Here is a 249999-nt window from a genome sequence, read left to right as displayed (position 1 = left end):
ACTCTTTGCATTCTACAATGTTGTGCACATATATTATAATATTAACTTTAACATTTTGCTAATATGATTTTTTGTTTTATATTTTATTAAATATTCCCTTGGGGCTTTCTGATGGCTCAGACAGTAAAGAATCTGCCTGCAGTACAAGAGACCCAGGTTCGATCCCTGCATTGGGAAGACCCCCTGGAGAAGGGAATGGAAACCCCCTTCAGTATTCTTGCCTGGAGAATTCTATGGACAGAGGAGCACAGCAGGCTCCAATCCATGAGGTCACAAAGAGTCAGACACAACTGAGTGACTAAGCACACACACACACACCACACACACATATATTCCCTTCACCTGCTCAACCCTCTGCACGTAACCAGTCTCCCCACCCTTGCTAGGCCGCTGCCTTACTCAGCCCTGAACCCTCTCTGAGTCCCCACCTTGCCTAGCCTCCTACCTCAGTGAGCCTCAAATAGTGAAGAAGAAAGGAAGGAAGTGGAAGGAGGGAGAGGGCATAGGTGACCCATTTTATTTTAAACTAATGACCACAATCTCCAGTCCATCAGGTTTCCCTGGTAAATTTCCTACCCTCAGAGATGTCTTTTATACTCTCCCCTCTCTCCTCAAACCTTCTCCTCCCTGGTGCCTCCCGTACAGGCCCCCTTTCTCTCAGCTGATGGACTGCAAGTAATTGTTTAAAAAAGAAAAAAGGTCAGAGAGCTAGCTGAGCTACCTAGTCTATGATAATGTGTTTAAAGCAACCCAAACTGACAGAGACGGTGACCTCTAAATTTCTGTTTCTAGACTAGATTTCTCCCCTGAGTTCTGGACTCATAACCAACTGCATTTGTTGCTTTTTCCAACTCAGTTCAGTTCAGTTCAGTTCAGTTCAGTCGCTCAGTCGTGTCCGACTCTCTGCGACCCCATGAATTGCAGCACGCCAGGCCTCTCTGTCCATCACCAACTCCCGGAGTCTACCCAAACCCATGTTCATCGAGTCGGTGATGCCATCCAACCATCTCATCCTCTGTCGTCCCTTTCTCCTCCCGCCCCCAATCTTACCCAGCATTAGGGTCTTTTCCAATGAGTCAACCCTTCGCATGAGGTGGCCAAAGTGTTGGAGCTTCAGCTTCAACATCAGACCTTCCAATGAACACCCAGGATTGATCTCTTTCTAGAACACCAAAAGAGCACACACTTCTCACCATTCTTCCCTCAGTCTTCCCCATCTCTGCAAATAATAACACCATCTTAATTGCTCAAGCCAAAAAATCACTAAAATCACACTTAACTCTTCTACAACAGAGCCATCAGTGATTCTTCATGGTTTTACCCCCAAATTATCTCTCCTATTGTCCAATTCTATCTTCACTGCCACCACCCTGACCCAAACTAACCCTGGTATTGTTTTAGGTTTATTTGAACTAAACAGGACTAACAGGTCTGAGAAGAGCTGAAAACTGGGAGAAGTCATCACAGGCTCTGAGTTAATGAGCATAAAACCTGCAACTGGTGTATCAAGAGATCAAATAGTGTCATGGCCATCTAGCACTGTGGACTTCAGAAATGCCCAGCAAATATTTCCTTCCAGAAAGACAAAATCTTACCTGAAAAGAAAACTGCTAGGTTGAAAAACCAAATTGGGCAGGGAAGTAGCACTGGGGGTAAGGGAAAGAAAATGTTCCAAGAGTAGGGAGCAGGGGAAGGTGCCAGATGAAGAAAGAACTCAGAAAATTCTGCAATAGCAAAATACAATATCTGAGGTGAGAATACCACCTTGCCAGGCAAGCCCCACTGGCCTGTAAGAAACAACAGAAAAACTTTTTGGAACCAAGCTCCACTCCGAATGGCAGAGAAATAACCATATCTTGAGCCCTTCAGTGTAACAAGAGGAATCCCTCAAGCCATGAAGCTGGAAAAGGTACCTAGGGCATTCCTTCTGCACAGAAATGTCCTCAAAGTAGTACAGGTCAATACATTTCATTAAACTTTGGAAAGCAGGAGGAGAATATGATCTAGCCATACAAAGTATTACAAGAGAAAAATGAACTAAAATACTTTGATAAGAAGACACCAAAAAAATGCAAACACAAAGCAGACTCTAATGTAACACTTCAAACAAGGCTGAAAGAGATTAAGAAAACAGTTAAAACTTTAAGAAAAGTTAGAATGGACTTCCCTGGTAGTCCAGTGACTAAGACTCCCTGCTCATGATGCAGGGAGGGGGCCTATCTGCAGGTCAGGGGACTATCTCCCACATGCCACAATTAAGACCCTGCATAGTCAAATTAGTTTTTTTAAAAAAAAAAAACCAAAAAGGGCATAAAACAGAAAAAGAACTCTGGAATAAAATGGCCAATTATGCAACTGAAAAAGACAGTAGTCAATTCCAAGAAAAATAAAATATAATGCAGAAAAGGTAATTCTAATTTTTAGTCAAAAATATTCATTGAGCATTCATTGAGCGTCAAATTAGAGCCAGACATGGTTACTAAATAATGACCTTGACAGATGTAGGGGGAAAAAAATAGTAAAAGAAAACAAAATCAAATCATGAAAAGGAATATAAGAGAGTATAAGCACCATAGGAAGAACAGGGTAGGAAGGAGAATAATGAAGATATTCCAAAAAAAGTAAATTTACACCTTGCAAGAAGGTGATAAAAGATGAGCAAAGAAGATCCAAATATGAAGCAGGGGATTTCCCTGGTGGTCCAGCAGTTAAGAATCTTCCTTCCAAAGCAGGAGATGTGGGCTCCATCCTTGGTTAGGCAACAAAGACCCACGTGCCTCAATTGACCCCTCACACATACACCCAGCAATGGATGCAGGGGCACTCAGCGACTTAGCTGGCTCCTCTGGGAGTATAATGTATGGCCCTCTGCAGACAAGAAACAGGCCAAAGGAAAGGACAAACCCTCAAAGGCAGAGTGGATGTGCAAATCAAATCAATATACCACAGATCGCCTGGAGAAGAGTCCCGAATAACAAGGCACTCCAAATGGTCCCCAGGTCCTGGCAAATATTGAACATCCTTGTATACCTCATGCCCGCAACTGCCACAAAGGGAACTGCAATACTCCGGCCATTTTACTTGGAAGAAACCGAAGAAAGCTGAGACTCTGAGAAGTGGATTTGTCCAGGGTTACTCGGGAGCCCAGTCGTCTCTCCTTCCAGGACTGAGGTTTGAAACACCCCACCCCCCTTCTAGGGAGATGGAATCCAGGAGAAGCCTACTGGGTGGGGGTGGGGGGGCACACGGCACATAAGGAACTGCGTTTACTGTAGATCTTGAAGGGAAGCAGGGAGTCCCAGCCTCAGGGCATATGAGAGAATATGCAGGTGAGGTGGGCACAGGCCTCACTTGAAAAGTGAGGTTATTGTCCTGGTCTGATAGGAAAGGGGGTAATGAGTGGTTTCTAGGCAGAAAAGGAGGGCATTGAAATGGGGGATCTCAAAGGTTCCCCTCCATTTGGGAGAATGGAGCTCAGCAGCAGGCTCTGCCACAAGGGGACCTCATCTCTCATCTGAAGCGGCCTGAACCCAGCACCCGTGAGCTCCTCCCCAGGCCTGCTTGTCTTGCCCTCCCAGGTCTCCCTACCACACTTCACTCCATTTCACTCCCCGTCCAAGGTTGCTGGCGATGTGGGAGCAGGAAGTGAGGCTGAATGGCGCCCCTCAGCTGGGCGCAGCCCTGCAGCCTTGTTTTCATTGCGTTGTTGTCTTCCTGCCGGATGCAGAGTGCTGCAAGGCCACCTCCTCCTCCATCACTAATTCATGTCAGCTACATCCCAGGCAGGCACACTGCCTTCTGATGAGTGATGAGGAGTCTGGTGTGCTATAGTTCGTGGGCTCGCAAACAGTCAGACACAACCAAGCAAATAAGACACACACCACACTGCTTTGTATAATGTAACATTAAGTGGAGTTTTGAGGTTAAGAAATGGAAGGAAGTCCATTTGTATGCTCATTAGACTGCATTGAGGAACATAGTGTATCCATATCCAGTCATTATGACCTTCCCTGAGTTCCAAAGGACAGATGCGAACAGTTGCTAATAAAGTGAGGAGCAGCCAAGAACCCACAAGAGGCAAGATTAAAGGGACCAGATAAACTCATCAAAAGTAGGAGACCACCCACCTGAGATGAGATTAAGGGAGTGCAAGCCCCGCCCATACACTAACCTTGTCAGACCCCACCAGTATAAAAACCCTCAAGGGGTTTGAGACTCATAGGTTCTCGAGGCAGAAGCCTGGTGCGGCTCCCTTTGTGTGACGAAGTAGTGGAGCTATTCTTCTCTACTTAACTCAAAACTCTTGTCTCTGGGATTTGATTCGACACGGATGTACGGAGGAGCTGAGCTTTCGGTAACAGAAGTCGGTCGCTGAGAGGAGTGTGCTAGACTAGCTCCAGGAAAAGACTGAACGCTTTCCTAGGCAATTCCAGTCTGAAGGTTTTTGGTTCACCAAGAAGAAAGTGAACATCATGGATCGGAATGATAGCCTCTCTCCGTTTGACCAGCATCTGGCCTCCGCTCAAGGTGCCATGAGTCCTGGAATCCCTGTCCTCAGTCCAGTGATGCGTTATGGCACAGGACTGACTCCGCAGCCGATTCAGAGCACCGATGATCTGTCTACTTTGGAGGAGGAGCAGCAGCAGGCAACGGTGGCAATAGGTCAGCTTTCGACGACGTCCCAGCTGGTAACCCAGGAGGCCTCAGACCAGACACCACAGCTCTTCAACTCACAGCCTCTTACGACCGCACCCTTGCTGGGTGCCACTCCCCTGTATCCGTCCCCCATGACCCCCATGACCCCTGCCATACCAGCCTCAGAGGTCGCTGAGTTGGTGCCACAGCTGCACAATATTGTATGCACAGTGAATCTTGGTTGTAAACTTGACCTAAAGAGCATTGCCCTTCTTGCTCGAAATGCTGAATATAATCCCAAGAGATTTGCTGCTGTAATCATGAGAATAAGAGAGCCCCGGACCACTGCACTGTTATTCAGTTCTGGGAAGATGGTGTGCACGGGAGGCAAGAGTGAAGAACAGTCCAGATTAGCAGCAAGAAAATATGCCAGAATCATACAGAAGTTGGGTTTTCCAGTTAAGTTCTTGGACTTCAAGATTCAGAACATGGTGGGGAGCTGTGATGTGAAGTTCCCCATAAGGTTAGAAGCGCTTGTGCTTAGCCACCAACAGTTCGCTAGTTATGAGCCAGAGTTATTTCCCGGTTTAGTCTACAGAATGATCAAACCGAGAATTGTTCTCCTTATTTTTGTTACTGGAAAAGTTGTGTTAACAGGTGCTAAAGTCAGAAGAGAAATTTATGAAGCCTTTAATAACATCTACTCTATTCTAAAGGGTTTCAGGAAGACATTGTAATGGCTGTCGTGTGCTCCTGCCTCCTCCACCCACTTGTTTTTTTTTAAACCAATTGGTTTTGATGTATTTGTTGTGTTGTGGATGGTCCCATGTAGTGAGAGGTTGGACTTGCGGTTGTAAATCACAGTTCCAATTGAAGCTCTCCTGCAAGTGTACCCCATAAGGGTGCCAAGAAGGGGTATTATTTCTGCAGGAAGAACACCAAAAGTGTTATTGTAAGTTGTTGAAACTGTGTGACTAATCGGGCAGTAATGTCTGTTTATTTATATTTAGATTTTAAACATTTCATGCTTTTTTTAAAAAGTTATTAAAAATTATTTTATTTGATTGATTGATTTTTGGCTGTGCTGGGTCTTTGTTGCTGTGCACAGGTTTTCTTGAGTTGTGGTGCGTGGGCTTCTTGCCATGGCTTCTCTTGTTTCAGAGCATTGGCTCTTAGGTCACTCAGGCTCTGTAGTTTGACAAGCTTAGTTGCCCTGAGACATATGTGGAATCTTCCTGAATCACAGATCAACTCCCGTGCCTTGGCAGATTCTTAATCACTGGACCACCAGAGAAGTCCACTCACTGCTTTTGACAAGTTGGTTTAAGGGACAAAACTTTGTGTTAAGGCACCTCAGCAATTGATTAGACTTTATTTTGTTTAATTTCTTCTCCATAATCCAGAGTTTTGTTTTGTTTCTTTTCTACCAGGAAAAGAAAAATCTGTTTTGAAAGATGTTGTTTTCTAATTAACTCTTAGGGATTATTTTTCTACCAGACACATTCGCCTTTTCAGTATTTCAGGACAAAAAAGGACGTTTGCATTCATACTAATGAACACAAATCGCTGCACAAATCTTTCTTCCTTCAGAGTACTCTGTACAATAAATGCTGTTCATAAAAGTGTTAAGAAACAAACCAAAAAAAAAAATCCCCAAAGCCCAAAATGGAGCCCCTTGGGCTAAGCCCCATTGTGATTATTTTAGGCCCCTCCCAGGAGTAGAATTTTAAACCAATCAATCTAGAATTACCCAGTCAACTCCTGTGAAATAATCTGCCTAAAGCCCCCTGCCTTTCTCTAAGGGAGGTGACCGTGCCTAAAATAATCCAATCTTAACTTACTCTTCCCATCTTCCTTCTGTCTATGAAAGCCTTCCATTTTGTTCAGCTCCTCAGAGTTCTTTTCTATTTGTTAGAAGGGATAACTGCCAGACTATCAAATAAAGCCAATTAGATCTTCCAGTTTACTCAGTTGAATTTTGTTTTTTTTAATGTAACAAAAGCAGCACTACAGAACAGTGAGGAAGATAGATTTTTCAATAAATGGTGTTGAAAAAATATAATATCTGCAAGGGAAAACTAATGACATAGAATGCCTGCCTCACAGCTTGGACAAAAATCAATTCCAATTGAATCATGTATCCATGAAGCTTTTTACAAGACAACCTGTGAGAATATATCTTTATGATCTATGGCAATGGTTTTCAGTCCGGGACAATATTGCTCCCCAGGAGACATTTAACAATGTCTGGAGACTTTTTTTGGTTGTTAAAACTGGGGGGGTAGGGACTTCCTGGTGGTCCAGGGAAGTTAGTTACATAGAACTGAGTGAACTGGTAAATAAGGTTATAATTTTTATGGTTTCTATCTAAAAAATTACTGGTTTAAATCTGTGTTTTCCAAGAGTAAGGAAAATCTCCCCCTTAAACTAATTATGACTTACAATAATTTGGTAAATTATACCTTTGTAAGAAGAATTGAGACATTTATCTTTTTCTATTTGGTTGATCCTGCGAGCAACATATGCTTGTCTCAAGGATTAAGCCATGCATAAGTTGTGCACAGCCTGGACAATGAAACTATGGATAGCTCACTAAATCAGTTATGACTCCTTTGGTTGCTTGACTATTGCAACTGGATTGCAACTAGTTATACTAATCATTGTTTTAATTTGTTCATTTTCAAACTGTTTGTGCTTTGTGCCTCCCTGCTGCATTTTGTCTTGTCAGTGATACTGGCTGCATTACTTATATCTTGTCTAATTTATAAGACTGTTGTCTCGTGTAATACCCAGTGTGTAACCAGGTCTCCAACAAAGCTTATATGACTAACAATATAACATAAAATAAATGTAACAGTTTGATTCTAGGTATGGGAAGAAGCAACAAGGGAAAATGTCTGCTGGATCATAATTAGGCACAAGATCCAGAGAATCTTTCATTATTGCTGGGGTCTAATCCAAAATTTAGCACCTGGAGTGGCATATCAAGAGCTTTCATCCAATCTGGGATGAGCCTCCCAGCACCGTGAGACAAAATTTCATCATGAAATGTCTCCCAAATATTGATCAAATTTCCAACCAAGAGGGGAGAATCTGAGAAATGGAATACTTCCTGCCTTGTCAATCATCAGCAATTTCAGCCCTCTAATGTGAGCAGATGAGCCCTGAGAAAATGAAGGAAGGAGAATACCTGCCACCAGTCAGTCATCAGATTGCAGCCACTCCCTATAGTGAACCATGAAGAAATTCAGGATATGAAAGTACAGGATTACAGGCCCCAGATAGCTGAGGTACATATCAAGGAAATAATTTTAATGAGCCCTGACTCTCGCATCTTCCCATACATAGAAAAGCACATAATTCCTTAACTTGAGATGCTGCCTCCTGCGTTATAAAGTGGGAGGAAAAGGGGACGACAGAGGATGAGATGGTTGGATGGCATCACTGATTCGATGGACATGAGTTTGGGTAAACTCCAGGAGTTGGTGATGGACAGGGAGGCCTGGCGCTACATTCCATGAGGTCACAAAGAGGACACGACTGAGCAACTGAACTGAACTGATCAAGGAAACCCGTAATCAAGGGAGGAACAGCCAAAAAAACACCTGAGGCAAGATTAAAGGAACCAGAGAAACACATCAAGATTAGGAAACCAACCACCTGAGATGAGATTAAGGGAGTACAAGCCCTGTTCACACCCTATTCTTGTCAGAGACCCCAGCTTTGACCTGTTGTTATAGAAACCTTCAAGTTCTCTGGCACATAATTTTTCAAAGCATAAGCCTGATGTATCTCCCTTTACTTGTCAAAGCAATAAAGCTATCTTTTTCTACTTTACCAAAACTCTGTCTCTGGGATTTGATTTGGTGTGTGTGCTCAATTGTTTAGTTGTATCCAACACTTTGAGACTCCATGCTCTGTAACCTGCTAGGCTCCTCTATCCATGGAATTTTCCAGGCAAGAGTGCTGGACTGGGTTGCCATTTCCTACTCCAGGGGATCTTGCCAACACATTTTGTGTCTCTTGCATCTCCTGCATTGGCAGGCAGGTTCTTTACCACTGAGCCACCAGGGAAACACCAGTGCACTCAGGCCAAGCTTAAAGATCCTGCATGTCACAATGAACACCCAATGAAGATCCATGTGCTACAATTCAGATAGACAAAAATTAATTAATTAATTAAAAAAAACTGGGGGTAGATGTTGCTACTGGCATCTAGCTGGTAAAGAACAGGGATGCTGCCCAACGTTATATAATCCACAGAACAACCTCTACATCAAAAAGTTACCTAAACTGAAATGTCAATAGTGCTGAGGTAGAGAAACACTGGTCTAAGGTTAGGAAATTACATCTTAAATATGACACAAAAAAGTCCTGTTTAATTATTAACTTTGACAACATTAAAATTAAGAACTTCTGTCCATCAAAAGATACTGCCAAGAGAATGAAGATGCAAGGCACAGAGTAAGAGATCTCATACACGCAGACCCAGTGAAGAACTCACCTGAGAACTCGAGAAAATCCAAGTGGTCAATAGATATCAGGAAAGGTACTCAGTATCACTGTGAACATAGAAATACTATTGATTCTAATCTTTGCAATTAAATACAGAATTTAAAGCCAGACAATTCCTAGTATTAGAAAGAATGTGAAGCACTCAAATGATTCTGGGAGGATTTAACCTCTTGATAGAACCTCTTGCAAAACAGTGTCTGATAAAAAACAGTGTCCCACAGTGTGGGACTGTGTCTGATAAAACTAAATGTGCTACACCATGTAGACTGTAATTGTAGACATTCCTCTACTGGGTATACAGTCTATAGGAATACAGGCTGAAGTATACCTGGAGATGTATGTAAAAATATACATGACAGTGTTGTTTAAAAATGGCCCTGGACTGGAAACCCAAACCCTCATGATGCCCAAGAATGGATAAATGAACTGTGGTTGTGTATGTATGTATATGTTTTTCACAGAATGGAATACCATACTGCCATGAAAATGAGTGCACTGTGGTGAAATTCAGAACAAAAGAACTGTATGTGATATGATTCCATTTACATAAAGTTATAACCGAGAAAAAGGTAAAACTATCATAGCTTGAGATTTATACTTGAGTGATAAACTACTAAGAGCAAGGATGAGATGACCATAAAAATCACACAGTTGGGGAGTTAAGATTAAGAAAGAAAGGAGCCAGGGCATGGTAGTGTTTTATTTACCAACCAAAACTGTAGTTTGATAAACTTTTCCTTTGTAATAAATCATCATGCTGTAGGTTTTTGTTGGTGCACATTTCTGCTTGTGTGCTATATTTTATGATTTGAGAATGGCTTGCTTTATTTTTAAAATATTTCAAACTAAACTCTTCAAACAGGATAGAATAATAAGGTTTAGATTTGAGACTGTGTCCCAAGGTGATGAGCTTAGGTGTTCCTAAAAGAAAGAAAAAGTGAAAGTCGTTCAGTCCTGTCTGACTCTTTGCGACCCCGGGGACTGTACAGTCCATGGAATTCTTCAGGCCAGAATACTGGAGTGTGTAGCCTTTCCCTTCTCCAGGGGATACTCCCAACTCAGGGATCAAACTCATGTCTCCCTCATTGCAGGCAGAGTCTTTACCAGCTGAGCCACAAGGGAAGCCCTAAGTGTTCCTAAATCACCATAAATGCTATGATTGGATTTCTTTCTCCTGATAGCCTGGAGCTGTGAGATGGTGAGATTCTAAAACCTAAAATCCCCAGACAAAGAGGCGTGGCTTCCTGCTTCCCAGCTTCCCTGCTTCCAGGGGACCTGGCAGAGAAGTTTGAGCTGCCAAGAAGTTGGGATTCTTCTCCTGGAGCTGAGTACAACCTACCCCTGGCTAGGGATCCCTTCCTGCCTCCCTCCCTCCCTTCCTTCCTTCTTTCCTTTCGAGGTACTAGGCAGGCAAAACTCTGCTCTCTGTGGGCCCACAGGTCTTCTACTTATATGACCCCAAAGACTTGTAGGCTCGAGAAATAAGGGTTCCATCTGTGGAAATTTCTCTCAGTAAACTAGTGCATGCATGGTGATGATTCCAGGTAAAAGGTGAGCCAAATGTGTTGCTTGCTTTTTTTTTTTTTTGCACTCCTGTTTGATGGCCATGGGCATGCTAGCTGTGAGAGGTGGTGGCTTGAGGGGCAAACTGGAGGATGCTGGGTGGGAAGCGCGGCTGAGGCAGGTAGGACTCCTTGGATCTGAGCTTCCTAGGGCACCTGGACTTGTGGGGCGAAGTGTGGAGAGAGGTCAAGGCCCTTCTTCACTCCCATATTCATTCAGCAAGTGTGTGATCAGGCATCTACCTTAGCCCAGGTGGCGTGGCGGTAAAGAATCTCCCTGCCAGTGCAGGAGAGATAAAAGACTTGGCTTCAATCACTGGGTCAGAAAGATCCCATGGAGGAGAAAATGGCAACCTGCTCCAGTATTCTTGCCTGGGAGAGTCCATGGATAGGGGAGCCTGGTGGGCAACAGTCTATGTGGTCACAAAATTCAAAGTTGGACACGACTGAGCATGCACGCACTTAGGTCAGCACAATTTGATATGAGACAGTAGTGAATAAGGAATCTCTGCTTGGTGAAATATTTCTGTTTCTTTTCAAATTTTTGTTGTTGTTGTTAGCTGCACTGGGTCTTCCGTTACTTTGCCCACGCTTTCTTTAGTTGCGGTGAGGAGGAGCTACTCTTCTTGAAGTTCATGGGCTTCTCGTTTTGGGGACTTCTCTCATTGCAGAGCACAGACTCTAGGGCGCCTGGGCTCAGTGGTTGTGGCTTTTGGGCTTAGCTGCTCCATGGTATGCGAAATTTTCCTGGACCAGGGATGGAACTCGTGTCCCCTGCATTGGCAAGCACATTCTTATCCACTGTGCCACCAGGGAAACCCTTTTTAATTTAAAAAAAAATTTTTTTTTTTTTTAAATTTTTTGGCCACTCTGCACTGTATGTGGGATCTTGGTTCCCGAACCAGGGGTCCAACCCGCACCCCCTGCAGTGGGAGCACTTAGGCTTAACTACTGGAAGGCCAGGGAATTCCCTTGGTGAGGGATTTCTATCGGAGGGTGGTTAAGATGAAAAATAGACCAAATTTTTCAGTTTAATTGTATGTCAGACACAGTATCCAGCATCACCCGGGGCTGCAGTCAAAAATGCATCTCAGACCCCACCCCAGACTCACTGGATCAGAATCAGCATTTTAACAACATCCAGAGGCGCTGTTTTAGGTACGTGCTCTGGAGAAAAATAAAACAGGGAATGGATCTAGGGTAGGGAGGGGGCAGTCAAAACTGGAAGAAGATGATATTCAAATTAAGGTTGAAAAAAAAAAACGGAGAGTCTTCCCCTGGGATCCATAGTCCAAGAGCTTGAGCTAGAGGGTGCCCACGCATCCTGTCTGGCAGGGAGAACAAAGGCTAGAAAGGAGGAACAAGGGGAGGGTTATCAGAGAAACCAGAAACTTCAGATGAGTGAGAAAACCAATAGTGGCTAGGCTTTGTAGGCACCCTTGGGGGTTTGGGCTTTCTGCTTAGGAAGGAAGCATACCCAAGAGATTTTGAGCAGAGGAGTGATGGTTTGACCAATTACATACATTCAAAGAATTATTTTGCAAGTATTCTGCAAGATAACACATTTGCACAAGACTTAGAAAATATAGGTTACATATAGTTCCACTATATTACAATTGTTTTTTTAAGTAGATAAGGTTTTTAGTTGGAGTTTCAATATCAAACTCTGAAAAATTAATATAATGAATATACAGAGAAGTAGAAGGATATAGCAGTCATATTTTCATAATTTAAAAAATAAAATATTTAGACAAACAAAGATAATTATTCTGGCTGCTGGTTTGGAAACAGACTCATCAAGCAGAAGCTAGAAGGCCAATTAAGAAGGGACAGTGAGGAGAAGGGGATGGTAAACCACTCTAGTATTCTTGCCTGGAAAATCCCATGGACAGAGGAGCCTGGTGGGCTACAGTCCATAGGGTCACAAAGAGTCAGGCATGACTTAGCAACTAACACTTTCACGCTCAGGATGGATTTTCTACCTCCAAATCACCCTTTGAGGAACTGCCTCATTTTGTACTGCTTTGTGTAAACATAAAGACTATTGTTTAAGACAACAACAACAAAACTGTGATACAGTAGAGATGTGGTCCCGCCCCTTATAGGAGCAGCTTCCATGCAAAGAAATGCTCGCTTCCTGGATGCTTTTTTTGGGGGGGAGGGGGGGTGCGGTCCAAGGGGCACCTCAGGCATGTGTGATCTTAGTTCCCTGACCAGGGATCGAACCCAGGCCCTCATCATTAGAAGCAGGGAAGCCTTAACCACTGAACCACCAGGGAAGTCCCCAATCCTGCAGAGCAAGCAGGACTTGTGATGGTGCTGCCTGGTGAGGTAGGGAGCAGAGAGTGTCTCCTAGGGTTCTGATCTGAACCATGGAAGGAAGGACAGGAGTGGAGGGAGATGGAGAGCCTGGAGGGAGATGGAGAGCCTGGAGGCAGTGCAAGCTCCCCAAGCTCCCTGCAATTCCCTGGGAGAAAAGTGAACTGGAATCTCCATCTCTGAGGGTGAGAGCAATGGGAGGGGGAAGGGAATGATGTGAGCTCTGAGCAGAAGGAACTGTCTTCGAGGGCTTGGTTTTAACCGGATGTGGTATTATTATTATTATTTATTTAACAAATTTGCTTCCTACTCTACAGTGTAGCCAAGTTTGTCTTAATATAGAACATCCCAACTAAAAACAAAGCCAGAGGACCAGAGATGAGGTGGAGAAGTAGGCTGGAAAGGGATAACCTAGCAGACCATGAAGAAAGGGAGAAGCTGATGAGGGTTAGGGGTAGAGATCAGAGGGAGCATGGATTCTATAAAGGCTGGGGTGGTGGGGTGCAGAAAGGGAAAGGCAGGCAGCAGTTGCAGCTGGTACTTGAGACTGAGGAGTAGGTAGAAGTCAGACGTAGGTGGCCTGGGGACTTGTGTGTGTGTGTGTGTGTGTGTGTGTGTGCACGTGCTCAGTCAGTCCTGAGTGACTCTTTGTGACCCCATGGACTGTAGCCCCACCAGGCCCCTCTGTCCGTGGAATTTTCCAGGCAAGAATTCTGGAGTGGGTTGCCACTTCCTTCTCCAGAGGATCTTCCGGACCCAGGGATCCAACCGTATGTCTTGAATCTCCTGCACTGGCAGGCAGGTTCTTTACCAGCTGAGCCATGGGACAAAGGACAATTTTAGAGCAGTAAGAAACAGAGGGACTTGGCTGGAGGAGACATCCAGTTTTCCTTTGGTCTGTGGGAATTGGTCCCAGGATGCCCCTGCCCCCATGCCCAGGTCCCTTGTATAATGTGACTCAGGCTATGAATACAGTCTGGCTCTGGTATTCTCAATTTCACATTTGTAGATACGGAGCACGGAGCGCCAGCGGTAATCAGATTGACTTTAAAAAGATTTCTCTGGCTGCTTTTTCCTGGAGAAGGATTCAGAGGTGGGTGAAAAGGGATAGAGGCTGATATGTGGCACTGGTGAAGAGACCAGGGTTAGACTGGGTAGATGGTAGCCAGGAAGAAGGATTCTAGGTAGCTTCCAGGAGTGTGTAGTAGGTAAAATAGGCCAGGCTTGGCAGATCTCACAGTGCACACATTTTCTGTGTATGACTATATCCAAGCCCTACGTAAGCAGGGCCTGCTTCCCCCAGCCCTGTCCCCTTCCACCCACCTCCCAGTGGACAGGTCTGGACCACACCCCTCTCTTACCAGGGCTTGTTAAGGCTGTTTATGTTGTATATTTAGGAGGTGTGGTGGTTTGGTCACTAAGTCGTCTGACTGTTTTGTGACTCCCATAGACTGCAGCCCACCAGGCTTCTTTGTCCTTCACTATTGACATAAGTCAACAGCATGAGTAAGTGGCAGCCTGACTCCAGATCCACACCTGCCCAGAGTTGTAACCTGCCTAAAAGCTCTCAGATCCCACCTGTGCCCTGGGGTGTGTGTTGGTGGCAGGGGCAGGGGAGGGGGGGTGAGTCCTTTCAGGGACTTTGCATTCCACCCTCCTTGTGGCTCAGGCAGTAAAGAATGCAGGCGACTTGGGTTTCTACAATTTCCTACAATGCAGGAGATCTGGGTTCAATCCCTGGGTTTGGAAGATATCCTGGAGAAGGGCATGGCAACCCACTCCAGTATTCTTGCCTGGAGAATTCCATAAACAGAGGAGCCTGGAGGGCTACAGTCCCTGGTGTTGCGGAGTTGGAAATGACTGAGAGACTAACACTTTCACTTTCATCCTTCCACAATGAGGAAATGTCTGGATGCCTCTCTGAAATCACCTCACCAGAATCCAGAATCAGTTTGAACCCCCTCACAACAAAAAAAAAGAACCCCTCTCCTGGCAAATTCAAACCCCTCTCAGGTTCTATTTAGGGGAGGAAGTTTTCTTCCTGACCAACAATGTTTCAGGAGCAGATCCTTCCCAAGGAGGCGGGCCTGAGCCTGGCAGCCCACCTCTGGGCCAGCACCCTACTGCTGCTGCTGCTGCCCAGTTGCTCAGTCATGTCCGACTCTGTGCGACCCTACGGACTGTAGACTGTCAGGCTCCTCTGTCCATGGGATTCTCCAGGCAAGAATACTGGAGTGGGTTGCCATGCCCTTCTCCAGGGGATCTTCCTGGCAAAGGGATTGAACCTGCAGTTCTTTACCACTAGCACCACTTGGCAGCACCCTACAGTGCCCCATGGACCCAGGTAGCTCAGTCAGTGTCTGCAAAATACTGCTGCTTTGTTGACCATAGCTAAAAATTAGGAACACTTAAATTTTCAGGGATCTAATTTTTTTTAGTGAATTATATATATAATTTTTTCTTAGCCATGCTGAGTCTTGCTGTGCACAGGCTTCTCTCTAGTTGCTGCTGGAGGGCTCTCTAGTTGTAGGGTGGGGGCTTAGTTGCTGCGTGGCATGTGGGATCGTAGTTCCACCACCAGGAATCAAACCTGCATTGGAAGGCATGTTCTTAACCACTGGACCACCAGGGAAATCCCTGTTTGTTTTTTTTAAAGAATCATGGTCCATGCCTATTCTGTCACACCAAGAAGCTCCCATAAAGATAAGGTACAAACTTTGTGCACTGAAGTAGAAAATGAGTCTGAATACGTTGTTTGGGAAGAAAAGCTGAGTTGCAAACCAGAATGCACAGTCTGACCTCCCACCTGTTTGATCAGAGTTTTAGTCCTCAGGAACACAGTAATATAGAGCTTTCCTGGTGGCTCAGACAGTAAAGAATCTGCCTGCAATGTGGGAGACCCTGGTTCAATCCCTGGGTTGAGAAGATCCCCTGGAGAAGAAAATAGCAACCCATTCCAGTATTCTTGCCTGGGAAATCTCATGGACAGAAGAGTCTGGCGAGCCTCAGTTCATGGGCACCCCAAAAGAGTAATATGTCCAGTAGTTACCTCTGGAGAGAGAAATCAGCTCAGGTTTTTTTTTTTAAAGAAATTTTATTTATTTTTATTTATGGCTGTGAGGAGTCTTCATTGCTGGCTCGGGCTTTATCTACTTGTGGTAAGTGGGGGCTACTCTTTGTTGCAGTGCATTGGCATCTCATTGCAGTGACTTCCCTTGTTGCAGAGCACAGGCTCTAGAGCTCCAGCTTAGTAGCTGTGGCACACAGGTTTAGTTGCCCTTAGTTGCCCTGAGGCATGTGGGGTCTTCCCAGGACAGGGACCAATTCTTTACCACTGAGCCACCTGGGAAGCCCGAAATCCACTATTTGATTTTACAGTGTATATTGCTGCTGTGACTTTTTTTTTTTTTTTACTTTTAGCACAGATAGGTGTTTATTTTAATTAACTAGCAAGACAAAACAGTAACATAAAATAGAGACAAAGTTCTCAGAACAGACCCCCAGTAACACATTAAATGCTGCTAGCCATCATTCCAGCTTCCTAATGAGAATATTAATAGCTGATGGGCACTGACCAGTGTCTCTGCACTCATCACTCTTCTAGTCCTCACAACACCTAGAAGGTTGGTACCAATATTGGAATGGTTAAGTGAGCAGGCTCTGGATCCTCTGCCTCGGTTCAATTTTTGGCTCTTCTACTTTCTGGCTGTGTGACCTTAAGTAAGTTATTTAAACTCGAACTCAATTTCTCATTTGTAAAAAAAAAAGAAGAAGAAGAATAGGTCTAGACTTTATCACAATAAGTAGAATCTTTCTCTGTTCTTTTACCCCAGCTATGAAATTAAAACACACGTGTGTGTGTGTGTGTGTGTGTGTGTATGTGTGTGTGTGTGAGAAATGTTTAAAGATCTCTTTTATTTCTTTCTTGGCACATAACACAAGGACCAGCCAGTTCTGTTTTTGTAGAATTAATGAATAATTTATTTGCCTGATGTTCTCTCTGCTTTCTTAAAATGACTTGACTTTCTTTTTTTTATTATACAAGTAGTATTATTTATGGTAAAAAAACACAAAGTACAAGTAAGAAAAACTGAAATCATCTATAATCCCTGAACCTAGTGATAACCACTGATAAATTTTAGACATTAATGATAATTTTGGGCTTCCCTGGTGGCTCAGTGGTAAAGAATCCACCTGTCAATGCAGGAGATACAGGTTCAATCCGTCGTCTGGGAAGGTCCCACGTGCCTCAGAGCAACTAAGCCTGTGTGCCACAGCTATTGAGCCTGTGCTCTAGAGCCCAGGAGCTGCAAATACTGAGCCCAAGTGCCTCCATTACTAAAGCTCGAGCACCCAAGAGCCCTCGCTCCACAACAAGAGAAGCTACTGCAGTGAGAAGCCCATGCAACACAACTAATAGTAGCCCCCGCTCACTGCAACTAGACAAAGCCCATACAGTAACAAAGAACCAGCACAGCCAAAAATAAACAAATAATTTTTTTAATGACATATTCCCAGATCCTCACATTTACACAGTGTTTTAGGACACATTTTCTTCTTAGTCCATTATATTTTATGATTCTCAGTCTATGTCAAAACCACATTTATTGATGTATAAGTGATTTCCAATGTTGTGACAGTCTCTGCTCTACAGCAAAGTGACTCAGTTTTACACATATATACATATCATTTTTTAATATTTGTTTCCATTATGGTTTATCCCAGGAGACTGGATATAGTTCCTCACGCTGTACAGTAGGATTTTGTTGTTTATTCATTCTAAATGTAATAGTTTGCATCTACCAACCCCAAACTCCCAGTCCATCCCTCTCCCTCCCCACCTCCCCTTGGCAACCACAAGTCTGATCTCTATGTCTGTAGGTCCATTTCTATTTTGTACCTAGATTCATTTGGGCCATATTTTAGATTCCACATATAAGTGATATCATACACAGTATTTGTCTTGCTCTTTCATGACTTACTTCACTTACTATGATAATTTATAGCTGCATCCATATTGCTGCAAATGGCATTATTTTGTTCTTTTTAATGAATGAGCAGTGTTTCGTTGTACATATGTAGACAGCTTCTTTTTCCACTCATCTGCTGATGGACATTTAAGTTGTTTCCATGTCTTGGCTGTTGCAAATAGTGCTGCTATGAACATAGGGATACCTGCATCTTTTTGAATGACAGTTTTGTCCAGTATATGACCAGGAGTGGGATTGCTGGATCATATGGTAATTCTGCTTTTAGTTTTCTGAGGACCCTCCATACTGCATTGCCTAGTGGCTGCATCAACTACACTCTCACCAACAGTGTCAAAGGATTTCCTTTTCTTCACACCCTCTCCAGCATTTGTTATCCATAAACTTTTGAATGATGGTCATTCTGACCAGTGTGATGTCTTCTTTGGAGAAATGTCCATTAAGGTCTTCTGCCCATTTTTTGATTGGGGTGTTTGTCTGGAAATCAAGAGCTACGTGGTATTGACAGCTATATATACTTTTAAAACCAATATTTTCAAAATACATATACAAAATACACAAATATTTTCAATATACATATATTTTCAAAACCAATAGCTACATGGTATTTATAGTACCATCTATTTATTATAGATTATAATAATATAATCTCCACTAGAAATTTGACAACCTGATCTTTTCAAAGAAAAAGCATACATTTACAGCAAAGCAATTAACAGAAAGTTTTTCTTCATCTTCCTTGGCAGAGATTCATCCATAGTCAGTATAATGGAAAATTCTAAGACTTGTGACTCTTTTCAACATGAACTTCATGATTACATCAGAAAGCAGAGAGCCAGAGGATTAAAGCCAGAGGTTTGCTTTAGAAAGGGGACAGAAGACTCTGCATACAGAGAAGGTGACCACACAGCACCCAGACCTCCAGTTCTGGAGCAGGGCTTCCCCTTCAGGCAGCCCCACAAGTCCTGTGGTTCCTATAAAAGGCCGAAAACAGTGGAAAGCCACTTGTCCCCACTGTCCAGTAGTCATCACTTGAGACAAAGACTGGAACCTGTAAGTCACTGTCAGAAAAAACGCAACCATTTCTTCAACAACTGGTGGTTTCCAAGGCCTCCTGTGCAAGGAATGACCACTGGTCCCCACACCACACAACACAAAGATGAGGCTAGCTGCATCTCAGAGTACCTCACCAGCATCCATCAAGATAGAGATCAGGACAGAGGCTGGAAGAGAAGATCCAGGGAAAAGGAAGGGGGAGGACACGGTGGCAAGGAGCAGGCAGAGTGGAAGAGGAAGAACCACGAGGATGGAGATTCCTACAGAGAGAACAGGAGGAAGGCCAAGGTGGAGCCAGGCAGCACAGAGAAGTCCAAACACAGAAAGAAGAGCACCCTCGTTTGGGACACCAGGAGCGAGAGAAGAAGGTCCAGTAGAGAGAAGAAGCGTCCTGGCAAACACAGCGCCCAAGAGTGGGACTTGTGGGATGAAGCTATCCTCGGTGGTTGTTACTGATGCTGAGGATTTGGGCCCCAGACATTAAATGATTTGGATCCATTGGAAAGGCTGGATTATATGGTGTTGAAGCAATTCATTGGCCATACTGTTAGGGGAGACACTAACTGCAACAGCCATCCCTGGTCAGGCAAGATAGTAGTCACTTACGTGAGCTATTTTATAACAGGAGGTCCCAGTAAGAAACCTGGAACTAACAAGCTACCACCAACCGGAAGAACTCGGGAAAGGTCAGAAAGACAGAGGAGACTCCAGTCCATATATTTTACCATCCTCCCTCCAGAGGATCCTTCTCTCTGGATTCCATCTTGGCTGAGTGAACCACATGCTACCAGGAAGGACCCTGAGGAAGTGATTGGCCAGAGACAATTCAGAAACTCATCCCATCACCACAGAAACCCAAGACTGTGAGCCATGTGGCAGAGCAGTCCTCCTGGGTTTCCTGACCTTCCTGCTCACCACCCAGGTGCCCCTTCCCAATAAAGTCTCTTGCTTTGTTAGCTCGGGCAATTCATTTCTGAGTGTTATACAAGAGCCCAACCTCAGGCCCTAGAAGGGGTCCCCTTCCTGCAACAACACTCCAAAGAATATAAAATTAGATCCCCACCTCTGACTCTGTTCAAATATATCAAACATAAAACCCAGTTGGTTTCAAGACATAGATGTAAGCCAGCAATATGATAGCATTCATGTTGTTGTGTCCCTTTCTCAAACCTGAAGACCCAGCCAGGCACCTGAGTCAGCAAGGTCTACATCCGGGAGTCTCCACGTGGCAGACCTGATTGGCTGAAAGTTGAATCAGTCTCTGTTTTCTTGTGAATTTATCTCATCAAACAATAATAATGAAGATGTTTTAGAGTACAAAAGAAGAAATGGGTTGGAATAAACTTTTGAAAAGACTGGTACACTATGTTAAGAATATAGATTTTAAGAAATCAATGCTAAAGGATTTACTCCTTATATCAACTTTTAGTTTCTAATCAAAATATTTATTCTTCAGTGATCAGGGTGTTAGAACTAACTAATCATAGTCTATCATTCAAAATAAAAAAGAATCCAAATACCATTTTCTTCCAGAGAAGAGAGTAAAAATGAATCCTCTCACCAGAGTTTCTTCTGACTCCATTTCCTTGAGTGTGAAAGATTATCATTTGGGTCACTGGTTTGTTGTTGTTGTTTTTAACAGATGAATCTTTTTTTTAAATTTTTATTTATTTGTGTCAACTACAAATTGGCAATTGCCGTGGGCACTTGCCATCTACCTCTATAAGGAGTAAATCATGTTTTGCTGCAGCTGCTGACCTTTAACACTCTCTGAAAGGAGTTCAGGGTGGAGAGCAGAAATGAGGCACTCTGTGCTGGTGTCGGGGTGGGGAAACTCGCAGGACAGGTCTTCAGATAGTTAGATATTTTCAGGAGCTGAATTTATAAGCCTAATTCTTGCATTTTCCCATATCTAGAAAAGTACTTAAATCCTTCATGGTGATGACTGTTTCTCTTGACTAACAAAAGCTTCATGAGACTAGTAGAAACAATCTGGAAAAATATGTGCTTGATTGCATGTATTCCCCCTTCAGCAAAAATCATACATATACTCACCTTTTCCTCCTACCTCTTTGGAGCAGTTTCTCAGAGCTATCTGAGGTGCTGTCTCCCGGGCTGCAATCCTCATTTTGCCCCAAATGAAACTTAACTTGCAACTCTGACGTTGTGCATTTTTTAAGTCGACATTTGGCTTCACCTGGTCTTAGTTGTACCACTTGGGATCTCTGATCTTTGTTGTGGCATGCGGGATCTTTAGTTGCATCCAAGAACTCTTAGTTGTGGCAGATGGGATCTAGTTCCAAATCAGGGATCAAATCCAGGTCCCCTGCATTGGGAGCGAGCAGTCTCAGCCACTGGACCACCAGGGAAGTCCCTACTTTTGAAACAAAAAAACATATTTTTAAAGGTAAGAAACAGATTGGGAAAAAAAATATGTGCAACAGTCTCTATTACTATCTCTTGTGCTGTTATCAAACAACTGCCTCTTAGCTCCAGGCATCTTTGCTCTTTGAGAACTGACCCTATAAACGAGTCTCCTTTGCCAGCTGTCTTGTTAGTCTTCTGCCAGTAGAAGGCGCTGGAGGGACACCATAAACTGGGAGCTGGAGGGACTTTTCTTCCTTTTCCCAGCTTTGCCAGTTTTTCGTGGTAGCAACTCCCTGACTTTGTGTGTGTGATCTAGTGGCAGCCCATGCCCTCTGATGTATTTCTTTGTTACTGAAAGACTGTGTAACCTGGGGCATTTATGTTCTTTCTGCTGAGGTCTGAACCTGGGTCCCAGGAGCCCCTCTTCCGTTTTTCAGTCCCTCCTACTTTCTTCCAGTACTCTTGCCTGGAAAATCCCATGGACGGAGGAGCCTGGTAGGCTGTAGTCCATGGGGTCGCTAAGAGTCAGACATGACTGAGCAACTTCACATTCACTTTTCCTGTTCATGCACTGGAGAAGGAAATGGCAACCCACTCCAGTATTCTTGCCTGGAGAATCCCAGGGATGGCGGAGCCTGGTGGGCTGCCGTCTATGGGGTCGCACAGAGTCGGACACGACTGCAGCGACTTAGCAGCAGCAATAGCAGCCTACCTTCTTCCTCCCTCAGGGATCAAGGGTGGCAAACTTCAGCCTGCAGGTTAAATCCAGCCCTCTCTTGTATTTGCACAGTCCTCCATCTAAGGACGATTTTCACATTTGAACCCCAAAGTAGCAGAATGTTATCCCAAAACAGTGGATCCTATTCTTCTCATTAAAGAACTTTATTAGCAAAGCTTGTACTCAGTTATTACAAAGATGGTGGAAATTTGTTTTCTGTGTTGTTTTATAAGCAGCTACATAATATCCTTGATTGTGCCTCTTACTCCACAAAGCCTAAACTATCTACCACCTGGCCCTTTACACAAGAAGCTTGCCTGTCCCTGCCTCAGTGTTTTTATACCTCTTTTGATTTTTCTGCTTAGTCACTCAGTTGTTTCCAACTCTTTGGGACCCCATGGACTGTAACCCACCAGGCTCCTCTCTCCATGGGGATTCTCCAGGCAAGAATACTTGAGTGGGTTGTCATACCCTCCTCCAGGGTATCTTCTCAACCCAGGGATCAAACCCAGGTCTCCTACACTGCAGGAGGAATCTTGTTAACCACCTCTTATTAGTTAAAAATTCTTTATATCTAATTTTCTCTATTCAAATTAGTGGTACAGTTTGTCTCATGATTTGGCCCTGAATGATATAACCCTAACAGACAAATATCTTCTACCATTTTATAAAAAAAAATATGTACAACCCAAAAGGAAAATAAGCATTTATCTATTCATTTAGTGAAAAAAATATTGAATTCTTGTCATTGTTCTAGGCCTTAAGATGAGGCAGAGGATGAAATACAAGTGAAATACAAAGAAGAAAAGTGAGAAGGAAGCCTCTGCTGATGTATAAAATAGAGCTCATTTCTGGGATGGGGTCATGATGAGCAGGCAGCCCACCTGGAAGTGGATCTGGATGAACTTTGAGAGTCTTGCAGGCTGTGGGAGCATCCATTTTTTTGTTGTTTGGTGAGTGAAAGTCGTTCAGTCCTGTCCGACTCTTTGTGACCCCATGGACTATACCCATGGAATTCTCCAGGCCAGAATACTGGAGTGGGTAGCCTTTCCCTTCTCCATGGGATATTGCCAGCCCAGGGATCGAACCCAGATCTCCCTCATTGCAGGCAGATTCTTTACCAGCTGAGCCACAAGGGAAACTCAAGAATACTGGAGTGGGTAGCCTATTCCTTCTCCAGCAGATCTTCCTGACCCAGGAATGGAACCGGGGTCTCCTGCATTATGGGTAGATTCTCTACCAACTGAGCTATCAGGGAAGAACATCAGGTATCCTTCGTTCCCAACTGCTTAAAACCAGTAGGCTTCCCACGTGGCACAGTGGTAAAGAATCCAAATGCAGGAGACTCAAGAGATATGGGCTATTAATCTCCCCTGCTGATTTCAGCTTTTTGTTTGCATGGTATATGTAGCAGTTACCTTCCATTTATGGCACTTGTTATTAGAATTTTTTAAAAAATAAATTTAAGAAATAGAGTCACAGATGTAGAAAACAATCTTATGGTTACCAGTGTGAAAAGTAGTGGGGGATAAACTGAGAGACTGGGATTGGCATATACACAGTACTATATATAAATAGATACTAATAAGAAACTAATGTACTGCATAGGGAACTCTTCCCAATACTTTGAATTGACCTATACGGAAAAAGAATCTAAAAAAAGAGTGTATATATGTATATGTATGGGCTTCCCAGTTGGCACTGGTAGTAAAGAAAAAGCATTTGGCAAAATCCAATACACTTTCATGGTAAGAACACTCAGAAAACTAGCAATAGATGGGAACTTCATCAACACATATATGGCAAAACCATAGCCAACATTATACTCAATGGTGAAAGTCTGAAAGCTTTCTCCTAAGATCAAAAATGAAACAAGGTTATCTGCTTTCACCCATTATTCAATATTATACTGTTACTTTTACCAGCACAATTAGATAAGAAAAATAAATAAAAGACACCCAAGTTGAAAAGGAAAACTATCTCTATTCTCATATGGCATGATCCTGTATGTAGAAAATCTCCAAGAATCCACACACAAAAAAACTATTCCAGCTAATAAACATTAAGCAAGCAAAGTTGTAGGGTACAAGATCAACACACAAAAATCAGTTGTGTTTCTATGCACCAACAGTGAGCAATCTAAAAAGGAAATTAAGAAAATAATTCAACTTACAATAGTATCTAAAAAAATAAAATACCAAAGAATAAATTTAACCAAAAAAGTGAAGGACTTGTACACTTATATAAAAAATAAAATGCTAAAGGAAAATAAAGAAAACCTTGATAAATGAAAAGACATTCTGTGTTCATGGAATGGAAAATGTGATATTGTTTAAATGGCAATTCTACCCAAAGCAATCTACAAATTCAAGGCGAATCCCATTAAAATTTCAACATCTTTTTTTTTTTTTTGGCAGAAATGGAAAGGCTGATTCTTAAATTCATGTGGAAATATAAGGGGTCCCAGATATTTAAAAAGAACAGTGCTGGGCAACTCACACGTTTCCATTTTAAAACTTACTACACAACTACATGTATCGGGTTTTGTTGTTCAAAGAAAGGCCTGAGAGCCAGAAGGCCAATGGTGTAGATTTCAGTTCTAGTCCAAAGGCCTGAGAACCAGGAGTGCAAGGGCAAGAAAAGATCAACGTCCAACACAGATGGACAAGCAGAAAGAGGGCAAATCCAACTTCCCTCCACCTTTTTGTTCTACTCAGCCTTTCAACACATTGGATGTTACTCACTCACACTAGGTTGGACCATCTGCTTTACTCAGCCCACTAATTCACATGCTACTCTCTTCCAGAAACAATTTCACAGACATACCCAGAAGTAACATTTAATCAGGTATCTGGGTATCTGTGGTCTAGTCAAGTTGACATAAAATTGGCCATTACACTACAGTAATCAAAACGATGTGTTACTGGCATAATAGTAGACATATACATCAATGCAACAAAACTGAGAGTCTAGAAATAATCCTATACCTTTGGTCAATTGATTTTCAACTAGCATACTAAGATTATTCAATGGGGGAAGAATAGTCTCCTCAACAAATAACACCATAACAACTAGATACCCAGTTGCAAAAAAATGAGGTTAGACCCTTACCTCACACTGTATATAAAAGTGAACTCAAAGTGGATCAATAACTGAATTATAAGAGCTAAAACTATAAAACTCTTAGAAGAAAATTTCAGGGTAAATCTTCATGACTTTGTATTCAGCAATTGATTCCAAATACAAGACCAAAAGAAAAATAGAAATTTTGGATTTCATCAAAATTTGAAACTTTTGTGCATTAAAAGACATTATTAACTAAGTGAAAAGACAACTAGCAGTATGGAAGGTAATAGTTACAAATCATATATCAGAGAAGAGTCTGGTATCCAACATATATAAAGAGCTCTTAAAATTCAATAACAAAAAGAAAGCCTAAAATTTTAAATGGGCAAAGGATTTGAATAGACATACAAATAAGAAATACAAATGGCCAAGTAGCATATGAAAAGATGTCTAAAATCATTAGTCATTAAGAAAATGCAAATCAAAACCACAATAAGATACTACCTCACACCCACTAGGATGGATTAATTAAAAAAAAAAGAATAGAAAATAACAGGTGTTTGTGAGGATGCAGGGAAACTGGGACCCTCATACACTGTTGGTAGAAATGTAAAATGGCATAGCTGCTATAAAAATAGCTGTAAAAACCCCTCGAAAATTTAGATACAGAATTACTACATAACATAGCAATTATAATCCTAGGTATAGTGGTGGTGGTTTAGTCGCTCAGTTGTGTCTGACTCTTACAATCCCATGGACTATAGCCCACCAGGCTCCTCTGTCCATGGGATTTCCCTAGCAAGAATACTGAAGTGGGTTGCCATTTTCTTCTCCAGGGTATCTTCCTGACCCAGGGATCAAACCTGGGCCACCAGGGAAGCTTTGTTGATGAGCTGCTAAGTCCCCATTTCAGTGTTATTTTAACAGGAATTACACGTGTGAGAAAGGTAGAGAGGGCATGATAATTTTCTCAGCTCTTCCAGTCTCTGAAGGTCAAGGTCTGGATGTGCCCCTGGCCCAGCCTGGCGTCCCAGCTCACCTTTCTCAGCATCAGACTTTGTGTCACTGTTAGTTAGCTTTCTTTCACCCTTTCAAGTGTGTGCTCTTGAGGGCAGGGCCTGGGTCTTGGTCACTCTGGGCCCCGCTGGCCCCGGAGTACCCAGAAGGTTCTCTGGGTTAAGTAACGACTCAAAAAGGAAGAAAGTGACCGGAGTTAGGGTCATGCTCCGTCAGCACTCTCGAGGGGCCCTCCTGAGCACCCTGACTTCTCTGAGCCTCAGCTGCTTCCTCTGGAGTCACATGGAGTCGTGACCCTGTTCTGACCTCCCAGGGCAGAAGGCGATCACACAGGCGCGAGCACTTGGCGCGGGACAGCGGCGTCGCCACGCTATTGGAAACTCAGTCAAGACCTTTGAAAGGCCGGGAGGGTGAGGGCGGAGACCTCACCATCCTCACACCAGACTCCCGCCCTCTCCCCCACCAGGGCCCTCCCTCCCTGCTCCCCGCTCCCTCCTCCACGCCCCACCCCGCCCCCAACTGCCCCGCCCGGACCTTCTCGGCCGAGCTCCGCCGGGACCAGGTGTCCCCAGCACGCCAAGATGCAGGCGCGGCTGTGGCTCCTTCTCGCCGCGCAGGTGGCAGGTAAGGCGGGGAGACCCTGGGGACGCGGGGCTGGATGCGAGGGTTCTGCGCTGGGCCCGGGACTGAGGCGTGAAGTTTGGGGAAAGCTGTTCCCGCAGGATGCCGTACCCAGACCCCGGATCTGCGAGGGCACCCGGGAGGCAGCCTCGGTCCCTGGGGATGGAAAACCTTCCAGGGAGCCCATTACCCCCAGGAGTCCCCGGAGCCTCTGCACTGAGGCCATCTCTGCCCCCAAAGCCTGAACCTAGGAAAACAGTGACCTGAAGAGAGGAGGGAGAGAGCCGAGAGGGAGCCGGGAGTGTTGAAGGAGATGGAAAAGAAGGAAGGAGAGATGAGGAGGTCCAGAGAGGAAGGACATATGCCAGGGCCCCAGTTCTGACTTTGGTGCCCATCTCTTGGCCCAGGGTTCCATAGACACCTTTTGATTACTTCCAGGAAAGTATTTCGGAGAAGGCAATGGCAACCCACTCCAGTGTTCTTGCCTGGAGGATCCCAGGGTTGGGGGAGCCTGGTGGGCTGCTGTCTATGGGGTCACACAGAGTCAGACACGACTGAAGCTACTTAGCAGCAGCAGCAGGGGAAGTATTTGTAGGACAGTTCGCCAAATACCAGGCTGTTGCCAGTTTTCAGACAAGTGTGGCAGGGTTCCCCCTCAGGGTGACTTGGTTCCTGAATATTCCCTGGGGGTGGGTATTGTGGGCAGTGTAGCTTCCAGAACAAGCAGCGATGGAGTTGGAATGTTGGAACAAGAACAGAGCAAGGAGTCTGTCCCTCTGGCCAGCCCAGTCAGTCTGTCTTGTAGAAGAAATCCCTCCCCACTGCCCACTAACTTGTGGTTGATTTGCTCTCTAATCCAAAAATTCCAAAACTGGTCCTCCTGCCAAGGTGACACGGCCTGCCAGCCTGGCTCTGACCTAGTGAACTCAACTGCATCTCTAGCAGAAGCTAGTCTAGGCCACTCAAAGTGACTAGAGTTACTGTGGATCATTTTAGAAAGAGCAGATCCCTCTAAGTGGGATCACTAGGTGACTGAGATGATGAAATGAATCAAATGAGACCATGCGTGTGGCAAGGCCTGGCCCTGGGACTGGCCAGGGACTCGACCACAGCCAGGGGTTCTGTCTCCAGGAGCTGAAAAGCATGTGGGCACGAGAGAAACCAGGGTGAGTCTGGGCCAGGAAGTCTTCGAGTCAGGACGCAGGCAAAGATCTACACAAAGACCCCAAAGCCCCTCTGACCTGTCTGTCTCTGAAGCGGTCCCATTGGGGCTTTCTTAGAAGGGCCTGGGGAGTCTGTGTATTCTTGGCCCCACTACGTGCACATGAGCCCATGACCAGGATCCTAGAGAGGATCACAGGTTTCTTCATTTCAGAGAGTGGCACAAAGCCTAGATTCTGGGGTCCCAGCTGCTGCTGCTGCTAAGTCACTTCAGTCGTGTCCGACTCTGTGCGACCCCATAGACGGCAGCCCACCAGGCTCCGCCGTTCCTGGGATTCTCCAGGCAAGAACACTGGAGTGGGTTGCCATTTCCTTCTCCAATGCATGAAAGTGAAAAGTGAAAGCAAAGTCGCTCAGTCGTGTCCGACTCTTCGCGACCCCATGGACTACAGCCTACCAGGCTCCTCCATCCATGGGAGTTTCCAGGCAAGAGTACTGGAGTGGGGTGCAGACCTGGGTTTAAATCTGCATCTACCACATAGAGGCCGTATGACCTTAAGCAGGTCCTTAACCTCCCTGAGCCTGTTTCCTCATGTGTAAAATAGGTGTTATTTCCTCCCGAAAAATTTGGTGAGGATTAAATGAGATAATGCATAAACCATGTTCAGCACAGTTTGATAAATATTGGCATTATCAATTCTTTTTTAAAATTTATTTACTTTTGGCTGCACCACACAGCATCCGGGATCTTAGTTCCCCAACTGGGATTCAAGTTGTGTCCCCTGCAGTGGAAGGGTGGAGTCTTAATCTCTGGATGCCAGGGAAGTTATTGTCTTCCCCAGGAGGTCAATGACCCCCAACAATGAAGAATCTCTACTCTGCTAAAAAGGCAGCATGGTTTTCAGGGAGAGGAGAGGAGGCTCAATAGCCACTTGGACCCCAGGTTTCTTTTCATTCTCAGTGGAAGTAAAAGCTCAGAGTGATCTGTGATGGGAGTCCACAAGTTTGCCTCTTCAGTGTTAGAGAAGGTCAAGGCCAAGGAGCCTGAGCCCCAAGTAGGATTATGAACGCGGGCTTGTTGTTCAGTTGCCTTGTCGTGTCCCACTCTTTGTGACCCCATGGACCGCAGCACACCAGGCCTCGCAGTCCCCCACCATCTCCTGGAGTTTGCACAAGTTCATGTCCATTGAATCGCTGATGCCATCCAACTACCTCATCCTCTGTCACCCTCTTCTCCTGTCCTCAGTCTCTCCCAGCATCAGGGTTTTTTCTAATGAATATGGGTTCAGAAAGGCTTGGGTACACACACACACACACACACACACGCATGCACACACAAACATCCTCTGCCCATCCAGGCCTACATCTTCTCTGGGCCTCCATGCTCCTGGATCTAGGTCCTGGTCTGCTGAGTCTTCTCTGCCCCACAGCTAAAATGAAAGCTTTACCAAGTCAGGTTCCATTTGGTGGACTTGGTCATGAAAGACCCCTTCTAATTCTCTCCTTAAGATTTCATTTGCCTCCAGTAACAACTGCTGAGAGGTATCACATAGACGATGATTTACCCAAGTACAGTGAGGTTCAGTTTGCAGTGCTTTTTTGGACATTCTGAGTCTTGGAGGTGGCTCAGTGGTAAAGAATCCGCCTGCCAATGCAGGAGACCCCGGTTCAATCCCTGGGTCGGGAAGATTCCCTGGAGAAGGAAGTGGCAAGCCAGTCCAGTATTCCTACCTGGAGAATCCCATGGACAGAGGAGCCTGGCGGACTATAGTGCATGGGGTCACAAAAGAAGTCAGACACTCAACAACACTAAACAGCAACAACAAGCCTGGGAGTTAGGCAAGACAGCAGCATCAAACCGCCCTCCTTTTCCAGGAAGGAGACAGGGTCCACAGCTTGCCAGAGGTGCCACAACTGGTGTGGGGCACAGGTGGGGTTCAAGGCCAGGTCTGTGAATTCTGCTCTGGGCCTCCTGATCAAGGCCCTACCTGCAGGGGCTTCCCATTTGAGACTGAAGTGAACTCCCAGCACCTCTTCTGGGGTGTCTGTCCCTCCACTTGGGAATGGGGATGCAGAGACCAGTCAGTTACTGGCTTGGGGAGTAATGGGCTGAGATTGTGTCTACGGGGGACAGTGAGTTCCCCTTGCTGGTTGTTGTCACTGTCTGGAAATGGCGGCTTGTCCTCTTGTAGGTTGGCCAGAGCAGCCATGTGTTCTGCCAGTAATTCTGAGCTCTTCTCTGAGCTTGACCTGGGTTTCCTTCGGCCACCTGGAACCTTTTGAAAGTCTTCATAGAGTGGCCACAGAACAAGGTGAAAGGCAACCAGCTTTGCCTTCAGACTGCATCCTTGACTTCGACTCCCGGGTCACTTATTAGCTGTAAGCAGGACTTTGAACAAGGCATTTCAGGCCTCTGTTCCTCATGTGGGGATAAAAATCCTAAAGTAAGTCTGAAGCTCAATGGAGGTAATTTATGCCAAGAGCCAGGCATAGAAGCATGCAGTCAGCAAGTGGCACTTTTTCCCCTGTCCCCTTTGTCAGGCTGGCATCATGAACACCTATCTGGTGGATGATCACCCTGGGGAGGTGGGGTGCTCTAAGTCCTGGAACCACTGGCTATATTTCACATAGCCCCTGGGCCCTGCAACTGGACAGGCTCTCTCATCACTTCTCCTCTCATGTTTGACTCTGGGACCCCACAACCGCGGCCAAGAAAAGGTGCTGATGGTCTCTGCTCCTTCTGCTTTTCGTAGCTCTGCACGGCAGCTTGGCCCTCCTGCAGACCCCTGATTACTTGATGGTTCAGACCAACCATACGGTGACGCTGTCCTGTGAAACCAAAACCTCACTTTCTAACACACGTATCTACTGGCTGCGGCAGCGCCAGGCCCTGAGCGCTAACAGTCGCTATGAGTTCCTGGCCTACTGGATGTCCGCCAATAAGACTACGTATGGCAAGGAGGTGGAACGGGAGAAGCTGACTGTGTTTGGAAATTCTCCCCGGAACATGCTCAAGCTCCAAAGAGTGAAGCCTGCCGACAGTGGTGTCTACTTCTGCATGATCGTTGGGGTACCCAACCTGATCTTTGGGAAGGGAACTCAGCTGAGTGTGGGTAAGAATCTGGCTCAGTGCTACAGATGAGCACTGAGTACCTACTGGGTGCTGAGTGCATGCCATGTCCTGGGACAGCTCTCATTCTCAGAGAGCCCTACTCGGAGGTAGGGGTTGACCTCCAGGAGCAACAGCACTACTGGTCTTTTTTTTTTTTTCCATGACTGAAAGCTTTATTTGAAACTTTTTATTTTGTATTGGAGCATAGCCGATTAACAAACAATGCTGTGATAGTTTCAGGTGAACAGCTAAGGTACTCAGCTATACATATGCATGTATCCATTCTCCCCCAAACTGCGCTCTCATCCGGGCTACCACATAGCATTGAGCAGAGTTGCAAGTGCTGTACAGAAGGTACTTGTTGGTCATCCACTTTAAATACAGCAGTGGGTACCTGTCCATCCTAAACTCCCCTTAGCTATCCCTTCCTCCAGCAACCATAAGCCTCGTTCTCTAAAACACTACTGTTAATAGTAACAATAACCCAGAGCCAAGCTGGTGCAAAGGTTGTATGGGTTGTTTTATTTCATGCTATCAGCCACACTGGGAGGCAGATGCTGTTTGATTCCCATTGGAGATGAGATGCTTTGGGGCATTGCTGCTGCTTCCAGTAACAGGGTGGCATTCTAGGCCCATCTGAGGCTGAGGCTTGATTGGTCTGAGTACCGACACCTGCTAGAAGTCCCCTCCCAGTGTGCCCACAGGGAAAGAATATCTTTGCTGCCTGGACATACTCAACAAGAGCATTCACATTGTGCATGGGGGCCTGTGGCTTGAACCCACGCCTAGAGTTGCAGGGAGTAAGGAGGCTAGACCCCAGACACAGCTGCAAATTTACCATGTGCCCATGGGCAGGTCACTCCCCTCCCCAGGCCTCAGTTTTCCCATCTGTATCATGGGACTGCTAAGGACCTCCCTGATTCCCTCTGGCCCTTAGAAGCTGTAATTCCTCAGAAGTTAAGTCAGCAAGTACAGTAGAAATATATTTCGAGCTACAGATGTAATTTAAAATTTTCTAGGGAGTTCTCTGATGTCCAGTGATTAGGACTCATCGCTTTCACTGCCTAGGACCCTGATTCAATCCTGGGTCAGGGAACTAGGATCCCACAAACCTTGGCAAAAAAAAAAAAAAAATCTAGAAAGTAGCCGCATTCAAAAAAAGTCAAAAGACACAAGTGAAATTAACTTAAATAATACATTTTGTTTAACCCAGTTTATGGACAATATTATTATTTCAGCATGAAATCAGTATGCAATTTATTACTGATATATTTTACATTTTCTTTTTGTACTAAGTGCTCGATGTGTATTTTACACGTACAGCGCATCTCAAGGCAGACTGGCAACATTAACATGTTCTGTAGCACACGTGGCAGGTGGCCGCCGTGTTGGACAGTGAGGATTAAACTATCAAAGGTGTAAAGGAATTCTCAAAGGCCAACGTATGGCTTCAACCCCCTCCCCAGATTAACTCATGGTCAAGGCCAACCCCCAGTGGGCCCCCCACTATCTTGCTTCCCTCTCACCTGAGATCTTCTCCGGCTGGAGCACTGAGAGTGACGGGGGCCCCCACAAAGTGGGCCACTCGGCATGGGAGGTGCAGACATAGCAACATAATTAAGACACAAGACAGAGCGATGCCCTCTTCACACGTCACCAGCCTCTGATCTTTTGTATTTTTTAACTTTCTATTTTGTATTGGGTATAGCCAATGAACAATGTTGTGATAGGTTCAGGTGAAGAACAAAGGGATTCAGCCATACATGGACATGTATCCATTCTCCCCCAAACTCCCCTCCCACCCAGGCTGCCACATAACATTGAGCAGAGTTGTCTGGGCTGCACACACAGTAGGTCCTTTTTGGTTATCCATTTTAAATACAGCAGTGTGTACGTGTCCATCCCAAACTCCCAAACTGTCCCTTCCCAATCTGGGTCTTAAATCAGGAGGTGGGGAAGATGGGGAGAACTCTCGAACCAGAAGCTGAGGCATCCCTGGAGGGACAGGTGTTAACTGATTCTTGTATTGAACATTAGGCTCTTCTGAGTTTGGGGTTTGGGTTTGGTTTATTGTTTTTGTCTCTATAAGCCTCACACTTTCCACTCAAGAGATTTCAGAGGCTAAGAAAGGTGGATGATGAAATAAGCAAAACTGGCTTTCAGAAGTTCCGCCCACCTCCTCCTCTATCTGCCCACTCCTGGCTTTGATCTTCCCAACCCCCTGACTCTGCCTGGCTCCCCGGGAATGGCAATCTCTCCCCAAAGCACATGCTCCCAACCGCATCATCTCCCTGGAGGTGGGGACTCCAGAGCAAGAGCTCACCCTCCGGCTGGAAAGTCAAGACAGTTTAAAGAGGACTCTTGGATGCTAGTGGTAAAGAACCCGTCGGCCAATACTGGAGACATAAGGGATGTGGATTTGATACCTGGGTCAGGAAGATCCCTTGGAGGAGGGCAGAGCAATCCATTCCAGTATTCTTGCCTGGACAATCCCCATGGACAGAAGAGCCTGGCGGGCTACAGTCCTTAGGGTTGCATAGAGTTGGACACGACTAAATCGACTTACCGTGCACTTAGATGGTAGAGAAAGTACTGGGGGGAAGACAGGCTTTTTTCAGACACCTCAAGACACCATGGGCTCAAAAGTCCTGCCCCTTTCAAAGAGGAGAGAAGTGGGGAGATTTGAACTGGGTGCGTGTGTGCTAAGTCGATTCATTCGTGTCCAACTCTTTGCGACCCTGTGGACTGTAGTCTGCCAGGCTCCTCTGTCCATGAGGAATCTTCAGGCAAGAATACTGGAGTGGGTTACCATGCCCTTCTCCTGGGGATCTTCCTGACCCAGGGATCGAACCCTCGTATCTTACGTCTCCTGTATTGGCAGGCGAGTTCTTTACCACTAGCGCCACCTGGGAAGGTGAGGGTGGGTAATCAAGAAGAATAAAGGGCTCCTGATTCTGGGCAAGAAGACATTAAAATCCAAAGGTGGGACTTCCCTGGTGGTCCAGTGGTTAGGACTCCGTGCTCCCAAGGCAGGGGGTACAGGTTCGATCCCTGGTCAGGGAACTGAGAGCCTACATGCCACGTGGTGTGGCCAAAAATTTAAAAACAAAAAAATAGAACAAGTTCCCCCACAAACCTCCCAACAGCCTCAGGCCACTGGGGTCTGTAGATCTGCCCCCTGCAGGCTCACTGCTGCCCCAGTGGGAGCCTGTAGGAAGGAGGGAGATGAACACTTCCAGAGCAGTGAGGACTAAAAGGGCTAAGGGAAGGCCGGGCTGAGACACCTCAGCTGAGGGCCGGGCTCCTCCCATGCTTTCAGAACATGAGACTGAAGCCATTCTCCCCCTTAACAACCGTTTCGTTCAACACCCTGATGACCCAAGGTGCTTAACTTTTAAAAATTTATTCATTTATTCGTTTGGCTGCATCAGGTCTTAGTTGCCGCACGTGGGATCTTCACTGCATCACGCAGGCTCTTTTGATGCGGTGCTCAGACTTCCTAGTTGTGGGGCAGGCTCCAGAGAGCCCGGCCTCAGTATTTGCAGCACAAGGGCTTAGCTGCTCATGGCATGTGGGATCTTAGTTTCCTGACCAGGGATCAAACCCACCGTTCCTGCATTGCAGGGTAGATTCGTTACCACTGGACCACCAGGGAAGTCTCCGTGCTTAACTTTTTATCAAAATACATTTGCCCCTTAGGCAATGTGTGGCCTGAGAACCTAATATAGGCATTCTTTGGCTCAGATGCTGGCTGTGCTGTTTATTGGCTCTTGAACTTGAGCAAGTTCAAATAAGCAACTTGAACTTATTTCAACCCTCTGAGCCAAGGCTTCCTGGGGATAAAATGGAGAAACTAGTGCCCATCCCCAAAGTTGTTGGTTCAGTAAGCTTAAGCTGACGTGCTTGGCACAACCACTAGCATGAGGTAGGAGCTTGGTAAGGGTTAATTCTGGTTAGCTGGGTCTTCTTGAAACCCCCCAGATCATGCAGAGCAGGGGGCACAATTTCTCAACCACCCATGTCTCAGGGTGGTGAGGGTCCAAAGGGTCAACATTTTATGTGGAAGATGCCAGACCCAAAGGATCAAACACTGGCTGCCCCTCCCAGTGCCCTTGACTCTAGAGTCCAAGTTCACGTGTCACACAATTCCCTCTCCTACCATTTTGCAGAAAATCAGTGAAATGTCTTTCCCCAACTGTCAGAGGCAGGGGGTTGGATTCTCGAGCCATGGGTATCTCCCTTTGCCCTGTGGGCTTGTCCCCCTGCCCTGTCCCACCACTTCAGCCATATGACAATGGATTAGAATGAAAGAGAGGCATTACCCACCAAGAGTCAGGAGAGGAACTTGCGGACCCCAGCTGCGCCCTTTCCTTTGTGGGGCCTCGCAGGGGTCAATCCCTTACATCACTAGTGTTCACCTTTGAAATTAAAGGTTGAGACTAGTCTAAAGGTCCCTCTGATAACATACGTTTACTTGGATGTTGTTTTTTTCGGTCAAGCGTCAAGGCATGTGGGATCTCAGTTCTCTGACCAGGGATCGAGCCTGTGCCCCCTGCTATGGAAGCACAGATTCTTAACCACTGAGGTTGAGAAAGAAAATCCCAACCTACACAACCTCCCAACCTGCTTGGTATTGTCCACACAGAAAAAGGCACCACTTCCTTTCTTCCAGCTTCTTCCACTTGCGTAGGGAGGAAGGCTTGGGGGTTCGTCGTGCCAAGGGCTGGGGGACTCCAGATGTAGCTCAAGATCTTCAGTGATGTGAAGCCATCCATAGTACTCACTTTGCTGGGCTCACTGTCCCCTTTCATTCTCACAACCACCATAGAAAGGAGATGGGGGTCATCTCACAAAGAAGCAATAGGACTTGCCCCTAGTCATTACTGTTGTTCAGTTGCTAAGTCGTGTCTGACTCTTTGCACCCCCACGGCTACAGCACACTAGGCTCCTCTGTCCTCCTCTATCTCCTGGAGTTTGCTCAAATTCATGTCCATTGAGATGGTGATGCTCTCTAATCATCACATTCTCTGCCTCCTTCTCCTTTGACCAAGCATCAGGGTCTTTTCCAGTGAGTCAGCTCTTCAAATCAGGTGGCCAAAGTGTTGGAGCTTCAGTTTCAGCATCAGTCCTTCCAGTGAATATTCAGGGTTGGTTTTCTTTAGGATTGACTGGTTTGATCTCCTTGCAGTCCACACAGTGGTTGATCAGGGGTGTTGGGGCTCTTTTCATATCTGGATGGCTCCAGAGCCCCTCTCTCCAGGACACCAAGCTGACCTCCATCTCTGAGCCCTCAGCTCCATCTGAGAGTTACTAGATCAAAAGTCCCATTGATCTGTGACCTTCAAGCCCGTGACAGCATAGGGAACACTGAGAAGGACTTTAATACCTGAGTATCAGACATGCAGTTGTAAGTTTTGTCTCTGAGTCTACCTGATGTTTACCTGGCTAAGACATGTGTCTTGCTTGCTTTTGCAGTTGATGTACTTCCTACCACTCCCCAGCCCACCAGGAAGACCAGCCCTAAAAAGAAAGTACTTTGCCAATTCCCAAACCCGGTGATTCGGAAAGGTGAGTTCTCTGATTCCCCTGGATTCTCAGAAGCCCAGCCAACGCTCTTCCTCCCTCTCTCCCTCCCTTCCTTCCACAAACTCTTTCCAAGTGTGGACTCTAGCCTGTTTCTCTAGCCCTGAGCTGGAGTCTAAAGGAGAGCTGAGTGCGACAGCAGTGCAGTTTTTCCAATCGCTCATATTCTAGTGGGGGACACACTCGTAAATCATCACAGGACAAAACTTAATGAAGGACTCGTGCTCAGTCGCTAAGTTGTGTCTGACTCTTTGCAACCCCATAAACTGTAGCCCGACAGGCTCCTCTGTCCATGGACTTTCCCAGGCAAGAATACTGGAGTGGGTTGCCATTTCCTTCTCCAGGGGACCTTCCCCAACCAGGAATCAAACTTGCATCTCCTGCGTTGGCAGGCGGATTTTTTTTACCGCTAAGCTACCAGGGCCCCTAATGAAGGATCTATCTGCCCAACACTTGCACACGAATGTTCCCAGCAGCATTATTCTTTGTTTCTGTTGTTGTTAAATTTTTATTTGTTTTTTGGCTGTGCTGGGTTTTCATTGCTGCACAGGCTTTTCTCTAGTTGTGGTGAGCAGAGGCTACTCTCTAGTTGTGGTGCACAGGCAAGAAGCAGCTTTCCCTGGAGTCACATTTTGGGGAGATGATCATACTTCACCGAGGACCTTTAGCTGTGTCTAGGTCTCTAGTTCAGGTCATAACTCAGGAGGCCTCCCCTGACCCCTCTCCGCCCAGAAGAAAGGGGGCTTTCTACCTTCCACATCCCTGCAGCTTATGCCCATCTCCATTACTTAAAACTTTATCCCGGCATAATCTGCAAGTCATAAAATTCACCCATTTTAAGTGCACGACTCAGTGATTTTTAATAATTTACCGAGTAATACAACCATCACCACGAACTAGTTTTTGAACATTTCCATCAAACTCTCATATCCCTTGTGCCTATTTATAGTTAATCTCTGTCCCCCCTCCCAGCCCCTGGCAACTGCTAATCTACATTCTGTCACTCTAGATTCATCTCTCCTGAACATTTCGTACAAATGGAATCATACGATATATGGTCTTTCATGCCTCGTTTCTTTCACTTTGCATCACATTTCTGAGTTTCATCCAGGTTAGGAAACCCATGGAGATGAGAGGGAGGCAGATAGAAGCTTCACATCTCAGAAGGGAAAAGGGTCCTTTCCCCAGGGCCTCTCACCGAACTTTCCTCTAAGCGTGGCACCATCCAGCCTTGGCGATGGTGGTTCCGTCCCCAAGAGCAGCCCATGCCATTTCCTTCCTCCCTTCCCCAGCCCACCCCTCCCCACCACCTCTCCTGCCCTAAACCTGTATCAATGGAACTGGCAGGGACTGTAGAACTCAGGCGACTTGAGTCTGTATCCAGGCCCTGCTTTTTACTATCCAGGTGGCCTTGGGCAGGTAATTGAACTTCTTTGAATCTTGTTTTTTCTGAACTGTAAAATGAGAGATAAAAATGATAGTAATTCCTTCATTCCTCACAAGATGGAAGTTTGCAGTTAGTACTGTATTTGACACATAACAGATCTTCAGTAAACGTTCTACCCCTTCTCTGACATCCAAAACTCTTTCTTTTTCAACCTTGGGCATCAGTCTGCAGTCTTGCCTTTTTCACCCATGGGTCCTGATTCTGCCTGCTTAGCTACTCACAAGGACCAGTCATAGGGAAAGGAGGAGTATTAGAGAAGGATTTGGGGTATCAGTTTATGTTTGATATAAACTCTGCTGTTTACATAATTTACAAAATGGGCAGAAGGACAAATAGGCAACCCATAGAAGAAAAATCATGCATGGTCAATACATGAAAATAGGCTGAAATTGGCAAGTAGGAAATTAAAATGAAATACTATTTTTCACCCACTGCTCTGTAAAACTTAAAGTCTCTGATAATGTCAGGGGTAGGCAGGGTACATGACTGGTGATTAGGAATGGAAATCAGTGAAGCCTTTTTGGAAGGCATTTTACAGTATCTGTTATTATTGAGAATGGATATAGTCTATGGTTAATTGTTCTTGTTTTCGGTATCTGCCTTGGGCAGGATCCTACACAGGGAGAAGCATACCTGGATGTTCTCTGCAGCTTTATTTGTAAAATGCAAAAAACAAACAAAATGTACATTAATGGCTAAATAATCCATGGTACAGCCATACTTCAGATGACATGCTGTTAGAAAAAAGAATATGCTGGTATTTTTAAGAAAAAAGGCTGGTTGCAGAACAATTTGTACTGTATACACCTCTGTATTTTTAAAACTATATGTGCTACAGTGAACATTGGGGTACATGTGTCTTTTGCAATTATGCTTTTCTCAGGGTATATGTCCAGCAGTGGGATTGCTGGATCATAGTGGTTTTATTTTTAGTTTTTTAAGGAATCTCCATACTGTTCTCCATAGTGGTTGTATCAATTTACATTCCTACCAACAGCGCAAGAGGGTTCCGTTTTCTCCACACACTCTCCAGCATTTATTGTAGACTCTTTGGTGATGGCCATTCTGACCAGTGTGAGGTAATGGGAAATTGCTGTATAGCAGAAGGAGCTCAACCTGGTGATCTGTCATAACCTAGAGGGGTGGGAGGGAGGATCCATAGAGAGGGTCCTATGTATACCTATGAATGACTCATGTTGATGTATGGCAGAAGCCTACACAACACTGTAAAGCAATTATCTCCAATTAAAAATAAATTAAAAAAAACTATATGTGATGTGTCTATGTAAATTATATATGTGTGTATGCAAATTAACAATGGTAGTTACTTCTGTGAAGGAGCTACAGTGAAAATATATTCAGCTATTTCTTCTAAAATTAAAATTTTTTTTAATAAATGATAAAAATCCCATTACCAGGCATGCAAATTGTCTATCTCATTTTGAACAAAAGTAGCTACTGGGTTTATTAACTGTTTAAATTTGGATGTGGGACCTGAAGATTGGGCTTCCCTGGTGGCTCAGATGGTAAAGCATCTGCCTGCAATGTGGGAGACCCAGGTTCGATCCCTGCGTCAGGAAGATCCCCTGGAGAAGGAAATGGCAACCTACTCCAGTATTCTTGCCTGGAAAATTTCATGGATGGAGAAGCCTGGTGGGCTACAGTCCATGGGGTCGGAAAGAGTCGGACACGACTGAGCGACTTCACTTTCACTTTCCTGAAGTTTTATATATGAAATGATTTCAATAGGTTTAAAGAGCCTAGAAAAGACTAGAAGGAAGCGTGCAAATAAGTGGTATTCTCTGAGTGGTGGGTGGGGCTTCCTGTGGATTTTTCCTTCTTTGTGTTTATCTGCACATCTCAAATGTTCATTCAATATGTGTGTATTTTCCAGGTCTGTCCTGTGCCCCGCTCATCATCGGCCTCCTGGTGGCTGGTGTCCTGATTCTTCTGGTGTCCTTAGGTGTGGCCATCCACCTGCGTTGTAAGTTGTGCCCTCTTGGGCCCCAACATGCATGTGTTTGCGCAGTCGCTCAGTCATGTTCTACTCTTGCAACCCCAAGGACGATAGCCCGCCAGATTCCTCTGTCTATGGGATTTCCCAGGCAAGAATACGGAAGGTGGTTGCCATTTCCTTCTCCAGGTAGATCCTTTATCACTGAGCCACCTGGCAAGCCTGGGTCTTCATGATGACTCCTTTTGCTGCTGGTTGTGTCCCCGAGGGTCCTTTCTTCTCTAGGGTAACAGGGCAGGTGACAGCCTGGTGGGAAGTTTGCTCCTCCAATCCCAAACCCATGATAATTCTGAGAACTGACTTTTGGCCTGAGGCCAAGTTCCAAGAGTCAGAGACCACCCCATCTCTAGAGTCAGGTAAACCTGGATTTGAATTCAACTCTTGATCTAGTGACTTGGGCAGATGCCCTGGCCCCCCTGAGGCTCAGCGGCCCTATCCAGGGTAACCATATCACCTACCTCCCCGGGTTGTTTTTGTAAAGCCCTGCTCCATACTCTGTAAGCAGGAATACCCAGGAGTGGTTGGGGTGGAAACAGTGCACAGAAATTACACTGGGGGCTGCATTTCACTCCCCAAAACTAGAAATCCTCCCGTTGAGGCTGTTGGGAAACTCAGAGATGGTTGCTGTTCTCGGCCACTTCTACAGGCCCCCAGGGTAGCTGGTGGCTCAGATGATAAAGAATCTACCTGAAATGCAGGAGATTCGGGTTTGATCCCTGGGTTGGGAAGATCCCCTGGAGAAGGGAATGGCAACCCATTCCAGTATTCTTGTCTGGAGAATTCCATGGACAAAGGACCTGATGGGCTATAGTCCATGGGGTCACAAAGAGTCAGACTTGATGGAGAAACTAACACTTTCACTTTCAGTGGAGTTGCAGGGGAGGCCAGCACAGCTGGCCAAGAGCCCAGAGCCCCAGACTCTACTCCTGACTCGTCTGCTCACCTGTGCCACTCTGGGCTTGAGCAAGTCACTCACCCTCTCTGGGCTTCTATAAAATGAGAGGGGTTGGCCCACTGGAACATGGACTAGGTCAGTGGCTCTTTTATAAGTCACAGACCCCTTTGAACATATGATCACAATTATGGACCCCCTCTACAGGGAAATGCATGGTGTGCACACTTTTGCATACAATTGCCAACCAAAAAAGGATCCATTTATTTCATTCTAAGAACCATTAGAGCTCAGGGGTCTGCAAGCATTTTGCTCAATGAACTTATCAGTGAAAAAAATCTTTTAATTATAAACGCTAACTGCAACTAACTGTATTTTTAATATATTATGTATGTATATATTTAATATATACTTATAAATATTTATTTAATAGATTATTAACATTTATGTTAGCTGGATTTATTTAATATGTTGCGTTAGCCAAAATGTTGGTTCAGGTTTCTCTGTACCATCTTACGGAAATCCCAAATGAACTTTTTGGCCAACTCAACACTGTGTATGTTATTACATGTTCTTCAGAAATAAAAAGGATGAGATAAACATGAAAATACACATGTTCATATTTCCTTCTTACATCCCAAGGGGAAATCTTGCACTCCTCCAGAGTCCACAAGCTCTGGTTTAAGACCACCTGTCTGCACAGCCTCTCCTTTGTGACCTGCCATGAAGGGCAAGATGGTGCATTCAAGGGCACACAAACAATCACTCACTAGCTACAGGATTTTAAGCAAGTTACTCAGTTACACACTTACTCTCTAGATCAGTTTCTCCATATGCAAAATGAGATAATAAGGGTAGTATTCAACTCATAGCATTAAAGGAGTTAAAACCCACGAAATGTTTGGAGCAGAGCCTGGAACCAAAGAAGTGGTTGTAGATGTCAGCTGTCCCTCTCATCACTCTGCTTGCTCTCTGGGGCTTGGTATCTGCAGTTCACAACCCATATCAACTAGCACTTTTGTTTTCTCCTTCCAGGCCTGCAGAGGAGAGCCCGGCTTCGTCTCTTAAAACAGTAAGTGGTTGGGGTCTTGGGAAAGTGCCCAGCCTGCCGCCCTGGGTGTGGCCCTAGCTTTCTCACCCCCAGTGGCTGCTCACAGGCCTCTGAGGAGCCCCAGCCAGACGCCACCTTTAAAAACTTACACACTGTATAAATAGATTCGGTGATGGAGTTCAGGCAAAGAGAGAACCTAAGCAAACAGAATACTGGCTAGTTGTTTAAGTTTATGTCAAGTATGGTAAGATTTAGTTCTTAGCTTTTCTGAGGATAACAGTGAACTCTTTTTTTTTTTATACAACTATTGCAGTATAGTTGATTTACATTGTTGCATTAGTTTCAGGTGTACAGCAAAGTGATGCAGTTATATATATTTAATTTTTCAGATTCTTTTCCTCTGTAGGTTATTGAATAAACAATCAACTCCTGCTTGGTTAGAACCAGTAGGATATCCCAAACTTTCTCCCACCTGTTATTTCATTAAACTTGGTCCTGCATGGCATAAGAGGGTTATTTTTACAGATCAAGACTTGCTCAAAGCATTTGGGGTGGTAGAGAGCAGAATGGAACTTGAAGACAAGTCAGTTGACCCCAAGGGCAGTGGAATTCCTTCCTGGCTAGTGCTGTGTGTTGGACTTGACCCCACCTGGGTCCTTGCTGCTGCTGCTGCTGCTGCTGCTGCTAAGTCGCTTCAGTCATGTCCGACTCTGTGTGACCCCATAGACGGCAGCGCACCAGGCTCCCCTGTCCCTGGGATTCTCCAGGCAGGAACACTGGAGTGGGTTGCCACCTGGGTCCCAGAAGTTAGCAAACCCACCGGCTGAGTCACACAGATGCAGGGGCAACAAGCTTGCTCTTTAGGCCCACTGAACTGTGTAAGCTCCAGCAGAAACCAAGGCTGCTTGCTGCATCCATACTGAAGGGCTTTTGGACCACTACTGGGCCATGGGCAGTGCCCTTGGACCACTTTTTATGCCTCAAAACAGAGATAGTTTCACATCTACCTATCTCATTAATTACATTCCCCTCTATGTAGAGGTGTTTGAAAAAAAAAAAAGAAAGTTCCTGCCCCTAGATTGAATATCAAGACCTCTGGCTCCATTCAAGCAGATCTTGGTTTGAATTCTATCTGCTACTCACCATCCTTGTGACTACAGGCAAGTCACTTCACCCCTCTGAGCCTCTGATCCCTCATCTGTAAAATGGGACAGCAGTGACAACCACATGGCTATTGTAAGGACTTACTCCAGAAACACCTTCCAAGTGCTCAGCTCCTGTGTTCTTGGAGTCCAAGCACCAGCTCATGCTACTTACAAAAGACAATTTTACAAGCCCAACAACCAAGACACAAAATGTTTTCTTGATGATTATAAATGACATACGATATTATAATAGTTTCAGGTGTGCAACATACAAAGTATTTTTTAAATGTTTATTTTTATTTATGTACTTATTTTTGGCTATGCTGGGTCTTCATTGCTACACAGGCTTTTTTCCAGTTTAGGTGAGCAGGGGCTACTCTCTAGTTGTGGTGCAAGGGCTTCTCATTGCAGTGGCTTCTCTTGTGGAGCACAGGCTCTAGGGTTCTCAGGCTTTAGTAGTTGCAGCTCCCGGACTCCAGAGTACAGGCTCAGTAGTTGTGGCGCACTGGGCTTAGTTGCCCTGAAGCAAGAAGGATCTTCCTGGATCAGGGATTGAACCTGTGTCTCCTGCATTGGCAGGCAAATTCTTAACCACTGAGCCACAAGGGAAGACCACAATGTACTTTTAAATATTCTGAAATTTATAAATTTTCAAATATACTCACTATACTATATGTTCTACATTATCATACGCATTGTATTTGTGTATATTTATACATGTTGTATTATACAGTTGCTTAAACATGCCTGCTACATTTCATATTTTTTTGATGATTTTTTTTTTTTTTTGGCTGTACTGGGTCTTTATTGCTGCCAGCAGACTTTCTCTGGTTATGGTGTGCAGGCTTCTCATTGTGGTGGCTCCTCTAGCTTCAGAGCACAAGCTCTGGGCACGTGGGCTTCAGTGGTTGGGGCTCCTGGGCTCCAGAGTGTCAGCTCAGTAGTTGTGTGCACAGGCTCAGTTGCCTCGCAGCTGGAATCTTCCAGGACCAGGGATCGAACCTGTGTCCCCTGTACTGGCAGGCAGATTCTTAACCACTGGACTACCAGGGAAGTCCTTCGATGATCATTTTGATGGTCTGCAAATTTTAATTTATGTGCTGGATTTAGAAACTCCCCCACATTTAGGAGACAGTAACTTAAGAGTTTTTGTCTCACCCTAGACCTCTGGTGTGTTTCGTTCATATCTTCCTTGTGGTGACCTTTTATGGAAAATGTCTCCCCGTCAGGGTACTGCCTGTGACTCTGTCTCCCTCCCACCACTTTGTTTTAATTTGTTCCCCTGGTGATTTGATGCCAGTTTAGGGGGAGTCTGTTGCCAGACCTCATGCTGTGACAAACCCAGGGGTTCTGAGGATCAGGTCAGGGGAGCAAGGGGCTGGGGGTGGCCCTAGGTGGGACCCGAGCCCCTTCACCCTCTTCATTCCAAACAGCTCTCCTCTCATCCATTGCGCATAGTTACACTTACCTGTAAAACATCTTTGAACAAAAGGGTCTGAGGCTAAAAGAAGTTTGAAAACCATCTCTGGGTTTACTCTCACAATCCAGTTGTGGATGAAATAGTCCCTGGGCCTCAAAGAGCAGCTGTTACAAATTCAAGTTGCAGTTTGGGGCAGACATTCCCCACCCCCTAACTGGCTTTAGAAAATCATCCGTCAGCAGGTCATTTTCCTCTGGTCCCTTAGTGCACATGAGTGAATCGCTTGTCTTAGAAGGCACCGCAAGAGGTAACACTATTCAAAGCTAGAGTTCTTAGGGCTGCATTTTTTTAAGCATTTTAATTTTCTGTGTGTGTCTTAAACAATAGTCTTTATGTTTACACAAAGCAGTACAGAATGAGGCAGTTCCTCAAAAGGTGACTTGGAGCTAGAAAATCCATCCTGAGCGTGAAAGTGTTAGCATTAGTTGGTAAGTCATGTCCAACTCTTTGCTGCCCTATGGACTGTAGCCTGCCAGGCTCCTCAGACCATGGGATTTCCCAGGCAAGAATACTGGAATGGGTTGCCATTTCCTTCTCTAGGCATTTTTAATTTTTCTTTAATGACAAAGGTGGACCTTAAAAACATTCTAACACAAAACTCTTGGCCCTAGGCTACTTACTGGGACTGGAGCCCTGCATCCTGAGGAGCTATTTATCTCTGTTGTGGGAAATTCAATAGCATTTGCCTTAAAATAAGTGGTTTCACAAGTTGCCTGTTGTTTTCAGGTTTTACAAGTGATCAGAGAATACGTTTTCTGGTGTCCCGCTACAAAAATACATTGGTCAGTGATGAGCGAGATCCAGAAAAATGAGAGAGAATGGACACACTCAGCCATGGAAATGTCACTGAAACCGCAGAAGCTGCCTGTTTTTAACTACTGCAAGTTCTCTCTATGGGCCTCATGCATGGGATCAACTTGTTACATGGTCACTGGCCATCCTAGAGGGAAGGCTTCAGAACCCCACGGCACTTCCTGCTACTTGCAAGGCACTCTGGGGGACTGAGTACAAAATGGCACCCAGTGCACCACTTCTGGCTCCTGTAAGTCAGCCTGGGTTGGGCTGGGAACTTTGTGTTGACCGTCCAGCCACCGCATTTCTTTGCCCGGGTAGGGCATTGACACTGAGACCCGGATCTCTCATGGGATGGTGATGGGATGGGTCCCCTTGGTCTTCCCGGGGCTAACCCTTTCCACAGGGTGGCCCCTGAGAGCAGACCCAGATTGGAAATGAGGCTTCCAAGGGGCTGATCTGGCTCTTAGGGCCACTTCAGTTTCTGAGTACCTCCTTTGGGGCTGGGAACTTGCGGTCTGGGAGACAAGAGGCCCCTTGATCTCCCTCTAGGAAGTTCTTTGGCTTTCACTTCTGCCCTCCCGTGGTTTATATATTTCTTCTCTTGCTCGCCGTTCCTTTTATGATCATGTCTTGGTTGTACCAATAAAGTCTTGAGTAAAAAATGCAGATGGCTCCTGTGATGTAAATGCACAAAAGCTCATCGATGCGGCAAAGATGTTGGTGCTCAGTTAAAAAGAAATGAGAAATGAGGTTAAAATGATTATGGCTTCATTCTGCATCAAGCTCCTCGTGTATGTGTGCTAAGTTGCTGCAGTTGTGTCCTACTCTGCAACCCTGTGGACTGTAGCCTGCCAGGCTCCTCTGTCCATGGGATTCTCTAGGCAAGAATACTGGAGTGAGTTGCCATTTCCTCCCCCAGGGGATCTTCCCAAGCTGGAACTGAACCCACATCTCTTATGTCTCCTGCATTGGCAAGAGGGTTCTTTACCATTAGCACCACCCTCATTTGCCCCCCAAACATGCCATAGTCCTCTTTGTAGCTGTAGAGAAAGCCTGGAGGGGATGGAAGCACCCAGGGCAGCTAGAGCCAAGAAGCAGGTGCCTCCAGGGCCAACCCCTGCTCCAGCCAAACCCCCAAACTGCTTTCACTAGCACCTATTCCTTTCTACTGAGCATGGAACCCTGGGGACGCCTGGCCATGAGGCAGGCGAACTTGAAACAAAGAAGAGGTGAGAGGGACTTCCCTGGTAGTTCAGTGGTTGGGACTACACCTTCCATTGTGGGAGACAGGGGTTCAGTCTCCCCAATTTGGGGAGCTGGGATCCTGCATGCCAGACAACCAAAGCATAGAACAGAAGCAGCATTGTAACAAACCAAATAAAGACTTTAAAAATGACCCACATCAAAAAAGAAAAAGAGAGAGAGAGGAAGGTGAGAGACCTCAGGGTCTCTGCTGCATGTCCATTAATATTTTACTGTCTCTCAGCTTCAGTAGTCAGAGAAGAAAGATACAAGGAGAAGACGCTGAGATGGAATGGAGGAGTCCTAAGAACCCCTGGATCTTATCTTAGTTTCCCAGCCTGCACTTGAGCAACTTAAGAGCTATCGGGCCAAAGAAGAATTCAACCTTTGGCCACGTTAACAGAAGCACATGACCCAGGTCAAAAGCGAAGAGAGTCCCACCTGCATTTCCTGGCCTGCCCTGGGCTGGGAAGTGTAATTTAAGAAGGGCAATGACAAACCAGGCTCCGTGCAGAGGCCTCTGGCAGCCACAGAATGTGACTGTGACACAGGCTGGTGTGAAACATCTTCTGGCATCTGAAAGGCTCCCTGTGGAGTCAGGGGGGTGGGGACGCAGGGCAGGTCTAGATGTGGTGGGTGGAAGTCAGAAGGGCTTGGATGAAGGAAATGTGGAAGAGAAGCAAATATTTTCTGCCCACCAGCTGTGAGGTCAGCAGAACAGGTTGTCTTCTGAGGCTGACGGGTCAGCGGAAAGGGCCGAGTTAATCTAGACCAGAGTCCTCCAGGGTTCACTTTGCTCCAAGATGCCCTATTTAGTAGTGTAGTGTTAGTCACTCAGTCGTTTCTGACTCTTTGCAACCCCACAGACTGTAGCCCACCAGGCTCCTCTGTCCATGGAATTCTCCAGGCAAGAATTATGGAGTGTGTTGCCATCTCCTCCTCCAGGGGATCCCAACCCAGGGATTGAACCTGGGTCTCCCACATTGCAGGTGGACTCTTTACCATCTGAGCCACCAGGGAAGCCGGAGTCCTCCAGGGTTCACTTAGCTCCGAGATGCCCTATTTAATAAAAGACTAAGGCCCAGATGTGCACTCTGCCCTCCGTGAAGGTCACACCCCGTCCGCAGAGGAAGTTAACAGCAGGCCTCAACGGCTTCATGCCTCTACGAGCTCTGCTATTTAACTGCATCTCCCAACCGCTGTCTTTGTGGTAGTGTTTAGTTGTTTGCACGTTCTCATGGAGTGAGGTTTGGGGGTCTGGGTGGGGGAGGGGGGCCCCTCTGTTTTCGGTGCCGTCTGGGCTCCATCTGCCTTGGGAGCCAGGTGTACAGACTTGGCTGCCATTGAGGGGGGCTGCGGTGAGGAGGTTTGCACTCAGCACCTGACTCTTGTTTTGAAGAAGTAACAGAGCATTTATTGCTTTCTGTAGGGCTGTTACAGCAAAATATCCAAAAATGCTTCTTGATTTAGCTATCTTTTAACTAGCAGTTTCACTTGTCGGCGTGTAGCTTAACGAAACACATCCCAAAGTGATGTGGCAAAGAAATATGCATCAGGTTGTTCTTTGGAGTGTTGCCTGTGAGCCAAAAATTGGAATCAATCCAAATGTCCCTTAAAAGGAGCCAGTTAGATCAAATGCTGTGCAAGGGACTCCATGTAGCTGTGAAGAAATGAACTGATGCCTATTTGCTGCCATCAAATGATGGCCACTACATCTGCATCTATTTTAACATCTGTATGGATTATTTTCTTTTTATTATTTATTTATTTTGGCCACCCTGTGAGGCATGTGGGATCTTAATTCCCCGATCAGGACTCGAACCTGAGTCCCCTGCAGTGGATGCACAGAATCTTGACCACTGGACTGCCTAGAAAGTCCCAGATTATTCTCATTTTAAATGTAATACGTGCTCACTGTTAAAATTCAAGCACAGATTTTAAAAAACAGGCAAATGTATGTAAGTTAGAAGTCAGGATATGGGTATCCTTAGTGCAAGGATGATCATGAGAAGGGAACAGAGGTTTGGGGTGCACATGTTTTGTTTTTCCATGTGGGAGCTGATCCCAGGGGGTATTCAGTTTGCAAAAGTCATAGAGCTGTATAGTCATGAGATGTCAACTTCATATTGTGGCTTAGTCACTAGGTCGTGTCTGACTCTTTTGTGATCCCAAGGACTACAGCCTACCAGGCTCCTCTGTCCATGGAATTTCCCAGGCAAGGATACTGGAGTGGGTTGCTATTTCCTTCCCCAGGGGATCTTCCTGACTCAGGGATTGAACCCGAGTCTCCTGAAATGGCAAGCGGATTCTTTGCCACTGAGCCACCTGGGAAGCCCTCAACTTTCATATATAGCTATGGAAATAGATGTACATTATACTTCTATAAAGAGATATTTTAAAAATCCAAGTACAGAACATTGCAGAAATGTGTAAAATTGGTATCTGAAAGTTTCTTATTCTTCCAGAATGTACTTTTTAAAAAATTTATTAAAAATTCCATGTACTTTTTATTTATTTATTAAAAATTCTGTCTTATCTTTTTTAAAAAGTTATTTCTTTTTACTTACTTGGTTGTGCTAGGTATTAGTTGCAGCATGTGGGAACTTATAGTTGCAGCATGTGAACTCGTAGTGGGGACATGTAGGATCTAGTTCTCTGACAAGGGATGGAAATCAGGCCCCCTGCATTGGACCACTGGACCACAGGGAAGTCCCCCTGCATGTACTTTCTAAACCAAAACTTGGAATCTTATAAAATATAATATATAATATAAAACATAGAACATAGAATCGTTTTGCTTGATTTTTTTCCTCTAATAATATATCAAGACCTCTGGACATATTTGTTCCTATATGCATAGAAAAAGGTCTGGAAAAATAGACTCCAAATTGTTAATGGCAATTACACTGGGGAATTTCCATTTCTGCATTGTACATTTCTATGGTCTGTGAATTTTTTTTTTCTTACAACAATCACCTATTACTTTTATAATTGGGGAGAAAGAAAAAGCTTCAAAAAAAGAAACAGCTTCTGTTAAAAGAGGCTCTAGTGATTGTAATATTAAAAAACTGGAATCAATTTAAATAGCCATCAATGAAGGATTTGTTCCTAAATCATGATTTTTAGAAGTCTGTACAGTGGAAATCAGTGATACATGCTGAGGTGGCTGGACAACAGGGTCTTACTCTACCAGCTCTATAACCTTGAGCAAGCTATTTGACCTCTGTGAACCTGTTCTTTCCTTTGAAATGGGGGCTCCAGAGATACCTCCTTCTTGATCTTGCTGTTGGCCTTGAATGACTGCAGATAGGAGGCTCTGGGGCGATGCTGGTTTCCTCCCCTCCCTTCCTCTCAGTGGGAAGCAAGGGTGTGCCCCCTCCCCCAGTGGAGGCCAAGTTCAAAGGAGGAAGGAGTCTCTCACATCCCCTTCCCCTACATCCTGACTCAGCCCCACCCCCACCCCCGCTGGCTGCTCTCTACCTGTATGAAGTGAGCAACTTATTTTCAGAACGTGATCCCCCGGCCCCCCAGTGTGGGCCGCAGAGCTGATCCGAATCTACCACCCCAGTCAAAGGGAAAGAGAGAAAGAGCCCTGTGTTCAGGGGCCTTTCCAGGTGTGGAGGACGAGATTTCCTCTGTTGCTTCTCGGGAAACCTCCTCAGATGCGTCACCAACACTCCTTGGTGGCTGTGAGTCACTGGTTCCTGGAGTCCTCCCGCTGCAAAGCTCCGTGCATCAACCCCAACAGAAGGAAACCATAGGCCCCAACACTGATGAGTTTGGTATTCCCAGAAATACACGTGACACATGTGATTCTTATCAAACTGAAAGCAGAAATGCTGAAAAGGGCACTTCTGACCCTTCGAGGTCTCATTGGCTCTCCAGAGTCCTGTTTTTTTCCATTAATTGACTGCCTTTTACATGCAGGTCCTCATCTTAGGACTTTCCTTGGTAAAGAATCCACCTGCAATGCAGGAGACCCAGGTTCAATTCCTGGGTTGAGAAGATCCCCTGGAGGAGGGCATGGCAATTCACTCCAGTATTCTTGCCTGGAGAATCCCATAGACAGAGGAGCCTGGCAGGCTACAGTCCAGGGAGTCACAAAGAGTTTTACACTACTTAGCAACTAAACCACCACCCCATCTTAGAGTTTAGCTTCAGTTTCTAAATTTGAATGGAAACTACCTACATCTCAATTCTTATATGATTATTTTTTATTGATTTTCATTGGAGTATAGTTGCTTTACAATGTCATGTTAGTTTCTGCTGTACAGCAAAGTGAATCAGCTATACATACACATGTATCCCCTCTTTTTTGGATTTCCTTCCCATTTAGGTCACTACAGAACACTGAGTAGAGTTCCTTGTGCTATACAGTAGATTCTGCTTAGTTATCTATTTTGTACACAGTATCAATAGTGTAGTGGTGGTGGTTTAGATGCTCAGTTGTGTCCGACTCATTTGCGACCCCATGAACTATAGACCACCAGACTCCTCTGTCCATAGGATTTCCCAGGCAAGAATACTGGAGTGGGTTGGCATTTCCTTCTCCAAGAGATCTTCCCAACCCAGGGATTGAACCCACATCTCCTGCTTGGCAGGTGTATTCTTTACTACTGAGCCCATCAATAGTGTATACATGTCAATTCCAATCTCCCAATTCATCTCACCTCTTTCCCGCATGGTAGCCTTACATTTGTTCTCTGCATCTGTGTCTCTATCTCTGCTTTGCAAATAGGTCCATCTGTAACATTTTTCTAGATTCCATACATATGTGTTAATAAATGATACTTGTTTTACTCTTTCTGACTTACTTCACTGTATATGACAGTCTCAAGGTTAATATATTATTGATTGCAGACCATCTCCCTTCCTGCCCCTCATTTATGTGAAGAAGTCACCCAGTCCTCTCTGTGCAGTTTGTGATGCTCTTCCTTAGGCTGCTTGCTGCTGCTTCAAATATATTATCTCCAGCACCTGTGTGTGCTGGCCTGCCCTGTGCTGGGATGAAGGGTAGCCAGGGTGACACCACCCAGCCCTCCAGACTCATGTCTGCTACAAAAGAGGTTCTAGGCTGAGCCAATCCTTCATTTCCTGGAGTGAGGGGACCAAGGACTGTGGGAGCCTTCTGGCCCTGTCCTGCCACCTGCACAGATGCTCAGCATTCCCAAGGTCTGGGACCAGAGTCTACATGAATAAATAAACAAACAAGAAGGCTCACCTAGGAAGCCTCAGGCGCCCACAGGCAGAGTGCTCTGATGTCAGTGGGCCAGAAGCACTGCCCTCTCTCTCTACATGCCCCCCCAACCCCGCCAGCACCTCTTTCCCTGGATCCCCCATCCAATGCCTCTGGGCATCCCAGGGTGGCAAGGACTCGACTTCTCCCCTTTCTTAATGTTTACTGCCAAGTACAATAGACAAACCCCCTGGAGATACAAACTCAACATATTAGATGCTAATTGAGTACCTAATGTACTCTTGGCACCAACCCTGGGCTTACATCATCTTTGGGGGCCAGGACAGAAAGAAGGCTAGCACTTGGGTGACGTCAGAGTGAGTGCCTTTGAGGCATCACTCACCCCACCCTTGAGCTGGCCCTAAACAGACAGTAAACAAGTTACTGGTAAACACCTAGTTGATGGGAACACAAGGCTATGGCATGAATCACATCCTCACAAAAGCTTCGTTCCGGGACTTCTCTGGTGGTCCAGTGGCTAAGATACCACATTCCCAATGCAGGGGGCTTGGGTTCTATTCCTGGTCAGGAAACTAGATCCCACATGCTGCAACTAAAGATTCTGTGTGCCCAAACAGATGGAGAAATATACCATGTTCATGGATCAGAAGAATCAATACAGTGAAAATGAGTATACTACCCAAAGCAATCTATAGATGTGATGCAATCCCTATCAAGCTACCAATGGTATTTTTCACAGAACTAGGACAAATACTTTCACAATTTGTATGGAAACACAAAAATCCTTGAATAGCCAAAGCAATCTTGAGAAAGAAGAATGGAACTGGAGGAATCAACCTGCCTGACTTCAGACTGTACTACAAAGCTACAGTCATCAAAACAGTATGGTACTGGCACAAAGACAGAAATATAGATCAATGGAACAAAATAGAAAGCCCAGAGATTAATCCACGCACTTGTGGACACCTTATCTTTGACAAAGGAGGCAAAAATATACAATGGAGAAAAGACAATCTCTTTAAAAAGTGGTGCTTGGAAAACTGGTCAACCACCTGTAAGAGAATGAAACTAGAACACTTTCTAGCACTATACACAAAAATAAACTCAAAATGGATTAAAGATCTAAATGTAAGACCAGAAACTATAAAACACTCAGAGGAAAACATAGGCAGAACACTCTCTGACATAAATCACAGCAAGATCCTTTATGACCCACCTCCCAGAGTAATAGAAATAAAAGCAAAAATAAATAATGGGACCTAATTAAACTTAAAAGTCTTTTGCACAATGAAGGAAACTATAAGCAAGGTGAAAAGACAGGCTCAGAATGGGAGAAAATAATAGCAAACAAAGCAACGGACAAACAATTAATCTCAAAAATATACAAGCAGCTCATACAGCTCAATACCAGAAAAATAAAAGACCCAATCAAAAAATGGGCCCAACAACTAAACAGACATTTCTCCAAAGAAGACATACAGATGGCTAACAAACACATGAAAAGATGCTCAACATCACTCATTGTCAGAGAAATGCAAATCAAAATGAGGTACCATCTCATGCTGGTCAGAATGGCTGCTATCAAAAGTCTACAAACAATAAAGCTGGAGAGGGTGTGGAGAAAAGGGAACCCTCTTACACTGTTGGTGGGAATGCAAACTAGTATAGCCACTATGGAGAACAGAGTCGAGATTACTTAAAAAACTGGAAATAGAACTGCCATACGACCCAGCAATCCCACTGCTGGGCATACATATCGAGGAAACCAGAATTGAAAGAGATATGTGTACCCCAATGTTCATCACAACACTGTTTACAATAGCTAGGACATGGAAGCAACCTAGATGTCTGTTGGCAGATGAATGGATAAGAAAGCTGTGGTACATATACACAATGGAATATTACTCAGCTATTAAAAAGAAAGCATTTGAGTCAGTTCTAATAAGGTGGATGAAACTGGAGCCTATTATACAGAGTGAAGTAAGTCAGAAAGAAAAACAGCAATACAGTATATTAACGCATATATATGGAATTTAGAAAGATGGTAATGATGACCCTATATGTGAGACAGAAAAAGAGACACAAATATAAAGAACAGACTTTTGGACTTTGTGGGAGAAGATGAGGGTGAGATGATTTGAGAAAATAGCCTTGAAACATGTATATTACCATATGTGAAATAGATCACCAGTCCAAGTTCGATGCATGAAATGGCACTCAAAGCTGGTGCACTGGGACAACCCAGAGGGATGGAATGCAGAGGGAGGTAGGAAGGGGGTTCGGAATGGGCAGGGCACATGTACACCCATGGCTGATTCATATCAATATATGGCAAAAACCACCACAATATTGTAAAGTAATTCGCCTCTAATTATAATAAACAAATTAATTTTAAGAAAAGATTCCGTGTGCTGCAACTAAAGACCTGGGTCAGCCAAATATGTAAATAGATAAACATAAAAAATAAATAAAATAAAATAAAAGAGTTGTGTTCCACTGACAGAAGGGTTTGCAGCTGCTCACAGTAGATTTGTGGAGGTCTCTGTGGTTGGGGGGGGCCAAAGTGCAAAGGGGAAGATTTGAAGTGTTGGCAGGTGGCAGAGGCCCCCCTTCCTTAGTGCACCCCCTCCCCCAGCAGCCCCTCAGCATCTTGTGGGCAGGAAGCTGGCGGCTTGGCTAGATCTGCTGCCAGGGGAGGGCCAGGCCGGGCAAAAGGGATGCTGTGATTCCTGTCTCTGGCCCCTCACCACACTCCAGGCCTCAGCTAAGCCCGGGGGGCCCAGGGAGATTGGGGGATAGGAAGAAAAATGACTCCCACAGGAGAAGCAGGCCTTTGTGGAAGACCTTCTCTGGACCCCACTCAAACTCAGAAGCTCAGAACCTCATCTCTGGTGGCCCACCCAGTCATGTGGAGGCTTGAAGAAAGCAAGAAGAAAAGTGCACTGGGGCGCAAACAAGAGCCAGTCTTTCCTCCATCGGCTGTTTGCATCTTCCTGTGCCAGGACTCTGTTAGCTCAGCCAGCACATAAGGAGCTAACCCATGGAAAAGGGAATGATGCCATTGGGGTTTTATCTATGTAATTTCCGATTGAGTGTGCTCCTGTGTGTATGTGGCAAGTGAAGTGGGTCAGTGTATTTGCCATGGAACATATTCCTGATTATTGACAGACAAGGCCTTTCAATAGACAGCTGTCCTCATACTTGAACCTGGTCAGACTCTGCTGATGTTAACACAAAATCTCCCCACTGCCTCCCTACCCTGCCTTTAGTATCCAACCAAACTAAATTAAGACCTTTGTGTGTATCTGTGTGTTTATGAGAGGAGGATTGATTCAAACTGTTCTCCATCTCCTGCCATCACCTCTACAGCAAAATTTCATCTTCATAGAATGAGTTGTGACTCGGTCATGGTTAAGAATACTACGTTTTCCAGAAAATGGAAATCCATCATTTACATACAAACAGTCACTGGGTGAAAATGTAAATGCAGGATACCACTGACTGCTGGAGAGGATGTGGATAACCTCAGAGGCGTTGCCCATAGTATCATGAAACACTGGAAACTTCAAGAAAATAGTTTAGTGGTATCTAGTAACATCTAGTAGTTACGTACAGACATGAGAGTTGGACCATAAAGAAGGCTGAGTGCCAAAGAATTGATGCTTTTGAATTGTGGTGCTAGAGAAGACTTGAGAGTCCCTTGGACTTCAAGGAAATCAAACCAGTCATTCCCAAAGGAAATCAACCCTGACTACTCATTGAAAGGACTGATGCTGAAGCTGAAGCTCCAATACTTTGGCCACCTGATGCAAACAGCCAACTCACTGGAAAAGACCCTGATGCTGGGAAAGACTGAGGGCAGGAGGAGAAGGGGGCAACAGACGATGAGATGGTTGGATGGTATCACCAACCCAATGGACATGAATTTGAGCAAATTCCGGGAGATAGTGAAGGACAGAGAAGCCTGGCATGCTGCAGTCCATGGAGCTGCAGAGTAGGACACAACTTAGTGACTGAACAAAAACAACAACAACCTAGTAACGTCTAATATAAATTACATACTCTAACTCAGCACTCATTTAAGTAAAAGCACATTACCTTAGAATAAATATATAAAAAAGATTATTGCAGTTTCCTTTATTTGGGCAAAATAAAAAGTGGAGACAAGCCCCTCAAGCTAATGAGTGGGGAATCACTAAATAAATCGTGATCTATCAACACCCTAAAATATCACATAGCCATCAAAAGAATGACTTACAAGAATGATCTGGCAAGACCACCAGGGATCCTCAGAAAACAAAAACAGAGTGTATTTAAAATATGATGCTGGGACTTCCCTGGTGGTCCAGTGGTTAGGACTCTGCTCTTCCCAATGCAGGGGGCATGGGTTCCATCCCTGGTCAGGGAACTAGCAACCCATATGCTGCAAGGCCAAAAAACCCCCAAAGATCCTATTTCTATAAAGCGAATAATCACCTGTAGAAAACCCTCTACAGACATATAGCTGAGCATATATGATTGCATGAGGAGCTATCAATAAATGCCACTATAGAAGGACACCTGCCTGACCATCAACATGAGGCACAAGTGCTAAAAAGCACTGAGGAACTAGTTTCATTTCAATAATGAAAGATTAAAACAAAAGTAACCCTCCTTTTATTAATTACCTTGACTGTTAAAATTCAATTTCACAATACATCAGAAAGCACCTAAAAAATCACTATTTTTATTGATTCAGGCACTGCTCAGTTTCCGAAAGGATTTGGGGCAGTTTACAAAGCTATATGCAGGGAGGGGGCCATAAGAAATGATGAACCAGCAACGGGACGGAGCTGTGGCAACATCACAGAGACCCAACTGGCCTTCCGCGTCTCTAAGCCGGCTTCTCTGTGCTGGTAAAACTTGATGTTTCTGTGTCCTTCCTCCTCAAATGATGTCACCTCTTACTTTCCAGCTTTAGTTTTCCAGTCACTCCAGGAAACTTATTTTCTCTTCTAAATTTATCTATAATTACAGTTCGCCTCCCACCATGGGCTGTGATGCTCTGGCTGTGGGTTCATGGTGTGTACACTCAGGTCGCTCAGAAGCACAGTGAGATGACAGAGGGCAATTTCCATTCATCTGTACTTTTTCCCACAGAAGTAGAATTTGTTACTGCAGTAGCTGAACAAGAGTTTCTGCATTCAAAAAGATGCATTTCGAGCATATTGGTCCAATGAAGTTGTTGACTTACTGAGACGTGGTTCTTTGATTCTTTTTAAAAAAATTTTTTTTATTTTTTCTAAAAGCTGGAGAATAAAACTTCCCTCATCTCCCCAAACTCTTGTTGTTGTTCAGTCACTAAGTGATGTCTGACTCTTTACGACCCCAAGGACTGCAGCACACCAAGCTTCCCTGTCCTTCATGATCTCCTTAAAACCCTTAAAGACTCTTTAAAAACTTAGAAACTCTTAGTTTTTAATTTCTCACCAGGGTCCTCGAATCTAGCTGACTTCTCAAAGTGTCAGAATCCCTGAGGCTGATCTTTAGTTTTTTTTTTTCTGTGACCACCCTCCACCCCCGGGGACTGGGGGAGCTTAAGCTTTCACAGAAGCTTTGTTACTGGTTGGTCATGTTCTGAATTCCTGCTTCCTCACCGTGGTGGCCTGTTTTTCCCATCCTTAGGTCCCAACAGAGGGAAAAATTTAGAAGAATGTGACTCAATCATTTTTTTAGAATCAGAAAGTTTTCTTTCTCAAAGGCGAGAGCCTCTCCCTCCTGAAGGAAGTGACAGCTACTAGACACATACTGGTCAATTTGCAATTACTAATCCCAATAATTAAAATACAGTGATTCAAAGAACAGACCCCAGTAAAATACATGGATTGCATGCTACGAGTGGCCTTCACATACACAGGGAGAGAATGCATTCTATAATAGTCTATAATACAGGCTGTTGAGACAATTGGTAACTACTAGGGGAAAAGGAAGTTTTAGCCTTTTACATCTTGCACCAAAAGAAATTTCAGGTGGTTTCAATAAGTGAATGTTTCAAAACTTAAAGATGAACTTGTTTCTAATATAGACTGAAGTTGTTTAAACAAGTAAGCGAAAAATAGGAATTCATTTTTAAAATGCATTTCACCTGATCATATCAGAAAATAATATTCTAGATAGATGAGAATGCTGATAAATGAGTCCAATAGTATTCCAAGGCTCAGAATGCAGACTGGTGCCACCTGTGAAGGGCAATTTATTAACATGTATCAGGAGACATAAGCTGTTTATATTTTTTGACCCAATAATTCCACTTCTGTGAATTATATCATGAAAAGGTGATTATGGCTACACATAGGGATTAGTAACAGCAAAGATATGCATCATGCTATTGTAAGCATATTGTAAACACGCTAAAAACCTAAATATCCACCAGTGGAATAAAAGAATACATCCATACACCGTAAAGAGAGCCCCTAGAACGATACTGTGCAAGAATGCTTAATAACTGGAAAGATATTCACAATATATTTGCTTGTTTTTTATTTTTTATTGAAGTATAGTTGATTTACAATGTTTCACATGTACAGCAAAGGGATACAGTTATACATATACACATATTATTTTTCAGATTTTTTGCCATTATAGGTCATTACAAGACACTGAATATAGTTCCCTGTGCTCTACAGTAGGTCCTGTTGTTTATCTATTTTATATATAGTAGTCTGTATCTGTTAATCTCAAATTTCACATCTAACCCTCTCTTCCTTTTTCCCCTTGGTAACCAAAAGTTTGTTTTCTATGTCTGTACCCAATGTATTTTCAAATTTAAAAAGAAGTTTATGGAACATCAAATGTTATAGGAACCCAATCTTGGAGGAGAGGGGAATTATCTGTGTATAAAAAAGACATATTAAAAAGAGAGTCAGAAAGACTATGTGCCAAAATGCTCAGTCGGATTGCTATAGGGGTTGGGGGAGGGGGCAGATTGCAGGTGGTTTTTACCTTCTTGTTTTTGTATGTGAATTGCTTCCATCTGTGTATTACATTTATAGCCAGACAAAACAGTAAGCAATTTTAATCTTTTTAAATATATATGAGGGGAATGTATAATGACAAAAATTACTGCTTAAAAAAGTTTTTTAAAAGCTATGAAGAATTATCAGAGCAACCAGAACATGGTCCTATTTTTAAGACAGAGAATCTTGAAAGTGCCGTAGCAGAGGTTGCCAGTTGTATCTCTGGGCATAGAATTGTATGAATATTTTAATTTTCCTCTTCCCTTTGCTTTGCTATATTCTAAATTTTCTCTTAAAAGATACATGACTTTGAAAATAGGAAAATAATGTTTTTTCAGGCTATACCTATTTAAAACATACTCATTTTAAACATACTTTTAAAACATTCAGAATTTCACACTTACATAGTGGCTGCAAACATCACAGACTCACCGTCTCCAGCGCCCTGAAGATTTCATGTCTCTGAGTCCAGGGCTGTCAGAAAGGCATCTTTCCCTTTAAAGTGAGCTCAGAAACAGCATCCCCCACAGCTGCAAAAATCTCCTTTGAGAGGAAAAAAAAATCATCAAAAGAAATTTAAAGTTTCCAACATATCAATAAGGTTATGGACTTCATGGATCTATTTTAAAAAGTTGTCTGTGGGTCTGACCACACTCGTGTACACATTTCCACTTGTTCTCAGAGAAGGGTTGCCTGCCAATCTCACTTAGAGTTTAAAGTTACCAGATGACCCACATCTTCACACATTGTTTACTGATGTTCAATTCGACCTCAACTGCCAGTCACTATCTCCACTTATTAAACACTTATGTGCTTGGTGGGGCTTCCCAGGTGGCACAGTGGTAAAGAATCTGACTGCCAGTGCAAAAGACAGAGGAGACGTGGGTTCGATCCCTGGGTTGGGAACATCCCCTGGAGGAAGAAATGGCAACCCACTTCAGTATTCTTGCCTGGGAAATCCCATGGACAGAGGACCCTGGTGGGCTACAATCCATGGGGTCATAAAGAGTGTGACACAACTGCGTGGAAACACACACACACACACATACATGTGCTTGGTACTGTACTGTTTTACCTGCACTGTCTCAACTAACCCCTTATACACAGACGCATTCTTGCTATTTTATAAGCAGGACGCTAAGCTCAAGCTCCATCCAGTCCCCAGGCTGGAAAGTAAATGGCAGAGAAAGGACTTTACCCAAATAACCACCACCCAGTGACACCTGGTGTGATGTCCTGTCCCCCACCCCAACCTATAGAGACTAGTACAAGAGTGGTTAAACTTGGGTCCTGCATAAACTTACCCAAACTTCTCACCATACAAAGTCCCAGGGTCCATGCATGATCCCTACCTAGAAGGTATGCTGTGGGCTCTTTTCCTACTTTACTTGTGGCTGAAGCAGCAGAAAACTGCAGCTAAAATTCAAAAATCTTGGCAACTGGTAAAGTCTGATCCTTCAGATCTAGATCTCTATGTTGTGAAAGGAACCGAAAGCCCATAGAATTCAGCTTCCAAAATAATATTGGGTTGGCCATAAGGTGTTACAGAAAAACCCAAACAAATCTTTTCAGCAACCCAATACTTGAACACCCTTTACAACAACCTTGCCAAGAGTTCATCCACCTCCCATTTAAATATCTTCTGTGACATGGATCTCACATTCTCTGGGCAACCCAACTCACATTTAACTAATTCTGCTGGGTAAACACACTGACTGAAACTGCCAATCCTGGCCAGGCACCATAGTAACCATTTTTGTGAGTTATTTTCTGACAGAAGATCCTGGTAAGGAACACAGAATTAACAAGCCACCATGAACAGGAAGAATTTGAGAAAGGTCAAAAGGAGATGCCATATGTCCTACTACCTCCCAGAATCCTTCTCACTAGAATCCATCTTGGCTGAGCGATATGCGCGCCCCCAGGAAGGACCCTGAGTCAGAATGATTGGCCAGAGACAACCAGGAAACCAATCCCATCACCATAAAACCCGAGACTGTGAGCCATGTGGCAGAGCAGTTCTCCTGGTTCCCTTACCCTGCTGCTCTCCACCTGGGGGTGCCCCTTCCCAATAAAGTCTCTTGCTTTGCCTGCACATGTGTCTCCTTGGACAATTCATTTCCAAGTGTTATATAAGAGCCTCCTTTTGGGCCCTGGAAGGAGTCCCCTTTATGCAACAATTCCACTGGTGGAATTCCTTTTTTCTCAAAGGAAGTCCCAGCATGCTTCAAGAACCCCTCAAAATTCACAGCTATATCCACATGTGACCATCTCCATGGCTGATTCCCAGTGTGTCAGCTGTCACTCCATCACTTTCTAGCCTACACAAGGAAGCCAACTGCAACCTAAGTGATACTGTAGTATATCAAAAATAATCTTGAACCTGCTCCCCATTTTAGGAAGTGGGTATTTTTAATTGTCACACTTTACACCCAGCAGTGACGCAGTAAGCTACCCATACAGAGAAGGCTGAGAAGGTGAGTCGGGGTTCTTTCCACGTGGTAGGGCTTAAGCGATGCACCCAGGTGTTCAGCCACCCTTCCTGGGTCATTTGCTTTCCTAGCACATCTGTTGGGGTTCCTCTGGCCCAGCACTTTCAATGGTATCACTGTGCATTGGTCTGTGGCCCTTGTTTCCCCTTCACTGACAAGCCCACACACGAAAGGTTCTCTGAATATTCCATTGTTTGCAAGAAAATCACCATTTTAGACTCACTGTTTGTTTTGTTGATTGGGAGGAGATATCTCCATCACCCTGCCACACCACCAGGGTGGTGTAGCTGGCTAAGCAGGGGGCAAGTGTGACTGCCTCTTCACTCCTGTGGCCCAGATGGACTCTTCCAACAGCTAGTGGCAGAGCCCTGAAGACAATACAGGCTACCAGCACCACCACTCCCCACAAGACCACATTTCCTCCCGGGGTTTCAAGGGCACATCAGTATAAGATAAATGAGACTTCCTAAAAAAACGACCTAAAAACGTGAGTGCCTCAGCCTGCTGGGTCTACCGAGTTATCAGAGTTTGGGCGAGCTGTCTTGGATGTTTTCTCCAAGAGCTCCAGCCAGCGACGTTCACCCATGCAGGTACGTGCTCCTGTTCATGACCGAGCGGTGTCCCCCCGCAGAGGACAGGGTCGTGCCTGTTCTCAGTGCGACTTTGTGGGTAGCTGACAGACACATGCTGAGTCACTCAGCCTGACACAGTAAGGGCAATAGAGGGTGACAGTGGATGGGCAGGAGGTGAGCTGACCCCAATGGAGGTGGTCCTTTCTGGAAAGCTCCCGTGCCTCAGTTATGGTCTGCTGAGTACTCAGGCTTAGAGGTAGCACCAAAAACGGTCATGGTACTTTTCTTCTCCTGTATATTTTCTGTTTGTTTCTCCCCAGAGGGGTCTGGCCCACGGGCATCAGCCAGTAAGTAGGAGGCTGAGTGGGCTGGAGCCCAGGCTCCCAGGTCAGGGTCTCCCCCAGAGCCTCAGGGTGTCATCCACTAGGACAGAGCGCCCACTACGTTCTGACTGCAGCGTGATCATGGCTGATCACAGCGACCGCAAGCCAGCCACAAGCCTCTGTCTTTGCGTGCCTGGGGTTTGCTGTGACAGTGAGGGACCCTGAGGCTGCACTTCAGATGAGGTCAGATTAAAATGTGCAAAGATCCTTGTACGCTGGACTTTTTCCCAAGGGGAGTTAAAACGAGTGACCCAAGGAGTGCTTTGGTGGGGATGGGGGATGCTCAAGGCAGGCCATTGCCGCCCACGAGCAAGGGGAGTCAGGTGGAGTTGCTGCCACCCAGGGTCCCACCTGCATACTCATCTCTTTTATGTGGGGACGTTATGTAGAGCAGCCCCTTCCCCTCCCGCAGCTGTTTGGTAAGAGGAACAAGTTCACTTACAAGCACAGACGCCGTGTCCCGGTTCTGTCCTCTGTGGCAGGCCCACAGCTGCCTTAGGCACCTTAGCAGGTCCAAACCGACAGCGCCCAAAGAAACCGCTCAGGCCTTTGAAACCCAGACTGGAGTTCAATCCTCAGGAAAGACTATTCTCAGTATTATTAGTTTTATTTAATATTAATAACATGGTTCACATGTTTCAGAAATATCAAAACAACACAAATAATTGATGCTAAGACGACATTTTAATACATTGTGGTCCATTTACTTGGTGGGCTATTATTCAACACTCAACAACTGTCATAAAGTTTTTTTTTAAGAGACTCAGAGTGTTCATGCAAATAACTAATGGGCTTCCCTGGTGGCTCAGATGATAAAGAATCTGCTTGCAATGCAGGAGACCAGGGTTCCATCCCTGGGTTGGGAAGATACGCTGGAGAAGGGAATGGCAACCCTCTCCAGTATTCTTTCCTGAACAATCCCATGGACCATGGAGCCTGGCGGGTTAGACCCCATGGGGCCACAAAGAGTCAGAAATAACTGAGTGATTAACATTTTCACTTTCTTTCACAATGGAAAAACAGAACACATCGTTGCATTTACAGTAAGTAAGGTCTAGATGAGACTGTAGGTAAGAAGTGAAAGAAAGCACACCCAAGCATACTCTGAAGAATCTAGAATCTTCTTTTCACCCTCTGTGGTGGACCCTGCTCTCCCTTCCTCTCCCCACAGGCCTCCCTCTGTCGACTCCACCCCACAGTGGAGTGATGAACCCCGACCCCGGGACCCTGGGAGGGAATGAGGGGGTGAGGGAACGAGGGAATGAGGGATGAGGGGATAGGATTTTGTTTTTCTCTTTTCATTCGATCCTTCATCCGATCACTTATTCAGTCTTCACTCACTTGCTGCGTGACCTTGGGCAAGGTGGCTTTTGGTCCCTAAGCCTATTTTCACTCCGACAAATTAGAACAACCGCCTCCCTGCCCTGCATCAGTTACTGTACCCACAACCACTCAGCAGTAAATGAAGGTGTGGAACAAAGTGGTGATTCCAGGCTCAAGGCCATGCCGGGTGAGAGACTTCACTCATCTGTGCCTCAGCCTTGGGGTCTGAGAAACGGGGCTCCCAGGTACCTGGAGCCAGAGGTTGTGCAGGTAGAGCGTGGGGCAGCGTGAACTCCCCACACAAAGTAGTGGCATTTGTTCCTAGTCTTGGCTGTGCACTTGGCCAAGCCCAGGGCACATCTCGACTGGGCGTCTTCCTCAAAACTCCCACCACACCTAGAATATACCACTGTTCCCCCAATACCCCAGGTCATTGCCCCCAGGACCCCTACACACACACACACACACACACACACACACTGCACAAAGATCGCTTCCTCCTCACACTCTGTGCTCCCCTCCCTCTGCCTGGACACCCCAGGGCTTCTCTTTTCTTCCCCTCATCCTAGGGGATCCCTCCCCCACTCATCCTATGACACTTAGGTTTTCCATAAAACCCCCCCACAATTCACTGTCTCAACATGGCTCAGCGCATAAACAATCTGCCTGCAATGCAGGAGACATAGGAAATGGAGCTGCACATTTGCTCCTTGGGTCAGGAAGATCCCCTGGAGGAAGGCATGGCAACCTACGCCAGTATTCTTGCCTGGGAAATCCCATGGACAGAGGAGCCTGGAGGGCTACAGTCCATGGGGTCAAAGAATCGACACGACTGAGCGACTAAATACAAACACTCAGTGTACTTCTCATACTCTGTCTTTCTTTCTCTGTGTTTTTCCTGTTCTCTCTGCCCCACTACACTGTCAGCCTCAAAGACCACATGTGTTTCTTAAGCCGTTGCTCAGTGCTCTGCCTAGCACTACAGTATTTACATAAATGAGCAAAGATGCAATATGTTTAAAATGAAAATAAATCAGAGACTTGGTCTGAGCTTTGAAAATGATTGGGGATTTTTAAAAAATGATTGTGGAACATGGTAAATATTACATGATTCACATATATGAGGTTCCTAGAGTAGTCAAATTCATGGAGACAGAAAGTAGAATGGGGAGGGGAGGGAGGTTAGTTGTTGTTTAGTCGCTAAGTCTTGTTCAACTCCTTTGTGACTCTATGGGCTGTAGCCCACCAGGCTCTTCTGTCCATGGGATTTCCCAGGCAAAAATATTGGAGTGGGTTGCCATTTTCTTCTCCAGGGGATCTTCCTGACCCAGGGATTGAACCCGAGTTTCCTGCATTAGTAGGTGGATTCTTTACCCTTGAGCCACTGGAGAAGCTCAGGGAGGTTAGTGTTCAACGGGAATATGAGAAAGTTCTGAAGATCAGTGCTGTCAGTGTTGCAATGTGAATGTACTTAACAACTCTGAACTGTACACTGAACAGTTAACGTGGTAGAGTTTGTTATATATATTTTGCCACAATTTTTAAAATTTATAATAGTTGTGGGAAAGACATAAATATACTAAACTGGAAAATTCTGAAACAACATATGAATAAATGACACAGACAGTATGGAGCAAAAGCAACACATGTACTACTTGATTAAGCCCCCCAAAGAAAGAAGCCCAGTTCTGAAGGCTGTTTCAGGGTGGAGTGTGGCTTTGTGCTGAGCATCTCTTCCCAAGAAGGGAAGTGAGTTATTTTTAAGTCTTCCATTTGTAAAAGTAATATAATCATGGTACTATACAAGGCAGAGACTTAGAAACTAGAAAAAAAGAGTGAGGAAGAAGCATCTTGATGTATTTTCGTCTAATGCTTTTAAAACATTTTTTAGTTGTAATCATGCCGAGAGTGAGCTTCCCAATGGTAAAGAATCTGCCTGCCAGTGCAGGAGATGCAAGAGACATGGGTTCAATGCCTGCGTCAGGAAGATCCCCTGGAGAAGGAAATGGCAACCCACTCTAGTATTCTTACCTGGAAAATCCAGTGGACAGAGGAGCTGGGGGAGCTCTTGTCCATGGGGTAGCAAAGAGTCAGGCAAGACTGAGCATGCACGAGTTTGTGTTCTACACTGAGTATATGTTTTTATTAAACATATACTTATATGTATATTTTATACATATTTATATTTTATACATATGTACATATTTTTATACATATGTATATATGTGTATATTTATACATATGTATATACATACATATTTTTATGTTTTATATGTCCTTATTTATATGTCTTTATACTATAAGCAGTTTCTTATTCTTATACAGTTTTATAATTATGATTTATAATTTTAATGCTTAAAATTGTATTAACAGATTATCATAATTTACTTAATGACCCTTTATTTTTGAACATTCCAGTTGTTTTCAACCTTTAACATCTCTGTTCATACCCTACTGTACCAAGTCTAAGATTATATACAACCTGGAGAATTTTTCCAGATTGGAATTACTGGGCATATGGGTATAAATATTTTTTATAGCTTTTAATACTTGGTATCAATTGCTTTTCAGACCATCAACAAGTTCCAATTCTACACTGCTTTCATCCACAATAGGTATCATTTCTCCCCCCTGCTGAGTTATGGGTGGGAAATATTTTTTCAGTATTGATATGATTTGGTATTAGAAGACTGCCACATTTTTCAAACCCTTTATATTTTTAGAGCAACTTTAGGTTCACAGCAAAATTGAAAAGGTACAGGGATTTCCTGCATACTTCCTGCCCCAGCACATGACTAGCCTCTCCTCTTATCAACATCCCCCACCAGAGAGGTGTATTTGTTACAATTAATGAGCCTACAGGGACACAACATTATCATCCAAAGTCCATAGTTTACATTAGGATTCACTCTTGGTGTTGTACATTCTATAGGTTTGGACAAACATGTAATGGCCTATATCCATCATTATAATGTCATGTAGAGTAGTTTCATTACGCTAAAAACCCTCTGTGCTCCAGTTTATCTCTCCCTTCCCTTAATCTCTGCCAACCGCTAGTCTTTCTACTGTCTCTATAGTTCTGCCTTTTCCAAAATGTTATATATTTGGAACCGTCTCATATTGGCTCTTTTACTTAGCAATATGCATTTGTTTCCTATGTCTTGATAGTTCATTTCTTTTTAGTGCTCTTTTTTCTTTGTAGTGCTCAATACTATTCTATTTTATGGATGTACCACAATTTACTTATGCATTCACCTAATGAAGGACATGGATGTGAGAGCTGGACTATAAAGAAAGCTGAATGATAAAGAATTGATGCTTTTGAACTGTGGTGTTGGAGAAGACTCTTGAGAGTCCCTTGGACTGCAAGGAGATCCAACCTGTTCATCCTAAAGGAAATCAGTTCTGAATATTCATTGGAAGGACTGATGTTGAAGCTGAAACTCCAATACTTTGGCCACCTGATGCGAAGAGCTGACTTATTGGAAAAGACCCTGATGCTGGGAAGGATTGGGGGCAGGAGGAGAAGGGGACGACAGAGGATGAGATGGTTGGATGGTATCACTGACTCAATGGACATGAGTTTGAGTAGGCTCTGGGAGTTGGTAATGGATAGGGAAGCCTGGTGTACTGCTGTCCATGGGATCACAGAGTCAGACACGACTAACCAACTGAGCTGACCTGACTGAACTGAAGGGTATCTTGTCCGTGTTAGTCACTCAGTCATGTCCAACTCTTTGCAACCCCATGGACTGTAGCCCACCAGACTCCTCTGTCCATGGAATTCTCCAGGCCAGAATACTGGAGTGGGTTGCCATTCCCTTCTCCAGGGGCTCTTCCTGACTCAGGTATTGAACCTGAGTCCCCTGAATTACAGGCAGATTCTTTATCGTCTGAGCCACCAGGGAAGCTGGAAGGGTATCTTGATTGCTTCCAATCAGGCAATTACGAATAAAGCTGCTATAAACATCTCTGTGTAGGTTTTTGTGTGGACATGAACTTTCATCTCCTTTGGGTAAACCCAAGGAATATGACTGCTGGATCATAGGATTAAAATATGTTTAGTTCTGAAAGAAACTGATAAACTGTTTTCCAAAGCGGTTGTACCATGTTGCATTCTCACTAGTTGCTCCACATCTTCACCACCATTTGATGTTGTCAGTATTAATATTTTGGATTTTGGTCTTTTTAATAAGTGTGTGGTGGTATCTCATTATTGTTTTAATTTGCATTTCCTTGATGATGTATAATGTGGAGCATCTTTTCTCAGGCTAAATTACCATCTTCATATATTCTTTGGTGAGGTATCTGTTAAGATTTTGGCCCTTATTCTAATCAGGTTATTTTCTTATCATTTGAGTTTTTAAAGTTCTTTGTATAATTTGGATCACAGTCCTTTATCAGATGCATCTTTTGCAAATACTTCTTCCGGTCTGTGGCTTGTCTTAGCACTCTCTTGATATTGTCTTAGCAGAGCTGAAGTTTTCCATTTCAATAAAGTCTATCTTATCAGTTACTTCTTTCAAGGATCATGACTTAGAATGCACATTTTAAAATTCTGTGTTTCCCAGGTGGAACAGCTTTCCTTATAGTACACAGACCTTCCTGCTGTTGTGTTTATAGACCTAAAGCATAGAGCTTATGCTAGAAACACTGCAAGAACTCATATATAATTATGACTGATGCGTGGTGATGTATGGCAGAGACCAGCACAATATTGTAAAGCAATTACCCTCCAGTGTATATATGTGTGTGTGTGTGTTAGTCACCCAGTTGTGCCCAACTCTTTGTAACTCCATGGACTGTAGCTCTCCAAACTCCTCTGTCCATGGAATTCTCCAGGCAAGAATACTAGGGTGGGTTGCCATTTCCTTCTCCAGGGGATCTTCCCCACCCAGGGATTGAACCCTAGTCTCCTGCATTGCAGTCAGATTCTCTACTGTCTGAGCCACCAGGGAAACCTGTACTTAAATTACCACTTGCAAATAATCCTGCCCCAAGGATCTGCTAATTTTGTTTCCAGGCACCAGATACCCACCCTAAGGTTTTTTCTTTTTTCCATTTGCTGCATTGCCTGCATACCAAGGAGGGTATCTGGTGCCTGGAAACAAAATCAGCAAACCCTTAGGGCAGGATTATTTACCAGCAGTAATCTAAGTATAGATCTAAGCACCTTGAGTTGCTCGAGGCGACAGCAAGAGAGCCTTCGCCAAAATTGTTGGGCAGAACCCCACCCCACCCCCACGCAAGCAGAGGGTAGAGGAACAACCCAAAACCTACGAGCAGTCAGTAGTTCTCCAACATAAGAAAGAAGCAGAGCTGGAAAAGGCGAAAGAATAATGAAGGCAAGATGGGGTTAGCAGTGGGAAGGGAAGGGTGCAGGAAGCAAGGGGCAGAGAACAAGTGCAACCCCACCCCTTAAGTGGACTCTGCCTTTGCGGAGGGCTGGGAACCGTGGGGGCTTTCCCCTACTGCATCGTGGTCTTGCTAAAAGTGAAACTGTGATTTTCCAAGGGTTCTGAAGTGGTTTGCCCTGGGAGGGAAGATGTTCCACTTAGGGGGTCCACACTGGCTTGAAAACAGTCCTCCAGCTTTCAGTTACCAAGCCCTTCGGCAGTGAGCCCCAACTCAGTCTGGGTCCCAGAGTGGGCCAGGGGTGAAGGAACCCCAGAGTGCTTCAGCTCAAGTGAGACCTGGCGGGCCTAGACCCCGGCTGCTTCATCACCACAAGATGAAGATGGGTAATAAAGCTCCCATCCGCTGGGTTCCCCCAGGTGCCAGCACTTTTAGTGAGCCCTTTAACATGTAAGAAGACTGAGGCTCAGAGAGGCTCCCCAGCATGGTTGAAATCACACAGCATTTAATGAATCAAAGTTGCTAGGATTCAACCCCCAGAGACCTGACTCCAATGCTTTATCTACTACACACACGTGCCCGAAATAGCCCAGCTGCTCTTTAAGACTTCGAGGAGAGGCAAAGCTGTAAGTTTGGTGGAAAAACTTGGGAGAAGCCTGTGTAACCTGATCAAAGTCTGAGTAATTGAATTATTTGAGAAGAAATTCTCAAATTAATGAATCCTCAACCTCTCAAATTTCAAATTAATGAAGTCCAGCTACACAGACTGGTTCAGGAAAAGAGGTGAGACTGGAAGGGAGGTGGTGGGAGCCCTGGGGGCAGACAGAACTGCTCAGTAGTTAGGACACAGGCTGGTATCTGGCAGACCTGGGCTGCCATGTGATGCTGGGCAAGTGACCCTGGCTATTTTTCTTTAGTTTTATTGAAATAAGATTGACTTCAATTATTGTATTCATTTAAAGTATACAATATAATGATTTGATATACCCATATAGTGAAATGATGAATAAGTCTAGTTAATGTTCCTCATCTCACATAGTTACAAGTTTTTCTATGATAAGAACTTTTAAGGTCTACTTTCATAACAACTTTCAAATACACAGTACAGTGTTGTTAACTATAGTCACCATGCTGTACACTACATGCCTGGAATTTATTTATCCTTCCATATGAACGTTCATACTTTTTGATCCCCTTCATCCATTTCCCCACTACTGACCTCTAGTAACTGCTAATCTTTTCTTTGTTCAGTGTTTTTAGATTCCACATATAAGTGAGATCATACAGTATTTAGCTTTCTCTGACTTACTGCATTTTGTTAATGCCCTCAAGGCCCATCCATGTTGTTGCAAATGGCAGGATTTCTTCATTTTCTATGCCTGAATACTATTCCATCGTTTATATGTACCACATTGTCTTTATCCATCCATTCATTTAAGGACACTTAAGTTGTTTCCATATCTTGACTACTTTAATAATGCTTAATGAACATGGGGATACCAATAACTTTTCAAGATAGTGGTTTCATTTTCTTTGGATAAATACTCCGAAGTGGAATTGCTAGATCTTATTGTAGTTCTATTTTTAATTCTTTAAGGAACCATCATACTATTTTCCATAGTAGCTGCACCAATTTACAGTCCCACCAACAGTGTACAAGGGTTCCTTTTTCTCTAAACATCCTCAGCACCACTTGCTATCTCCTGTCTTTTTGATAATAGCATTCTAACAGAAGCAAGGTGAAATCTCAGAGCGGTTTTGACTTGCATTTCCCTGATATAATAACACTGAGCACCTTTTCATGTACCTATTAGCTGTTTGTAAGTCTTCTTTCGAAAACTGTCTATTTAGTGTTCCTCTGCCTATTTTTTAATAGGATTGTTCAATTTTTTTGCTATTGAGTTGTATGAATTCTTTAAATATGTTGGATGTATGTGTGCTCATTCACTTCAGCTGTGTACAACTCTTTGCTTCCCTATGGACTGTAGCCCACCAGGCTCCTCTGTCCATGGGATCCTCCAGGCAAGAATACTGGAGTGTGTTGCCATGCCCTCCTCCAGGGGATCTTCCTGACCTAGGGATCAAACTCTCATCTACTGTATCTCCTGCATTGAAGCCAGATTCTTTACCCACTGAGCCACCTGGGAAGCCCATATATGTCGGATATTAACCTCTTATCAGATATATGATTTCCCTGGCTATTTTTGAATACCCTAAATCCCATCCCGACTCAAGGCCAGGAAACAGCTGCTTCGTTAACCCTGGAATTTCCAATACTTCAAGCAGTTCATAGGACACAAAAGGTACTTATTACATGTAATTATTCTATTAAATGTCTAAAGAGGATGGAGTTTTAAAAATTTTGTCTTAAATTGTATAGCATGTCAAATAAAAGTACTGAAAGTCATATAATAAATACACAGAGACCCCTGTCAGATTTAGAAAGCTTAACATTTTTCCAGTTTGTTTCAGTTTTTTTATTTTAAGAAGTAAATACTAGTACTGACTTCATCCCCATTCCCTCCTCCAAAACTGCCTAGAGATCATCAGAGCATAAAAATACAAGACCCAACCATATGTTGTCTACAAGAAACCTACTTTAAATGAAAAGACTCAGATGAGTTGTAAAGGGATGGAAAAGCTTTAGCATGCTAACACTAATCGAAAGAAAGCTGGAGTCAGACCTCAGAACAAAGAAAATTAACACGGTTGAAAAGGGTCATTACATATTATTAAAGGGGTCAATTCTCCAAGAAGACTTAACAATTCTTAACATGAATGCACCTAACAACAGAGTATCAAAATATTTGAGATAAAAACTGAGAGGGCACAAGGAACAGACAAATCCACAATTACAGTTGGATTTTTTTTTTAAATTGACCTCTCCACTTAGTATGTGGGATCTTAGATCTCAGACCAAGGATCAAACCCACATCCCCAGCCTTGGAAGCTTGGAGTCTTAACCACTTGACCACCAGGGAAGTCCCTATAGTTGGATATTTCAATGCCCTTCTCTAAGTAACTAGTAGAGCTAGCAGGCAGAAAACCATCATGAGTTAACTGACTTGCATAGTACTATCAAAGAACTTGATTTAATTGACATTTATAGAATACTCCATCAAACAACAGCAGAATACACATTCTTCCCAAGCTCACATGGAATACACACTAAAGCAGACCTGACTCTCGGCCATAACACATACCTTAACAAAATTAAAAGAATAGAAACCATACAAAGTATGTTCTTAGAAGACAGCAAAATTAAACTAGCATCAATAACAGAAAGATATCTGAATAATATATTCTATTTGGTGATTAAACAACATACATCTAAATATCACATGGGTCAAAGAATAAGTCTCAATAGAAATTAAAAATATTCTGCTTCTTTTTTTCCCCCTCCCTGGCTGCGCTGGGTCTTCATTGTTGTGTACCAGCTCTTCCTTGCAGTAAGCAAGGTTCTCTAGTGTTGGGGCTTGGGCTTAATTGCCCCATGACATGTGGGATCTTAGTTCCCTAACCTGGGATCGAACTCATGTTCTCTGATTGAAGGTGAATTCTTAACCACTGGACCACCAGGGAAGTCCCCAGAAATTTAAGAGTATTTTGAACTAAACGAAAATGAAAACATAATTTATCAAAATGTGTGGGATGCAGCAAAGGCAGTGCTTAGAGGCAAATTTATAATATTAAATGCATATATTAAAAAGAAAAGAAGATCTAAAATAAAAAGTCTAAGCTTTCACCTTAGGAAATAAGAGAAAGAAGAATAATTTAAGCTTAGAGCAAGCAGAAGAAAAGAAATAAAATTAGAGCAGAAATCAATGAAATTAAAAACAGAAATAATAGAGAAAATCAAGGAAACTAAAAGCTGGTTCTTAGAAAAGATCAATAAAATTGATAAATCTCTAACCAGGCTAACCAAGAAAAAAAGAAGAGCAGATACAAATTACTAATAGAGAAATGAAAGCAGGGTCATCCCTACTGAGCACACGGACATTTAAGGGATGCTGAAGGAATACTGTAAATTGATGGAACTACTTGTGTCTGACAAGCCGGGCCATTCCTCCTCTTTCTTAGTCCTGAAAAAAACAGGACTTCAGCTCCGCACACCTTACCCCACTTCCCCAACAACACTCCCTTTATCTGAGGGCCATTAGAACAGGAATCTGAAAATTCCAGGAAAATCATGTAATCTTATTGGACTTCACTTTTCCCTGTATTTCAGCTCAACCAATCCTAAAATTTCACTGTCCTGTGTGCATACTAAGTCGCTTCAGGAGTGCCAGACTCTTTGCCATCTACTGGACTGTAGCCCACCAGGCTCCTCTGTCCATGGGATTCTCCAGGCAAGAATACTGCAGTGGGTTACTGTGCCCTCCTCCAGGGGATCTTACCAACACCCAGGGATTGAACCCAGGTCTCCTGTGGCTTCTGCACTGCAGGTCGATTCTTTACTACTGAGCCACTGGGGAAGCCCCCTCACTGTTCTAAGTATGAGTTAAAGAAATCTTTCCCACAATTGTATAAGCTCTGGGCCCCACAGAACCCCTACCCGCTTTGTGTGCCACACTGAAAGACTTGCTCAGGTGCGGGGGTAGTAAGGAGAGAGGCAGTCAGGGTGGATTCATGGTATCAGGTTTGAAGGGATGAATTTTTATTTTTCAAAAAGGTGTTTTATGGCAAAATAAACATAATTCCTGGGCTTCTCAGGTAGTACTAGTGGCAAAGAACGCCCACCAGTGCAGGAGACTCAGGTTAGATCTCGGGGTTGGAAAGATCTCCTGGAGAGCAAATGGTAACCCACTACAGTATTCTTGCCTGGGAAATCCTATGGGCAGAGGAGCTTGGTGGGCTACAGTCCATGAAGCCTCAGAGTCGGACATGACTGAGCAACTGAACACTCACTACTACTAAACATAATTCTTGGAATGTCAGAGCTGGAAGAGACTAACCTCCACAAATGAAAAGTTAGAAAAAAAGAAGCATAAAAGGGCAAGAACAGAAAATCCACTCACAAAAAAAAGAAAACTGAACTGATTAGACCTACAGGGAAAAAAAGGTCAACCTCAATAAAAATCAAAGCAAAATGTTTAAAGCATCTGCGATTCTTACTGTCTTATTTGTTTGTGTTCTTTTTATAACTTTTGCTGACCATGTGGCGGCCAACAGTGTGCATTTGTCAAATCCTTAAGAGGCCAATTTGGCTTTCAAGGCCATTTCCTTCTGAAAATCCAGACCAAGAAAGTAACTCAAAGTGTATAAAAAGATACATATACCACTATGCGTATTTGTTTATCAGCTCAAGAGCCATGTGGTTTTTACACCCAGAATATTACTTTAAAATAAGGAAATAAAATGGTCAAAGGGTATAAACTTCTAGCTATAAGATGAATAAGTTCTGGGTAAATACTGTACAGCCTGGTGACTATACTTCATAATACTATCTTGCATGTTTGAACGTGGCTAAGAGAGTAAATCTTAAATGTTCTCAATGCACACACAGAAAGAAATGTAACTATATGAAGTGATAAATGTGTTAACTAACTTTATTGTGCTGATTTTGAAATATATATGTATATCAAACCATCATATTGTTTACATCTTAAACATACACAATGTTATATGTCAATCATATCTCAATAAAGCTTGAACAAAAAATTTTTAATTAATTAATATGTAAGGCAGAATCTATTAGAAATATAAATAGGAAATGGTAAATGCATAAACATATTTTGAAAATTTACAGTTCTTTCAGAAATTAACAAATCAAGTAGATTAAAATCAAGAACATAGCAAATATGCATAATATGTATTTACTAACCTTGATCTAATATAGTTTTGTATTCAGTCAGTCAAAACTATGCCTAAAGTTATTTTTAAAATTAACCATCAATCAAAAGCTCAATATATTCCAAAAGTGTAAATACAAGCCACATCTTCAGATCACCAGACAATAAAATGAAAAGGAAATGGGAAAAAAATCTACAAACTTAAAAAACTGTAACATTTTCAACGAACATTCAGGATAATTAAAAAAAAATTTAAATTACACACTATTTGGAAACCACTATATCATAATGAACCTAACCTAAATGCCCTAACAACTGGGGACCGATTGGGCAAAACGTGAGCAGAATATTATGCAGAGGTCAGGTGAGACTCATGAAGAACATGTTAGAAGAGAACTGTGTATGGTAAAAGAATTATAAACAGCATCCTTTTTACAATAGAAAATATGACAGTAATGGGAATTTTTTTTTAATGTATAAATATAGGATTCAAAGGAAAGACCCCAAAATAAATAAATAAATAAATACACCAAAATGTTAAGACAGATTGCTTCCCTCATGGCTCATATGGTAAAGAATCTACCTGCAATGAAGGAGACCAGGGTTTGATCCCTAGATTGGGAAGATCACCTGGAGAAGAGAATGGCAACCCACTCCAGTATTCTTGCCTGGAGAATTCCATGGACAGAGGAGTCCGGTTGGCTACAGTCCATGGGGCTGCAAAGAGTTCGATGGGACTGAGCAACTCAACAAACACACATAGTGCCATACTGGCACTATGAACAATTACTTTTTCTTTTGTATTTCTCCCCCTACCCCAAAAATGTTTTAACCTAGAAGAACAGGCAAACCTTTTTAGGGTTAAATATTGATGCATCCATCTGAGGCAGAGAGTAATTTAGGGATGTGCTAGAGTCACAAAGTCAGTCCAGGGGGGAGGGATGGGGAGGCACCCGCTACACCGACTCCGACTCCATTTCTGTATCTAATCAGCTCAGGGTTCATGTCAGCAACCAGAAACAGAGACTGACATCACCAGAAGAAACAGGCTGGGCCTAGGTACTTGCTGGTTCCTGACAGCAGGGCATGATTTGACCGAGGGGCTCTGGTTCCGAGCTCCCCCCAGATCAGCGCGGGGCTGGGCCTTCCATGTAAACTAAAGCCAAGAGCCCAACGAAATCGGTGAACCGGGCCAAGGAACCTCAGAGAAGCCCTGGCCCCTATAACCTCCCACTTCGCGCTCTGAGCCTTTCCCTTCTCCCGGACCAGCCCGAGCCCATAGCCGCCTAGACCTTTCCTTGCACGACGACCGCGGGCGCGAGCGACCAGGAACCGGCGCTCCACCTGTCCCCAGGACATCCCGAGCTCCCGCCCCATCGGCTTCCTGCCCGGTGCCTCCCTCCTTCCTTCCCCTCGGCTCGATCCCCACCCCCACTCAGGGATGCAGGTCCGGACGAGCAGTCGAGAGTACCCCATCCGCGTCCCCTCTGCTCTTTGGTCTGTGCCAGGGGACCAGCAGACAGCGGTCGGGTCAGTTCCGGGCTCCCAGAGCGGGGGATGACCTAGTATCTGCAGTCAGGTCCCTTTTCATTTTAGACAAGTGAGGGAAGGAGAGTTGGGAGAACTTGCAGCCTAGCACAGAGAAGAGAGTGGTTCTCAATTTGAGGACTCCTTTCCATCCTTAATGGAAAAGGGCATGGCAGCCCAGTCCCCTGTTCTTGCCTGGAGAAGCCCATGGACAGAGGAGCCTGGAGGGCTACACTCCAGAGGGTCACAATGAGTAGGTTACGACTGAAACGACTTAGCATGCATGCATTCATTCCACCCTTAAAGCATCAACATTTTATTTCTAAGGACAGTGCATCACACAGGGACTCACTGGTAGATATTGAGGGAATGGGGAGGTTAGGAGTCTACAGGAAGCATATCCTGCCCCCCCCCATCTGGAGCCAGAAATTCCATCTTTAACCAGTCTTTTGATCCCCAAATGCAAGTCTTACGCTCCATCCCACTCCACTCCACCCCCCAGGGGAGGAAGAAAAGAGGAATTCAAGGGGCCTGTAATAGAACTCCTGGGAGCCAGGATGGGAATCCTGAGAAAGGCGAGGTCCAAAGTCACTGCTGGGGGACAGCTGGGTGGGGGCATTGAAGATGGCTGGTCCCCAGCTGGCTGGGAGGAAACATGAACCAGCTTCATTTTTGCAGGTGGGCAAGCACGAACTAAATTCAAAGTTCTTCCCTCCTTTGTTGTTATTGTTCAGTTTCTCAATCGTGTCCGACTCTTTGTGACACCATGGACTGCAGCATGCCAGCCTTCCCTGTTCTTCATCATCTCCCAGAGTTTGTTCAAACTCATGTCCAATGAGTCGGTGGTGCCATCCAACCATCTCATCCTCTGTTGCCCCCTTCTCCTCCTGCCTTCAATCTTTCCCAGCATCAGGGTCTTTTCCAATGAGTCAGCTCTTCGCATCAAGTGGCCAAAGTACTGGAGTTTCAGCTTCAGCATCAGTCCTTCCAGTGATTATTCGGGGTGGATTTCTTTTAGAATTAACTGGTTTGATCTCCTTGCAGTCCAAAGGACTCGCAAGTGTCTTCTCCAACACCACAGTTCGAAAGCATCAGTTCTTTGGCACTCAGCCTTCTTTATGGTCCAACTCTCACATCTGTAAATGACGACTGGAAAAACCATAGCTTTGACTAAACGGACCTTCATAGGCAAAGTAATGTCTCTGCTTTTTAATACGCTGTCTATGTTTGTCATAGCTTTTCTTCCAAGGGGTAAGCTCCTTCCTTTCCCTTCCCCAACTCTCAACCAGGACCAAACTAGAGCAACGCCGCCCCCTGCAGGACAGAGCGGGGCATTAGACTTGATCCTGAGCCAGCAATGCTCCGGCTTGGTAGGCAGTGTCATGGATTACTCGGTCCCGGCTCAGTCACTGCCTCCTGAATTAAATTGCTTATCCTCCCTGAGCCTCCGATTTTTTCCTATATAACATAAAAATGTGTTGGATGGTCTCGTCTCTGAGCTCATTTCCAGGTCCATATTCTAGATCCCTCCTTTCTCTTGCCCCCACCTCGGCCCCACCCAGGGCCCCTCAGGCGCTTCTTCATCTTTCCGGACCGCATGGTCCTGCCCACCCACCACAGCACCCCAGTTTCTACCCCAGTGCTGCGCGCTGGGCTCTGTGCCCTATGCGTGCAGCCGCACAAGGTCAGGACTTGACCCCCGTTTGGGGCCACTGTTTTCCTGGAGTAAGAACATCAATGTTGCCTACCTCTGATCAGGGCTGTCTCCAGGGGGGGAAAAAAGGAGTTCTTAGGAGAAACAGTGGAGGGGGATCACCGATTGACCTTGTATCATAGGCGTGGCTCTTTTAGACCTCTGCCAAGTCTGACCCAGAGAATTTTATAGAACAGAATGATCAAGAAAAGAAGGGAGTGTGGACCGGCCCCGAGTCCTCTCCAGCATCATCTATGCCTCAACAGCCCTGCCGGGTGCTGGCTTCCCCAGACACACCGCGAGCTGCTTCGGCCTCGTGCCTTGGCAACACTGCCTGCCTGCAGCTTGGCTCCCCACCCCCCACTCCCATCACACCTACTTCTTCCCCTCCAAGAAGATTGAGTTCGGGCACAGCTGGCTCTAGTCGCCCTGATCGCCCTCCCCAGTCCCCACCCCACCTGGCTGGGGGCGCCAGGCGGCTGGGCTCCCAGCACGCCTGTCCGGGAGCTGCACCCACCACATCCTGGCACCCTCATCATGGTATCATCACATGTTCCCTTGTCTGTCCCCACACCCATGGCAAACCCCACCCACACCCCAGCTCCCTGTACCTTTCTCCACTGCACAACCACGGGGGAGGTTGGGGAGCCTCCTCTGCCTTCTCAGTAAGAACCTGACTGGAGCACAGGGGAGATCCGAGTTCATGCCTCGTCCATCGGATATAAGCAGGGACGTTCCTGAAGCGTGCTTTACCCCAGTGTCTGAGGTGTGGAGCCAGCAGCTCCTCTCTCTCCTTCCTGCTAAACTGAGAAGGTGCAAACCGCCCTGAGAAACCTTCTAACCCCCATGATTTGAAACCCAACAAAGGCAGTGGACCTGGGGGGCGGGGGAAGCTGGAAGACCAGTAGAGAATGGAGGGGAATGCCTTCAGCTTCCCTCACCTTTTCCTTCCTTTCCCAGTTCCGCCTTTTCTGCCTTTTTCCCCCCTCTTCCCAGGTCCACACCTCCCTCTTCTTCCCTGGGAAGGCTCTGATAAATGGGTCACCATGCTGCAGGAGCTGCTGGGGGCCTTTTAGAGGGCCCGCCCTCTGGTTCTGGTGGTTAGCTCTGGAAACAGTTGTTCTCCCCTCCTGCAATGTTTCCACTGCTTTGCCCTCCAGCTTCCACAGCTCACCCCACGGGTGACCCAAGAACACAACTCAGATCCCCCCGGAAAGTTGCCTGGGGCGCTGACCACCCGCAAAGTCATAGTTTGTGAAATGTGACCATGTAAAACTTACTGGTTGAGCTGAGGTTACTTCATGGATGCGCCAAATAAAAGAATTAACCCTCTTGTGTAAAAAGAAAAATTTCCACTGCCTTTTTAAAGTTTCTATTTTGGGTAAATTGTTTCCAGGCAACAAATCATCTCACCAAAAGGAGGAGGAAGAGGAGGTGAAAAAGGAGGAGGTGGGGGGAGGAAGTGGGGGAGAGGACAGAAAGAAAGAAGCCTTTTAATAGTTTATTTTGCCCCACGAAGTTTTTTCGCAGAGCCTGAACTGTGAATACAGCAGGACTCGGGATTCTGTGAACAGACAGAAGAGCTGAACTCTCATTTGATTGGTGAAATTAGTAGTAAACAAGTGATTGAAAAGAAAGCAGGTTCTTTAAGCACCAATGAAATTTGCATTTTAAGTGATGTGAGTTCTGGAAGGCAGGGACAGCACTTGGTGTGAGAGAGTTACTTAAACACTGTTGACACTCAAAGACAAAGAAAGCAAATGGGCCATTGGGAAAGAGGCTAAATGACCAACATCTGACAAAAGGCTCAATCTCAACCATGTTTAAGGAGATAGAGATTTAAACAACAATAAGATACCAACTCACACTTATCAGATTGGCTGAATTGAAAAGACTGGCAAAACCAAGAATTAGAAAGCATGTGGGCAAACAGAAATTCATCCATAGCTTGGTGTGAGTATAAGCGGGTACCATTACTTTGAAAAGAACTTTGTGAATAGCTATGGGGGTAAGATGGAGTAGGAAATGGCACCCTACTCCAGTATTCTTGCCTGGACAGAGGAGCCTCACAGGCTACAAGTCCATAGGACTGCAAAGAGTTGGACGCGACTGAGCAACTGAGCACACACATGGAAGTGAGAGAAGGAGATGCTTCAAGTTATCATTCCTCTCAAGGCTAGTGTCTTCCTTACGTCATTCCTTTCCAGGTTGATACACTAGAGAAAATCGTATATATGGACTCTAGGGAGTATATGTAGAACGATGTTCCCTGCAGTGTTGTTTACAATGGCAAAACCTATAAACAACCAAAAGGATTCATCAACAGAGGACTAGAGAAATAAACAGTGGCATTTCTCATCAAATCTTCTCTTCAGTTCAATTCAGTCTCTCAGTCGTGTCCGACTCTTTGCTATCCCATGGACTGCAGCATGCCAGGCTTCCCTGTCCATCACCAACTCCCAGAGCCTACTCAAACTCATGTCCATTGAGTCGGTGATGCCATCCAACAATCTCATCATCTGTCATCCCCTTCTCCTCCTGCCTTCAATCTTTCCCAGCATCAGGGTCTTTTCAAATGAGTCAGTTCTTCACATGAGGTGGCCAAAGTATTGGAGTTTCAGCTTCAGCATCCGTCCTTCCAATGAACACCCAGGACTGATTTCCTTTAGGATGGACTGGTTGGATCTCCTTGCAGTTCAAGGGACTCTCAAGAGTCTTCTCCAGCATCACAGTTCAAAAGCATCAATTCTTCAGTGCTCGGCTTTCTTTATAGTCCAACTCTCACATCCATACATGACCACTGGAAAAACCATAGCTTTGACTAGACAGACTTTTGTTGGTAAAGTAATGTCTCTGCTTTTTAATATGCTATCTAGGTTGGTTATAACTTTCCTTCCAAGGAGCAAGTATCTTTTAATTTCGTGGCTGCAATCACCATCTGCAGTGATTTTGGAGCCCCCCAAAATAAAGTCTGTCACTGTTTCCACTGTTTCCCCATCTATTTGCCATGAAGTGATGGGACCGGATGCCATGATCTTAGTTTTCTGAATGTTGAGCTTTAAGCCAACTTTTTCACTCTCCTCTTTCACTTTCATCAAGAGGCTCTTTAGTTCTTCGCTTTATGCCATAAGGGTGGTGTTATCTGCGTATCTGAGGTTATTGATATTTCTCCTGGCAATCTTGATTCCAGCTGGTGCTTCATCCAGTCCTGCGTATAAGTTAAATAAGCAGGGTGACAAAATACAGCCTTGAGGTAGTCCTTTCCCGATTTGGAACCAGTCTGTTGTTCCATGTCCAGTTCTAACTGTTGCTTCTTGACCTGCATACAGATTTCTCAGGAGTCAGGTCAGGTGGTCTGGTATTCCCATCTCTTTCAGAATTTTCCACAGTTTGTTGTGATCCACACAGTCAAAGGCTTTGGCATAGTCAATAAAGCAGAAATAGATGTTTTTTCTGGAACTCTCTTGCTTTTTCAATGATCCAGCGGATGTTGGCAATTTGATCTCTGGTTCCTCTGCCTTTTCTAAATCCAGCATGAACATCTGGAAGTTCACGGTTCACCTACTGTTGAAGCTTTGCTTGGAGAATTTTGAGCATTACTTTGCTAGCATGTGAGATGAGTGCAATTGTTCAGTAGTTTGAACATTCTTTGGTATTGCCTTTCTTTTGGATTGGAATGAAAACTGACCTTTTCCAGTCCTGTGGCCACTGCTGAGTTTTCCAAATTTGCTGGCATATTGAGTGCAGCACTTTCACAGCATCATCTTTCAGGATTTGAAATAGCTCAGCTGAAATTCCATCACCTCCACTAGCTTTGTTCATAATGATGCTTCTTAAGGCCCACTTGACTTCACATTCCAGGATGTCTGGCTCTAGGTGAGTGATCACACCATCGTGATTATCTGGGTCATGAAGATCTTTTTTGTACAGTTCTTCTGTATATTCTTGCCACCTCTTCTTAATATCTTCTGCTTCTGTTAAGTCCATACCATTTCTGTCCTTTATAGTACCCATCTTTGCATGAAATGTTCCCTTGGTATCTCTAATTTTCTTGAAGAGATCGCTAGTCTTTCCCATTCTATTGTTTTCCTCTATTTCTTTGCATTGATCACTGAGGAAGGCTTTCTTATCTCTCCTTGCTATTCTTTGGAACTCTGCATTCAAACGGGTATATCTTTCCTTTTCTCCTTTGCCTTTCACTTCTCTTCTTTCACAGCTATTTGTAAGGCCTCCTCAGACAACCATTTTGCCTTTTTTGAATTTCTTTTTCTTGGGGATGGTCTTGATCACTGCTTCCTGTATAAAGTCATGAACCTCCATCCATAGTTCTTCAGTCACTCTGTCTATCAGATCTAATCCTTTGAAACTATTTGTCACTTCCACTGTATAATTGTAAGGGATTTGATTTAGGTCACACCTGAATGGTCTAGTGCTTTTCCCTTTCTTCAATTTAAGTCTGAATTTGGCAATAAGGAGTTCATTATCTGAGCCACAGTCAGCTCCCGGTCTCGTTTTTGCTGACTGTATAGAGCTTCTCCATCTTTGGCTGCAACGAATATAATCCATCTGATTGGAGAATTGACCATCTGGGGATGTCCATGTGTAGAGTCTTTTTCTTCGGGGTGTCCATCACCAACTGGAGTGGCAGCTGTGCAGTGCTGGAGCGACTTTGAGGAGATACCCCATGTCCAAGGGCAGAGAAGCCCCAGAAAGATGGTAGGAGGGGTGAAATCATGTTTAGAATCAAACCCCATACCCACTTGAGATGCTCAGAGGGCTCAAACAAACCTTGTGTGCACCAGGACCCAGAGACCCCACAGAGACTGAGACAGAATGGTGTTTGAGTGTCTCCTGCAGAGATATGGGTCAGCAGTGGACTGCCACAGGGGCAGGGACTCTGGGTGCAGTAGACCTGGGTATGGCATAAGCCCTCTTAGAGGAGGTTGCCATTACCACCACCATAGAGCCACCAGAACTTACACAGGACTGGGGAAACAGACTCTTGGAGGGCACAAACAAAACCTTGAGTGCGCCAGGACCCAGGAGAAAGGAGCTGTGACCCCACAAGAGACTGACCCAGACTTGCCCATGAGTGTCCAGGAGTCTCCAGTGGAGGCGTGGGTCGGCAGTGGCCTGCTGCAGGGTTGGGGACACTGAGTGCAGCAGTGCATGCATGGTACCTTTTGAACGAGGTCGCCATTATCTTCATTACCTCCACCATAGTTTGGCCTCAGGTTAAATAACAGGGGGAACACAGCCCTGCCCATCAACAGAATTAAAGATTCTGTTAACCTTTAATTTAAGGTTTAAGATTCTAGTGGATTAAAGATTCACTGAGCATGGCCCCACCCATCAGAACAAGACCCAGTTTCCCCCTCAGTCAGTCTCTCCCATCAGGAAGCTTCCATAAGCCTCTTATCCTTCTCCATCAGAGGGCAAACAAAATGAAAACCACAATCACAGAAAGCTAACCAGTCTGATCACGTAGACCATAGTCTTGTCTAACTCAATGAAACTATGAGCCATGCTGTGTATGGCCAGCCAAGATGGACAGCTCATGGTGGAAAGTTCTGACGAAATGTGGCCCGCTGGAGAAGGGAATGGCAAACCACTTCAGTATTCTTGCCTTGAGAACTCTATGAACAGTATGAAAAGGCAAAAAGATATGACATTGAAAGATGAATGCCCCAGGTTGGTAGGGCCCAATATGCTACTGGAGATCAGTGGAGAAATAACTGCAGAAAGAATGAAGAGACAGAGCCAAAGCAAAAACAATACCCAGTTGTGGATGTGACTGGTGATGGAAGTAAAGTCCAATGCTGTAAAGAGCAATATTGCATAGAAACCTGTAACGTTAGGTCCATGAATCAAGGCAAATTGGAAGTGGTCAAACAGGAGATGGCAAGAGTGAACGTTGACATTTTAGGAATCAGCAAACTAAAATGAACTGGAATGGGTGAATTTAACTCAGATGACCATTATATTTACTACTGTGAGCAAGAATCCCTTAGAAGAAATGGAGTAGCCATCATAGTCAACGAAAAATTCCAAAATTCAGTACTTGGATGCAATCTCAAAAATGACAGAATGATCTCTGTTTGTTTCCAAGGCAAACCATTCAATATCACAGTAATCCAAGTCTATGCCCCGACCAGTAAAACTGAAGAAGCTGATGTTGAACAGTTCTATGAAGACCTATAAGACTTTCTAAAACTAACACCCAAAAAGATGTCCTTTTCATTATAGCAGACTGGAATGCAAAAGTAGGAAGTCAAGAAATACCTGGACTAACAGGAAAATTTGGCCTTGGAGTATAGAATGAAGCAGGGCAAAGTCTAACAGAGTTTTGCCAAGAGAAGGCACTGGTCATAGCAAACACCCTCTTCCAACAACACAAGAGAAGACTCTACACATGGACGTCACCAGATGGTCAGTACCGAAATCAGATTGATTACTTCTCTTGTATCCCCCCAAATATGAAAGACTATGTACTCCACTCATGAAAAAAAAATTTTTTGTAGTAAAATACACAGAACATAATAACTCCCCATTCCCCCTCCCCCCACAACCCGCAACAACCACCATCCTACTTTCTGTCTCTGATTTTGACTACTGCAGGTACTTTCTGGTCTCCTGCACTGCAGGCAGATTCTTTACCATCTGAGCCACCAGGGTAGCCCTAAGCAAAGCATACAGTATTTCTCTTTTTGCGATGGCCTTATTTCACTTAGCATAACATCCTCAAGGTTTATCCATGCTGTAGTATATGTCAAATTTCCTTCCAGTTTAAGGTTGCATGATATTCCATTGTATGTATATGCTACATTTTGCTTATCCATCCACCCATCAATGGACGCCTAGGTCACTTCCACATTTTAGCTATTGTGAATAATACTGCTGTGAATATGGTATACTTCTTCACTCAGTTTTAACTTGACATGAAACACTTTCCATCATAAATATTTGTGAAGTATATAATTTCCAACGTGTTGTAAATAAATATTGATTTTTTTTGGCCACACAGGCTTTGGAATCTTAGTTCCTCAACCAGGGATTGAACTCTCACCTTTGGCAGTGAAAGCCAGGAGTCCTACCCACTGAACTGCCAAGGAATTCCCCATAATTATTTTAAAATAAAACTTTACATCACCCTTTTTGTTCCTAATAGAACAAATTATAGATTAATTTTATTTCAGTAATCACCCATTTTGAAAATATAAGAACAAGTTCTTTAACTTTTGGAAATTTTCCATCGTTCTTTTTTCCCCTCAAACTTATGACTTCTATCCCACTTCTTCCATAGACATTTATTCTAATATGGTATGTTCTTATGCTTGAAGAACTTTTATTGATCATACTTCTCTGCTCCCACAAAAGCAAACAAATTGAAGTTTTAAACTTCTAGAACCATAAATTCCTAAGTACTAAAAATTTAGATTATGCCACCACTGCAACATAGTACACAATTACTCAAAAATAACAAATTACAAATAAAATTAATTATAAATTATAAAAGTTTAAATTATTAAAGAATAATTATTAAATGTAAAAAGTACCCTTTAGTGATAAAGTACTATTGTTGTAGGAAGGGGGAGGCCCCCCTACAGGGCCCCAAGAGTGGGCTCTCTTCTAACACTCGGAAAAGAATTGTCCAGGGAGACACGTGCTGACAACGCAAGAGATTTTATTGGGATGGGCACCCGGGTGGAGAGCAGTAGGGTAAGGGAACCCAGGAGAACAGCTCTGCCACGTGGCTCACAGTCTCGGGTTTTATGGTGATGGAATTAGTTTCTGGGTGGTCTTTGGCCAATCATTCTAATTCAGAGTCTTTCCTGGTGGCACACGCATCACTCAGCCAAGATGGATGCTAGCGAGAGGGATTCTAGGAAGTGGACAGACACGCGCTGTCTCCTCTGGACCTTTCCCGAACTCTTCCGGTTGGTGGTGGCTTATTAGTTCCGTATTCCTTAACAGGATCTCCTGTCATAAAACAACTCATGTGAATGGTTACTATGGTGCCTGGCCAGGGTGGGCGGTTTCAATCAGTGTGCTTCCCCTAACAACTCCCCCCTGAGAGACTTCATACTCAAGATACTTCTTGGGAGTTGGGGCGGAGGTCTCTTTCTTCTGTAACTTCTTCCTGCTGTGCATGGGTGTAGGCCTGCCTAGCAGAGCAGAATTCTCTCTCTACCTGATCTAAGTTGGGGTGTTCCACATCTGAAACCAGCTTCCACCCTTGTAGTAACATCAATTTGGCTTGGAACTGCTGGAGTCTGCTGGAAATAAACTTTGTAAGGAGTTGGAGTATACAGGGGCCAAATAAGAGGCCTAATAAGATCGTTATCACTGACCCATGAATGGTAAGAGCCAAGAAGGAAAAGAAGGAGAACCCCATACACCTGTTGAACTCAAATCCCGGATCTTTGTGGCCTGTTCCAAAAGCCCCTTGATATCTTCTTGGACCTGCCCAGACTGGTTATAATAAAAACAGCATTCTTCCTTTAGATAGAGACAAGTGCCCCCTTGTCCTGCAGTCAGTAGATCTAGGGCCCGACAATTTTGTAGGACCATTGCGGCTAGGGAGTCCAACTGAGATTGTAGGCATTGGAGGGTCCTTGCCGTTTTTTCTATGGATACAGCAGTGTCGGTAGAAAGCTGCTGATATTTATGTAAAGAAGTTCCCCCCGTGGCAGCTCCTGTCAAACCAGCGGTCAGTCCTAATGCCAGGAAAAGAGGGGTAAGTATTACCGCATGACGTATCCTCTGGTTGGTATATACTGGTAAAGGCAAGGAGGTATTACTCCAGGCCAGATCTGTGTGGGGCATGACATACCCTAGGGAGCAAGTTCCTGACCAAAAAGCTGGTAGGGATAAATAAGCTTTATCCCCACATATGAAATAGACACAATGACTGGGTTTAAGCTGGGCAGCAAAACGGGTTTGCCAAAGAGAAACAGGATTTCCATCTGCCTTACAACTGGAACATGGCATAATGGAACAGGGGCAGTCTTTTAGTAGCTGGGAGGAGACTGTCACTCCACTTGCTGCAAAACCAGCAGCAGTGAGGGCATTTAGGAAGGGATTTAAGTGTTGTGAGGCATCCTGGGTTTTGTCCTCAAAGTAAAGAGTATTTTGTTTAGGCTCCCACCATAGGGTTAGGTTTTCAGGGGTGGGTACCCCTACAAGGGAATAACAGGGGTCAGAGTTGCCTGCCCGATTTAGAAACCAGGATGAATGGGTGTGGTTCTTTGGTCGTCCAGAACAGAACATGGATTTTCGAGACTGGTGAATAGCATCCGAGGAGAGCCTCATGTTTGGGGATAGGTATAGTGTGTCGGTCCTGCCAGAACCTCTAGTTCCCAGACTTTGGGCTAAATCGTAATATCCTAGTGAAATTTCTAGGTCCCTGTTCTTCCCATCAGTTTCAACAGTGAAGGTCACCCCACATTGTGAGTTGTCTAGATTTCCCACTGACACCCCTGTTAGGGAGTCACTTTTTAGACAGATAGGGAAGGTCACTTGGGGAATTTTAGTCAAGAGAGAAAATAAGGGCTCAGGTGGGATTGCAGATGTTATCGAGGGGGTAAATATAGACAGTTGTTGCTGATACCAAGGCATGAAGGTTTTTTCTCCTTTTTCCCAAAAGGCCATACCGCGACCAGATGGGTTGCGCTGGGTAACAGCATGTAGATGGGCTGGAAGGGTGGGCCATTGATACTCTGGGATAGGTTGGACATACCCCAAACTTCTGCCATTAATGCAGATCCAGCAAGGGCTGGTTAGGTTGAGTCAAGAAGCAGTGTGGTTTGAAAGCATATATGCCTCGTTTAGGGAGAGATTAATAGCCATACAGGGAGACATGATTAGAAAGAGGAAGAACATCATATGATGCATTTTACTTATCTGAGGGAGATTTGATGGGGTTCCACCTGAACAAGAGTCTGAGATCTTCAACAGGTTCACAGGAATAGCTGTCCTCTTGTTTTGGAGTCTCAGTTCCCGTCTCCCCCTCCTGTAGGCCATAGGGTTTTATTCTAGAATTGTGGACCCAGGCAGATAGACCCTTCATTTTTACAGCAGTTGAAGTTACTAGGACAACCTGATATGGCCCTGTCCATTTCTCAGACAGCTGGCTTAGACTCCCTTTTTCTTGCCAGGTCTTTACTAATACTTGGTCCCCTGGCTCTACCTGGGTTTTTTTTTAAGTCTTCCTATGGAAAACTCAGCAGTGGCCACAGGACTGGAAGAGGTCAGTCTTCGTTCCAATCCCAAAGAAAGGCAATGCCAAAGAATGCTCAAACTACTGCACAATTGCACTCATCTCACATGCTAGTAAAGTAATGCTCAAAATTCTCCAAGCCAGGCTTCAGCAATACGTGAACCGTGAACTTCCAGATGTTCAAGCTGGTTTTAGAAAAGGCAGAGGAACCAGAGATCAAATTGCCAACATCCGCTGGATCATCGAAAAAGCAAGAGAGTTCCAGAAAAACATCTATTTCTGCTTTATTGACTATGCCAAAGCCTTTGACTGTGTGGATCACAATAAACTGTGGAAAATTCTGAAAGAGATGGGAATACCAGACCATCTAACCTGTCTCTTGAGAAACCTGTATGCAGGTCAGGAAGCAACAGTCAGAACTGGACATGGAACAACAGACTGGTTCCAAATAAGAAAAGGAGTACGTCAAGGCTGTATATTGTCACCCTGCTTATTTAACTTATATGCAGAGTACATCATGAGAAACGCTGGGCTGGAAGAAACACAAGCTGGAATCAAGATTGCCGGGAGAAATATCAATAACCTCAGATATGCGGATGACACCACCCTTATGGCAGAAAGTGAAGAAGAACTAAAGAGCCTCTTGATGAAGGTGAAGGAGGAGAGTGAAAAAGTTGGCTTAAAGCTCAACGTTCAGAAAACTAAGATCATGGCATCTGGTCCCATCACTCCATGGGAAATAGATGGGGAAACAGTGGAAACAGTGTCAGACTTTACTTTTTTGGGCTCCAGAATCACTGCAGATGGTGACTGCAGCCATGAAATTAAAAGACGCTTACTCCTTGGAAGGAAGGTTATGGCCAACCTAGATAGCATGTTTAAAAGCAGAGACATTACTTTGCCAACAAAAGTCCGTCTAGTCAAGACTATGGTTTTTCCAGTGGTCATGTATGGATGTGAGAGTTGGACGGTGAAGAAAGCTGAGCGCCGCAGAATTGATGCTTTTGAACTGTGGTGTTGGAGAAGACTCTTGAGAGTTTCTTGGACTGCAAGGAGATCCAATCAATCCATCCTAAAAGAGATCAATCCTGGGTGTTCATTGGAAGGTCTGATGTTGAAGCTGAAGCTCCAACACTTTGGCCACCTCATGCGAAGGGTTGACTCATTGGAAAAGACCCTAATGCTGGGTAGGATTGGGGGCGGGAGGAGAAGGGGACGACAGAGGATGAGATGGTTGGATGGCATCACCGACTCGATGAACATGGGTTTGGGTAGACTCCGGGAGTTGGTGATGGACAGAGAGGCCTGGCGTGCTGCAATTCATGGGGTCGCAGAGAGTCGGACACGACTGAGCGACTGAACTGAACTGAACTGATGGTCTAGGAAGGATCTGTTCTCCATATCGTTGGAGCGCTTGTTGAAACCTTCCCAGGTCAATTATATGTTTTAAGAGTGTATTGGCGTCCTCATCAAAAAACAAATCAGAAGTTAAGAATGGACGTCCATACATCATTTCATAAGGGCTTAATAATAGTGGCCGTTTGGGGGCTGTCCGTACCCTCATGAGGGCTATGGGTAGCATATGGATCCACTTATTATGTGTTTCTTGACATAGCTTGGCCAGAGCCCTTTTAAGAGTCTGGTTGGCTCTCTCTACCTCTCCCGAAGCTTGAGGCCTCCAGGATGAGTGGAGGCGGTATTTTATTCCTAAGCATGCAGCCAGGTTCTGGGATATCATGGCTGTAAATGAGGGCCCACTGTCGCTCTGAAGTGATCGAGGCAGCCCAAACCTAGGCACTATCTCCTTCAGCAGAGCTTTACAGACTTCTGTGGCTCTCTCTGTCTTAGTAGGGAATGCTTCAATCCATCCTGTGAACGTGTCAATAAAGACTAACAAATAAGAAAACCCTTGGGTCTTTGTTTTTTTTTTTTCTTTTTTTACCCTTGGGTCTTTGGCATGGCTGTAAAATCCACCTGCCAGTCTTCTCCTGGGTATGATCCCCGATGTTGGACAGGTTTAATTAGAGGAGGTGGGAAGGGTCTGGTTTTTGGATTATTTCTTAGACAGGTATCACAATTTTGTGTGACCTGTCTAACAACCTTAGCCAACTGGGGATGGTAGAGAATAGGCTTGAGCAAGATTTCCAGATTATCTCTTCCAAAATGGATACTTTTATGTAAGGAGTTAGTAATTTTCCAAACCTGAGAGTCAGGGAGTAATATTTGGGCCTGATCAGTCTGAAACCACCCATGTGACCCAATCTCCCAGCCCCGTTCAGCATATTGGGAACGTTCCTCTGGGGTATAATCTGGAGTCAGGGTTTCTTTGGGGAAGAGGGGGCAGAGAGCAGTGACAGGAGTAGCTTCCCTAGCAGCTCGTTTTGCCTCTTGATCAGCTTTCCTATTTCCCTGGGCCTCCTCTTCTTGCTCCTTTTGGTGACCCTTACAGTAGATGACAGCTAATTTTGCAGGAAGTTTGACTGCCTCCAGGAGCCTGAGAATGAGCTCTTTGTGTTTAATAGGAAAGCTTCGAGCACTGAGCATCCCTCTTTCTTTCCAAATTGCTGCATGGGCGTGCAGGATGAGGAACGCATACTTAAGAGTCCGTATACACATTAATCTTCTTTCCTTTGCCCAATTCCAAAGCTCTTGTCAGGGCAAAAAGTTCAGCTTTCTGGGCTGAGGTGTCTGGGGGAAGAGACCCACTTTCCTTAGTTTCTTCTAGGCTCACTACAGCATATCCCGCTTTCCTCTCTCCTTTTTCTACAAAACTACTGCCATCTGTGTACCATTTTTCTTTTGGGTCAGATAAAGGTGTCTCTGATAGATCTGGGTGAGAAGAGTATAACTCATCTATGATTTACATGCACTGGTGATCCAAAGGGGAAGTAGGGGGATCTGGCAGTAAGGTGGCTGGATTTAAAGTCTGACAGACCCTCAACTTTATTTCTGGAGTGTCAAGGAGGAGGGCTTGGTATTGGGTGATCCTTCCCCCTGTCATCCACCTATCCCCTTTAGTTTCTAAGACTGCTTGCACCTGGTGAGGCATATACACTGTGGTGGGCTGACCCAGGGTCAGCTTAGATGCCTCCTTAACCATAAGAGCAGTGGCCGCTACTGCCCGGAGGCAAGTGGGCCATCCTCTGGCCACCTCATCTAGTTGTTTTCAGAGATAAGCCACAGGTTGTAACACAGGCCCCATCATTTGCCCTAACATCCCAAGTGCAGTTCCTATCCTTTCAGAAACATACAGCCTGAAAGGCTTTTCCAGGTTTGGGAGGCCTAAAGCTGGGGCTGTAGTGATAGACTCTTTTAGGGCATTAAAGGCAACTTTGCAGGTCTCATCCCAGTTGAGTGGCTCTTCCTCTTTTCCTCTTAACCTTTCATACAGGGGTCGAGCCAGATTGCCATAATTAGTAATCCAGATCCTGCAAAACCCAGTCATTCCTAAAAATCCCCTAAGCTGTTTTTTGGTTTGGGGGCACGGGGTATTTAAGATGAGGGATTTCCTCTGGGGGTCGAGCATTCTTTTTCCTTCTGTAATTATAAATCCGAGGTATTTTACTTGGGTTAAGCTAATCTGAGCTTTCTTGGGGGATACTAGATAACCTTTTTCATAAAGGAAATTTAGAGTTTTAATAGTATCTATTTGAGAGCTGGTAAAATCTGGACTAGCTATGAGCAAGTCATCCACATACTGTATTAGATTACTGTTTGTTAAAGTTAATTCTCTTAGTTCTCTCCCCAAGGAAGTCCCGAAAATATGAGGGCTGTCCCTAAACCCTTGCAGTAGTCGAGTCCAGCAGAGTTGTATGGCCTCCCTTGTTTCCAGGTCCCGCCACTCAAAGACAAAGAGCTTTTGGGCTTCAGGATGGAGAGGAATGCAAAAGAAGGCATCTTTAAGATCCAAGACTGAGAAGTACTTGGCATTTCCTGGGACTTGGGATAGGGGGGTATAAGGATTTGGGACTATGGGGTGGATGGGAACCACAGCTTCATTAACAGCTCTTAGATCCTGGATGAATTGATAAGATCCATCAGGTTTTTTAACAGGCAAGATAGGAGTATTGCAGGGAGACTCACAGGTGATTAGAATTCCAGTATCTCAATATTTGTTAACTAATGGTCTAAGACCCTCAAGAGCCTCTGGTTTTAAGGGATATTGTCTTTCCCAGGGGTAAGGAGCATTTGGCCTCAGAAGAATCTTTACCGGTGGAACATTTATGGCTAGACCAGGGCTGGAGACATCCCACACCTGGGGATTGACCTCGTCTAAGAAAGGGACAGACTCTTCCTTTTTTACATCTGACTGTAAATATTCAGACACTGCTGCTGCTGCTGCTAAGTCGCTTCAGTCGTGTCCGACTCTGTGTGACCCCATAGACAGCAGCCAACCAGGCTCCGCCATCCCTGGGATTCTCCAGGCAAAAATACCGGAGTGGGTTGCCATTTCCTTCTCCAGTGCATGAAAGGGAAAAGTGAAAATGAAGTCTCTCAGTCGTGTCCGACTCTTAGCGACCCCATGGGCTGTAGCCTACCAGGCTGCTCCGTCCATGGGATTTTCCAGGCAAGAGTACTGGAGTGGGGTGCCATTGCCTTCTCCATTCAGACACTAGGCAAAGGAAATTATCAACTTCTAGCTTTCCCCAAGTCACTCTAGTCTGGAGGCGGCAAAGAAGGTCTCTCCCCAGTAGGGGAGCAGGGCAACCAGGGATGTATAAGAAGGGGTGGGTTCCTTGCCAATTGCCCACCTTACAATGGAGGGGCTTAGTAAAATTTCGGCTTTGGGGTTTTCCATCTACCCCCATCACCATTTTAGTCTGGGAGTCTATAGGTCCTAATCGGAAAGGAAGAACAGAGAAGGCAGCCCCCGTATCTAAAAGAAAGTTCACATTCTTGCCTTCTATTTGTAGAGTCACCCAGGGGTCGAGAGGAGTGATCTGAATCTCACCATATGCGGAGGTTTCTCGAGCTGCTGGGCACCATCAGTGCCGGTCTCCCAGGACTAACACAGAGGGAGCAGGTGTAGGGGTCTCCATACGCCTTCCCTTAGGGCAATATGGGCACTTCCTTCTCCAATGCCCATTCTCTTTGCAGTAGGCACACTGGGTACGTCTTAGCTGCGGTGGATTTTTAAGATCCTCTTTTCTTTCTTCCTCTCCCTGGGACTCTTGCATGCTGCTGTTGCTGCTGCTAAATCGCTTCAGTCGTGTCTGACTCTGTGCGACCCCATAGACGGCAGCCCACCAGGCTCCCCCGTCCCTGGGATTCTCCAGGCAAGAACACTGGAGTGGGTTGCCATTTCCTTCTCCAATGTATGAAAGTGAAAAGGGAAAGTGAAGTCGCTCAGTCGTTTCTGACTCTTAGCGACCCCATGGTCTGCAGCCTACCAGGCTCCTCTGTCCATGGGATTTTCCAGGCAAGAGTACTGCAGTGGGGTGCCATTGCCTTCTCCTGGGACTCTCGAATAGTGGCAGGATGACTCAAGGCCAGGATTTTGGCCTGTTGTTGGGCCAAGGCCTGGATCTGCCTCTCTATTCTCCTATCTTTTTGGGCTTCCCTTTGCTCCCTTTTTGCTTCCTCCTCCCGGTCCCTGTTTAAAAACACCCTATTTGCCTCCTCCACCAAATCAGAAATTGGGGTGTCTGGTCCTTTTCCTAGTTTTTGTAATTTTCTCCTTATGTCTGGGGCTGCCTGGGTTATAAAGGAATGGGCCAACAGGACTCTTCCTTTCATACTTTTTAGATCTGTCTCGGTAAGGTTTTTACAGGCTTCTGTGAGTCTGCCCAAAAAAAGAGCTGGATTTTCATTCTCTTCCTGCGTAACCTCTTTTATCTTATTATAATTAACAACCTTTCGGACACCCTGGGTCATTTCCTTGTAGTAGGCAAGCAGTGAGGTGTCTTAAGGATTCCTTTCCTGCCCTTGTATTAGGATTCCAGTCTGGCTCTGTAAAGGGGATTGCCTCTTCCGCAGGGGCCAGACTGATATCTACTCATTGTCTTTCATCAGCCACTTTTCTAGCCTGATCTAGAATTCGAGCTTTTTCTTCGTCATTACAACACTGGGTGAGGATGACCATTATATCTCTCCAGGTGAGGGAGACGTTAAGGCTAAGACATTCAAATTCATCCCTAAATTTTGGGGGGTTCTCAGAATATGAACCCAATTGTTCCTTGCATTGGGTAATGTTTTGCATAGAGAACGGAACATGGACGTGCATAGCTCCCCCCCTCCTCATCCGATACCTCTCTTAGGGGACAGATTTTGTCTGAGGATGACCTTTCCTTCTGTGGAGGACAAAGCTTACTTCCTGATCGTAACCCCATGGGGGAGGGGGCATATGGAGGAGGAGCCGAGGGGATTGTGAGTGACTTCCCTTCAGATCCCATGACTTCCGGGCCTAGCCTCGTGACTTCTGGGCCTAACCTCCTGACTTCCCGGTCCAGGCTCGTGACTTCTGGGCATGTCTGACCTGCCTTTCTTGTGACCTCTCTGCTGAAGCAGAGGAGGTCAAGACAAGGTCAAGGGGATCTTCTGTTTCAGACCTTGCTAAAAGGATTTTGAAAGAGCATTTATCAAAGTCCTCAAGCTTATATTTCCCCTTTTTTTCAGAGTCCTGGTAGAGGACCATAAAGGCCTGGACATAGGAACCTACTTGTATTTACCCTCGCGTTTGCAGTATAGACTGAGCTGTAAAATGGTGTTGTATCCAAGTGATCCCAACTGTGGCCATTTTTCCCCTCCTCCCAGGGAGTAAGTAGGCCAGTATTGAGTACAGTATTTGATAAGTTTTTTCTTTATTAATCCTTTCAGTTGGTATCCCTCCCAGTGGGTCAAAAGACAGCCCAGCAGGGTGTCTAAAGGGAAGCTAGGCTTATTTCCCATTTTAAGGACAGTATAGTTTATATCTCATTCCCAGGGGACCAGTACTGGGGTGAATGCCCCTATATCTGACTCTAGAGAGATTGTATGCTCTCTCCTGGTCCCAAATTGCCTGATTGTATATGTGCCAAAGGAAATGTTCAGTAGTAAGCACAATCAACGGGGCTATAGGACTGGTCCGGAAAGGTGAATTAACCCCTAAGGATGTGTCTAGGGTGTTAGTTTTCACCCAAGACCAGGTGCGACTATACTGAACCCCATCAATCACTTCCACGTGGAAGCACTCAGCCAAATGCTCAATTAAATGGCTGAATTTATAGAAACAGGGCACCCGATGGAGGGCTTCTAATGCCTGATTGTCTCCCCAAGAACAGAAAGCACAATTGATGGGGAGCAGAGAGCATAGCCTCTCAGAAAATCTCTTGCAATGACCTAGAACTTCAGGTCCAAGTATCAACATACAGAGTAAATGGAAATAGCTTGGGTCTTCAAAGAAAGGAAAAGAGGCCAGGTTGAGAGAGAAGGAGTGGGAAGAGACAAAAGATCTAAGGGTGGGGGAGAGAAACAGAAAAAAAGGGGTGGCCTTACAGACATCTCCTGCCACCTACAGATACCCAGGCGTTACGGGACTTTTCCCTGGGCCTCCAGAGAAGGGAGGACTGGAACTCGGCCCTACCAAATTCGAGTTCTCTGCCAAGAGGAGGTGATCAGTCTCCAATCCTCAGCTCCGGCTGAGGCCCTTCGACCAGATTCCTGCGTCCAGGACCGGGGGACTAGAAAAAAATAGGATAGGAGAGGTTGAAAGGAGGGGTAAGATAAAAGGGGTCAATAAAATCTCTTGTTCCTTACCAGATTGGGGCACCCTGGCCAGTTGTCCGCGTCAGGAGGAGACCAGGGACAAACGAGTCCCAGTTGTGGCCACTGGGTCAGATCCGTTGGCAGGCGAGCTGGTCCTGGAGTACCCCAAGTGGTCTGGACGTCAGCCCCAGTAAAAATGGGGTCCCTTCGTGGTCACCAGTTGTTGTAGGAAGGGGGAGGCCCCCCTATAGGGCCTCAAGAGTGGGCTCTTGTCTAACACTCGGAAAAGAATTGTCCGAGGAGACACGTTCTGACAACGCAAGAGATTTTATTGGGATGGGCACCCGGGTGGAGAGCAGTAGGGTAAGGGAACCCAGGAGAACAGCTCTGCCGCGTGGCTCACAGTCTCGGGTTTTATGGTGATGGAATTAGTTTCCGGGTGGTCTTTGGCCAATCATTCTAATTCAGAGTCTTTCCTGGTGGCACACGCATCACTCAGCCAAGATGGATGCTAGCGAGAGGGATTCTGGGAAGTGGACACACGGTGTCTCCTTTCGACCTTTCCCGAACTCTTCCGATTGGTGGTGGCTTATTAGTTCCATATTCCTTAACAGGATCTCCTGTCATAAAACAACTCATGTGAATGGTTACTATGATGCCTGGCCAGGGTGGGCGGTTTCAATCAGTGTGCTTCCCCTAACACTATAGTTATACAAAATGTTACCAATAGGTGAAGGATACATAGATCTGTCTATATTATTTGTTACAATTGCAATGTCAATCTATAATCATTTCAAAATAATAAGCTTTATTTAAAAGTAAATTGGAGAGGAAATTCGGCTCTTAATGAGATGAATAGGGTCCAGTTAGTTAATGAACCCATGGGATAATATGACCTATTGTTAGAATGAGACAAGATTCAGCATCAACTAGTTTTCTGTGTATTTTGTTTTTTCATACAGTGTAAGCACTGAGAATTTTGTTCCCACAAATAAATAGTTGGTTTTGTTACAAGAGGCTTCCCTGGTGGCTCAGATGGTAAAGAGTCCACCTACAATGCAGGAGACCCAGGTTTGATCCTTGGGTTGGGAAGATCCCCTGGAAAAGGGAATGGCAGCCCACTCCAGTATTCTTGCCTGGAGAATTCCATGGACAGAGGAGCCTGGCGGGCTACAGTCCATGGGGTTGCAGTCAGGCATGACTGAGTGACTAACACTAACACTTTGTTACAGCAGAGTCATTAAGTTTTTTCACTTTTTCCAAAAATTTTTGGCCAAAGAAAACCAACAATAACCCCATAATAGTGATATATCATCAAAATGTAGTTTTAATGATCTATTAGTTGCTTTGTTAGTTTGCAACTAACAAAGTACCACAAACTAAGTAGCTTAAACAACAGAAATGTGTTATCTCACAGTTCTGGAAGCTACAAACGCAGGATTGAGGGGTTGGCTATATTAGTTCCTTCTGAACATTGAAAGGAAGATCTGTTCCATGACTTTTTCATAGCTTCTAGTGGATTGCCGGCTGTCTTTGGGGTTCCTTAACTTGTAGAAGAGTCATCCCATCTATGTCTTCATTTCCACTTGATGGTCTCCCTGGCTGTGTGCCTGTATCCAAATTTCCCCCTTTTTAAGGACACCAGTTACATCGGATTAAGACCCTTCCTTCCTCACGACCTCATATTAACTTAATTGTGTATGTGCTCCGTCACTCAGTCATGTCCAACTCTTTGCAGCCCCATGGACTGTAGCCCGCCAGGCTCCTCTGCCCATGGAATTTTCCAGGTAAGAATACTGTAGCAGGTTGCCATTTCCTACTCCAGGGAATCTTCCCAATGCAGGGATCGAACCCAATCTTGTGTCTCCTGCAGTGGCAGGCAGAGTCCTTATCACTAGTGCCTCCTGGGAAGCCCATTAACTTGATTAATGCTTATTCGCTCAGTTGTGTCCGACTCTGCGAGCCCATGGACTGTAGCCCACTTAGGCTCCTCTGTCCATGGGATTCTCCAGGCAAGAAAACTGGAGTGGGTTGCCATGCCCTCCTCTAGGGGATCTTCCCAACCCAGGTCTCCCTCACTGTAGGTGGATTCTTTAGTGTCTGAGCCACCAGGGAAGCCCATTAACTTGATTACCTCTGTTAAAACCTTATCTCCAAAAAAGGTCAACTTCAGAGGTACTGGGGATTAGGACTTCACACATAACGTAAATTTTTTGTGGGTGGTGGGGAGGAGACAGGGAACATAAGTCAATCTATAACACTTGCCAACTCTAGCAGGTCCTCTTTCAATTGTTTTGGAATCAAAGACTCAGGAAGCACTGACTTACATGTGAATTGGTCATGATCTTTAGACTTGAAATTCACTTCTCAGTCTCTGGAGTCACTGAAATAGACTTTATTCTATAGCCTCTCAAGTAGCTATTGACAAAGCTACTGTCCCTCTCTCACCGAAAAGCAGTTGCCTACCCTGATGAACTTAGAAACGGTTGGGGAAATATAAATATTTTTAATTACCATACAAATTTACCAAAAAAATACTTTTATCTTATCAAAGGCTTTCCACCTTGTTTTCACCAAAACTTTGGATCTAAAGGTTTCTGTCATTTGATTCATGGAAAATAAAAAAAACTGCCAACTATCCTCATTGGCACAGGCTTCAACGTCAAACCAACTAGCAAATCAGGCTTACCTTCTGTTAAAAAAGAAGTCTGATTCCTTTTGCAATTCCAATGAACATGTTTTTTAAATTAATTAATTATGTATTTTTTGGTTGCACTGTGTCTTCACTGCTGCATGGGCTTTCTCTAGCTGCAGTGAGCAGAGGCTACACTTCATTACCGTGCTCGCGCTTCTCATTGCGATGGCTTCTCTTGTTGTGGAGCACAGGCTCTAGATGCACGGGTTTTAGTAGTTGTGGCTCTCAGGCTGTATCGCATGGGCTCAGTCATTGTGGTCCTGGGCTTAGTTGCTCTGTGGCATGTGGAATCCTCCCAGATCAGGAATCGAACCTGTGTCCCCTGCATTGGCAGGCAGATTCTTATCCACAGCACCGCCAGGGAAGTTCTCCAATGAACATGTTAATGTGCATCCCATAATACCTGTCTCTCTCTGAACTCCAGCTCTACAGTAGAGAGGTTGGTAGAGTGATGAGGCTCAGGAGATGGCCATAAAGGAGCTCAGCCTCCAGTATTTCTGCCCAGTGTCCTGTTTCCCAGCATCTCAGAGGCTCTTCTCAAAAGAAATGCATTCTTTGTCAATTCCTAAGCAAATGGACATTAAATGAAAAATATTTGAGCACAGGGGCGCATGTATCTTTTTTCTTTGATTGCACCACAGTAAGATACAGGAGGTTGGGAGGTCTGCTATTTTGTTTTAAAGCAGGAAAAAAGAGCAATCGTGAAATGTGGAGTGGAGAAAGAGAATCTGCGAAAACTAGACAAAGGCATTTGTTCTTGGGCAGATCCATCTCAGGAAAAAGGATAAATAGGCTTTGAGGATCTGGAAAACAACCCCCTTAAAATTATGTGTATACTCTGTGGGTGGGAATGAAAACTGGTGCAGCCACTACGGAAAACAGTAAGGAGGTTCCTCAAAAACTAAAAATAGAGTTATCATATGATCCATCCATCCTACTCCTGGGTATATATACAGACAAAACTATAATTTGAAAAGACACATGCACCCGTATGTTCATAGCAGAATTATTTACAGCCAAGACGTGGAAGATGATGTCCATAGACAGGCGAATGGATAAAGATGATGTATATACATATATATATATATATATATATATATATACACAGATATATATATGATGAGTACTGCTGCTGCTGCTAAGTTGCTTCAGTCGTGTCCGACTCTGTGTGACCCCATAGACGGCAGCCCACCAGGCTCCGCCGTCCCTGGGATTCTCCAGGCAAGAACACTGGAGTGGGTTGCCATTTCCTTCTCCAGTGCATGAAAGGGAAAAGTGAAAGTGAAGTCGCTCAGTCGTGTCCGACTCTTTGCGACCCCATGGACTGCAGCCTACCAGGCTCCTCCATCCATGGGATTTTCCAGGCAAGAGTACTGGAGTGGGGTGCCATTGCCTTCTCTCTATGATGAATACTATTCAGTGATAAAATGGAATGAAATAATGCCATTTGCAGCAACATGGATGGACCTAGAGATTTTCATACTAAGTGAAGTAAGTCAGAAACAGAAAGACAAATAGCATATGGTATCACTTATTTGTGTAATCTAAATTATGACACAAATGGACTTATCTATGAAATAGAAAAAAACTTGCAGACATAGAGAACAGACTTATGCTTGCCAAAGGGGAAAGGGGGTGAGGGAGGGATGGACTGGGAGTTTGGTGTTAGCAGAAGCAACTCATATATAGAATGGATGAACAACAAGGTCCTACTGTATAGCACAGGAAACTATATACAATATCCTGTGATAAACCATAATGGAAAATAATGTGAAAAAGAAAAGAATATATGTACATGTATAACTGAATCACTTTGCTATATAGCAAGAAAGTAACACAACATTGTAAATCCCTATATTTCAATAAAATTAATTTTTTAAAAATTATGTGTATTCTTAAGGAAAGTCTTTATGTTCCCCTAAAGGTATAAAGACCCTGGTTAGAGAACTACTGAGCTGCGGTATGCTCACCATCTAATACTACTATATAGTATTTAAAATAAATGAACAAGATTTATGTCTCAGCATAACCCAAACTCGAAGACATACAATATGATAACATTTTTGTATACTGAAACATTCTCAAAATTTTATACAGTTAATAAATGTATACATAAACAGTAAAGGTATTAAAACAGAGAGGGGTAAGTTGAAAGTAATAGGATAGAAAAAGATATCATTCAACAGAAAACAGACAGGGGGATACATATACTTATGGCTGGCTTACATTGTACAGCAGAAACCAACACAACACTGTAAAGCAATTATCCTCCAATTAAAAATTAAAGACAAAATAAAACAAACCAGAGAGAACAAACAGAAAACACAAGAGCGCAGGAATGGCCATGTGAATATCAAACTAGATTTCAAAACAAGGTATCACCAAAGATAATGAGGGACATTCTGTACTGATAAAAGGGTCAATCTGCCAAGAAAACAGAACAATCCTAAATGGGTATGTACCCAACAACAAAGCTTCAAAATGTTAGAGGCAAAAAATGGACAGAGTTAAAGGGAGAAACAGACAAATCCAGAAATATGACTGGAAATGTAACATCCAAATTTCTTAACTGATAGACCCCAAATGCTGCTTCTGGACAGGAGGCAAGGTATTTGAGGATGTGCAATTTTATCTGTAATGTGCATCTGAAGCAAATGTGACAAAATGCTAACACATTAATTTTGAGGGGTGCTTTCTGGGGAGCCTATGGGTGTTTTTACATTATTTGCTCTATTTTTCTGTGTTCAAATGCTTTCTTTAAAATTAAAGGGTGAATGGAAGAAACATTTAAGTGAATGAACAATAAAAGAAATACAGACATCAACATCACCTCATCCAATATTACTCCAGCTCCCTACCCTCTCCAGCCTGCCCTCCTGCCCCCACCTCCCTCTTTACTTGGGAGTCTTCCTCTGACAAACATGTGGGAGTCGATATCCTTAAGTGGGCCAGGTGTTGAACACAGGCTTACAATCTCTTCCTGCCACAGGCTGCATTCAAGTCGTCCCAAGCTTCCATGTCCTCCCAAAGCTCCTTTAGAGCCCAAATCCACAGCAGCCACCTCTCCATAAAGGAATGCCACCTCTCAAGCCCCATCCTGAAGTTCCTACATCACCTGAATTACTGCCAATGTTTTCTTCCCTCTCCTTAAAAATGCGCCCTCCCTAAAGGTTCAATATCCTCCTTTGCTTCTCCTTTCCACTCTACCTGCCTTTGCAATCAGACCCACTCTCACAACTTAGATGAACACAACCTTGCACAGGCTGGGTTCCCAGCCCTGGTCCCTCTCTCAAACTCAAATCCTGCCTCTCCAGTTGCATTCAGGATGCTTCCGTTTGAATGTTCTTGACACTAAAGATCTGTAGCAAGCTGGCCCCCAACTTTACAGCAAGCGTGTGTCTGCACCAAGAGAATGACACAGCAGCATTATAAGTTGTCAACAGACATGTGGGTTTTTCCCATCACAGATCACGTTCTTACTCTCTTCACCCCATCCAAGCTATGACTAAGGTTCTCCCAAGGGCATTTTAAATATTATCTCAACTTCTTCTGGCCTCCTGAGCTGCCTTCCTCTCTGTGCTTCTGAAGTCTTCTGGTTCAACTTGGTATATGTTCAGAGATGAACATATTTTTACTTACCCTGTTTGGCATTCTGGGAGCCCTTTTGATCTGAGCGCTTGTGTCTTTTAATAGTGGAAAATCTTCAGCCAAGATCTCTTCCAGTGTTCCTTCGCCACACTCTCTTTATTCTCTTCTTTCTGAAATTCTATTAAATATTTCACAGTGCTCATCCACATCTTCACAGCTTTTCAAACTGTTTCTGTATCTTCTTGCATTGCAATCTGTTAGTTCCTCCGTGCTATTTTACTAATGGAAACTCTGTTTCCATTTTACTAATTATTCCAGTGTAGGGTGTATCCTAGTTTATATCTAAACTATAGATAGATTTTATTTCCAGTATTCTCAGTATTTATCATATTCAGTTGTTTAATTTCTGCATTTTCTTTTTTTTAAATTAGTTTATTTATCTATTTTTTAACTTTACAATATTGTATTTGTTTTGTCATACATTGACATGAATCCACCATGGGTGTACATGTTTTCCCCTTCCAGAACCCCCCTCTCACCTCCCTCTCCATCCCATCCTTCCGGGTCATCCCAGTGCACCAGCCCCGAGCACCCTGTATCATGAATCGAACCTGGACTGGTGATTCGTTTCACATATGATAATTTACATGCTTCCATGCCATTCTCCCATATCCTCCTGCCCTCGCCCTCTCCCATAGAGTCCATAATACTGTTCTATTTATCTGTGTCTCTTTTGATGTCTCGCATACAGGGTTATCTTTACCGATTAACTAAATACCATATATATGTGTTAGTATACTGTATTGGTGTTTTTCTTTCTGGCTTACTTCACTCTGTATAATAGGCTCCAGTTTCATCCACCTCATTAGAACAGATTTGAATGTATTCTTTTTAATGGCTGAGTAATATTCCATTGTGTATATGTACCACAGCTTCCTTATCCATTTGTCTGCAGATGGGCATCTAGGCTGCTTCCATGTCCTGGCTATTATAAACAGTGCTGCAATGAACATTGGGGTACACATGTCTCTTTCAATTCTGGTTTCCTCAGTGTGTATGCCCAGCAGTGGGATTGCTGGGTCATATGGCAGTTCTATTTCCAGTTTTTTGAGGAATTGCCACACTGTTCCCCATAGTGGCTGTACTAGTTTGCATTCCCACCAACAGTGTAAGGGGGTTCCCTTTTCTCCACACCCTCTCCAGCATTTATTGCTTGTAGACTTTTGGATAGCAGCCATTCTGACGGGCATGAAATGGTACCTCATTGTGGTTTTGATTTGCATTTCTCTGATAATGAGTGCTGTTGAGCATCTTTTCATGTGTTTGTTAGCCATCTGTATGTCTTCTTTGGAGAAATGTCTGTTTAGTTCTTTGGCCCACTTTTTGATTGGGTCGTTTATTTTTCTGGAATTGAGCTGCAGGAGTTGCTTGTATATTTTTGAGATTAATTGTTTGTCCGTTGCTTTGTTTGTTATTATTTTCTCCCATTCTGAAGGCTGTCTTTTCACCTTGCTTATAGTTTCCTTTGTTGTGCAAAAGCTTTTAATTTTAATTAGGTCCCATTTGTTTATTTTTGCTTTTATTTCCAATATTCTGGGAGGTGGGTCATAGAGGATCCTGGTGTGGTTTATGTCAGAGAGTGTTTTGCCTATGTTTACTCTAGGAGTTTTATAGTTTCTGGTCTTACGTTTAGATCTTTAATCCATTTTGAGTTTATTTTTGTGTACGGTGTTAGAAAGTGTTCTAGTTTCATTCTTTTACAAGTGGTTGACCAGTTTTCCCAGAACCACTTGTTAAAGAGATTGTCTTTTCTCCATTGTATATTCTTGCCTCCTTTATCAAAGATAAGGTGTCCATAGGTGCATGGATTTATCTCTGGGCTTTCTGTTTTGTTCCATTGATCTATATTTCTGTCCTTGTGCTGGTACCATACTGTCTTGATGACTGTGGCTTTGTAGTAGAGCCTGAAGTCAGGCAGGTTGATTCCTCCAGTTCCATTCTTCTTTCTCAAGATTGCTTTGGCTATTCGAGGTTTTTTGTATTTCCATACAAATTGTGAAATTATTTGTTCTAGTTCTCTGAAAAACACTGTTGGTAGCTTGATAGGGATTGCATTGAATCTATAGATGGCTTTGGGTAGTATACTCATTTTCACTATATTGATTCTTCTGATCCATGAACACGGTATATTTCTCCATCTATTTGTGTCCTCTTTGATTTCTTTCACTAGTGTTTTATAGTTTTCTATATATAGGTCTTTTGTTTCTTTAGGTAGATATATTCCTAAGTATTTTATTCTTTTCGTTGCGATGGTGAATGGAATTGTTTCCTTAATTTCTCTTTCTGTTTTCTCGTTGTTAGTGTATAGGAATGCAAGGGATTTCTGTGTGTTAATTTTATATCCTGCAACTTTACTATATTCATTGATTAGCTCTAGTAATTTTCTGGTGGAGTCTTTATGGTTTTCTATGTAGAGGATTATGTCATCTGCAAACAGTGAGAGTTTTACTTCTTTAATTTCTGCATTTTCTATACCTTCTTTTTCTCTGTTTTAAATTTTTTTCAGATTGCTCTGTAATTTGTATCTCTTCTGAGGTGAACTCCTAACCCAATTTTAGTAAGTTATCTTTACATGTATTTTGAATTTTCAGTGTGTATATAATCTCATCTTGAATGAGGACTTTAAAAATCTCTCTTTTTAGAGAGGGAGAGAGAGAGGAAATGTGAGACTAAAGGATCAGTTAGGAGCCAGGCTGGGTTTCCATCTCATCTCCACCACTTACTAGTTGTGCAACTGTGGTTAAGTTATTCTCACATCTCTGAACTTTAGTTCCTTTCACTTCAGAGGGCCCATGAGATTTAAAATAAGTCCTGCCAAGTTCTAGACCACTGAGGGTGCTCAGTAAGTGTCAGTTTCTCCTTTTCTCAGCAGATGTAGGCAGCTAGAAATGATGACATTGGTAATAAAGTTTAGTGACACAATGAAAGTTTGAAAAACAAAAAGCAGAAACTCTTTATACTCCATCCTCCTATTTTGTTCAGGGCAACAGTCAGAACCAGGCCTTATTCTGGTGGCTCTGGGCTCTGTTCAGTGGTGACACTGGAGATCAGGTGACTGCAGTCTCTGGCCTGCCCTGCCATCACTGTAGGGACTCAGCCCCATATGAGCCATGACTATGGAAGAATGCACAGCTTTCTCCAGGCTTTCACTGAGAAGTCCTGACCCAACCCCCTGTTTCAAATAGAGAGCCTGGCTTCAGCCTCTCTCCATAGATGAAGCACTTTGGGACCCTGTTAGCTAAGAAGTCAAACCCTCAGTGCCTCTGCTTCAAGATGGACCCTCAAGACACGGGCTCAAGAACAGACCCCCTGGCTCCTGATTTCAGCCCTGGTTCCACCCCATATTCACCTTGCTTTTGAATGAGTCCATCTTCTCCCCTTCCTCCTTCTCCTCCTACCTTCAACCATACCATTACTACGTATTAAAGCATGGTATCAGCACCATCTTGATTAGGAGTCAAATGTCTCATTCTTCTTTTTTTAATATTTATTTATTTAATTTTTGCTTGTGCTGGCTCTTCGTTGCTGTGTGCAGGCTTTCTCTAGTTGTGGCATGTGGGGGTCTACTCTTGGTTGCAGTGCATGGGCTTCTCATTGTGATGGCTTCCCCTATTGCAGAGCATGGGTTCTAGGCACATGGCCTTTAGCATTTGCAGCACACAGACTTAGTTTTTCTGCAGCATGAGGAATCTTCCCAGACCAGGGATCAAACCTGTGTCCCCTGCATTGGCTGGCAGATTCTTGTCCACTGTGCCACCAGGGAAATGTGTTAAATGCCTCATTAAATATAACCTCTCTCCCTATTCTTACTTTATCTATAAGCCAGCCACTTCGTAAAGCCTTTCCTGAGCACTCTTATCTGAAATGAACTATCTCCACATCTTCTTGTCTGCTCTACTCTGCTTTTACCTGCATTTAGCTTTTACTGAACAAGGTTCTTGAAGACCAAGTGTGTAACACGTCCTGTTAGGCACCGTGATAACAACCATGAACAAGATGAGGTCTCTTCCTCAAGGGACCAAGGTTCTCGTCATCAAGCTGGATGAACAAATAAACCACTGCTGTGCAGAATAAGTGCTTCAGTCTAGGAACACCCAAGGTCCAGGTGACACCAAGAAGCCTATGGTCTATACTTCCTAGGAGCAGGGGGAGGGGGTAAGAGACTGAGCCCCAGGAGGAGGAGATGCTTGGGCTAGGACTTGAGGAAGAGGAGATTACTAAGCAGACAGCAGAGCTGAAAACAATCCAGGCTAAAAGAATAGCATGTTTAATGGCACTGAGGTGGAAAGGAGCAAGGTCTCTTTGAGAAACCAAGAGACACCAAGCTTAGGAGGTGTAAAGAAGGCAAACAGGAGAAGATGAAGATGGAGCTGCAGAGTCAAGTGTGCAGGGCCTCCAACAACATTCAGGATCACCCAGTGTTCCCCCTGGGACCATAGGAGCCCTTGTAGGATGGAGCACAGGATTAGCAGGACAAGATTTTCACTGAAAGGGACCAGGAGCACTGGAAGAGACCAGAGTAGAAATGGGGTGGTCATTTAGAAGACCACTGCAAAATGTCAAGATAAGAGATGACGATTGCCTAGTTGAACTTGAGGGGTTGAGGGTAGAGAAAAGTGGGAATGGCAGAAGTGAGGTAGAATTAACAGGTGTTTGTGATTGAGATAAAGCAAGGCCCTGATAATTCTAGAGTTCAAAGACCTTTCTAGGCCCAAGCAAGCTAACTCTTTTTCCAGGAGATGGTAATATCTCCTGGACCAGCAAAGGGAGACAACAGCTAGTTTCCAACACCATGATTCCAGGTTGGCCCTGAGTCAGCATCTTAGGAGCTGGGGCACAGGGCCCTGACTAATTTCCTACCACTACCCAACCCAGTTATACATTCTGAATAGGTCTTTAATTAATGTGTGTGAATATGTGTGTGCATGCTCAGTCGTGTCCAAATCTTTTGCGATCCCATAGACTATAGCTCACTAGTCTCCTCTAGCCATAGGATTTCCCAGGCAAGAATACTGGAGTGGGTTGCCATTTCCTTCTCTAGGGGATCTTCCTGACCCAGGGATTGAACCTGCGTCTCCTGCTTGGCAAGTGGTTCCTTTACCACTGAGTAGTTCTGTGGTTTAAGAACATATACCTTTGGACTTCCTGATGGTTCATTGGTTATCATTTTGCCTTTCAATGCAGGGAGTGTGGGTTCGATTTCTGGTCAGGGAGTTAAGATTCTACATACCCCATCGCCAAAAAAAACAAATCATAAAACAGAGGCAATATTGTAACAAATTCAATAAAGACTTTTACAATAGGCCACGTTAAAAAAAAATCTTAAAAAAAATAACATATACCTTGAGGAAAACAAAGACCTGCTTAAATTCAACCTAGAAACTGGTGACCTGTTTAAATCAGCATAAAAACTGGTGTTTTCTAAGGGACCATGGGAAGCCCTGGCAGGATGGAGCACAGACTAGGTTAGCAGGACAAGATCTTCACTGAAAGGGACCAGAAGCATTGGAAGAGTGCTAGCCTCTGTGTCATAGAAACTGGTGACTCTGTTACCCTGTCACTCCCTGAATGTGTTTAAAAATAAGGAGTTTATTTGAGAGTGAGGTGCTCCCATTTTTTCATCTACCCCATGTGAGTGCCAGTGTGGGATGTGGAGCTCACCTGGCAGTCCTCACCCAGCCCTCTGCACACCTGGCCCTACAGCAAACAAGCATCGCCAGAACGTGCACAGTTGCATCTGTTCTGTCTGCGACAGGGCGGATGTCATTGTGGTTATGCTGAAAATCTACCAGTTCTCTGAAAAATAACATTGGGGTCGCAGAGCCTCCTCGGTGGGTTTGACATGTTGCCTTGACATCCCCCCATCCTCTGTCATGCTCTGCACAAGGGAGCTGCCATCCCCCTGGTTGACACTTTTCTAAGTTGCAAGGCTAGAAGACCTCCACGCCAGTTACAGCTCACTTCCGGGAGAGTGGAATAGGACGATTTTCAAGCTTTGTACCCCTGAATCTGGGCATCATCATCCTCAGAAACCTGGTCCCCAAGATCCAGATATCTGCAGGTTGACTCTGGCTTCCCTCCAATGCTTCCTCCACCAGCAATGTGCACCTTTGTAGCCGGCCATCCTCTCTACCACCCTCCTGACAGCATCCTTTGGCCAAAAGGGCCATTTAACACTCCTGCAGTGGGAACAGAGATGAAGCAAAATAGGAAATTATCTAAAATGAGGATTGCCTTGTCAGTGGCCTATCTGGATTTGGCTGTTTCCTTGTCACCCTCACACATATGAGTTAAGGCACAGCTCTGTGTCTACACAGCCAGACACACACACACACACACATACTGGTATGCCAGGGGAACCACTGCTGTGTGCCACAGTCATATCCATTATTACAAAGGGTTTTCCTTCCTCAACCTCCCTAGTCCTCCATTTGAAAATGTTCCGTGTACATGAGTGATTGCTCAATGGTATAGATGCATTGGTTCTACTACAGCCTTACTAATAACTGGAAAAATTGAGAAACTGCTGGGACTTTCCTGGTGGTCCAGTGGCTAAGATTCCACACTCCCAATCCAGGGAGTCTGAGGTTCCATCCCCGGTCAGGGAATTAGATCCCACATGCTGCAACTAAGACCCAGCATAGCCAAATAAGTAAATAAGTGCTTTTTAAAAATTGAGAAACTGCTTAAATGTCTGTTAATAGGGAAACTAAATTATGGAACACTCATAAAATGCTGGAGAAGGAAATGGCAACCCACTCCAGTATGCCTGCCTGGGAAATCCCATGGACAGAGGAACCTGGTGGGCTACAGTCCTTGGGGTCAAAAAAAGAGTCAAACACGACTAAGCATATAAAATATGCCCCTTTACAAGTATGGGTGGATCTACAGGTGCTGACATGAAAAGTTTTCCTCTTCTACTGTTAGATAAAAAAATGCAGGTTGCAAAAAAATATGTGTATAGTACAACCATGTGTCTAAAATGATGTACAAGCATCTGTTTGTGCATAGACTATATATGAGGGGCAAACATAAGTGGTTTTCTTTAGAGAATGGACGATGGGAGGAGAGTTGAGACAGGGAAGGTTCCCCATAGTCTTTTTTTGAATTGTCTGAAGTTTTTCAATAATATATAACTTTTGTAATCTAAAAGACACTTAAAAAAAAAAACTCTAAATATAAAACGTTAAATGGTGTGTGTTAGAGTAAGTACCTCGGATGCCTTGAGTAGAGTGGTGAGGGAGAGGGTTGACATCAAAGTTAAAAAAAAAAAATCCCATCCAACACTCAAGCTCAGACTCCATGAAGGGAGTTTTGCAGTTTTGCAAACACAGCTCAGCCTGCGGTGATATGACATGTGACATCTGGGAGGGTATCTGGGACATAGGCCTCGCCACTGGGCAGAACTCATGGATGGGGCAGACACATGGAACAGATAACACCAAGTGGTTTGTCTCAAGAAACAGGGACAGCAGCATGAGGGGCACGCGCTGTGGCAGGGGTCCCCAACCCCTGGGATCTAATGCCTGATGATCTGAAGTGGAGCTGATGTAATAATAATAATAAAGTGCACAATAAATAAAATGTGCTTGAATCATCACCAAACCACCCCCTGCCCCCAGTCGGTGGAAAAGTTGTCTTCCACTAAACTGGTCCCTGATGTCAAAAAGTGGGGATCGCTGCACTATGGGATGCAAAGTGGGAAGACCCGGAAGAAATGAGAGAGGGGACCCACTATGGGGTGGAAGGTTTCAGGACAGCAGCAGACGAAAAAAGAAGGGGCCACATGTGTGTCAGGTTCAGACAGGAAGAACTGTCTCCACCCAGGCTGACACATGTGCCTGCCAAGCACCCAGAGCCAGAAGAATGAGATTCAGGTCCCAAGGCTTGGGAGCTGGCCAGGGTCTGAAACAGAAGCGCATTCCAGCACAGGGAGCCCACAGTTCAGATCATCACTGGCACTAGTGATAAAGAATCTGCCTGCCAACACAGGAGACACAAGAGACACAGGTTTGATCCCTGGCTTGGGAAGATCCTCTGGAGTAGGAAATGGCAACCCGCTCCAGTATTCTTGCCTGGAAAATGCCATGGACAGAGGAGCCTGGCAGGCCACAGTCCATGGGGTTGCAAAAGAGTCAGACACGACTGAGCGCACCATAGGATAACCCTATGGGCATGTAGTGGGGGGTGAATAGGAAAGACCAGGGCAGGGGCCTGGGCAGGAGGCTGGGCAGAACCAGCACCCAGAGGCTCCAAGCCAAGGCAGGGCTAAGCTTCCACGCAGAGCTTTCACGCAGACCTGCAGGTCACCAGGAGGCTTCAAGAGTGACACCATCACATTCCCTTTTGAAGAATACAGTTCACAGCAGTGTGGTTGGGGGACTAGCCAGAACAGGGGCTAGTGTGGAGGCTGCTGCAGTGGCCTTGAAGAAATGAGGCTGTGGTGGCCAGGTTTAACTGCTGAGGAAAGAGCATGAGGAGCAGAAAATCACAAGCCCCACGCACTGCTTGACTGGCTTATTGGTGGAAGTCTCCTTAATGGAAGGAAGAAGGTTTTTTTCCTCTGTGGGCACCCAGACTCTCCTGTCCGAGTTCCCCGGACGTGGGCTACTCACTAACTCCTCTTAGTCTCAGCCCTCAGGACCCACTTCCCCGGGACCTAAAGCCCCAAGTTGTCGGTGCCAGGGCCACTTTGAGTGAGGTCAAAGGAAGTGGACATTTCTCTCTCCTTCCTGCTGGCTCACCCTCCCTTCTAGAAATCTCTCATTTCTTGTTCTGCCTCTGTCACACCCACAAGAGAGCCCTTCCAAGGGCCACTTCCAACCATCCTTATCCTTGTTTTCCACCCGGCCAGATTGCCTCGACGGGTCCCCATTCACGGACCTCCACACCCTCACCCTTCTCTGGGCTGGAGGGTGACAACCGCGAAAAGGAGGGCGACTCTCTCCTCCGCGGGGCTTCAAGTGACATCACATCCTCCGAATGTGAAATCGGGCTCGGCGGCCGGTCGAAGGGCGAAACTTCCCCCGGCCCGGTCGGCGATCCACCGGCTCCTGCGAGCCTCCGAGTTTCCGCGGCGGGAGCGCGCCATGGCCTCACTCTTGACCGCCCTGATCCTGCCGCTGGGCCTGCTGCTGCTCGGTGAGTTGGCGACCCCTTGGGGAGGCAGGGGTGGGGCTGGCATGGGATGGGAGCGGGGGGCTTGGGGGTCCAGGCTCAGTCTCGCTGCCCGTGCCCCGCAGATGCCGCCACGGTCCTCGGGTCGCTCTCGTTTCGGATGTCACCGACGCAGAAGGAGACCAAACTGGGCGAGAAGGTGCAGCTGGAATGCGAGTTGAGTCCGCACAGCCTGGCGTCAGGGTGCTCCTGGCTCCGCCAGATACCCGGGGACGACCCCAGACCCACCTTCCTAATATACCTCTCCGGCCAACGGGCCAAGCTAGCCGAGGGACTGGACCCCAGACACATTTCCGGCGCCAAGGTCGACAGCTCCAAATTCCAGCTCACCCTGAGCAGTTTCCGCCAGGAGGACCAAGGCTACTATTTTTGCTCGGCCCTGAGCAACTCGATCCTGTACTTCAGTAACTTCGTGCCTGTCTTCTTGCCAGGTTCGGGCGCCCCGGGTGGGCTTTGGGGTTCACGTCTGAGTCCGTTTTTCACACGGACACAGCTACTTTCGAGTCTCCTGGGGTTCGAGCCTCTGGGGGCTACTGAGATACTGTTCCCAATTCACAGACGAGGAAACTGAGGCTAGGGTGCGACTGGGTAGTAATTCAAGGTGACTTTTTAGGTCTGGTTGATCTGGGCTCGAGTTCCGGGCTGGTATGATCCTGGGCAAGTTATTGCACTTAAATTATCTGAGCTTCCCTCTGCTGGTCAGTAGAAGGGGGGTGTCCCACCGTCCCACCCCCGACCCCTGCCTCCTCCAAGCCTTCGAGGTTTCTGGTGGGGCCCTGGAGAGAGGCCAGGCGGAGGGGCACGGGCCTCTGTGTTCATATCCAAGGCACCCAGCACACTCAGACGACCAGGTGGTCTTTCCGCATCTCCCTGCGCTGAGCGCCGAGCTCCGCTGAGCGTCTAGGGCTCCTCCAGTAGCTAATCCGGAGGGAGCGCCCCCTCGGCAAAGGCTGGCGGAGAGATGGGGAGGGTTCGGGGGCACAGCTCCAACGCGGCGCCTAACCACTCTCCGTTGCTCCCGCAGCAAAGCCTGCCACCACGCCGGCGATGAGGCCGTCCACGAGGGCGCCCACCATCGCGCCGCAGACTAGGTCTGTCTCTCCGCGCTCAGAGGTGTGCCGGCCCTCGGCGGGCAGCGCAGGTGAGGCGGGCGCGGCAAAGACCCTCGCCCGGGGCCCCACTGACCTTCCTAGCAGCCCAAGCGGTGGGGAAACGAGAGCTGGAACCCGGAAAGGGACGTGCCCGCGCCAGCGGGGTGGGATAGGGTGGGGGGATCCCCAGAGTGGGGTGGGGGATCCCGGGCCCTCTCCTAAATGTCCGCGTCTTCTGTGTCGTCAGTGGACACGAGCTGGCTGGACTTCACCTGCGATATCTACATCTGGGCTCCCCTGGTCGGGACCTGCGCCGTCCTTCTCCTGTCATTGGTCATCACAAGCATCTGCTACCGCCGTAAGCCCTGGGGAATCGCGCGGGAAGACTCAGCCCGATTTTTGCATCGCTTTGCTCTAGGCAGCCCTTGCGGGCAGTTCAGTTGGGTTCGGATTTCTGGAACTTTGAGCTGCACCGCAGGGCCAGGCACTGCCTTTGTCTTTCCTGGAGAGAGAACGCGGGGAAAACCCCTTCTCTTTCCCGGGAAGTTTTTAGGAAGGCAGAGCCTCATTCCCGGAGCGGCAGCGGCAGGGGTGGGGTGTTCCACCCGCAAAGCCCGCAGGTCTGGGCTTATTACAAACGCCTGGGATGGGGATGGGGGCAGGGCGGGGCCCCGCTGTGCCCGAGGACCAGTGCCCAGGAGGCCCGGGTCAAAAACACTACAGGTAGTGGTTTATCCTTGGCCCCCTCCTTGCGAGCCCCCACCCTAATTTGGATTCTACTGCAGGTGGCCGTCCTAACCCACGTTCACCCACATCTGCATTTGCAATGCTTTTTAAATTGATGTGAAGAGGGGTGGGAAAGAAGACCTCACCTCAATTCTCAACAGTTAAATGCTACTTACTGCATAGCACTATATTCAATATCTTGTAATTATCTATAAGGGAAAAGAATCTGAAATATTTACTTACATATGGGCTTCCCTTGTAGCTCAGTTGGTAAAGAATCTCCCTGCAGTGCAGGAGACCCTGGTTCGATCCCTGGGTTGGGAAGATCCCCTGGAGAAGGAAATGGCAACTCACTCCAGTATCCTTGCCTGGAAAATCTCATGGACAGAGGAGCCTGGTGGGTTGTAGTCCATGGGGTCGCAAAGAGTCGGGGACGACTGAGCGACTAACACTTCAGATACATGTATATATACATTTACATATATATGTATATGTGTTATTCCCTCAGTCACATCTGACTCTTTGGGACCCCATGGACTGTAGCCCACCAGGCTCCTCTGTCCATGGAATTTCCCAGGCAAGAATACTAGAGTGGATTGTCATTTCCTCTTCTAGCGGATCTTCCTGACCCAGGAATCAAAAACCTGGGTCTCCTGCATTGCAGGCAGATTCTTTACCATCTGAGCCACCAGGGAAGCCCCATATATTTACATATATATATATAACTGAATCACTTTACTATACATCTGAATCTAACACAATATTGTAAATCAACTATACTTCAATTTTTTACTTTTAATAATTACTAAAACCATAAAATGTAAATATATTATGCTTTATAGCTTGTGTTTTAGTAAGTTAATCTTCTTTTCAGTGTCAGTCATTATTATACACTGTCATTTTATAAGCTTACTTTATTATGACGTATTTTTTCCAAATATTTACTTATTTGGCTGCGCTGGGTTTTAGTTGCGGCACATGGGATCTTTTATTAATAGTTTCAGCATGTAGGATCTAGTTCCCTGATCAAGGATCAAACCCTGGCCCTCTGCATTGGCAGGGCAGAGTCCCATACACCGGACCACCAAACACCTATGATGTATTTTTTATAACATTGATGTAGTTATTGTTTGGTTTGAATAAAATAGTCATAGCCACACTAGAAAAAACTTATAATCCTAAATAAACAGGAAAAGTGAAGCAGAAATCATGTTTGTAACTATTGGTCATGGTGAGATAGTCATTTTACCCCTTCTTTTTCCTTATCCAGGGAACCGAAGACGTGTCTGCAAATGTCCCAGGTGAGTCTCTTATAATCTCTGGACCTGCTCACCCCAGGCAGCAGATGGTGGGGATCTTTTGCAGACAGAGGCCATGGCAGCGGAGTCCTGAGGTCCAGGGAGTCACCACAGTGTCTGAACAGAGGCAGGCAGAAGGCTGACACTGGGGAGGAGAGGGAGGCCAAGGTGGGCTAATGGGCAGAGCAGTGTGATTTCAGGGAATGTCTGTCTCATTTGGCCCAACCTGAAGAATTCCCCCACTTAATCCTATATCCAAGCGTGCTCAGTCATGTCTGACTCTTTGCAACCTCGTGGACACCCGCCAGACTCCTCTATGGGATTCTCCAGGCAAGAACACTGGAGTGGGTTGCCATTTCCTCCTCCAGTGTATCTTCCCGACCCAGAGCTCGAACACACTTCTCTTTTGTCTTCTGCTTTGGCAGGCGGATTCTTTACTACTTCGCCACCTGGGAAGCCCCCAAAGACCCGAGGTTCTTTTATCTGGATGATTCCGTCTGAGTCTTGTTTTCTTTCTTTCATAAATATTGATTTCTTTCTTTTAAAGATTTTATTTATTTGGCTGCACTGGGTCTTAATTGTGGCACACAGGATCTTTAGCAGCAGCATGTGAACTCTTAGCTCAGCATGTGCGATCTAGTTCCCTGACCAGGGATCAAACCTGGGCTCCCTGCAGTGGGAGCACAGAGTCTTAGCCACTGGACCACCAAGGAAGTCTGAGTGTTGTTGTTTTCTTAAGAAAACTTTTTTATTTTCCCATTGGTTTGGTCTAGCTTTTGGGGTGGAGAAGGCAATGGCACCCCACTCCAGTACTCCTGCCTAGAAAATCCCATGGACAGAGGAGCCTGATAGGCTGCAGTCCATGGGGTTGCCAAGAGTCCGACACGACTGAGCGACTTCACTTTCACTTTTCACTTTAATGCATTGGAGAAGGAAATGGCAACCCACTCCAGTGTTCTTGCCTGGAGAATCCCAGGGACGGGGGCTCCTTGTGGGCTGCCGTCTATAGGGTCGCACAGAGTTGGACACGACTGAAGCGACTTAGCAGCAGCAGCAGCAGCAGCAGCAGCTTTTTGGGGGGGCGGGGAGAGTCAGTTTTATCACGTGAACCAAATATCACTTGATTAAAAAAAAATGGCCCCAGTTGCTCATTTCCCTGTGGCAACTCAGGGCCTTAATTTACTGCCAAGGACTGGATTGGGAAGAAGGGGGAGTCAGGGATAGAGGCAAAGAACTATCTGGCAGTTCAAGTGACTCCCTCATCCAATTCCAGCCCATGATCATTCTGAAATGATCAGGAAAAGACAAAAGTGAAAAATGGTGTCTGAAAAAAAGGCCTCAGTCTCCTTTCTCCTTCCAGCTTAGTCTGAGGCAGCACTGCACTAACATCTAGCAAGTGCCCTCTCTAGCCCAGCACAGTGATGGGAGTCACACCCAGGGAATTCCTTATGCTCACAGCAACCCCCTAGGGGAACACCACAGTGCCATCTCACAGATCACTGGCTCAGAGATCAGGAAATCTAGCCAAGGTGGCAGAGTCATGCTTACACGTCAGCTATCAATAATGCTGCTGTTTAGTTGCTCAGTTGTGTCCAACTCTTTGCGACCTCATGGACTATAGCCCACCAGACTCCTCTGTCCATGGGATTTCCCAGGCAAGAATACTGGAGTGGGTTGCCTTTTCCTTCTCCGGAGGATCTTCCCGACCCAGGAATCGAACCCACGTCTGCTGCTTGGCAGGTGGATTCTTTACCACTGAGCCACCCATCAATAATATTGGGTTGGCCAAAAAGTTCATTTAGGTTTTTCCCAAAACCCAAATGAACTTTCTGGCCAACTCAATTATAACAACCTTAAAGTTTACCAGTGCTTTATATATATGAATATATATAAAGTTTTTAAGTTTCAAGTTTCATAACAACCTTTAAAGTAGTCAGTGTGGTTACCAGTTTATAGATGAGGAAACTGAGGCTTAGGACCTTTAGTGACTTGTCTGAGGCCATACTGCTAGCAAGCAGGAGAGCTGCAACTTCTGTTCAAAGCCCAGGCTCCTCTCTGTGGTTGGGGGCCAGGGCAGAGGGGGTTAACGATAACCAATTCTATTCACCAGTTCCTTTTAGTAGATGAAAATGTTTCAAGTTTTATACCTGAGGTTTGCATTTCACACTCCCTGATACTTCTCTGCAGAAACCCAAGTTCAGTGTCTTATATACATTGTTATTTTTTAACAATGGAAATATAATGAATTTTCAATGCATATACTAGAGGTGATATACCAAGTGGATACTCTTTAAGAGAATAGAAAGATTTTTTAGCAGTTTCAATATTGGGAAGTTTTTGGAGGAGAATCATCCCTTATCTTTATCTTTTCTGAAATTTTGAAATGAGTAACTGAGAATAAAACTCTGTCCCAAAATACAAAACCATGCAGATTAAAACTATGAGCAGTTCACACACCTGAGTTAATAAGCTCAGTGATGACCAAGGGCAACTCAGCTTCAACTCAGAGGTTTTGGAGGATGGTGTGTATAGACATGACACTCACAATGAATCAGCCCATTTAGAAGGTGCTAGCCCAGTAGTGAATTAACACATCAAATTTGGGTTATCAAAGGGACTTTTAGGTAAAGTAGCTCTACTTGACAGATGGTAGTTCATTCACATCCTCCCCTAATGCTGTGATCCTCTCAAGGGCTGAGAATCAACTCAGATGATGGCTTGGTTATCAGCCTGCTTCTCACACCTCCATGGGGACCTTGACAAAGTCTCTAAGAAGCTAGACTAACTGGCTTCAGATGCTGGCTCCAACCCCTCTTAGCTATGTGCATGACCTTGGGCATGTTCTCCAGCCTCTCATCTCAAGATGGCACAAGGAAAGTTCTTGGCAGGGTTGCTGAGGTCCTTCACCCAATGCCATGCTGGTGGCCTGGGGACAAGTCCTCAGACCCCCATGAAGGCTGGGAAGCTGGTGTGTAGGGGTGGGGTAGACATGGGTGGATGCTGCATCAAATTGCAGGGGCTCTTGCTGCACTGACAGTCACCCACCTCTCTTTCAGGCCCATGGTCAGACAAGGAGGCAAGCCCAGCCCCTCAGAGAAGTGAATCTAACATAGCTATGGGCCTCGTGCAACAGCCACTACAAGACTTCAGACTGAGAACTCTCCTGAGAGGGAGAGCAAGAAAGAGTCCTTCCCTTTCGATTTTTCCAGTGCTTCCTTCCTTCTCGTTATTATTATTTTTCATGGGGGAGGGGTGGAAAGAGTTACTTTTTCTTTATTATTTACTTTGATACAAAACAAGACTGTCGTGTCTACGGCATACCACAACGGTTTTCACGCTGTTGTGCTCCCATATTGCGGTAGAGGGCGGGCAGGCCAGAGCTACCGCAAGCTGTGTTCTCAGAATCTGGCTGTGAGAACTGGTGGGGGCCTCGGCACCCACTCAGCCCCAACTTCTCCTCCACCTATTTTACAAAGGAGAACGCTGAGGCCCAGAGATGGGGAACAGCTGGATCAGAGTCCTAGCAGGGACTCCATACCACTGAGGTCTTTCTTCCGGCGGCCTCTGTCTCAGCGTGGGGCGCTGGATCTCAAGCCTCAAGAGAACTAGTTATTTCTGAAGCACCTGTGATAGACTCATGACTGCACCCAGAGCCTCGATGAGGTAATGAAATAGGACAAGAAACTTGACAGAGTTCTGTGATACTGCTGAACAGGATCAGATTATTTTTTTATAATCAAGCGTGAAATGATACAAATAGGAATTCTTCCAATGAAGCGGAAGAAGTGAACCAAATCCTGGAAAATGAGCAACCTGACCTCTGAAGAAAACCTCTGGGAAATCCCAGCCTGGAGGCAAGATGGTTCTCCCAGCCCTTGTGTTGCAGAAGGACCCATGAAAGAGGAGAGGCCGCCCTCTGCAAGCATGATTTGAACGTCAGGAAAGTTGAATGGAGTTCAACTCTCTCTAAACATTGAGATTCTGTATTCAAATATGCTCCTGGGTCATCGGGGAGTTTTTACAGCTTGTAAAGGGAGAACTGTGACCAAGCAGCTGGCACAGGCCCTGGCCACCCCAGGCTAGCAGCTGAAGGGATGTGGCAGACAGACTCTGGTGAGGAGGCTAAGAGCCCAGCTGCAGCCCTACAAGGCATTTCCTTTCTTACTGTGTTCTGCAAAAAATGCATGCTCACTGGAAGAAAAAATGTAGCTAAGGTAGGAAGAATCATCCATAATTCTTTACCTCAGGGATAATCCATTGTTAATATTATGGGCTACATTCTTCCTGATTATTTTCTGTGCCTACATATAAAATATATAATTTTTTTAAATGGGATTGCACTATGCTTTTATAAGTGGCTTTAATAAACAAACATTTATGGCTTACTTCTTAATAGCAAAGTCGTATTTCATTTTTGGTTGTGCCATTATTTAACCATGACTTAATATTTCATCGTTTCCAATCTTCCACTACTGTAATAACAAACGCTACTAAAAAGCTGCAGAAATCTTGAGGACAAATACCTAAAATTCTTGGGTCGCTGCCCACTTTCACCTCAGACTCCCCATTTTCACATCAATCAAAATCAATTTGTCTCTTCTTGTATCATCTTCCTTCATTTTGCTTTTCCTTGGTAACAGATGCGTTGCTACTCTTCTTGTAATAAATCACAAAATCTTCATTTTGTCCTTCAGGTGAAACAGACATACGGAAAAGGGCACAAACTGTAAGCGTACAATTCCAAGTCGCTATTCAATGAATGCTCACATAGCCAGCACCACATCAGAAACAGAACTTTCCCTGCCCTCTAGAAATGGCCTTCCACAGGCTTAATTTTAAAAAGCAGTCTACTTTTAGAGAACAAAAATAGAGGAAAAAGTGTCGTGAGTGTGGGAAAGCAGAAGAGAAACAGGGAACAAGACAAAATCTGGCTCTGACCCCTGCTCCCAAACCCATCAAGCTAACCAGAATGGGGAAGGAGGGGGCACACCCCAGGGACAGAGGCCTAGCTTGGAGTGGGGTGCAGGCTCTGGGCTATCTCTGTGTTTCCTGAAAGAGGTGAGGAGGAGCATTCCTCAAAGGAAGTGACAGTAAAAGGGCAACATTCATTCTGGGCTACATTCTTCTACATCTTTTCTCCAACCTGCAGCTCAGGTGTGAGCAACTGGGAGCCATGAGGCTCCAGAAAGGGTTAAATACGCCCTGATTTTTTTTTCACATCCCCCACAAAAGGGTTGGGCTTCCCTGACGACTCAGACAGTAAAGAACCTGTGCCTGGTGGGCTACAGTGCTTGGGATTGCAAAAGGTCGGCAGACTGAGCGACTAACACACACATGAAAGGATTTCTTCACTCACCACAAATAAAATGGTAAAACAACAATTTGGAGGTTAAAAATATTAACACAGGAAAAAGCAATCATTGGAACTGGCCCTCGAGACCAGAAAGAAAATAGAGCAGCAGTGTACAGAGCAAGAGGCCTAAGGCACGCCAGGGGTGGGCTGTGAATCTAGGCTCAGGGCTCACTGGAGACCACAGACATCCAGCCTACTTGTTCTACACATGCAGAAGGAGGACTGACAGTTCAGAGCTGGAGGCCTCAGTCCCAACAGTCATATTTTTTACTTGCCAATCTCTAGCCTGAAACACTGGTTTTTACCAATTTTCCTACGTGAAAGATACCCACAACACATTTTTGGACCCTGAAAAACAAGAATTTAGAGAAATCACTTTTGTACTATGCAGTAAGCTTGGTTCAGCTGGCCAGAAGTCAGTTTCAACATTTAATAAGGATGCATTCTCTTATCAAGACCATAGCCTATTTGTGGAAGAAAAAGAGAAATTGGTTGTTTCTTTTTTCCAGCTTTTAAACTGCTTTAAGAGAGCCCACCCTACGGAAATCCCCTGTGACACTTCAGCAAGTGGGTCAAAGAGAACTTTCTCTCTCTCCCTTTTTTTTTTTAACCAGCAAGAAGCTGCTCCTCCCTTCTGCGCTGGGCCTGTGTGCAAATCCTTCCTGCACATGATTTTACAATAGCCAATTTTACGACAGCTGTGATTTTATGAGCTATTCCTAAAAGCAGACTTAAGTAGTTCTTCTCCACCAAAGGGAACTGCTGCTGGCTGCTGCGAAGTCTCTTCAGTTGTGTCCTACTCTGTGCGACCCCATAGACGGCAGCCCACCAGGCTCCCTTGTCCCTGGGATTCTCCAGGCAAGAACACTGGAGTGGGTTTCCATTTCCTTCTCCAATGCATGAAAGTGAAAAGTGAAAGTGAAGTCGCTCGGTCGTGTCTGACTCTTCGCGACCCCATGGACTGCAGCCTACCAGGATCCTCCGTCCATGGGATTTTCCAGGCAAAAGTACTGACTGGAGTGGGTTGCCATTCACGAGGCCTCAATTACCTGAGATTAGGTTAAATGCAGAGGCACTGAAAGCAGCTTCTTGGCTATGCTAGAAATTAACTGCATTCTCCAGCAAATGACAATGCCTCGATATCTCAGTTTCCTCACTTGTAAAATGGGAGTAACAATAGTCCCTATCTCAAAAGGTTGTTGGCAAGAATACATGTATTTTTTTCAGTGCCTAGAACAGCTTCTGGAATACAGTAACAAACATATCCTGAAAAAATGAACGTGTACTAAACTTGTCAAAATTACCGCTGTACCAGTTACACTCTGAATGCAGCCACTCGTGTCTGATTCTTCCAACTTCTCATATATATATCCATATAAGGGGTATGCAACAGTCATTCCTGAGGGGTCCATGTACTATGTATATGCAGGGATCTCTGTTTCAGGGTTGGGAGATATACACATCTCATACACATCTCACAAGAGCTCGGTCTCAGATGGACACGGCCTCTGCACTGCATGAGGAGAAGCTCCCTTCACCCTGGCATCCTGAGCGCCACACCCTCCCTGTGTGGCAAGAGTCTTACCATCCTTGAAACAGTGTAGTTTTCAAGACATTTCCCTCTACAGTTATAAACTGTAGTGAGCATATGTTTCATTTACTTCCAAAGAAGCAGAAACAGCTGGCACATGCTTTGTTTCATGTGATGACCTACACTCATTTTAGCAGTCACTTAATAAGGCAGATGTGAACTCATACAGCAGAAACAGTATGAAAAGCTTGTGCTCTACTGTTGGTCATCTCAGCACCTACTGAAGGCCCTGTCCCTGTGGGCCTAGTTCACCTCTGAGACACCAGCTACCAGTTCTCCTTTTCTGCTCTGAGCTGGCTATGATTTGCATATGTCATGTGTCTCATGTTTTATTGGCTTAATGGAATAAAACCTACCTACCGGCTATTCAGCATTCACCATGGGCCAGGTATCTCATTTAGGCCTCATCAAAACCATGAGGTGGGGCTTCCCAGGTGGTGTTAGTGGTAAAGAACCTGTCTGCCAATGCAGGAGATGTAAGAGATGCAGGTTCCATCCCTGGACTGGGAAGATCCCCTGGAGGAAGGAGGGCATGGCAATCCACTCCAGGATTCTGGCCTGGAGAATCCCATGGACAGAGGAGCCTGGTGGGTTACAGTCCATAGGGTCATGAAGAGTCGGACACGACTGAAGCAACTTAGCACGCATGCAAAACCATGAGGTAGAAACTATTATTCTGCTTTACAGATGGGTCAACTAAGGCATAGATAGGAAGTTTCCTTTTTTTTAAAGGCATAGACTTTATTTATTTATGGCTGTGCTGGGTCTTCACTGCTGTGCAGGCTTTTCTCTAATTGCAGTGAGTGGACTCTAGAGTGTGGGCTCAGTAGTACTGGCTCATGGGCTTAGTTGCCTCACGCCATGTGGAATCTTCCTGGACCAGGGATCGAACCTGTGTCCCTTGCACTGGGAGGCAGAATCTTAACCATTGGACCACCAGGGAAGTTGGATGGAAGTTTCTATCATTTGCCCAAGATCATACAACTGGAATTTGGTGGAATCAGGATTTGAACTCAGATCTAATCCCATATGCCAAACTCTTAAATGCCCTGCTATATTGATTATTTCATAGTCTGTCTTTAATTTTAAAATTAGGCAAATACAGGCATACTTGAGATGTTGTAGATCTGGTTCCAGACCATCGCAATAAAGTAAATATCACAATAAAGTGAATCACAAGAAATTTCTGATTTCCCAGTGCATATAAAAGTTATGTTTATACTATACCATAGTCTATTAAATGTACAATAGCCTTATGTCTAAACAAATGCACATACCTTAATTTTTAAAACTTTGTGGCTAAAAAATGTTAACCATCATCTGAACCTTCACCAAGTCACAGCAGTAACATCCAAGATTACTGATTACAGACCACATAACATAATAATGAAAAAGTTTAAAATATTGCTAGAATTACCAAAATGTGACAGAGACACAAGGTGAGCAAATGCTCTTGGAAAAATGACACCCGTAAATTTGCTAGATGCAGGGTTGCCACAAACCTTCCATTTGTTTTTTTAAAAAAGCGCTGTATCTGTGAAGCTGTAAATGATTCCGCTATATACGTATATATATCCCCTCCCTCTTGAGCCTCCCACCTCCACCCCCAACACAGAGCACCGAGTTGAGCTCCCTGTGTTATATAGCAGCTTCCCACTAGCTATTTTACACACGGTGATACACATATGTCATTTCTAATCTGTTCAGAAGGGAAAGCTCCCCAAACAGTCTTGAATGCTAACAAACAACATGCTTCTTTTTAAGGCACATCTTTGCTTCCGATGGGAAATGACACCAAAGTTCTTCATTTGAAAAGCAGCACTTGCTCAGTGGCTGAGTGTGGTCTCCAAATGGAGTGAAAGGGTGAATCCCGACAGGAGACCAGGAGACTGACAGAACACCATTAAGCCCACATAGTGTAGGAAGCCAATGAAGTAAGGAGAGTGTGGAGAAGTTAGAAACTCACCCAGAAAGTGAAGACAGTAGGAAGAAACGGGAATGATTTTTAGAACAATCAGAGCAAGGGGTCCCAGCACTTGCGAGACAAGAACATTTTAATGCTTCACTCTATTGAAAGAGACTTACGAGCATTGTGTGTGACAAAAACATCATCTTGCTGTATTTTCATTTCTCTCAGATCACCCTCATTGAAAGGAGAGACCAAGATTGTCTTATTCACCATTCTACCCACCAAGACCCACTGTGCTCAACAAAAACTCACACTTAACCTTCATTACCTACCAAACAGGCCCTCCCAGGGTCTAACCTCATCCTCTCCCCAACCACCTTTCATCCCACTGTGGCCAGAGTGGACCTTACAAACACATAAATAGCTAGTGGGAACCTGCTATGTAGCACGGGGAGCTCAGCTCGGTGCTCTCTGACAACCTAGAGGGGTGGGATGGGGGTGGGGGTGAGAAGGAGGCTCAAGAGGGAGAGGATATATGAACACCTACAGCTGATTCACATTTTTGTACAGCAGCAACTAACACAACATTGTAAAGCAATTTATACTTCAATTAAAATAAATAAGTTAAAAAACACAAATCAGGAAATTTCCAGGTGGTCCAGTGGTTAGGACTTCAAGCTCCCACTGCTGAGGTCACGGATTCAACCCCTGGTTGGGGAACTAAGATTTCGCACTCGCCCCCACCCTCCCCACCCTCCCCACCCTCCCCCTCCTTGCATCACTACATCTCTCCTTTCTCTTCCCTCCCATCATCCTGCAGTAGTTAGCTCACTGGTGGACATTAACCGCACTACAGGATCTTGGTTCTCTTTGACTTTTCTGCACCTACTGGCAGTCCATAAGCTCCTGGAGGCCCAGGACTCTGCTTCTTCCTAATGCCTGGCACTTACGAAAAAAAAAAATTCTATGTTGAATGACTGAAGCTGTCATACTATGTTACTTTCTGCATTTCACAGGCACACATCTGCCTAAGTTACTAATGGATTCTGTTGCACAAGCCGCTATTTAGCCTGAAGCACTTTGCACTTTTCTGAGCTGGAGGAAAACATAGCTAAGGAAACAAGAAATTTCCTGACACACAAGCGCCCTTGCTTAAGACAGTGCTTCTAATGTTTAGCTATTTTACATTTGCTAGTATGGAAGACTCACTGGAGCAGCACATCCCACTGCAAGGAAAAGGTTTTTGGAAAAAGAAAAAAATATTATCAGACATATTAACAGCGATTTCAACGAAGCTTTGTGAATGGATCATTCCATTATCATCCCTTAGTGCAAGGCTTCCTTTTTTATTTTGGCTGTGCCTCATGACTTGTGGGCCTTTGGCAGTGAAAGTGCGGATTCCTAACCACTGAACAGCCAAGGAATTCCCAATGCAAGGCTTTTTAAAATAGTGGATTCTGACCCATTAGAGTCATGAAATCAATTGTCTTGATAAGCATAAACCAAATAATAAGCACTAGGTAGTTTTTTGCAAAACTTTTGAGAATTATAAATTTCACATGTATACAGGGTTATACTAATTGCCAGAAAAAAAGTAGGAAAGAGTGTCCTCTGGGAAGTGACATTTCTGTTTGCTGGGATACTGTTTATCTTCAAGCTTCTCTGGGGGTAGGGAGGGAGGTGAGGGGCATCAAGCTGTTCGTTCATTAGAAGGTGCATTTTTCAGTCTTTATTTTGCCATGACAAAACCCCAGTATTTTACATCTTTGGTGCTCATTCTTCCCTGTTTTGGTGGAAAGGGGTGGAAAATACATTTTGCCATGCTGCAAATTTCCAGGAGTCTTGTACAGATGTGAGAGTCGAACCATAAAGGCGGCTGAGTGCCAAAGAATTGATGCTTTGGAACTGTGGTGCTGGAGAAGACTCTTGAAGAGTCTGTTGGACAGCAAGGAGATCAAATCAGTCAATCCTAAAGGAAATCAACCCTGAATATCCATTGGAAGGGTTGATGCTGAAGCTGGAGCTCCAATACCTTGGCCACCTGATGTGAAGAGTCAACTCACTGGAAAAGACCCTGATGTTGGGCAAGATTGAAGGCAGGAGGAGAAGGGGGTGGCAGAAGATGAGATGGTTAGATAGCATCACTGACTCACGGACATGAGTTTGAGCAAGCTCCAGGAGATAGTGAAGGACTGGGAAACCCGATGTGCTGCAGCGCATGGGGTTGCAAAGAGTCAACACAACTTAGTGACTGAACAACAACAAATACAACAGATAGTCTCTCAGTTACCTGGATGCCTAAAGAAATACACCGATTTTTAAGGTAACTATACTAAAATAGTTCAAAGCACACTAAATTTAACTTTTCTCGATGACTCATAACTAGTCATGAAGGCTAAATTTTGTTCAGTACATGTGATCCTTATCTGCCACATTTAAGAGGAAGGATATTTAATAACGTCTTCCCTGGTGGCTTGGATGGTAAAGAATCTGCCTGCAATGCAGGAGACCCAGATTCGATCCCTGGGTTGGGAAGATGCCCTGGAGAAGGGAATGGGTACCCACTCCAGTATTCTTGCCTGGAAAATCCCATGGACAAAGGAGCCTGGAGGGCCCCAATCTATGGGGTCACTAAGAGCCGGAAGACTGAGCGACTAACAATCAATACTTTATACCGGGCTTCTCAGGTGGCACTAGTGGTAAAGACCCCGCCTGCTAATGCAGGAGATGTAAGAGACGCAGGTTCGATCCCTGAGTTCGGAAGATCCCCTGGATGAGGGCATGCATGGCAACCCGCTCCAGTAATCTTGCCTAGAGAATCCCATGGACAGAGAAGCCTGGCGGGTTACAGTCCCTGGGGTCACAAAGAGTTGGACATGACTTAGCAACTGAACAATAACCAGACATATTGTCTCTGGCCACTAATGTGCTGTATGTGCATGCATGCTAAGTTGCTTCAGTCATCCCCAACTCTTTTTGACCCCATGAACTGCAGCACACCAGGCTTCTCTATCCATGACTATCTCCCTGAGTTTCCTTTTGTTATCCAAACATTATTCACTGGAGACGTTTCAATATTCACTTACATAACAAATTGTCAGCCAATTTGTTAGTTTCTGAAAAAACCCCCAGGTCAATAATGAGACAAAATAAGGGAGCATCCAGGGAACTCATTGTGAAGAAAATGTTTTCTCAGGAGCACACAGCTGCCAATTCAGTAGGTCTGGGCTGAGGCCTGAAATTCTGCATTTCTAAAAGCTCTCAGGTGATGCTGATGCTGAGTCTTGTTGTTTAGTTGCTAAATCATGTCTGACTCTTTGCCACCCCATGGACTGTAGCCCACAAGGCTCCTCTGTCTGTGGGATTTCCCAGGCAAGAAAACTGGGAGTGGTTGCCATTTCCTCCTCCAGGGGACCTTCCCGATTCAGGGATTGAACTCACGTCTCCTGCACTGGTTTTCTTCACCACTGAGCCACCAGGGAAGGCTGCACTTTGAATCTGGAGAAACCCCAAATGCTGCAGGGATAGGTGCCGATGCCAGGCTTCATCTATACCTCCTGGACCTCCTTAGTTCCAGATGCCACTGGGTGCGGGATTCATCAGAAAATCTCAGATGAGAATGAGTCTCTCTCTCTCAGAAAATACAGAAGCAGCACAAAGAGATTCTGGGTCTCTACCACCTCGGGGTGTCACGGAGGAGGACAATGCATCCTCTATTCCTCCTTGGCAAAGCTGGGTGCACCTACCCTCCTCCACCAGCAGCTGTTTCTGGGCCCATCTTCTCACTGTTTGCTTGGTCAGGGGGTCCCAGGCACCCACAGGATGAGCATGAGGGGCAGGAACCTACAATTATCAACCCAGTTCCCCTTCTTTAGAAGTTGGGGAGGTGCCCAGCCAACACCTCCTCTCGCACTGCTGGTGGCAACAGGAAAAGGATGAGATGGTGACAAAGATATTTTCTTAAACTCTTTGCATGCAGACCCTGCGCAAAGGCAGACAGCAATGCTCTCTCACCTCCATGCTCCCTCCCTCCCTTCTGCCTCTGGCACCTGTCACATTTATACAGACTGGTTCCACAAAACACTTTTCAAATGTGCATTTCTTTAATTTTGAAAAATATACACAGGAGAAGCCATGTGTTTTACATAGGAATACACACATTAACAAAGCATTTCTTATAGTTTCCCAAAACTCTATTATATCTGTCTGAAATTTATAAATTAAATATATCAGAACCTTTTAAGTTAAAATGAGATCCCTGAAACTACCATATACGATCGACTTTTTCCCAAGATCAAATGAACAGAGAATGTGAATATTGTTTGTGTTAAATAAGGTTTATTGTTAGCTTTATTGCCTATAGTCTATAAGATGCAACTTTATTGTGCCTTTGCAAACAGAATACATTTCTTAAAAAAAAAAAACTGATCAAAATTTTCCATACATATAGCTCTATATGATAGATTACAGTGCAACACTATTGTTACATAATTATAGAAATACTATAGAACCCAAGAGCACAGAGTAAGCAAAAGAAATGCAATCCTGAGCCATTTGAAAAAGATGATCTGATGAATCCTTTTAAGTGTAGGTTTAGAAAACATGGAGGAGGGGAAAAAAATACATGCACACTGCAGTCAGGAGCGAAATACATTAAATACCTGTTCAGCGAGACACAGGTGGGGGCAAATGGTGAATTTCAGACACATGCACACTCACTCATTCTCCCGTTTCTTCTCCTGCTACCCTCCCATCCCCGATACATTCACTCCCACCCCTTCCCAAAAGAAAAACATCAGGCACTAAGTCCTAGTGAACCCCACATCTGCCTTGCTGGAGAACATTAACTGACCGCTAAAATAAGAGTGTAGGCCATCACCCATAACATCATACAAAGCATGTGCTATAAGCCAATTCCAGCTGTTTCTGCCTCTTTGGAAGTAAATGAAGCATATGCTCACTACAGTTTAAAACTGTAGAGGGAAATGTCTTGAAAACTACACAGTTTTCTCTCCCTTCGTCTTGAAGTAAAATCAACAGCAGAAAAACTTGCCCTAAAACTAAATGCCTCATCTGCAATTTAAATACATTTGTCATTCTATTTTTGGTATCTATTCAATTCTCCTTCAATAAGCAGTTTGTGAAGTTTGTACCTGTTTATGGTAAACACCACTGTGCTGCAAAACACCTGCCATCACTGGATGGCCTTACAAAGCACCAAATCTTCTGCCTGTTCTTTGCTAATAACATTCCCTCAAGACCACAGCATTCTAGTGTTCCTAAAGATGATGCAAGTAGAGCTAAGTAATGAAAGGTATTTGGTTTGTGTCTTCACCTTACACAGCCTAGCAATGAAGTTAACCAAACATGCCTCCATGCCTTCCCTGAAATTAACCTGAGTCAGCTGACTAAGCAGACTGGCCAGCCTGTCAATCCACTTAATCAGAGATTGAGCTGGAAAACCGGAGGGTTGATGTCTACCAGCAGCTTGTCTTGTGCAGATAAACCAAGAGTTCTTGGTTTTTGCAAAATCTACTGTCCCAGAAGGTGAAATCACCGAGGTGGAAAATAACTCACAGCATACAATATACTGAACTTAAACTGCATAACCCGTGGGACTACTTGGAGAGAAAAAAACGATCTTCACTCCCCACATAATGAGACGTGGGTTTTAGTGTGTCTGTATACATCAGCTGCTACAGAAAAATCAGTAAGATTTGCTTCATCACTTTCTTAGGTTCAATCAAATGCTCATACACTCACAAGATATTCATACACCCTATGAATATGAGGTGGCTCTTCTCTTCAAAATTTTAAAAATCAAGAGGCACCAATACCCGTTCATTTATGTATTAGAAGTATCATAAAATCACCACTAAAATGACAGAAATGGCATCAGTGATGATTGCACAAAGGAGAAAAAAGATCAAAAGACAACCTTAGCCGCTGCACTTCAGCATGTACTTGAAAGCACAGTGGCTCTAAATCAGAATGCAAGGATCTGATACGGTTTTAATGGTTTAGCATAGTTCCATGGCCTCTGTCGGAGGCTGGGAAATGGAAAGTTTCCAAGAGATTTAAGAAGTCACTCAGATTCTGTTTTAAACACACACTGTTATCATTAATCTGACTGTAAAAACCTTGGCTCTCTCATGACCTTTTTCAGAGAAAGCAGAATGCAAGGACTGCACTGACAGTCTCGGTGATGCCCTGGTCCTGACACCATTGGGGAAGGCGTTTCTAGGGTTGAAAGGGCAGCATGCTGCATTTCCATATCTTTGGTTAAGCTCTGGTCTCTTCAAATCCACCTCTTGCCTTCACATTTAGTCACCAGTGAATTTTAAGTCCGTATGTTTAATTGCAGAAGGTCACGAGACATCATTTGCATGTTAAATTATCAGATCAATAGTTTCAAATTTTTGGCCCTAACCCTGCCCAGTGGGCACCACAAGGACCCTGCACGGGCAGATGCAAAATCAGATGCTTCCATTAAAGCATATTCTTTCTAAAGTTTCACGAGTTGCACAGAAAACTGTCAATGGGGCTGCCAACACTGCGAGAGGGACAAAGCAGAGCTTTTTCTGGCTTCTCTTCTTGAAAGGGGCCTAAGCCAGCTGCTGTGGGGTCTGGCTGTCAAAAACACATACCACCGGCCTCCAGAGCAATGTCAGTAATGTAGGAATCTTACACAAAGCCTCAATATTGTGTGGGTGTTTGAGGTGGAAAGGTGAGAGTAAGTTGTAACTAAAACTAAATCTGGCCTAGTGAGCAAAAGGTAAAAAAATAAAAATAAAAAATAAAAAAGACACTCTGGGTTTAACTGAAAGAAAAAAAGATAAATCACTTTTACATCCTTGGCCCGAGTGTTGCCTGGAGTTCTCTACCTTCTCCTGGAGCCCAAGGAGCTACTCTCTGCTCTCTTTCTTCACTGCTTTAGCAGACAGCGGGTTCCAACAGGAGGGCTGCGGAGCTGAGCTGGAAGTTGGCCAAAGCAGGAAGTTGGGCCAAGCGAGCACGGGTCCAGCCAATCAAATCCTGGCTCAGCCCCACAGCATGCAGTGACAACCCTCACCTTCAGCCTGACCACACACAGCAATCAAGCAGTATCCCCTTCATTTACAAACAAATCCCAGCTCTCCCTGGTAAACATTTCGGGATGAACCATCCAGGCTGGTATATATGACAGCAAATGCTGCCAGTTTCCAATAACTGAGCACCAAATCCGGCATCACCCTCCTCCCCGCCTGCGCAAACGACGTCAGTCTGCAGTTTAAAATGTGAAGCGTCACATTTCTCTTTGCTTCTGTGTCGTCTCCTTTCTTCCTTTTCTCGTGGAAGTTTTCCTATATTCAGTTCTGAGTCAGATGATATAGAGTTGCAAAGTATTTGGTGATTTCCATATGACATTCTCCTCAAAATGAAGTAACTTCATGGGTTTAAGTCAGAATTGCGTCCACAGACGTCTTTGCCTTGTAGTTCATCATACAGCGAAAGACTCTCACGCATGGCTATTTCCGGACAGTGCATTAAATGAAGATACCTCACAAGAGAAATGATCATTATCTGTATCCATCAGAATAATATACAGATTCACAGTCAATGAGATGATACGTTTTGCAGAAGAGAGGCATTGAACAGGATGCTATTCAAATACAAAAAAAACAGCAATAAACATTCTGCGCTACAGAAAATTTGCTAACTTCTAACTTTAAGGACTGAAAGTGATGAGTCTGATAACTGCATCTGAGGACTGGAACATGCTTCTCCCCTTCCAGATACACAATGTTTGATGCTGGTGCACATATATATATATATATGTACACACACATGCACAACACTGTGTCTGCAATGATATACAAATGCAATATACACAGCCAAGTCCTGAAGGCAGATTTCAGAGGAGAGGGCTACTAAGACCAAGAGAGCAAACATCAACTTAACCCTTCTAACATCAGAATTTTGTTTTATTGAACACACTCTTAAAACAAGCACCTCTTGGCAATAAAAGCAAAGAAACAATAGCACTGCTTCCACTCTGTTCTAGTGGAAGACTGGTCACACCGACCTGCTAATAAATTCATTATGGAATTTTGCAACAGGCAGCCTGCTGGGGCTACCAGCACAGCTCAGGTGCAGGTCTGCTGACTTCTCAGTGAGAGGTGGAGCAGAGGAAAATATCAGAAAGCAAATTTGCAATCTATCACAGCTTTCTTCCTTAAGTAAAACAAAAAAACAAAACCCTGCAGATGAGTTTCATAACCACAATTCAGTTTATCAAACTTTTTTTCTGAAGGATTTTCATTTAATTATGTATACATAACAGAAAATAAAATTTCTTCACAAACATTCTCAAGGCTTACAGTTAGCAGGAGAATGACAAAAGTAAAAGCAGGAGAACTATTAAACACATGACAGGAAGGTAAATTTCTGTTTCTGCTCTTAAAAAGTAAAAAAATCACCATATAATTAAGTACAAAAACCTGCATTGAATGACAACTGCTGGTGTATTTACTTGATCAGAAATGAAGACCAAGAATATAATAAAGCCCTATGATAATATCCAACTGGAGCACTCCCCACCATGTGTACACATTGAGATGTTGGCAAAGTTTCTGGAGCATTAGCTTATAGAAACATGGGAGTCCTTGGTTAGCTGCATTAAATGGAACGTTCTCTTCTGAAATGCACCCTCGATTCAGTTTCACTTACAAATTGCAAACTAAAGTTATTTCTTCAGAAAAATATCTGTTTGGCATCCCCTGGACTTTGTTCCATTGGACAATATGGACATTTTAATCTAAAGACAAGAAAGAAAACATTGAATCAAGAAACAGGATCACTACTGAGCATTCAATTTTTATCTAGTGACAGAGTATCTTGTAACAATTACACTCACACATACGCTCGCTTGTGCACATCTATAACTGTGCTTTCCCTTAATAGAACAGCCATGCTTTGAAGAGTTAAAAATAAACACCGTCCAACCCAGACCCTAAATTGCAAGGTTCTTCTTCAGTGGCAATCAGTGAAAAGTATTTTGAAAACAAAACAAAGACAACTGTTCTGAAAATTGTTTTTGGGGGTTCAGAAGCAAATTCAATTTTTTTTTCTCCAAGGTTTAGCTTGGACCTATCTGAGAATGACTTTCAGATGTACTGTTGTCACAATCCACACACGTGCAGCAAAACTGATGCCAGCTGCTACGCCTACACAGCACACAGCCAACCCAGAGTGGCCTACATGCCCATGGTGACACACGACACCCTGTGGTAGCATCAGAAACCAGCACGGTCTGAACCAAGTTGCCACGCTCAGCTGCTGAGAAGGGCACAAACAGCTTCAGGGCCTTTTCTTCAAAGAAAGACTTCACTGTAATGGGTCTAAAATGAACTCCAATGAGAAATTCTCTAGCTGACTATGCTAGAAATAACGGTTTTGAGACTGTTTTTAAAAATCTAATTAATAAATTCTTGAACAAATTTCTCAGTCTTTAGATTGAGAAAAGATCAGATACCACCCACTAAATAAGTAAATCTATATATTTCTAAATTCTAGCTATGTTTGTTTATCCTCATTATTCATCGTCCCAACAAGTTCCACATATATATATTACTAACATTTAAAAAGTCAAGACACTTACTTGCTACCATTAAACATTTTATTCAGGGCATCTCTTGATATAATATGACCACAGACCAATTTCATGGGTGGATTATTATCTGTTGTTTGCTGACGAAGAATAGGACAGGCAAATATCGAGTGATACCAGCACTTTTTACCAAGGTCCACTTCAATCTGTTTTTAAAAAGGTAAAGGACTCAAGTTATATTTCAGGAAACCATCCACATGCCAGTATGTACTCTGCAGCAAAGAACAGTCATCAAACCTGCTCATACGACGGTAACTTTTTACAGCACTCTTCTAAACTAACTCAAAGATGGACAATCTTAGGGACTCAAAGTATTACCTCATCATTCTAAATCAACCTTCAAAATTATTTATAATACTATATAGCAAACTAAATACTAATGCCTGAAAGCAAAGGTCAAAGGTAAGGCAATACTCTGGAAGTCAAACACTCTTAAAGACTCATCAAGATGTATGAAAGAGTAAACCCACCAAGGGACTTCCCTGGTGGTCCAGTGGTTAGAGTTCGTGGCTCCACTGCCAGGGCAGGGGTTCGATCCTTGGTCCATGAACTAAGATCCCCCCATGCTGCATGGCATGGCCAAATAAATAAACTCACCAGAAATGCTGACGGTTTTCACAACACACTGATACAATTCAGTGTGCTAATTCATTAAAGGCAGACTAAATATTGTTTACTGCTGTGTGGGCTTTAGATCTGGGTTTCCCATGTTTTGTATGCAACTGTCCAGAGAAACCACCTGAAACAAGGGCTTCAGACTAAATTTCAGCCTGAGAATTCACACCCCATCCATCTGTGCCCATAGCACTCTATCAGCTCTCTCTCTCTGCAGTGAACAAAACAAAAGCTATGAAATCACCTTAGCATAGTGATTAGCACGTGACAGAGGCTTCACAAACATCAGTTCTTTCTGTTTTCTTTTCTTCTCAATCTCAAATGGCTATCAACAGAAAAGTCTATATTGCCCAGACTCTTCCAAGAAAGTTGGCAGAGTGTAACAATGATCCCAAGATAAAATAACCAGATCATTCCCCTCCACCCCAACTGCTTTATTCTCCTGACACACAGGTGCTGGGTGAATTCAGATTTCGGTGTGCTCTGTTCTAGGGTGCAAGCGTCAGACATTGACAATACAGCTGGGAAACTGCCAGCTTCTCGCAGGCACCTGCCTCAGCAAAGCGAGGGAAGGCTCCAGTTCTTTTCACTTGTTTCAACGAGCAGCTGCCACATGGGGTTACTGCTTGCGTCCTGACCACACTCAGGACTGGGCGTGCATCTGCACCTTTAATCAGAACTGATCTCTGCGAAGCTGGGGCAACCAACAGTTACCAGCTGGAAGAACAAGGGAACTGCAGATAAACCTGCGCACAGAGGCAGCAGAAGAAAAGCAAAAAGCTAAGTACATATTTTTGTTCTTTGGGATCCGTGATTAAGTCAGGCAGGAATGAGAATTCCTGTCAAAGATCCAGTGCCCACTGTCAGAGGCCCAGTGTAAACACACACACACACACACACACACACAATGACCTATGTTATGCTTCCATGTCATAACAAAACCTGACTACCTACTGTGTGTCCCATATTATTCTAAGCATTCCTCTGTTATCTCTATGTAGCCTTTAACAGCCCCATAAAGAGAAGGATGGTCCCCATTTTAGAGATGGACAAACTACCACTCCGAGAAGAGAGAGCTGGCAAGTGACTGACTAGAGTAGATGCTGACCTTCCAGACACCCTGAAGGGTAGTGCAGGGTGGAGAACAGGAGTGAGGCACTCTGTGCTCCAGGAAAACTGGTGCAACAGGTCTTCAGAGAGTTAAATATTTTCAGAAACTGATTTTATTAACCTAATCCTTGTATCTCCTCATATCTATCTAAGGTGCTGTCTCCCAGGTTGCGGTCCTCATTCTCTCCCCAATAAAACTTAACTCACAACTCTCATACTTTTTTTTTTTGAAGTCAACAGCACTTAGAACACCACTCATGCCTCAGTATATCCACCTTTCCCCTTTCTGACCTTTTCCTTCACTAGCTGTTACTGCTGCTCTACGTCAAAATGGTAAGAAAACTCCAATGCCTCCAAAATGTACCTATGGCTCAGATAGTAAAGAATTTGCCTGCAATGCAGGAGACTAGGGTTCAAACCCCGGGTGGGGAAGATCCCCCAGAGAAGGGAATGGCAACCCTCTCCAGTATTCTTGCCTGGAGAATTCCACGGACAGAAGAGCACAGCAGGCTACAGTCCATGGAGTCACAAAGAGTCAGACACGACTGAGTGGCTAACACTACTACCTACCCTGCTTTTATTGTTTAATCATGTCTCCGTACAGATAAAAGAATCCCTATCAAGTGGCTACAATAAAATTTCCTGATTAAAAGGCAAGATAAGCATTTAAAACCCATCTCATCCACGTTCTTCTCTTGATGGGAGAGGTAATAACCAGTAGGAAATGGCACTCACAGGTAATTCATCTTTCTGGTTCCAAACGCCAGTGCACTGCCTCTGTTCGATCACAGCTTTGATGTTAATTAAAGCTGGCAGCGCCACACAACCTGCTGAGAAACTGGAGGGCAGAAGAGGAAACGTTAAAGCCAGGCCAGGCGGCAGAAAGCTTGGTCCCAGGCAACACCAATTCCTCCAGACTGCATGCTGTGTGCACAGGGTCCCACTGGATTCTAGGTATGATAAAGCCCTCTGTATTGCTAAAGTAGTGTGTGCGCACATACATGTGCGCACACGTACACACGAGTATGCACATGTCCACACGCGCGCACTCTTTTTTTTCTTTCAAGTGTAGGAGAAGGAGAGTAGATTTCTTTGCCAGGCAAAGGGGAAACAGCAGGCTAGTGCCTCAGGAACTGTGGCCCCCCGCCACGGCATTCTTAGCATTAATGACACTCTGAAACGTTTCCTTGCACAGCCCCTTCCAGACGTGGATCACCCTGGAGAGCCAGGGCAGAAGTACACACTTCTCAGATCTGCAAGTGCTAGCGGTCAACTTTCTGCTGAGTCCGGTCAATTCTCTGGTGAGTCCCTCTTCAAGACTGTCCTCACCTGAAGGAAGCGACCTGACCAGGGTCACTTCCTAAGACACTTCCACCTGATGATACAAAAGTTGTCCCAACTGGGATGACTCCACCAGCCACCGCAGCTCCGGACTGCCGCAGGGGTGGGCTGAGGCCTCTGGTGACACTGCGTCAGAGTCCAGCCTTCCTCTCTGCCTGATCCTGCTGCTCTCACTCCCTGCAGGGGGTGATCCCAGTAAACCTCCTGCACGTCTGCTCCCCCCCATTTCAAGTCTGTCCCAGGGAACCTGACCCTGCAGCCCCACAGCACGTTAAAGTGAACTGCACTGTCTCCTACGTAGGACTCTGACCCCTGTGAACACAGGCTGCACCTGATTCATCTCTGTGTCCCACACGATGCCTGGCACGGAGCAGGGATTCAAAACACTAGAGGAATCAAATGAATCGAAGAGCTGCAAGAGTCAGTTCTTGAAACAGGTTCTTAAACCTTTTGATTTCAGGACCCCTTTACAGGCTGAAACATTAAAGATCTCAAAGGGTGTTTGGTTTTGTGGGTTCCATAATTATTTTTTGTATTAGAAAGTAAAATTGAGAAATGTTTAAAATTTAAATGTTTAAAATGTTGAAAATAATAAATATATTACATGTGATAAATAACATTCTCACAAAAAACAACTATATTTTCCAAACCAAAAATAACCTTGTGAGAAGAGCAGCACTGTTCTGTTTTTACATATCTTTCTAACCTCCGGTTTAACAGAAGACAACTGGATTCTTACACTCTCCTCTGCATTCAGTCTGTTGCAATGTATTCTTTCAGTTGAAGTGGAAAAAAAATCTAATCTCACACAGATATGTAGCACTTTAACTGCGTTTTCATATAATTGTGGATATTCTTCTTTAATGCCTCACTAAAACGCCACAAAGTAGCAGTCTGTTAGAAAGGTTAGCTGCAAAGTGGAATCTGAATCCTTGCTGTTATGGCCAGTATTTTTTGTACTCTGCTCTCCTAAAACCCAATGGTCTTGAACTCTGAATGAATCCTTGACTCGTGCATGATTTTGTAAGATCATACTACTTTTCTAAGAGCTAGCACATTTTATTATATATCAAAAAATTAAAATCATTATCACCACCCATTCCATCAGAAATGTCTTAAGCACTGGGAAGCTGTCAAGTTCACAGTGGTGAGTTCAAGTTTCCCCAAATTTCTATTTTAGCTTAAAACCCTGAATTTCATCACTGTGGCAAAAGATACCACCAGCTGCTTTCCCTGACATGAGAGGCCCACATCATTCATCTGAATAGATGTCTGCCTAAAGCCTGAGTGTGAATAACTGTAGTCTTTCAGTGGCTTTTCAAGTAAAAACTGTGTTCTAGGAAAAAGCAACTAGTTCTTTAGCTCATAACTCAAACATCATGCAGACACTTTTTCTTGAGACATCATCATATTATCTCATGACCAAGCATGAGCTGAAGAGCTTTATTTGAACTTCCTATTCAGGCAGACAAATAAAGTGAATGATTTTTAATGTTTTGTCAAGAACATTCTTAAGTAAAACTAAAATATCTGCAAGTGTGCAGTGGTGAGGAATACATCAAGTCTTTGTGGGGTCTGGCACCACTGCCCTCATCTGTGCTAGGGTTGGAGGAGTTTATTTAACCCCCTTTCCTCTGAGAGCAGGAAAGGCTCTCAGAGACCCTAAAGGATCACAGACCACACTCTGCTAACTGCTCCTCTAAAACTGTCGCCAAGTGTGATGATCTCCTGAAATATCAACTATACTCTTCTTTAGAAAGACAAACATTCTCTGAGTTTTAAACATCGAGAATTAGACTGCAGATTAAGCAGAACTGATCGATGCGATGAATGTTTCAAAAACAGACAGGACACATATGTACAATGGACTATTACTCAGCTGTTAAGCACAAAATTGTGCTATCTGCAGAGACACGGATGGACCTAGAGACTGTCACACAGACTGAAGTAAGTCAGAAAAACAAATATTGTATATATAATATATATAAATAATGTATTATATATAATTTATATATTAAATTTATAATATATATTTATATATAATTTATAATATATAATTATATATAATATATACTATGTATATAATGTATATATGTGGAATCTTGAAAAATGGTAGAGATGAGCTTATCTGCAAAGTAGAAATAAGAGTCACAGGTGTAGAGACCAAACTTATGGATACCGAGGGGGGAAGGGGGAGATGGGATGGACTGGGAGATCGGGATCAACATATATATGCTACTATGTAAAAATAGTTAACAAACGAGAACCAACTGTAGAGCACAGGGAACTCTCAAAAATAAACAACAAAAAAAACTAGACAGGACCGTGTCCATACCTGACACTGAGCGGGGACTCCACGGAGAGCCCCAGGAGGGCACAGGCATCCCGGGTGAAGATGTCACAGATGTCAGCCCACTGGTTTGCGTCAAGCAGGTGAACATATGGTGAGTTCTCAATCCCTTGTCTCAGGTACACGAGGCTCCCCATCAAGACCTGAATGTCTAAACAGAAGCAACAGCGGTTTGGAGGTGTGAATGCTTACACTTGAAACAGAGTTTGCAAGTCATACACTGAAAAAGGCAAGAATTTCCCCAGTGGGCATGGCATAAAATAACTTATTAACAATGTCTTTTAAAATTCTGGTCCTTAAGCTTGCTATCTTTTAAAGAAACAGCACAGAGAAAACCAAGAAAAGGAAAGCACTAAATACTGAATGTATAATTATTTTATTCTTACACACAGCACAGTGTGATTACCATTATCCAGAGAAGTAACCGTTGTGTCGTAAATGGGGCCATTACTATCTTTGGCTGTAAAACTAAGCCATTCCCCCTACACTGATCCTTGGGGTTAAGTGCTGCCACCGTGGTACACCTTCAGACATCTGGCTGCGGTGACAACAGCAGCACAGGGGGTGGCGGGGGGAGTGGTGGAGCAAGCACATACTTTGTCTCCTCTTAGTTTAACACAGAGTTTCTTTCTGGCTTTTCAATTAAGAGACTTTATGTTTTTAAGTCTTGCTGCATGGCTTGTAGAATCTCAGTTTCCCGACTAGGGATTGAACCTGAGCCCCTGGCAGTGAGAGCACAGAGTCCTAACCACTGGACCTTCAGGGAGTTCCCTCAATCAAGAAGCTTTAATATTTTACTTCTGTTCTAGAGCCAGTCAAGAGCTTTTTTAATTAAGTGATTATCATCTACAATTGTTTCAGTTTCTTAGCAAATACATGTTACATCTAGTTAAGACAAATTCTAGTGGCAGCTTTAGCCCTGTTTCAACCATTAAAACCCTCAGACTCTAGACTCACCTTTTTGATGATTTAGGGCAAATGGCTGAAAATTTTTAGCATACTGCAATGCCTCTCGCTGATTTGTAGTTCCACCCATTAGCAAGCTAATAAAATAGAGTCTGTGTAGCTTAAATTCCAAGGAGCTGTTTTGGGCTATGAGCATTTCTCGGTTTGATACTGCCCATCTAAAGAAAAAGCAAAAAAAGATTTAACAGTAATAAAGAGCACAGGCATGTATATTAAAAGTGGTTTGAAACCTAACAACAAAAATAGGTTTAGTCTACCATCTTGTGGATGTTTGTGGTAACATCAACCCTTAGGACCAGAGACTTTGTAAAGAAAATAAACAAACTACACCAAACGATGCTCTTCAGCCAGTGAAAGAAAGAAAAACATTAAATTAGATGACAATTACTATTTAATAAGGTTGTACATCAAGACAAGATCGACTCTAACATATTTGGAACTGGACAAGGCCACACGTTGAAGCTGACGTCACTCATGAGATTCACTACTGGCTGTCTAGATCCACTACTCTTCCTGTTAAACTGTTATATTTATAAATGTATCAGAAGATTCTGAAGGACAATCATCTATGTTTAAATTTTCAATGGAAAGGAAATCCAAAAAAGAGGAGATATGTGTATACATATAGTTGATTCACTTTGCTGAACAGCAGAAACTAACACAACATTGCAAAGCAACTATACTCCAATAAAAATTTAAAATAAGCTTTCACTGCTGCACGATTTTGTGCTACTTGCTTTTAAATTAAAAATAGTAAACAAAAGTATTTACCCTCAAGGTGCTTTTGATCTAATCAGGCAGATAAAGCTATATAAATATCATGTAGTGTGTCACAGTGCCAAAAAGGTCTGTACCAGCAGTGCTAGTGAGAGAAAGAACAATATACAGTTTTGAATGATCCAAAGTACAATGATATTAGCCTCTGTAGTACAAAAAGTTAGAATAACTATCTTGAGCCAGGACTACCAGTTAAAGGTGAGCACTAAGGCAGAAAAGTCTATCAGCCAGCTGTTAAAATCAAATTTGCAAGCAAGTGGTAAGAAGCATTTATTCCTCTAAACATATTAACATGTAGAAGATGTCAGTATCACATTCTTCTCTAATCTGATCTTCAGTTAGACAAATATTCCCCATTTAACCCAATTCACTAAGGACCCTCAGAATCTAAACTGAGTTACTCTACTATTGAGTTGGCCAATATGTTTGTTCGGGTTTTTCCATTAAGATGTTAAGGAAAACTCAAAGGAACTTATGGGTCAACCCAATAAGAGAGCAAAATGTTTCAAGTTACTTGTAATGAATCAGCTGACTGGCATTAGACTTCACAGAAGGCACTTTCACTGGATCCTACATGTGTGCCTGTTGCTCAGTCATGTCCATTCTCTGCAACCTACTGGACTGTAGCCCTCCAGACTCCTCTGTCCATGGGATTTCCCAGGGAAGAATTCTCAAGTGAGTAGCCATTCCCTTCTCCAGAGCATCTTCCCCACCCAGGGAGGGAACCCACGTCTCTTGCACTGCAGGCAGATTCTTTATGTCTGAGCCAGCAGGGAAGCCCTCACTGGATCCTATCCTTCCCCAAAGGGCTGCAAATACATATCAGTTCAGTTCAGTCGCTCAGTTGTGTCCGACTCTTTGCGACCCCATGAATCGCAGCACACCAGGCCTCCCTGTCCATCACCAACTCCCGGAGTTTACCCAAACCCATGTCCATCGAGTCAGTGATGCCATCCAACCATCTCATCCTCTTCGTCCCCTTCTCCTCCTGTCCCCAATCCTTCCCAGCATTAGGGTCTTTTCCAATGAGCCAACTCTTCACATGAGGTGGCCAAAGTATTGGAGTTTCAGCTTCAACATCAGTCCTTCCAATGAACACCCAGGACTGATCTCCTTTAGGATGGACTGGTTGGATCTCCTTGCAGTCCAAGGGACTCTCATGAGTCTTCTCCAACACCACAGTTCAAAAGCATCAATTCTTCGGCACTCAGCTTTCTTCACCATCCAACTCTCACATCCATACATGACTACTGGAAAAACCACAGCCTTGACTAGATGGACTTTTGTTGGCAAAGTAATGCCTCTGCTTTTAAATATGCTATCTAGGTTGGTCATAACCTTCCTTCCAAGGAGTAAGCGTCTTTTAATTTCATGGCTGCAATCACCATCTGCAGTGATTTTGGAGCCCAAAAAAATAAAGTCTGACACTGTTTCCACTGTTTCTCCATCTATTTCCCAGGAAGTGATGGGACCAGATGCCATGATCTTAGTTTTCTGAGCTTTAAGCCAACTTTTTCACTCTCCTCTTTCACTTTCATCAAGAGGCTCTTTAGTTCTTCTTCACTTTCTGCCATAAGGGTAGTGTCATCTGCATATCTGAGGTTATTGATATTTCTCCCAGCAATCTTGATTCCAGCTTATGTTTCTTCCAGCCCAGCGTTTCTCATGATGTACTCTGCATGTAAGTTAAATAAGGAGGGTGACAATATACAGCCTTGACGTACTCCTTTTCCTATCTGGAACCAGTCTGTTGTTCCATGTCCAGTTCTAACTGTTGCATCCTGACCTGCATACAGGTTTCTCAAGGGACAGGTCTGATGGTCTGGTATCCCCATCTCTTTCAGAATTTTCCACAGTTTATTGTGATCCACACAGTCAAAGGCTTTGGCATAGTCAATAAAGCAGAAATAGATGTTTTTCTGGAACTCGCTTGCTTTTTCGATGATCCAGCGGATGTTGGCAATTTGATCTCTGGTTCCTCTGCCTTTTGCAAATCCATATATCAATATTCTAATCAATCTGATGCAGCCACATCTTGCAGTCTAATCATGAAGCTCCTCTGACCTCAAAATCAAGGTAATTTTTAAAAATATTAATCACTTGGATCTTGGAAATATTTACTTAAATTTAAGTAAGCCTTGGATCCTTAACTGGCACTAAGGTTAATGCAGTCCAGTAACACCAAGGCAGATTCTTAACCACTAGACCACCAGGGAAGTCCCCAGAATGGCGAGGTTTTTGGGGTTTTTGTTTTTACAGTCTTCAATCCAAAGTAGAAGTAAATGCTCCATCATTTAAACCACAAGCAACTTTCTGTTCCTAGTGCAAGTTACATTAAAAGGTGTTGAAGCAACTTCAACTTGGTTTTTACATTCATAGGACTTTTCTTTTTTAAAAAAAATATTTCTTTATTTGGCTGTATCGGATCTTAGTTGTGGCATGCAGATCTCTAGTTGCTGGATGTAGGATCAAGTGCCCTGACCAGGGATTGAACCCAGACCTTCTGCACTGGAAGCATGGACTCTTAGCCACTGCACCACCAGGGAAGTCCACATAGGACTTTTCAATATGCCTCATACCACAGCTTCATGTAAGTCTAGCTCTCGTCCCAGCTTCACCTTGCTGTCATCATTTTCAAATCATCCTCAATGCATTCAATTTCACCTCTAGTAATTCATCTTTGTTGACCAAGCCTGTCTTTCAATGATCCTGTTCTGTAATATGTCACGTGGGCTTATTACCAGGAGGCGAGGAGGCAACAGAGCCATACGCTTGCTGTCTGAGGGTGAACTGAGTGACAGATATACTGCGACCAAGCACCAAGAGACTCAAGAGCAGTGACGTGACTGGCCGTGACCACGCCGCACATTTATTTATGTTGTGATCCATGACTGAAACGCTGGCAGGGAAGTTTGTATTTTATGAACTTACGATATACCATGGTTATTGAAATCTGATCTGTGTTGCTGGGGAATTGGTGTTATCTCACTAAACTGTGGTGAAATTTGGGCATACTGGGAATCGTGCAGCGAGAACTGCCCATAGGTTCAGTAGAGAAAAGAAATAGGAGAGGAAAAAACGTAAGGATTTCAGAGGCAGGAGGTTACTTTATAAAGACAAAGATGGCCCAGAGTGATACAATGAAGAAAGAAGTTTGAGGAACTGGGTCTATCATCACTGAGGTCTCCGCCCCATCCATTCTTCTTTCTGAGAGGAGGGGAGGCTGGAAAACCCAGAGGGGAGGTTATGCAACATAGGGAAGGAGAAGAACACAGTGGCAGGCCAACAGGGTGAGCTGGAGGCATCTGTGATGTGGTGTGAAGAGTTAAAGGAGGAAATTAAGAGGGCTGCTGAGAACAGAATGTAGGTAGAGAGAAGTGCATGCCAAGAAAAACATGCAAACATATTCAGACAACCTGATGCAGCAACTTGCATCACCATCAACAGCGATGCATTTAGGTGAAGCAAAGCTGGTTTCAAGAGAACACTTGTTCCTTCCATGAAATGAGAAGCCACGGTCCCTTCTCCCAGTGTAGGGGGCAGCTGTATTTTTACAAAAGTACAGTGGAACAAACCGAGTAGCTGAGAACAGAACTGAAAAATTCAAGGCCTAGGCTCAATTACCACATTTTCTCTAAGTTTCCTAATCATCTCTTCACCCACTGAACTCTAGATGTTTTTTATTCGAACCTCTCTCAGCTCTTCACACAATCCACTTAGGCTCGGCACCCCACCTGCTTTGAAGGGGCACAAGATAGAACAGGTCGGTAGAGCCAAATGTCGTTGTGAGTCGCTAAGTCATGTCCGACTCTTTGCGACGCATGGACTATAGCCCGCCAGGCTCCTCTGTCCATGGGATTTCCCAGGCAAGACTACGGAGTGGGTTGCCATTTCCTTCTCCAAACATGCATGGATTTAAATGCTGGCTCTGTGGTGTGAATCATGGAGATCTGTTACTTAATGCACTCACATCCGTTTCCTTACTACAAAATGGGGGCAACTCACAAGTGTTATGAACATTACATGAGGGGGTAAGTTAAAGCAGTGAGCCCAGATACTGGCACAAATCAACAATAATAAGCTACTAATATGTGTTTACTGAATAGATAAGCATAATATTCTCTAAAATCATTAATAAGAAAGTGACAATCTAAAAGTTACTTGGGCACTTCCATATAATACTCAATGTTACTTTGATTTTTCTAGAAACAACTCTCTGGGAATCAGCATGTACCAGCTAACTCCCTTCAAAAATTTTTGAAGTTTTCTTCGCTAGAAGTTCACACTTAATATGTGGGTGTTTGATTCACTGAGCAGGAGTAAGGGGTAAAAGATAGTCACCACCTTAATTAACCTGAAAACCATCAAATCCAAAAACAATGAAGCACATGAAACCATAAAAGCACAAAACTACAATCGGCACCAAAAACTACTTGTCTACACAGCACCGGAAGACACATGACAGAAAGACAAAAAAAAAAACAATAAAAAACAGTTAATAAAGGAATCGGGTGCTGTTCTGCTTCATGGCACTTCTGGCAGAAGACTTCTGATCTTTCATTTTTTAAGACACTAACACCCACTACATTATAACCGGCTTCCCTGGTGGCTCAGATGGTAAAGAATCAGCCTGCAGCACAGGAGGCTGGGGTTTGATCCCTGGGTCAGGAAGACCCTCGGGAAAAGGGAATGGCTACCCACTCCAGTATTCTTTCCTGGAGAATTTTATGGACAGAGGAGCCGGCAGGCTACAGTTCATGGAGTTGCAGACAGTCGGACACGACTGAGCGACTAACATTAACACACAAACACACACACGCGCACACACTATAACCAGCAAGCTAAATGTAAGTTATTAGCGTTACTGTAGTTTCTAAAGAAAAAAATCTGCTCCCAAATCTCCCAGTGTTCACCACAAGAGCACCGCCAGCTGTGGAACCATTCCGGGTTTAGAGAAACACTGCAAACCAAACAAAGGACACCCAGTAAGGTCACCTATGTCACAGTTCTGTTCACTGTAGTGCTAAGAAAGAGACCTTCTGGGCCTCTTCCATAAAAAGATCCCAAAACACCACCACTTACTTAGGTGATGAAGTCAGAGGCAACCCACATCCACGCAGAAACAGGAAGTATTCATTATCTTCACTGTCAGGCCTCCAAAGGGACTTGGCCCATTGTTCATGCCATGTTTAGCATTTCCTTATTAATCCAAAAATAATTAAAACAAGATTCCACCTTCAAGCTAGCTGTTCTTTCCCAGAACTAACTGACAGCACTCGTCTGTTTACCTTTCTCCTCCCACCATCCTGCCGGCCTGGGTTGGTTTCTATTTCTGGTTGGTGTTGTCGTTCAGTTGCTAAGTCATGTCCGACTCTTTGTGACTCCATGGACTGCAGCATGCCAGGCTTCCTTGTCCTTCACTATCTCCCCGAGTTTGCTCAGACTCATGTCCACTGAATCAGTGATGCCATGCAACCATCTCATCCTCCTGCCCTCAATCTTTCCCAGCATCAGAGTGTTTTCCAATGAAAAATGCCTCTCGCCAGTTCCTCCGGCACATTCCACTATGATCTTTCACAGCATTTTTTTTCCTTTTGAACTTTTTATTTTGTACTGGGGTATAGCTGATTAACAATGCTGTGATAGTTTCAGGTGAACAGGGACTCAGCCATACAGACATGTATCCATTCTCTCCCAAATCTCCTCCCATCCAGGCTGCCACATAACATTAAGCAGAGTTCCATGTGCTGTACAATAGGTCCCTGTTGGTTATCCATTTTAAATATAGCAGTGCGTGTACCCGTCCATCCCAAACTCCCTAACTATCCCTCCCCTCCGGCAACCGTAAGTTCATTCTCTAAGTCTCACAATATTTCTTAAAAGGCTCACAAATATCTCCTTTTTCTATGTATCTTGGGGCTATCTTCCTGGGGGTAAAAGCAGAAGGTCAGGGAAATGAGTGGCAGGCATTTATTCCACAGGGGTAGACCTGGCTGAATGTTACTGGTGACCAAATCAAGGGCTTAAAAAATTCAGAGATTGGCAAAAACCAAAGTTCAGCCCCAAACAGTGAGGAACCCTACCATTTTGATTTAGGATAGCTAACATTTCATTTCTGAGGTTACTGGCAAATGGCAATTCCTCAGATATGAGTTGAATCCATCACTGGAACTACTAACATTTCACTCATCTCAGAGCTGGTGTGAATCTCTGTCCTTCTTACATGCTATTTAAGAAACCACACAAAGTGCAGTGATTCACATGTGAACCTCTATAAACCACCACATTCACACTGCAACTTTTACATGAGGGTCTTTGTCATGCAGAGTGTGGTGGACATGCCTAATAGATGTCATGTGTGGCCACCATGTTGGACAGTACAGTTCTACAGACTGGTGATTTTTTAATAAAGTACTTAAATATGACATTGCCTTATTTAATGCTAATTTCCCACCACAAAACCAAGTGTTTGATAAGTCTAAATAACACACCAGCATTTTATAAGAACATATTCCCGAGTCTCCCTTAGCTCCCCTTCCTGGCCTAGTTCAGCTCCTTATTCAACACTTCCTCTCAGGGATAATTTATTTCAATTTTCCCTTCTTTTAAAAAGAAGATTCTCAGTCTCTGTAGTCATGGTTTGCCCACTTGTTTCCAATAATCCTCAAGTCCTTGGTGACGATGGATCCAGATAAGAGATGGCCATGGTCTCTTCTTCCTCCTGAGAAGCATTGATTGTTCTTGCAACTTCATGCAAACTTTGGCCAGACAACAGAAAATGATGTCCTCACACCAGATTTTTTTTTCCCTTTTGGCCTTTATATTCCATTGACCTTTCTTCTCTCCTGTCTTCTTTCCACTGGGCACCTCTTTCCATTTTCAAATAGCTTCTTTTTAACAGAGTTGCTCTTTCTTCACTGGATTCAGTGCATGGACACATTGAGTTAAAACTGTGTCCCATTCCTCAACTTACCTCTTCGGCCCATTCAGAATTAAGAAGAGCCAGCACTCAGACGATCAAGAATCCACCTGCAATGCAGGAGACCCGGGTTCAATCTCTGGGTGGGAAGATCCCCTGGAGAAGGGAATGGCTACCTACTCTAGTATTCCTGCCTGAGAACTCCCAAGGACAGAGGAGTCTGGCAGGCTGCAGCCCATGAGGTTGGAAAGAGTCGAACGTGATTGAGCAACTAAGCATGCACACACCACTCAACAAAACCAAAAACGAAGAAAACAAAACCAAAAATGCTCAAACTGAGGGGAGAAAAATCCAACTTGTTCAAACCTTGACTCCTTTTCTCCAATGGTACAGGCAACACCTATCAGAGGCTTTATTCTGTGTTTTTATGTGGCTATTAAAAGTACCTGAGTCAGCAAGACTGCCATCTGCAGGAAGACAAAACTAGTAACAAAACAGACACCAGAACAGCTTAATCACTGTCACTCTCTTTTCTAGTAGTAGTCAAGGCTCCATGACCAGACATCCTTGCTGGCTTTTCTAAAACTTTTCTGAAACCTCCATTTTCTAAAACTTTTCTCTGCTTATAAATAGTGTTTTAGTCACTGATACCACAATTTCTCTAGTTCCAGCAAGTAATTTCTTCACTTCAAAAGCACTGTTCACACACACCGCCAAGAAACCACAACGGCAAGCTCACCTCACACCCCTCTGTGGTTTTTACTTCTAGCTTCACCTAATTGCTAGGCTTAGAGATGGAGTCCTCTCATATTTCAAAGCTTGCTTGTACTGTTCATGGCCTGTTCAATCTAAAACTCTGCAGTGGTCTAGACTACTGAAATACTCTTTCTTCTGTCAAAAAATTCTAGAACATCTTTCTGTATTATAATCATTCAATTAGTTTCTGTTTCCTTATGGCATACCCTGAAGCTTTGCAAACAGAACTTCAAACTCCTCTAAACAAGTGCTACAAGGCCCCTGGGCATGCTTTCGGTGTTCGAGGAAAAAGAATATGGGTTTCCAAGTACACAAGGTTGAAAGTCAAATTCTAGACCATGGCAAATCCACCAAGGCAATATTAATTTCTGAAACATCTTTAGGAAGGCAACCATCTGGCTTCCCCTCAAGACAGCACTTTCAAAATGTCAACAACTGGTACATGTCTACAAGGACAGTTTCTATTTTTCTAATTTTCTCCATCTCGTCATATTAAGTTACTGTTATTCTCCCATCGACACTAGTTATTTTTGACTTTGCTTCTATCTGCCACATGAAGGAAGAGGTCATGTTTGTTCAAAGTTCTTCTTCAAATTATTCCATCATTTATTGAATGCCTACAATGAACTAAGCACTCTGCAAGGTGCCAAGAGGAACTCAAAAAATAGGGTGATCTGAGTGAGGAGAAAAATCTGCACACAAACTCAGACATACAGGGGCAGGAACAGAACAGTACACAGGATCCTGACTGTATATATAATTAGTTGTTCTTCTGTCGCTTTTCTCTTCCGTATCATCCTTCTTTACCACCTTCTTTCCATTGTCTTTTACTGGTTGCAACTAATAGCTAACAACGCTCACCAGACTTCCTTCTCATCTAGTCCTTCCATCTAGTCAACTCCAGCCATATTACTCTTTCTGGCTGGCCTCTGCCTCAATTGCCGAGGCTGCCTGAAGGAACTGTTGCAGTCTTTCACCTTCTTCTTCCTCTCCTAGGTGGTTCCACAATGTTTCCGGGTACAAAGAAAAGATGTCACACGTGAAATATGAAAGATTCTCTCATGTTTCTGAACCAGAATCCTGGAAACTCATGTCCCACATTTTTAAATTTTTGATTAAGTTGAGTACGTGGGTGCTTGCCCACGTGGGTGCTATGTGCTTAGTGGCTCAGTTGTGTCTGACTCTTTGCAGTCCTATGGACTGTAACCCACCAGGCTCCTCTGTCTGTGGGATTTTCCAGGCAAGAATACCGGAGTGGGTTGCCATTTCCTCCTCCAGGGGATCTTCTTAACCCATGGATCGAACCTGCGTCTCATGCGTCTCCCGCATTGGCAGGCTGATTCTTTATCACTGAGCCACCTGGCAAGTCCAAACCTTGCCCATAAAAGATGTTGAGTAAACATCTGCTTTGCATCCACCAATAACTGGCAAGAATTGGAAAAGTTTGAGTTTCTGTAACGGATATTTGTATTAAACTAACACTTTCCAAACTTATGGGTCTCCTGCATTTGGAGGCGGATTCTTTACCATCTCAGCCACCAAGGAAACCCCTATAGTTCCACAGATCTCCAATTTTGTGAGTTTTATTTTAGTAGGTGTTATTGGGGGTGAAAGGAGAGAAGGATTCTTTGGTTAAATATGCACAGGAAAACACGGATTTCACAAGAGTTAAATGAGTTTCTTTATCGTAGAACTGCAGATGGCCCATCTAGTATGCTAAAGTGAATCTTTTAGAGGAGAGTACTAGAGACTATCACATGAAGCTTTCCTCAATTAACCTTCTGACTCCATATCCTTTTTTTCCCATGGAGCATCTGCCAGGCTCAATTCCTCCTCTGTAAACTGAGTACTTACTTCATAGGGTTATTATGAGGACTGAATAAGTTAATACATACAAAACGCTTAGAACAACGTGAGGCATATATTAACAATAAGCACTCCAAGAGAGATAACTGTAATTATCACTATATCCCACGTGCAGATATTTAACATGGCACTATTCCTAGAAAAATGTAACAAGAAAATTTTTATTGTACAGTTGGCCCTCAGCATCCATTGTTGCAGAACCTCAAATACAAAGGGCCAAAGGTAACAAGCCATTTTACATAAAGGACTTGAGCATCTGTGAGTTTTGGTATCCATAGAGGTTTCTGGAACCAATGTCCCATGGATACTAAGAGACGACTGCAGAGAAATTTCCACTGTTACTGCCAGGCAGATGGAATGAGTCCTTCCTTTGCCTGAGAGGCACTGCTTAAGGCTACAAATAACAAAAGACATTTACAGAAATAACTGATATATATAATATAGTTATCAGTAAGAAACTTGAGATCTTACAGAAAAAGTACACAGTTAAAAAGGGTGTTATGAATTTTCTTCAGCCTAAAAGGAAAAAACCTTAAGTAGTTTGAGAGCTAAGGCAGTCCAAATACTTAGTATAGTCTCTGATACATAGTAATAAGCACTCAATAAAAGTCTGATGAAAAACCTGAGAAATTAATGGATAAATGAATATTACCTCAATTAACAACTTACATATCATTTCTAAATCACTATAAAACAACCGAGAAACCCATCACATTTTTATATTTAGGCTTCCTCACTCTCCTTTAGAGTTTAGGTGGAATATGAAAGTAGAGACAAGAGTGACTGCCATATTTTAAGAGGGAGTTTGAGGCATTTGATTAAATTTCCTCTTATAAGGGTGTGTCACAATAAAATCTGCTAAAAAATCAATTATAAAAACAAACTAAAAGTGATATGCATAGTACACAGTGGTGCTGGGTGACATTTATATCTTTAAAGAATTAAAATAAATGAGCTACTTGATATTTATAATTTACATAGAAATTTGTAATTTATAAATTTACACAGGACTCTACCTCTGTCAGGGCTTCCCTGATAGCTCAGTTTGGTAAAGAATCCGCCTGCAATTCAGGAGACCTCAGTTCGATTCCTAGGTCAGGAAGATCTGCTGGAAAAGGGATCCACTACCCACTCCAGTATTCTTGGGCTTTCCTTGTGGCTCAGCTGGTAAAGAATCTGCCTGCAATGCGGGAGACCTGGGTTTGATCCCTGGGTTGGGAAGATCCCCTGGAGAAGGGAAAGGCTACCCACTCCAGTATTCTTGGGCTTTCCTTGCGGCTCAGCTGGTAAAGAATCTGCCTGCAATGCGGGAGACCTGGGTTTGATCCTTGGATTGGGAAGATCCCCTGGAGAAGGGAAAGGCTACCCACTCCAGTATTCTGGCCTAGAGAATTTCATAAACTGTATAGTCCATGGGGTCACAAAGAGTTGGACACAACTGAGCGACTTTTACTATCTCTGCCTGTTCATCTAGGCTGGTTTTACAACTTTCAGAATTTCCTAAGAACTGAGAAATGATGAGAAATAGGAAAAACTAAGCTATGAAGGTTTAAATGGGTTAGTAGAAGGAAAAAAGGTGTATTTTATAAAATTCATTAAGGATCTTCCCAACTATATTTCCCCCCTGATAACAATGCTCTCACGTATTTCCAGTTTTAAAATACGACTCTAAACCTGTGCTCTCACAACAACATCACTTCCTCTATTACCCAGATTCTTTCTTTTACTTTGTAACTTTCCTCCCTTTCCTTTCTTCCTTTTTAAAACAAATAACGTGATTATCATCACATTAAAAAATTCTAGGACGGGGTCAGCAAACCATGGCCACAGGCCAAACAGGACTTGCTGTCTATTTCATATGCCACATGGCCAAGGTGGGTTTTGTTGTGGTTTTTTTTAACGTTTTTAGAAGGTTATAAAATGAAATAAAGAAAAACATGCAACAGAGACCATACATGGCTTGGAAAGCCTAAAATATTTATCTGGCTCTTTATGAAAAACTTTCCTTGACCCAGTTCTAGGATAATACTTAACAGAGCTAACCCAGTAATTTCATAGAATGCACATCAATGACAAGTTCACAGTGAACTATTTTATGATGGTGATTAGAGGAAAACTCTGCAACGTTTGTTCTCTTCATGTACACCAAACCCCACACATTATGGAAGTTCAAATATCAAATTCAGATCCCCTGAACAACAGTCCTTCAGTTATAAAGCTAGTCTGGCTACAGGAAACCCTCTTCTCTCGTGGGAATTCAGACCAACTGATAAGTGAAATGAGTGTTAACCATTTTCTCAAATTGCATATCCCCCAAATTCACTCAACTGAAAGAAATAAAATAATTCTCCCTTGATTACTCTGAAGTCTACCCCACATGAGATTAAGAGAGAGAGATCTCAAAATCTTCAATGTGTTATTCTAATTCCATTTTCTTACAGAGTTCTCACAAGGTATTCAAAGGAAAACAAACTCGGTAACTCACTCCAAAGCAGGTCTCAGAACTCGGACTTTTAACGCTTCTAATATTCGATTTAACTCCACAAATGGTTCTTTCTGGCTTGGGTCTACAGAAAGACCCGATTCCTGAAAAAAATCAAAAGAACGTTTGTTAGCAAAAGTGAGAGTAAAGAAATATGGTAAAAGCACATTCTACATTATAAAATGTGAGGTAAATCATTAAAGATAGTTTCTTTTTAACATATACTTCTCTGACAGAGACTGAGGACTAAGCCCCAGTATCCCTCTTCCTCCTTTCCTATGATAGTAAACCCCATATTTTAGCTGGGCACGTAAGCATACAGAATAAAGCTGGGCTTTGCAAAATGTAAGTTTTGGCCAATGAAACACAAGCATATGTCTTTGCCCCTTCCTGGAATACAAAGAGGTCAAGCTGGGGTTCTGGTGACCCTGGACCTTAGAAACAGCAGAGCTAAAAGGAGCTGAGAGTCCTAAGAGTTTCATGGTGTGTGGCTACCATATATGTCATGGATGGCTTACTATCTCCTATTTTTGTGTAAGAGAAATAAACTTCATTTTTGTTTAAGCCATTGATATTTTGGGTCTCTGATACTTGTAAACAAACAATCTTAAATGACACAATTTATTTTAGGAAATTTATATGGACACAGAATCCTGTAATGTACAGAGAAAGACTTGAGTTACTACTTACCTAAATTGTTTAAATAGCAAAGTCTTAGATTAGAGGTCTGGTTTACAGACTAGCTTTAAATTATTTAAATCTTATGGTCCTTCACTCTTCTTCTAAATGGAAAATACAACAGCACAAAGTGTGAGCCACAGAACAGAGTCTGAAGACACATGAACTGGAACTGAAGCCAAGTTCCTCCACTAAGAACCCGCACGGCCTTGGGCAGGTTATTTCTCTAGACCTCAGATTCCTCATCTGTAGAATGAGGGAAATAATTTGTTCTTCACAGGGTTGCAGTAAGGAATAACGGCAGGGCTTGGCTGGCAGTAAATACTTCATACATACTGCTGATATTATGACTATGTGGTATTGGTAAACTGTTCTAAGTTCATGTCTAATAGGAATAAAAGACAAAAGCTGCTCACTTAAAGTAAACTTTAGCTTGAAATGCATTTGATAAAGTTCTTTAAGCTGGGCCAGATCAGAAGAGCAAATATAATCCTCTTTGTCCTCTTCTCTGCTATACTAACCCTCCTATCGAAGAGATGTTTTATGGCACTAGTGGTTAAAAAAAAACCCACCAACCAATGCAGGAGACGTAAGAGAAAAGGATTCGATCCCCTGGGTTGGGAAGATCCTCTGGAGAAAGAAATGGTAACCCACTTCAGTATTCTTGGGGAATCCCCATGGAGAAAGGAGCCTGGTGGGCTACATTCCACAGGGTAGGAAAGAGTCAGACATGACTAAAATGACTGAGCATACACAGTACTATATATAAGAGGTAACAAGCAAGAAATATCAATAACCTCAGATATGCAGATTACACCACCCTTATGGCAGAAAGTGAAGAAGAACTAAAGAGCCTTTTGATGAAAGTGAAAGAGGAGAGTGAAAAAGTTGGCCTAAAGCTCAACGTTCAGAAAACTAAGATCATGGCATCTGGTCCCATCACTTCATGGGAAATAAATGGGGAAACAGTGGAAACAGTGTCAGACTTTACTTTTTTGGGCTCCAAAATCACTGCTGATGGTGACTGTAGCCATGAAATTAAAAGACGCTTACTCCTTGGAAGGAAGGTTATGGCCAACCTAGATAGTATATTTAAAAGCAGAGACATTACTTTGCCAACAAAAGTCCATCTAGTCAAGGCTATGGTTTTTCCAGTGGTCATATATGGATGTGAGAGTTGGACGGTGAAGAAAGCTGAGCACCGCAGAATTGATGCTTTTGAACTGTGGTGTTGGAGAAGACTCTTGAGAGTCCCTTGGACTGCAAGGAGATCCAATCAATCCATCCTGAAGGAGATCAGTCCTGGGTGTTCATTGGAAGGACTGATGTTGAAGCTGAAACTCCAATACTTTGGCCACCTCATGCGAAGAGCTGACTCACTGGAAAAGACCCTAATGCTGGGTAGAATTGGGAGCAGGAGGAGAAGGGGACGACAGAGGATGAGATGGTTGGATGGCATCACCGACTCAATGGACATGGGTTTGCGTAGACTCCGGGAGTTGGTGATGGACAGAGAGGCCTGGCGTGCTGCAATTCATGGGGTCGCAAAGAGTCGGACACGACTGAGCGACTGAACTGAACAGAACAAGTAAGAACCTACTGTATACCACAAGGAACTCTATTTGGTGCTCTGTAATGACCTATATGGAAATGGAGTCTAGAAAAGAGTGGATATATATATGGCTGATTTACTTTGCTCTACAGCAGAAACTAACACTGTAAATCAACTGTACAATAATAAAAAAAACCCTGATTTAAAAAATTAAGTAAAATGCACTAGCTCCCTCCCAAAAAAACAAAAGAGGAGGTGTTTGGAAAAGTAGCATCACGTCTGACCCTTGACTGATGACCTGGGACCAACATTCTGGGACAAGAATAAGGAAATAATTTGAATAACAAGTTCTAGGACTATAATTTTTAAACAAGTTTAAAAAAAAAAGAGAGACTTCCTAGTAAACTGAGGTCAGCACCGGTGATTAAAATGTAACAATCTACCTACAGATAGAAGACTTAAAAACCACAAGGATCTCCATTATTTTCATTTCATCCTCACCTGGCAGAGCTCCTCAGCAACATCTAGCATTCCTTGTCTGAAGAAGTGCTCCACCATCACCTCATTGAGAAGCCTCTGGCTGTCTGCCTGCCAGCAGCCATCTATCCCCACACTGCTGATGTCGGAATCGAAATTCTGAAAGACAAGACAGCGAGTCATGAATTGACCAGGATGCATCACTTGATACGTTTTCACCCCGCCAACCTTAACAGAAACCACCACCTTCGTTTAACTCTGCGACACCTCCAATAAGTCCCCAATTCCAATTTGTCTGCAGCCTATGACAGGAAGCAGACTTTCCACTGGTTCTTTTCTGAAACCCCTACTCTCATTCATTATTGCTGCAAGGGTAAATGTTTTCATTTTTTGAGGGTATTTTGGAAAAATAAATAAACTTTATAATGATTCTGTAAATAAATTGATTTCTAGGCATTATATGACAGCAATATTGTCACAGGTGTGCAGTGATAATTGTAAAAGCATGTTCAATGCAGCATTGTCTAATAGGAAAAAAAAGAAGACCCATTATATTCAACATAGGATTATCAATAATCCTTGGCGCATCCCAACAATTGCAGTGCCAAGGTGGGGGTTGGGGAAAAGAGACTGGACAGATGGCTCAGAGAGCAGGCTCTGGAGCCAATCCACCAGAGTCTGGATCCTGGTTCCATCTAACTAGCTGTGTAATCTTGGCCAAATCACTCAAGGTATTTGAGCCTCAGCTTAAGTAGAGAAAATACTTTTATGGACTTAACTGTATCCTCTCACAATTCTGGTGTTCAAGTCCTAACTCCCAGCACCTTATAAAGTTAAATTGAGACCATTTTAGGGTGAGCCCTAATCCAATACTGAGACTGATGTCTCAGGTGGTGCTAGTGGTAAAGAAGCCACCTGCCAATGCAGGAGACTTAAAGACACAGGTTTGACCCCTGGGTGGGGAAGATGCCCTGGAGGAGGAAATGCCAAACCCACTCCAATATCTTTGCCTGGAGAATCCCATCGACAGGCGGGCTACAGTCAACAGGGTTGCAAACAGTCAATACGACTGAAGCGACTGAGCAAGCACGCACACAGGACACAGACAGGTGCGGAAGGAAGACCACCTGTTACAGACCAGATGTCTGTATCCCTCCCAAATTCCTACATCAAAGCCCTAGAAACCAGTGTGACTGTCTTTGGAGACAGAATCGGGAGAAGGTAACAAAGGTTAAATGAAGTCATAAGGGTGGGGCCCTCATCCAGTAGGGCCAGTGTTCTTATGAGACAAGGAACAAACACCACGGCTGTTTGTTCCCTCTCCACCATATGAGGACCCAGGGAGAAGGTGCTCATCTGCCAGCCAGGAAGAAGGCTGCCTGCCCTCAACAGGCAGTGAACTGCCCAACACCATGATCTTGGATTTCCCAGTCTCTACAACCAGAAGAAAATAAACTTTTGTTGTTTAAACCACCCAAGGCTATGGAATTTTGTCATGGCAGCCCAAGCAGATAAAGATACCATGTGATGACATGAAGAAAAGATGGCTATCTACAAATCAGGGGGAAAGGCCCCACAAGAAACCAACCCTGCTGCCACACCTTGATCAGGAACTTACAGTCTCCAAAACACTGGGGAAAAGAATGTCTGTGTAAGCCACCCAGTCTGTGGTACTTTGTCATAGCAGCTCTTGGAAATGAATATGCTCCCTCATTGGTGCAATGAAATGGTAGTTGCTACTCTGTTAGCATTACTATTCACAATTAAAAAGTAAGGTTCATTGCTCTGTATCTACTAACATGGAAAAATGTTCTTACCCTTAAGTGAAAAAAAAAAAAAAGCAACTTCTACAAAAATTATGACACCATTTCTGTTTAAAAAAAAGCTTACAAATGCTCACACAACAAATGTGAAAAGAATATATAAAGTACTAGCAGAGATTATCACTGGAGATAACCATTCTTACACAAAGAGCAAACATTCCTTTTATAGCAAGCTAAAAGATTTTGTCAAAATCTATTACAAAGAGAGAAGGTGTTGAAGGTTCTGGTTCTGGGTAAGATCAAGCAAGTACACCCCACCCTGTCTCTCTGAATGCAGTTCCAAAATGAGGACTGAAAGGAGTTGCTACTCGAGGCAATTCTGAACAGGAGTAAGCGGATTGGGGAGGAAGGCAAAGAACTGAACGTGAGCTTACTACTTTCCTCCCTCCAACAACTATCTCTCAGTCTGGAGGGAGTACAACCAAAACCCACAACAGGGCAGGCACCTCCAGGAGCAGCCCTCCAGGGCTGGCATGAGGAACAGGAGTGGGTTCTCCTATCACGTAGAAGGGGGCGGAAATAAATCACATGCTTTCTTCCCTCCCTTTTCTTGCACCGCTAGCTCAAGGCAGCCTGCAGTTAAGCTTCTGTTGTGAGTAAGGAGCATTTGTAAGCTTTTTTTCCCCAACAGAAATGGTGTCATAAAAAAAAACAGAAACGGTGTCATAATTTTCACAGCAGTACTTAGATTATGTTTGATTGAATAAGCAGGAAACAAGACTCGGCAGATCTTCAGAACTCTGCACGTGTTAAGTCAGTCATGTCTGACTCTTCGCAATCCCATGGACAATAGCCCACCAGGCTTCTCTGTCCATCGGGATTCTCCAGGCAAGAATACTGGAGTGGGTTGCCACGCCCTCCTCCAGCGGATCTTCCTGATCCAGGGATCGAACCCACTTCTCTTATGTCTTCTGCACTTGCAGGCAGATTCTTTACAACTAGCACCACCTGGGAAATCCACCACAGTAGGCAAGTTAAAACTCTGAGGGAAGGGATCTTTTCTCTCCAGAGGAGCGATGGTCCCAAGAAGGAGGAGCCAAAACTCTTGCATCTTTTCTCTCTGTCTCTCTACCTCGTAGCTCCAGATACAGGCAGAATTATGATAAAATACAGGGGATTAGGGTATATCACCTGATGCAAAGAACTGAACCATTGGAAAAGACCCTGATGCTGGGAAAGATTAAAGGCAGCAGAAGGGGATGACAGAGGATGAGATGGTTGGATGGCATCACCGACTCAATGGACGTGAGTTTGAATAATGAGTAAGATCCAGGAGTTGGTGATGGACAGGGAAGCCTGGTGTGCTTCAGTCCATGGGGTCACAAAGAGTTGGACACGACTGAGTGACCGAACTGAACTGATCAGGGTATATAAAGCCCAGTTCTCTGGCTGGATGACTAAATAGGAAGCTCCAGAGAACCCTAAAGTAGCAGGGAGATCAGAGAGAGGAAGAAACTCAGAAAAGTAACACTCCCATCCAGAGTTGTTTATGAACCCCTGGGCTCACCCTCAAGTGGCACAGGCATGGGTCTGACCCTCAGGGGCATAGCAGACTTTGAAAAGAGGAACTAGGGGTCAGACCTAGCTTCCAGGTCCTAGAATGGTTTGCACACTAAGAAGACATATATGGACAGATCTGTAATGGCTTTGGAAATAAGCTGACATTGAAACTACAACTCAGAGAAGACTGGTCAGAACTTGTAGTCTGACCCCAACCAGGTAGTGACCACTAAAACAAAACTTAAAAAAAACTCAGTGGATGGGGACTTCCCTGGTGGTCCAGTGGCTATGACTCCTTGCTCCCAATGCAAGGGGCCTGGGTTCAATCCCTGGTTAGGGAACTAAGGTCTCCCATGATGCAACTAAGACATAGCACAGCCAAATAAATTTTTAAAAAACCTCACAGGGTGTACTTAGCAGAATAGAGGTGAATAGCACAAAAGTCAGTGGAGGTCCATAGAAATGATCTAATCTGAACAACCAAATAAAAACTGAAAAAAAAAAAAAAAACAATGAATAGGACCTCAGGGACCTGTAGGACAATAACAAAAGATCTAACATTATGTCAATGGATTGTTACAGGGAAAAGAGTGTAGTGTAGGAAAAAAAAATTTTTTTTAACATTTCCCAGCTTCGTCAGGAGAAGGCAATGGCAACCCACTCCAGTACTCTTGCCTGCAAAATCCCATGGACGGAGGAGCCTGGTAGGCTGCAGTCCATGGGGTTTCGAAGAGTCGGACACGATTGAGTGACTTCACTTTCACTTTTCACCTTCATGCATTGGAGAAGCAAATGGCAACCCACTCCAGTGTTCTTGCCTGGAGAATCCCAGGGATGGCAGAGCCTGGTGGGCTGCCGTCTATGGAGTCGGACGCGACTCAGTGACTTAGCAGCAGCAGCAGCAGCAGCAAGCATGGTACAAGCAACACAGGGTTATTTTACAGCGCACATAAAAACAGGTGGTAAGTAACCCGCAATAGAACTGCAAAGCACATACTATTTGCAATCACCACAACACAGCACAGCTCTCCTCTCCAAAATTCAGCCCACTTTTCTTTAAAGATCTATCTATTCTTAGATGTCAAGTCAGTAGCCTAAAACTAAATAAACACATTTAACATTTGGAATTACTCAACACAAAAACAAAAAAGCAAAATTACTCTCAGAATCTTAAATTTTTATTCCTTTTCTTTTTATAGACCTCTTTCTTGGCCTGGTACTTAATCTAAAGAATGAAATAATACAGAGTACCTGGATGCTAAAGCATAGCGTCCATGCCCACACTGAATAGACTGTATCTTTCATGCATTGGAGAAGGAAATGGCAACCCACTCCAGTGTTCTTGCCTGGAGAATCCCAGGGAAGGCGGAGCCTGGTGGGCTGCCGTCTGTGGGGTCGCACAGAGTCGGACACGACTGAAGCGACTTAGCAGCAGCAGCAGCAGCACTGAAAAAAGTCAGAATTGCTTGGCTGTGGTTCTCTACTTTCCTCATCCAATCTGCTTACTAGATTCTGCCTGTTGAGAGCTAATTTTATAGCAGTTTATCAATACCTTTAAGCTAATTATTACATCTTTATGCTGTCTATGACAACCAGAACATTAGAAGTAAAGATGCTGCTACCTCGTTCCTCCTCTGGACTGGGTGGGATACAGGCCTACAAGGGTGACTGATGGTGAAACGGAACAGGACCCAAGGGCCTCTCCCCCCCACGTCCTCAGCCTGCCTTTTGCCTGTGGAAAAACTTTAGTCAAAGAATTAAGTTTAATCAGAGAAGCGAGAAAATGCAGAAACAAAGGAAAACAGTCAAAGGAGACCAAATCATAATAGTTTAGTCATTAAGCATAGTCAGGGACAGTATCCTGTGAGCTGTCCTTGTAGGTACTGAAACCACTACCAAGTAGAGAAGTTAACTACATGATGACCAGACCGAAGCCATGACACAGCTGCACAATTCCAAGAACTGGCCTCAAGGAAATGGGAACAAACCAATCCCGGAATGGAAGACTAACTGTTCTTCAAACAATGAAGATGACGCTGATTAGACCACTGGTGACCAAGATGACTGTCAGAGCTGATTGTGCTGTTTCTGCATGGAGCCCCTCCGTCTACAAAAGCTCTTGCCCCTGATTGGGGGTGGGGAGACAGCCTTTGGACAAGCATTCCCCACCTCCCGCTGCCAGCATCCAAAATAAAGCAAACTTTCCTTCTCACCAACCTGGCCTTCTGATTGGGGCACAGTCAGACCTGGGTTCAGTAACAATGTCACAGATTTCTCCCATATTTTATTCCCCCAGATAAAAGGCTAATCAAATGAATAAAGGAGTGGGTATCAGAGGATGGCAGAATTTATTACCAACTCAGGAATCTTTCTATAACTCTAAATGTCTGCATGCACTCTATAGGCAAGAATCATTGAGACTAAGATTTCTCACTGATCTATTAACCTCATTCAATCCAAACACAACCTTCAGATTCCTACTGATTCATTTACTGATTACTTCCCAATCGCATCAACCCCCAACAAATCAGGTGTCTATTATTCTGCGGGAAAGAAAGAAATAACTTTGGAAGAGACAATGGTCAAATCCAAAGAAAAGACCATATGAAAACAGTTTTTTTCAGCAGTATACATTTACATTTAGTCATAATTCTAATTGCTACCACCAGACAGTAACTGCTCAAACAAAACAATTCCTCCAAATCTTTCCTTCATATACTTAACAAAAGTAAATTTTGATCATCTAGAAAAATTTAAAAGTCTAACATTTAAACAAATGTAAACACTTTCTTTTACAATGATGCTCTTCATATAATTTTATTTCACTACTACACTGGTGGTAAGAAAAATCGAAAACCCTTACACTCAAGACATCTATATGACATTCAAGTTCTAGAACTTATTTGCTAGTCTTGGAAAACACAACTAAGCATGACTAAGCAAAGCATTAGATGAAAATTTCTGAGCTCCCTACTATCATTTAGATTTTACAGTTTAAACCACTAAAGTGGATGAGTAAATTTTTTTCATAGCTTATTTTCTGCTCACATGTAGTAAAAATTAAAGCTAAAATTGTAAAAAGAGGTCGAGGAAATGCAATATAGTATGAGAACTCCTTTTGTTATAACTGCATGTTCTTACTGTTGCATCAGAGCAAGGATCAGTTCCAGGCCCTGTTGCTAGGTGACCAAACTCATCTGCATGGCTGCCCAGGAAATCAGCAGCATCACAAACCAGCCAAGAAGTAGATAGTGAAGAGAAACACCTGTCTATTAGCACTCTGTTTTACTACGTTTTTCCTTTTATAAAGGAAAAGAAAAAACATGGAAGGATGTTCTCAAATGTGAAGGCACATTCTCAGAAGACAAAAAGCACATATTGAAGGGTGTGTCTGCCTAGAGAAGATATTACAACTTAAAATGAGAAATCCAGGACACACAAATTTGTATACCATCTCGTGTACTTCTAGTATCATTCACATTTTTAATGGATTAAAGGTTTTAAAATCTGGAGGCTAGGCAGAGGAGAAGTAAATAACTCAGACAATCTTTACAAGACTATGAAATCTAAACAAACTACCCTACCTGTTTGCTTAAACATGCTTACAAACTGATCAGATTTAAGGACTGGCTTTCACTGCTCACCATCCAAAATCAATCCCTTTCTGAAATACATTTTATAAAATTATAATTATCAAGTAGGTAGTGACAAAAGAAGTATGTGATAAAACTCAGTATTTGATTTAACGCCTAAGTGCCAATTCTTTTTTTTTGTTTTAATATTTATTTATCTGGCTACATCAGGTCTTAGTTGCAGCATGAGAACAGGCAAAACACTCTTGACATAAATCACAGAAAGATCTTTTTCAATCTACTGCCTAAAGTAATGAAAATGAAAACAAATGGGACCTAATTAAGCTCAAAAGCTTTTGCAGAGCAAAGGAAACCAAAAACAAAGGGACAACCCTCAGATTGGGAGAAAATATGAGATTTTTACTAAATGTCTTACTAGTAACTTTTTTAGGGGGTGTGGTTAGTCCGATGTTTTACTTTGTTTTTAGGGAATTCCTTCCTAGCTTCTAAGCACTATGATCTTTTTACAGCTTTGTTAGCCATTTCTTTTCAGTAATTCTGAAAATTCTACCCAATACATGTATCAAATTATCTGCCTATATTTCAGAACTCAGTTCTTTTTCGCCTTGCTCAGAGTAAGTTTTCTAGCCTTTTTCATTTCCCTCCTTGATGAACGGTAACATCTCTCTACTACATAAGGATTTATCCATTACATAATAATAGTACTTCAGAGTTAACTGACCTCACCCATTCTAACTACTGTTTAAGGCTAAACGCAAAAAAATTTTCTCCTGCCATTACCTTTTTCTCCTCTTACACCCCAGTAAGACCTATATAAAAGGCTCACTCAGAACTATTTTGCAATGTTCTCTATTTCACATTTTATAGCCTAACGCCATTTTTTTTTTTTTTAATACAGTCATCATTTTTGCCTCACCGATGCACATGCTCCATCTAGTGGCAGAAGATCAGTTTAGGAAGCGTGGTTTACAAAAAGGGTTTTTTTAAACCATTATTTGCCCCCTTAAAACATTACCAGCCCTGCAATGGCCTGATTTCCTAGTACAGCACAGTGTTTAAGAACAAACTCCTGAATGAAACCTTTTCCAAAACCTTGATCTACCATTTGTATACCTTGGGGTATATTACTTAATATTTCTAAATCTTAGTTTCCTCACATGTGAAAAGGGAATAACGTGCTTGTATCATGGGCTATTGGGGAAGGAAATGGCAACCCACTCCAGTATTCTTGCCTGGAGAATCCCATGGACAGAGGAGCCTTGCAGGCTACAGTCCACGCGGTCGCAAAGAGTCGGACACGACTGAGCGACTAACACACATCATGGGCTATGCGTGTGCATGAGTGCCAAGTCACTTCAGTCGTGTCCGACTCCTTGCAACCCTGTGGACTATAGCCCATCAGGCTCCTCTGTCCATGGGATTTCCCAGGCAAGAATACTGGAGTGGGTTGCCATGACTGCCTCCAGGGGATCTTCCCGATCCAGGGATCGAACTGGAGTTTCTTATGTCTTCTGCATTGGCAGGTGGATTCTTTTAACACTAGCGTCACCTGAGAAGCCCTCTAAATGTATGTAACGCTCTCAGCTCAGTATGTGGAACATGGTCAATACTCCGTGAGAGCTATATTTTCTGCCTTCTCCTTAGTCTAATTTCATCCTATTTAAGGAGGGCAGGCAAATCCTCAAATGTTTTTATCATTCCTCCCTTTTTCCCCTAATCTCTCCTTGGATCAAATCTTTAGGCCTTCCATCACTGCCTTTTCCCCAGCCTGACCTTGCCTGACAGGGGCAGCCGCTCCCATCAAGTCAGTCCCTGAGAGTCTTTAACATGAGTCAAGCATTTTCTCAGCTGTTCAGTTCCTTTCCTGGCCCCACAGAAGACCACACCTCACTGCTCTGTTGTGCTAAATCTTATCCACCCTCACAAGTCAAATGTAAAAATATCAACTCCAGGGACTTTTCCAGTGGTCCAGTTAAGACACTGCCTTCCAATGCAGGGAGGCGAAGGTTCAATCCCTGGTCTGGGATCCCTCTGCTAAGACAGGAACTAAGATCCCATATGCCTCGTGGGGTGGCCAAAAAAATAAACAATTTTTTAAAAATTATAAACAACTAAATGGAACTTCCTTGGTGGCACAGTGGATAGGAATCTGCCTGCCAATGTAAGGGACACAGGTTCAATCCCTGGTCTGGGAAAATTCCACATGCGTCAGAGCAACTAAGCCCATATGCCACAACTACTGAGCCTGCATGCTGCAACTACCGAAGCCCGTGTGCCTAGAGTCCGGGCTCTGAAACCAGAGAAACCACCACGATGAGAAGTCCTCACACCACAACGAAGAGTAGCCCCCACCTGCTGCAACCAGAGAAAGCCACTTGCAGCAACGAAGACCCAGCGCAGCCAAAAATAAATGACTGAATAAATAAAATATCAACTCCACAACCTTAATCAAGAACACAGTGATCATCTCTTTACTTTTTATTAGTAAGCAGAGTCTGTCCTAAGCAAACTTACTTTAAGTTGCCTCAGAATCTTTCCAGTTCTTTGACATGTACAAAAAGCACCCTTACACCAATAAACTACACCACAATTTTCTAAAGAACATGTATTATATTTTTCACTTTCAACCGTCCCACAGCAAATGTTAGATACTTCAATCTTAGCATTATTTCATCTACCCACACACCCACACACAGAAGTCTAAAGCAGTCATTATTTTTACTGACTTTTCTTACTTAGGAATTAAACTTAAAGTCAAAAGACTAAGTAAAACACTAAATAAATATCCTAAATAGGAAAGAATTCTAGATTTTCTTAAAAATAGAGAAGGAAATAAAAAACACATTTGTTTTTACTAAAAAAAAAAAAAAAATTTTTTTTTGGCTACAAAACCCAGTGGTTGATATTTATTTTAAATTGTGATTATACTACAGACATCTGAAAACTGTCAACACATTAAAGCAGAAATCTTCAATAATTTTTTATGTTGGCAATAATTAAAAGCCAGAGTGCCCTGCCTAACATCATTAACTTTTCTGCATATGTTTTCAGGGAAGTGAAGACTAAAAAAGTTTAAAGGAAGCATTGAAACATTAAAGGAAAAAATAAATTTTTTAAGCATGTCAAAAATTTGCTCAAGTTTCTCACTCAACAACCAGCCTGCTCATATACGAGTCACCAGCTTCCTTATTGTCCTTCTCTCGGCAGGGTGGGAACATGTGCCCATAACATGGAGCTCACAGGCTGCCCGACGACATTCCAGTTTATTACTCAAGGCTGTTTACTGTGATACTTAAAAGCTTAAGCCACAGTGGCTTCAGCTTCATCCTGTTTGTTCGCCAACCCACGAGTCCACCCAGCCTTTACGACAGGTGGCCCTGGAAGCTTGCACAAGTTTACGAGGTGCAAGCTAGAAGGGCAAGAAGACTTTACAAGCCAATGGAATCTTGGACAACATCAGTCAACACAGAATTCTTCAGGTGCGTGAGAAGCTCATGTACAAGGTCTAGGTAGTTCTAGTGGGATAACAGCTTCCTTTATAGCTAAGGCTAATAGATGCCGCCCCTTAACCCCCCCAAAAAGGGAAGAGAATACACTGAAAAATGTTATAGAACTCTGCTAAGACATCCAAGCTTTCGGCTGTGCCTCAGGACTATAATTCAACAAATGACCCCAGGATCAACTTAATGGTGTCATTTCATGAAAGATCAGAAGAATCTAGAATCCAGGTTACCTAGAACTTAAACTACTTTCACAGGAACATATAAAACTACCCCCTCAAAAAGTTACCTGTAAAAGCCCTTATAACTTCCAAGTACATGAAAAATATACTCAAAAGAGAAATGAATAAATTAAAATATTTAATCAGCAATATTCACCTCAAATACCTCCCCACTAAAAAGGTCAGAATGTAGGTTACTCACTATGTGGATCCCTTGTCCACTTTTAAAAAGATACTTCCATTTCCAGCGCCAAATACATTTAAAATGCTTTGTCTCAAAAATTAGCCAAAACACGACAATCCTTATGAATATGTATAAAGACTTGCCACATCAGGAAGAAGACATGTTTAGCAAGTCACCAGGAGCTGGGGGACAAGAATAAAAGAGGGCTCTGATGATAACTGGCTTCCCTGGTGGCTCAGACGGTAAAGAATCCACCTGCAATGCAGGAGACCTGGGTGCAATCTCTGGGTCAGGAAGATCCCCTGGAGAAGGGAATGGAAACCCACTCCAGTATTCTTGCCTGGAGAATTCCATGGACAGAGGAGCCTGGCAGACTACAGTCCATGGGGTTATAAAGAGTTGGACAAGACAGAGGGACTAACACTAATTAGGATCAGACAAGACATAAGCTAGGAAATGAGGACACACGGACCCCCCTACCAGTGGCACCACGCAAAGCCCTGTATCCCAGATCTTGGTAGCCAAGAGACCACACAAGAGGTATGACTGTGAGGCCACCCCCACCTATTCCAGAATCTGGGATCTTTTCTCTGACTGGCTGCTTCAGAGGCTTCAGCTACTCTCACTGTCCTGGCATCTTCTGGTCCTGCCTGTCCCGACACTGTTGTAACTGCGGGTAGCCCTCTGGTCACCCTAGAGGTCCAGGAACCTCTTGGGGTGTGAACCATCACTAGAATGCCTTGGTCACTGGCAGCCGCCAATATCTGAAGCTTCCTAAACACCACCATAGTTACTTTACCCTAAAGACACAGAGGGTTCCTCCCTCACAGTGATTTAAGATCATCTCTAAACCGCCCCCAACCCCACTCTTCCAGAAGGTCCTTGAGTCAGTACACAGCAATAATCACTTCAGGCATCAACTGAAGACATACGACGCAAGTCTCCAAAAAGTCTGAAGCCGAAGCCACTTCCAAAGCTCTGTTTACATCCTCAGAGTTAACAGACAGGCCCCACAACCTCGGAGCTATTTCGGAGAACACTCACTGCCTTCCAGCCTCTGCTGGCAACCGCCATCACAGATCCAAAAATGGGGCTGCTGCAGCCAACACCACTTCTCTGGCCTCTTTCGCTGAGTCGAAGCCCTCAGCACACTGAGAGTGGTGAGAGCTCTCCCAAAGGTCACTAACACTTCTGAAAGCCCAGCTACCCAAACCATCTGCAGAGCCCCAGCCATTCAGTCCTGTCATACCGTACCTACAAGTTAGCAATACTTCCTTAAAAGCATCCATGTTGTAGTTCTCACTCGGGCTGCCTTGAGTCTAGCCATCCAACACTACCACTTTGTCAGAGTATTTCTAACAGTTAGGCTTGCGCATGAATTAGAGCCATTCTCTGGATTCCACGAGTTTCCATATTACAGCTACTGTCTTCATGCATACAGATGGAGCAGCTCATAAGACACGTTTTGCTACAAAAAGCTTTCCTCAAAATTTCTTCCTACTCTCCCAGAAGTTTACAACATGTGAACAAAAATGTCCACAACCAGTCACACACTCCCCAATAGCTGAAACACTCCGAGGTATCACACAGTAACCTTAAGCGACTTCTTTTGGGCTCTACTAAGACTAAAAACTCCAAGGGCAAAACTGGCCCAGTGCTAAAAATGGTAACCGCTTATAAGCAAACCTCCAAGTCAAAGATTTAAGAGATGTCACAAGAAAATCACTTAACCGGCTCTGCTGGCTAGCAACCAACCCACTCACACAGCAAACAACACTGGAGCAAAGTGACCAGCAAGCTCATAGGAAGACAAGGAGAGTAGGATGATGCAGGGCAGACAGACTCAAGCTTTGTTACCCCAGTCATCCCATAATAGAGGCCGAGTCACACTCCGGGAATTACTCAGGAAGTAGGAAAAGTCACTATAAACAAACTCCCTCAGAGTAAGTTAAAAATTTGGAAACTGACTCATCTTGACACTAGGAGTGGTCATCATACAAGACAATGGGTTAAAAAAAAAAAGGCTATAAAAAGAGAAGGTTTTTGGTTTGCTTTTATTCTTGAATTTTTTTTTAAGTAACAGCAACACGGAACTTTAAGGGTACCATAGTAAAACCATATTACTAAAAGCAAGGATGAAAGAAATAGTATAAACAATGAGAAAGCTAATGTGATGAAAGCAGTCATGGGAAATGGTGGATGATGCTGGAACGCACCAAACACTCCCGACAACACCATACCTTATCAATGGCTTTTCCAACCCGAGAAACGCTGCTGTGGATGTCTTTGTGGTCAGAGGCCAACTTCTGAACAGTATCCTTTATTCTCTTACAGCACTGTGTCAAGACAAGTGAAAGTGTCCCTGATAATTCAGCATCTTGACCTATAAAAAAAGAAAGAAAGAAGACTGGCTATTCACAAAAGCAAACCCAAAGATGGCAAGTTATTACATTGGCCCTCTGGAAGATGAAAAGGTAGATGTGAAGAAAAATCAACTGTCCACTTTGAAACAGTAACATCCATAGATGATATTTTTCAAATGAACAGTAAGAAAGCTATTTTAATTTTTGTATCATTTGGAATACATTTTAAAATTTTACTATGACATAAATCACTTATGTAATTACTAAATTGGATAATACTAAATAATACTGCCAAGGCATTTTTAAGAAAATATGTCTAAGTGAATAAACTCACTTATTCAATCCACTTAAACTGTCCAAGTCATTCTCACAACATTTTATTACTAAATTTCCTAAGAAGAGAGAAGTCTAATTGCTTTATGTTCTACATAAAGAAGAAAAAACAAACTTTTTTTGATAACATGAAGAAACAGTGAACACAGCAGAAAAGAGTTTATATATCCCCACCTGTAAGCCTCAGTGAGCCATCCCTACCAGTCAGGGTGGGAGGAACTCTCTGGAACTTCGAGTTCCCAGATGCCGGCCAAGGGCCCACCCTGCAAGCAGGTCTTTCTAAGGATTAGCAGCCTCAGACTGGCTTGCGAGGTTGGTCTCTGGCGGGCATCTGGGAATTTGGATTTCAGGAGGGTTCCTACCACTCTAACTGGTTAAGAATGGCTTGCTGTGCCTAAACTGCTTTTCTTCTGGGAGTCTGGAATTTTGTTATCTGCTAGACAAAAGGTGCCTACATGACAATACCTGATAAACACCAGAAGACTATGTCTCCAAATGAGCTTCCCTCGGAGATAAACACTTCACGCTGTTGTTGTTTAGTCACTATATCCGACTCTTTGTGACCCCATGGGCTCCTCTGTCCACCGGATTTCCCAGGCAAGAATACTAGAGTGGGTTGCCATTTCCTTCTCCAGGGGATCTTCCTGACCCTGGGATAGAACTTGTGTCTTCTGTATTGGCAGGTGGATTCTTTACCACTGAGTCACCAGGGGAATACCGTAACACTTCATACTTGTTAGTGTTTGATGCTACAGGAATTAAGTATGCCCTGTGTGACTCCACTGGAAGAGGACTCTGCAGCTTTCTCTTGGTTTCCTCTAGGCAATGCCCTGTGTGCTTTTTCCCCTGGCTGTTTGTCTTGTACCTTGTTGCTGTAACAAATGTTAGCCATGAGTATGAGTGTGACTACCTGTTGAGTCCAGTGCCTCCTCCTGTATTACTGGAATCTACAATAGTCTTGGACTGCAAGGAGATCAAGCCAGTCAATCCTAAAGGAAATCAACCCTGAATATTCATTGGAAGGACTGATGCGGAAGCTGAAGCTATAATACTTCAGCCACCTGATGCAAAGAGCCAACTCACTGGAAAAGACCCTGATGCTGAGAAAGACTGAGGCCAGGAGAAGGGGGCAACAGAGGATGAGATGGTTGGATGGCATCACTGGACTCAATGGACATGAGTTTAAGCAAGCTCTCGGAGATGGTGAAGGACAGAGAAGTGGGGTGTGCAGGAGTCCATGGGGGTCACAGAGTCAGACACGACTTAGGCACTAAACAACAAAGTAGTCTTGGGGATACTTTTTCCTTGATAAATCAACAGAAAGTTACTACAGTTGATATCCTCTTTCCTTGTGCTACCTCCTCAGGAAAAGGCAGCAGGAGGAAGAGAAAGAGAAGTCTGAAAAGAGAACAAATTCAGTTATACTTGTCAGTCACCTCAAGTATAGACCTACACATCCACACCTGTAAGCAAGAGACCTAGCTCCTGAAATCTTACTGAGTGGTTCTTAAAAGTATAATTTACATCAGAGTGACCTGGAGGTCTAGTTAAGACAAAGTAGATGGATCCACATCCCCAGAGTTTCTGATTCAAGAGGTCTGGGATAGGGCCCAAGAATTTGAAATAGAATAGCCCAAAAGTAAAAGCAGTCTTAGGATCTTCATTCATCTAACAGCTATTTATTGAGCATTCAATTACATGACAGGTACAGCTGTGTCCAGGCAAAAATCCCAGCAAACCATAACTTCTGGTGAGCAAGATAATTACGAAGTCGGTCAATTACACAATATGACAAAAGAGGATACGTGCTCCTGGCAGGGGCGGAGGACCATAGTAGAACAAATGGAGAGTGTGTGTGGGTTGAGCCACTGTAATCTTAAACAGGTGGACGTGGTAAGCCTCACTGAGGAAGTGATATCTGGGCAAAAACTTGAAAGAAGGGGCGGAAGTGCAGTAGAATATGCCACCCCAAAATAGCCTTTTGGCATAAGGATGATCTTGAGCTGATTATTTCTGAGAATCAACAAACACAGGAGAAGCTCTGAAAACACAGTAGAAGTGACCCTTTTGTAAGGGAAATTTAAATGTATAAAATAAACCTCCATTTCTAAGGGTATCTCTGTATGAGGAAGAGAAGAATTGCTGCTGCTGCTGCTAAGTCGCTTCAGTCCTGCCCGACTCTGTGAGACCCCACAGTCGGCAGCCCACCAGGCTCCTCTGTCCCTGGGATTCTCCAGGTAAGAATACTGCAGTGGGTTGCCATTACCTTATCCTAAATCACAAGAAATTTTTATGAAAGCTCAGACTTAGATTTACATAAAAAACCTTACCCCTGTTTACCGTGCTTTTCCTGCTAACCTCCCCATCACTGGCCTACCCACACCTATCTTTCGTCTTTAGCTGAAGCTGGTCTGTAAGCCTGAGTTCTAAGCCACCTCTTTGAGTTACTCACTACTCCCTGGAATATTGAGTGCATCTCCCACATGCACATGAGGTATATGTGTTAACAAACTGCTTTTCTCTAGTTAGTCTGTTTTTTATGATCGGAGTCTGAGCCAAGAACTTGCAAGGGTAGACATAATATTACTTTTTCCTTCCCTACAGAGTAAAGCATTCCAGCATTTATGACAACCACTGAGAGAAGTAAAAAAATAAGTAAACAGAAGAATGTATCCATAAGGTACGCACTTCAATATGGAGTGGCCAAAACAGAAATTGCCTTTATTTCTAAACACAACTGCACAAAGTATGTATTAGGTGCTTCCAATTTCTAGTGATGCAGTTTAGGCTAAGGAAAGACCTGGTAATCCAGGAAAAAATTTTAAATCTCTCTAAAACATGTCCTATACATACTTTGGGCCAAAAGAACCTAATTGCTTCAGTAAGCTCTGTTCTGGCCATTTCTTCTCTTTCTGTATCTAACCCTTATCTAACCTCAATGGCTTTATCTTCTCTTTGAAATTCTCTGCCCACAGACTTACTCAGTCTTCTCAATTCCTAATAAATTCTGTTTTCTCCACCACTCCTCTGGCACAGAATCAAACACCATTTAACAATTTCAGATATATACATTATCATCAGTCTCAACTAGATGTAAGAACCAAAGGGAAGACAAGTTCTTAAACTGTATACTCCACAGTCATATACCCTACACATTTGCAGGTGCTATTAATGTAAGTATATAGATTGATGGTAAATAAAGTAATGGGGAGAAAACAGTTAAAAAGAAAGTCATACTCAACAAATGGTGCTGGAATAACTAGCTACTCATTTACAGTACTTTTGCCTGGAAAATCCCATGGACAGAGGAGGCTGGCAGGCTGCAGTCCATGGGGTCGCAAGGAGTCTGACATGACTGAGCGACTTCACTTTCACTTTTCACTTTCATGCATTGGAGAAGGCAATGGCAACCCACTCCAGTACTCTTGCCTGGAGAATCCCAGGGACGAGGAGCCTGGTAGGCTGCTGTCTATGGGGTCGCACAGAGTCGGACACGACTGAAGCGACTTAGCAGCAGCAGCAGCATTTGCAAAAAAATCATACCATAGACAGAAATTAACTCAAAATGGAATGAAGACAGAAATTAAAAGCTGAAACTATCAAACTCTTGGAAGAAAATGGGTTTATCCTTGACCTTGGATTGGGTGATGGTTTCTTAGATATGACACCAAAAGCAACCAGACAAAAAGATAATTAAATTGGACTTCATCAAAACAAGGGCTTCCTGTGGCTCAGCTGGTAAAGAATCTGCCTGCAGTGTGGGAGACCTGGGTTTGATCCCTGGGTTGGGAAGATCCCCTGGAGAAGGGAAAGGCTACCCACTCCGGTATTCCTGCCTGGAGAATTCCATGAACTATACAGTCCATAGGGTCGCAAAGAGTTGGACACAACTGAGCGATTTTAACTTCATCAAAACTTAAAACTTTTGTGCTTCAAACACTACCAAAAAAATGAAAAGAGAACCCACAGAATGGGAGAAAAATATCTGCAAATCATGCATCAGATAAGGGTCTAGTATCTAGTATAAAAAAAGAATTCTTACAACTCATCAATATCAGGATGAATAATCCAATTAAAAATAGGCAAAGAATTCGAATAGATTTTTTTTCCAAATAAGATATAGCAGGAATTCCTTGGTGGTCCAATGGTTAGGTCTTGGTGCTTTCACTGCCACGGCCAGGTTCAGTTCCTGATCATGGAACTATGATTCCACAAGTTGTGTGGCATGGCCAAAACAGAAGATATACAAATAACCAATAAGCACAGGAAAAGGTACTCAGCATCATTAATCAATAGGGAAATGCAAACCAAAACTACAGTCAGAAGCTACTTCACACCCACTGGGATAGCTATAATGAAAAAAGGTAGATGACAATAATAAGTGTTGGCAAGAATGTGGAGAATTTAGACCCACATATATTGCTGAGGGATGGTGCAAAAGCTGTAGAAAACATTCCTCAGAAAGTTAAACAAAGTTACCATGTGAGCCAAGAATTCCACATGTAGGTACACACCCAAGAGAAATGAAAACATACATCCATACACAAACTTGTACATGTTCACAGCAGCATTTAATAGCCACAAAATAGAAACAATTCAAATACCCAAATGATGAATGGATAAACAAATAAACAAAATGTGGCAAATCCATACAACAGAGTATTATTCAGCTATAAAAAGGAAGGAAGCACTAATATATGCTACAACATGGATGAACCTTGAAAATATTAAGTGAAATACACCACACAAAAGGCCACATATTGTTTGATTCTACTTATGTGAAATGTCCAACAGGCAAGGAGATTCATAGTTGCCAGAGTTGGAGAAGTGTGGAATGGAGAATGACAGGTTTCTTCCCAGAGTGAAGAAAATGTTCTCGAATTAGATAATGGTTACGGCTACACAACTCTGAATGTACTAAAAGCTAATGAATTTCACACTTTCAAAGGGTGATTTTGTAGTATGTGAACTTTAACTTAATTTTTTAAAAAGCTTCAAAAATGCAAACCATAACATCTGGACATGTTTATTTCTACAGTCAGTAGACAACAAACAAAAGGTTAAGGAACACAAGAGCAAAGCTCAAGCTGGAGAGAGGTCATTCGGGATTTGCCAGTTGAACTTCTATGCCCCAACCTCAAAATCCATTGATGTTTTCGAATTTCAGTTACTCAGTTTGCTACGTTTATAAATCATAGATGTGAGGAATATCAGGTCAATTAATTAACACTGAGTTTTCAGTATGCCCCAAGGAGAATAATTTCTACAGAGTATTTGGAAGCACAAGAAAAGTATAATGGCATAATCTGAAAGAGAACCCCAGGAAAGCCCTGTTCAGAGAGAAGGATTCCACTAATGCATTTTCAAATGGATTCGGTGGAAAGCAGCCAAAGGTAAAAACAGGTTTGGAAATCACTGTAATCACCAAACCGACTGACACCAAACTTCTAAGTCCTAAAGGGAGAGGCTAATGTTCTTTCCATTTACTTGTCTGAAAACAAAACCTGCTTCTAAGAGAAATAGAAACCTGCTTCTCTATGAAAGAAAACTAATTGGATTCAGTTCCTAGAAGTAAAGCTGGGCAGTTACTGTGACAGCCATCTTTACCATAACAACCAGAGCTGAGGGTGAACGCTGGGATCCATGTTGGCCACTAGGAGAGAGGTCACTTTTTACCCAGGATGAAGTCCTGTGCCAAGTGTGTCTGGCAATGTGATAAACCTCCCTGGACTCAGGACCCATACACAAGTGTGAAAAGAAATCACTCACCTTTTACTGTCACCACAATACTTTTTTTTCAAAGACTATTTTTCAAGATCAGTTTTATACTAACAACAAAATTCAGAGGGAGGCACTGAGATTTCCCAGTATACCCTGCCTTCACAAATGTACAGCCTGAAAGTTCTTTTCATTTACTCCATTATCTGGGTATAACCACACTTCAGCCATTCAACTACTGAAGGACATCTTGGTTGTCTTCAAGTTTTGGCAATTATGAATAAACCTGCCACAAACATCCAGGTACAGGTTTTTGTGTGGAGATAAAGTTTCAACTCCTTTGGGTAAATACAAAGGAACACTGATTGTTGCCTTTTATTGTAAGAATAATGTTTAGTTTTGTAAGAAAACACCAAACCATCTTCCAAAGTGGCTGTAACACAAAAGTATTATTTTTAAGGTCATTTTTATTATTTGACTTGATTCAATAAGCAAAACAATTAGTATGGCGATAATCGATCTTAAATCCAAGCAAAGAATCCACATACACAGTTGGTCTAAGTTAAAGATACTTTTCCTTTTAGTGCAATAGAATAGTACCTTTAATAAACAAAATTTAAGCATGATATTCTCAAAAATTAGAATAGGCATGGTCTCCTCCAAAATCAGACATCTGCCAAACTAAATTACACATGTGAGCTAACTCCTAACTTGATTTTACCTTGCTTCCCAGGTGGTACAGTGGTAAAGAATCCGCCTGCAATGCAGAAGACACAGGAGACATGGGTTTGATCCCTAGGTCAGGAAGATTACTTGGGAGAAGGAAATGACAACCCACTCCAGTATTCTTGCTTGGAGAATCCCATGTACAGAGGAATCTGGCAGGCTACAGTCCATGGGATCACAAAGAGTCGGACACGACTGGGTAACTAAGCATACAACACTAAACTGTTTTTATAGAACCTAGTTAAGACTTCAAGCTCTGCCCTTAGCTTCGCTGCCTATCCATTTTAGGATTTATGTCCATTAGTTACCTGGAAACAGTAAATTAGAAAAATATTTGCTTGCATAGCTTCTTGTACTTCTCTACCAGGGTTTCACACTACACTGTAAATATTTATTTGTCTATCACCCCCATGAAATTACTTGAAGGTAGAAAACATAAGTATTTAATTTCCTATGTTTAGCATGGAAACCAGCACATCAGGCATTCAATAACTATTTACTGGTGCTGCTGCTAAGTCACTTCAGTCGTGTGCAACCCCATGGATGGCAGCTCACCAGGCTCCGCCGTCCCTAGGATTCTCCACGCAAGAATACTGGAGTGGGTTGCCATTTCCTTCTCCAGTGCATGAAAGGGAAAAGTGAAAGTGAAGTTGCTCAGTCGTGTCCGACTCGTAGCGACCCCATGGACTGTAGCCTACCAGGCTCCTCCATCCATGGGATTTTCTAGGCAAGAGTACTGGAGTGGGGTGCCATTGCCTTCTCCACGATTTACTGAATGAATAGAAAAATAATAGATTGTGTACTACACCATCTCACTTTCAAGGATAAGACTGATTCTAAAGAAGTCATTGACAATGTGTAAAATAGGTAGCTAACTGGAAGCTGCTGTATAACACAGGGAGCTCAGCCTGGTACTCTGGCTCTGTCATGACCTAGAGGAGTAGGATGGAGGGTAGGGTTGGAAGACAGGTTCAAGAGGGATGGGATATATGTATACTTATGGCTGATTCGTGTTGATGTATGGCAGAAACCAACACAACACTGTAAAGCAATTATCTTCCAATTAAAAACTTAAAAAAAAAGAAGTCATTGACAAGGTGAACATGGATATGCTTGCAAAATATTAAAACAGAAAAACTTGAAACTATTAAAAAGTAAGGTTGGTATTAAAAATAATAATGAAGGGCTATTTCATACTGTATGTAGCAAACCATAGTTAGTGTCAGTCGCTCAGTTGTGTCTGACTCTTTGAGACCTCAAGGACTGTAGCCCAACAGGCTCCTCTGTCCATGGAACTCTCCAGGCAAGAATACTGAAGTAGGTAGCCATTATCTTCTCCAGGGGATCTTTCCAACCCAGCGATCAAACCCAGGTCTCCTGCATTGCATGCAGATTCTTTACTGTCTGAGCCACCAAGGAAGCCAGAGTAGCAAGCCAAACTGTGGCCTACTGAGGTTTTGGGCTTCTCATGAGCCACCTTGGCACTTAGGACACAGTAACCACTCAACAGAGATATACTCAGAGGAAGCAGGAAAAGGCACAAATAGAAAACACTCTTATTTTTTTTTCCCTAGAGGCAGTACACCCTGAAAACAAAATAAACTTTTTGGTATATTAACAGCTGGCAAATGTATATAGTAAAGGAAAGTATAGCATTTGTTCGTCCACCCCAAAGGTAGATTGACAGATGGGTATTCGGATCCACTGTACCAAAGCACAGCCGAGGGGGCTGCAAGTCCAAACACAAGAGAAAACGAATCACCTCAGTTTATCTTTAAGAGCTAAGTGACATGGCACAGACTAACAGTCCTCCTGGAGCAGAGAGCCAGACCAATGTGATGGGCACGGGGAAGAAAGAGGGGCTCTACAGTAGTCTATGAGGCAAGAACTGGCCAGAGAAGAGGAGAAGGAAGATGTAGGAACAAGTTTTTAAATGTCTGCTAGATATTTTTAGGGGCTTCCCAGGTGGCTCAGTGGAAGAACCTGCCTGCCAATGCAGGAGACTCGGGTTCGATCCCTGGGTCAGAAAGATCCCCTGGAGAAGAAAATGGTAACCACTCCAGTATTCCTGCCTGGAGAATCCCATGGACAGAAGAGCCTGGCGGACTACAGTCCATGGAGTTGCAAAGAGTCAGACACGACTTAGTGACTAAACAACAAGATATTCTGAGAGAGCCTGTTCACTCTCTTCAAATTCAAAATACAGAGAATTAATCGAGACATCTATTTATCTCTGAAATGAATGGGTGAACCAGATAGGGCTTCTTATAGCATTTGAATGTGGGTTCCTTGTCTAAAAATCAAACCCAAATTTCTACCTTCCCCTCTCCTGAACTTCCCATTTCCCTCCTGGTTCTGTAATTGTCTGTCATTCATGCTCAGAATCCTAAATGAACCTTTGATTTTTCCAGCTCTTCTCTCCTATTCTGCACGGAGTCCTGGTAATTTCTTCCCTCAGGAGACTCCATGCCTGGGTCTCTACATCTCTACCATTACCCCAGAATAGGCCCCTATTTCATCAGTCGCACATTGACAAGGAACCTTAACTAGTCTTCTTGCCTCTAGTCAAACTTCACTCCCAACTCCAATCACCCAAAATGCTAACCGGTCTCAGATCATGTCCCTGTCCTTTCCCTGTTCACCGCCTCCAACCCAAGTCTTTCCGTATCTTCTCAGTTTACCATGTTCCCTGACAGCCCTGACTTTACAAAATCTGCTGCTGCTGCTGCTAAGTCACTTCAGTCGTGTCCGACTCGGTGCGACCCCATAGACGGCAGCCCACCAGGCTCCGCCGTCCCTGGGATTCTCCAGGCAAGAACACTGGAGTGGGTTGCCATTTCCTTCTCCAATGCACGAAAGTGAAAAGTGAAAGGGAAGTCGCTCAGTCGTGTCCGACTCTTGGTGACCCCATGGACTGCAGCCTACCAGGCTCCTCCGTCCATGGGGTTTTCCAGGCAAGAGTACTGGAGTGGGGTGCCATTGCCTTCTCCGCTACAAAACCTGAGTCCAACTTAATTTTCATTTGTTTCCTACCTCCCCACTCTGGTCCTTCACTGTTCCCAGGATGCCTCTCGTACTCTCACTCCTCTGCATCTTTGTTCTTGCCCACCTCCTCTCCTGGCACCCCATCCTATCTTCCTACTCTCCTCACTCAGTCTCTGTTACTGAAACTGCCCACAGGTTAGAAGAGCCTGTCCCTGTCTCAAACCCCACCCTGTTGTTGGGATCCTTCAACCAGCCTCGCACTGGAAAAACATACTGGGCTCACCTCCCCAGCGACTCAGAATGTGCTTGGAGCATGAGGATGACTGCTTGTCCTCTGTAACTCCCACAAGATTTAGCCCCGTTTCACATATAACTGGGGATTAGTAACTACTGACCAAGTGCTCTACAGTGCAACTGCAACAGCTCACCTCTAAGCAGTTCGTTCTAAGGGCTCCTTCTCTTCCCATTTTTCTAAACTGATAGTATTTACACCAACCAGGAGCACTATTATCTAATAATATTAAGTGTGCTGTGTGCTTAGTCGCTCAGTCACGTCCGACTATTTGCGACCCCAGGCTCCTGTCCGTGGGGATTCTCCAGGCAAGAATACTGGAGTGGGTTGCCATACCCTCTTCCAGGGGATCTTCTCAATTCAGGGATCAAACCCAGGTCTCCCGCATTGCAGACAGATTCTTTACTGTCTGAGCCACCAGGGAAGGCCCTTTAATATTATGCTGTGTACTATTCCACGGCCAGGGTTTTTCCCCACTCAATTATAAAACTCTGGCCTCATTATCCAAATAAAGTTCCTTGAAGACTGTTGTATAATACTTTTTGAATATTCCTTACAGTGTTAAGCAGACCACTGGACACAATGGTAGTTAACATACACTAGTAATAAAGATATCTAAATCCAGTGTCTCAATTAAGACACTGCTTACAGGTACGGACCTTAAAAATAACAAGTAAACCTTGTTTTACAGATTTCAAAGCCACTTCATACTATCTACTGAGGAGGCAAGAGGTTAAGTGAGATTGTAGAAGCAGTGAGTGCTTCCCAGGTGGTGCTGGTGGTAAAGAATCCACTTGCCAACGCAGGAGACACAAGAGACGCGGGTTCCATATCTAGGTCGGCAAGATCCCCGGAGAAGGAAATGGCAACCCACTCCAATACTTTTGGCTAGAGAATCCCAAAGACAGAGCAGCCTGATGGCAAAGAGCTGGATGCAACTGCACACAAACGTGCGCATGCGCGTGCGCGCACACACGCGCACGCACGCGCACACACACACACACACACACACACACACACACACACACACACACACGGAGAGGCAGTGAAGCGATAGAACAAGGACTCAAATCCAGATCTCCTGAGCTCAGGGACAAAACTTTATGTTCTTCTCCACAAGCACAGACACATCTTGTCTCCTCAACCAGCCTCTACCTTCCTGGAGGACTGAGGCCATGCATACCATGCTTCTTTTTTAAAAAGTCTCTCTTTATCTCTTCCCAAATGTCTTCGCAGACCAATAATAAGATATTAAATCCATATGGATTGCACAGATACAGCAAACTCATCAAAGAGAACATACTGTGCCCCAGGCCTCTTAGGTGAAGAAAGACTTGGCAAGAGAAGCCGTATGGATTTCCCAAACAATGTTCCCAAAGAACCACTTTGAGCTCAGCCATACAATCACTAAAACTAAACAGAGTGGAAGCTTATTTCTAAAAGCCTCAAGTGCTGCCAGAGATTCTAGTCTCTTGTTCTCTGAGGCGTTAGACTAGCACATAATCTAAGAAGAAGGCCTGAACAAATGCCCTGTTGAGAGTTATCAGCTCCCCAGTATTCAACTTCGGGGAGTATCATGGAGTACCACAGGCCTCCAAGTACATAGCTTATGGCCAGGACTCCCCAGGTCTCCCCACAACTGCCTCTTGGGGTCATTTTCAAAGATTTTGCAGATGAAGAAGCAGGGCCCCAAATAAAAACAATATCCCAAGTGAACAGCAGTCTGCCTAAAACACCACTTTCACTATGCTAACTACTAAGTGACTGGAACATGAAAACAACAGAAATTTCTCTATTAACTCTAGGAAGATAGTATCATAGAAGTGTTGGCAAGTTTCCCCCTTACCGAGGTTATTATCCAGAATTAGAAACTACTCAGGAGATAAGATAAACTTAGGAAAATGATTTTATTATACCAAGCATTAAAGTAATTTCAAGTAAGTTCCCAAAGGTAACATGAATCAAGCTGTAGTCTCAGAGTCTACACATGAAGTCATACCAGCAACTCAGGGTTTGAATTATCTGAACATTACAGTTAGAAGTCAAGGCGCAAGCTGAGACGTAAAGGCTGGGCTAATCAAGAAACCATCTCAAAGAATACTGTTATTCACGTAACTTGCAGCTGGCTCAACTACAGCGGGCATCTATCACTTCTGTCTGGTGCAAGTCTTCCTTTCTAGAACCCTCTCCTTTATTTGAGTAACAGCGGGTCACATGGTCATGAATCTGACACTTGGGAAGCACACCCCAAGGTGGCCAATGGACTCCACCCAGCAGCCCCTGTTACTGACCTGAACTAGGACAATAAAAATAATAGTCCCTAGTAATTTTGTTGGAAATAACAGGAAACAGGCATGTCCCTGTCTCTGGGATTACAAGCAGTACAAGAATGACATGAGTCCACGGGCCATCTTTGCTTCCATGTGGAAAAAGCTCTGCTGAGGATGAAGCCAATTATGGAGGAAAGCACAGCTGAGAGAGAAGAGAACAAAACCAGTCCTCATGACACCCTCTGTGCCCTGGGAGCCGCTGGCCTAACCTCAGCCTTTTTAGTTACGAGCCAACAAATTCCATTTTAATTAAAACCATTCTGCCACCTGCAACCAAAAGGATCCTGAGTGATACAGCAGTCTGATTGAGTAAGGTGCCAAATGACAGTGTTACCTCCTAAATGAGCCTGAAAAGGAATGGCTGACCAAGTTAAATCTGCTTCTAAACCCAACTGGAAACACCAATGCTAGCTTATTATTATTATGATTCTCACCATCTATAAAACAGCCCAAGTAGGTGACTGGTCTATTCTCTTCTTTGAGTTTTTGAACAATGGCTATTGTTAATTCACACAAACTTTTTTGACCTACTTATCTTGCTACTTTCCAGATTAGATGCTAAATGGAGATACCAAATTTTATTCAAAACTTGAACGGCGTTATTCTTTCAAGAGTGTCTTATACTTAGCAGAAAGTTTAGTTAACAAATGGGGGACCAAGCTATACAGCCTACTCAAAGTACACCAAAAAATAAGGATGGCTAAGTAAGACAAACCACTAGCCCACCAAACCCTGATCCTTTTACAATTAGTTCAACACAGACACTCAACATTGGTAGACACTGAAGAGCAGAGAATCTGAATATATAAATAAGCATACTTTTCAATATACATATGTTAATACATACAATTCAAATTGAAAATGTAAAGTTAGTTATACCTAACATGTAACCCTGGACCTCTGGTTTTTATGTCTACTGACCCAATACTACATCACAAAAATTAGTTTAAAATGTGACCATCTAATTTGCTTTTTCTTTCATGTTTAATTGCTTACTTCTCATTTATCACTCTCAAATTAAAACAACAAAAAAAGAAGCAATTCTGCAATTTGTAATTAAATTCTCTTTGATTCACCAAAGAGATAAGGGTAAAAGATCATACTCTAAGTGTCAGACCACACAGAAACACACGGAGTTTTAGCTGATAATATATATTGACTGTACCCACAAATGAAACAATCTCTACCAATTTGCAAATTGTGATAATACTAAGCCTAAATCACAGTATGTAGAACTACACGTTCAATGCCTTAGAGAAAAAATAAACAGTGATAAATTATCATTTCCCTGAATCTTAACATTTTTTCTGGAAATAGCCAAATCTTTGGCTGCAAGATGGACAACTAGGTGGTCCGAGAATAAGAATGACTGAGAGGGAGATTTTTTTTTTACTGGATATTCTTTTTATCATTTGAATTTATACCATTTAAATGCATTATCTACTCAGAAGAAATACAATTTTAAATTTAGAAAATTCCTTGACAATCACTTTCAGAAACCATATTCGAACTCCCTTTAATAACAGCCCCAAAATAACAATTTCATTAAATACTGTACATCCTTTACACTTATAAACACTGTAATTTTTTTTCAAGTATACTATATACAGGTAATAAAAGTTACCTAGTTGTTCCAGCCTAATTTTCCATCACCATACATGAATTTAGAATATGAGCAATACATCATTTATGGTTCTTTTATGTTCTCCCTTCCACCACAGTAGTGCTAATGATTAACAAAATATAAATAAACTTGCCCTCCCCCAAAAGTTAACAATAAATAATCACAAGGCAAATCACCAAAATGTATCTAATACCATTTATCTGTTAATCAAGGGCTGTCCAAAGTGTGGTTCCCCTACCAATGATGTGAATGGTGACTTTAGCTGTATGTGAAGTATTTTAACATATTTAATATAAGGTTGATTATACCTAACATACCAAATCTACGACTTCACAATTATCGCCCAGAATGAGGATAAATCTACTGAAAAAATAAGAGCATGCATGTGTAAGTGAAATTTGAGATCAAGGGCAGAGTGAGAACAATCACCAACAGCATCAACTGTATGAAATCGTACAGCAAACTTCATGCTCACAGGGAAACTCTCACTGAAAGGATGCTACAACTAAATGACAACACTGCTCTCCTCTTCCCTCAGAGTTAGGGAAAAGCCATGTGGGGCAATTTAGAGCAGATGAGACAGATCTTAGGGGAGATCAGGCAAGCCCCCTTTGGGCAGAAGTTCATGTCACAATCTGGAACAAGGGTGGTGCGAGTGGACCACAGTTGTCAATGGGTTTCCTTTGATGGTTGATCAGTTTCTACTGCAAGCCATCCTAACCATCCTCACGTGGTACAGCTGTCTGCTCACAGCTTTAGAAAAGAGAAATTTAAACATAAGAAAATGTAATTCAACCTCAAAAACTGATCTGATCCCCTGGCCCCCACTAAAGAACACTACTGAATCAGACAGTCACTCACCAACGGTATGATGCAATGTTGGGGGATCTGTAGAGTCCCAAAGATTCTACTTTATTCATATCACATTCTTACAAGAATATCACCACAAATGAACCCAAAGAATGAGCTTATTATAATAAGCCTAATTATAGCGGGTGCCAACTGGAGCCCCTCCATCAGGTCATGAGAAACCACCAGATCACTTGCCCAGGCAGGCACATTCAGAGCTTTGAAAATTTCCTTTAAACTTGAAGTTGGAGTTCCAAAATCAGATTTCAGTCCATATAACTTTAAGAAGGGTATACTTAAGACTCAATGTAATACCCACATTGTCTGCAGAGAACTTTAGAAATCATCTGCTTTGAAAAATACCATCTCCCAGACACCAAGGCATGATATCTGTTGTCTTCATACAAAAGAACATCATAAGAAGATTTTATTTTGAATACTAGACCTAGTACTTGTGGTATTTATTTTTCTTTCATGTTCTATTGCTGCCTTTAGTCTCTTAGGGGCTTTCCTGGTGGCTCAGACAGTAAAGAATCTGCCTGCAATGGGGGAGACCAGGGTTCGATCCCTGGGTCGAGAAGATCCTCTGGAGAAGGGCATGGCAACGCACTCCAGTGTTCTTGCCTGGAGAATTCCTTAGTCTCTTAATCCTATTCTTAAAGAATTAAAGAAAATCAAAGAGATTATCAATATAAAACTGCAATTTGTTAGACAAGAAGGTAAAAAATAGGCAGGAACACCACAATTCACATCAGACTGTTTGAACAACACAGCAAACTCTGTGGCTAATACCCCTGACCATAAGTTCCTCGAAAAGTCCCAAGCAAAGAGGTCTAAAACACATTCCTGCTTCACCAAGTTCTCAAAATTACTTTATCCATCTGGGATGGGCCCCAAATCCCCTAAAACGAAGTTCAAATCACATTGGCCTTCAATTAATATGCTCTCTCTCTCTCACGGAAGAAAGGGATTTTTTAATAGTTTCTATCTTCTCTCTCTCTCAAACTCTTCAAGCCCTCAATATTCAACCTGTTCCCTAAAAATGAAAGCATTCCTTCCACCTCTCCAAGTCTACACCCTTCACCTACTCCTACCTTTTTCAGTCTTTGCATGTGAGGCATGTCCAACCCTTGGGACCCTATGGACTGTAGCCCACCAAGCTCCTTGGATTCTGCAGTCAAGAATACTGGAATGGGTTGCCATACCTTCCTCCAAGGGATCTTCCTGGCTCGGGGATCGAACTTGCGGCTCTTCTGTCTTGTGCACTGGCAGGCAGATACCACTAGCGCTACCTGGGAAGTCCCTTTTCAGTCTTTAACAATACTAAAAGATTGCCTCTCCAGATGAGGGGCAGAGGGGGCACACCTTCAGCCCCCCTACTTAAGCAGCCCCTCTCACCTCAATCTGTATTATTTTTCTTAACTCCTAGTCATCTAGTTTAACAATTCTATGAAACTGCTTGCAAAGAGGGTCACTGATTCCCAATAGCCAAACACTAGCTGACCAACCTCTCTAAGCCTGTCCTTTCTGTTTCTGCTGGCACCTCCAGGACCTCCGCTCTTCAAGGGAAGTTCAAGGCTGGTTAGACCCTACTGTCTTTCTCTGTGCAACCTAATGATCTCCTTCACTCTCCTTTGTAGAAGGACACTATCTTAAACCTTACTTTGCTCCCAAAATCCATCTATGCATCTTCAGCCAACAGGAAACATGATGCCCTTGACTATCCTCACTGGTCCTTCAGTTTCTCACTTGTCCCAAACCAAGTTCACCAGAGCCTTCCCAGGAGTCCCATCCTACCCCACATCTACTCCCCACTTGCAGCAGCAGCCGTCTAGGTCTGCTCGTTTTTCCATACTCATATTTCAAGTCTTAACCCCACTATGGTCACTGGGTTTGCTTCTTTCCTGGAGTTCACAAGTGACTGCCGTGTCCAGGATGAGATGCTGTTTTAAGACTCCCCCACCATGGATGGGGCTTCCCAGGTGGCTCAGTGGTAAAGAATCCACCTGCCAGTGCAGGAGACGCGAGTTCGATCTCTGGGTCATAAAGATTCCCTAGAGGAGGAAATGGCCACCAACTCCATTACTCTTGCCTGGAAAATTCCATGGACAAAGGAGACTGGTGGGCTACAGTCCATGGAGGCACAGAGTCAGACATGACTGAGCATGCACACAGGCACCATGGTTGAGCACTAACTCTCAACTGAAGCAGTCTGGGAAAGGAAAGTGTACAGGAAGGAAGGAAAGGTGGAGAAAAGTTCAGCCAATGCCACTGTCCTCAACCACATTTGCTCCTGTGTGCACACGTGACCCCAGCTACCAAACCTTCCTTATCAAAAATTTCTGTTCAACCTCTGAGTTGAGCAGGGCCCCCAAACTCCTCAACAAATCCATTCCATGAAGTCCATTACTTCTTCCTCAAAAAGAATCATCACTACAGATATTTTAACCTGAAGAATACCAGACTTTTCATATTATTTAAAGAACCCAAACCCAAAGAATCCCACCCAGCTCCACAAGTGAACTGCAGGTAAGTATCTTCCCCCAGGGCCTAGGGCTATAATAATGGAGAAGAAACACCTTTTATTGAAAACCTGCTTTCTGAAAGGAAAACAAGTAAAAACTTGACCAGATAACGCACGTAACTAATAACTTGCTCCACAATGTGTTTCTGGGGAGGTTGCCTCCCGCCTCATCGCAGGCTGCAACTGGGAGAGCTTAACAGTTTGATTAAGCTAGTTTCTTAGGAATCACATCAGTGCCGCTGCGGAGTTGAAAGAAAGGCTTCTTCTACAGAGAGCCAAATTATGGAGTTGAAGCAGCGGCTGTTTTGTTAACCCACAGCTAAGAATAACATGCGAGTTTCTAATTTTAAAAAAATGAAGAAAGACGAGAAAAGTCAGTCCCTGGCTAAACGTTTGGGGCGAGAAGGAGGAGGGGTGGGGCTCTCTACACTGACCCTCTCTTCGCCCGGATCCTCGGGCCCAAGGCAATTAACTAGGGGCGCCCACCCCGGGAAGGAGGCAGTTTGCAGGTGCGACCAGCCGGCCCCGCGCCCGGGTTTAACCTTGTATGGAACCCGTGGCTCCAGAATTGGTTTCCGGATGGGTTCCCGCTCACTTTTAATTAACAACGAGGTCGAGGCAGGTTCGAGACAAATCTAGGAGGAAAAGTCACAGGGGCCTGGGGATCTCGGCGCCCCGGGGAAGGCCGGATCTGGCCGCCCGGAGGCACCCTCCTGGCCCGCCTGGGCCCAAGGGGCTCGGGGTGGGTGGGCCCGGTCCCGCGCGACCACCCGGGCCGCCTTACCGTGGCTCTGCAGGATCTCGTGCTTGAGGCCGCCCGTGTAGTCGATGAGCTCCTCCAGGCCGCGCTCGCACAGTTGCCCATAGCCCGAGAACTTGTGCAGCACCTTCTCCAGCTCGCGCTCTACCGTCACGCACTGATCCATCCCGGAGGCGGCGGTGGCGGTGTTCGGCTCCCTGGCTCCCGAGTGTCCGCAGCCGTTCGGCCCGGGCCCGGCCGAGGCCGCGTCCTGCTCCTCGTCCCCCAGGCGGGCGGCGCGAGAGGCCGAAGCGGCGGAGGCGCTAGCCCCGGAGCCAGGGGAGCCTCGCGAAGCCCGCGCCCGCCTGCCCCATGGCGCCCCGGCCCCGGCGCGTAGCCGCTGCTCTTGCTCGCTGGTCCCACCCGGCCCCGCGCCCCGGCTTCCCCGCTCGCCGCGTTCGGCTGCCCACCGTGGCGCCGCCGCCGATTGTTTTTGTTTTCACGGGAACCGACCGATGACCTGGTTCTCCCGGGCGGCACCAAGCGCCGCCGACCCGAGGGGGGCAACCACCCCAGCTAGAGAAGGAGGCGGCGCGGGCCGTACCAAACACACCGTCGAGCGGGGGTCAGCCCGGCGAGCGCGGGAGGAGTAACGCAACCGCTCGCGCCGCCGCTCTAAAGGTGTGGGCCGTACCACGCGGGAGGCGTGCGAGGGAGCGGGAGAGGGTGGAGCCAGCCCCCAATTGGTCCAAAGAGCTAAATTGGGAACTTTAAAGACAGTCCCAGAGCTCCAGAAGCGCTACAACTACGCGCTCCGTAAACAAGTGGGTGGAAAGCGGCCCTAACGACTCCGCCCAGAAACGGGGAAAACGAACCAATGGGAGCCGGGAACACGTAAGGACCCAACGTCCTCCAATCCCTGGCCGAGGCGTGACCCTTCAGCCAATCCGGGACTAAGGGCCAAACCAATAGACTCGTTGTTGGAGGGGGTGACTTGGAGAGCATCCCGGGAAGCTAGGCGTTTCTGGGAAGCCATGAGGGAAAAATAAAGGCAGAAATAAAGAGGTCTGTTTCGTGTAGGACTTCGCCCTAGCCTTGTATTATTTCATCTCCCCATCGCTCAAGGGGGGGTCGTTTTGGAAGACGGATTCGCCGCCTCGGGGGGGTGGGGGGAATCCGGCCGGGCCGGACGGGGTGGGAGGTGCTACGGGCGAGGGTCTCTAACGAAAATGAAAGGCGGGGGTGGTTGTGGGGCAGGAGAGGGGGATGCCCGGTGGCCGGGCGCATCCCGCGGTGCTCCCTCGACTCTTGCGACACTAGGAGGTCGCACGCCTCACCCCCCACCACCTCCCCCCCAACCCCCGCAGGCCTCGGCCCTTTGGCCCCTGGGCCTGGAGCCTCTCCTAACTGGTTGCTTCACCCCGCGTGTAAGACGGGCCCCTTCGCAGACAGGAAACTCTAGTCGGAGATTGGGGGAATCTGGCCCCTGCCTCTTCGGCGCTTTATTCCATTGAATAGGTTGGAGTCACCCCTTTGCGTAAATCCTTCCCTGATTTGGCGATGGTGCCTCCAACCGTGGCCTATACCTACTCGCTCACTGAGCTGCAGCTGAGGAGGAGCCAAGCTGCTTCTTGCCTCGGGGCCTCTGTACTTGCATTTTCTTTGGCCTGGAAAACTCTTCTACCTTCTCATCCTAAAATTAGCTCCCTTGTCCTACTGAGGGTCCTCAGTAGACCGCACTCCCTCCTCCACTGCTGTGTCATTTATTATAATACCAGTTGTATCATCAGTTTCTTTGCGCACCACTTATTAAAATGTGAAATGATTTGATTGAATTATTTTTTTTACATAGGTGAGCATTTATTCATATTCAATGGCTTATTCTTTTTCATTTTTATTTAGTGTAGTATCATTTTAATAACTTAAAATATTATTCCGAAGATTAGGTGACATAATAATTTCTTTAATCTGAAAATTAAACTCTGAGAGTTCAGTTCAGGTCAGTTCAGTCCCTCAGTCGTGTCCGACTCTTTGCGACCCCATGAATCGCAGCACGCCAGGCCTCCCTGTCCATCACCAACTCCCGAAGTTTACCCAAACTCATGTCCATCGAGTCGGTGATGCCATCCAGCCATCTCATCCTCTGTCGTCCCCTTCTCCTCCTGCCCCCAATCCCTCCCAGCATCAGGGTCTTTTCCAATGAGTCAACTCTTCGCATGAGGTGGCCAAAGTATTGGAGTTTCAGCTTCAACATCAGCCCTTCCAATGAACACCCAGGACTGATTTCCTTCAGGATGGACTGACTGAATCTCCTTGCAGTCCAAGGGACTCTCAAGAGTCTTCTCCAACACCACAGTTCAAAAGCATCAATTCTTCGGCGCTCGGCTTTCTTCACCGTCCAACTCTCACATCCATACCTGACTACTGGAAAAACCATAGCCTTGACTAGATGGACTCTTGTTGGCAAAGTGATGTCTCTGCTTTTTAATATGCTGTCTAGGTTGGTCATAACTTTCCTTCCAAGGTTAAGCGTCTTTTAATTTCATGGCTGCAATCACCATCTGCAGTGATCTTGGAGCCCCAAAAAAATAAAGTCTGACACTGTTTCCCCTGTTTCCCCATCCATTTCCCAGGAAGTGATGGGACCAGATGCCATGATCGTAGTTTTCTGAATGTTGAGCTTTAAGCCAACTTTTTCACTCTCTTCTTTCACTTTCATCAAGAGGCTTTTTAGTTCCTCTTCACTTTCTGCCATAAGGGTGATGTCATCTGCATATCTGAGGTTATTGATATTTTTTCCCAGCAATCTTGATTCCAGCTTGTGCTTCATCCAGCCCAGCATTTTGCATGATGTACTCTGCATATAAGTTAAATAAGCAGGGTGACAATATACAGCCTTGATGTACTCCTTTCCTGACTTGGAATCAGTCTGTTGTTCCATGTCCAGTTCTAGCTGTTGTTTCTTGACCTGCATATAGGTTTCTCAAGAGGCAGGTCCGGTGGTCTGGTATGCCCATCTCTTTCAGAATTTTCCACAGTTTATGGTAATCCACACAGTCAAAGGCTTTGGCATAGTCAATAAAGCAGAAATAGATGTTTTTCTGGAACTCTCTTGCTTTTTTGATGATCCAGCAGATGTTGGCAATTTGATCTCTGGTTCCTCTGCCTTTTCTATATCCAGCTTGAACATCTGGAAGTTCACGGTTCACGTACTATTGAAGCCTGTCTTGGAGAATTTTGAGCATTACTTTACTAGCGTGTGAGATGAGTGCAATTGTTCAGTAGTTTGAGCATTCTTTGGCATTGCCTTTCTTTGGGATCAGAATGAAAACTGACCTTTTCCAGTCCTGTGGCCACTGCTGAGTTTTCCAAATTTGCTGGCATATTGAGTGCAGCACTTTCACAGCATCATCTTTCAGGATTTGAAATAGCTCAACTGGAATTCCATCACCTCCACTAGCTTTGTTCGTAGTGATGCTTTCTAAGGCCCACTTGACTTCACATTCCAGGATGTCTGGCTTTGGTGAGTGATCACACCATCGTGATTATCTGGGTCATGAAGATCTTTTTTGTTCTTCTGTGTATTCTTGCCACCTCTTCTTAATATCTTCTGCTTCTATTAGGTCCATACCATTTCTGTCCTTTATCGAGCCCATCTTTGCATGAAATGTTCCCTTGATGTCTCTAATTTTCTTGAAGAGATCTCTAGCCTTTCCCATTCTATTGTTTTCCTCTATGTCTTTGCATTGATCGCTGAGGAAGGCTTTTTTATCTCTCCTTGCTATTCTTTGGAACTCTGCATTCAAATGGGAATATCTTTCCTTTTCTTCTTTGCTTTTCACTTCTTTTCTTTTCACAGCTGTTTGTAAGGCCTCCTCAGACAGCCATTTTGCTTTTTTAAAATTTCTTTTCCATGGGGATGGTCTTGATCCCTGTCTCCTGTCCAGTGTCACGAACCTCCATCGATAGTTCATCAGGCACTCTGTCTATCAGATCTAGTCACTTAAATCTATTTGTCACTTCCACTGTATACTCATAAGGGATTTGATTTAGGTCATACCTGAATGGTCTAGTGGTTTTCCCCACTTTCTTCAATTTAAGTCTGAATTTGGCAATAAGGAGTTCATGATTTGAGCCACAGTCAGTTCCCGATCTTGTTTTTGCTGACTGTATAGAGCTTCTCCATCTTTGGCTGCAAAGAATTTAATCAGTCTGATTTCGATGTTGACCATCTGGTGATGTCCATGTGTGGAAACTGTTAACTCAGACAAGCAACTAATAAATACCGATTCCCAGAACTGTTCCAATTATAGAAGGGAAAAAATGCTGATAGCGTGCTTTTATTTTTAGTACGGATGTTGGGGAATAATTTATATCCCATTGGTTTTCAAGTAAAGAATGCATAACGAAATCAAAAATACCTTTTCCTAGTTTTATTTGTTTACTTTTCTGTCTGTAGTTCTTCAATAAATTTCCAATAAGGCAGCCCCCTTGCCTGTGTTTTCTGTGCAGGAAACAGTGCCTGGAGACATGGGATGCAATCTTTTTTTTTTTTAATTTAGGTAAAAACTCATTGAGCCTCAATTTCCTTTTTTTATAATTCGTAAGTAATTAGGATTAATAATACTTAACTCCATTGTTAGGAAAGTTAAGTGAGATAATTTATGAAAACACCCAGAAAGCAGCACATGATAACCACGTGATGAATGGTGGTGGTGTTTGTTACTATTGTTGTCAGTTCCCAGGAGTAAATCTGAGATGGCAGTTTAGTTAGGGAATCATGTTGATCTTGCACCCAATCCTTTATTTCTTGGTGATTCTCAAGGGCATCCCCAACTGTGGCTGTTACATACCTCCTTTCTCTTCCCTCTCTTGCCCATTTTCCTTTCTCTCTTTCTTGACAGGTGACCCTGATTCCTGCTTCACTGAGAATCCTCTCCTCAAAATATGTCTATTGATACCATCCATTTTGTGAACTGTTGTCAAGTACCAGAAGGAAGAAGAGTCCCTTCTCCCTTCCTAAGCTGTCGCCTGACCTGGTAATGTAGGGGGAACCTTCATTTAACTCTTCTCAATCTGTTTCCCTTTTCCTCAGTTCTTCCAAGGCCAAACTGCCCAAACAAATCCTCTACATGTGTTCCTCCTGTTTTTCCAAGGATCACCTTGATAAGCTCAGTCACCCTTTTCTCACTCTTGTTTCCCTTGATCTCACTGCAACACAGGAAAATTACGACTCACCATCAGCTTTAAAATCCTTCCTTGACCTCCAGGGCATTGCTATGGTATGGTTCAGTCACCCTTTCTCTCTTACTGGCTCTTCTTTCTCATTTAGTCACCTATATGGATGGGCGTTCGCCCAAGGTTCTATTCTCAACCTTGTTTTCTCTCTACCTGCTGTCCTATGAGAGCACATTAAAATTAAAATCGTCCTGATCTGTTCTCATAAACTAGCTTCACATTCCCCCCAACTAGCAAGACATCATCATCCAGAGAATTCGTTACCTCCAACGAATGTGTCAAAAACAGAATCCATATTTGCCTTGCAAAACTGACTCTCCTCCTCTTGACTCTTCATTTTTTTGTCAGCATTACCTTAACTTTCCCATGTTCCTATGCCACCTCATCATCTTCATCTTTAACTTACCTCTGTGTGTGTGTGTGCCCAATTGCCCAGTCATGTCCAACTCCTTGAGACCCCATGGACTGCAACCCACCAGGCTCCTCTGTCCATGGGGTTTCCCAGGCAAGAATACTGAAGTGGGTTGCCATTACCTCCCCCAGGGGTCTTCCTCACCAGGGATTGAATCCATGTCTCTTGCATCTCCGCATTGGCAGGCAGATACTTTACACTGCACCACCTGGGAAGCCCTTAACTTACCTCTAGGGTTCTTGAAAACGTTTCTTCCATCAGATTCCTTGACTCCATTGACCTGTTTCCATTGCCACCTATATCCTTCTCCAGATCCCTTCACTAAGTAACCTGCCTTCAGTCACCCCAGAAGTATTGGTGCTTTCCAGGTGTCCTCATCAGTTTCCCTAGGGATACAAATTGTCTCACTCCCTTTTCTATTCACCCTCCACATTTTCTCCGCATGTTCTGTATTGAGTCTAACTTCCTGATGTCTTAAATGAGGCTTTTCAGTTTCTACTTCCTTCATCTTCGTTGTGCTTAATCGCTCAGTCATGTCTGACTCTTTGTGACTCCATGGACTATAGCCCACGAGGCTCTTCTGTCCATGGAGATTCTTCAGGCAAGAATACTGGAGTGGGTTGCCATGCCCTCCCCCAGGGGATCCTCTCAACCCAGGGATCGAACGCAGGTCTCCTGCATTCCAGGCAGATTCTTTACTGTCTGAGTCACCAGGGAAGCTCAGGAAAACCTGAGTAGGTAGCCATTCCCTTCTCCAGGAGATCTTCCCAACCCAAGGATTGAACCCAGGTCTCCTGCATTGCAGGCAGATCCTTAACCATCTGAGCCTCACCTTCATTAATACTTTATTTTTTTTTTGACTGTGCTGGGTCTTTGTTGCTACAAGCAGACTTTATAGTTATGGTGCATGGGCTTCTCATTGAGGTGGCGTCTCTTGTTGTGGAATTCAGACTCTAGGGTGTGTGGACGTCAGTAGCTGTGGCTCATGAGCTTAGTAGCCTCATGGCAGGTGGGATGTTAGTTCATGGACCAGGGATCAAACCCATGTCCCTTGAATTGGCAGGCAGATTCTTAACCACCAGGGAAGTCCCTTCATAAGTACTTTTATCATCCTTCCAAGATTATAATTGCTTCTCTTACCTCTACAGTGCCATCAAATGAATCTTCAAAAAATTATAATAATAATCTTCATTCTCCTGAAAAAGTTGTTAAAAGAATTAAATCAGACAATCCATGTAAGGCACTCAAAATAATGCCGGGTATGTGGTAAGAGCTATTATTATCCACTAACGAGAAATAATCAAGACTTCCCATTACCTGCAGCTTCAAATCCTGATTCTCAGCTGTGTGGTCTGCCCAGCATAGCAGAACATCACAATCCCCCATCCAAACACTGGGCACTTTCACACTTTCAGGGTGAATTAAGCACAGCTTCGTCGTGCTTTTTCTTCTCCTAGAATGCTTTTCTTTATCCTCAGCTACTCAAATCCTTCCCTTTCTTCAAGTAATAAGACAAATCCTATTACTATTAATATCTTTCGCTATTGATACCTTCTAGCTCTTGGTCTGCCACTCCTCAATATGGTTATCATCAGCCATACGTAGCTATTTTTTTTTAGTATTTATTTATGTATTTGGCTGTACCAGGTCTTAGTTGTGGCATGCCAGATCTTTAGTCTTTGTTGTGGCATGCAGAATCTAGGTCCCTGACCAGGGGTCGAACCCCAGCCCCCTGAATTGGGAATACAAAGTCTTAGTCACTGGATCACCAGGGAAGTCCCCCTTATGTAGCTATTTAAATTAAATTTTTTAAATTCATTTTCTCAGTTGTACCAGTCACATTTCAGCTGCACAGTGACTACGGATGCTAGTGGCTACTGTGTTAATCAGCACAGAACATTTTCTTTACTGTAGAAAGTTCAGTTGAACTGTTCTGATCTAGACCATGACCCTAAGGGTTACCAGCAGCCCATAGGTGAAGGATGTTTCTCATTATTTAGAATTATTTTGTAGACTGTTTTTATTGTCCTCAAAATTTCTTTGGGGCTTCCCTGATGGCTCAGACAGTAAAGACTCCGTCTGCAATGCGGGAGACCTGGGTTCAATCCCTGGATTGGGAAGATCCCCTGGAGAAAGGAATGGCTACCCACTCCAGTATTCTTGCCTGGAGAATCCCACAGAGGAACCTGGCGGGCTACAGTCCAAGGAGTCACAAAGAGTCAGACATGACTGAGTGACTAAGCACACACATTTCTCTAACAAAAAGTTTTCAGAACTTCTTGTGACATCCTTTTGAAATGTTTAGTAGCTGTTATACATAACTATAGGTTAGCATTCACCCTTATTCAGTATATCTCATACATATTTTTTTTCATCTTGACTTACTCTTAGATGCTTGAAAGTAGACAGATACAAGATAGAAAAAGTAAAATTTTCATCTTTCAAATTTGAGAATCTGTAAAGAAAACTACTTTTAAAATATGCTTTTTATGCAGAATGCACTTTCAGATATGAGTAAGAAAGGCTATGTTTATAATTGTAAAAAAAAAAAGGCAAACCTTGTGAAAGAGATCTTGTTAATTTCCTGACTGTTCTAGCTGACAGCCAATACAAAAAAGTAAGGTTAAATTGACAAAATGTGTTATTATTAAATATCAAATTTTGAAAATAACACTGCTTTTCATCATTTATTTAAAAATCAATTTTCATCATTCTCAAGCCATAAAAAAAAAAAAACAAAAAACTCCACATGAGACATTCCTGGAAATTGCTGTTAAGACTAATTTAAGAAATGGGTGAAAGCATAACTACCAGCAAAAAACATTGATCGGAATGTTTTTCAGTTCTTTTATATCTCCTGTGTGGTTTGGGGGCATATTGCCACTTACATGCCTGTTTGCTGGCTAGCTGGATTATACCTGCCTGCCATTATGACCTACTGGTAGGCAGTGTTGACAATAATGCCTTTTCTTCTGTATCCACTACCACCTTCTTTCAGCACCACTAATGATTGTTAAAGGCAGCCTCTTTCAACAGCAAAGCCCTCTCCAATGTGGCCTTCACCCCTTCTGGAGGCCAGGGCACTTCTCATTGGCTGCCTTCTGGTTTTGTTGTTGTTTAGTATCAGAGTTGTGTCTGACTCTTTTGTGACCCCATGGACTGTAGCCTGCCAGGCTCCTCTGTCCATGGGATTTCCCAGGCAAGAATACTGGAGTGGGTTGCCATTTCCTTTTCCTGGGGATCTGCCCAACCCAGGAATCGAACCTGTGTCTCCTACATTGTCAGGTAGATTCTTTACCACCGAACCACGAGGGAAGCCCACCTTCTAGTTTAGACACTCCCTTAAAGATCTCTGTGAGGATGACATGCCGGCATTGCCTTCATATATTACACCCTGTAGGGGAGTCTTTATACCTTTCGGACCTGGTCCCACAGGTTTTATTGATATGATCATTTTCTTTCTGGAATCTGGGTGTCTTTCTATATTTTGTTTCCTGCTCACTCTTTTGTGTGGTTTACAGGTATAGCAGGAAGGGTGATAGCACTGTAATTTGGAAGTAATTCACTCAACCCCGCCCAGCCTCAGTTTCCTTATTTATAAAATAAGAAGCTTGAAATAGATGACCTTTAAGTCCCTTCCAGTTCTAAAGTTACAGAGATGCCAGTGTTTATTAGACAACATGTGAGGCACTACACAACCAAGCAGGAATAGATAGATACACCCTCCCCGCTTTTCTTCTGGGGTGGGGGTCACAGCCTGTGGCTTGTGGGGTCTTTGTTCCCAGACCAGGTATCAAACCTGTGTGCCCTACAGTGGCAGCTGGGGTCCTAACCTGGACCACCAGGGAATTCCCCCTCCCTGCTTTTGAAAATTTTGACGCTGAATCACTACTTCCTCATTGCAAAAGTGTAATGGATGTTTTTTCCCCTCTTTGGCTTTGTTTATTTATTCCAGTAATAACAATACCTACCATTTATTGAGTGCTTACAGTATGCCAGGCACATTGCTTTAAATATGTGATTATCAGAAGCAACTTTGGAAGTAAATATTACTTTATCTCTATTTTACAGAGGAATAAACTGAAGCGGAGAGGGATTTCTGCAAGATCAGACAGTTAATACACAGTGGAGCTGGAATTTGAATTTAAATCTGTCTGACTCCAAAACCCATTAGCACTCTACCTCCAAAAAGCAAAATTATGCTCCATAATTACTTGTTAAGCATGTGGTTCCTAATAACACAAAGGATCATTTACTCTAAGTAATTTGGTTAGGTAATAGGAGTCTAGGGCTAAAATTCACAGAAATTGTAACACTTCTACTTGCCAGCTTTTACATCTTTGGCAACAATCTTAACCCAACAGTTTTATTTTTTTAAATAACAATTTCTACTCCACCCACCTTGCAACATCGCTGAGTTATATATATTTATTTCTAAAGTAATTTAAATGTGTTTTATATGGTAAATGTATACATGTAATTAGTAAATGTAAAAGAATATATAGGTATAGATTCACAGAAAGTTCTCTATAAACCATGAAGCCCTATAAAAATCCAGGGTGCTGTTATTTCCTCTTACATATGTATTTGATTCATCTGTTTACGTATCTTGTGTGCATGCGTGCATGCTCAGCCATGTCCGACTCTTTGCCACCCCATGGACTGTAGCCCACCAGGGTCCTCTCTCCATGGAATTTTCCAGGCAAGAATACTGGAGTGGGTTGCCTTTTCCTACCGCATCTGTTCAGGGCATAGTCTAGGTTGTAAATTGCTGACGTACAGCAATTTTGACAACCTGGGGGAAACTCCAGACAGTAAACTAAGCAAGTGCTTAAAACATGGCCTTTTGAGACTTCCATTCCACAAACACGAAGTAATCCCATCCCTCCAGGTTGTTTCTTAAAAAAAAAACCCTGGACGTAGCACAGAAAACAAACATAGAAATATTTTGAAAGGTAGAAAGAAGTTAGGCAGTATAGGGATCTTAGGACTTGAAAAATGACCTGGTGGTAAATTCACAGGTTTTCTCCCATATCTCAGTTGTTGTCATTGTTGTTTAGTTGCTAAGTCGTGTCTGACTCTTTTGCAACCCCATGGACTGTAGCTGGTCAGGCTCCTCTGTCCATGGGATTTTTCCATGCAAGAATACTGGAGTGGGTTGCCATTCCCTTCTCCAGGGGATCTTCCCCACCCAGGAATCAAACCTGCATCTCCTGCGTTGGCAGGCGAGTTCTTTACCACTGAAACATCAGGGAAGCCCCCATATCTCAGATGGGGAACTGCAAAAGACTCCCACTCAGCACCACAAACAGGCACACAAAATAAAGGCTCCAAGAAAGCCTATTTTCCCTAATTAAAGCATGGGGAAAGGGATGGCCTAAGTTTGTTGGCAATATCCATCCTATTCCAGCCAAACACGAAAAACTGCATCCTTTCCCCCTAGCATGGTATCAACAGAGCTGAGCAGGGACATAATTTTCCACTCAACCCCGCTTAATCCATGGACATGGAGGCAGCGCTCCAATTCCTCTGTCGGATGGTTTTGCCAAGTCAGAGTAGGGAGCTGACCTTCCATCTCCTTCCTGGCAAAAGCAGGTGGTGCTCCAGTTCCCCCAGCAGGTGGTACCAACACATTGAGCAGGGAGCTGAGTTTATATCACTGGTTAATAGGCAACAAGACAGTGGGAGTTGTTTCCCCCCACCCTTCCACTAGGAGCAAGGGGAATGCTAAACTTCCACCCCAACTCTTTGCAACAAAGCAGTATGAGTTAGGGCTCCACTTTGGCCAAAGTGTGTTGCCAGGGCTTGGAAGCTAAACATACATACCCAGCAGCCCATGTGTTAAATCTCAACAGGGGATTGCCTGCTCTAAAGGAAAAAGAAGATTAAATGTGATCCAGAACTTTATTAATATACTATCCAGAATGTCCACGATGTGATTTTTTTTTAATTACTCATCCAACAACTAGGAAAATCACAATATGAATGAGAAAAGACAATCAATAGATGCCAATGAGATGAATCAAATGTTGGAATTATCGGATAATTACGTTAGTGCTGAGTCGCTTCAGTCATGTCCGACTCTTTGCGATCCTCTCCTGCCAGGTTCCTCTGTCCATGGGAGTCTCCTGTCAAGAATACTCGAGTGGCTTGCCATTTCCTTCTCCAAAGGATCTTCCCAGCCCAGGTATCAAACGTGCATTTCTTACGTCTCCTGCATTGGGAGGCAGGTTCTCTATCACTAGCGCCACCTGGGTAAGTCCATGATAATTACATCAAAGCTATCATAAAAATACTTGAGCAATCACTTACAAAGTTTCTTGAAACAAAGACAATTCAGCAAAGATGTAGAGATTATTAAAAGAATGAAACAAATTATAGAACTGAAAAATACGTAAGTAAAATTAAAAACTTACTGTTTGGGCTCAAAAATAGAGTGAAGATAACAGAGGATAGGATCAGTGAACTTGAGGAACAGACCAATAGAACTTATTGAATCTGAGCAACAGAGAGAAAATAATCTGGGAACAGAGTCTCAGGGACTGTGGGATATTATTTTTTAAGTAGCAATCATATCACTGTAGTCACAGAAGGAAAGGAGAATGAGAGTAAGACTGAAAATGTATTCAAAGAAATAATAGCTGAAAACTTCCCTAATTTGGCAAAAATAAAACCTATAATTTCAAGATGTTGAACAAATACCAAAGACTGTATGATAAACCCAAAGAATTCCACTTCAAGACATGATAATTAAACTTCTGAAAAATAAAGAAAATATCTTGAAAATAGCCAAAAAGAAATGACACCATTTTGTAGAGAGGAAAACCAATACAAATTACAGCAGATTTCTCATCTGAACCATGAAGGTCAGAAGGAAGTTGCACATTTTTCAAGTACTAAAAGGACAGGGTTGTCAGCCCAGAATTCTATGTCCATTGAAAATCACCCACAGACATACCAAAAGTAATATTTTCCAAACAAAAAAAAAAATGGGAACATAAGGAAGAAAGAATATAATAAGCAAAAATGTTGGTATGTGCGATAGACTTCCCTTCTCTTGAATTTTCTAAATTCCTAAATTGGCACTGAAAGCAAAATTATAACACTGTTTGATGTGATTCTAAATGTAGGTGGAGTAAATATTTAAGACAATCATATTAACAGGGAGGACAAAGACACAAAGGGAGGTAAGGTTTCTATGTTTAAGTTGAATTGATAAAATGACGAAAGTAAACTGTGATACGGAGAAGGAAATGGCAACTCAATCTAGTATTCTTGCCTGGAAAATCCCTTGGACAGAGGAGCCTAGTGGACTGCCATCCGTGGGGTCACAAAAAGAGTTGGACACATGTTAGCAACTAAACAGCAAACAAGAATTTAATAGGTATGTATAATGTAATACCTAGAGTGATGACTAAAAAATATATAGAAAGAGTAAAATTAAAAATACTATTGATAAGGGGAAAAGGAGGAGTTATTCTTTAAGGGGTACAGAGTTTCTGTTTGAAATGATGAAAAAGTTCTCAAATGGATAGAGATGATGGTTATACAACATGGTGATGTATTGAATTGCATACTTAAAATGATTAAATATGGTAAACTTTATGTTATGTGTATTTTGCCAAAATCTTAAACACATAATTAAAATAATTAATTTAAAAAACATAGCAGTGGTAATAATTTTGCAATATATAAGTGTATCAAATCAGTATGTTGTACCTCTTAAATTGAACAATGTTATATATGTCAGTTATATTTTAATAAAGCTGGGGGAAAACACTGTAGATAAGTCAAAATGGAATTCTTCAAAAGTGTTCAAGTAATCCACAGTATGACTGGCTGGAAAAAAGAAACTAGAGAAATAGAAAACAAAGCCACAGAAAGCAAAACATAAAATGGCAAACTTAAGCTCTGATATATCATTAGTTACATTAAATATACATGGTCTAAATACACCAATTAAAAGACAAGATTGGCAAAGTGGATTAAAAACCAGGACCTAACTTATATGATGTCTACAATAAGCTCATTTCAAATATAATCATATAGACAGGCTGAATACAAAAGTATTTTAAAAGACATATCATACAAATATTAATTGAAAGAAAGTAGGAGTAGCTATATTAATATCACATGACGATGACTTCAGAGCAAAGAAAACTACTGGAAGTAGAAATAGGCATTATATCATAATAACAAAGTCAATCCACCAAGGAGACACAGCAGTTCAAAATACCTATGCGCCCGCCCGACAACAGAGTTACAAATTCTGTGAAACGAAAACTGATACAACTAGAAGAAATAGACAAATTCACATTAATAGCTGGAGACTTCAGCAACCTTCTTTCAATAGTTAGTAAAACAACTAGATAGAAAGTAAGCAAAGATATGAAAGAGCTTAACACCAGGGAAAACTAGCAGAATCTGATCAACATTTATAGATACCCAACCCAATAATAGCAAAATATGCCTTCTTACGAAATGTCCATGAAATATTTATCAAGATAGATCATATCCTGGGCTATAAAATAACTCTCAATAAATTTAAAAGAATTGAAATCATACCTAGTATGCTATCCAAACACAGTGGAATTAAACTAAAAATGAACAACAGTAAGATAACAGGAAAATCTCCAAAGCCTCAGAAACTGAACAACACACTTCTAAATAATACAGGGTTAAAAAAAGGTCTCACCTCAAGAAACCAGGAAAAGAAGTGCAAGATAAACTGAAAGCAAGCAGGAAGAAGAAAATAATAAATACAAAAGCAGATATGAATAAAATTGAAAATAGGAAAACAATAGAGAAAATCATAAAGGAAAATTAACAAACCTCCAATAAGATTGACAAGGAATAAAAGAAGACACTAATTACAATATCAGGAATGAAACTGGATATCACTAAGGACTCTGCAAACATTGAAAAGATAATAAGAGGACTTCCGTCGTGGTCCAGAAGTTAAGACTCTGAGCTTCCACTGCAGGTGGCATGGGTTCAATCCCTGGTCAGGGAACTAAGATTCCAAATGCTATGCTGTGCGGCCCCCTCAAAAAAAAAAAATAAGGAAATGCTACATCTCTACTCTCTATACACATAAATTTAACAACTTAGATGAAACAAACCTCAAAAACACAGACTACCACAACTTGTGCAGTATGAAATAGATCATTTTGTTTTATGTTTCTCTCTCTCTCTTTTTTTTTTTTGCCTGCCTGGCATGTGGAATCTTGGTTCCCCAATCAGGGACTGAGCCCACGCTCAGCAGTGAAAGCCCAGAGTCCTAACAACTGAATAGCAAGGGAATTTCCTAAACAGATCATTTGAATAGCCCTATAGCTACCTAAACAAATGGATAAACCTACTGTGTTTGTATGATATATTTGTATGTATTTTTACTGTGTTTGTATGATGATAAACACACTGTATTTGTGTAATGTATGATTACTCAGTAAAGATATGAATTCTTCCCAAATTGATTACTATAGGTTTAGTGTGCTTCTGATCAAAATCTCAGCAAGGTATTTTATAACATAGACAAGCTTGCCACGAAATTTATATGTAAAAGTGCTGTACCTAGAATAGTTAAAATAATTTTGAAAACAAAGAATAAACTATGATAAGTCATTCTATTCTATGTTAAATCTAAATATATAGCTACAGTAACCAAGACTGTATGATACTGGCATAGGGATAGACTGATAGTTCAGTGAAATAGAAATAGAGAACAGAAATAGACTCACAAATATGCCCAAGTGATTTTTAGCAAAGGTTTAGAAAAAATTCAAAAGAGGAAGAATAGCCTCCTCCAGCAAATACAGCTGGAGTTACTGGGCATTCGTAGGTCAAATGGAGAAGGCAATGGCACCCCACTCCAGTACTCTTGCCTGGAAAATCCCATGGATGGAGAGCCTGATAGGCTGCAGTCCATGGGGTCGCTAAGAGTCGGACACGACTGAGCGACTTCACTTTCACTTTTCACTTTCATGCACTGAAGAAGGAAATGGCAACCCACTCCAGTGTTCTTGCCTGGAGAATCCCAGGGACGGGGGAGCCTGATGGGCTGCCGTCTATGGGGTCGCACAGAGTCGGACACGACTGAAGCGACTTAGCAGTAGCAGCAGCAGCAGCATAGGTCAAACACAAGTGAATCTCAATCCAAGTCAAATACTTTTTACAAAAATTGCCTCAAAATGGATCTTGGATTAAATGTTAAACAGGTCATCTAAAACTTGAAAGAAAAAAAAAAACTTGGCAAAAAATCTTTGGGACATAGGGATAAGGAAAGAATATTTATTTGACACCAAAAGTATAATCCATAAAATGAAAAAAGTATTCTCTGAATCTCATCAAAATTAAAAACTTTTGCTCTGTGAAAGATCTTGTGAAGAGAATAAAAAGACAAACTATAGACTGAGAATATAATTGCAAACCATGTATCTGACAAAGGACTTATTTCTGGAATACATAAAGAACTCTCAGAACTCACCGGTTTAAAAAAGAAAAAACAGTCCAATCAGAAAAAAGGCAAAGAGAGTCCAGTGGTTCAGTGGCTAGAACTCCTTGCTCCCAATGCAGGGAGGCTGGGTTCAATTCCTGGTCAGGGAACTGGATCCTGCATGCTGCAACTAAGATCTCTCACGCCCATGCCACAAAGAAGACCCAATGCAGCCAAATAAAGTAAATATTAAAGAGAAAAAAAGGACATGGATATACGTAGTACTGAAAAGGATTTACAGATGGCAAATAAACAAATAAAAAGCTGTTCAAAAATAATTAGCAATTATACATATACATGTATCTATTCTTTTTCAAATTATTTTCTTATGTAGGTTATCACAGAGTATTTAGCACTTTACTTTGCTGTACTCCTGAAACTCACACAACATTGTTAATCCTATATAAAATAAAATTTTTAAAAAAAAAAGAAAAAGGAAAAACTAGCAATTAGCAAAATACAATTTTAAACCACAATGAGGTATCACCTTATATCTATCAGGATGGCTAAAACAAGATGTAGCAATATGCCAGATGTGGGTGAGGATGAAGACAAACTGGATCACCCACACACTGAAGATGGGAAAAAAGGTACAGTCATTCTGGACCAGACTATGGCAGTTTCTTATAAACTGAACTTGCTTATCATGTAACTCAGCAGTTGTACCTTGGGGCATTTATTCCAGATCCACACAAAAAATAACCTGTATGCAAATGTTCATAAAAGCTTTACTTTTGTGATAGCCCTAAACAGGAAACAACCCAAATGCCATTCAACAAGTGATGGATTAAACAAACTGTGGTACATCCATATCATGAAATATTGCTCTGCAGTTAAGAGGACTGAACTGTTGATACGCATGACATCATGGATACATTTTAGTGAATTACGCTGAGGGAAAAAAAAGCCAGTCTCAAAAACTGTTTGTTGTTCAGTCAATAAGTCGTGTCCGACTCTTTGTGACCCTGTGGTCCCATCACTTCATGGGAAATAGATGGGGAAACAGTGGAAACAGTGTCAGACTTTATTTTTGGGGGCTCCAGAATCACTGCTGATGGTGACTGCAGCCATGAAATTAAAAGACGCTTACTCCTTGGAAGGAAGGTTATGGCCAACCTAGATAGCATATTTAAAAGCAGAGACATTACTTTTCCAGCGAAAGTCCGTCTAGTCAAGACTATGGTTTTTCCAGTGGTCATGTATGGATGTGAGAGTTGGACGGTAAAGAAAGCTGAGTGCCGAAGAATTGATGCCTTTGAACTGTGGTGTTGGAGAAGACTCTGGAGAGTCCCTTGGACTGCAAGGAGATCCAATCAATCCATCCTAAAAGAGATCAATCCTGGGTGTTCATTGCAAGGTCTGATGTTGAAGCTGAAACTCCAATACTTTGGCCACCTCATGCGAAGGGTTGACTCATTGGAAAAGACCCTAATGCTGGGTAGGATTGGGGGCGGGAGGAGAAGGGGACAACAGAGGATGAGATGGTTGGATGGCATCACCGACTCGATGGACATGGGTTTGGGTAGACTCCGGGAGTTGGTGATGGACAGAGAGGCCTGGCGTGCTGCAATTCATGGGGTCGCAAAGAGTCGGACACGACTGAGCGACTGAACTGAACTGAACTGAACTGCAGCACTCCAGGCTTCCCTGTCCTTTACTATCTCCCTGAGTTTGCTGAAACTCAGTTTATCTTAAAAGGTATTTGTATATATCATTCTTGAATGACAAAATTATAGAGATTGAGAACAGATTGGAGGTGGCAGGGACTGGAGATAGTGGGAGGGACAAGTGTGCCTGTGGCTATGAAAGAGGAACTTGAGGGACCTTTGTGATAGAACTGTCCTAGATCTTGCTTCTGGTAGCCACACAACTCTACTTATGTGATAAATTAGCATAGAAGTAGGATTCATCATACACATGTACACATTCACATACACACATGCATGTAAAACTAAGTAAATTTGATGCATTGTACCAGTGTTAGTATCCTGGTTGTGATATTGCACTATGTGGGATCTCTCTGCATTATTTCTTATAACTGCATAGGAATCCATAATTATCTCAAAAAAATTTTAACCAGCCTTTTGAGAACAATAATGTCCAGTATTCTTGCCTGAGAAATTCCATGGACAGAGGAGCCTGGCAGGCTACAGTCCAAAGAGTTGCAAAGAGTCAGACAACACGGAGCTACTGAGCACATAAGCACACATGGTAATAAAGCAGAAAGGCAACTACTATTTATGTCTCTAATTATTGTATCTAGAGGCTCTTCTCCTTGGTTTTAGGTTTACCTGGTTCCTTTTGCCAGTGATTAATTTTTTTTTAAGTACGGTTTCCCTTTCTCCATACCCTCATCAACAATTGTTTTTTTTTTTTAATAATTTTATTTATTTATTTATTTTTTACTATACTGGATCTTCGTTGCTTTGTCTGGGCTTTTTCTAGTTGTAGTGAGCAGGGGCTACTCTCTAGTTGTAGTATGTGGACTTCTCACTGCAGTGGCTTCTCTTGTTTCAAAGCACAGGTTCTAGGCAAGTGGGCTTCAGTGGTTGTGGTGCACAGACTTAGTTGCTCTGCAGCATGTGAAATCTTCCCGGACCAGGGATCAAATCAGTGCCCCCTGCATCGGCAGGCAGATTCTAATCCACTGAGCCACCAGGGAAGTCTTAGTGATTAATTCTAAATTATGTTTAATCCCCCTTCTTCTGTCTTTTCTATTTTGCCTATCAAATTATCAATAGGTTATTTGGGCTTGATGCAAGGTTATTTCGGAGAAGGCAATGGCACCCCACTCCAGTACTCTTGCCTGGAAAATCCCATGGATGGAGGAGCCTGGTAGGCTACAGTCCATGGGGTCGCTAAGAGTCGGACACGACTGAGCGACTTCATTTTCACTTTTCACTTTCATGCATTGGAAAAGGAAATGGCAACCCACTCCAATGTTCTTGCCTGGAGAATCCCAGGGACGGCGGAGCCTGGTGGACTGCCGTCTATGGGGTCGCACAGAGTCAGACACGACTGAGGTGACTTAGCAACAGCAGCAGCAAGGTTATTTAAAGTTACATTTAAATATAGAAACTCTGATTGCAGTTCTCAGACTTATGATTGATTTTCTTTGTTGTCCCAAGGGCAGGGGGAGCATCATACTCCCTAGTGGACAGCACGTGGGAAGTATGTAAACAGTGAGTTTCTGTTGCTGCCAAAAACCAATGACTTGGTTACTAATCCCCTAAATCATCTTGTTTGTTGAAACAAGCTCAACTTACTCTGAGCTCCTGCCTTTACCATTGGTTGAGAATCAGGCATTACTCTTTTTGGAAAAGAGTAACAGTTTATTAAAACTCCAAGAGAGTAATGTTTACCAGTAGAAATAAAGGTCAGGATATAAGGAAATGCATATACTGATTTGAACAATTTGAAAGGAATGTGTCCTGGGGGCAAGTCTTGTGCCCCCGTACCTCAGCATATGCTATTCCATCTGCCTGGAATGCCTTACTTCCATCTTTCAAACACTGTCCAGGTGTCTGAATCTTTCTGACCCCTTTCTTGATCTTAAAGATATAATCATTTCCTATGCTGATGGCTCACGTGGTAAAGAATCCACCTGCAAAGCAAAACATGCAGGAGACCTGGGTTCCATTCCTGGGTTGGGAGGAAGGTTGGGAAGATCCCCTGGGTTGGGAAGATCCCCTGCAGGAGGAAATGGCAACCCACTCCAGTATTCTTGCCAGGGAAATTGCACAGACAGAGGAGCGTGAGGGACTACAGTCCATGGGACTGCAAAGAATTGGACATGGTTGAGCACGTGTTGATGATGATGACATGCTACTCCTGTAGAGCCAACATACCTCTATTGTGGCACATAAAGTGGAACAGAAACAGTGCAATACGGTGATCAAGAACTTGAACTGGCACCAAACAGAGTTTGAATCTCAGTTCCACTAGCTGTGTGACCATGACCAAGTTATTTAACTTCTTGTTGCCTCAATTTCCTCTTTTATAAAATGGTGATAGTAATAATATTTACCTCATAGAGTTGTTGTAAGAATGAAATTAAACAATATATGTAAAATGCTTTAAAAAGCATCTGGCAAGTAATAAGCACTATGTGTTAACTATTTTCTTTTTTAAAATTTTTGGCTACACCATATGACATGTAGAACCTTAATTCCCTGACCAGGGATTGAATCTGAGCCTCCTGTATTGGAAGGTAAACTCTTAATTACTGGACCACTGATGAAGTCCCTATTTTCTTTATTTATATGTTTATTTTATTTATATGTTTATATGTTTAATTGGCTCATAAACTACTTGAGGGCAGTGTAAGTTATCTATTGCTATATTCAAATTACTCCAAAACTTAACAATTAAAACAACAAACATGATTTTATGGTTTTGTGAGTTAGGAATCTGGAAACACTTAGGCAGCTCCTCTGGTTCGAGGTTTCTTACCAGGCTGAAGTCAAGGTGTTGGCTCTGCTGGCAGAAGGCCCCACTAGGGGAGGATCTTGTGGTTGTTGGCAGAATTAAATTCTTCATGGATTGTTGGACCCAGGTCTCAGTTCCTCACTACCTGTTGGCCACCTTCAGCTCCTTTCCACTGGGCAGCTCACAACATGGTGACTGGCTTCCATTGAATGAACCAGCGAGACAGACTGAGCAAGAGAATTCACCCTAATTTTCTAACCTAATCTCAAAAGTGACATCCTTCACCTTTCCTGCCTTCTATTTGTTAGACGCACAACACTAGGTCCAGCCCACACTCAAGGTGAGGGAATTACACAAAAGCAAGAATAAAAGAAGGCAGGGCTCCCTGGAGCCCATTTTAGAGGCTGCCTGCGCCGTGATTCCCATTCTTCCCATGTGCAAATTGTACTCATTATTTCCCTAAGTCTCAGCTCATTATAGGCAGGGACTGTAACTACTGCCACCTTTTCTTACAGATTCAAACAAAAGGAAAATGGTCACTTTCTTCTGTGTTGTGAAGGAAAAGTATAGAATCTTTTGTCACTAAAACTTAAGCTAGAACAAAATTCCATAAATAAAAATGTAATAAACAATAAGATTTTTCTGAGTCTTTATTGTGAGTGCCCTGAAACCTTTTGGAGAATTTAGTAATTACACAAATTTTAAACATCCATCATTTTAATTTTTTTCTCATATTTGGTTTGAGTGTGACGCTATTCCAAGAGATCAGGAGGTAAAACTTAATTTTACATCTTAAATTTCAATAAGCTCATCCACATAATTTTTATCTTGTCTATTTATCGTTGGATTCATGCTGCCAAGAAATGTGGATAATTTAAACTCTTTTTTCCAAAACAACTCCTGATTATGGTTGTCCAAGAAGGTACAACCAAATAAAACACAGCATTGCATTCAAACAGAACTCTTCTTGGGCTTCCCAGGCGGCTCAGTGGTACAAATCTGCCTGCCAATGCAGGGGACACAGCTCTGATCCCTGATCCGGGAAGATCCCGCATGCCTCAGAGCAATTAACCCCATGCACCCCATCTGTTGAGCCTGTGCTCCAGAGCCGGGGAGCCAAAACTACTGAGCCCATGTGCCTCAACTCTGAGGCCCTCATGCCCTAGAGCCCTGCTCGGAAACAAGAGAAGCCACAAGAGAAGTTTCAGCACAGCCAAAAATAAACAAATAAATAAAATTATAAAAACAAGTAGAACTCTTCTCATTCAATCGTCTCTAGGGCGTTTCTCCAATCTCTAGCTATAAGTGCATTCATTCACCTGTGATATGAAAAAAACACAAGGTACGTATCTGACATACCTTGCTCTCTGTCCTTGAGACATATTTTCCCGACGCATCAACAAAAGCTATCTGCTTTGCCATGGAGCCTCTGGTTGGATCTGTAATAGCAGTTGGAACAGGGTACTTGGAGAAAGAGGAGACAGAAGGGGATTTCTCCTTATGAAGACCTGAGTTCAGTGCCGTGAGAAAAACCAGAGAAATTGACATCGAAGCTGACAGGTGTCCTCAAGGAGTGTGTATTGATGGCACAATAATTAAAATCTATTTCTCTTGTTCCCGGTCCAATGGGCCAGAAAATCTTTTTCCTGTTTTAAAATGTTGGGATTTTAAGACAAATTTTAGTTTTTAGATTTAAATGATCAATATAAAGGGAGATTTTTAGCTACTTCATCTATCAGAACTGAAGATCCTAGTACTCAATTTCATTTATTCATATCTTGTACTTTACAACATCAGAATTCTCAAAGAATGTTACAAAGGGAGGTCAGATAGTTTATCTTTGATATAAGAAACCATTTAAAAATTCTAATTAGATGAAAAGGAATATGGTTTCTTAAATTAAATTCTACAGTCACTTCAGTTTAAAATTTCCCTTCTGTTAAATAATAATAATAACTAAACAAAAAAAAAGAAAAGAAAAATATCCTGGTACCCTGTTCTTATTTGTGTTGTGTGTGCTGAGTCGCTCGGTTGTGTCTGACGCTTTGCAGCTCCATAGACTGGGGCCTGCCAGGCTCTTTTGCCCATGGAATTTCCCAGGTAAGAGTACTAGAGTGGGTTGCCATTTCCTACTTCAAGGGAGCTTCCCAACCCAGGGATCAAACCTGAGTCTCTTGAGTCTCCTGCATTAGCAGGCAGGTTCTTCATCACTAGCGCCACCGGGAAGCCCCTGTCCATATTTACTCCTTCCCAAACACAGGAATAAAAACCTATAGAGATCTTCAGGATAGTAGTTTTATTTTTCCTGAGAAGCAATGAAGAATATAATTTATAAAAAATCAAATGATATATTATAAATAATAACTAGTTCTGCCTGTGACTGCCAGTCTCCTGAAATAGCACTTCTAAGGATTTCTGAGCAATGCCCACTCACTAAATCTGATAACCTTCCTGTCCTGCTCACTACTGACCCTTTTATTCTCAAAATTCCTTCCCAGAATGAACCTTCAGTTCTGATCTAAATGGGTCTCCTCACTTTCTCTGCTCACGTTGTCCTTGCTTCCTCCCACACCTCTCTGCTAATCTAATGCCCTTTTCAATCCCCTGAAGTCTGAGCCTACCCTTCAGAGAATAGCTTATATGAAAATTTTTCCTTAAAGCCTCCTGACACCATGGGGACCCTCTTGGATCTCTGTCTCCTACGGATTACTCTTTTTTTTTTTAATTACTTTTCACTGGAGTAAAGTGGCTTTACAATGTTGTGTTAGTTTCAGGTGTACAGTAAAGTGCATCAGCTATTTGTTGTTGTTCAGTCGCTAAGCCATGTCCAACTCTTTGTGACCCTATGGACTACAGACTGCCAGGCTCCTCTGTTCTCCACTATCTCCTCGAGTTTACTCAAACTCATGTCCATCAAGTCAGTGATGTTATCTAACCATCTCAACCTCTGCTACCCTCTTCTCCTTTTGCCTTCAATCTTTCCCAGTATCAGGGTCTTTTCCAATAGGTCAGCTCTTTGCATCCGGTGGCCAAAGGACTGGAGTTTCAGCTTCAGCATCAGTCCTTCCAATGAATATTCAGGGCTGATTTCCTTTAGGATTGACTGGTTTGATTTCCTTTGTGTCCAAGGGACTCTCAAGAGTCTTCTCCAGCACCACAGTTCAAAGCATCAATTTGGCACTCAGCTTTCTTTATGGTCCAACTCTCACATCCATACATGACTACCAGAAAAACCATAGCTTTGACTGTACAGACCTTTGTCGACAAAATGATGTTTCTGCTTTTTAATATGCCGTCTAGGTTTATCATAACTTTCCTTCCAAGGAGCAAGCAACTTTTGATTTCATGGCTGCAGTCACCATCTGCAGTGATTTTGGAGCCCAAGAAAGGAAAATCTGTCACTACATACATCCCCTCTTCTTAAGATTTCCTTCGCATTTAGGTCACCACAGAGCATTAAGCAGAGTTCCCTGTGCTTCATAGTAGGTCGCCTGTGGATTACTCTTGCAGATAAAATTTGTCACTGCTTATTTTGGTTCATAAACAAATATTCTTTTTTAAGTTATCATCTAACATTTTCTATGTGTCCATCATAAAGCCATCTTGTCATGATATTTGTTCTCAATTTTCAAAGACTCGGGGAGATGAACAGGTTGTAAAGTGGGAGTTTGTTCTGCAGATGCTGTACAGTGCTACCAGCTGGTGATAAACAGTGCTGCATATTCTTGAAGTCGAAGGCGGCAGGAGCAGAAGAAGGTGTCTTTCCTGAATTAAATGGTAGGTTTCTGCCTGAAATGTTAAAATCAGACATCCAAATCACAACGCAGAAATAAACTAAAACAACTTCAAATTCAAGTCACCTAAAGTTGATATTTCTATGGCATATCTTACTAAAAATATTATATATAATATATGTGCCTGTGCACACATTTGTATATCTGTATTCCATGATACATGAGGATTCCTTGCCTTGTGGTTGCTTATTTGTGAAACTCTGCAATTTTCAAATTTCCCTGGATTTTTACTTAAACTAAGTCCTTTTGTGAGCAGCTTGTCAAGTTTACTACTTTTTTCTGGCAAGGGTTCTATGTGACTACTCCTGGGCTCAGAAGTAAAACACCTACAAACTTCTGAAGTAAACTGTAATGGTGACAAGTTTTATTCATCTTTCTTGGGAAACTTCTTCCAGAATTTTCCAACCTCTCTCTTACTTTGCTCTCCAGTCATTTCTCTGTATAATATACACAGGACACTTTTATAGTCAGCAGCCATAACTTCTTATATATTTCCCACCAAACAGAAGGTAATATTCAGCCAGTTAGAAAGCTTCATCTTGATTTTACCCTTTCCCATGGCCATTTCAGGCAGGGAGTTTGTTTGGCAATTTTTATTTACTGACCTAAGTTACCAGTTTAACAACTTTTTTCCTTGGCAAGTTATAGCACTCAAGCTGGTGTGTGTGTGTGCGCGCGCGCACGGATGTGTGATTTCAGTGGTTTGCATCATACTACATTTAAAGTGACAGTATCCCTCTGGGGAAACAGAAAACTAGCTGATTTCATTATACTCCATAACTAAATTACAGGTTTCTTTTAAATTTTCTCTTTCCTTCACTTCTCCCAACTTAGCACAATGTTTAAGTAGTATACTGCTGTGCTGTGCTTAGTCGCTCAGTCAAGTCTGACTCTTTGCGACCCCATGGACTGTAGCCCATCAGGCTCCTCTGTCCATGGAATTCTCTCCAAGCAAGAATACTGGAGTGGGTTGCCATGCCCTTCTCCAGGGGATCTTCCCAACCCAGGGATCGAACCCATGTCTTCCACATTTCAGGCAGATTCTTTACCAGCCGAGCCACAACTCCAAGTCAGGGCATTAGTATTACACCTGGCATCTGCCTTCCTTAGGACGCTTCCCTGGTGGCTCTGACAGTAAAAAATCTGCCTTCAATGTGGGAGACCCAGGTTTGATCCCTGGGTCGGGAAGAGCCTCTGGAGAAGGTCATGGCAACCCACTCTAGTATCCTTGCCTGGAGAATTCCATCTACAGAGGAGCCTGGTGGGCTATGGTCCATGGGGCCACAAAGAGTCAGACACGACTAAACAACTAACAGTTTCATACTAACAGTAAAATTCAAGACTCAACACACTGTTAAATGAGAAGTGAGTAAGCTTTGATCCAATAACTCCCAAGAATGAAAACTCTGGAACAATTTCCTGGGCTGGTCTTCTCCTGTTACCCAGACATCTGGACCCAGAAGGAGTTAGGAGGAAATGTCATGATAGAGTTGCTGTATTAGTTATTTACTGCTATATAACAAATTATCCCAAAACTTAAGAGCTTAAAACAGCAAATATTAATTGTTCCACTTAATTTCTGTGGTTAAATAATCCAGGAGTAGCTTAACTGGATGATTCTGGCTTAGGGTCTTAAAAATAAGTTTTATATATATATGTCAGTTTTCATTCCAATCTCAAAGAAAGGCAATGCCAAAGAATGCTCAAACTACCGCACAATTGCACTCATCTCACACACTAGTAAAGTAATGCTCAAAATTCTCCAAGACAGGCTTCAGCAATATGTGAACCGTGAACTTCCAGATGTTCAAGCTGATTTTGGAAAAGGCAGAGGAACCAGAGATCAAATCGCCAACATCTGCTGGATCATCCAAAAAGCAAGCGAGTTCCAGAAAAACATCTATTTCTGCTTTATTGACTATTTCAAGCCTTTGACTGTGTGGATCACAATAAACTGTGGAAAATTCTGAAAGAGATGGGCATACCAGACCACGTGACCTGCCTCTTGAGAAACCTGTATGCAGGTCAGGAAGCAACAGTTAGAACTAGACATGAAACAACAGACTGGTTCCAAACAGGAAAAGGAGTATGTCGAGGCTGTATATTGTCACCCTGCTTATTTAACTTATATGCAGAGTACATCATGAGAAATGCTGGGCTAGAGGAAGCACAAGCTAGAATCAAGATTGCCAGGAGAAATATCAATAACCTCAGATATGCAGATGACACCACCCTTATGGCAGAAAGTGAAGAAGAACTAAAGAGCCTCTTGATGAAAGTGAGAGAGGAGAGTGAAAAAGCTGGCTTAAAGCTCAACATTCAGAAAACTAAGATCATGGTATCCGGTCCCATCACTTCATGGCAAATAGATGGGGAAACGGTGGAAACAGTGGCTGACTTTGTTTTCCTGGGCTCCAAAATCACTGCAGATGGTGACTGCAGCCATGAAATTAAAAGATGCTTACTCCTTGGAAGGAAAGTTATGAGCAACCTAGATAGCATATTGAAAAGCAGAGACATTACTTTGCCAACAAAAGGTCCGTCTAGTCAAGGCTATGGTTTTTCCAGTAGTCATGTATGGATGTGAGAGTTGGACTATAAAGAAAGCTGAGCACCAAAGAATTGATGCTTTTGAACTATGGTGTTGGAGAAGACTCTTGAGAGTCCCTTGGACTGCAAGGAGATCCAACCAGTCCATCCAAAGGAGATCAGTCCTGGGTGTTTATTGGAAGGACTGATGTTGAAACTGAAACTCCAATACTTTGGCCACCTGATGTGAAGAGCTGACTCATTTGGAAAGACCCTGATGCTGGGAAAGATTGAGGGCAGGAGAAGAAGGGGATGACAGTGGATGAGATGGTTGGATGGCATCACTGACTCGATGGACATGGGTTAGGGTGGACTCCGGGAGTTGGTGAAGGACAGGGAAGCCTGGGGTGCTGCGGTTCATGGGATTGCAAAGAGTCAGACATGACTGAGTGACTGAACTAAACTGAACTGATATATATATATACACATAGATATACATATACATATATGTAGTTTTTCCAGCAGTCATGTAAGGATATGAAAGTTGGACCATAAAGAAGGCTGAGTGCCAAAGAATTGATGTTTTCAAATCATGGTGCTGGAGAAGATTCTTGAGAGTTGCTTGGACAGCAAGGATATTAAACCAGTCAATCCTAAAGGAAATCAACCCTGAATATTCATTGGAAGGACTGATGATGAAGCTGAAGCTCTTGTACTTTGGCTACCTGATGCAAAGAGCTGACTCATTGGAAAAGACCCTGATGCTGGGAAAGAGTGAAGGCAAGAAGAGAAGACAGTGGCAGAGGATGAGACAGTTAGACAGCATCACTGACTCAGTGGACATGAGTTTGAGCAAACTCCGGGAGATAGTGAAGGACAGGGAAGCCTGGCTTGCTGCGGTCCATGGGGGTGGCAAAGAATTCGACTCTTTGCCACCCCCATGAACTATAGCCTACTGGAGTGGGTTGCCATTTCCTTCTTCAGGGGATCATCCTGACCCAGAGATCCAACCCAAGCCTCCTGAAGTGGCTCAGTCAGTAAAGAATTTGCCTGCATTGCAGGAGCCTTGGGTTGGATCCCTCAGTCGGGAAGATCCCCTGGAGAAGGAAATAGCAACCCAGACCAATATTCTTGCCTGGTAAATCCCATGGAGAGAGGGGCCTGATAGGCTAAGGTCAACGGAATCCCAAAAGAGTTGGACACCACTTAACGACTAAACAGCAACAACAAAATAGATATGTATATATTATATACATAATTTTATATATACAATTTATATATTGCAAGAAAGTGAGCACGTTTTATTTTACTTGAACATTACATTAGTCAGAATGTATCATGTGTTTTGTTATCATTTCAATTGTTTTCTAACTTTTTAAAACTATCTTCTGGAATGTGATTCTGGGAAAGGAATTCTAGGACAGTGATCCACTCTGTATCGCCAACAAAGCAGCATTTAGTTAACTATAATATACATGTAACTATCATTTATGGTTTACTTTAAAGTTCAGCATTAGTTAATTAATCAGTAATGCTAGTTAGTGGGTAATCCTGATGATGATATCTTATTTGTCCAGTATTTTTTTAAAGTTAAAAAAATTATTTTCATGTTTCTTTTTTTATTTGATGTCATATCAGTTTTGTTTCCTGTGCCTGGCAAAAAGCTTTCATCCTTTTAGGGAAACAATTAAAACTCAATGAGGTGGTTCACTAACTGGAGTCAGACCAGAATCACCACTGCAATTTCTGCTCATGATTTACTTCACATGATAGTTTGTAATTTATAAGCAGGAGGGTTCTATAAAGAAAATGGAATGAATATGAATGTTTTGAAAAAAATCCACTAATATAACAGTAGGAATACGGAAAACAGGCAAAATGAACTTAAACAAGACATGAATTTACAAAGCAAAATAGGGATGGGGGAAAGGTTTTTTATCCTTAAGGGCCCAAAGAAAAGGAAAAAAATGAAAAAAGATCATAAGAACCACAAACAATGATACTGAGGCAACTCAATCCACAGGAAGAAAACAAAAGCAAAACAAGACCTGAGAACTATAAATTAGGATAAGGTGGTCTTATCAAAAGAGGTCATTTTAATAAGTCATGTTCAGGATGGGAGGAAAGGCTATTAAAAATTTCTTCAGACCACATGGGTTTGCTTCTCCCAGAGAAATGCAGCAACATCGCAAATAATAAAGGGGGAGAAAAAATAATGAAAGTATCAGTGTCAAATCATGGGAGAGATTAAGCAGAGAGCCTTTTTAAAGAAATTGAGTCCATGGTTGAAAGAGGAAGAAGAGGAAGAAGTACAAAGGGCATAGAACATAAGAGTCAAAAGTTTGGGGTTCCAGCCCAGTTCTCCCACTCGTTTGGCCTTTGTCATTGTTCAGTTGCTTAGTCGTGTCCAGCTCTTTGCGTTCCCATGGACTGTAGCACACCAGGCTTCCCTGTCCTTCACTATCTCCCAGAGTTTGCTCAAACTCATGTCCACTGAGTCAGCGATGCCATCCGACCATATCATCCTCTGTCACCCTGTCCTCCTGCCCTCAATAGTTCACAGCATCAGGGTCTTTCCCAATGAGTTGGCCCTTTGCATCAGGTGAGACATTTACTTCTCTGTGACTTTGTTTCCTCAGCTATAAATTGCGACTAGAAGGTCATGGTACAGGAGAGCTCTCTCTTTTTATTTATTTATTTACTTTTGGTTGCATGGCTTTTCTCTAGTTGCAGTGAGCAGGGGCTTCTCTTCATTGTGGTGCTTGGGCTTCTTGGGCTCTAGGGCACGCAGGCTCAGTAGTGTGGCGCAACGACTCAGTCACTCTGCAGCATGTGGGATCCTCCCGGACCAGGGATGGAACCTGTGTCTTCAGCATTAGCAGGCAGATTCTTTACCACTGGCCAGCACGCTGCTTATTTAACTTATATGCAGAGTACATTATGCAAAATGCCAGGCTGGATGAAACTCAGCTGGAATCAAGATTGCTGGGAGAAATATCAACAACCTCAGATATGCAGATGATACCACCCCAATTGCAGAAAGCAAAGAGGAACTGAAGAGCCTCTTGATGAAGGTGAAAGAAGAGAGTGAAAAAGCTGGCTTAAAACTCAACACTCAAGCAACTAAGATCACGGCATCTGGTCCCATCACTTCATGGCAAATAGATGGGGAAACAGTGACAGATTTTATTTTCTTGGGCCCCAAAATCACTGTGGTGATTTCTATATGTTGTGACATATCACAATATATTTACTACAGGATGGAATTTTCAGTGATAGGCCCTATACAATATTTTGTATTGAGAAGGAAAGGCACAGAGCAATTTTCAGATACCACTCAGAGGTTCACTAGCATAATCTTTCTCAATCTTTCCCCTTCAGAGGAACTCTTGAAATAATTTTCAGGTCTCAGAGAATGCCTATATAATTTTTTTTTTCCTTACAGCTCCCAAGTGGCTCAGTGGCAAAGAATTCACCTGCCAGTGCTGGAGATGCAGGAGAAGTGGGTTTGATCCCAAGGTTGGGAAGAGCCCCTGGAGTAGGAAATGGCAACCCACTCCAGTATTCTTGTCTGGAAAATTCCATGGACAGAGGAACCTGGCGGGCTATAGTCCGTAGAGTCACAAAGAGTTGGACGTGACTGAGCCACTGAGCACGCACACATAGTACATTAGCATTGAAACATGAAGGAAGCGGGCAGGGCACAAACTTTAAAAGAATGGCATAGCCCAAGGACATAACATAAACTGATTAGAACCAAATGGGTCCAAGATGGCGGATGAGTCAACTTCCATTAAACCCTGAGCCTCAGGATTTGCTCATTGTAACACATCAGCTAAATGACACATCCACAGGTGCCATGACATTTCCAAGGCTGACTATCAAAGATCAAAAAGTGAGTGGTGGCCCAACCCCTGGAAATCTCCGTCCCTTCCCCAAAATAGTTTGAATAACCCTCCCAGTCATTGTGTGTGTGCTTCGTCACTCAGTCATGTCCAACTCTTTGCAACCCCATGGACTGTAGCCTGCCAGGGGGCTGTCCATGGGGATTCTCCAGGCAAGAATACTAGAGTGGGTTGCCATGCCCTCCTCCAGGGGATCTTCCCAACCTAGGGATAGAACCCAGGTCTCCCGAGTTGCAGGTGGATTCTTTACCATCTGAGCCTCCAGGGAAACCCAGTCATTAGCCTATGAAATTACCCAGCCCATAAAAGCTAACCACACTATATTTCAAAGCCACTCTCTCCTTCTGAAATTACCCACACTCTGTTTGTATCTCTAAATAAATCCACTTCTTACCTATCACTTTGTCTCTCACTCAATTCTTTCCATGATAAAACATCAGGAATCTGAGCTTCATTAAGTGCTGAAACCGGTGTGTGATCTCAGTTGAAAGATCATAGATTTTGACAGCCTTTGAGTCCCATATTGGATTTTGGCCAGGTTCAAGTCCTGGCAAACTAGGTTCAAGTCCCAGTCTGAGTTACACAGTTTCAGCATGATCAGTAAATTGTAGATACAACACTCCAGTAATAACTTCCAATGATTTTTTTGAGTAGAGAATAAATACTTTTTTGAGGATCTGTTTATTGTAACTAACTGATTAGCCTACTATTTTGTGTGGTTCTTCCTACTGACTAAAGATGTTAACTCATAATACCTTCTTGATTTTTTATCTTAACCAACTATTCTTAAATTCTTATCAGAAATTCCTACTAAATGATATTCTAATGAGGTTAGTAAGTCATATATGACATGCGCAAGAGTGTTTGTTTTCCTCACTTAAAATTTCTTTTAACCATGTCTTTGAAAAAGAATCAAATAGCTAAAATTAGCTTACTTTTCTTGAAATTTATCTCCTTATTGCTTGTCATAAATATTTAAAACTCAGGAGGCAAATATAATATATTTTTGTCAAATAACTAGCTTAATACAAAATGAAATTTAATTTTTTAAAGGGGGGGAGTAGATTTAATTTATGTAAAGGTCATATATTAATTTTAATTAATATTATTTACAACATGAAATTTATTGACAATGCTGAAAAGTTACCAAAATTATAAATCAAGCAATATGAATAAAAATATGACCTAAGAGGGAATTCCCTGGTGGTCCAATGGTTAGGATTCTGTGATTTTACTATCAAGGGCCTGGTTTCAATCCCTGTTCGGGGAACTAAGATCCCACAAGCCATGTAGCACAGCCAAACAAAAAAAAAAAAATTATGGCCTAAGACAGTCTGATTCAGCACTATATGAAAGGATTTCCTTACTGAGTGACATGTTCAAGCTCCCATACAGGCCTAGCAACTGCAAAATTACAACATATATACTAATTGCATGATCTCTTTTGTCAGACTATATAAAAGCATTAAAACTGTTCTTTATGAAACTAAAACTAAAGAATGAAATTTACCTTTTAATTGAAATGTGCCTTTTTTGTTGTTGTTGGTCCAACACAGAGATTTCATTTTCAACTGAAATGAGACAATTTCTGACACTGGTTAAATAAGCAAAGCTTATCTATATATTTAAGAGAAGTTAAACACTTCAGCAAAATGATCATTGTTTTCCCATGAGTGAAAAGTGAAAGTGAAAGTCACTCAGTTGTGTCTGACTCTGCAATCCCATGGACTATACAGTCCCTGGAATTCTCCAGGCCAGAATACTGGAATGGGTAACCTTTCCCTTCTCCAGGGGATCTTCCCAACCCAGGAATCGAACCCAGGTCTCCTGCATTGCAGGTGGATTCTTTATCAACGGAGCTATCAGGAAAGCCCCCTTCCCATGAATCACTAGTGGGGTCCTATTTTTTCAAAGGAATCCAGAACTTGTAAACCTCATTTAAGTGTACAGACTGTAGCTCAAAAAGTCCTTCTCTTCTTTTTTTTTAAATCAATTAAAGTGGACTTTATTATTTATTTATATTTTTTTATTTGACTGCATCAGGTCTTAGTTGCAGCATTCGGGATCTTTCCATGAATGGGCTCAGTAGTTGCCAAGTGCAGGCTTAGTTGCATATGGGATGTTAGTTCCCCTACCAGGGGTGGGAATCCCTGCCATGGAGGGCAGATTCTTAACATTGGTTAAGGTATTAAATGGTTTAAGAGAAGAGAAGGGAGACGTCCTCCTTCTCTTCCCTTAAAGGCACAGTTCTTAGGCTGAGCAAAAGATTCAAGGAGTGTGAATTGCTCAAGTCATACCTTGTGCATACAAGGACTGTCTGTGCTCCATACTCATATTCATTCATGTCTGAGTCTCTTCGACCCCATGGACTGTAGCCCATCAGGTTCCTGTGTTCATGGGACTTTTTAGGCAAGAATACTGGAATGAGTTGCCATTTCCTTCTCCAGGGGATCTTCCCAACCCAGGGATTGAACCCGCTTCTCCTGTGTCTCCTTCATTGCAGGTGGATTCTTTACTGGCTGAGCCATCAGGGAAGCCCCAACACAGGGACTGTGATTCAGTGAGATTCTGTGGTTTTGCCAAGTGGTTTTCAATAAGATGTGAGGCTTGCAGAGACCCTTCCTCACCTTCAAACCTAATCAACACGCCAATATTTCCCTTTGGAACATAATTCGTCAAATTTGCATTTCTTTTCAATCCAAGAACCTATCTCTCGAAGTCAAAATGTTTTCTCTGGGATTTTATGATTCATCTTTTAACCTAAACTCCTGCTGAGAATTCTTTCTCTGCTAAGCCACTAAATTCCTGTTGGTAGCAGATTTATGTGCTCTTTATCCAGATGTTCACACAGTTTAAAAAAAAATATTCTCGAGTGAATTGTTCTCTTTTTAATAAAGTTGGTGGTTTTTGTCACATCATCTAGACTTTTAAAATTTCTTCTTTAACAGGCTTTGACATCAGCACCTCTCTATGGAGGAAAACAGTATGTTGTGAACAAAGTCAGAATGTTCTTTGCTCATTAGAAGCAAAGCCTTTCCTGGAGACAACTGTTGATGGGCCCGGTCGTTACAAACGTTCACAGTGCTTCAGATACAAAGACAAAACATTACAAGTATGTTGGCCTTGACTTGTTTAGGGAGCTCTTTGCAGAAAAAAAAGCTCTCAATGTTCATTATTATTTATAAATCTGACAAATGTGCTAAGATATTTATTGGTAAAATCTACTGACTCATCAACCTGGCTAGCCAAGCAACTGTTGTTCAGTTATCACACAAAACTTTGTTGGCATAATGTCACATGTCACTAATATGTTGACTGATTATACTGTTGGGTGATTTTTCCCTTTCTAGACAATAAATAAAGGCTACTAAATAATATATTTCCTGAGCATTTTTACCAATTGTGACTTTTTTCTTTCTTATCTTTATTGAAGTATAGTTAATTTATAATGTTGTGTTAGTTTTCAAGTGTACAGCAAAGTAATTCAGATATACATATATGTATATATGCATGTGTGTGTGTGTATATATATATATATATATATATATAAATCTTTTCCATTATAGGTTATTACAAGATATTGAGTATAGTTCCCTGTGCTGTACAGTTGGTTCTTGTTGTTTATCTATTTTATACATAGTAGTATGTATATGTTAATCCCAAATTCAATATCCCCTTTGGTGTCCATAAGCTTGTTCTCTATGTCTGTGAGTCTATTTCTGTTTTATAAATAAGTTCATTTGTATCATTTTTTTAGATTCCACATATGAATAATATCATATGATATTTGTCTTTCTGTGTCTGACTTACTTCACTTAATATGATAAATTCTAGGTCCATCCATGCTGCTGCAAATGGCATTATTTGATTCTTTTTTATGGCTGAGTAGTATTCCATTGTATATATGTATCATATCTTCTTTATTAATTCATCTGTCAATGGACATTTACGTTGCTTCCATGCTTGGCTATTGTAAATAGTGGTGCAATGAACACTAGGGTGCATGTATCTTTTCAAATTAGAGTTTTTTCTGAATATGTGTATGGAAGTGGAATTGCAAGATCGTATGGTAACTCTATTTTCAGTTTTTTAAGGGCCCTCAATACTGTCCTCTGTAGCTGCTGCACCAATTTACATCCTACTAACAGTGTAGGAATGTTCCTTTTTCTCCACAGCCTCACTAGCATTTATTATTTGTAGACTACTTTTTGGCTGCACTGGGTCTTTGTTGCGGTGAGCATGGGCTACTCTCCAGTTGTGGTTCACAAACTTCTCGTTGCAGTGGCTTCTCTTGTTGTGGAGTGTGGGCTGTAGGGCCTGTGGGCTTCAGCAGTTGCAGCATGTGGGCTCTAGAGCATGGGCTCAGTAGTTGTGGCATACTGGCTTAATTGCAGCATGTGGAATCTTCCTGGACCACCAGGGAAATTCTTTGTAGACTTTTTTTTTAAAGCATATCTCTCTTTTTAAAAAATATATATATATATACACACATTATTTATTTTTGACTGTTCTGGGCTTTCTCTAGTTGCAGCAAGCAGGGCCTACTCTTCCCTGTGGTGTGCGGGCTTCACATTGTGGTGGCTTCTCTTGTTGAGGAGCACAGGCTGTAAAGCAAGGGCTCAGTAGTTGTGACTTAGTTGCTCCTGCGTGTGCAGTCCTCCCAGATCAGGGATCAAACCCGGGTCTCCTGCATTGACAGGTAGATTCTTATCCACTGTGCCACCACGGAAGTCCTATAAACATTTTGATGAGGCCATTCTGATGTGAAGAGCCGACTCATTGGAAAAGATCCTGACTCTGGGAAAGATTGAGGGCAAGAAAACAAGGGGGTGACAGAGGATAAGATGGTTGGATGGCATCACCAACTTAATGGTGATGAGTTTGAGCAAACTCTGGGAGATAGTCAAGGACTAGGAAGCCAGGTGTGCTGCAATTCACGGGGTCGAAAAGAGTCAGACACAACTTAGTGACTGAACGGCAACAACAGTTCTGACCGGTGTAAGAATTGTTTTGATTTGCATTTCTCTAATAATTAGCAATATTAATTATCTTTTCACGTGACTGTTGGCTATCTGTATGTCATCCTTGGAGAAATGTCTATTTAGGTCTTCTGCCCTGGGTTGTTTTGTTTGTTCTGTTTTGACATTAAGCTGTATGTCCTGCTTTGTATATATACATATATATTTAAATTAATCCCTTGTTGCCAATATTTTCCCCCAGTGTGTAGACTGTTTTTCCATTGTGTCCATGATTTGCTTTGCTGTTCAAAAGCTTTTAAGTTTAGTTAGATACCATTTGTTTGTGACTTTTTTTAAACAACAGTTTTACTCTGTTTCAAGATTCTAATAGCCACATAAAATAATCTGCCACCTTATTTATCAAAATGACTGGGATGTGGAGTTATGTGTCTTTGCAATTTGCAGGGACACATTGCTTACTTTGTAAGCTGTTTAATACAGTGCACAAATGAATAGAACAACTTGAGTTCATTGTCCTCAGGTACAATGAGATGCTTCAAAAGATTGAAATTTTCATCATAAACTCGATCTTTTCTCTTCTATCTCACACCTTGTCTTTAAAAGTCATCATGTTAGAAACCACATATGTTTAAAAGCACCAACACTAATAAAATACGAAATGGTACTGTGCTAAGCCGCTACAGTCGTGTCTGACCCTTTGCGACCCTGTGGACTGTAGTCCTCTGTCCATGGGATTTTACAGGCAAGAATACTGGAGTGGGTTGCCATTTCCTTCTCCAGGGCATCTTCCTGACTCAGGGATTGAACTCAGGTCTCCTGTGTCTCCTACACTGGCAGGCGGATTCTTTACCACCGAGTCACTTGGGTAGAGCATAACAAACAACTTTGTGAGAAAAATTACTCCAAACTGTTAAATTTTCACTACACGATTCACTAACTAATATAACCCATGCTTTCAGTGATTATAGCTTATGAATTAGTGAAATAAATAATAACAATGTTATAAGAAATAGGAGGGAGGCATTGATAATACTGTTATGAAATACCTGCACCACCTGTGAAGCATTAGCGTGAATTAGCTGTAAATGTGGGTTGCAAATTCTAAGGAAAACGCTTTAATATATTTTTAAACAAGTATACTTGATAGACCAAGAGAGGAGACAACAAGGAATCATATAACATGCTCAATTAAAACTAGAGAAGGCAGAAACGAGGGCTTGGAAGACAACAGAGGCGCTGGATCCGCAGCGCGGTCCCTAGGGAGCAGTCCAGGAGGGGACGGCTTCGCCCCATCTGCGCGTGGTACTCAGATCTCTAGCATTTAAAAAGATCAAAAAACAAAAACAAAAGTGACGTTGGCCTCGATAATGTCATCTTTCTTTTTATCTGTAACTGAATTTTCCAAAAGGAAAGTCTAATTACTGCCCTCGGTTTTCTCGGCTTGCTGCAATCTGGCACCCGCTCCTATCGTTCCTTTGAAACTGCTGTGACAAGCTCACCAACGATCTGACTTCCAAATCCAGAAGTTACTCTGCAGTCTTTATCTCACCTAGCTCTCTGAGATACCCTCTTTTTTGAAATTTTCAACCCCTGGACTTCTGAGAGCCACAACTTTCCCGTTTATCTCAGACCTCTCATCTTGGGCTTCTTCTTTGGCTTCCCTTCTTCTCACTGCCTGTCCATCCACCTCAACTACTATTCTAATTAACCTTGTCTATCTTCCAGGTTTTTCTTCCTCCTATGCGCTGGTGATCTCCCAAGTCTCTGCCTCTAGCAGGACCACTTCCAGACCTCTAGACCCACATGAAAAGTGAAAGTGAAAGTCGCTCGGCCATGTCAGACTCTTTGCAATCCAGGCCAGAACACTGGAGCGGGTAGCCCATTCCCTTCTCCAGGGGAATTTCCCAACCCAGGAATCCAACCAGGGTCTCCTGCACTGCAGGCGGATTCTTTACCAACTGAGCTACCAGAGAAGCCCATCTAGACCTGCATAACCAGTTGACAAATAGTCTTCTCCACTTGGACGTTCTACAGGTATCTCAAATTCAACAAATCCAAAATTAACTCATTGTCTTTCCTGTGGTGCTGTATCCTCCTCCCTATCCGCCTTCCTTGCCTTAGTCAATGCATCTACCGCCATTTTAGTTATCCAGCAGTTAGCTAGTCTCACTTCCTCATGCCCCAAAGATCAACACCTAATAAGTTCTGTTGCTGCTGTGTTAGTTCAGGCCCAGCTCATTTCTTACCTATGCTATTGCCATGTCTTCTGCCTAGAAATCTGCCTTCAGACTTCTCCTCACAGCATCCATTCTCCTCCCTACTGGTAAGGACATTTTTCTAACATTCAAGGTTGATAAGTTTTTTCTCTTGCTTCAGATCCCTCAGTGACTTCCCTCTGTCCATGCCACATAGTTCATGTTCCTCAGCACCTCTCACAAGGTCCTTTGTAATCTGGCCCTGCTCACTCACTCAGACTCATTCTCTAGTCCCTCGCCAGTTGTACTCCAACAGTAAACAAAGAAATTAGTACTGAAACACTTCTAAGGTATCAACGCATGACTACTGAAATATTAAAATGAGTGAAAAAGTTTAAAACACTTTGTTTGATAGCACCAAAATGAAGTTACTAAACTGTCCATCAAGTGAAGAATAGATAAGGAAATTGCAGCATACTCAAAGGATAATATTACCAATGGACAAGAATGAACCACTGCCATACACAACAAGAACAAGAATGAATTTCACAGTTATAATAATGAGCAAAAGAAGGCAGACATAGGAGAGTACAGTCTGCATGATTCTATTTATATGAAGTTCAAGATTAGATAAATCTATGGTGATGAAAATCAAAGTAATGATTACTTCTGGGGGTGGTTTGACTGGAAAGGAGCACAAGAGAAATACGTGGCGAGCTGGAAATGTTCCAAATCTTCATCTGGGGGTGATTACATGAACTCTATCTCTCTATATCTGTAAATATTAATCAAGATACATAGTTAAGATTTGCATACTTAGCTGCATATATGTTACATCTTAATTTTAAAATTGCTGGGAATTTCCTGGTGGTTCAGTAGTTAGGACCTAGTGCTTTCACTACCGTGGCCCAGAGTTCAGTCCCTGGTTGGGGAACTAAGATGTCACAAAATGAGAGATGAGGCCAAAAAAAATTTTTGAGCAATCAAAATTGCTAAATTTTTAGAAAGTTTGCTAACTGGGTATGGGGAGATGAATATATTGCTGGCTGCACAGTAAATTGGTTACCATTTTTTAAGAAGCAGTCGGTCAATATGTAGTGAGAATTAATACTTTACATCATTTTACCCATTAATTCCACTTTAGACTAAAAAAAAAAAATCCTAAGAAAATAACAAGCAAAAAAATTAGAGACCAGTTGTAAAAAGATTCTTGGAACAGTATTATCCATAAAAATGGAAAGCTGTCTACACACCAAATGTCTAATTATTGGGAAAAGGTTAAGTAAATGGTGGTAAAGGAATACCATAGAATTGTGTATAAACATATAAAATATCTTACAACTTGTTCAAATACATACAAAATTATACCTCAAATTGTTATAGCCACGCGTTCTGGGAAACAAGCTCACTCAGAAGGACGATGCAGATAGTGAAGTGCAGTTTATTACACCGGCGGGCCCAAGGCCGAGTATCCTCTTAGCCAAGGACCATGACCAGCATTTGTGAAAATCTTTTATATCCCATGTGTACGTGTCTGAACCCACCACCCAATTTCCTTGTGACTTACATAAACAAAGGAAAGGTAAATACAATCACAATAACCCCATCATTCATGTGTTATGTGTTCAAACAGTCAATAATCGATAAGCTGGAGGTTACAGAAAAAATTTATGACCTGTCCGGAGGTAGGGGGATCAGTGTACGTTTTCTCTTACGTGATGAGTAACCTGGATACAACCTTCAAGATTCCCCTGTCCGGAGGGGGTCTTATCCTTCTATTGTCACTTCCACAGGCACTAAGTACAGAGCTCAGAGTCCATTCGAGAGGTGGCCGAACATGATCAGCACGAACAGGCCTAAGATGGAGTCCAGGCCCTATGAATTCCTTCTTCAAAATAATGAAAATTCCAAAATTAGAATGCAAATATAATGTACCAAATTATATCAGTTAGCTATATTCCATATACATTACCTAGAATTTAGTGGGATTTTGGGCACACCCTGTGACTTGCAGAATTTTAGTTCCCCAGCCAAGAATTGAACCCACAACCTCAACACTGACCACAGAGAGTCCTAACCACCAGACCATCAGGGAATTCCCTAAAATTTAGTGGTTTAAAGCAACCATTTTTATTTCCTCACATGCTTGAGCTGGGTTAAGCTGCATGGGATCTTAGCTGGCCTGGCCTGGGTCACACTCGTGACTGCAGTCATCTGGCAGCTCAACTGGGGCCTGACCGTCTCAGTTTCATTCACATGGCTGGATTTTGGAGTTGAGTAAAGGGTAGGTGGCAAGGAGGCTAGGTCAAGCTTCTTTATAGGATGGCGGCAACATGGCAAGAGCAGAAACCACAAATCTCTTAGGACTTCCCTGGTGGTCCAGCGACTAAGAATCTGTCTTCCAAAAAAAAAAGAATCTTCCTTCCAATGGGGGAGCTGTGTGTTTGATCCCTGGTCTGGGAAATAAGATCCCATGTGCCCTGGGGCAGCTAAGCCCTCAGGCCTCAATGAAGAACCTGCAAGCCAAAATTTTAAATAATAATAGTAACCTTGTCTCATTTCATTAAAAAAGAAAGAAGAAACTTCATTCTCTTGTTGCTCAAAGTTAGTCACAAGGCTGGAAGAGATTCAAGACAGGAGGAAATAGATCCATATCTTGATGGAAGAACATCTAGGTCGCACTGCAAAGAGTGTTATAAACAGGGAAGATGGAGTTTGTGGTCATTAAACAACTTACACACCAATGATTCACAGCCAGTCCCACAAGAGACATATTAATCATGGGTATGTACACTGATAAGGATAGAAGAAACCTCCAAAAAGATGTAGCAAGCTGTTTTATACATATGATTTTTTTCCTGTAAAGTTGTTAGCCATTAAAATAAAAAACTAAGAAATTTACATACCAAAATATATTTGCTTGACCACATTAAATGAGAACACAGAAGACCATTTTGTGTACAAGCAGTGCTCATAAAAGACAGCAGACAAGTAACTCCAGCATTCTAGATTCTATTAATATATTTAATGACAGCAGATATGGCAGGGACTGAATAGCCTTTCCAGGAAGCTTCAAAGATTTTTTGAAAGACTTCCTCATCAGGGTACCTGGACTAGTCTATTTTTATAAAGATAATACCACAGTTTGTGACAGAAGAAAATGCTGCATACCTGTTCAAGAACAAAGGTTTCTATTTTACCTAGAACTTCTTAGTAGCACTGCCCTACGCTACCAAAACAGGTCCCCCATCCATTATTTTGGATTTCTTCCACTCAGTGAACATGTGTCCTCACATTCTTTTTTCGAAAAACTTTGTGTTTTACATCCATACTCATTTGATACCCATTAATGTATTTCTTTCACCATTTTGCTCTGATTTCTACTTACTTAGATGCCTAGGATTTCTCCTAGTATAAGGATATTGTTGTTTAGTCACTAAGTCGTGTCAGACACTTTTGCGACCCTGTGGTCTGTAGCCCTCCAGGCTCCTCTGTCCATGGAATTTCCCAGGCAAGAATACTGGAGTGGGTTGCCATTTCCTCCTCCAGGAGATCTTCCTGACCCAGGGATCAAACCCATGTCTCCTGCATTGGTAGGTGGATTGTTTACTGCTGAGCCACTTGGAAAGCCCAGATATAAAGATGTACAGCCCCTAAAACTTAGTGTTAACTGAACTGAACCTGTGTCTTCTCAGAGCTGCTGCCCTTTCTGCCCTCCTGGGTTAATGGCATCCTTATCACTGTAGGCATATCCAGGCTCAAAACTCTGGACTTACCTCCATTTCCTCCCTCTCCCTCTCCTCCTAGTTGGCTTCCTCAGCCAGCTAGGTTGACCTTTGAAAAGCCTCTCCTGACTGCTTCCATTCTAATCCTCAGGGCCCTACCAAACTCTTGCGCAATTGTAACTGCCTCTCATTTCTTCATGTTTTTTTCTCCCATGCCTCATGCTGACATCTCCTTTATCTTTATAAAATAGGCCAGTCCAGGTACCCTGATGAGGAAATTCAAGTACTACTTGTCTTCTAGGTTATAGACTGAATGGGGATATTTACCTCATTCCCTGCCCTTAGCAGCTGAGGCTTTGTGAGATAAACGATTGGACACCAGGTATGAATTCTTGGAGAGTCAGGAGGAGAGTCTGAGGGTTGATTGCATGCATCTAAGTTTATGGAGTCTCCCCTATGGCTCAGTGGGTAAAGAGTCCACCTGCAGTGCAGTAGACACAGGAGACATGAGTTCAACCTCTGGGTCAGGAAGATCTCCTGAAAAAAGAAATGGCAACCCACTCCAGTATTCTTGCCTGAAAAATCCCATCTACAGAGGAGCCTGGTGGGCTACCATCCATAGGGCTGAGTCAGACATGACTGAGCAACCAAGCACACAGCACAGGGTTATGGGGTAACGCTTTGTGGATCAAAATGTGGTCTACAGACCTGCAGAAACAGCAGCGTGTGGGAGTCTGCAAAAATGCAGAATTTCAAGCACTACCCCAGACCTACTCCAGAGTTAGAATCTGCATCCTAGCAATACCTTGTGATCTGCATGCACACTAAGGTTTGGGAAGCGTTCTAAGAGATAGACCCCTTGGGCACCACTGTAATCCTGTAATCACATCTTACTCTAGTGGAGACTCCTGGAGCTTAGTTTTGCACAGTAGTGTAGTCCATGTGAGGTTGCTTGCCCTCAGACAGAGCCAGCTTCATGGGTCTGAGACAGATCTGTGCACTCACACACAGAAGGGCCCCACACTGGGATCTAACGCTCTGCTGTCGCCATCTTGAAATTCTCAACAATTTTTGAGCAAAGGACTCTGCGTTTTCATTTGGCACTGAGCCCTGCAAATTATGTAGCTGGTCCTGCTCCAGGATAGGAAGAAACAGCAAAGTCTGGGCCACAGGTTGAGTGATTTCTCTTTGGTGGTGTGGTTAAGTCGCTAAGTCATGTCCAACTCTTGTGACCCCATGGATTGCAGCCCACCAGGCTTCTCTGTCCATGGGATTTTCCAGGCAAGGATATTGGAGTGGTTTGCCATTTCCTTCTCCAGGGGATCTTCCCAACCCAGGGATTGAACCCGGGTCTCCTGCACTGCAAGCAGATACTTTACCAACTGAGCTACTAGGAAAGCTGATTTCTTTTTAGGTTATCTGTAAGCTCCCAGACCTCTATCATGATTCTAATGGAATTGGAAGGGTGGGGAGAACTCCTCCCAATACACCTTTGTCTGCAACAAAACTGGTTTTTGTTTTGTTTTTTTTTTGCAAACTCTGACAAATGAAGCAAATTTGATTTGATTTTGGAATGAGAGTGTAACATTACTTGCATTTCAGGTGTTACAGAGCAAATATCCCTTCCATGAAGACTGTATTAGGTCAGTCTTTTTTAAAAAAATAATTATTTTTGGCTGTACAGGTCTTTGTTGTTGTGCGAGCTGCTCTCTAGTTGTGGTGCCTGAGCTTCTCGTTGTGGTGGCTTCTCTTCTTGCAGAGCACGGGCTCTAGAATGTGTGGGCTTCAGTAGTTGCTGAGTGTGGGCTCTGTAATTGTGGCTCCCGGGCTCTAGAGCACAGGCTCAGTAGTTGTGGCTCACGGTCTTAGTTGCCCTATGACAGGGTTCCAGGACCAAGGATTGAACCCATGTCTACTGCATTATCAGGTGGATTTCTTACCACTGAGCCACCAGGGAAGCCTAGGTCAGTTTTATGTTTAAAATTCTGCAGTGGCTTTCCATCACTCAGAAACTAAAGTACAAATCCTGTAACAAAACATTCAAGATTTTGCTTGATCTAACACCACCCTAGACCTACTGTTCACTAAATTCTGTCATTCAAATAGAACTAAACTCTGGTGCCACTGACAAGTCTTCCCTCCAGCCCTGTCCCCTATCCACCCAGATCACATTCCTGACTCCCAATAGCCAACCCCTGATATTAGGTTCTTAGGAGTACGCATGGGTAGGTGTGTGCTCAGGCATTCAAATCTTATCCAACTCTTTGAAACCCCATGGACTATCACCCGCCAGGATGAGGAAAATCCATGGGATTTTTCCAGCAAGAATACTGGAGTGGGTTGCCAATTTCTCCTCCAAGGGATCTTCCTGACCCAAGGATTAAACTGGCCTTTCCTGCACAGGCAAGCAGATTCTTTATCACTGTGCCACCTGGGAAGCCCTTATGAGTGTACAGAACCTTTAAGCTTTTATACAAGTAAATAATATGTACTCTGTTTCTTTTTCTTATACAAAAGGTAGCACACTGCATTCACAGGTCTCTCTAGTATTTTTCTTATGCTACTGTCCTTAGCTTGGGATATTTTTCTATACCATCTCCATCACTATATCAAGCAATCTTCAACAGTCATTGCAAACATCTCTCCCTGAAGGTTTCCCAAATCTCACTAGTTGCAATTTAAGATTATGTTCCTGGGGCATAAAATAGGAACTTCATAACTGTACTGTAATTAGCTATTTAATATGTCAAAAATTATGTCTTGGTTTTTACTTTAAAATGGCATTTCACATGGGTAATCAGATAGATTTAAGTAGATTTTCCTTCCCCTCTTTAGATTGCTATAGGATTCTTTCCTTACTGAGAAGTATAAACTTTAGTGACCTATATTCTTTCATTCCAACACTTACCGTCAACAATATTCAGTTCAGTTCAGTCGCTCAGTCGTCTTCAACTCTTTATGACCCCATGGGCTGCACCAAATTTATGTCCATTGGGTCGGTGATGCCATCCAACCATCTCATCCTCTGTCATCCCCTTCTCCTGCCTTCAATCTTTCCCAGCATCAGGGTCTTTTCCAATGAGTCAGTTCTTTGCATCAGGTGGCCAAAGTGTTGGAGTTTCAGTTTCAGCATCAGTCCTTCCAATGAATATTCAGGACTGATTTCCTTTAGGATGGACGGGTTGGATCTCCTTGCAGTCCAAGGGACTCTCAAGAGTTTTCTCCAACACCACAGTTCAAAGATAGATATCAATTCTTCGGTGCTCAGCTTTCTTTATAGTCCAACTCTCACATCCATACATGACTACTGGAAAAACCATAGCTTTGACTAGATGGACCTTTGTTGGCAAAGTAATGTCTCTGATTTTTAATGTGCTGTCTAGGTTGGTCATAACTTTTCTTCCAAGGAGCAAGTGTCTTTTAATTTCATGGCTGCAGTCACCATCTGCAGTGATTATGGAGCCCCCGAAAAATAAAGTCTGTCACTGTTTCCACTGTTTCCCCATCTATTTGCCATGAAGTGATGGAACTGGATGCCATGATCTTAGTTTTCTGAATGTTGAGTTTTAAGTCAATTTTTTCATTCTCCTCTTTCACTTTCATCAGAAGGCTCTTTAGTTCTTGGCTTTCTGTCATAAGGGTGGTGTCATCTGCATATCTGAGGTTATTGATATTTCTCCTGGCAATCTTGATTTCGGCTTGTGCTTAATCCAGCCTAGCATTTCTCATGATGTACTGCATATAAGTTAAATAAGCAGTGTGACAATATACAGCCTTGACATACTCCTTTCCCTATTTGGAACTAGGTCAACAATATTAACCTTGCGTGAATCTAAGTCCCTCTAGGTTCATAGTTGTCCTTTATTTCTATGCTACACGTGGCTCTTACTCAAAAGTACTGACTCATTACTACCTCTACCATCTTTATCACTAGGATGACCTGCACACGTTGTTAGCAACTTTACAACCTGATGCTGAGATAAACAAAGCATGAAGTCACTCAGACATCACCGCTGGTGTTGCTTCCAACATTTTTTTCTACTCTGCTTGCCAGTTCTGGATGAGGTTATAACAGTGCCAGTTAGTTGGCACCTCATGTTCTCTAATTAATCAATCAACTCATCACTAATTCACTTTAGGAAAACTTGTGCTAAAGACCTCCTCTTGCAGATAGACTCTCTGTACCCAGCAGGGAATGTGCCCTCCAACAGTGCTGGGCCCACAGCTAAAAAATTCAGTGACCAAAAGAGAAGAAAAGAAGACCAGTCTGGTTAGAAAATGTTTGCCTAGGGATTCTGATTGTTCTGACTGGAGTCATAAGCCCATTTCTGGACCAGTCACCATGGCCAGAGAGATAGAATAGTAGTATTGCCCAGTGCCATAACAAGGACCAGGTTATTAACAAAAAAAGCCTGGGAGGTGAAGGAATCCTGAATAGACAAGAACACTCATTTCTACTCCATATTGAATTGAAACAGATTCCCTTACCTTCAAGCTTCCCAGGTGGCTCCGTGGTAAAGAATCCATCTGCCAATGCAGAAGACACAGGAGACAAGTTCAATCGCAAGGTCAAGAAGATTCCCTGGAGAAGGAAATGGCAACCCACTCCAGTATTCTTGCCTGGAAGATCTAATGGACAGAGGAGCCTGGTGGGCTACAGTCCATGGGGTCGCAAAGGGTTGGACACGGGTCGCAAAGGGTTGTCTGTAGCCTCTTAGCAGGACACAGGAACAATTTTACAAGGTCAACAGCAAAAACACACTATTAATTGCTTTACCTTGCCTTGAGTGGGCTTTTTCTTTTTCCTCTACTTCTATTTTTATCCATTGGTTAATGTTTCAAGCTCCACAACTTTGAAGAAATCCTTTTGCCTAATTACTCTGAGCTGCCAACCCTAATCCCAATCTCGATATGGAAAGCAATTTCATTTGCCTTATATTTGGTTGCTCACAGATAAAAAGGGACAGTAATACATGAGTTTATCACACTCTTCTCTTATGGAGCTTGTTGAAAGTAACAGCATATGCACTGACAGTGGAAGTAGTAAATTGGCACAACTGGGGAAAGGGGGGATAAATTGGGAGATAGGGATTTACATATACACACACATATATAAAACAGATAACTAATAAGACTACTTGTATAGCACAGGGAACTCTGCTCAGTACTCTGTAATGACCCATATGGGAAAAGAATCTAAAAAAGAGTGGATATATTTATATGTATGACTGATCTGCTTTGCTGTACACCCGAAACTAAGATCACATTGTAAATCAACTATGCTCCAATGAAAATTAATTTAAAAAGTAAATTAGAACAACTATTCTGAAGGGCCAATTGGAAAACATATGAAAGCATCTTTTAAATGTTCATGTCCTTTGACAAAGAAATTCCTCTTCTATAGAAGTTATCCTAAGGAAACTATCAGTGATGATAATTTGTAGAGTCAGGAGGTAAAATCAAACATGCTCAGCAAAGCCTTGTTTGGAATATCAAATTATTGGAAATGTTGAGAATTATGGAACTGATCAAATAGATTATCTTATATCCATACTAAAGTTTAATGATATTGCAGAAATGCATCAATTTGAAATGAAAAAATTTCAGAATATATTGGCAAGTGAAGAAAGCAATTTATTAAAAAGTGTACATTGTGCCATTAGCCCATTTTTTGTTTCTTTGAAAATACATAGAAAAGGTTCTGAAGGATTTCCACTGAGGCATTAATAGAGGGAATTATGAGACTACGATTATGATAGTCTCTTCTTGCTTGGTCATGTTTTCCTATTTTTCTCTGAACATCACGAATTACTCATGCAATCAGATGTCAACAATAAACAGTATTTTGATTGCTGTAAGAACTTTGTGAAGAACTGGGACTTCCCTGGCAGTCCACTGGTTAAGCCTCCACTGTCACTGCAGGTGGCTGAGGGTTTGATCCCTGGTGGGGGAACTCAGGAAGGGCTTCCCAGTGGGTCAGTGGTAAAGAATCCTCCTGCCAATGCAGGAGCCTGGGGAGACGGGGGTTCGATCCCTGGGTGGAGACGATCCCCTGGAGGAGGAAATGGCAACCCACTCCAGTATTCTTGCCTGGAAAATCCTAGGACAGAGGAGCCTGGTGGACTACAGTCCATGGGACCGCAAAGAGTCGAACATGATTTAGTGACTGAGCACAGGAGAAGATCCCACATGCTGCACAATGCAGCCAAAAATAAAAATAAAAAAAAGAATTATGTGAAGAGTTAATGTCCTTGCCCAGTCTAATAAGCTGTCACCTGCTTCTCCCAGCCCAGCTAAAGTCAGTATTCCACTGGGTGAATTTGCCCCTCTGGGAAAGGAGATTTGTCTTTAAAAAAAACAGGTTTTCTAATTTTGTACTCTGATATCTCTGCTCAGACAACTGTAGTACTATCAGGTATTACAGGCTTTGTGACTGGAGGCTCTGAGGCAGATAATTTGGCCCTAGTTTCAACCGATTTGTCTATTGCTAAAGGAATGAAGTCTGCAAACCTCACTCACTGTTTCCAGAATTCAGTAATATTTTATCAAAATTTAGGGCTGTTTTCTTAGAAAAAAAAGAGTTCCCTATAGTAAAATTCTCTAAGTTAAATAAAGACCATAAAGAAGGCTGAGCACCAAAGAATTGATGATTTTGAACTGTGGTGTTGGAAAATACTTTTGAAAATCACTTGGATAGCAAGGAGATCAAATCTGTCAATCCTAAAGGAAATCAACACTGAATATTCATTAGAAGGACTGATGCTGAAACTGAAATTCCAATACTTGGGCCATCTGATGCGAAGAGTCGGCTCATTAGAAAAGACCCTGATACTGGGAAAGATTGAAGGCAGGAGGAGAAGGGAATGACAGAGGATGAGATGGTTGGATGGCATCACCGACTCAATGGACATGAGTTTGAGCAAATTCCGGGAGATGGTGAAGGACAGGGAAGCAGTCCATGGGGTCACAAAGAGTCAGACACAACTGAGTGACTGAACAACAAAGATACATGACGAAACATCCTGTTCATCCAAAATTCTCTCAATTATACCCTCTGTCTACGTGATTTTGGGACTATCATTGTCCTACTGTAAAATCATCATTGTCATCAATCACATTATTGAGTACATACAACATGCTAGTCACCACATATGTACATTATATGTATCATTAAATTTGAACTTCCCAACCCACTTTGGGGCTTCCCAGGTGGTGCTAGTGGTAAAGAACTTGCCTGCCAATGCCAGAGACGTAAGAGCTATGGGTTTGAGCCTGGAATAGGAAGATCTCCTGGAGGGAGGGCATGGCAACCCACTCCAGTATTCTTGCCTGGAGATTCCCATGGACGAGGAGCCTGGCAGGCTATAGTCCATGGGTTCACAAAAAGCTGGACACTACTGAAGTGACTTAGCAGCAGCAACAACCCACTTTGAGGGAGGTGCTATTATTATAATATATAAAATAAGATATATTAAATAATATAATCATAATTTTAAATATAAAATGTGATAATATATAAAGTATATGAAATACAATGATATATATGTGTGTGTGTATATATATATATATATATAATTTGAGTCAAGTGCTATTATAAGCCCATTTGGTAGACAATTTTAAGTGGTCAGCCCAACATTTCCCTCTCCCATTCCTAACAACCCTTGGAAAATAGGGTTAATGAGAGAATCTCCTCATAGGATACTGTAAGGTTGTGAGTCTTAGATGGGTGAACACATGACTATCACAAATAAAGCCACTATACACATTAATGTACAGGTCTTTGCATGGATATATACTTTCTTGGGCTTCCCTGGTGGCTCAGATGGTAAAGAATCCACCTACAATGCGGGAGCTGCTGCTGCTGCTGCTAAGTCGCTTCAGTTTTGTCTGACTCTGTGCAACCCCATAGACAGCAGCCCACCAGGCTCCTCCGTCCATGGGATTTTCCAAGCAAGAGTACTGGAGTGGAGTGCCATTGCCTTCTCCACAATGCGGGAGACCTGGGTTCAATCTCTGGGTTGGGAAAATCCCCTGGAGGAGGGCATGGCAACCTACTCAAGTATCCTTGCCTGGAGAATCTCCATGGACAGAAGAACCTGGCCAGCTACAGTCCATGGGGTCGCAAAGAGTCAGACACAACTGAGTGACTAAACACACAGATATACTTTCTTTTCTCTTGGGAAAATAGCTAAGGGTGGAATGGCTGGTAGTAGGGTTGGTATATGTTTAACTTAAAAAAAAAAGCCAAATGGTTTTTCTGAAGTGGACATTCCATCTTACATTCTCATCAGCCACGTGTGAAGGTACTGGCTCACACTGTGTGAGAGTTTTTATAGGTTGTGATGTCACCTCCCTCTCTTTATGCTATTGTTGTTTTATATTTATTTTACTTACAAATGTTATAAATTCCATAATGATTTTTATTATTATTTCATCATTATTTTCAGTTTAAAAAGCAGTCATTTTTTAAAGAGATTTAGATAAGAAAAAGTCACATACTTATCACATAGTTACCATTTACAGTGCTCTTTATTCTTTGTGTAGATCTGTATCTCCATCTGGTATCATTTTCCTTCTGCTCATAAGATTTTCTTTAACATTTTTCAAAACGTATTTTGGCTTATGATAAATTCTTTCGTCTCTTGTATGTTTAAAAAAAAAGTGTATGATTTTTCTTTTTTTTTAGTTTTTTTAAAAAATTGAGATGTAATTTCAATACCATAAAATTCACTATTTAAAGCGTATAATTCAGTGGCTTTTAGTATATTCACAAAATTGTGCAACTGTTCCCATTATCTAATTCCAGGAAGTTTCATCAACTCCCACAAGTCCATACCCATTAGTAGTCACTCCTCATTTTCCCTTCCTCCTCAGACCCTCACAGCCATTAACCAACTTTCTGTCTCTATGTCCTTAATTTTTGAAATATATTTTTACTGAGTAAAAAATTCTAGGTTCAGTGGACTATTACTCATCCATGAAAAGGAATGTAACTGTGCCATTTGCAGAGATGAACCTAGACATTGTCATAAGATTTGAAGTAAATCAGAAAGAGAAAAACAAATATCGTATAGTATTGCTTATATGTGGAATCTAGAAAAATAATATAAATGGGATGTATTTGCAAGGCAGAAATAGAGACATGGACATAGAGAACAAACATATGGACTCCAATGGGGAAAAAGTGAGGCGGGATGAACTGGGAGATTGTGATGAACGTATATACACTGCTATGTAACTAATGAGAACCCACTGTATAGCACACGGAACTCTCCTCAATGGTCTGGTGACCTAAATGTGAAGAAAATCCAAGAAAGAGTGCATATATGTATACGTATAGCTGATTCACTTTACTGTACAGCAGAAACTAACACAACATTATAAAGCAACTCTACATCAATAAAAATTAATTTAAAAAATTCTGGGCTGACAGGAATGTTGTTGTTTTTACATTTCTTTAATGATATTTTTCCACTGTCATCTCACACTTTCAACAAGACAATCAATGTTTTCCTTATATGTGCCTCTCTGTAAAGTAGCTTTTTCCTCTGGCTGCTTCTAAGATTTTTCTCTTTATTATTGTCTTTGAACAAGTTGATTATAATGTGTTTTGATATAGTTTTATTCATAGCTTTTGTTTTGGAGGTTCATTAAGGATCTTGGATCTGTGGGTTTATGGTTCTAAAATTTGAATAAATTTTGACCATTATTTCTGTAATATTTTGAACTCCCTTATTTAGTTTCTCTTCTACCTCATCTGGGGCCTCTAACTGCATGTGTATTAGGCTTGAAGTTGTCCCATAGGTTATTGGTGCACTTTCCTTTTGCTTTTTTAAATTCACTTTTTCCTGTGTATTTCATTGGATGGTTTCTAGTACTGGATTTTCACTATCCTTTTTAAAGTAATGTCTCACCTGCAGTTAATCACATCCAGTGTGTTTTTTATCCTAGACATTGTAGCTTTCATCTCTATAAAGTCAATTTGGAAGATTTTCCATCTTCATGTCTGTACTTAACTTTTTGAACATATGGAATACAGTTAGAATAGCTGTTTTAATTTAGTTGACTGCTTTATTCTAACAGCTCTGTCAGTTCTGGCTCATTTTTAATTGATTGTTTTTTTTCTCCTCCTTATGGAATATGTTTTCCTCGTTCTTTGCATGTCTGGTAATCTTTGGTTGAGTGCCAGGCATTGTACATTTCACCTTGTTGGGACATGAGTTTTTTTTTAAAGACAATTTTTTAAGGTAAGTTTTAGATTTACAGCAAAACTGAGAGATACAGAGACTTTTCACATACTCCCCTGACCCCACACATGCATAGCTTCTTCCATTTTCAATATCACTCACCAAATTGGCAAATTTACCAAGAACAAACCTTCACTGATACATCATAGTAACCCAAAGTTCATAGTTTACCTTAGAGTTCACTCTTGATATTGTACATTCTATGGATTTGAACAAAAGTAAAATAGCATTATATCAATCACTATAATATCATACAGAGTATTTTCATTGCCCTGAAAATCCTCTATGCTCTGTGTATTTAACTCTCCTCCCCAACCCCTTTCCCCAGATGGATATTTTTGATACCAAAGAATATTCTTTTTTAATTTTTGTTTATTTTTGGCTGCACTTTGTTGCCGTGCATAAGCTTCTCATTGCAGTGGCTTCTCTTGTTGCAGAGCATAGGCTTTAGGCTCAGTAGTTGTGGCCCATGGGTTAGTTGCTCCGTGTTTTATGGAATCTTCCTGGACCAGGGATCAAACCTGTGTCTCCTGCATTGGCAGGTGGATTCTTAATCCCTAAACCACCAGGGGAAGTCTGCCTACAAATACTCCTGAGATTTGTTCTTGGATGCAATTAAGTTACATGGAAGCAATCTAATACCGCTGGGTCTTGCTTTCTTGATTTGTCAGATAAGACCACAGCAGCACTGTTTGGAGTTAACTATTCCCCTTTGAGGTAACATGCTTCTTTGTACTCTGCCCAGTGACCTGTAGTATGTCATGAAACTTTTCAGTATGGTTGGTGGAAAAAGGAGGCACTCTTCTTAGCCTGTGTGAATGCCAGTCACTGTTACTGCTAATCTTTATGGGTTATTCTTTACCTGAATTTGCATACTTTCCTTGCATACATGTGCTGATCAATACTCAAAGGGCACAGTCTAAAAATATTCAGAGTAGTGTCTCTCTGAAGTTCTCTCCTCCCTGATACTCTGTCCTACAAATTTAAACTCTTTGGTCTTCAATGCTTTGAGCTCTATCTCCTCAATGCAAGGAGATGACCGGCTTCTGCCTGGGCTCCTCCTCTCCCTGTCACAACTTTGAAATTCTCTCTACCAAGCAAACTGAGACAAAGAATAGTTCATATAAATAAAAATGTATTACTAAATGTTTAAGCATGTATGAGTGGTCCAGAGGTATGGACTTAGCCTAGGGAGAGGGCTGAGAGAAGGGGATTGTCAGCATGGACTGCGGCAGCTGCGTGTGGCTTAGTGGATGACATTGGGCTTGAGCCAGCCCAGGAGAGGAAAAATTGTGTATTTCAGGCCAGAGAGCAGCTTCCTAAGAGACTTTCTCTTAGTGAGTGATACCATTAGTTGACATGCCAGAGACAGGAGAAGTAGCAAGACAGGGATATAAGGTAGCTTCCTGGAGAGAGAAAGAGCCACAGATTTAAGAATGGTTCTGAACTAGATGGATAGAGAACAGAGGAAAGGTATTCCAAGGAAATGGTTTGAAGAAATTCTGAAGTGTAAGGGGAAGTAAAGGCGAACGTAAAGAGGAGGTCAGCTATGGAAGACATTCCAGGGAAGACAGTCTATGGAATATGGCGATTTCATCTGTTGTGGCCTATGAAAGGGAGTGATAAGTCAGTGCAAGTACTTTCCTAATGGTCCAGTGGTTAAGAATCCACTTTGTGATGCAGGGGACTTGGGTTCAATCCCTAGTTAGGGAACTAAGATCCCACACGCCATTGAGCAACTAAGCCCATGAGCTGCAACTAGAGAGTCTGTCCTCCACAACAAAAGATCCCATTTGATGCAACAAAGATCCCATGTGCTGCAAGTAAGACCCCAAGAGCCAAATAAATAAATGAAACAAAGGACTTGGACACGGCTGAGCGATTAAGCGTGCACGTGCACACACATACACACACACAAATACTAACCATGTATCCCACTTGAGAATTTCCCTCCCACAAAAGACATCTCAGAGTCACATGTATATGTGACTTTAAATAAATTCTGCTGGATATTGATAATCCTCAGGTTATTAACTTTTGAGGGAAAATTCCCCAACATTTTTGTCTTTGACTTCATCAGTGCCAGTTTTCTACACAGAGCACCTCTAGATCCTTCTCTCTTTTGTTTCATTTTAGTAGACTAACATATAAGCATCTAGTTGAAAGTTTATGGAAGAAAATAAAGATGTGATCAATTCTTTTCAGAGCTAGGGACAAGTTGGGTTCTCCATATATACACAGACGCTCCCTTTTATTCAACAACAGTGATAGCTGGAACTTACAGTACACTTGTGTAGAAAGCAGTCCCTTACCCGCTTCTCATGGATTATTAATTTACATTTATACAAACCTTGTGAAATTGACACATATATTCCCTATTTGCTGGGAAAGATTGAAGGCAGGAGAAGGGGGCAACAGAGAATGAGATGGCTGCATGACATCATCGACTCAATGGACATGAGTTTGAGTAAACTCCTGGAGACAGTGAAGGACAGGGAAGCCTGGTGTGCTGCAGTCCATGGGGTTGCCAAGAGTCAGACACGACTGATCAACTGAACAACAACAAATTACCTGTTTTACAGATGATGACCTGAAGAACAGAGAGATTAAATAATCTGTGCTTTCCCTAAAGCAAAGCCTAAAACAAAAGCTTTTGGGTGAGTAGCTTAATTGAGAAAATGACCCCAGGGGCAGGAGTGAGGGAGGAAGGGAGTGAAAAGGGAAGGAAATGAAACCAACACAAGAATGTGTATTATGGACGAGCATTATGAAAGACTGGTTGTTTGATCCCACGGGATTGTCTGAGAATTTTCCATCTGAGAAGACAGAAGGCAAATTTGTACATCAGCTACCTCCAACCCCCATTCCATTGGTCATTCCATTGCCCCATAGCACATGAAGTTTTGTACTTCCAAGTACAAAAGCTGAGAGCTGAGATGAGTCCTGTAGCCATACTACAAAGCATGTCAGAAAAGCCTCAGGACAGAAATCAAGAGACATATGGCTTAGATGCTATCGGGCTACACCGTATAGACTGGCATGGAACTGGTCATCTCATCAGTGACCAAAATAAGAGGTGAGGTCAAGAGTTTTTGAAATGTACAATAACTATTTTCACAAAGTCCCACCACTAGTGTTCAGTGGAACATGGCAGAGCTACAATATGAATGCAAAGCCCTTCTGAGCGCTCTTGCCAGGAACATGGCATCCTTGATATGTTTCATTCTTGCTGTTGCTGGGGAGATTGAGGGCAGGAGCGGGTAGGAGAGGAGAGAGGCAGTGGTGTGGCTTTGAAGTAAAGTTAAGTGAAAGTTGCTCAGTCATGTTCGACTCTTTACAATCCCTTGGTCTATAGAGTCCATGGGATTCTCCAGGCCAGAATACTGGAGTGGGTAGCTGTTCCCTTCCCCAGGGGATCTTCCCAACCCAGGGATCAAACCCAGGTCTCCCGCATTGCAGGCAGATTCTTTACCAACTGAGCCACTAGAGAAGCCCAATGTGGCTTTAGTCATCTTATAATGCACTACAACTTTTCTCCAGGGGATCTTCCTGACCCAGGGATTGAACTCAGGCTCCTGCATTGCAGGAGGATTCTTTACCATCTGAGCCACCAGGGATTCTTTACATGTTAGCTATGTGCGTGCATGCGTGCTAAGTCACTTCAGTCGTGTTTGACTTTCTGAGAACCTGTGGACTATAGCCCACCAGGCTCCTGTGTCCATGGTATTTTCCAGGCAAGAGTACTGGAGTGGGTTACCATGCCCTCCTCCAGGGGATCTTCCTGGCCCAGGGATCAAACCCAAGTCTCTTATGTCTCCTGCATTGGCAGACAGGTTCTTAACCACTAGCACCACGTGGGAGGCCATATATATATACAGATATATAAAGTGTACAACTTCTAGTCCCTACTAGGCATCGCACCTTGAGTTGTCAGAGCAGCAAAATTTGTCAGGCTCGCATAAATCTCCTGCAGAACTCAAAGTCCCCTAGGAAAGGACCAGACACCCACCTGGGGTAAGAGAGTGGACAGCAAGCACCGAGGTAATCATTTTACTGTGACAAATGACTTTTCCCCATACACCTTTCATGGTCACACTGCTCCTCATTTTGTCCTTTTCATATTCAGCCGTTTTCTAAATAAGCCCAGGGCCCCATGTTGTCTTTCACTTCAATTGTTCAACTGTAACATGTTTTCCTGTAAAATATTCTACTTGCTTCCCCTTGACTATTGTCTTTTGTCATCTATTTTGTTTTCAGCAACTATCAGTCAGTTCAGTTGCTCAGTCATGTCCGATTCTTTGCGACCTCATGGACTGCAGCTCGCCAGGCCTCCCTGTTCATCACCAACTCAAACTCATGTCCATTAAGTCAGTGATGCCATCCAACTATCTCATCCTCTGTCGTCCCCTTCTCCTCTTGCCTTCAATCTTTCCCAGCATCAGGGTCTTTTCAAATGAGTCAGTTCTTCACATCAGGTGGCCAAAAGTATTGGAGTTTCAGTTTCAGCATCAGTCCTTCCAATGATTATTCAGGGCTGATTTCCTTTAGGATGGACTGGTTGGATCTCCTTGCAGTACAAGGGACTTTCAAGAGTCCCCTCCAACACCACAGTTCAAAGGCATCAATTCTTTGAAGCTCAGCTTCCTTTATAGTCCAACTCTCACATCCATACATGACCACTGGAAAAACCATAGCTTTGACTAGATGGACCTTTGTTGGCAAAGTAATGTCTCTGATTTTTAACGTGCTGTCTAGATTGGTCATAATTTGTCTTCCAAGGAGCAAGTGTCTTTTAATTTCATGGCTGCAGTCACCATCTGCAGTAATTATGGAGCTCCCCCCAAATTAAATCTCTCACTGTTTCCACTGTTTCCCCATCTATTTGCCATGAAGTGATGGGACTGGATGCCATGATCTTAGTTTTCTGAATGTTGAGTTTTAAGCCAGTTTTTCACTCTCCTCTTTCACATTCATCAAGAGGTTCTTTAGTTCTTCTTTGCTTTCTGCCATAACGGTCATGTCATCTGCATATCTGAAGTTATTGATATTTCTCCCAGCAATCTTGTTTCTAGCTTGTGCTTCATCCAGCCCAGCATTTTGCATGATGTACTCTGCATATAAGTTAAATAAGCAGGATGACAATATACAGCCTTGACGTACTCCTTTCCCGATTTGGAATCAGTCTGTTGTTCCATGTCCAGTTCTAACTGTTGCTTCTTGATATGCATATAGATTTCTCAAGAGGCAGGTCAAGTGGTCTGGTATTCCCATCTCTTTCAGAATTATCAGCAGTTTGTTGTGATCCACGCAGTCAAAGGCTTTGGTGTAGTCAATAAAGAAAAGTAGATGTTTTTCTGGAACTCTCTTGCTTCTTTGATAATCCAACGGGTTTTGGCAATTTAACCTCTGGTTCCTCTACCTTTTCTAAATCCAGCTTGAACATCTGGAAGTCCACGGTTCACATACTGTTGAAGCCTGGCTTGGAGAATTTTGAGCATTACTTTGCTAGCATGTGAGATGAATGCAACTTTGCTGTAGTTTGAACATTCTTTTGGCATTGCCTTTCTTTGGGATTGGAATGAAAACTGACCTTTTCCAGTCCTGTGGCCACTGCTGAGTTTTCCAGATTTGCTGGCATATTGAGTGCAGCATTTTTCCAGCATCATCTATTAGGATTTGAAATAGCTCAACTGGAATTCCATCACCTCCACTAGCTTTGTTTGTAGTGATGCTTCCTAAGGCCCACTTGACTTCAAATTCCAGGTTGTCTGGCTCTAGGTGAGTGATCACACCATTGTGGTTATCTGGGTCATGAAGATCTTTTTTGTACAGTTCTTCTGTGTATTCTTGCCGCCTCTTCTTAATATCAACTGCTTCTGTTAGGTCCCTACCATTTCTGTCCCTTATTGTGCTCATCTTTGCATGAAATGTTCCCTTGGTATCTCTAACTTTCTTGAAGAGATCTCTAGTCTTTCCCATTCTATTGTTTTCCTCTATTGCTTTGCATTGATCACTGAGGAAGGCTTTCTTATCTCTCCTTGCTATTCTTTGGAACTCTGCGTTCAAATGGGTATATCTTTCCTTTTCTCCTTTGCTTTTCACTTCTCTTCTTTTCACAGCTATTTGTAAGGCTTCCTTGGACAGCCATTTTGCTTTTTTGCATTTCTTTTTCTTGGGGATGGTCTTGATCCCTGTCTCCTGTCCAATGTCACGAACCTCCATCCATAGTTCATCAGGCACTCTGTCTATCAGATCTAATCCCTTAAACCCATTTCTCGCTTCCACTGTGTAATCGTAAGGGATTTGATTTAGGTCATACCAGAATCTAGAGGAGGGCATGGCAACCCACTCCAGTATTCTTGCCTGGGAAATCCCATGGACAGAGGAGCCTTGTGGGCTACAGTCTATGGGGTCCGACAAACAGTCAAACACAACTGAAGCAAGTTAGCATACACTCATGTCCTCTGCCCAAAAGAGAGTTACATACATTCAATCACAAATTTAAAAACATCTTAACAGGTCCAGAGAACAGAAAGCAAGGAAAAGCTTTATATAATAGCACTCCAATGGCACTTTTTTCCTGGTTTTTTGAACAACGGGCTTGCATTTTCATTTTGTCCTGGGTGGGAAAACTCTGTAGCAATGCCAGCTGTCTCATGGTCAGACTATGTGTCATTGTAGCTTCAGGTGATCAGGGGAGGGAATAGTTTACTCAGGAGGAAAGGTCACTTATTGTTTGCTTACTTCCCTTGTTTACCTTTGTCTTCAAAGTGTTTGTACAGGGTCCTCCTGCTTGATTTCCCTGGTGTTGCAAGACAGAGGACCGGTGACTCCTGGCCAGCTGACTGGCTGGGGGAGAAGGGCTGTGTCTTAAATGGACAGCAACGTGCAAAGAGAGCTGCCTTACAGGGTGCCTACCTCTCAGCTCTGTTGAAAGCCACATTTTGCAGCTATGTCTCTCCCAAAAAAGAGGTTCCTCCTTATGAAGATTCCAGCTTATGTGCCAAATTGGTCTCCCAATGCCACATTGCCTATTCCTGCAGATAATGGACTCTGTGTGTGTGTTCTGTCACTAAGTCATGTCTGACTCTTTGTGACCCCAGGCTCCACTTTGAAGCCTGCCAGGCTCCTCTCTCCATGGGATTTCCCAGGGAAGAATACTGAAGTGGGTTGCCATTTCCTTCTCCAGAGAATCTTCCTGACTGAGGATCGAACCCATGTCTCCTTCATTGGCAGGTGGATTCTCTACTACTGAGCCACCAGATAAACCCAGATAATGGCCTAGTGCACTCTAAAGCACAGTACAATACCAACGCTGTGGTCAACAAGGTCATTTCTACAGCCAAAGGACTGGATGGGCAGTTCTCACAATCACAGCAGGACATGTTTCTGGAGAAGGCACCCAGGAAAGTCTGATTTTCTTACGGAGAAAAACAGTAATTAGGTAGTCAAAGAAATTACAGGGAAAACAGTCAAATTGCAACAGAAGCCAGAAGATAATGGATCAATGCCTCCAAAATTCTGAGGGGAAATGGTTTCCAATTTAGAAGTCTGTACTTGGCTATACATTCAAATAGGAAGAGTAACTGAAGCTATTAAATGCTTTAAGAAAAAAAAATAGTGTGTGTGCATGCTCAGTTGTGTCTGACTCTTTGCGACCCTGTGGACTGCAGCCCGCCAGGCTTCTCTGTCCACAGTATTTCCCAGGCAAGAATGGTGGAGTGGGTTGCCAGTTCCTCCTGTAGGGAATCTGCCCAACTCAAGGATCGAACCCACTTCTCCTGCATCTCCAGCACTGGCAGGTGGATTCTTTACCACTGAACCCCCTGGAAAGCCCTAAGAAAACAGTATGCTTTTTATTCAAGATAGAGAAAAAACATGATAAAGCAACTAGAGCCAAAATGTTAGCAATCAGTGAATTGGTGAAGGGTATTAAGGAGATTTTTGTCTTCCAAGTTTGTTTTGGAAAAAAAGAATAAGAATAGAATAAAGGAATTTTTAGGCGTGTAAGGTCTCCAAAGTTCACTTTCTTACTAAATCACTGTAGCTGTTGTGTTCCATGCAAACAAGGAAGTGAAAAAACAAAGTGTAATCATGGGATCAAAAAAAAACAGTCCAAAATAGAAGAGAAGTGAAGGGTAGTCCCGGGATGACAGCTATGTAATTGATCTAGAGGGTAACCAGTATACCAAGAGCAGGAAGACCAAGGACAGAAGGTTGATTTCAAATAAGCCATGGAATTGATAAATTAGCCATTTGAGTGGTTTGATAGTTCAGACAGAGAATTCGGGAATGAATAAGTGGACAGGGCCCTAGAAAAGAGAACAAACCAAAATTTAAGTTAATTATTAACTCCGGGGAAAACGAACAATTGCACCAGAAGGGAAATATAAATGATGTGGTTCAGTCATGAACAAGATTTATATGGATGCATTAATATAAAAATGAATATATAATATAATCACATTGGGAATGAGGGGCAGGAAATGGTGTGTGAATGGAGGGTATAAAAGAGATCATTCTTCATCTTCCATGGTAAGAAATCAATAGACAGTGTATAAAAATGGAAAAATCAAGAAGAGCAACAGAAGCCTATTACTTGGAAATAGAAAGGTAAACATGAGAAAAATGCTTAATAGAATTGAAGGCTGTTACTTCTGAGGAATGGGAATCAGAGTGAGAAGGGATAATAAGCGGAGTATCTGGACTTGCCTGGGGTAGTCCCAGTTTGTCCTTGATACTTTGGCATAATTTTGTTACCATTACCCCTTTCACTTTCAAAATTGTCCCAATTTTGAAGTCTTGAAGTGTTCTTCAATATGAATAATACTTTGATTTTTTTTTTTTTAAAGAGCTTCCTTGGTAGCTCAGATGGTAAAGAATCTGCCTGCAATTCAGGAAACCCAGGTTCAATCCCTGGGTGGGGAAGATCCCCTGGAGAAGGAAATGGCAACCCACTCCAGTATTCTAACCTGGAGAATTCTATGGACAGAGGAACCTGTTGGGCTACAGTCCATGAGTTTGCAAAGAGTTGGGCACAAAGAGTAACTAACACTTTGATAAAAATAAAATTCAAAGAGGCTCTTTGGACCCTAAATTAAATAATCTCATTTCATCCACCTCAACCAGAGACACTGACTTCCCTTTTCTCTCAAATTAATTCTTTATTTTAAATTAAATACAAGCAGTATGTCTGTTTCAAAGCAATTTTACATTCACTACCTTATTTAATCCTTACAGTAAATGGCTTCATGGGGTAAGGAGCCTATCCCATTTTATAGGTGACAAAAAGGAGGTTTAGAGCCATCTTGTGACTTCTTAACAAGGTGACGCAGTAGTAGATATTAGTCTATCCTGGACCAAGCCCTCTAATTTTGGTTCCCATGCTTTTGCCACAGTACCAAATGACAAGGCATTTCAGCTATCCCACGAATGAACAGAATCTGAGATGTAAAATCAAGAACCCAGACTAGCAGGCTAGCTGTTAGAAAAACCAGATTAGGAAAAACAATAAATAATCCAAACATCCTTTTGTCATCTTGGTCTTTGAACAGAAATTCTACTTAATCTGCCCAGTTGGGCAGAGTGGACGCTGGAATCGTCCTCCTGGGATCCCACATGCCACAACTAAGTGTTTGTGTGTTGCAACTAAAGATTCCACTTGCCGCTGTGAAGACCCAACATGCTGCAGCTAAGATCCTGTGCAACCACATAAAGAAATACATTTTTTGAAAGTGAAGAAGAACTAAAGAGCCTCTTGATGAAAGTGAAAGAGGAGAGTGAAAAAGTTGGCTTAAAACTCAACATTCAGAAAACTAAGATCATGGCATCTGGTCCCATCATTTCATGGCAAATAGATGAGGAAACAGTGGAAACAGGGGCAGACTTTATTTTTTTGGTCTTCAAAATCACTGCAGATGGTGACTGCAGCCATGAAGTTAAAAGATGCTTGCTCTTTGGAAGAAAAGTTATGACCAACCTAGACAGCATATTAAAAGAGCAGAGACATTACTTTACCAACAAAGGTCCGTCTGGTCAAAACTATGGTTTTTCCAGTGGTCATGTATGGATGTGAGAGTTGGACTATAAAGAAAGTTGAGCACTGAAGAATTGATGTTTTTGAACTATGGTGTTGGAGAAGACTCTTGAGAGTCCCTTGTACTGCAAGGAGATCCAACCAGTCCATCCTAAAGGAAATCAGTTCTGAATGTTCATTGGAAGGACTGATGCTGAAGCTAAAAATCCAATACTTTGGCCACCTGATGCGAAGAGCTGACTCATTTGAAAAGACCCTGATGCTGGGAAAGGTTGAGGGCAGGAGAAGGGGATGACAGAGGATGAGATGGTTGGATGGCATCACCGACTCGATGGACATGGGTTTGGGTGGACTCCGGGAGTTGGTGATGGACAGGGAGGCCTGGCATGCTGCGGTTCATGGGGTCGCAAAGAGTTGGACACAACTGAGCGACTGAACTGAACTGAATACAGTCTCCCACGATCTGCCAGCCCCAGAAACAAAGCCACACTGAGGCTAGTTAAGACATAGAAGCAGAAGCCAAGAGCTGATTGTACATTTCTACACTCCTTTGATTCTTTCTCCCTGCCCTGTGTCGGTCCCTACTAAATCCTCTTCCAGCAGCTGGACATTGAGATGCCCTTGCTTCCTTTATTTTAAAAAGGTACCACTCTGAGGCTACATTCTCACAGACTATTCTTTGCCTTCCATTCCTAATTGGCTCCAAGACTGAGGATCAAACCCCCATTCTTCCTACAACTTTCACCCCTAGTTCAAGACATTCAATAGTTTTGCACAGTAGCTAACATTTCTCTTGTAATTTTTGGGTCTTTTTCTTCCTCATAAGGGGGCTGGTAGAAGCCAGCCTTACTGATTTTATGTATGCAACCCCTTTCTCCCTCAAGACTGGCACAGAGATTGACATGAAGAATTGGTTTTATTGGGGTTAAATACAGAACCTCATACTGTGTGCTCAACCACATTACTCATTTCATATAAGTTCCTCTTGTTAGCGGTGCCTTACGCAGGGAGGGTAAGGAAAGAAAACAGCAAGGAAACTTTGCACTGTACACATCCACAGGCAACAACCCCTTGTCTTGGGAACTCAGTGCTTCAATACCTGGCTTTTCATCACTTCTGAGACTGAAAAGGCAAGGAGTGCGGAGGGCCTTGAAATGGACAGGGACTGGTGGGCCTAATTCTGGTTCTCCTTTTGGCCAAACTTCTTCCAACACATAAACATACAAGCTACTATATCCTCACCTAAAGATGGCAAATCATTGTTTTCCGGGTTTCACTTTCTACCACCTCAAACCAACTGTGCCAAGATTTCCCCAGTGAACCAGGACCCGGCAAAAACGTACCCTTTGATTTTTACCTATTTTAACAGGATAATTGTTCTGTCGCTCTTTGCGTGTCTGACTCTTTGCGACCCCATGGCCTGCAGCACGCCAGGCTTCCCTGTCCTTCACTATCTCAGGGAGCTTGCTCAAAGTCAAGTCCATTGAATCAGTGATGACATCCAACCATCTTGTTCTGCGTCGTCCCCCTCTCCTGCCCTCAAATTTCCCAGCACCAGGGTCTTTTCTAATGAGTAGGTTCTTCGCATCAAATAGCCAAAGTATCTGGAGCTTCAGCATCAGTCCTTCCAATGAATATTCAGGGTTGATTTCCTTTAGGATTGACTTTT

General features: G+C 43.2%; 3 protein-coding genes, 3 long non-coding RNA genes and 1 pseudogene across 9 annotated transcripts; 4 read left to right on the top strand and 3 right to left on the bottom strand.

Annotated features, from left to right (window-relative positions):
- Positions 1–4472: 4472 nt before the first annotated feature.
- LOC145547148 (TATA-box-binding protein pseudogene) lies at positions 4473–5372 on the top strand (annotated as a pseudogene).
- A 21415-nt stretch (positions 5373–26787) lies between these two features.
- On the top strand, positions 26788–46208 carry CD8B (CD8 subunit beta). Its single transcript, XM_081592919.1, has 6 exons — positions 26788–26867; positions 30779–31138; positions 36613–36705; positions 40062–40151; positions 42109–42145; positions 45476–46208. The coding sequence occupies exons 1-6, from the start codon at positions 26825–26827 to the stop codon at positions 45486–45488; spliced, it is 636 nt and encodes a 211-aa protein (XP_081449045.1). The 5' UTR covers positions 26788–26824; the 3' UTR covers positions 45489–46208.
- Positions 46209–56688: 10480 nt separating this feature from the next.
- On the bottom strand, positions 56689–79453 carry LOC145546338 (uncharacterized). Of its 3 annotated transcripts, XR_014082765.1 has the most exons (4): positions 79396–79453; positions 78727–78915; positions 59411–59521; positions 56689–58201 (listed from the first exon to the last, which is right to left on the bottom strand). It is a non-coding gene; the product is annotated as an uncharacterized LOC145546338 (long non-coding RNA). The 3 variants fall into 3 exon arrangements; XR_014082764.1 differs by lacking the exons at positions 56689–58201; positions 59411–59521 and adding an exon at positions 76723–77571 and having other exon boundaries at positions 79057–79453; XR_014082763.1 differs by lacking the exons at positions 56689–58201; positions 59411–59521 and adding an exon at positions 76723–77571 and having other exon boundaries at positions 78727–78920.
- CD8A (CD8 subunit alpha) lies at positions 61947–119037 on the top strand. Its single transcript, XM_081592918.1, has 7 exons — positions 61947–62060; positions 111215–111501; positions 111603–111968; positions 112562–112678; positions 112876–112986; positions 114625–114655; positions 117709–119037. The coding sequence occupies exons 1-7, from the start codon at positions 62017–62019 to the stop codon at positions 117752–117754; spliced, it is 1002 nt and encodes a 333-aa protein (XP_081449044.1). The 5' UTR covers positions 61947–62016; the 3' UTR covers positions 117755–119037.
- Positions 119038–127823: 8786 nt separating this feature from the next.
- RMND5A (required for meiotic nuclear division 5 homolog A) lies at positions 127824–186815 on the bottom strand. Of its 2 annotated transcripts, XM_081592917.1 has the most exons (10): positions 186393–186815; positions 168105–168247; positions 155068–155202; positions 152340–152440; positions 139528–139694; positions 138556–138721; positions 135615–135717; positions 133146–133300; positions 132215–132302; positions 127824–131147 (listed from the first exon to the last, which is right to left on the bottom strand). In XM_081592917.1, the coding sequence occupies exons 1-9, from the start codon at positions 186532–186534 to the stop codon at positions 132239–132241; spliced, it is 1176 nt and encodes a 391-aa protein (XP_081449043.1). In that variant the 5' UTR covers positions 186535–186815; the 3' UTR covers positions 127824–131147; positions 132215–132238. The 2 variants fall into 2 exon arrangements, with proteins under 2 accessions (XP_081449043.1, XP_081449042.1); XM_081592916.1 differs by having other exon boundaries at positions 127824–132302.
- Positions 162130–166836, bottom strand: LOC145546335 (uncharacterized). The gene is made up of 2 exons (XR_014082762.1): positions 164335–166836; positions 162130–163176 (listed from the first exon to the last, which is right to left on the bottom strand). It is a non-coding gene; the product is annotated as an uncharacterized LOC145546335 (long non-coding RNA).
- A 523-nt stretch (positions 186816–187338) lies between the features above and the next one.
- On the top strand, positions 187339–200731 carry LOC145546334 (uncharacterized). The gene is made up of 3 exons (XR_014082760.1): positions 187339–187412; positions 191252–191386; positions 198103–200731. It is a non-coding gene; the product is annotated as an uncharacterized LOC145546334 (long non-coding RNA).
- The last annotated feature ends 49268 nt before the right edge of the window (positions 200732–249999 follow it).

The sequence above is a fragment of the Giraffa tippelskirchi genome, chromosome 4 (assembly GCF_054371585.1).
Source record: "Giraffa tippelskirchi isolate mGirTip1 chromosome 4, T2T-mGirTip1v1.2.pri, whole genome shotgun sequence".
Lineage (NCBI taxonomy): Eukaryota > Metazoa > Chordata > Mammalia > Artiodactyla > Giraffidae > Giraffa > Giraffa tippelskirchi.
The sequence above is the reverse complement of the archived record's forward strand: the minus strand, read 5'-3'. Positions and strand labels throughout refer to the sequence as shown.

Bases quoted from the DNA above. Each gene is read 5' to 3' on its own strand.
- RMND5A (XM_081592916.1), bottom strand. From the start codon at position 186,534: ATGGATCAGTGCGTGACGGTAGAGCGCGAGCTGGAGAAGGTGCTGCAC. The intron at 152,441-155,067 runs GTGAGGATGAAA...GATTTTTTTCAG, and splicing joins TTGCTGAGGAGCTCTGCCAG to GAATCGGGTCTTTCTGTAGA. The intron at 139,695-152,339 runs GTGAGTTACCGA...CTTTTTCTTTAG, and splicing joins GTTCTGAGACCTGCTTTGGA to ATGGGCAGTATCAAACCGAG.
- CD8B (XM_081592919.1), top strand. From the start codon at position 26,825: ATGCAGGCGCGGCTGTGGCTCCTTCTCGCCGCGCAGGTGGCAG. The intron at 31,139-36,612 runs GTAAGAATCTGG...TTGCTTTTGCAG, and splicing joins GGGAACTCAGCTGAGTGTGG to TTGATGTACTTCCTACCACT. The intron at 40,152-42,108 runs GTAAGTTGTGCC...TTCTCCTTCCAG, and splicing joins TGTGGCCATCCACCTGCGTT to GCCTGCAGAGGAGAGCCCGG.
- CD8A (XM_081592918.1), top strand. From the start codon at position 62,017: ATGTTTTCTCCAAGAGCTCCAGCCAGCGACGTTCACCCATGCAG. The intron at 111,502-111,602 runs GTGAGTTGGCGA...CGTGCCCCGCAG, and splicing joins GCTGGGCCTGCTGCTGCTCG to ATGCCGCCACGGTCCTCGGG. The intron at 112,987-114,624 runs GTAAGCCCTGGG...TTCCTTATCCAG, and splicing joins CACAAGCATCTGCTACCGCC to GGAACCGAAGACGTGTCTGC.